We start from the raw sequence: 250092 nt of genomic DNA on the forward strand, positions 1-250092 counted from the left end.
GGGGTTTCATATTTTGACAACAGGGAACGTGCTTTTATGTTTGACTATGATACAAAAGAGAAAGAACACCAAAACACTCGGCAATCTGATTAATACTCGGGGGCTACGCCCCCTCGTACAAATCAGATAGCCTCGTGTTTCGGTGCTCTTTCTATTACTTGTTAGTTATATGAAAAAATTGTTAGAATTACTTACTGAAATCTGTTAGTGATTAAGGACAAGGGCGATTAGTCACTTTAAAATTTTAATATATTGAAAATTCATCAACATTTTTGCATATAAAAGCACAAAAGCAAAATAGTATAACTACTGGTTTCCTAGCAGTTTCCGGCCACAAATCACACTTTTTAACAAATAAGATAAAAATCAGTCTACGGAGGGGTACAAAACTTTGACAGGACAAAGTAAGGTACCTGTCCAGCATTGCCATGTGTTTAATGTTGCACTTTCATTTTACTTTTTAATTTGAATATAGGCCTGAAATGTAACACCTTTTTTCACTTTTATTAAAAAAATTCATAGAATTTTTCCGGACCTTTTTTATTTTGAATATATTAATTCAGTACCATGAAGCAATGTTAAGATGGTCTTATCAGAAAAACATAACTTTCCAACATTTTCCGTGTCGCCTTCAAAAATATTTTCCAAAGTAAAATGGGGTCTTAGTTATTGCGCACGGATATTCAAACTAGAATCCCCCAGGTGTTGCTTATTTTTGAACGTCGCAGTGTAACTTTAAATAACAGACAAAACTTCAAAATATATAAATCGTTGTGCTATTTTAAATACTGTTTAGCGTAGAAAACAAATGTCTCTCTGATTGATGAAGTAATGTGGATGCCTTACTGGTAAAAATAGACTGTACTAGGCGAAAATGATAAACGGCCGGAAAAGTGCTACAGATTTGAAACTGCTAGGAAACCGGTACAGCTTTGTCAATTCAACTTGCATGAATATGATTTTTCAAATCGCAATTCAAGAGTCATTTCATTGATTTGAAGAGCTTGAAAGTATACTTGTGATTCTCTTACATATCCAACTTATAATTACTTGAGGGATGATGTTCTGTGAGATAAGAATATTAGATCCTATAGTCTTTTCATTATTTATTTTCTTTTCCAGTAAGAATAAGATACTTTTCCCCAAACATAACTGAATTTATTCATGCAGTTTTAATTATTGATTTTAGTGCAAAATCCTTTTTGCATTTTCCCCAAATTTCAATTAGAGTGACAACATTTAAATTTAGAGGAATTATTTTTGTACAATTGTAGAATTTATGTTTGTTGCTTTGATTTGACATTATGATAACAAGTGACCATTGCTTTTACAGTTTTTGCACATTAAAAACGCATCAGCATAAAGTTTACTTCCCTGTTCACAGATTAAAGAATGATACATCATTTCCACAAACTTAAACCGGTATCCATGGCTATGTGTAAGCCATACTAGAGTTTTGGCTATATCTAATAGCTTAACTTTTATGCATATTGAAATTTGCTTGACGAGTGTTGCTTACTTGCATTAAAATATCATTTATGTTCAATTTTCTACTTATAGACACAGACATAGTTTTTTTTTATTTTGCGTATCTTAGCTTATGTCTTTAGAAAAATATTAACATCACTGAAAAAAGACATTCCATTCGCCATTTTAGAATTACAATTAGGGTTTGTAATCCTAAAAATCGAAAAATAATTACTTGGATTAAATTTACATGGTGTTTCCTTGTCTTATATAACATAATATGCATTGATTCAAAACACATTTATAGAACAGAAAAGCACTATAAATTGTAAAACTCTTTCATTGCAAAATTCGATGGGATCGGTGCAGTGGCAAATCTCAAACCACTGTTTTTTTTAATAAATTGAAACTGAATTTAAATTGAATCTGAATTGCAGTTTTCTTTTTGCACTAACACTAACATTGGTTTAGTAACAATATTCCTGTCAACAATATCATTAAAGTATTTACTAATTTTCAAGCTGAGAGGCTCTGCATTAAAAGAAAATGACATATATTGTTTAGTTAGTCTTACTGAAACTAATCAATCGCTAAGAAATTAGTTTGAAGAACGTTTTTTCCCCAACGCAGCATTTAAATCAATTATCGTGACTGGTGCTCATGAATCACATTATTTGAAGCACTGGAAACGATATAACCATTCAGAGTGATGTACGTGAAAAAATGATAATGTTTTTGTTGATAAAGAGGTCAAATGTATCAGCGATTATTTGATATGTTTGTATCTGAATAAAATTTAAGATAATCTTATATGATTTTGCTTTATACAGACAAACATGTGAAAAAAGCCATCTCAAGGAGAAATCATGCATGACCTTTTATTATACAAGTGGTTTTCATTAGGAGTTAACTCTGATGTATTTTTATCAATGAAGGTTTGTCGAAACATTATCTTTATTTACAGGGGGTCTTTGTTTGTAGGTGGTCTTTTACACACGTTTGACTTATGTAGTTTGTTTCTGTATTTGTTTTGTTTTAGATATTTAGTAAAATTGTCATTTTTCTTACCTTTTCTAGTTAAATTTATAACCTATGATTATGGCAGACTCGGAAACTATATTTTGACTGATTAATTATACCCCCACAAACGAAGTTTAGGGGGGGGGGTATATAGGAGTCAGCTTGTCGGTTGGTCGGTCGGTCGGTCGGTCGGTCCGTCGGTCGGTCCACATCATGGTTTCCAGACGATAACTAGAGTTTGGAGTGAGGTATTGTAATCAAACTTAGTATATAGCAACCTTATGTGGAAACCCCGGTTGGTATTGCATTTGGACCCCCTGGGGCCAAGGTCAAGGTCACCGTTACTAAAAATAGAAAAATGGTTTCCGGACAATAACTAAAGTAAGGAATGAGATATTGTAATCAAACTTGGTATATAGCAAGCTGATATGAAGACCCCGGTTAATATTGCATCTGGACCCCCTTGGGCCAAGGTCAAGGTCACCGTTACTAAAAATAGAAAAATGGTTTCCGGACAATAACTAAAGTTAGGAATGAGATATTGTAATCAAACTTGGTATATAGCAAGCTTATATGAAGACCCCGGTTGGTATTGCATCTGGAACCCCTGGGGCCAAGGTCAAGGTCACCGTTACTAAAAATAGAAAAATGGTTTCCGGACAATAACTAAAGTTAGGAATGAGATATTGTAATCAAACTTGGTATATAGAAAGCTTATATGAAGACCCCGGTTGGTATTGCATCTGGACCCCCTGGGGCCAAGGTCAAGGTCACCGTTACTAAAAATAGAAAATGGTTTCCGGACAATAACTAAAGTTAGGAATGAAATATTGTAATCAAACTTGGTGTACATCAAGCTCATATGAAGACCCCTGTTGGTATTGCATCTGGACCCCCTGGGGCCAAGGTCAAGATCACCGTTACTAAAAATAGAAAAATGGTTTCCGGACAATAACTAAAGTTAGGAATGAGATATTGTAATCAAACTTGGTATATAGCAAGCTTATATGAAGACCCCGGTTGGTATTGCATCTGGACCCCCTGGGGTCAAGGTCACAGTTACTGAAAATAAAAAATGGTTTTCGGACAATAACTAAAGTTAGGAATGAGATATTGTAATCAAACTTGGTATATAGCAAGCTTATATGAAGACCACGGTTGGTATTGCATCTGGACCCCCCTTGGGCCAAGGTCAAGGTCACCGTTACTAAAAATAGAAAAATGGTTTCGGGACAATAACTAAAGTTAGGAATGAGATATTGTAATCAAACTTGGTGTTTAGCTAGCTTACATGAAGACCGCGCTTGGTATTGCATTTGGACTCCCTGGGTTCAAGGTCACAGTTACTAAAAATAGAAAAATGGTTTCCAGACAATTACTAGGGTTAGGAATGAGATATTGTTATCAAACTTGGTGTATAGCAAGCTTATATCAAGATCAAGATAGTTGGGATTGCAATAAATTGAAATTTTATTTACTGTAGGTTTATTTTAAATTTTTCTTCAGACAACTTATTTTTCAAAAGTCAAAGTTGCTGGTGGGGGTATTAATCACCTTCAGTGATAGGTCTAGTTTTCATTATTTCCTGAATGTTGTACATCTTTACATATTATATGCGTTCTCCAATTACCAACTAAGGTACTTGGATATTGAATAGTTTGATCATCACAATAACAGAGCAATTTCGGCTTACAAAAACAGGGTTCGGGGACAAGTATTGGTAAAGATTTCAATAATAATGACCTGTTTCTCGATTGAATTTCTTATAATTTGCGTAACCACTGAGCGTTGCCATCGCTTCTATGATCTTTATATTCCTTTGAGGTAATAAAATATCTTTTGTGTGTCAGTTATCACACTCACTAGAAAAAGACATCACGATGTTTACCTAAGAATTTAATAATTGCACTGAAACGACCTTGCCTTCTGTTTATCAGTAATTCTATGATAGTAATTGGATGATATTTGTCGACATTTTCTCACGTAAACATGTTTTATTTTGAATAAAATAGGCACTTAAAACATGTGAATTAACATCTTGCAAAAGTAAGTGATGACTGATGAGTACTGAGGATTATAATGTAATGAAAGGACAATGAACAGTTTGCAGATTGTTTTTTTTAAAAATCCTTAAATATGATATCTGATAATACGTTTAACATTTGAGCCGTGTCACGACAAAACCAACATATTGGGTTTGCGACCAGCATGCATCCAGAGTCTTTAAGCGAACAGCATGTATCTTGATCAGACTGCGCGGATGCGCAGGCTGGTCTGGATGCATGCTGGTCGCAAACCCATTATGTTGGTTTTGTCATGACGCGGCTCATTTCTTCCTTCATCACTTTTTTTAAAATATAATTATGCAAATAACACCTGAATAATTTTTCGATCCACTTCGAATTTTAATATTAATAAATGTGTCATACTTAACGCATTGATATACATATTTTGTAGCATATTTTATATAAAGGCATTTTATTTCGTATTTTATTACAGTATACTATATATATATATTTCCCAATCTATCTATATCATACGGCAAGTGTTTGTATATTTTTGAAACCGTCCGGTGCAATTTTGCTTCATTGTAAAGAATCAAGTTATGTGACGCTATCAATAAGATTTCAATAACTTGGGACGGCAAAAAAACCACACACATACACACACAATCACACACACGCACACACACACGCACACACATCGAAACGCGTATCCTGCGGACCAGATGTCAAAGTTCTAACTGACGCCTCAGGCAGAGATGACAAAAAGGGTACTAGTGTGCATGAACCCTAAGCAAATGATATGTGCAAGGCGGAAAAAGGATAGTTTAAACAAAACCTTATCTATAAATATAATTTTCTCAAGTTTAGTTTTCAGGAAGCGCATTTATAAATACACCAATTTGAACTTGATTATTCAAATTCTGGCGTTAATCATACGCATAAGATAAAACATATTGCTAGACGCCGTTCACATATATCTTAAAACAGTATTACCATTAGTACAAAAATGGCAAGTTGTAAGCGTTTGATGTCGTACATGCTCTATTCTAAACGTTTGAAGTTTAGCATAATTCTACTCTTAACACTTACATTTAACAAAAGTGGTACTTTGTTACAGACTATTTGCCCGTTTAGTGTTTACCTGTTTACCTATTTGATAGCAATGTTTGTTAAAAAATAATGTACGTAGTACTGAGCTTTCAGCGAATGTTATCTGATAAACAATTTCTTTATATGAACAAGATAATTTGAACTAGTTCATAAGAACATGCAAGTACGAAATTGTACAAGTAAAGTGTATGCTTTTGTTCAACATATACCTCAACTCCATTATTTAGCATTGTTGACTTAATATAATAGAAATATGTACATGCAAATCCATCAGTTAATATCATCACAAACATAATCCTTTGGAGATCATATCAATTTGATTATGGACTTAATACTTCCGTGATGATAATGTTAAAGGTTTAATATCTTAGCCTTTGTTACAAATACATCAATAATCTTATTCCATAGAATTTGCTTTATCAATAGTGTCATATACGGAAACTATATTTCCTTCGTATATCTTCCTATATCACTAATGCATTCACATAGAGAGAGGCCGTTAATGAGATCTTCCTCTAAGTACTTCTTTTTCAGTGTGTCTTTTTGAATCAATGAATACCATAAAATGACACACAAGAAAACATTTTTAATCATTAATAAGATCCATAAAATATTAGAACAAAGATCAATAAGGAAAAACGGAATTCAATGAATACATCCCCCATCAAATTCCGACAACACCAAACCATCGACAAGGAACACAGCAAGGCACCGACGCCTAGTTCTTAAAATTTGAGCATGTGTGTAGAGATAAACATAAACAACATGGGTAGGGCCGACCCTGGGTTTTTAACAATCTCCTATTCGCTTTGATATGAAAAATCTCTTGCTTTAGGTCTTGTGATTTGGCCGAAGAATATGAACCGATGTCTAATAACAATTGACGACATTGAGAACAGTTAATGCAATTTGCAACCAAATAACATTTAGTCACTTATTTAATTGCTAAATTTTTTTCTGTGAATCATAATAGATGTTCTAACATGCGTCATAGTTTTGCGGATTAGAAATGCAATTACACTGTATATTGCGTATTTTGTATTTGACCATAACTGTATATGAAACTGTAATGTATATAATGGTGGCTGATTTGTGCCATTCGTGTGGCGTGGGCGCGTAGCGAAAACACGCTAAATAGCGGGGGCGCGGGGCGAAGTTTAATAAATAAAACTTCAACCTGCGGGGGGGATTAAAGAAATAAAACAGCGGGGGCGCGGGGCGATAAACACGCTATTTAGCGTTTTTGCTCCGCGCCCCCCGCAAATATAACTTGTTACTTATCGACTTTTCGGTTGGCGGGTCGCGAGACAAAAACACACTTATTATTAGGGGCGCGGGGCGAAGTTTAATAAATAAAACTTGCCTTTATGTCTTAAATATCGCTCCGCGCCCCAGCGGGGAGAAGTTATATTTGTTAACTTCATGTCTATGTGATAAATAATGTCAATGTAGAAGAGTTAAGATTAAAAGCTGTTTTAACCGGTTAAAAATATTGTTAGGAATGGCTTACTTTTCATTTTATCTCATAAATTTATAACAGTCTAAAGTATACTGAGAATAATTAAACCATTTTAGTAATTACTTTTACTTTGTATATCAAGATAATGCAATACTTACAATGCGCAGTAATGATGACCACAATCCATGTTGAGCGATATTTAAGTTTATTTCATCCGGTATCTGTCCTTTTTAATTTTTAAAGACAAATTCTAAACTTAAAAAGTATATTTGCAAATTATGAATTCAACCAAACATAGTTAAATAATATTAAACCAAATCAAATTTATCAATATTTTACCAAGGTATACCGGTTTGATAATTTGAAGAATTCACTCCTCCATACATGTTTTAGTGAAACATCAAACGAGTAAACAAATTATCTGAAGATCTTTTGAAAACATATCTTGTAGAATTTAGCAAAGTATTATCGTTTTAAAATCTCTCATAAATGTTTCCATGCTTTTAAATTCCACATAAATATTGAAACGTATTCTATTTTATTTTTTTATTATTTGTGTAGGCAATGTTCTGAATTGTGCGTATTTCAGATGATTTATTTCTATTTTGAAGAAAACCTCTTATAGTGCAGCTATCTTGTATGTTTATTTTTATTCAAAGTATGCTTAGAACACTTCAATACTTTGGAACCATATCTATTTAGTAATATATAGATATCTGAGCAAGCTGTCTTAAATAGCAGTTTTAAATGCCATTGCTATTTCGATACATAACGCAAATAAGATAAACAATTTATTTTAAAGCTATTTTAACAGGTTCTAAAGATTTTAAGAAATGTTGTACTTGTCATTTTCTAGAAAAGTCTAAACTCATATAACAGGCATTTGATTGGTCAGAACCTATGACAAAATGTAAACTGACCAATCACAAACCTGAGATTTGAGACAGATCTTAGAAATTACCAGGTTTGTGTCTGTTCCTTTGCTTTTCCATTGAAATTGCAAATATTACACGTAAGTATACCAGTTTAAATTATTGAACGAGCTCACAATTTGCTTTTCTACAAATGTTTCGCCGGCATCAAAACGAAATTAAAGTGCACCAATTACCTGAAGCTGTTTTGAAAACATAATTTTGTAGCTTATAGCGAACTATTATCTTTGTTTTATAGGATACTATCTCTCATAAAAGTTTCCATACTTTTAAGCTCCACATATTATTAAAACGTAATCTATTTTAATCTTTGGTTATTATTTTGTAGGTATGATTTTGAGTCGTGCGTATATCATAAAATCTACTTCTGTTTTGAAGAAAATCTCTAGTCATTGAGTGCCGTATTTTAAATAATTATTTCTATTTACATTTCCTAAGAACACTTTACTACATTTGAACTAAAATATCTATTTGCCATAGTTTCGGTAGGACTTAACACTTTAAATAAATAATTCACAATGAAATATTATAGGACAGACCATTGTTTCAGTGCCTGTAAAAGATCGTTTACTTCATTAGCCTGTAATTTAAAATATTTTACACTTCAACAACAAATGTCAAGTGCCGTGTGGCCGCTGTAAAATTTGTCCCATACTTCATTTCAGTGTTGTTGTATTTTTTCTGGTCCTTCGGGATAATTGATTCCAGCACTTTAAGTGTTGCAAATTGTGTATCGCCAAAGCATACCGCTCAAATCGGTGTAAGGGGGCATAAGGGATGTTACATTCTTTTCAGTAACCCTCATGTATATATGCAATCAAATGCAGTCTGTACTTTTCATGTAATTTTGCTTCCGAGAAATCATGTTTTTCGAGATTGTTTATAACAAATCTTAATATCCAGTGCTTTATATAACCTTGCCATTTGATGGTTTGTTGATCTAGGAATAAATTATGTTATGTCATAACTTTTTGATAAAAGCTATTTAGTTCGTTTTAATAGTTTTACTCAAATTTCCGATATTTGTATTCAAATAGAGACAATTAATATAGAACACCCAATAAATTGGTTACTTTTAGAATCAACAATTACAATTCTTACAAAATTTTACAAACTAAAAGAAAATATTTACCACAGCTTTTGCATGGCAGTACCTCTGCCTTTTTTATGACTTATCCATCCTGTATTTAAAAAATCTTACAGCGTGCAAAGGCGCAATGTATAACAAAGTTTGTTGAATGTAAATAAAACAGAATGAAAAATGGAAAATCTAACACAGCAAAAAATGAATGTTCTTGCAGTAAAAGAGGAGAAAAATTGGTGAGGGAGACAACACTATTGGCAATGATTAGTGTATATACAAAACGTTTGAATAAAAGAATGAACATAACAGTAATGTAATCTTGGGAGTTTCGTATAAAACCAGATATCGAAGAATGGTTATATCTGTCTGTCAATCTCACCTTGTAATGTTTTTTTACAATATCATTCCTTTCAAAATAAACATAATGGATCATAACAAAGGTTAAGTATTTACGCAGATTGTTTACATTTGTCAAGGAAACTAGCCTATTTAAAATTATTTTTAATTTAATTGGCACATGTTATCAATAACGAAGAAATTAGATTGCAAAACAATATTTTTCTATCAACACCTTCCGAACATCGAGATCAACACACTTGACAGCAGCTTGTGTAACAAAATAATTGAAACTTTGGAAACTTTGCAATATTTGAGAATTATAAAAATTGTGGAAATATAAGGAATAAATGAGTTTCTTTTTTAATATTTTTTTTTTTTTGGTTTTACGTCACATCGACACAGTATAGGTCATATCGCGACGTTCAAGCTTTTACTGATGGAGGAAGACTTCAGGTGCCCTTCCATGCATTATTTCAGGCACGAACGGGCACCTGAGTAGAACCACCGACGTTCCGTAAGCTAGCTGGATAGCTTCTTCACATGAAAGAATCCAAAGTCCCTGTCGGGATTCGAACCCATAGCGGTGAGGGGCAAGCGGTTTGAAGTCAGCGACCTTAACCACTCGGCCATGGACGCCCCTTTTTAATTAATAAAAGTTTATGAATGTATCAGTGAAACTTTGATATCATATTTTATGTTTTTAATGTTTTTAAGACACCGATTTCGCTTTGTTCAATCACATATTGTATATATTTACTTTTTATCCCTTCCTTTGGAAAACGTTAACTTTCCTAACCTAATCTAGTGAAATTCAGCATATTTTTCCATGACATTATATCAACTTGGAAACTTATCTTTTGATAACTTCTATGTTACCTCTTCACTGTAATTTATAACACTTTCCCTGATTTTCTAATTGTTTACAAATATAACTTAGCAGTAGTTAATTCTACAAAGCAGAATTGAAAAAGAAATACCTCAAAGAAAGAGCATTTACGGGTTCGTGATAAGGGACTGGCCGAGAAGCGTTTAAAGTTCTTCCAATCATACTAATATTGACAATTTCTTTGCTGCAATTCATATTTCGTGCGTTACTATAGTTTCTGTGATCTTCATAATCTCCCGACTGAGGTAATGAAATACCTTTCGTGCAACAGTACTTAAGTTTGTTAGAAAAAGGACAACGCTGTGTTTACATTGAAATTAATAACTATTCTACTTCTGTTTATCGGAAATTCTAGAAGAGTTTACCTGTAATTGGATGTTATTTTGCGACATTTTATCACGTAGACGTTTTGTTTCTAAATCACCTAAGGAGCAAAGTAGTTCATGTGTGCAAAATACGCTGTAACTATGTGAATTAACATCTTGTAAACATAATAATGCAGAGAAAATAGAAGACAAAGTTAGTCTTATTTACACCATTTGGTATATGAAAAAAAGTTAAATATCTAGATACGATAACTGATAATTAATAATACAGTCACTTGCTGTCGTTAAATTTTATTGAACATTTTTGTCTATGCTTTAGATATTTGTATTACACTGAACTTTTGTACCGGTCCATTGCAAATTTGATTGTTGCTTTAGTGAGTCATGTTTTGTCATAAAACTGCGTTATAAAATTGCCATATGTTTCCTATAATGTCCCTAAACCTGGTACCGTACAAAAAAAATAAAACAAATAAACAAGAAATAAACAAACACATCAAGGTGAATTGTGCGCTCAATTATTTTATGAGACCTGACATTAGATAGAAGAAAAGACATCAGTCAGCTAGATACTTCAATAATGGATATATCTTATTTAGTAAAAGTGCAAAGCATTAGAACTTTAATGATAAAATTTCTAATATATATTAATACATACTTTATGAGCCATAACTTATATGTTTTAGATGTATCAATTAAATATTGGAGAAAGAAATGAAGTACATAAGAACAATTAGTCTCTAAAAATAACTTAAATACAGATGCCTTTTGTAATTTCTATACATTTTGGGCTTAAATAAAAACATTTCAGCAAGTAATGAATACTTTTTTTAAAGATAGATTCGTAAAGACAAAATACAGTTTCTAAGGACGATAAGTCTAATTGTTTAATTTTGTACTAGTATATAATACTCTTTGGACATTTTTTTTCCTTTTTTTTCTTTTTTTTTCTTCTTCTTATTAGTTTTAGAAAAATATCCCAAACAAATGCAAGCTAACAACAGATATATTTTAGATAAGAAATCTACCAATTTTCTTTCAATCTATGATTTGATCGCAGACATATAAGGCTCCATTCATCTGTTTAAATAGTTTGTTGTGCCATGTTATTCGAAAATAATGCCATTTAGTTATTGTTTAATTGATTGATCTTCCATGAGCAAATTCATCTTTAATTTCCTTCAATTTATAAATCGCAAAAATACAGTTAAGATCCGCGTCCTTGATACATATATTGACAGATTTAAAACATTTGTTTCAACAAAAGTTGATGAGCTTAAAGTACGTGATGCAGAACTCATTTATAATCTTCACGAGAAATTGAGACACAAAATAATCATCAGACATTTCCATTACACAAACATCTAAATGTAAACAATCTTGATTTCTTACCAACAAGCAGTTTTATAGCTATCAAAGAAAACCAAATTGTAAAGATTTTGTATTAGAATAGCCGAAACAAGTGCTTTACTAGTTTGGCTAAACCAATTATAAGTTGTAAGCAAATCTTTTCTTCGATTATTTAATGATTGCACTTACTTAAATAAAAAAGCACTGTCACAAAGCATTACTTGTTGTAGAATAGTAATAATGGACAAGTTTTATACCAATGGCTTAGGTAAACACTCAAATACCTGCTTCAAAATTAAAATTTTACAATGATAAATGACCTTGACATTAATGTCAGTTATGCCAAAGCAATGATTGGCAGTTATGAACCTGCTGTCTATCATCGCAATAGGTAATTGGATAATAACGACTTATGATAGAGTAAGGGGATAAAAAATATAAACAAAACGATTATTTGTGATGTAATTGGAACAAAAGTGTACCATTTACTAGCAAACTGATATGTATCAATTCACCGAATGGAAATAAATCAAAATAATGGCGTTGGTTTAAAAGATCGTTTTTCTTGCAGTGAATGAGAATGTTATAAAGCCGTTTTGAATGCATTGAAAAGAAAAACAGCTGTAATTGGATGCAAAAAAGGATTGCAAATATACAAAATTATTAATTGTGTGTCTAACCTCAATACGAAAGGGACAATATTTATTGTTTTGCTTCACATCACGTACAATATATATTGTATGTTGTTTTTTATTGGGTTTTACGTATAGGCACAGTATAGGTCATATGGCGACGTTACAGCTTTACTGGCGAAGGAAGATTTCGGGTTCCCTTCCGAGTATAATTCCAGCACAAACGGGCACCTGAGTAGAACCACCGCCATTCCGTAAGCTAGCTTGATAGCTTTTTAACATGAAAGAATCTAAAGAACTGTTCGGAATACGAAATCACAGAGGTGAGAGGCATGTGGTTTGAAGTCAAGACCTTAACCACTCGGCCACGGACGCCCAAAGATATATGTTTTAAAATTAAATAGTTGTCATTATCATAGTTGTTATTATTTTTTTATTTCTTTATTTTATCACTATATGTACCTGCATTGGGTCCCACGAAAATTTCATGTAGTCATTGTTTCTTTGTGTAAGAAGGCTTCTTGTGGAAAGACTCTGTGACGATGAGTTGAAGTTAGCAAAAACCCTATTACCTATTTCTGTGTTACTGCTGTTGTCGTCGCAATGAGTTGTTATTACACCACCGGATTTACCTCTGGGACTTTTATTCTTTGTCACACGAAACATGCTTCTGAAATATAATTAAAGCACTTCATTATTAAATATACACGGGCTAAGTGCACTTAATGCTATATGAAATTAATTGAGCCTTTCTTCGACATTTATAAGTCAGAAAAGAGAGAAAGAAACCTTAACTTAATTGCTGAGAGTATCTATAGCAAGTTTTATTAGATTTATGTCATTTAATAAAACATAACAAAAGTACTTTCACCATTATTAATGTATTTCTCACGAAAACACTTCGCATTCCCAAATGTCAACAATAAATGAAGTTTTTTTCTTTTATATAACACTAGAATTTTATTGTATAAAGTGATGTAGCGTTTTGATCCAATATTCTGCGAAATAAAATTTGATTAGTTGTACTAGCAATGGCAGCCACTTTTGATGAAAAGATTAGTTTTTGCTAAATTATTTGAGCCGTGTCACGACAAAACCAACATAATGGGTTTGCGACCAGCATGGATCCAGACCAGCCTGCGCATCCGCGCAGTCTGATCAGGATCCATGCTGTTCGCTTACCAACCCTATAACAACTAAAGAAACTGATTGCGAACAGCATGGATCCTGATCAGACTGCGCGGATGCGAGGGTTGGTCTGGATTCATGCTGGTCGCAAACCCATTAAGTTGGTTTTGTCGTGACGCGGCTCATATTAAGTTCAAAATGCTTGCAACTAGATATTTTCTCGCAAATTTTTACTGCTTAACAAACATGTTTTTTTTATTATTAAAACAACCACAGGATTGATATAACATTGTAACTTGAAGTTTGTTGCACCAACATACCTCATTTTAAATTCATCCTACACAAAATAAACTCAAATACGAAAAGCAATAATTAATAACTCACAAACTGTATATATATACAAGAAATATGTTATATATTTTATTTCCCACGGCGCCATCGCGACATGCAATTTTGTAATTTACATACCGGACGGTTCAATATTCTAAAAACATTTTAATTTCCCTCGAGAGCAGTATTTGGAAAGAAATTATGTCTGTTTAAATCGGACATTTAAAGGAAATGTAAAAATTTCCACTGATTAAAACAGGAATACATAGAATAGAGATAAAGCAAATACTTCAAATATTGGATAAAACACTTGTTATGTCAATCATATACATAATTAACAAATCAACACTTCTATCTCGCCCAAGCATCAAGACATTATCACACAAAAACTGGAAAAGAGCCATTTGTAATGATGCTATTTTCCGAGAAACTTACTCAAATATAAGATGCGTTACTGAATAATACGGTTGAAATTATTTGTTAACTTTCCTTTTTTGTTATCATTAAATTTTGCTGAGCTTAGATCGACTTGTTTGCATATTTTAAGTCTGGTCTTATTTTATATTTCTGTTTTTGTTGCAGTTGAGGGATCTTATTCCAAGTTTTTGACAACATACAACGGGCTCATATAGAAGCAAAGTCTGTTCTGGATGGGGATGTAAATCTGTACTTTTCATGCCAGGTTATAAAAGTTTATAAAGTTGTATATCTGCTGCATATTTCATACACTTTGCTTTGTGCTAAATACTATACATACTAATCTACCATGCATTGATCTGTATCAATCCAAGCGTATTAACTCAATACATTGCCGTCAGTTTTAATTTTACTATTTATAAGACAATTTAGATGCTCTTTAGTGATAGCATATAACCGATACCATTAATATTTATAACAGTATCTTAATTATCAATTAATGATTGCATCTTATTCTATGAATAATAATAACATGTACATAATATGGGATGATTTATGAAACATTCGTCATCATTATTGTCGATTTATACTTGTTGTTGATGTTGATAATGCTGAGGACAATTTTCAATGTTTTAATAATGTAAAGCTGATAATTATTCGTCTGAATAAAATGACTCATTGGTTTAAATACATGCTATCAAATGACTATCATTATCCATTTATCATATAATTTAGTTTTGTTTTCCCAACTATGGTAAGTACTTTTGTTAATTGTTGACCTAGCTTATAGTCAGACATTGTCTCTGTGAAATTTTATGCTCATATCTATGTTATTATTTTATCGTTACAGGTTGTTTTGTTTTAGATCAATAAAATTAAATTAATGTCTAATATAATGTGAAGAAAATAAAAATAATTATAATGAACAAATAAGTCATTTTCGTCATGATTTTTAAATGATTTTAAATTAGGAACGTTATTTTCGTATATTATCGTGTCCACAGAGTAATTGTAAGCACGTTTCTCTCGGGCCAGTATTTCACAACATTTCATAAAAAAATCCAAAAATTCAAGTTTTCAATGATAATGTTAGGCATATACAATACTCTATCAGATTATTCTTATATACATTTTAATCTGATTTGATGCGATTGTTTTGTATACCTATACGCAAAAAGGATTAATATCGTTGACCTACCAGCGACTCTTGTATCATTCATACTCTGTCTGATTTCAGAAACAAAGAACTTTTCCTAGCCGTAATCGACTGCAAACACACAAGACGTCGTACTGGAACGGAACGTTTATACTACCTGCACATTTTCTAATCCGTATTCGTTTAACCATTGTTAATTAATTATTTTAAATATATTTTAGTCGACAATAAATATTAAAACTGTCATCATCACTTGCGTCGATAAACTTAAACATCTTTAAAATAACAATAATGGTGTTCATTTATGTGGTAAAAGGTGTATACATTGAAAAAAAACAGCAAATTACTTTGAGTGTATAACAAATACTACTTATAAATTGCTATGGGTAATTTCAACAAAAATATGTATTAATATTTATGTCATTTTTATCATTCTTTTAAATAATATGTCGCTCTGAAAAATACGATTCGAGATAAAACATTGCATCAAGTTAATAAGAAAAACAGGTTAAAGTTTGTTTTAACTTTAAAAGTCAAGTATGAAATACATAATCAGTGACATTATATTATATAACCTATTCGCATAAAGTTTTATGTTTTGTTGGTTTTTTTGGGGGGGTTGGGGTGTTTTTATTTATTATTATTTTTATCTGTTTATTGGTTATTTTTATTCGTTTCGTAACGTTTCTGTGTCAGTTTGAAAAAAATAAAACTATTGCACAAATTACATAGATTTGATTTCTTATGTATCGTTTCTATTAGTACGCATGTACACATCCGACAGTTTTGGTGCCTTGAATATCAAATGTTTGGCATACACGAGTATAATATTATATCAGAACTTATCGAGATGATGTTCATACAAGATTATCAAGATAGCACACACATGTTTACATTCTCTTAGAAAGATAACCTTTCTTAGGTAATGTTATTTAGTTATTGATCAAAGCCAGGCAATATCATTGCTCAGAAAAAATAAACAACTATAAATGAGTTCATATAATTTTATCTTAAAATGACTGATAAACAAATATTTATAGCAAGAATGGAAGTGTTTGATAAAATCTATATACTTATTATATCGGTTTATAAGTATTTATAAACTTGTAGTTATCTACGGAGTTTTTTTTAACTCGTTTGACCGAGATAATATTAAAAAGAAATTGGCGGCAAATTTCCTGTTATTTTGATCAAATTGTTTTCCACTACGACTTAAAAACTATTTTATCGTAAAAACAATGATAGGCATAAGTAATAGAAAGAGCATCGAAACACGAGGCTATCTGATTTCTACGAGGGGGCGTAGCCCCTACACCCCCGAGTATTAATCAGATTGCCGAGTGTTTTGATGTTCTTTCTCTTTTGTATCATAGTCAAACATAAAAACACGTTCCCTGATACCACAATATGAAACCCCACAAAAAAGTAACCAATGAACGAGCATCTGAATATGATATTTCTGTCGCTATCCCTTTGTCTTCCGTCACAATAAGGAAACCCCAGGCAAAATGAACCAATCAATGGGCGTGCTCTGGAGTGCGGGCAATTAATACCTGCACTCCAGTTAACGCATGCACTATATACGATTTAACTTTGACACATTTTCAACAGAAAGGTCCCCAAACTATGATACAATGTTTGGATAACGAACAATATACGTATTAGGCAATACATATATAGAAAACAAATTTTTAATGCATTGAAATGATTGCAAAGTAGCCTTAATATATGGTACATGATTTATCAGCAGACAGGTGGAATGAAAATAACAATTTAGAAATTAATGTCACCAAAAAGAAAAATGTTTTTATATTTTCTTCTTGAAATATCATATTAAAATATTTGTCTTTAATATTAAAATAATATATCAATGTAATGATGGTTCGGGTAGGACATTTTTATTTCAATATCTTGAAACAGTTTTAACACAACAAAAACATTATAGCGACCATTACTTTTATTTTTAATTTTTTTATAGAAACTGTTAAGTTTCCTCAGTGTTTTGTATTAACTTAGATGCATGATTCTAATAATTTAATAATATAATCCGTTGTTATTGACAGAATTTATTCATTCTTTGATCATTTCGTTTACGAAATGCATTTCAAAATTAGTGTGTATCTTTGATAACTAAATGTCAAGACATACGTGACAATCATTAATAGTTTATTTCCACGCAATTGTAACTGTCGATAAAACAAATTTCATAATGTTAACAATAACCTTGTTCCTATTGACCGATATATATTTAAGATCTATAAAAACAAATGAAAATCGTAGTTGGCAGTCTATCAATAATAATTAATTGAAAATTCAACAAGAGCATCTGAATTGTATAATTCCTTAAATTAGTTTTCAACGTCTTGTCTGGTATCAATACAAATATTTCATCCTGAAATACAAAACTTGCTTACATAATATAATTATTATAATAAGTGTAGCCTGATTGAATAAAAGACAATTATGCCCGAAAATTGGTTAAAATAATTTATGACTGACACGTATATATACAAAGAACGGCCTTACTAAGTGAATGGATAAATTCAGTACCAGAGCAAACAAACTTTTCTCTTATAGCTAACAATGTCCGAAAATACGACAACACATTACATAGTATATAAGTTCTCTTGTGACACAAATATTTTTTAGCAAACATCTTGTATCAAGTAAATATTACTCCGTGAAAAAAATAAGAAAAATACTTTTTTTATTTAATAACCAAATGTATCTCTGAAATCAAATTAAAGAACGCTTTCGTATTAAAGTGGAAACTTAGTCTGTTTTTTTTTGTAAATAAAGCATTCGGCAACAGTAAATCACGTGTAAAGTAATGACTTTCATTAAATTGAAAATTCGTAATTGCTTATTTTTTTAATAAAATAACGCCAGACAGAAGAAAGGGTAGAAAGTTTAAAATCAATTAGAAAAGTTCACCCATATTATTACAATATATATTTTTAGCTAATTAATATGCCAAGTTTACCTAATTTGCAATAATTCTTCTGCCATAAATTATACTTAAAATAGTAAAGCGCGTGCTTTGTTAGAACTCGTTTTCCTGACTAAATGCTTTATGAGTTATCAGACCAACTTACTACCCTTGTAATAAAAGGTCGAATTAAGAAATATTTCTCACAATAAATCGGCATGAAAATCATCTGATCTCTTTCAAAACATACTCTAAAAAATCTCCGTGCAATTCAGAATGCAAAATTGTATTCAGATACAGTAGAACTTCGGTAAGTCGAAGATAAAGGGACTTGCATAAAAACTTCGACACATCGGGACTTCGACTCATAAATCATCCTTAATTTAATAACAAAATTTCGAGCCGTTGACGTTTACAAGCAAGTTATAAAAAACGTAACAAAAGGAAAGGATCAGTTAACCAGCTTATAGTTACTGTAAATATATCCTGTGTGATTATCACGCGACATCGGGTAGTTATTGACAAGAATACAACAAAAATGTTATAATTTACTATATTCTTTTAAAATTATTGACGAATTATTAAAACTTTTGCATCAGATATATAAGATTACATATATGTTTTCATTATTAAGAATATAGTTTTTCTAATTCAATTAAACTAAGATGGTAAGAAGAAAGACATGGTTTTGGAATGATTACATACGAAACAAAAGAAAATCGCATATATGAAAAAGAAAGATTCAATTTGATATACATAGGTATTTGTCAGTTTTGATTACAAAAGAAAGAAGGCGAGGTTAAGAAAACACGTCAGGTATTGTTATCTATCGATGGAGCATCGCTATATCTTAAAATTCTTGAGAAATTCTGATTATTTTTGCAAAAGGCAAAGGAAATTCTGCTTGAGGGGTTGCCGACTATGGCTGAGCTATAAGAATTTTGCCATCGTTTATCCCTGCGTGATTGCAAGAGGCGATTACATGGGTTGGAATTACATAACTGGTGCCTATGCATCTCATAGCTCCAGCACTTGAGATTGTGTCGATTTTAAATATCATCAGCTATCATTTACTATTTTGTACGCCTTTTTTCAATATAATATAGACAAAAAAAGTATAACAGTGCCTTCTATAATGAAGGTCGTCTCACCAAGGATGTTCGATTTTTATTTCTTTTGTATGCTTCTTTTTTAATTGCTCAGTTTCAACGTATACATCGCGGATCGGGGATTATGGCCCCTGTAAATGGAATTGCTTAATGTTTGTTTTTCATTTTGAAAGGAAGGAAATAACTACGCAATTTCAAAAATGTATAACTATAACAAAAACCTGTTTCTATTAATACACTACCATTTACTTTTTTAGTCATATCACTCATATCACTACAGATTCTTAAATGTTTGGCATATATATAGAAATGTTCAAGAGTATTATATCAATTCTTATCGGCGTGATGTTATTACAAGATAATATCAAGGTAACACACACATGTTTACATTTTATTTGTAAGATAAACTTTCTTAGGTAATGCTTCTAGGTACGGACCAAAGGTAAACAAAATAGTTTCTAAGAATACGAAAGCAACAAGAAATGTTTTAACATATTTTCATCTTTATGGTATAGATAAAGAAATATTTATTACAGAGGGGACAGAATTAAGAAGTTCTAGTTATATTATAGTTTTACTCTAGTCTATTTCTAGAGACTTCTATCTTCTGTGTTGTAATATATCGATGGATCGCATGTAACATTGATGCTGGATGGTTAATAAGCAAAAAAAAATTGTGTTTTTATGCTTATAATGTCTTTTTTTATGTATTTATACTCGACCTTCTGTGAATGTTTCATTTATACCCTTTTTATCATTAACATTATTATATACAAAAGAATTTTCTCGTTAAAATGAGAGATTTAAAATATGTAAATGCACGAGAAACTTAATTTTCTTTTATGTTTTCTTGTATTCAACCAAGAAAATAGAACCACCTTTTTTATCCTAACATAGAAATTGTTAGCATAGAATTTTGTTAACAGACGCGATGAGGGTAGGGTAAATTATGAGTAGTAATTCAAAATATTCTTAAGATATGTTAAATGCATTTAAAAGACAGTAAAGTAGCCTAAAGATCATACACGTGGGGTGTAGATAATAACTCAGAGATAATTATCACATTTTCTCTTTTATATATTATTTTGGTTTTATAAAATGTGTCATACTGTTATAAAGACTTAATGATGATTTTGCTAAATTTGTGACAAATATTTATTTCTAAATGGCTACGTTAATGATAATAAATGCACCTATTGCAGTTTCTACTTGTAAGTCATCGAAAAATGCAGAAAAGTCGTCACATTGATATTACGTGATCCTCATTCAGTATAGACAGTATATTTAAACCACAAATAAGTCAACAATACTTATTCCAAACAAAACCAATCATTTTCAGAAATATTTGACGGGATCGTGCCAAATTAAAAAAAAAACAAGCAAATTCGTTGAAATTATATCCCCGCCGAGTACTGGTTATTACTAACACACCAACTGAAGACATAAGGCTTTATTTATATATATTTATCATGGCGTAACAGTAATATTCTTTGTACATGAAAAATATTCAGGGCAATAGCAGAACTATAACTCTGTATTAAAAAGTTATATCTGGACATGCCAATAAGATTGAATTGCCTTTTTGTATCGATGGTTCCCATACAGTTTTGCTGAATTGAATAAAGCAGTTGCAAAGAAATAGCAATAGTGCTCTATATGCAAACTGCGTAACAAGGGCCATCACTCTGTAATGAAGAGTCTGGTCTGAACAAGGCAACAAATTTAAGCACATCTACTCATTGTATTTATGGTTCCAATAAAGTTTAATTCAATACAGCAGTTGCAAAGAAATAGCAATATTGCTCTATATGCAACTGCGTAACAAGGGCCATCACTCTGTAATGAAGAGTTTGGTCTGAACAAGGCAACAAATTATGCAAATCTACTCATTGTATTAATGGTTCCCATAAAGTTTAATTGAATTCCAGCCAGTAGTTGCAGAGAAGTAGCGGGGAAACAATCATTGCTCTATGCATAATGCATAACTAATTAAGGGTCATAACTCTAAGTTAAAGAGTCTGATCGGAACAAGGCGAAGATATGCTCATATCCTCTTGGTATTGAAGGTTCCCATAAAGTTTCGTTGAATTCCAGCCAGTTGTTGCAGAGAAGTAGGGCGGAAACGATTTTTGCTCTATAAGCATAATGCATTACTAATGAAGGGCCATAACTCTGAGTAAAAAGGTCTGACTGAAACAAGCCGACGATATGCGCATCTCCTTTTGATATAATAAAATTTCGTTGAATTTCAGCCAGTAGTTGCAGAGAAGAAGCGTGGGAACGATTATTGCTCTATATGCATACTGCATAACTAATCAAGGGTCATTAAGCCAACGATATGCGCATCTCCTCTTGATATTGATGATTCCCATAAAGCTTCGTTGAATTCCATCGAGTAGTTGCAGAGAAGTAGCGCGGAAACGATTATTGCTATATATGCATACTGCATAACTTATCAAGGGACATAACTCTGATTTAAAGTGTAAGACCGGTACAATGCAACGATAAGCACATCTCCTCTTGGTATTTAGGGTTCCCATAAAGTTTTGTTGAATTCCAGCCAGTAGTTGCAGAGAATGAGCGCGGAAGCTATTTTTGCTCTATACGCATAATGCATAACTAATCAAGGGCTATAACTCTGGGTTGAAGAATCTGACTGGAACAAGCTGACGATTAAGCATTTCCTCTTGATATTGATGATTCCCATAAAGTCCCGTTGAATTCCAGCCAAGAGTTGCAAAGGACGAATAGCACAGGAACGAAATTCGGATGGACGGAAGGAATGACGGAAGGACGGACGGACTGGCGGACGGACGGAAGGACGGACGGATAACGCCAACACAATATCCCCCTCCCGATTTCATTGGCGGGAGATAAAAAAAATTTTTTATGCTAGCGTAAATATGTGCATAGTTTTTTCCGGATCAAAAGCTGAATATTTGTTCGTGTCAAAAACGAAATATATGAGACTGTCTGAAATGGTGCCTTAGTCAATAAATAAAGCGTTTTTAAGAATCGTGTTTAATTCGCCTTCACCTTGGTTCACTGAGCACTCAAATAATCAAATATTCCAATTACAGTAAGGTTACTTTTGTCATATAGACTTGAATGATAATATATAACTGACTTGAAAGATGATATACTAATGATGATTAAGGTTCTATAAAACTTCATATTTAAAGTGATATTATCATCAGTTAATGCATGATTTAGTCATCTCCATAAATAACGAAACTTTATGAAAAATAATGACTTTATTATAATTAAGTAAGTTCACGTTGACATGATATATATCCATATCATATGCATATGAACGATGTCAATTTAATAGGTTTTACATAGTTACTCTATAGTCATTTACAGAGATATACAATTTGATATACTATTTAAAAATATCTAAGCTTATGTTTTAATCTTTCAACTTAAATCTATGTTAACTTTGCATTCTCATTCATTAATACCTCGGTGCAATGAGCAATCAAATAATTTTAGAACGAAAATACATATAGAGTCTTGATTATTTAATTACTTCAAATTATCATATAAATGTACTAAGCTGATAACAGATACTAGACAATTACACTCCACGAAAAATAATCAGGGATACATTATTAAGTATAATGACAACTTGAACATACATGTAACTTCCTAAAATATTTCAAAGGTTAATGTTGCCATATGTCTCCTTTTTAGAGATAAACACTTAATAGATTAAATTGTTACTTAATAAACATTTACAGGTATAAACATTTGACATATAAAACTGTATTTATTGTCAACGATTGCCATAATTTGTATGGTTAATAATGCAGTACAAAACAGTTAAAATAGGTGAGGGTAAATGTACAAAATAAAAAAAGAAACATTCTTAATCGATCAATCCTAATTTACTGCCAACATACATGACATATATAACACCGCGTTTTTTTTTCTTAAATGCTCTGTGAAATTGATTAAATACGCATTTCTTTATACCCTGTAAACAGCACATAATAGCTAAGCTACGGAAGCGTATCAGGGCCTACAGTTGGTGAGATGTTTTGCGCTAAGACGACTTATTTTTATTCGCATTGATAAGATGTTTTTGCATTTCGCAATAAAATTTACTGACAAAGATGAGAAGCTTTTAGGCATTGCAACTGATTTTTTCTCGATATGTTTGAAGATTTTGTCTCTTCGACAAAAGTCCTGTCGAAACTTCTTGATTTCACGACTTTGCTGAAATATTTAGTAAGACTCAAAGACGTTATTCGCATTGACAAATAGCTCACGTAATTCAACAAAGTTTTTTTGCAATGACTAAAAACTTCTACGTATAACGTATTAATCATAACTTCTTCATGGAATGTTTTATGTATTACGTATTAATCATAACGTCTTCATGGAATGTTTTTGGTCAAAACGAGAAGAAACAAGTTTACATGACGTAAAACTTTTAGATAAGTGGAGGCCCTGATAAGCTTCTGTACTAAGCGGATTTGATCAAAGTTGGTTATCCATAATTTGTCCTGATAAATGCTAAATGATAAAAAATTCTAAACAGAACGAAAAAAAGCATTCATATTGCAATATTTCTAAGAACCAGATTGATACAAATCCAAGTATGTAAAGTTCCACATGGAACTAAATCAAGTTATTCAAAAATAGTTGGAGATTTAGGAACAGGTAAAAACTATTTTCATATTAAACAAATAGATATCCAGAAACCGTACTTTAATATTTGTTTTTCTGATTGCGTTCCTTCATAAGTTGATGCCCCTTTTTCCTAACTCGCTTGGACAGTAACACAAAGTCCATGTTATGTACCATGCGCAATTGAAATCAAACTAAACCAAATTAGTACTTTATAAATAAAAAGAACAAGAGTAAAAACCCAATTTACTAACCACATTTAAAAGATTGATCCAAAAATTTACGAGTAATATTTTTGTAGGTATAATTATGAAAATTATGTTTAGTGATACAGCTGGAAAAAGACTTGTTACCTTTTTAAATATAGGGATGTTTCAAACTGACAAGTTATTTCGTGTTAAGTATTTTGACACAGTTCTTTCCTAAAGCGCTTTTCATTTTGAAATTCAATTTAGATTCTTGAATAATTAATTACTAAGCAATACAACAGTATTTTGCAAGATATTATCACTAGAAAGTTGAAGTTTTCTATATTCTTTTTTCAATTTCGGGTTGTGTTCAGGAAAATCTCTCTAATTAAAGTAAAATTTTAAATAAATATGATCCCTACTTTGGGCCGTTCTTGTTTTACATTTGCTTTATTTCGTTTCAAGATTTTCACTGTCATTTTAAAAAATGGTATTTTATTATTTGTTGTTGTCAATGAAGTAAAAGTTCTAGAATTGAAACAATTTTAACATGATACGACTCTACATATACCATTCTTATAATTGAAGTATTTCATAAAATAAGCATTGTCCTAAAATGTATAATATTAAAGACACAAAGTATCACTTTCCGTGATTTTCGCAAATGCATCGTCATGCATAATACCAAGAACCATTGATTTCTTAAAGCTCGTATCATTCAATACATTTATATTTAATGAATACGTTTTTCTTTTATCCTGATTATCTGCTTTTATAACAGAATATTCATTTTGACAAAGCATCAAATAATAATAACATGGCAAATAATCGTACGAAAACATGCTTACATTGTTTTCGAATTAAAAACTATAAACTAAACGTCAGACAACATGTATAGGTTTTCAAACATGAACGATTTGTTATTGGAAACTCAATCATGAGTTCATCAGAAACTTATGTCTCAAATGTTGGTTATCTTCGCATTCAAGTAATCAAACTAGCCTTGCTTTTTGTTTTATTTTGTCATGAATTTTGAAGGTAAAAATAAAGATAAGTATTCTTGTTTAGAACAACTTATTTTGTTTCCTAATTTGTCATATTAACTTTACATGCAAACATGAGTTACAAAAAAAAAAAATCTTTTTTCATCACATTTGTTATCGTAATCGTTATAAAAAGATGTTAAAATACATAAAATGATTGTGTCACATTTACAGTTTTTATAATGACAACACTGTTAAAACACATTCATAAAGTGTTAACAAGAAAATACAATCACGGACCGCCATAATAAAAATCTAGACAGTTTTAAAGGCTAAATCATTGTTGGCAAAAATTATTAAACAACTAAAAATCGAAACTCAAAAATGTGTGTTCGACAATTCTTTAATTTAGCGTGAAGTTTGTTGTCAGCACGAATACTACATGTCGCAAAAAGATTCACTTACTTATTGAATGTGCTGTCATTGTATAATCAAAAAAGCGCTGTGTCAGAATAATAAGGCCAACTTATGACTTTGATGTTTAGATTCATACAAAACACATGCTCTTAACATGTTTCAAAAACAATTCATATGTTTAAAAATTCTGAGAAATATGAGATCGCACGAGCTAATAAAACTATATAATAGTGGAAAATGGCGATATGCTTTGATGTAATCTATTTTTGAGAGACAATTCTTGGTTACTGTAAGCTGTTACTGTTGGTTTAAGAACAACAACAACATCCTCAAACTTCCGAGAACTATCTGAAACAACAACAGCAAAGTATTGAATCAGTAATCCCGAAGGAGAGATTTTATATAAAAATACAAATATAAATACAGAAACAAAAGAACCGAACAACTTTTTTTCTCAGCTGCAATATAGCAGTTCCCACCTGCTGTTGTGAATTTAGAAGTGAAAATTATGGAGAGAAAAGATCCATCATATGCAAGTAAGACAAATCGGTTCGCTAAGTCCTCGTAAATAATGTTTGTGCTCAATACGTTAATTATAAACTGATAGTCTCGTTATTTCAAGACAAATCCTTATACTTCTATCTATCTCGCAAAGATAAAAAGGAGTTAAAGCGATAAAATCTTCAAGAGCATATATCATTCTTATCTTTATTAAACTCATTCAAAGTCAGAAACAGTGTAATTTTTACACAGACGAACATTGCATCTTCTTTAACTATATAGATAAAACTTATTCTACAGATTTCAGGTATTCAATTTAAAAATATGAATTATGTTTTAATAAACTACTTATTTTAAAAGACATATTAAATGAACTCTGGTTACTTTTCGTTTTCAGTAGAATGTTTTCAGTGTAATGTTTATCATCAAAATCAAATTAAAACATGCTCCGATCAATATTAATAGTACTGACTTTCATTAGTGAAAACACAATTGCTTTCTACCGATAAAATTAAACTAGTAATAAAAGGGAAATATTTAATCTATACAGACTTTGAAAATTATGCAGACAATTTGGCTACTGGTTAAATGTTAAAATTGCAAAATATCACGTTTGGCACAGTATTGAAATTATTATAAGCGTTCTATAAACATACTTAATCTTAAGGTGTGTGTAAATGTATGTATAAATATAATAGTAAATAGGAACAATGCTCTTAGTCCTTCAACCTTTCACGATACCAAATATTGTAAAATGATGCTTGGAAATATATCCAAACATTGTAAAACGCTTCAGACATCTCGACATTTGGTAGATATTCTCTATGTTTTTAAGTTATCTTCATTATTATGTATGATTAATGAATGATATGAATGTATCTTTGACGTTCTTTTTGTGAAGCATAAGCCTATACTGGTATTCATACATTAGTACTCTGGAGTTCCATGATTTAAAAAGGAAACTCAAAGACTTGTTCTGCATCCCGACTTAAGTATATTATAAGCGCCATATAGGCTTTTAAATAATATAATTTATAAATGGACTTTTGAAAAATTATTACAATGCATTTTGGTATAGTTGTTTAAAAAAAATTAAAGTACATACTAGTACATATACAGTAACTAAAAGTTTGTGTTTAAATATATTAGTTAGGAGTTTGAGTTTATAAGCATTATCAAAAATCAATTTACACAATTGTTCTTTTATTGTATATGACTTTAATTGATGAATACGCTCATTTATCTTAACTGAAAAGTTATTGTTAGAAACTAGTGTTATCTTTTTATATTATGCTAAAATAACATCTTGCAGACACTTACGTGGCACATTTTGAATTTTAACTTTTTACATATTAATTGATTAATTTGAATGAAAAGAGTCTTAGACTATTGATAAGTAGGTTTTTACGTCATACAATATGTGACTCCTTAAAGATCCTGTATGTTGTAATTAAGGTTGTTATCTCACTTAAGTGAAATGTTATAAATGTATATAATTATGCTTCTAAAACAATTTTCAAACATCGGAGAATATGTAAAATATGTACTGCAAATATTCCTCCACATTATATGTAATCATTAAAATATATTCATTCAGTTCTTATTGAAAAATTTGACTTAGACTTTATAGAAAATGAATGTCTAATTACCTCCCGTTATTAACATGAAATGTAAATTCGGTAATATCTTCACAAATAATGCTTTTTTGAACTTACAATATAAATCTATTACAAATCTTCATTTGAGCATTATATTTATGATATAAAACCATAAAAAATCGAGTAACATGATCTTTAAACAAAAGGTCAAGAAAGACGTCATTAGAATAAACTTGGGTGACAAGGAAGATTGATTTATATATCTAGCACAGACGTATTAAATATTTAAAGTCTAGTCTGATACTTAAGTTCAAACTGTTATATAATTGATGAAAATAATGATATGTTCGACAGAGTTTATTTTCTTTTAATCCATATGCGTTGTTACTCTAGCCACATCACGTGTGAAATATCTAGCCAAGTATGCAAATCGGCAGCGGAAATATTCTTTCCTCAAAATAATAGTTTTATGTTCTTACTTATATTTTATATCGACCTTCTTGGTCAATTCTTAAGCATGAAAAGTTTAAATCTGTGTTACATAGCCGTTTAACTCCGCTGAAAATGATCCTATTTCGTCATTATTAACATATGTTAAAGAAGACATAAACCTTTGCATTTTAAACCATTCTTGCAATAGACCTGATCACGTTTGAACGTATCAGACAAACACTAACACTTACACTTTAGCTTTCTTCACAATATATATTAAATTAAAAAGATCTTTGTTCGGGAACAATCATTTTGGAAGTTAGAAATCAACAGAGAAAATAACAATTCATTAAAAATATCGTTTTAATCTATTTGCATACACAAAGCTTCTTTTTCAGCCTTGAATATCAAATATTTGCCATGCAAATGAAAATTTTCAAGACTATTATATCAAAATTTTCTCAGTTTGTTGTTAGATAAGAAAACTTTACCTTTGAACGCTGGTTATTGACGTTTTTAATTAACATCAGGCGTGGATGATGAATGATAGAATTAAACTGCAAATATCAGTCAAATATTCATTATCATATACATGTAATTTATATTGAAAGTATCTGACCTTCAAGGAATTCTTCATTGATTTACCTTTAATAATAAATTAAGCTTCCTTTCTCGTTTGAATGTGGTATTTTGTATATACAACTCGATTCTTCCCGTCACTTTGACCTGGCTGTTATCCGGCAAGTGAACAAAGCACAATTGTTACTTTATTTCTTTATTTTAAAAAATGAAAACGATATATATCTTTTGGCATAATTTTGGCATGTTTTTAGTCCACAAAGGATATGAGTGTTGGGTAAGATGTGTTAACTTCATTAGAAAGACAAAAAAGTAATAGATGTGATGCACATTGAAGCACCTGGCATGCAAATGATCTAAAGATAACTACAGATGTCTGAAAGGTTTATTTGACAATTTTGGTTATTCATTGTGTCTTATTGCTTTTTGTAGCTTTTTGTAGCGTCTCGATTACGGCATCCGAATTGTCAATGGTTCTTTTGCTCTGTTCGTTTTGTTAATTGTTTTCTACTAATTCAGATTTATAAAAATCGAAACGTTTTCATCGGCGTCATAATTGATTTGAAATTGTTTGGTTATTGTTATTTTTGTGTTCTAACTTGGCCGAATGCCGTATTTGGTTCAATAATGGCTAATCATGTACGTATAAATAAGTTCTAAATAAAAGATGTTTAAAGTACACTCATAGAAACCGGATACCGTTAGCATTTATGCCTACATTAAATCATTTATTTTCATTAAAGCATTAACTTAATATTCACTTCAATATGTATAAACCAATAGAAGTATCATTTGCAAACTAATGAAAGGAATACTGTCACAGTTTGTGTTTGTTTGTTTGTTTGTTAATAAGATTGTTTCAGGTATATATTTTCTCACGTAAAATGATTAAAATCAACGCTATCTCAACAGGAAAATAAATTTAGATACACACACTAAGCCTATGCTCTTGTATTTCTACAATTTTGAAAATTCGAAAAATGCGATAATGAGAGATAAGAATCCAATCCGAATTTTCATTTTTCCCACCAGGACGACATTTCTCCTGGCAAAAATTCGCCCGAACAACTTTTTTAATCTATTTTAATAAGACAAAAATAAAATGATATATATTTCAGCAAAGCATTTCTAGTTTACCTTAACACTATCATGTGAAATGTTTTTAGTATTTAAAACACTTAAAGAGTAGCGAAGTTTGCCACATTCATCTTGGTGCAAATATTTTCTGGTGACAATATAGATTGACAAAAAGACTACAAAGAGTAATATGCTCTTGTTGACAAATTTTATTTCATAAAATCTATCGTTTGAACAAGCGCATTTGTTTGTAAATCTTAATCTTCTGTCCGACTCGTCAACAGTTTTCAAACTCTCGTCTAAATTCATTTTTAAGACATTTGCGTTCAAATGTATGAAAATATGATAACCATACTAACAGTTGTACTTGAATTTCTTCGTACAGGACCAGCAAAATAAACTGTGTCAGACACTTTCAATCCACTATACATTCTATGTAAATGCTGCGACGGTTTTCAACATCGATTTGTTGTAATTTGCATTTTCATATGTGAATATCTAGGTTTATTGACCGTTCAATTCATTATCTTACATAGATACAGTGAAGTCAATCCTGATTACGCTACTGCTTTGATTTGATATTGAGAGATACAAGATTACCTTTAATATTTATAGAGACATCTTTATCAGTTATTTAGATTGAACGCCTTTCAATATCAATGTAAATGACATGATGGACAATTAAAATATAATGAACATACGAGTATCAATTCACATACAGAATGATTCTTACTTAAGAACATATTAACACTTTTCTAGTTTTGTGTTTTATTTAGTTTAAGGATAAACATAGTTTTGCAATAATCCTAAATTGTTTTTGTGTTGTATTAAATGACGTAGAATAGTTATATTCAGGCACACTAAAAATGTTACCAATGCGATACTGTTCATTTTAATCATTTTTTTTGTACCAGGAATGATTATTTTACGAAATGCATAGAGATAATTTGATATCCAACAAACGTACTCCTGTACCATATTGGGAAAATACCCTTTTTGGACAAATAGCAAAGCCACATGTCAAATTGATTCAAAGAATTGTGACTAACAAGTTCATGTCATTAATGATAAATATCATAACTCTTATAACTCGTCTTTCATTAATTTATGATTCTTACCATGCTGTTACGAAATTTGTATTTTTGTTTTAAAACTCATGTACGATTGTAAATAAAGAGACAAACGAATATTCTATATCGATAGCAGACAACCTGGTGTAAAACATTCACTTTTAATTGCATATAAAGGCCGTGACAGTTAACATCATGAAACATTTTAGTTTTAAGAAAATCACACATAAACTTTATGAATTGAACTTCAAGAGAAAATTTGAATTATAATGAATAAAATTTAATGTATATTTTTACACAGGTAATACTTATACTTTTGAGTTCGTAAATATTCCAGCATCACCATTGCCTTTGTACAATATAGTTATTACATATACCAATACTATACTTAAATATAAATGAAATTAATTTCCTCATTAATTAATTTATTTTTGGTAGAAATATGTGTTGTCAAAACGAAAATGTTGAAACTGACAAAAATATATTACACAACATCACCGACAAAAATAATATCCAGCAAATCCAGTATGTTTTAGCAATCATATTAATAATTAAAGTACAGAATATACCTCAATTCAAGCTTTTGTGAATGTGATATAAGCTGGTATAACTTTATAAAAAAATATTTTAATCAAGTAAACCAGTATTTTTCACAGTTTAACTCAGAACGAACTTTACCGTCTCTCGAATCAAATTATAACTGTATGCGTTTTCACAGGGGATTAATTATTTTTGTGAAAAAGCTATGCTCAATATAAATTACTTTTATAAAAACTAAGAGATCAAAATTGCTTTCTTTGGAATTAATTGGAAATTTTCAATCTCTTCAGGAAAATGTAAACAAATTAGAAACCGTTTTTCCTTTTGGGTTATTGCTGTTACTTTCCAATAGTTAAGGTAAACTAGCTCACATTATTTTAAGTATGTAATTTCTTTCTAAAGTCGGTGTCCTTTTTTTGTAACGATATCAAAGTAAACAGTTAGGTATACTTTTTATTTTGCCACGGTCATCATAAAATTATTTAGTAATGTATTCTCATTTTAGCATTAAATATGTATAATTCAGACTGCCTTTAACAGCAGTCTTTTATATACTATACATATAAAAAAGGATAGGAAAAAAGAAGTAGTGTTTTTGACATTTTGAACTGTACATTGTTTGCATAAGATGTTCCATTGCTGATAGCAGTTGGCCTAAATGCCTACTGGTATTAATTTCTTACCTTAAATAATTTAATATATTTATCAGATTTGTAATGGTACAGCGAGGCATTTTTTAGATTCCTTAGACATATGATATATCTCACGATGCCAAAGATAGTGTACACATTTATAAGTTAGCCTTGTCATTCATGACAAGAAATGCTCAACAAAAGATTAATAGACAACTTTGAATTGGATGTATTTCAAAATTAAAAGCATTTTTGTTTAGCTTAAATAAATAATTAGCCTATTGACGTAAACATGCTCATCACATTAAATTATTCGAAGACAGCTTAAAGTATGTGATAAATGTCATAATTAATAGACCACTTAAATCAACATACTTCTTTATGTGTGGCTGCATGTGAACATGGTGCATTTCAGTGAACAAAGATGATATTACGTATATTGTGTGAGACAGAATTCTTAAAGGAACAGGAACATTCAATAACACAATAATATGATTCTAGAGTTAATACATTGATGTAATATATTTTTCCCAAGTTAAGGCGTATCAGAATTGGAATAATTTCGATGATGACGAATTTCTATACATTTTATATATAGATGCTTTGTTTATTCGATTAAATAAAAAATGAATCAAAAGCGATGAAGTTCAATATGTTTATAAATTTTTAAAACAAGAAATTTTTATTTTTTGAAGAGCGTATCGATATTTCGTTTTCAAAAAGTGTTGCGTAATTGATTATGTTGTCAATCTAAGTTATTTTTCATACTACAATTCTGTTGACATATGCATGACATGAATGCAAACGCTGAAGTGCGTTTACTGAAGTCAATTCCTAACATGTCATTCATACAATCGACGAAACGAAAAAAAAACAGTCAGTGTTTGTTTCAACGTTGACCTTTTGTTTGCACTAACAGAATCATTAAATAGGTTTCTTTATGAAATACAACTCAACGATGTCTTTATTAATGTATAATTGAAACCTATATCTGTACGGTTTGAAACTTGTTTAAACAAAGTTTTCTTTCACAAAAATCATTATTTATCAAAAAGATGGTCATTCAAAAACACTTAAAACTTGATCAACATTTTTGTGAAGCAGCTTTTTATTAAAAAAGAATCCATATAATACATATGCTTATATCTTATTTCAATATTTGAAGTAAGAGAATTAGAAAATATGCCTATTATAAACCTATCTACTACATGAGTAGCCGCTAATAATCCCTTAAAATATGAAATTTAATTCTAAAACCAGGAGCTCGCTCGAAATCAGTAACACACACAAGATGTTTATTTGATTATCTATATAAAGATAGTTTTGACTCGTTGTTACTGACATTGGATATGTAAATGCACTGGATGAAGTATAAAATAATATCAAGAGTTCAAACCCTAAAGCATTTAATGTAGTTCGGTAAATAAAATATCTTCGGCAGATTCATTTTGATGGAAGGCAAGAACACTTTCCATAACTCCTCTTTATTTTGAGATATTTGTATTTATTTCTCTGAGGGCGATTATTATTTATCATAGACTTTGATGATAGAAAATATTTGCTTACGGGAATATCAAAAGTTACAAATTTTCTTCTATCAATTTCACAGAGTTGATTTCATCTCAAAATAATTGTTGTTTAACAGACAATGAAAGATTCTTCTTGGGGTTTGTTTAAGAAAATTGAGTGCGGCTGGTTTTAATAAATGTATTTTTAAATTCGGTGAACACTTAAAAGCTATAATTCACAGATTTCTCTTTCTGTTTTAGTCGTCAGATGCATCACCAGCGTATGAAGCTTTAAAAAGTTCAGAATTAACAGAACAATTATGTGTATTAGTTGTCAATGCAACTTTTGTAAGTAGCACGAATTGCAAAAAAAAATATAAAATACTTTTACACATATAATAGAAAAAGCTAGTAACAGCAGATTTTGTTACATTTATCAACATAAACATTCTAAACTGAGTTCTTTTCCATTTGACTGATTTCGAAAACCTTGTCTTTCGTGCACCTGCATACTATTTCCAGACAATTACGACTGAACCTTAATGTTTACAGCAGCAATGAATATCCGCTTATTCAAATAGGCAGGGGTTCTGATTTGTAATCGCCGGTTACTTCATCGGGTCAGGTAAAAATTCTGCATAACAATTTGTTTATCCCGGACTGGTTAATTGTCTCAAATTGCCGATTCAGATATCATGTACGATTAGTAGTCGGCCACATGAGAGACACTTGGTAATTAATGGTTAGTTATCGGTGGATCGACATCAAAATATGATCATAAATAGGTTGAAATTGGCGTAAACACAAGGCGAACACAAACGCACAATTTAAAGGATGAAACAGTGTAACATACTTTATTTAAGAAATGAACGGTTATAAATGAATTAACATGGCTTTTAACATCCGTCTATGTTGATTATATAAGAAAAACAAAGATAAGATATACTTGCTAAAATAATACAACAGGATCCACAGGGCTAGGAAAAATAACAATCTTATTTTACAAATGAATTAATACCGCATATATAGTCGGTCTTTGTAATGTTTTGTAGTATGCGGCTTCTTAACAAGGAAATGTCTGTCTAAAATATGACTTTTCATTGCAAGACCTCCAGTTTTTACTTTTTTAAAGTTAACGTCGTATTATGTCTTAATATCTGTGTGATTTTAAAGTCTGTATAATTAATAAAATATATATACATCAATTGTTAATATTAGAAGTAGTACTCCATAAACATCTTTATATGTGCTCACAATCAAAGGATAGACAAAGATTAAGAGGGGTACTTCAGTCATTTTACTTGATAATTGAACTGTTATTTATAGAAGTATAAGATCGTATATTGTCAAATGCACGGACTTCTTTATCTATTTCAGTTTATAAAAGTACAATTACCATAGGTATAAATGCCATAATTCAATTTGCTTATTACTATAATAATTCCTAACTGAAATTCTGTAAAGTAGACATTAATATTTCAAAGTAAATGTTATTAAGTTTTTTTGTAATTATATAATTGTATTATACAATGTAGAACATCTTCAAGAGATAGTCAAAAATACCATCAATATTCTGTACATTTACACAGTATATTTCTTCAATATATCTTCAATAAAGTAATTTTAATGCTCTTTATTTGATTTTTTATTTTGACGAATTTTGAACGGAAAATAGGAGATCGGCGTCCATCTTTAACACTTATATAAACACGTATTTGTTTCTCATTTCACTTCATTTCAACATATCACACGGATACCAGAGATTATTTTGCAAACTTGCTTTTAGTTGAGCTGGTTTATATAATTTCTATATAGAATACCGAAACCGCAAAGCAATTCATCTCAATCTTTCTTATTTTTACATGTCAATCAGAAAAGCTCTTTATCTAGACTGATAAAGAACATTTCCAAGTAATAGTTATTAAAGATGGCAAATAAAGTAAATATAAAATCAGAATAAACAAGTTCGTTAGACACCTGGTGTATATTTTAATATATATTGAAACAATAAAACATGCTATAATTTTCTTTGTCGAAGAACAAAAAAGAAAATATCAATATCTCGTTGCATAATGTGTTTCATTCTGGTATATTTCACAAAACGGCAATAAACTTCACTTAAACTATTTCATACTGACCACGATTTTTATTTTTATTGTCTTTGGAAGTAATCTGAACGGCAATTTTACAAACTAAACTTTTATGTCTATGCTAAACATAGACATTTTTCTAAATTGGTAAGGAAATGTGTCAGTTATTTGATATTCATCTTGATAGTAAAGAAAGTAAATAAATCAGAGAAATATTGAGTGCAAACTTTAAATAACCACACCATTGTCCTACTTTGATTTTGTTTTCGTACAGTGTCTTATGGTCAATAACACTACACCTTAGTATCAGCTTGGAAAGAAAAGAATTGTGACAAAAAGTTACTTTATTCTTAAAGTAGATGTTTTACTTCACAATATGTCAACAAGACATGCATTGAAGTAATGACAATTACAACTAAAGAAAATAAGTATCAAAAGTATTTAAGCTATAACTTATTTATCTTAATTTCGTTTCATATCAATTGTTATTTTTTCTTTCTTAAAAAACATTTTCTACACAATGAAGTATCTAATACATGTAAAAGGAACTTAAATTATTTATTACAGCTATTCTAAAAGTTCTTCATCATCAAAACCCAATTGATATAGCTTAGAAATGTTATGTTGAGCATTTTCCTAGCACAGGCTTGTCTCTAAGCTATTTCTGTATACGATTAAAAGTCTTGAAATGACAGCTGATTTCCAAATTTGTCTAGATTTGTCATATCATTTGGTATAAAAGTAGAAACAAACAACATTATTGATTTAATATATATATATATGTAACCGAAATATACAACTTACAATGTTCTACAACGTTATACCTTTTGCAAAAGGTTATATAAAAATGACCATACTGAAGCACTAAAATTCGTCTCCAAATTGATAACTGACATAAGCAGGTACTTTATTCATAACATTCAAATTATTTTAAAATGATTGAAAACAGAAAAATAGGAATGGTTTATTTTTGAGAAAAACCAGATGTGTATTATTTTGCTTCAATCAAACTTTAAATTACTTTTTATTTGATACATTTAGAACGAATACAAAATGTTATCGATTAGTGACTTTTATTTCTTTTCGCAAAAGTTAAATGATATATCTTCAGCATTTATGAATAATTGTTATATGCGTTCATTTGATGTTTGGCAATGTACTTACATTCTTACATACTTATATGAAAAACATTTATCTATAAAAATACAGGGTGAATATTGATCACAACTGAACACTAGAAATCAGCTTGGTGAATCTTCTTATAAGTTGATTAAATTATACTAGATGTTGACAAAGTAATCCTGTAATAAGACCCTTCATATGATATCGGCTAATAAAGCATCCTCCGAAATGAAATATTGACATTATTCCTTATATTAAGAGAACTGATAGTTCAAAATGAACTTACCATCCCTTACATGCATACGGTTAATCTGTACGCTAATATGACAAAGCAAATGTCGTAATTGCTACTTCCATGACGATTATTTACTTTAAAGAAACACCTTTATATTCAAGTGTATCTGACTTTCTTATATTAATTATAATTGTATATAGGTGCAGATTTTAAGGTAACGTTCGGAGAATTTCTCTCTTTTTCTTTTTTAAAAACAAGTTAAGTTTTAATTATAAATTGATTTTTATTTTGTTATGCAACGTCAAAAAGTAAACACAACGTTGTGGAGAATAAAAAAATCATACACCTAACATTGATTGGGTAGGCAATTTGATCTTTATATTACAAAATTGACATAATTTCACAATGTCTGGTGCGTGCATACAAAACATGAATCAGCTTTTAATGTATGCATTTCGATAAAAAAATACAGAAATATGATACTTAAACGTACATTTTTATGTGAATATATTCATAATTCCTCACAATACAATACAAAATGTAAATTATATTTTGTTTAATCATACATGTCTACCAGGAGGCAATCAAGCATTCGTTTTATCACCCTATGCTTATATATCTATATATCATGTAATATATCATTGTGTCTAAAAACAACGCTTAGCATGTTAAATAGTATCGCTTACTATAATAAAACATTGTACAAGCGTGTATTATCAATAAATATTAGAATACTCAACGGACTAAAATTACTTTTTAGAGATTATTTTTACTCTTCAATGTAAGTCTATATTAATAGATTGTGCAAATAATTACAGAACATCCATTAACTCTGTTATTATCTGTGTTTGCAAAATAACAAAACTCTAATCGTGCTAGTAATTGCACCAAATAGTGATTTTTAATTTAATTCTGCGCATTTTCCGTTTTAAGAGCCTTGGTTTATTGATGTAAGATGTTCATATTTTTCACCTCAATAAAGCCATATAAAGGATCGCTATTGCTTCAGATTAATTATTTGTACAATATTGTTTTATCTATCAACGCAACAAAAGTAATAACTTGAAATAATTTCTTAAAATAAACGAAAGAAAATACTCTCATTCAAGACATTTCACTTTGTTTTTCTAAACGAAAAAAATCAAACATCATTGTCAAAATGAAACTGGGAAACATCAGTCATTTAAATCAATCAAATGCTCATTCGATGTTGTTTTTTTTTATTAAACCATAACAATTGATAAGGTGGATAACTCGATAGCCAAATTGCGAACAAAAAAAATTAAAACTTCATACTTTTGTGAATAACTATCGGGTTTAAAAAAGACAACCAAAGTATCACCATCATTTATAATGCTACCAATATGAAGAGTGTTAAATCCTTGACACTTCAAGTGAAGCTTTCAGGAATACTGCTGTGACAAAGGCCAAATAGTGTTGATGTTTTTAGTTTTATAATTGAACAGTAACGATAACCCATATGAACGTATTCCTTACTTATTATGCAAATAATGGAACACTAATTAGGTGGTACTTTCTGGAAACACATCCCGCTTTTGTTTCAGAGATTAATTCTATTCTTATCAATATGGGATGTTCAATTTTATCTCCATATAGATTTCTCAATGGAAATTAGTATCGATTGCTCGCAGCAGGAATGTCACATCTAGTATAACTTACATTTTATATCCAATACCGGAAATAATCTGGATTAGGCAGTAATGTGATTCACAATATCTTTATAAATGTTTCCAAGTTCTTTAATCTTTATAAATGCTAGCCTTGTCAAGAACGCTAAATTTCGCACGAACATGTCAAGCTCAGCATGTTTTCATTTTATATAATTGCATGAATGATGTTCAAAGGATATACAACCATTGGTACCGTCTATAATAGGTAGGTATGATGAGATTGAAATTCATACTTTGTTGAGTACAATACTGAATTATATTAAACGAGTACAATGTTGTCAAACCTATATAAGACGAGGTGCTAGTCGTGCCTGATATAGATATTACAGCTGTGTACTAGTTTTAAAAACAATCGGCATTATTCTATTTATTTCACACCATAATTTAAGCGTCCAAAGAATACTTTATCTATGTACTATAACTTTCAGACATGAATACAATCAGTGGTATTCTTGAAAGTACAATATAATGTAATAACTAACACTTTAGCATTCTTAAGGAGGAAGGTCTTTTTCGGCAGACAGAAATCAACAGAGCAAATTTAATATCTTTAAAAATAGCGTGTCAATAAATTTGAATATACACAGCTTGTTTTTGAGCCTTAAATACCAAATATATGCCATACAAATGAAAATTTTCAAGAGTATGATATCAAACTTTTCGAGGTTATACTAGATATCAAGATATCACAAACATGCTTACATTCTATAACATTCTTTTAGGAGAGGCAATGTTATTTGGTTAAAGATCAATGAAAGCTATTAACAGTGCATAGAATAAATAAGCAACTCTAAATATTTCAACACAGGGACTATCTACAGTACTGATACAGTAATAGTCGAAGTGAGGATGGAAATGGTTTATACTATCTATATACTTATATGTTTTCTCAGTTTGTTGTTACCCTAGATAATTTCTTGAAACTTTTTTTTGAAATGTTTACCGTAACACAGAATGCTGGTTATTTATACATTTTACATCAGTCGTGTATGATGAATGAAGCATGAATATCAGTCAAATATAAATTATCATAATTATAATGTAATTTTACATGAAAAGTCTTTGAAATTCTAAGAATGCATAATTGATTTACCTTTAATAATAAATAAAGCTTCCTTGCTCGTTTGAATGGAGTATTTAGTGTATACATAACCCGATATTTCCAATTACTGTGACCTGGTTGATTTCGCCACGTAAAAAAGCACAAGTGTTACTTTGTTTATTTATATTAAAAATGAAACCGATATGAAAAAAATGGCATAATTTTGGCATGAATTTTGTTAACAAACGATATGAGTGTTGGGTAACATATGTTTAGTTCATTACCAAGAGAAAATAGCATAAGATATGGTGCACATTGAACCAACCGACATGCACGTGATTAAAAAATAACTATCTGAAAGGTAATATTACCAACATGATCTGAATTTTAAGACTTTTTTTCAATACTTCTAGACTTCTTGGTTAATCATGATTTCTTATTGCTTTTTGTTGATTCTGTTTATGTTATATCATAGCATTTAATTTAGTTATAATACACGATACAGATGACATTACTATAGAACAACATATGCGTCCTGATTTTGGCTTCCGAATTGTCCATGGTTCTTTTAATCTATTCGTTTTGTTGATTGTTTCCTACAGACTCAAATCGGAAAGAAATTGTTTTGTTTTTTTTTTGTTCTAACTGGGCTGGATGACGTATATTGGCTAATCACGTACATATTATCATTATTTCCATTCAAGCATTTACTTTCATCCTTAGATACCTGTTGAAATATCTTATGCCGACAAATGAAAGGAATGCTGTCAAAATTTCTTTAAATTCAGGTATATATTTTCTCACGAAAAATGATTAAAAGCACTGGCAAATAGATACACATTAAACCATGCTGATGTATTTCTACAAATATTCGAAACATGCGATCAGAACAAATGTATAATGCGTGAGCAATTAGAATTTTCATATTCTCTCCCAGACAACATCTTATAGCAAAAATCCGCCCGGACAACTTTTTCTAATATATTTTAAAGGAAAAAATGTTACAATAATGTAAAATTCTGTAAATTATTTTTAGTTTACCTATAAATTGTTTTAAGTGATAAGGATACTTCAATGGTAGCAGCGCTTGCCAGAGTCCTTTTGTTGTAAAGACTTTCTGTGACAATATTGGTTAAAAAACTGTACATACATGTAACAATATGCATGAAATGACAATTTTTATTTGATATAATCTATTGTTTGAACAAGAGAAATCAAGATCTTAACAGTTTTACTTCGTTTTGATGACATTTATGTAATTATGATAATCACAATATTTCAAATACGTTAACACTTGTACCCGTACATCTTCGTGCAAGACGACGAGCAAAATACATTGCGTCAGACACTTTAAATCCAAGATGATTCTTCAATATACATTGTATGAAAAGGCATCGTTTGCATTAGTCTTCAACATCGATTTGTTGTAATTTGCGTTGTCATTCCTGAATGGATGTTCAATTCATTGTATTAGATATGGTGAGGTCAATCATGATTATTCTTCTGATATGATTTGATATTGAGAGATACAAGATTACTTTTAATATTTATGGTGACATCGTTATCATTTATTTAGATTGAACGCTTTTCAGTATCAATGTAAATGACATGGAGGACAATTAAAAGATAATTAACATACGAGTATCAATTCACATTCAGAATGATTCTTACTTAAAAGCATAGCAACACTTTTCTAGGTATTCGAAATATTTTATCAAGTTTAATCATTTATTTTTACGCTGATCTATCATTTTTTGTTTTATTTAGTTTAAGGATAAACAAAGTTTTACAATAATGCTAAATTGAGTTGGTGTTGTATTAAATGATATAGAATATTGTTATATTCAGGCACACTAAAGTGTTATATCAATTCGAAACTTTTCATTTTAATTTTATAGTTTTTTTTTTGTACCAGGAATGATTTTGTATGAAATGCATAGAAATTATTTGATCTCAAAACATACTCCTGTACCATAATAGGAAAATACACTTTTTTGGACAAACATGTTTGTAAAGAAATACGTCAAATTGATTTAAAGAATTGTAACTTTACGAGTCCATGTCATTTAAGATTAGATAGATATTATAACTCTGATAACTCTTCTTCTTTTATTAATTCATGACTTTGTATCTGCTGTTATAAAATCTACATTTTTGTTTAAAACTCATGAAGACACAAACGAATGCTACATTGATAACAGACAACCCGGTGTAAAAACATACCTTTTTAATTTTATACTTAGGTCGCCACAGTAAACATCATAATACATTTTGATAGCTTAGTGTTTAAAAAAATCACTTTATGGATTAAACTTCTAGAGAAAATTTGAAGTTATAATGAACAAGCAATCATCATAGTATTGCAAGCAATCCTTTAGTCCCCCATCGGTTAGAATCCCATCAACATTCTGAAGGGCCATTTAGCCATTCATTTACGTTTCAATTGTTTTCTTTTTTAAGACAAATTCTTTAAAAGTTATCACTAGAAACAGTTATTATGAACAGACAGACTGAAGGACACTCTAAAGTTATTTTTTAAACATACCTGTTGCCAAAATATAACATTTTTAAAAGCAAAATTCTTATACTAACTCTTGAAATAAAGATCCAAGATGTCATACATGATGTGAATGTAACAGAGAACAATTAGTAATTTCAAGCTGTTCATAAAGAATGATTATTCTAACTTTGAAGTAAAAGAAAATTTAAAGAATGAATATGAAGAATTTCAAAGTTTAAGTAGGAGATAATTATGGAAATATTGAATGCTAGATTTATAAACCTTGTCATATTATAATGATGTGGGAGTTTGAAGTAAATCCTAAATGTAATGAGGAAGTTGGAGTAAAATATGCAATTTCTCGAAAAATATCTAAGTTCAAGGGGGACATAATTCTTGAAATAGTCTTGCTAGAGTATTGAACCTTCTCCCAAATGATTTGAGTGATAATAAGAAACATATATATGAAGTTTGAAGAAGATACATTAAGAAATAAAGAAGTTATTAAAAAACACATTTTTTTTTAAATGTAAGTTCAAGAGAGGCAATTCTGATAATTTTTGTGCTAGAGTTGGAACCTTGTCACATATGATGTGGTTGATGACCAGAAACTTGTGTTTTAAGTTTGAAATAAATACCTTAAGAAATAAAGAACTTATAGTGAAAAAGCCTAAAAACAAGAATCAGAAATCTTGACGAGGTTGCCGACGTTTGTTAAGTATGACAGCTCTCAATATAATCCCTATAGTCAAGATTAAAATGATGAGTATTATTTCCATTCTACCATCTATCCATATTTTACGTTTCATAAACAATTTCAGCTTTATTTGACTAAACACAAATATTATTATATTTGCCATGTTTAAGCCTATTTGTTGCCATTGGCAACCATTTTTTTTTCAAAATAGGTGAAAAGAAAAAGACATGCATAATCTCCATACTCCCATCTACCGATATTTCAAATTTCATAAAAAATATTTCCAGTACTTTTTGCATTATCACTACATCCAGTTTATGTGTAAAAGTTGCCATATTTTCAGTCTATTTGTTGCCATAGCAACCAGCATTTTCAAAATAGGAAGAAAAGAAAAAGACGTGCATTATATCCATACTGCCATATATCCATATATTAAGTTTTATAAAAATATTTTCAGTACTTTTTGCGTTATCACTGGATCCAGTTTATGTGTAAAATTTACCATATTTTTAGTCTATTTGTTGCCATAGCATCCAGAATTTTCAACATAGGAAAAAAAAACGTGCACAATCTCCAAACTGCAATCTATCCATATATCAAGTTTCATAAAAATATTTTCAGTACTTTTTGCGTTATCGCGGGATCCAGTTTTGTGGACGGACGGACGCACTGATGGACAGACGGACGGACGGACAGACAGACGGAGGGTAAACCTAAAGTCCCCTCCGGTAAACCGGGAGGGGACTAATAAATGTATTTTTACACAGGCAATATTTATTCTTTTAAGTTCGTAAATATTCCAGCAAAACTATTGCCAATGTACATAGTAATCATATTATAGTAATTACATATGGCAATACCTTGCTTAAATACTAATGACAATCCTTTCTTTCTGAGTGGAAATATTTGTGAACTGACAAAACATAAATGTTTAAAATATAAACTTTAAAAAACATTACACATCATCACAGACAAAATAATATCAAGGAAGTCCAGTATGTTTTAGCAATCAATCATATGAATATCAAAAGTACAGAGAACACCTCAATTCAAACTTTTAGGAATGTGATATAAGCTGGTTTAACTTGTTCAAATTTATTTTTAATTAAGTATACCAGTATTTTGCACGGTTTAATTCAGAACTATATCATCTCTCGAATCAAATTATATCTGTATTTGTTTTCAAGGGGGGTTTATCATTTTTTGTGCAAAAGCTATGATCAATATAAATGACTTTTATAAAAACAAAGACATCAAAATTGCTTTCTGTGGAAGGAATACAACAAGATAAAATGGAAATTTCCATTCCCTTCAGGAAATGTAAACTCCTATTGGGTGATTGCCGTTAGTTTTCAGTAGTTTGGTAAATAAGGTCGCATAATTTTAAGTCTGTAAGTTATTTCATAAAGTCAGTGTAATTTTTTTTTTGGAACGTTACAAAGTAAACAGTCAGCTATATTTTTTTTGCAACGAGCTAAATTGAAACGATGAAATAATAAAGTAATGCATTTCGAAGAATATTCATCATTTTAGAATTTAAATGCAGTCTGCCTTTAACAATTGTCCTTTATATACATTTTATTTTCGAAAAATAAAAACAAAACACTTAGTATTTTGACATGTTGAATTTTACAGTTTTCATATTAGATGTTCCATTGATGATAGCAGTTGGCATAAGTGCCTATTGGTATTAATTTCTGACCATTAATAATATAATACATTTATCAGAATTGTGGAGGTCTTGTCAGGTATTTTGTAGATTCTTTAGACATATTATTTATTTCAACTCCTGGCAAAGATAGCGTGCACATTTAAACATTAACCTTATCATTCATGACAAGAAATTCTAAACGATCTAATGCTAATTTTTTGAGAAGCGTCAATAAATAATTAGCCTATTGACGTAAACATGTTCATCACATTAAATTATTCGAAGAATAATTCCACAGCTTAAAGTTTATGATAAATGTCAAAATAAATAAAGAGTTTAAACTGAATTCTTAATGTGTGGCTGCATTTCAGTGGAAAAAAGATGATATCACGTAAATTGTTTGAGACGACTTCTAAAGGAACAGGAAAACGTATCCCTATGCACAAACATTCAACTATTACGCAATAACATGAATCTAGAATAATATATTGATGTGAAATATATTTTTATACTCTATGTATATTAATAAAGTCGTATCAAAATTGGAATAAATTCAATCTTGATGATTATCAATACAGTTTATATATCCTTCAAAAAATGCTTTGCTAATTTGATCTAAATCGGCAAGAAAATAAAATTAAATTATAAGCGATAAAATATTTAATAACATGTTTAAGACAAGATATTCTATAGCGTATCGGTATTTCATTTAATTGTCCAAAAGGTGTTACGTAATTGATAATTATTTTCAATCTAAGCTATCATTTTTGTTACGAAACGTTTTTTTTCATATGCATGAATGAAAGCGCTGAAGATTTTTGTGCAAATAAAACATCGCTTGTGTACTTAAAATAGCGCATTCAACATCCGAATGATGAAATTTAGTAAACTGGAAGTCATTGCCTAATACGTTATCCATATTACAATTGACGAAATGAAAATTAGAGTGTTTGGTGAATGCTGACATTTAGTTTGCACTAACAGTAAATACGTTTACTTATTAAATAAAACTGGACATGACTTTGTATTTCATACGAGTCTTTTAATAGAACAGAAATAAACAGAATTTTATAAACAGACTTATACATATGTACATCGTCTTGTTAACAAAATTTTATTAAACATAGACCAATGGCAGGTAAAAAAACGAACAAGTTATACACAACTTTTGTAGATAAGAGGACAAACTTTATGCAAGAAGATGATAATAATTCAATTAATGCCCCGGTCACATATTCACGGATAATGCCAAGGAAGAGCTACGGATTAGTACGGAAATGTGAAATTCCGTAGTCCGCTACGGTTCCAGGACGGACACACAACGGTATGAGTACGGATTTCGACGGATTTACCACCAAAAGCACCGGGAGAGACACGGATTGTTACGGACCGACACGGTTTGATACGGAGCGACACGAATCAGGACGGACGCACTACGGATACACTACGGTCTGCTACGGTATAAGCACGGGTTAGTACGAATAAGTACGGTCTGATACGGAGAAGAACGAATTTGTACGGTTAAGAACGAATTGCCACGGATCTATACGAACCTATTATATCCGTCCACAATATTTGTCGCATGCTAAATGTCTCACAATAATAGAACACTTAGAAAACGAATTGCAGAGTTCAATGATTTTGGCGGAAAGGATTCGGCCTCATCGCGTCCGACCCCCGAGACATATCAGGTCCGATTATATTTCTTGAAGGACGCCGGATCCTCAACAAGTTCGGCCATGAGAGCCTCATACTAAACATGATGGTGTCTTCGTAAAAGCCCATCTCTAATCAAACATCCCCTCTGTCTTCTCTTACCTGATTAGATATGGACTAGTAATCATTAATGAAAAATGTTGATCAATACTGCTTCTCTTTTGATTTTAAAATGTGCTGCTCATTTACAATTACATTAATTATCGTGAATGTTTATGTTTTAAGAATATGTAAAATGCTTGTTAATTAATCTTAGTATCACTCAAGGGCCAGCGTCCGAGGCTTATGAGAAACTTCGTTTTGATGCTTGTTAATTAATCTTAGTATCACTCAAGGGCCAGCGTCCGAGGCTTATGAGAAACTTCGTTTATGTACATATTTACTCCAATTTCACAATTCAATGTTTTGTAAAATATGTAACATTTAAATGTAATTATATTACTTATGCATTGTTGTACGATATTAACATATTTTTTTACCTCTATGCATGTCATCAAGCAGCTCGACCACTGCCTCGATCCGTATTCTGAGCCATATCATTTATTGAATGTTCACACAAATATCTGTTTTTAGCAAGCAGGAAAAAATGCATGATAATTAATTTATCCGTACTAAACAGTGGTGGACCGTACCATTCCGTACCGTTTCGTGATGCAACGCAATAAACCGTAAAAGACCGTGCTAATCCTTGCCTCTCCGTAGTACAGCGTATTACGATCGTGGCTTTCCGTGATAATGCCGTATTAATCCGTATTAAAACCGTAGCTTATACGTAGGGTAACCGTACACATACGTAGTTCTCCGTACCAAACCGTGGACAAGTTGGGGCCTACGAATCAGTACGGACTAGAACGGTTTTCGTACGGACCAGTACGTATCAGTACGGTTTAATACGGACTAATAGGGATACGCTACGGTTGATTTTTCCGTAGCAAATTTTTGTGCATGTTCAAAAATTGTCAAGGATTGCTACGGATATACAAGGACTACTACGATTGATCACGGTTACAATACGGAGAGCTACAGACCAGTACGAGTAACTACGGACGATGCCGGAATTAATCCGTGGCTCTTCCGTAGGCGTTTTCCGTGAATATGTGACCGGGGTATTATGTTAAGAGTTAATGATTGTGTTTCTCAACGATAAAGATTCTTTTTATTATTGTAAATAACATTAACAAATTTTTCAGTACCAACATTATTGAACTGTCTGTGTTTTGCATGAAGCACTAAAGGCAGAAATATATTCTATGAAATTGCAAACAAATCTTGATCTTCGTGACAAGTAAGTGAAAACAGAGCACTGTAATCATATTAAACATTGTTTAATCAAAACAAAATGATTAAAAGGCGCCAGTTTTCATTTCTAAGAACTGATACCAAATTTAATGAATAATGAGAGTTATAATCAATTAAAATATTTAATTTTTCTTCAGGGCAATTGAAAATTTTAAAAAAAAAAAATGAAATAAATATAACATTCTTTTTGAAATTTTGGGAAAATTTTAAACAAAACGTGTTTTAAACTTTTTCAAAAATTTTTTTTTTGCAAAATATTTTTATTTTTTTCTAAACACTAAAATAATCTCATTTTAAAGCAACATTTTATAAGAAAATCCAAAAAAACATTTCTTTTTTGTATAAATTTTTTAAAAAAATCCCCAATTTAGACCTATCTTTTTAAATAAATTGTTGGCTCATTTACGTATTTTAACTTTTTAATCAGTTTTTTATGAATTCAAACCCCAAAGTCAATCGGGATAAAAATTAAAAATAAAAAGGGTTTTGGCCCCGAAGACCCCAAAAATATTAATTATTTTCCGGAATTATTGGGGAAAAAAAAACATTGGCAGATTTTTTTGGGGAAAGAAACATTTTCTGTTGAAAAAGGGGAGACATTTGAATTTCTATGAGGGCGATTATTATTTATCACAGGCTTTGATGATGGAAAATAATTGCTTGCGGGAATATCAAAAGTTGAACGTTTTCTTTAAACAAATTAAGAGTATTGATTTAATGTCACAATAACTGTTGTTTATACAGATAATGAAAGATTCTTCTGCTTTGTAAAAGAAAAATGAGTGCGTCTGGTTTAAATGAATGTATTTTTTAAATTCGGTGAAACACCAAAATCGATAATTCACTGATTTACATTCTGTTCTTGTCAGGTACATCACCAGCGTATGAATATTAAAATAGTTCAGAATTAACAGAACAATTCTTTATAATTTATAAGTTGTCAATGTAACTATTGTAAGTTGCACGAATTGTAGTAAGATTGTGTACACTACTTTGACATATATAACGGTTATTACTTGTAAATGCGGTTTTCTGTGACATTTGACGTAAAAGCATTGTAAACCGAGTTTTTCTTCCATTTGATTTATTCGAATTACTTGTCTTTTGTACACATGCACAATATTTCTGGATATTTACGACTGATATTGATTGTTTACAACTATGGACGGTCAATCCTCTAAATGAAATAGGGAGTATTCGAATTTGTATTCCAGTGGTGGTCGCTGGTTCGTTCCAAGGGCGAGGTTTAAATTATACGTTATATTTTTTTTATCCCAGTCATTGATTTCAATGGTAACTTGTATCTAATTGCCGATTCAAGAATCACGTAGGATTAGTAGTCGGCCAAATGATGAGAAACTTAGAAATTACTTGCAGCTATCGTGGATCGACACCCAAAATATAATCATAAATGGGGTGTTATTTGCGTAAACGTCAGGCAAACACTCATGCTAAATTGAAACGATGAAACAGTTGTTAAATATTTGATAATACATGTGTATTTAATTTAAGAAATGAATAGTTAAAAAATAAATAAAACCTTTTAATATTGATTATATAAGTAAAACAAACATAGGATATACAACATGATGCACAGGGCTAAGAAAGTTATCAATCTTATCTCACAGCCATTTTGGTAACGTATATTTAATTGGTCTTTGTAATGTTTAAATAGTATGCGGCTTCTAAATGAGGAAATGTCTGTCTGTAAATATGACCTTTCAATGCAAGACCTCCAGTTGTTACTTATTATAATGTAAACGTCGTAATATGTCTACATATTTCTGTGATTTATTTTTAGTCGGTGTTATTAATGAAAAATATAGACATCAATTATTAATCATAGAAATAGTATTCGATAAACGTCTTTAAATGCGCTCACAATCAAAGGATAAACAAATATTAGGAGGGACACTGCAGCCATTTTACTTGATAATTGAATTGTTATTTATAGAAGTATAAGATGGTTTTTTTGTAAGATACACAGACATCTTTATCTATTTGAGTTTATAAAAGTACAATAACCATAGGTATAAATGGAATAGTTCTTTTTCCTTATTATAATAATAATAATAATTTCTAACTGAAATACTGAAATCAAAGTAAAGGCCATTATGTGCATTTGAAAATATATATTGTACTTTACAATGTCGAACATTTTCAAAAGAATGTCAAAAGTATCAAATTTAATTATATCGTTTTTTTAAATGTCATTTCTTTATTATTATAAACAGCTCAATATTTTTTATAACATAAAATGGTGTTTTTCTAAACATGAGGCTGTGTTGCCGTTGTTGTTGTTGTTTTCTGACAGTTGATGTTATAATTAAATAGAGAGAAATAAAGAATCATTGAAGAATGCACAAAGGATAAAAATTGAAAATGCTACAGGAGCCTGTTCATGAATAGGTCAATAACACTACATCTTATCCGCTATGGAAAACAACAACAACAACAAAAAACATTTTCACTGTATCTTAGCAGTCAAACATAATAATGTGTTAAAATAACATAAAGCTTTTTATGCACATTAAACACCATAAGGATTTTTCAAAAACATAAAAAGATGATGTAAAATTTTTTTTGAAAAAATCTATTCAAAAAATACCTTTTAGCACGGTGTTATTCGTGCATAATCATATTTAAAAAAATTATTGTTTTTTTCATTTTTTTATTGTTTTTACAAATCATAAAAATTGGGAAAAACATGCCAAAACAAATTAAGTCTACAGAAATAGCATCCCTTTTAAAGAGCAAGCCTCTTGTACCTCTTCAACATAACATTTTTAAGCTCACAATGGGGGTTTTAATGATTTGGATCGTTCAGAAAGCTGTAAGAAAATTCCCTTTTTTTATGTACGATTAGGAAAACATTTTAAAATTCTTTTTAGGGATTAGATACGGAGGGTAAAATAAAATTTTTTTAGAAAGGGAAAATGCAATTGATATCAAAAGTTTTGATAATGAATTATTGCTTAAATTATTTTGAACTTGTTTTTTATCATTTTGTACCAGTTAAGCACTGCCTACAATTAAAAAGCACTTTTAACAATTCAAAAAAAACAATATTTTTTTCAATGAACTACTTTTGCTTCACAGTATTTGTTTTAATTTTTATTAAATTTTAAAGGATATAACTAAGGGTTCTTTTTTTGACCAAGCAACCCCAAAATGGCCCCCCGCCTTTTCCTTTTTTTACCTTACGCCAAGAAAACCAAAAACTTTTACAAATTTTTCTAAATGGCTTCCGTTGAAAAGCTTAAAACAATTTTTTTTAGGCAGAAATCCCATTTCAAATACCATTTTAAAAAATGAAAGTAAACAATATCTTTAAAAAACCTAATACAAACTTTTAAGAATTAAATTAAAGTAATTTTTTTGAAATTTCTTGCCCCCTGGGGAAAAGTTTTAAAAAAATTTTCTAACTTTACGTTTTGAGGAAAAATTTCCTTTAAATAATTTTGATAAAAAAACCCAAAAACTACCATAAACCATTTCAAAAAAATAAAGTATGAAAAAATGTGGTTATTTAAAAGTTTTTTACTCACTAATTTTTTATTTTTTTTCTTTCTTTTCCAAGATAACAAAAATAACGACAATTTTTTACCCAATTTTAGAAAAAAATTTTTTTTTTAACAGGACATAAAAGGGAAAAACGCCGTTAATTTTTACCAAAGTCAATAAAAAAAAATGGCTGTAGAAAGAAAGGGAAAATTTTGCCATTAGTTTTTGGTAACTTTGAAATTTTCCCGAAAGAAAGACTTTATACAACATGACTTTTATATTTTCTATTTAAAAAGAGAATTATAGCAATACTTATTGATTTTGTTATCCATAAATATACACAAGGTGTGTAACAAACTTGTTTATTCTGATTTTATATTTATTTTAATTGCCTTATCTAATAACAGTTACTCGGAAATTGTCTTTATCAGTCTAGAGGAAGAGATTTTCTGATTGACATGTAAAAGAAAGAAAGATTGAGGTGAATTACGTTGCGGTTCCGGCATTCTATATAGAAATTATGTGAACCAGCTCAACTAAGAGCAAGTTTGCAAAGTTGAAGCCGGTATCCGTGCGTTATGTTGAAATGAAGTGAAATGAAAAACAATGACGCTTTATATAAGTGTGTAAGATGGCGCCGTTCTTCTATGTTCCTTTTGAATAATTCGTCAAAATAAAAAGAGAAATGAAGAAAATTAAAATTCCCATGTTGAAGAAATATACTGTGTAAGTATACAAGAAATAAAGTCTGATATCATTTTTGAAAATGTATCCAGATCTTATGTATTTCCAGAACATTAAGATCATAAATGGCTATATTCGTAGCTAAAATATCTTTAATGATATTTAGTCTGGGATCAAATGTGTTGTTTATCTCCAGGACTATGATTAATAGTTGTAAAATCAACTGAGACAGATAAATTCACATTTTGCTGAGGGCGATAATTATATGTTACAGTCAATGTTGATAGAAAATTCAAAAACAGTAATTGCTTTAGGGGATATGACAAGTTTAATAGTGTGTCATTTTTTGGTGGGGTGGGGGTAAATCTGAGAAATCATACCAATAAAATCTACTAATCTAATATAATAATAATTATTTACCTTTTATGAGACCGAAAAGTTCATTGCACATGCAATGTAAATTAAATTAGTATTTTGAAATATTCACATGAATCAAAAAGCTTGTTGCTCTTATTTCATAAAAACATTGAAACTCTCTATAAAATGTTTAAAATCATACAATGCTACCGTTAAAGCCGTTTTGTAATTGACAATCTTTATACTTTAGGATATTGTTTTACTTCTAATATGCAATACGACAAACAAAATACTGTCAAAAACAGGACATTCTGCCCTGAAATATCTCAGTAGTTTGGGACTGAGACAAACACAATTACATTATACGGCTTTTGTCTGTTCAGTGTCCTTGCCTCATACATTTAGCATATCCATAGCATTAAACTAAAGATAATAGTTATAGCTAGATGATTTGTTAATTCAATTCAAACAAATTCCTTTTGAAATATTTTTGTAAATACATATATCGAAAGAGTAAACTAAAATTACATTTTAAAAATCTTAAACAAAAACCTGACGATTTTCACTTAAATAACGGCTCCTTTCCAGTTGCATAAAAATAATGCAAACCAGTTTTAGTATTTTGAATTACCTACTGCGGTCCATCAATAGACTCAGTTAAAATTGTCCAGCAACATTTCAGTGTCGAATTATTTTGAAAAGAAACGAAAACATTTTTACTGCTTAAATGAATACTGTTGCAAAATATATCTTAAATGTATAATTATTTAGAATTGTTATATATTTCAAGAGTTTAAAGCTTAAATCATATTAGCTGAATGTTTAAAAATAGAATCAGATGTTAGTATCGGGCTTCATAACCTCTGATCCTCTTTCAAAATTCCATTTTATTTTGTTCCGCCCGTTGTTTTCCCGTTGAGGCCACACGCTTTTTATTACTTGGGGACCATACGCCGCTTTTCATGGAATGGCACGGAAGTGTCGCATTGAAGGTTTCACGATAACCGCCGTATGAACACATCTGCAGATGTTTCTAAATTCAAAATTTTACTATTTCATGTTTAAATGTTGAATTCTGCTTAAGCCGGTGCTAAGGGGCGTGGACGGTAACTTGCACTTTCCAGTACCGTCCATGAACAGGCTCAATCAAACCGAGTCTGCAACATTTTCAATTTTGCCGTGTTGGGCTTTCTTTAGGTATTCTGTATTTATCCATTTTGTAAATTGTTTCTTAAAGGGACTCCACTGAAGTTTTTGACATGACGGGAAATATTTTTTGAGATTATTACTCTATTTGATGTAGCTCTATAATAATAACTTATGAGCAAAATTTCAGATCATAAACTCACTCCGTTTTTCCATAATGATTATTGTATTAGTGAAAAATGACCCAAAATTGAAAAGCGTTTAAACACTTTTCACTCATATCGGACAGAGAATAGCACAAATATACGATTTTCAATGTATTTCCTGTATATTCCTTAGTTATATTTTATTTATATTTTTGTTTTTAAGTGCTCGTGTTGATCTATGCGAAAAGTTAAAATTTTATGTTTTAGGCTTATTAACCTCAGTGGAGTTCCTTTAAGATGATTTAATCTTGTAGTTAATTATGTTACTTAAAATCCATATGTAGATGTGAATTGTTGACTTTTTAAATTATGTGTTGCTATTTAATTATTCGAAATATTGATAAGATTGGCAAATAAAAATACATTGTATTTTACATTGTCCAGATATCTTTTCGTTTAAAACGTTTCTTTCTTCTTTAAATCTTAAGTAACATAGACATTGCAATTATTAAACTATAATTATTCTTGATAAAAGGAAATTATTCGGGAACAATGGAAACAAAAAACTAAGACGAATAAAATATCAATCATTATGATGAAATGAAAACTTCGTTAGCGTTTTATTTTTCTTTTAATTAGACTCTTTACAATGACAGGTGATAACATGTGCACGTTAAATGCATATAAACATATGGTCGCCTTTATTACAAGCCCCTTGTCTTGTTAGAAAGTCTCTTTAAAGCACTAAGCTAATAACCATATGGGTATGAACATAATGATCTTAAATCGAATACACAGGGCAGTCATTAGAATTTACGATGACAATAACAATGTTTAAGAATGAACAATATATGTGGACGAAACACTATAAAGATGAACAGTGATGGTACATAAAAGTACAAAGAGGGTGGGGTCAAAACGGTTTAAAATGCCATAACCCTCATTAAAATATAGTATAATAGAGAACTTTTAGGTCGCCGAACACGATATAATAGTAAACAAAGACTCAGTTTGATTGAATCCGTCAAAGGATAACATTGATTAGAAAATACATTTATTCACGCCATAATCATTATTCATGTTTGAAAATTGAATTGCATATGGTAGATTAAAGAATTGGGTACATATGTTGAGGCAATTTTAAAGTGATCACAAAATTCCATAGAAGGATTAGCAATAAGCTTACTTGATGACACCAAGTTATTATGCCAGACGCAACCGCATAGGAAAAGAGTAAAAAATACGAATTAGAAATACTCTCTTTTCAATAGAATAAGATAATTCAATATTTTCAAAAATCTGGTAAATTTGGATCAAAAATGCTAGGAAAAGGAAGCTTCATTGTAGGAAACTTTTCAAGATTGTAATCTTATAATTCATCTTATCTATCTGATTCATATAACTAATTTGCAAAATGGACCGAAAATCAATTCCCAAATTTTGGGGATGTGATAAACACAAATAACAATTTCATTGTTATTTATCATTATAGAATACATATCTCATCATTGTTAGGAAACATAAAAGTCAATGGAACCGTCATGGACAAGGCAAGTAATTTTCCTTTCAAAAATAACAAGTCACAGTTATTCTTACGTCGCACCTGTTGACAAATGGTGATAATGTCATTGTGGGAACGTCTTCTAGGCAAACCGCACAAGCTAAAATAGTATGTTTAGGTGCGTAATTATAAATCATTTTATTTACATACATATGTGCACAATATAATGATTTATAATTATGTAAAAATATACGACACTATCCTGCGTCTTTTTTTCTCTTTTCTGGTTTTTGATGTTGTCGGTTTATATTAACATGTTTTGCAATAATTTGCAGAAATCAGCGTAAACTTTGTGCATTTGGATAGAATATGCTTTTAAGATAAAGAACTATATCATTTTGGTATTAGTTAAAACAATCTTTTTACTTAGAATATATAAAATGCAAGTTACAGTAACGCATCACAAATATTTCGTTTAGAAAATAGATAATTCAATTTGTCTCCAAAATTAATAATTGACATAAAACAGGTGCTTTATTAACAACATATCAAATAATCTTATAATGATTGAAAACACAACAAATAGGAATAGTTTATTTTTGAAAAAGAAAAACCAGATGTGCATTTCATTGCTTCACTCAAGCTTTAAATTACTTTTTATTTGATACATTTATTATGAATACATAACTTATTCGATTATTTCATCTCGCTACAGGAAACAAAATATGCCTTCAGCATAAATGAATACATTGTTTTTGTTATATGCATTCATTTGATGTTTGGCAATGTACTTACATAGTTATATGAATAAAAGATACAGGGTGAATATTGATCATTACCACAACAGAACACTAGAAATCAGCTTGGTAAATCTTCTTATAAGTTGATTAATTTATACTAGACGTTGACAAAGTAATTCTGTAATAAGAGCCTTCTGTCATATGATATAGGCTAATTAAGCAGATATTGACATAATTCCTTAACATACATAAAGAGAACTGATAATTCAAAATAAACTAACCATCCCTTACATGCATACGGTTACATCTTTACGCTAATATGACAATGCAAATGTATTAATTGCTGCTTCCATGTCGATTATTTAGTTACAAAACTCAAATGTTTCTTTTAAGTTTCCGTTTTAATCGACATTGAATGTTTTTTAAAGAAACACCTATATTTTCAAAATACTCTGACTTTCTAATATATTGGAATGCATTTTGATACAAAATCACAGTAATAATGATAATTTAACGAAAGCAGTTTTGTCTAGCAACAAAAGTAATAACTTGAAAAAGATTTCTTAAAATAAAAGGAAAAAACTACTGTCATTTCAGAGATTACAAAATACGTAAAAAATCGTCAAGTTGAAAATGAGGAAAAAAATGCCCAATCGATGGTTTTCTATTGAAAAGGGGGATAACTGGATAGCAAAATTGCGAACAAAAAATGAAATCTTCAGACACATGTGAATAACCATCGGGTTTAAGATAGACAATAATAGAACACAATTTATCATTTTCACTGGTACCAATATGAGGTGTGTTAAATCCTTAACACTTTAAGTGAAGCAAAGGCCAAATAGTGTTGATGTTTTCAGTTTCATAATTGACCAGTAACGATTACCCATATAAACGTATTCCTTACAGATTATGCAAATAATGGAACGCTAATTAGGTGGTATTTTCTGGAAACACAACCCGGTTTTGTTTCAGAGATTAGTTCTGTTCTTATCAATATGGGTTGTTCAATTTATCTTTATACAGATATTCTCCATGGAAATTAGTATCGATTTGTCGCAGCAGAATATAACTTACATTTTATATCCAATACCGAAAAATATTTGGATTAGGCATGTGATTCACAATATCTTTATAAATGATTCCAAGTTTTTAAGCCTTGTCAAGAACGCTAAATTTGGCTCGGTTTAAGTTTAACACGTTTTCATTTTATATAATTGCATGAATGATGTTTGAAGGGTATACAGCTATTGAGTACGGTCTATATAATAGGTACGGTATTATGAGATTAAAATTCATACTTTGTTGAGTACAATACTGAATGTACACAGCTGTCAAACCTATATCAGACGAGGTGCTAGATTAAACATCAGCACAATTCTATTTATTTCACACCATAATTTAATATTCAAAGGAATACTATAATACTTTATCTATGTACATAATGTTTTGACAGGAATACAATCACTGAGATTTTTGAGAGTACAATATAATGTAATTACTAACATTTTAGCATTTTTCACAATCTAACTTAAAGAGAAAGGTCTTTGGCGGATGACAGAAATCAACAGAGCAAATTTTTTTTTTAAATATCGTTTCAATATATCTGAATACACACTGGTTGCTTTTTAGCCTTGAAAATCAAATTGAACATTTTCAGGAGTATCATATCAAACTTCTCGATGCTTTATTTTTTCTAGATTATCAAGATATCACAAACATGTTTACATTCTATTACATTCTGTAAGGAGAGGCAATGTTATTTAGTTAAAGATCAATGAACGCTTTTAACACTGTACAGAATAAATTAGCAACTCTAAATATTCCAAACAGGGATTATTTACAGTACTGATACAGGAATATTTAAAGTACGGATAAAATTGTTTGATACTTTCTAAAAACTTATACTCATTTTTTTTTGTTGCTGAAGATCATTTCTTGAAACTTTTTTTGAAAAGTTTACCGTCACACAGAAGCTCGAATGCTAGTAACTTATACACTTAACACCAGGCGTGGATGATGGAAAATAGAATGAAAATGCAAATATCAGTCAAATATTCATTATGATAAATACAATGTTATTGTATATGAAAATATTTGAAAATCTACGAATGTGTCATAGATTACCTTTAATGATAAACGAGCTTCCTAGCCCGTTTCAACGGGGTATTTGTTGTATATCGTCACTTTGACCTGGTTGTTTTCCGCCAAGAAAATAAAACACAATTGTTCTTTTATTTTTTTTTATTTAACAAATGAAACCGATATAAAAAAATTTGGCATAATTTTGACATGATTTTAGGAAACAGACGATATGAGTGTTGGGTAACATATGTTTAGTTCATTACCAAGACAAAATAGCCTAAGATATGGTGCACATACAACACACACGCGATCTTAAAATAACTACAAAAGTCTGAAATTACCATCATGATCTGTATTTTTAAGATTTTTTAAAATACTCATTGACGTCTTGATTATTCAAAAATACTTACTTACTGCTGTTTGTAGTCTGTTTGTGTTATAGCATGGCATTTAATTAAGCTATGATACACGATACAGATGACATTACCTTTTCGATTTTGGCATACGAATTACTCGTAGTTCTCTTGCAGTATTCGTTTTGTTAAGTGTTTCTACAGATTCAAATCTATAAATTTAAAGTCGAATCGTTTTCAGAGGATGCATCGGGGTCATAATTATCTTGAAATTGTTCGATTATTGTTATTTTTGTGTTCTAACCGGGCTGGATGACGTATTTGTTTGTTTGTTTGTTTGTTTGTTTGAGGTATATATTTTCTTTTGAAAAAGGATTAAAATCTCAAAAGGAAAATAAAATTTGATACACACTTAGTGGTGTATTTCTACAATTTCGAAAACTCTTTTATGAAAAAATTCAAATGATATATATTTCAGCAAAACATTTCTAGTTTACCTTAACACTATCATGTAAAATGTTTTGACTTTGATAAAATTGAATTTGATAAAATCTATCGTTTTAACAAGCGTGTGTGTTTGTAAATCTTAATCTTCTGTCCGACTCGCAAACAGTTTCAAACCCTCGACATAATTAGTTGTTATGACATTTGCGTCCAAATGTATGTAAAATCTGATACTACTAACAGTTGTACTTATATCTTCGCAAAAGGCGTACAAACTATACTGTGTAAGACACTTTCAATCCAATATACATGTTATGTAAAGGCTGCGATTGTATTAGTCTTAAACATCAATTTGTTGTAATTTGCATTGTCATTCGTGAATATTTAGGAATTTATCTAGGTTTATTGAGCGTTCAATTCATTGCTTTACATAGATACAGTGAAGTCAATCTTGATTATGCTACTGCTTTGATTTGATATTGAGAGATACAAGATGACCTTTAATATTTATAGAGACATCTTTATCCGTTATTTAGATTGAACGCTTTTCAATATCAATGTAAATGACATTGCGAACAATTAAAAGATAATTAAAATACGAGTATCAATTCACATTCAGAATGATTCTTACTTAAAAACATATCAACACTTTTCTAGGAATTCGAAATATTTTGTCAAGTTTCATTATTTATTTTTACCCTGGTCTATCATTTTTTGTTTTATTTAGTTTAAGGATAAACATAGTTTTGCAATAATGCTAAATTGTTTTGTTGTTGTATTAAATAATGTAGAATAATATTATAGTCAGGCACACTGAAAATGTTACCAATTCGAAACTGTTCAATTTAATCAAAATTTTTTGTACCTGGAATGATTTTTTATGAACTGCATAGAGATAATTTGATATCCAACAAACGTACTCCTGTACCATATTGTACAAATACCCTTTTTGGACAAACACGTTAGCAAAGCAACATGTCAAATTGATTCAAAATTCTGACTAACCAGTTCATGTCATTAACATTGTAACTCGTCTTTCATTCATTTATTATTCTGACTATACGGTTACAAAATCTGTTTTTGTATAAAACTCATGTACGAATGTAAATGAAGAGACAAACAAATATTCTTTATCGATAGCAGACAACCTGATGTAAAAACATACACTTTAAATTGCATATTAAGGTCATGACAGAAAACATTTTGGTTTTAAGAAAATCAATATGTTATGTTTATAGTACATGAAACGAGTTAGTTACGAGGATATAACACAGGCTGGGGCGACATCAAGGGATGTTTCTGCTAAAAAATGGCGAGGCCGTTAGGCCGTGACTATTTTTTTGCAGAAACATTACGAGATGTCGCCCCAGCCACTGTTATACTCTCGTAACTAACGAGTTTCATATACTATAACTGTGTTATCGCAATGACATAATGTTTTCTTTTTTGTAATAGAAACAAATAAATAAATCGTTGGCTTTCATTTTATTTATTATCTTTGTTAATATTTTTCATTGTATTTATACAATGTATATTTATTTTATTTTATTTTATTGAGTCCATTTTTTTTTTTTTTTTTTTTTTTTTTTGCTACTGGGAATGGTCGATTCCACTGCCCAATTGGAGCCTCTATGAAAAAAACTGCATTGATATATACAAGGTGCGAAAAAAAAACTCAACCGATATATAACAGTCGAGTTGTTTTCCTATATGAATCAATGAAAAAACTGTACTGTTATATATCAATAAAGTTTTCAAATGCTCATTGAAGTGTACTGAGTATAATGGCTTAGTAAGAACAAAGGAAAAGTTCTAAACCATAGGTTAAATTAACTTTATGAATTAAACTCTAAGAGAAAATTTGAAAAGTTATAATGAATAAATGTATATTTTTATTTATAATGAATAAATGTAAATTTTTACACAGGTAATATTTATACTTTTGTGTATATATTCCAGTAAATATTCCAGCATCACCATAATATGATTGCCTTTGTACAATATAGTTATTACATATAGCAATAATTTGCTGAAATATTAATGAAATTAATTTCTTTATTAATTAATTTCTTTCTAGGTAGAAATATGTGTTGTCAAAACGAAAAGGTTTAAACTGAAAAAAAAATATTACACATCATCACAGTCAAAAATAATATTCAGGAAATCCAGTATGTTTTAGCAATCGTATTAATATTAAAAGTACAGAAAGCACCTCAAGCTTTTTGGAATGTGATATAAGCTGTTATACCTTTTTAAAAAATATTTTCAATCAAGTAAACCAGTATTTTACACAGTTTTATTCAGAACTTTACTGTCTCTCGAATCAAATTATAACTGTATTCGTTTTCACGGGGGATTAATTATTTTTGTGAAAATGTTATGCTCAATATAAATGACTTTTATAAAAACTAAGACATCAGAATTGTTTTCTGTGGAATAAATTGGAAATTTTCAATCTCTTTAGGAAAATGTAAACAAATTAGAAACCGTTTTTTTTCTTTTGAATTATTGCTGTTAGTATCCAATAGTTAAGATAAACTAGCTCACATTATTTTAAGTATTTTACGTATGTAAGTTCTTTCATAAAGTCTGTGTCCTTTTTTTGAATGATATCAAAGTAAACAGTATGGTATACTTTTTATTTTGCCACGGTCAGCATACAATTATTAAGTAATGTATTTCCAAGATTATTTATCATTTTAGCATTAAATTTGTATAATTCAGACTGCCTTTAACACTAGTCTTTTATATACTAATATATAAAAAAATAGATAGAAAAAAAACTGAATGTTTTAACATTTTGAATTCTACATTTTTTACATTAGATGTACCATTGATGATAGTAGTTGGACTAAGTGCCTACTGGTATCAATTTCTTACCATTAATAATTTCATATTTTTATCAGATTTGTAATGGCACAGTGAGGCATTTTCAAGATTCTTTAGACATATGATATATCTCACGATGCCAAAGATAGTGTACACATAAGTTAGCCTTGTCATTCATGACAAGAAATGCTCAACAAAAGATTAATAGACAACTTTGAATTGGATGTATTTCAAAATTAAAAGCATTTTTGTGTAGCTTAATTAAATAGTTAGCCTATTGACGTAAACATGCTCATCGCATTAAATTATTCGAAGATAATTCGACAGCTTAAAGTAATAAATAAGATGAATGTCATAATTAATAGAGCGTTTAAATCAACTGAATTCTTTATTTGTGGCTGCATTTCAGTGGAAAAAAGATGAAATTACGTATATTGTTTGAGACAGACTTCTCATGGAACAGGAAAACGTATCCCTATGCACAAACATTCAACTATAACGCAATAACATGAATCTAGAGTAATATATTGATGTGAAATACTTTTTATATGTATATTTAATATAGTCGTATCAAAATTGGAATAAATTCAATCATGATGTTTTTTCTTTAAAGTTTATGTATCCTTCATAAATGCTTTGCTAATTTGATCTAAATTGGCAAGTAAATAAAATTAAATTATAAGCGATAAAATAGTTAAAACATGTTTAAGACAAGATATTCTTATCGTATCGATATCGGTATTTCATTAAATTGTTAAAAAGGTGTTACGTAATTGATAATTATTTTCAATCTAAGCTATCTTTTTTGTTACGAAACTTATTTTTTCCTATGCATGAATGAAAGCGCCGAAGATTTTTGTGTATATAGAACATCCCTTGTGTACTTAAAATAGCGCGTTCAAAATCCGAATGATGAAATTTAGTAAACTGGAAGTTATTGCCTAATACGTTATCCATATTACAATTGACGAAATAAAAATAGAGTGTTTGGTTAATGCTGACCTTTAGTTTGCACTAACAGTAAAGACGTTTCTTTATTGAATAAAACTCGACATGACTTTGTATTTCATACGAGTCTTTTAATAGAACAGAACTGAACAGAATTTTATAAACAGACTTATACATATGTACATCGTCTTACCTTATTTTTATATTAAACATAGTCACATGGCAGGTAAAAAACGAACAAGTTATATACAACTTTTGTAGATAAATTAACAATAATATAAGAGGACAAACTTTGTGCAAGAAGATGATAATAATTTAATAGAGTTAATGATTGTGTTTCTCAACGATAAAGATTATTTTTATGATTGTAAATAACATTAACAACGTTTTCAGTACCAACATTAGCGAACTGTCTGTGCTTTGGATTAAACACTTAAGGCAGAAAAATATTCTATGAAATTTTAAACAAATCTTGATCTTCGTGACAAGTAAGTGAAAACAGAGCACTTTAATCAAGACATATTAAACATTGTTTAATCAAAACAAAATGACTAAAGGCGCCAATTTTCATTTCTCAGGACTGATTCCAAATTTAATGAATAATGATAGATATAATCAATTAAAATCTTTAATTTTTCGTTAATGCAATTGGAAATTAAAAAGAAAAACAAAAGAATAGTCAATATAATTTCATTATATTTCGACAATTTAGGAATAATTTAAACATTTGACTGTGTGGTATTAAACTTGTTCAAACAAAGGTCTCTTTGACAAAATATCTTTATTCATTCTAAACACTAATAATAATATCGTCATTTTTTCAAGCAACATTTTATAAGAAAATCCAAATAATACATTTCTATTGTTTGTATCAGTTTTTAAAAACAATATGCCAATTGTAGACCTATCTATTTAAATGAAATGTTGTTGGCTCATTAACGTATTTTTACTATGTATAATCAGTTTAAATATGAATTCTAAAACCAAGAGCTCCCTCTATGAAACAGAAGATGTTTATATATAGTTTTGACTTGCGGATATGTTAATGCACTTAAATGAAATATAAAATATTATTAGGATTTGGCACCGTTTAAGAGCCTAAAAAAGCATTTAATGTAGTTCCTGTAATGTATGTATTAGTGGTAAATAAAATACATTTGGCAGATTTATTTTCATGGAAAGCAACCACTTTCTGTATGTCTTCCTAAATGGGAGACATTTGAATTTCTATGAGGGCGATTATTATTTATCACAGGCTTTGATGATGGAAAATAATTGCTTGCGGGAATATCAAAAGTTGAAATTTTTCTTTAAACAAATTAAGAGTATTGATTTAATGTCACAATAACTGTTGTTTATACAGATAATGAAAGATTCTTCTGCTTTGTAAAAGAAAAATGAGTGCGTCTGGTTTAAATGAATGTATTTTTAAATTCGGTGAACACCCAAAATCGATAATTCACTGATTTACATTCTGTTCTAGTCAGGTACATCACCAGCGTATGAATATTAAAATAGTTCAGAATTAACAGAACAATTCTTTATAATTTATAAGTTGTCAATGTAACTATTGTAAGTTGCACAGATTGCAGTAAGATAGTGCACAATACTTTTACATATATATAATGGTTATAACTAGTAAAGCAGTTTTCTGTGACATTTAACGTAAAACATTCTAAACCGAGTTTTTTTTCCATTTGATTGATTCGAATTACTTGTATTTTGTACACATGCACACTATTTCTGGATAATTACGACTGATATGGATTGTTTACAGCTGCTTTAAAACGGTCAATCCTCTAAATGAAATAGGGAGTACTAGTATTCGAATATGTATTCCGGGTTTGGTCGCTGGTTCGTTCCACGGGCGAGGTTTATATTCTACGTAATATTTTTTTATCTCGGACAATGGTAACTTGTATCTAATTAGCGATTCAAGAATCATGTAGGACAAGTAGTCGTCCACATGATGAGAAACTTAGAAATTACTGGTAAGCTATCGTTGGATCGACACCCAAAATATTATATAAATGGGGTGTAATTGGCGTAAACGCCAGGCAAACACTCATGCTAAATTGATACGATGAAACAGTTTTTACATGTTTGATAATACATGTATATTTAATTTAAGAAAAGACTAGTTGAAAAATAAGTAAAACCTTTCAATATTGATTAAATAAGTAAAACAAACATAGGACACACAACATGATGCACAGGGCTAAGAAAATTATCAATCTTATCTCACAGCCTTTTTTGCTTACTTATATATAATTGGTCTTAAAGTTTGTGATGTTATAATAGTATGCGGCTTCTAAATGAGGAAATGTCTGTCTGTAAATATGACCTTTCAATGCAAGACCTCCAGTTGTTACTTATTATAATGTAAACGTCGTAATATGTATACATATTTCTGTGATTTTCTTTAGTCGGTGTCATAAATGAAAAATAAAGACATCAATTATTAATCACCATAAACATCACAATCAAAGGATAGACAAAGATTAAGAGGGGCACTGCAGCCATTTTATTTAATAATTGAACTGTTATTTATAGGAGTATGAGATCGTATATTGTCAGATACACAGACATCTTTATCTATTTGAGTTTATAAAAGTACAATAACCATAGGTATAAATGGAATAGTTCTCTTTCCTTATTATAACAAAAATTCTTAACTGAAATACTGAACTGTTTACAGTCATTTATGTCTCAAAGTAAAGGCCATTAAGGGCATAAAATATATACTAATTGTACTTTGCAATGTCGAAAATATTCAAGAAAAGGTCAAAATATCATATTTATATAGTTTCTTTAAATGTCATTTCTTTATTACTAACAATATATAATGATGCGCATCCGAACGACAAATGTGATGTTTCAAGCGATAAAATCACCGATTTGGATATATTATTTCGATTCTAACACGACATCAACAAATAAATGCTGCCGTACCTGATATTAAGCAAAATTGCGCCTGATTTGTTTCCGTACTTATTTTCAGCGCGTTGGATTTTTTGTGGTTACGTCACGTGTATAATGATTACGTCACATGTCTAAATATAGAACGTCAAACTGTGACTCTGTTGCATAATAACACACACTTTCGGTTCTTCTATGTTCAATAGGGAAAAATGCGGGTCGTGTTAGAATTCTGCTTTTTAAATTGTTTTGACAAATCTATACAAATTTGGAAATTAGCTGTCAATTCAAGACTTTAAGTCGTATAGAAATAGCATACGCTTTTAAGAGACAAGCCTCTTCGTACGCTCTTCAACATAACATTTCTAAGCTCTATCATCTGGCATTTTAATGTTTGGATCGTTAAGAAGAGCTGAAAAAAATAATTCAAGTTCCTTTTACATGTACTAGATAGGAAATTATTTAAGTTCCTTTTACATGTACTAGATACTGGATTGAGTAAAAATAAAGCTGTTTTAAGAAAGGAAAATAGCAACTGATATCAAAAGTTAAGATGAATGAATTGGTGCTTAAATTATTGTATGATACTTGTTGTCCTTATTATTTGTGTTTAAAATTTCAAAGAAGTAGATAAACTACATATAAGATTTTTAAAATATTTGTTAGGAGTACGTAAACAGACACCAAATATGGCAATTTATGGGGAATTAGGGATATTTCCATTGTCTATTGTTGCAAAAGAGAGAGCACTCAAATACTGGTTGAAAATTAAAAATTCTGTAAACATGCCTATTTTTAATGCTTATATTGACCAATGCAACAATGTAAATATTTCTTGTTGGGCAAGTCGCATTCATTCCATTTTAGATCACCTTGGATATTCGCATATAAGACTTAACTTCGATACAAGTATGAATTATTTTCCTCTGTTAAAAAGAACATTACGTGATCAGTTTATACAAGAATGGAATACATCGTTAAATAATATATCTAAATTAGATTTTTACAGACAATTTAAAACAACATTTAGCTATGAAACTTATTTAGATAAGATTACCAGTGATATGCATAGAAAACAATTTACATGTTTAAGACTTTGTTCACACAATTTAGAGGTAGAACTAGGCAGATATAGTAGATTAGATAGAGAAAATCGTCTATGTAAAATGTGTAATCAAAATGTAACAGAAACCGAATATCATTTTCTCCTATGTTGTACAAAATACTCTCAAATTCGACAGAAATACCTTGGTAACATATCATGGCCTTCCTTTAATAAATTTAATAGTATTATGTCTTGTAACAGCAAAAAGAAACTGATTTTATTATCGAAATTTATTAAAGAAGCTTTTGAATTGCGTAAATATACCCTTGAAACTTTAACTGTTTCATGAAAGTTTTTGTTTGTATGAATTTGTATTGTTATTATACTATTCTGTATTGTATGTTTTTGCCATACTTCATGTGTTTTCTTTGTAAATGGCCAAAGGAAATTGATTTGCTGATGATGCTAATAAATTTGAAACTTTGAATTATTTAGTACCAGTTAGCACTTGTCTTCAACTAAATGTATGTGTTGTTGACATATTACAAAGTAAACATATATTTGTGTTACTTGAAGTTGAAGTTATTTGATGTCACAATAGTTTGTTTTATTTTTTTATTTTTTCAAGCTGATATAAGTAAGGTGTAGTGTTATTGACCGGACAGAAAAGGCTAATCGACCCGTGCCTTTTGGCCTTGAAGTAGAGAGAAAACAATCCTATCAAAATATTATCTAAATGGCTATCGTGGTCGAGGGGTTTGAGTCGTTGACTTCTAATCCAGTTACCTCTCTGGCCTGGGTTCGATCCCCGGGAGATGCTTTGTTAGTTTAGCACGGAGGAAAGTAGTCTAGTACTGGTGTAACTCTCCAGGAACGATGGTTAGGAAACTAGCCGCCTATATGACTGAAATACTGTTGGGAAAAGGCGAAAAATGAAACAAACAAACAAATAAATGTCTATCGTTGTATATGCTTTACTATATTCCTTTGGGTCAGAAATCTTCTCAAATAGTTTTAAATAAAATGTTTAGTTTTCAGAGGATTCCGGTTTTCAGAGGATCCGGTTTTCATAGATTTCACTGTACCATATATCTAAACAAAATTAATTCAAAATAAATGAACTAATTCATAAGTAAGTTTGTTTGAAATGTTGCCTTGGCTCCCTGCAGTTTAAAACAAATACTAGTAAGTTAATGCAGTACATTGCATTGAAGAATAGCATAATACACCCATAAGATACAGTGCAAAAACAAAATCAAAGTAAGACAAGGATGTGGCTATTAAAATGTTTGTACTCAATATTTTTATAATTTGTTCACTTTCTTTACCATCAAGATGAACATCAAATTACTGACACATTTCCTTACCAATTGAGAAAAATGTCTTTGTTTAGCATGGACATAAAAGTTTAGTTTGTGAAATCGCCGTTCAGATTACTACGAAAGTCAATAAAAAACGTGGGCAGTATGAAATGGTTTAAATCAAGTTCATTGCCGTTTATATATGTGTTATGTGAAACTCTAGCAGAATGAAACACTTTATGATACATGATTTTTATATTTTCTTTTTTTTTTTTTTTTTTTTTTTTTTTGATCTTCGACAAATAAAATTATAGCATAACTTATTGAATTTATATTCATTAAAATATAAACAGGTGTGTAACAAACTTGTTTATTCTGATTTTATATTTATTTTATTTGCCATATCTAATAACAGTTACTGGATAACTTTCTTTATCAGTCTAGATAAAGAGCTTTTCTGATTGACATTTCATAGAAAGAAAGATTGAGATGAATTGCATTGCGATTTCGGCATTCTATATAGAAATTTTATGAACAAGCACAACTAAGTTGGATCCAAAGTCATTGCCGATATTTGGGTTATGTTGAAATGAAATGAAATGAAAAACAAATACGAGTTTACGAGTGGAAGATGGACGCCGTTATTCTAGTTTGCTTTCAATAATTCGTAAAAATTAAAAGTGAAATAAAGAAAATTAAAATTCCCATACTGAAGAAACATACTGTGTAAGTATACAGAAAAAGAAGTCTGGCGTCATTTATGAGAATATATATCCAGACCTAATGTATTTCCAGAACATTCAGATCATAAATGGCTATATTCGTAGCTAAAATATCTTGTATGATTTTCGTCTGGAATCGAAAGTGTTGTTTATCTCCAGGACTATGATTAATAGTTGCTAAATCGACTCGGAGAGATAAAAACACATTTTTCTCGAGGGCCATAATTATATGTTACATACTATGTTGATAGAAAACTCAAAAACAGAAATGATAAAGGGGATATGGAACGTTGACATATTCCAGTATTGATTGTAGTTTAATGGTGTGACTATTTTATGTTTTGGGTGGAGTGGGTAAATCTGAAATAAACATGACAATGAAATCTATATGAATTTCATATCTAACATTAAAGTAAAAGTTAGTTAATACGATAATAATCATTAATTTGGTATAAAGCTTAACTGACTTGTCCGAAAAATTAAATTGCATGTGCCATTTTAAATAAAATAGGTCTATGAACTAAATCATATGAATCAAGCAGCATAATAAAAACATTGAAAATATCATCAAAAATATATGAACTGTCCATAAGATGTTGCCAATCATAAAGTGTCACCGTTCTGATTGGCAATCTTTATACTTTCGGATATTATTCTACTTTTAATATTCCATGCTACAAACAAAATAATGTCTCACAAGAGGAAATTCTGCTTTGAAATATCACAATAATTTTCAGCTGAGACTAACACAATTACATTTTATGGTTTTGATCTGTCAGTTTTTTTTTTGCCTCATATATTTTCAGCATATTCATAGCATGAAACTAAACAAACAGTTATAGCTAGATGATCCGTTAATTTAATTCAAACACACTCCTTTTGAAATATATTTTAAATAAATGCATCGTACAAGTAAACTAAAATCACATTTTAGTCATCTTAAAAATTAACTGACGATTGTCACTTAAAAAACCGAAGTTTCATAAAATTAATGTATGCCAGTTTTGGTACTTTGAATTACCCACTACTGTCCATTAACATAATCAGTTGATACTTTCCTCTAACACTTCAGGTTAAGATGTGTTGGACGATTTTTTTTAATTCACTGCTATATATGAACAGTGTTATTTTTTCTTTAGATCTTGAGTAAAGAAGCCATTGCATAAATTCTTGAAGACAGGAAATTCTTTGGGAAGAATGAAAACTAATCTAAATACTCAATTATAGGCACAAAAAACTTAACCGTTTAAAATATCATTGATTAAATAAATCTTCGTTACTATTATATTTGTCTTTTCATTTGATGTTTTACAATAAGAGGTGATTACACGTGAACGTAAAGTATATACACACATATGATCGCCCTTATTACAAGCTCCGTGTCTTATGAGAAATCTCAGTAAAGCAGTTACCATAAGACTTTTATGATCCCCTATAGAATACTTACGCACTGTGAAGTCTCAAGACCATTACGATAACAAAAGAGTAAAAAATAAACAATAAATTTGTACGAAAGTGAAGTCGACAAAAGTACAAAGTAGCGCGGATCAACCTTGTTAAAGATGCAATAGGTCTCTTTAAAAGATAGTAAAATATGGAACTTTTAGGTCGCCGAACACAATAAAATTGAAAACAAATAAAACACAGTTTGATTGAATTCGTCTAAGGAAGGCATTGATTAGTATATCTTGTTACTCCCTGAGCATTATTCATTATCTAAAATTAAAGTGCATATGGTTAGTTTAAGAATTGAGTACATACGTCAAAGCAATTTCATACTGATCACAAATAAAACAGAATAATATACGTTGATTCAACCTTATTTTTCATTTGCAAATACCATTGTCCTAATTAATTATTGTGCATTTTGCGATAAAAAAATTATTTTAATATCGTTCTCACTGTTGTACAGCGTCCACCGGATATAGCCCCTCAAAACTCCGAAAACGAAAGTAAAAAGGTTTACGTCGAGTTCAACCAAGGTAATGTTTCAACGTCTTTCTCTATCATAACTCCATCAATTTTTACAAACTTAACAATTTTGTGAAGCTAAATATGTCAGTTTTAAAGGCAGTTTTTGCCTTTTTCTGCAAATTGAATACTTCTTGTTAAATCGGCGATAAATTGTACCGTTTTTGTTGACATTTGCAACCGATGTTGATATTTACCTGTAAATCAGGTCCAAAAGGCATTTGTTGTATCAAAATCCATATTAAATATAAAATATAGGCTTCCTTCTACTTGTATTTGAGTGGTCATCCCTCAAATCGAGCTGCTTTTAGCAAAATTTGCGAAAAAAGACATTGCCTAGTGTACAGAGTCTAGCACGGTTTTGTACGGGGTGTAGATGAAAAACTATTACCAAGTGTACGGGGTGAAGTAGGTAAACGACTGCTATATGTTTTTGTTTTTTTTATTTTTGGCAAAAATTAAACTAAATAAAGTACCAGAGCATACACGTACGCTGATGAAGGAATGACGATCGATGCCGGGGCAGGGATCGTAAAGTGAATCATTTTATCATTTTAAAAATGATAAAAAATGTTAATTTACATAAGAAACATTATACGTTATAAAGTTAATTGCTAGCCTCCTCACATGGAAAATAACAAAAAAAAATATAAAATAATATATGAATTGACTATATTTGATTTGATCTAAATAATGTTTTTTGTAAGAAAGCAAGCAGCTACCTAGAATGGCACATTTTCATGTTATAGTATGAATTTAATTATAAGGTATTATTGAAGTAAACAATCAATATATTGTGTCTCCGAATAGCTGTCAGCTCATAAAGACTATAAAAAATAAAATATGTGACTGCTTAACACCGTAACATTCTACTAAACCCTGTTCATTAAATTTCTACACCCCGTTCACTAAAATTTGTATTTCTTGCTAGACTCTGTACATAAGGAAAGACTGTTTTTCGCAAATTTTGATAGAAGCAGCCCGAGTTGATGGATGACCACTTAAATACAAGTAAAGGGAAGTCTATATTATATATTAAACACGGATTTGGGTACAATAAATGCCTCTTGGACCCGATTTACAGGTAAATATCAACATCGTTCGCAAATGTCAACAAAAACGGCACACTTTATCGCCGATTTAACAAAAAGTATTCAATTTGCAGAAAAAGCAAATACTGCCCTAAACCCTGACATATTTAGCTTCACAAAAGTGTTTAGTTTGGAAAAATTGATGGAGTTATGATGGAGAAATACGTTGAAACATTACCTTGGTTGAACTCGACGTAAACCTTTTTACTTTCGTTTTCGGAGTTTTGAGTTTTGAGGGGCTATATCCGGTGGACGCTGTACAACAGTGGTTCTATACCATTTTAAGTATCAAAATATTAATACCGTCATTAAAACCATTGACACATAAACATGACATGGTATGGGCTTTCACATATTCGAGATCAATGATAATGTTTTCAAACAGCTATGCCCATTTTAAAAACGTGTTGTTGTGCTTATTGTTGTGTTGATCTATGTGGACAACTTGAATGGCATTGTGAAACATAAATTACGCCGATTATAGTCGGCCATGACATTTTGGAGCTACGCGAGACTTTGTATGACGCAATTCGCGGGAACCGATTAGAGTAGTGTCGTGTACTATATTTAAAACACCTTTGTTTACATTATTTAAATATTTATAATTCAAGATGATGTTTTTTTCTATTTATTTTCTTTCCCTACGGGTCAGTCTTCAGCGTTAACGCCATGTCATAGACTGAATATAAACGGGTACTCTGAAACCCTTAAGCTAGCGAAATGCTTACTTGGTGTCACCAAGTTATTATGCCAGACGCAACCGCACAGACAAAGAGTGAAAACTACGAGCTAGAAATGCTTTCCTTTTGATTAGATGTATTAAATAATTGCATCAAAATGCTAGGTAAAAGAATCCTTCATTGTAGGAAAGTTTTCAGGATTGTAATTTTATCATTTATTGTGTCTGTCTAACCTTATATCTAATGTGCGAATGACATATTACACAGACACACTTTTATTTTTGTCTATAAATGATGAATAAATAAACTCGAAAATCAATTGCAATTTGGGATTTGATAGACAGCAAATAACAATTCTTGTTACTTTATCATTATGACTGACATCGCATCTTTTTGCTATGATGATGAAAATAAAATGTCATTATAACTCAGGGATTAGGTCAAGGAAACATTTGCAATTTCAGACAAGCAACAAACATGTGACAATTATTCTTACGTCGCACCTGTTGACAAATGGTGATAATATCACTGTTGGGACGTCTTCTAGGCAAACAGCACAAGCTACAATTATTGTATGTTTAGTTCCGTAATTGTAAATTATTTGATTACAGACATATATGCGCAATATATTTATCTATTTTATGAAAAGATATCCCGCACTAACCCTTATTCTTTTTTCTCTTTCGTGGCTTTTGTTTTTGTCAGTTTGTATTGACTTGATTTGCTTAAATTTGCAGAAATCAGCGTAAACTTACTTTGTGCATTTGTATAGAATATGCTTTTAAAACAAGATTTATATCACTTTGGTATTAGTTAAAAACAATCTTATTACTTAGAATATATATACAAGTTACATTTTACAATATATTTAAAGCATTACAAATATTTCGTTAAGAACAGGATATAGGAAAAGGATCTAATAAAATTCTTCTTTAATTTTGATAATTGTCATAAAACAGGTACTTTATTCATGACATATCAAATTATCTTATGAAGATTGAAAACAAAACAATAGGAATGGTCTATTTTTGAGAAAGAAAAAAATGTGCGTGTCGTTCCTTCAATCGAACTTTAAATAACTTTTTATTTGAAACATTTAGAATGAATACATAATTTATTCGATTAGTAACTTTTATTTCATTTCTAAAAGTAAAAGAAAATATATATTAAGTATTTATGAATCATTGTAATATGCATTCATTTGATATTTTCCAATGTACTTACATATGAAAAACATTTATATATAAAAGATACAGGGTAAATATTGATCATTGCAACAACTGAACATTAGAAATCAGCTTGGTAAATCTTCTTATAAGTTGATTAATTTATACTAGATGTTGACAAAGTAATCCTGTAACAAGACACTTTTGTCATATGATATAGGCTAATTAAGCATCTTCCGAAATGAAATATTGACATAATTCCTTATATTAAGAGAACTGATAATTCAAAATGAACTAACCATCCCTTACATGCAAACGGTTAATCTTTACGCTTATATGAAAAAGCAAATAAGTAATTGCTACTTCCATGACGATTATTTAGTTACAAAGCTCAAATCTTTCCTTTAAGTTTTAGTTCTAATCGACTTTGAATGTTATTTAAAGAAACATCTTTATATTCAAGTGTCTCTGACTATCTAATATAATGGTATAATTTAATAGTATATTTGTGCAGATATAAGGTAGCTTTTGAAGATTTTCTTTTTTGTCTTTTTTAAAAATTATTTAAGTGTTTTTTATTAAATCGAATTCAATTTGATTTTATTTTTATTCATATCTATTTACTTATGTATTCATTTATTTTTTATGTAATGCAATGTTATAAAGTTAACAAAACGTTGAAGAGAATAAATAATCATACTCCTAACATCAGAGTATTCAATTTGATCTTTCTTATTACAAAATTGATATAATTTCACAGTTTCATGTGCATACAATACAAGACATTAATCAGCTTTTTATGTAATGTATTTCGATACAAAGACACAGTAAAAAATGATACTTAAATGTAAGTATTTATGTGAATACATTCATTATTCTTCACCATAAAATACCAAATGTAAACTATATCTACGAAAAATATCAAACATTTTTGTCAAAATGAAAATGAGAAATATCAGAGATTTAAATCAAGATGCTTAATCGATGTTGTTTTTTTTTTTATAAAATCGTTACAATTGTAAAAGGGGATAACTCGACAGCCAAATTGCGAACAAAGAAATTTAAAACTTCATACTTTTGTGAATAATTATCGGGTTTAAAATAGACAACCAAAGTACACCATTTATCATGTTCCCTGCCGCCAATATCAGGAGTGTTAAATCTTTAACACTTCAAGTGAAGCTTTAAGGAATAGTGTTGTGACAAAGGCCAAATAGTGTTGATGTTTTCAGTTTTATATTTGAACAGTTACTATTACCCATATAAACGTATTCCTTACAGATTATGCAAATAATGGAACACTAATTAGGTGGTACTTTCTGGAAGCACAACCCGGTTTTGTTTCAGAGATTAATTCTATTCTTATCAATATGGGATGTTCAATTTTATCTTCATACAGATATTCTCCATGGAAATTAGTATCGATTGGTCGCAGCAGAAATGTCACATCTAGTGTAACTTACCAGTTTATTTCCAATACTGGAAAAAATCTGGATTAGGCAGTAATGTGATTCACAATATCTTTATAAATGATTCCAAGTTCCTTAAGCCTTGTCAAGAATGCTAAATATGGCTTGTACATGTCAAGATTAACACGTCTTCATTTTATATATATCCATGAATGATGTTTAAAGGGTATAAAGCTATATTGCACTAGCTATCATAGGTTCCGAATGATAAGATAATAATACATTGTTACGTACAATACTGAATTGTATTAAACGAGTACACAGTTGTTAAACCTATATCAGACGAGGTGCTAGTCGTGTCTGTCGTGTCTGTGTACTAGTGTTGTTTTTATCAGCATTATTCTATTTATTTCACACCATAATTTAAGCCTCAAAATAATACTTTATCTATGTACTATAATTTTCTGACAGGAGTACAATCACTTGTATTCTTGAGAGTACAATATAATGTAATAACTAAAACTTTTAATTAGCATTTTTCACAATATAACTTAAAGAGGAAGGTCTTTTTCGGAAGCCATAAATCAACAAAGCAAATTACATATATTTTTTTAAATATCGTTTCAATATATCTGAATACACACAGCTTGTTTTTAAGCCTTGAATACCAAATATTTGCCATGCAAATAAAATTTTTCAAGAGCTTGATATCAAACTTTTCGAGGTTATGCTTTTACTAGATAATCAAGATATTACAAACATGTTTACATTCTATTACATTCTGTTAGGAGAGGCTATGTTATTTGGTAAAAGATCAATGGACGCTTATAACACTGCACAGAATAAATAAGCAACTCTAAATATTACCGCACAGCAATTATTTACAGTACTGATACAGGGATATTTTAAGTGGGAATGGAAATGTTTTATACTATCTACATACTTAAACTCAGTTTGTTGTTACCCTAGATAATTTCTTGAAACTTTTTGAAAAATTAACCGTTACACAGAAACTGGAATGGTGGCTATTTATACACTTAACATCAGGCGTGGATGAAAAATGAAAGAATGAAACTGCAAATATTAGGCAAATATTCATTATCATATAATAATTTTATATGAGAATTATTTGACCTTCTAAGAATGCTTCATTGGTTTACCTTTAATAAAAAATTAAGCTTCCTTGCTCGTTTGAATGGGTATTACCCTATATTTCTTGTCACTTTGACCTGGTTGTTTTCCGTCACGTAAATAAAGAAGCACAATTGTTCTTTTATTTCTTTATCTTTCAAATGAAACCGATTTAAAAAAAGTTGACATAATTTTGGCATGCCTTTATTTAACAATCGATATGAGTGTTTGGTAACATATGTGTAGTTCATTACCAAGAGAAAATAGCATAAGATATGATGCACATTGAATCAACCGACATGCACATGGTTAAAAAATAACTATCTGAAAGGTAATATTACCAACATGATCTGAATTTTAAGACTTTTTTTCAATACTTCTAGATTTCTTGGTTACTCATGATTTATTATTGCTTTTTGTTGATTCTGTTTATGTTGAATCATAGCATTTAATTTAGTTATAATACACGATACAGATGACATTACTGGAAAACAAATGCTACTCGATTTCGGCATCCGAATTGTCCATGGTTCTTTTATATTCGCATATTCTTTTATATTCTTTTATATATGTGCTTTTAATCTATTCATTTTGTTAATTGTTTCCCCAAACGGAAATAAATCGAATCGTTTTCAGTTGACGTATTAGCGACATAATTACTTTGACATTGTTTGGGTATGTCTTTTGTGTTTTAACCGGGCTGGATGACGTATTATGGTCAATAATGGCTAATCACGTACGTATTAAGTAATAAAAGATAATATAAATAGTATAAATTCCGTTTAAAATACACCCATGGAAATGTATGTTTAAATCATTTTTTCCATTAAAGCATTTACTTCAATCTTTAGAAACCTGTTTAAATATCTTATATCTTATGCCGACCAATGAAAGGAATAGTGTCACAGATTTTTGGGTTTTTGGGGTTTTTTTTAGTTCAGGTATATATTTTCTCACAAAAATGATTAAAATCACTGGCAAATATATTTAGATACACATTAAACCATACAAATGCATTTCTACAAATATTCGAAAAATGCGATCAGAACACATGTATAATGCGGAACCAATCTGAATTTTCATTTTCCCTCCCAGACAACATCCATTCTAGCAAAAATCCGCCCGGACAACTTTTTTAATGTATCTTTATAGAAAAAGTGTAAAAATATTGTAAATTTCAGTAAATTATTTTTAGTTTACCTAAAATGTTTTTAATGATAAGGATATTTAAATAGTAGCGACGTTGGCCAGAGTCCTCTTGTAAAGACTTTCTGGTGACAATATTGGTTGTACCATATTTGGGAAAATACCCTTTTTTTGGACAAACGTGTTAGTAAAGAAACACGTCAAATTGATTAAAAGAATTGATTGTCATTGAAGTAAATTTATGATTTTGTCTCTGCTGTTGTGAAATCTATATTTTTTTTTAAAACTTATGTACGATTGTAAATGATTGTAAATGCATACAAATATGCGACATTGATAGCAGATAACCCGATGTAAAACATACATTCTTAAGTGTATATTTAGGTCGTCACAGTAAACATCATAAAGCATTTTGACTGGTAAAGTGTTTGGAAAATTACTCATTAACTTTAATAATTAAAGTTCTAGAGAAAATTTAAAGTTATAATGAATTAATGTATAATTTTGCACAAGCAATATTTATACTTTTAAGTTCGTAAAAAGCGCCACTTTTGCCATTGTACAATATTGTTATTTCATAATGCAATAATTTGCTGAAATATTAATGAAACTCCTTTCTTTCTGTGTGGAAATATGTGCTTTCAAAACGAAAAGGTTTAAAACATAAACTGTAAAAAGCATTACACATAATCACAGACAAAAATAATGTCGAGAACATCCAGTATGTTTTAACAATCATATTGATATTAATACTAAAAGTACAAAAAAACACCGCCATTCAGGCTTTAAGGAACATAATATAAGATGGTATAACTTGTTGATTTTTTTAATCAAGTATACCAGTATTCTATACAGTTTAATTAAAATTCTGGAAACAAATAAAAACTAAAATAAAATAAAAACTAAAATAAAAACTTTATTATCTCTCGAATCAAACTATAACTGTATTCGTTTTCACAGGAGATTAATTATTTTTGTGAAAAAGCTATGATCAATAAAAATGATTTTTATAAAACCTTAGATATCAAAATTGCTTTCTGTGGAAAGAATACTGCAACATAAAATGGAAATTTTCTATCTCTTCAGGAAAATGTAAACTCAATTAGAAACCGTTTTTTCTTTTGGGTGATTGCCGTTAGTTTTCGGTAGTGTAGGTAAATTAGCTCACATAGTTTTATGTCTGTAAGTTCTTTCATAAAGTCGGTGTCATTTATTTATTTATTTTTTTTTTTTTGGAACGTTACAAAGTAAACAGTTGGCTATTTTTTTCTTTTGCAACCGGCGAATGAAATTATTAAGTAATGTTTTCCGAAGAATATATATCATTTAAGAATTTTAATTCAGTCTGTATTGAACAAGAGTCTTTTATATAATTTTTTCTCTTCGAAAAATTAAACAAAACACTTAGTGCTTTGACATTTTGAATTATACATTTTATATTAGATGTTTCATTGATTATAGCAGTTGGTCTAAGTGCCTTTTTGTATTAATTTCTAACCATTAATAATATAATATATTTATCAGATTTGTGGAGGTCTAGTGAAGTATTTTTTAGATTCTTTAAACATATTATATATCACCACTCCTGCTACAGATAGTATAGTGTACACATTTAAAAGTTAATCTTATAAATGCTTGAAATGATTAATAGACAACTTTGAATTAGATGTATTTTTCAAAACTATAAGCATTTTTTGTGTAGCGTCAATAAATAATTAGCCTATTGACGTAAACATGCTCATCATATTAAACTATTCAAAAGATTATTCCACAGGTCAAATTAAAAATGTGATCAATGTCAAAATTAATAGAGCGGTCGAATTAATAGAATTCTTTATTTGTGGTGGCGGGTGAACATGGTGCATTTCAAGTTTTTAAAAAAAGATGATAGTACGTGTTTTGTTTGATACTTCTGAAAAATATTCACTTATACAATTTCATAAATCTAGAGTACATGTTTGAATTTTGAATCACTTGAATCTTGATGTGAAATATTTTCCCCAAGTCGTATCAAAATTGTAATAAATTCGATCATGGTGATTTTCTTTACACTTAATATAGCCTTCGTAAATGCTCTGCTTAATTTGATCTAAATCGGCAAGTAAATACATTTAAATTAAAATCGATACAATTGTTAACAACATGTTTAAGACAAGATATTCTATAGCGTATCTCTATTTCATTTAACTTTCAAAAGGTGTTACGTAATTGATAATTATTTTCAATATCAGCTATCATTTCTGTTACTAAACGTATTGTTTTATATGCATGAACAAATACGCTGAAGATTTTTGTGTATATAAAGCATAGCTTGTGTACTTGAAACAGCGCGTTTAGTATCCGAATAATGAAATTTATTAAACTTGAAGTTATTTCCTTCAGAAGTTATCCATATTACAATTGACAATGGAAAAATACAGTGTTTGGTTAATGCTGACCTTTAGTTTGAACTAACAGTAAATACGTTTCATTATTAAATACAACTCGACAAGTTTTTGTATTTCTTACGAGTCTTTTAATAATAACATTTACATATTTTTTTCAATACTAACATAAGCGAACTGTCTGTGTTTTGGATGAAGCACTAAAGGCAGAAATATATTCTATGAAATTGCAAACAAATCTTGATTTTTGTGACAAGTAATTGAAAACAGAGCACTTTAATCATATTAAACATTGTTTAATCAAAACAAAATGACTAAAAGGCGCCAGTTTTTAATTTCTCAGGACTGATTGCAAATTTAATGAATAATGATAGTTATAATCAAATAAAATCTTTAATTTTACGTCAGGGCAATGGGAAATTAGAAAAAAAAACAAAAGAACAGTCAGCATAATTTCATTTCATTTCTAAAACTTAAGAATAATTGAAACATATGGCTGTGTGGTTTAAAACTTGTTCACAAAAGTTTTCTTTGACAAATATCATTATTCCACAGAAAGATGGACATTCTTAAAAGAACTTTATCAACATTTCTTTTCAAGCACCATGTAATAAGAAATTCTAAATGATAAATGATATATTTCTATTGTTTTTAACAATATTTGAAATACTTATAGAAAATGTGCTTATTGTAAACCCTATCCACTTTAATGAAATGCTGTTGGCTCACTAGTTATATTTTCTACATGCGTATTATGAGTTCGCTAATAATCCCTTCTATATGAATTCCAAAACCAGGAGCTCCCTCAAATCAGTCACACACCAGGTGTTTATTTGATTATCAATATAAAAAAGTTTTCACTAGTGGCTACAGGCATTGGATATGTAAATGCACTGGATGACGTATAAAATATTATCAAGATTTGATACCGTTTCAAAGCCTAAAGCTTTTAATTTTGTTCCTACATGTAATAGTGGTAGATAAAAATCTTCGGCAGATTTATTTCGATGGAAAGCAAACAAAGCCTCTACTTTATTGGGAGACATTTGTATTTCTCTGAAGGCGATTATTATTTATCACAGGCTTTGATGACGAGAAATAATTGCTTACGGGAATATCAAAAGTTGCAATGTTCTAACAAATTGAGGGTATTGATTAATTCTGAAAATAACTGTTGTTAATACAGATAATGAAAAATTCTTCTGCTTTTTTAAAGAAAATTGAGTCAGGTTTTAATAAATGTATTTGTAAATTCGGTGAATACTTAAAATCAATAATTCACTGATTTTCAGGTACATCACAAGTGTATGAATATTAAAACAGTTCAGAATTAACAGAACAAGTCTGTATATTAGTTGTCAATGTAATTTTTGTACGTTGCACAATTGCGTCAAGATAGTATACATTTTTTAACATATATAATGCCAATAACTAGTAAATGCCGTTTATCAACGTAATAATTATTCTAAACCAAGTTTTTTCCATGTGACTGATTTCGAATACTTTGTCTTTCGAACACATGCATAATATTTTTGGATAATTACGACTGAACCACCCGTTTATTTAAATAGGCAGTGTTTCGGATCTGTAATCAAAGGGCTGTTTATTCGTTCAACAAGTGAGGTAAAAAATTCTACGTAGCAATTTTTTTTTTATCTCAGACATTGATTCTTACGGTAAATTGTCTCTCTTACTTCCGATTCAGAAATCATGTTGGATAAGTAGTCGGTCACATGAGAGAAACTTGGTTATTACTGGTTGGTATTCGGTAGACCGACAACCAAAACATGGTCGTAAATCATAAAAAGACTTGAATTGGCGGAAACACAAGGCGAACACACACGCAAAGTTAAAACGATGAAACAGTGTTACATATTTAATTTAAAAAATGAATGGTTACAATATGGATTATCATGGCGTAACCATCCTTCTATGTTGATTATATAAGTAAAACAAACAGAAGATACACCTTCTTAAATAATACAGCAGGATCCACAATGGTAGAAAAAATATCTATTTCATCTTACAAATTAATTAACAACGTACATATAATTGGTCTTTGTAATGCTTGTACAGTATGGAAATGTGACTTAATAAGGAAAGGTCCGCCTGTAAAATTGACCTTTCGATGCAAGACCTCCAGTTGTTACTTAATATAAAGTTTACGTCGTAATATATCTAAATAGTTGTGTGATTTATCTTTAGTCAGTCATAAAAATATAGGCACCACTTATTTATCATAAAAATAATTTTCCATTTACATCTTAAATGAGCTTACATTAAAGGGACTGACAAAGTTTAAAAGGGACAATGCAGCCATTTTACTTCATTGAACTGCTATTTACAAAAATATAAGATCGTATATTGTCAAATACACAGACAGCTCTATCTATTTCAGTTTATAAAAGTACAATAACCATAGATATAAATGTCATAATCAACTTTGCTTATTTTTATAATATTTCCTAACTGAAGTAATGAACTCTAGTCATTAATATTTCAAAGAAAAAGTCATTAAGTGTATTTGTAAGTATAAAATTGTATTATAAAATGTCGAACATATTCAAGAGATAGTCAAAAATATCATATATAATTGTATTGTTATACATTATCTTTAAATGTCAATTCTTTATCATTATAAACAGCACAATATATTCTTATTTCATAAAGTGGTGTTTTTAACATTAGGATGTGCTGTTGCTGTTGTTGTTGTTGTTTCCTGACAGTTAAGTTTATAATTAAAACATGTTCACTGTATCTTAGCAGTCAAACATAATTATGTTTTACAACAACATAAAGCTTTTTATGTACACTAAACACAGAAAGGATTATTCCAGGACATGAAAGAATAATGATGCTTTAATATGGTCAATTTAAATATAATTGCTGAAGTTATACCGTTATAGCAACGGCGTTATTTCGGTTACATATATCTATATTTTAAAACAATTATGTTGGTTGTTTCTATTTTTATTACGGACTGTTTTGACAAATATGTACACATTTGGAAATGAGCTGTCAATTTGCAACGGAATTGATCAAATTGTTTTTGAATGGTAGGCTCGTGAATCTGATTTTTTACCCGAATTTTACATAAAATTGACTAAGCCATGCGGAAATTTCCTGGACATGTTTCTTCGGTTAGAGCTTAAGGCCTTTTCATGTGCAAAGAAGACCCTCTCAAGTTGTACAAAATCGAATTTGCATAGAAATTGGTCAAATGGCTTTTGAACAGTAGGCTCGTAAAATTGATGTTTTTTCCCGAAATTTATATAGAGAAAGAACAAATCGCCGGTGCAAAAAATGACCAAGCCACGCGGAAATCTCCTGGAAATATTACTTAGGTAAGAGCTTAAGGCCTTTTCATGTGCAAAGAAGACCCTCTCAAGTTGTACAAAATCGAATTTGCATTGAAATTGGTCCAATGGCTTTTGAAAGGTAGGCTCGTAAAATTGATGTTTTTTCCGAAATTTATATAGATAAAGAACAAATTGAGGGTGCAAAAATGACCAAGCCACGCGGAAATCTCCTGGACATATTACTTGGGTTAGAGCTTAAGGCCTTTTCATGTGCAAAGAAGATCCTCTCAAGTTGTACAAAATCGAATTTGCATTGAAATTGGTCCAATGGCTTTTGAACTGTAGGCTCGTAAAATTGATGTTTTTTCCGAAATTTATATAGAGAAAGAACAAATCGCCGGTACAAAAAATGACCAAGCCACGCGGAAATCTCCTGGACATATTACTTGGGTTAGAGCTTAAGGCCTTTTCATGTGCAAAGAAGACCCTCCAAAGTTGTACAAAATCGAATTTGCAACGATATTGGTCGGATGGTTTTTCAACAGTTGACACGAGAAAATGATGCATTTTTTTAATATTATTGCTTGAATTATTATATGATACTTGTTTTCTTTATTATTAAGTACAAGATAAGCACATGCCTTCAACTAAATGCATGTCTTGTAGACATTCTTTAAATTGAAACATATATTTGTTCAATGAGGTAACTTGTTGTCAATAGCTTGTTTTATGATTTTTGTTGTTCAAAGCGGATATAACTAAGGTGTGTTATTGACCGGAACAAACGCCAAAAAATTGATAATCGCCCCGTGCTTCAAATCCTTCAGATATCACAAATATTATCTAAAGGCTATCGTTGTATATTCTTGTACTACATTCCTTTGGGTCAGAAATCATGACAAATAGTTTAAAATAAAATGTTAATTACCATATATATAAACAAAAATTAATACAGAATAAATGATCTAATTCATAATAATCTTTGTTTGAAATGTTGCCATGCCTCCCTGCATTTTTAATGTACTAGTACATTATTGCAGTACATTACATAGAAGAATAGCATTATACGAGGGTTGTCCCAATATTCTGTGACAAGATTGTTTAAAAGCTAAATAAAACAGGTACGAATTTGATATTTTAAAATGTTATAAACCCATATAATGTAAACATTTTCACAAATTTTCATAGATAAATATCAACAAACAACAAAAATATGCCATAAACACCATGGCAACTAACTGAATCGCGGCGCACGTCCAACGTCAAAGACGGCGTTAAATCTATATAAGGCGCCTTTCTCAAATACTCTCAATGGCTTTCAACGCAATAATGGTACCCATAAATTGTCAATTTCTGACTGAAATCATGTGGTTGTTAATGTCTGTTGAATGTTTGGATGGCATACATTAATTTTTGCTCTACGCGAACTTCCGGTCTCGTTACTCCTGTTTTTAGCTGTAGGAAATAGGCGACGAAGATCGGTCTTCCTATTCGTGGTTTTCCTTATTTTCGCTTTTTGTAGCGCAAAACTCTGGTTCCGTTCATGCCTTTTGTACACAAATGCTCAGAATATGTTGCTAAAACTGTTATGTTTGGTATATTTGTTGAAAATTGTTACATGTGTCATCTCGAAATAGTCATGAAACCTGAGTGACATGTTCACTGCGCCGCAAATTCTTCGAAACGTCGTCATTTTAACTTTCCTATTTTATATGAGATATTTTCATTTATTCGTATCTTTTCGTTTTTTAAGTTATTTAAACTAAAATTTTTAGAGATGATTTAAACATAGCAGCAGAGGAAGTCAACGTGACATTGTGCAGACATATCATCAGATACTTGAAATATACGTAATTAATTTCAGCCTATTCATTACAAAATGTAAATTATTTGACGTGCGCCGGCAACTCAAACCAATGTCGTTAATACTGAAAATTTCTAAGTAACTAGGGTAAATTTTTTGTAAATGATTTGTTGTAGTGTTAAATAATAAACTCAACGGTTATAAGTGTGAATTATTTTCTATTGGCGTTAAAAATGAACCGGCTATAAAATTTGTCACGGACTTTTGGGACAACCCTCGTACACCTATAAGATACAGTGCGAAAGCAAAATCAAAGTAATAAAAGGATGGAGACATTAATGAAAGTATAACCCAGATCTAGTGTATTTCTAACATTAAGATCATAAATGGCTATATTCGACCTATATATATTTTATGATATATGGGATCGAAAGTGTTGTTTATCTCAAGGACTAAGATTAATAGCTGTTAAATCAACTCTGAAATGTCTCTTGTGTGTTGCTGAGACAAACATAATTACATTTTATGGCTTTGGTCTGTTCAGTGTCCTTTGCCTCATATATGTTCAGCATATTCATAGCATGGAACTTATGATAAAAGTTATAGCTAGATGATCCGCTGATTTAATTCAAACAAACTCCTTTTAAATATTTTTGAAAATACATAACTAACATCACATTTTAGTCAACTTTAAAAAACAATCTGACGACGTTCACGTTAAAACTATTTCTTTGCAGTTTTATAAAAAAATAATGCATACCAGTTTTGGTAGTTTGGTAGTAAACGTCGCCCATAAACATACTCACATAAAACTGTCCTGCAACTTTTCAGTTTAGAACTGCCGGAAGATTCTAAAATAAAAATTATCACTACTATATACATGTATGACTAGTTTAACATTTAAAAATATCTAAAATCTATATTTACAATTGTTATATACTTCAAGATTTTGAATCTGAAAGCAAAGTAGCTGAATGTCTGAAATATAATTATCTGTTAGTATCAGGCTATATTTATGTAAACTGTTTCTTAAGATGATATGTTCTTGCAGTTAGATAATGTAGATATAAATTCATAGGTATATATGAACCGTTAAATTAAGGAAAAAACTAATGAATTATGTGTTGATATTTAATTAAATAAATCGTTGATAAGATTGGCAAGGAAATATTCATTTTATTGCATAATGTCCGCATAAATTATCGTTTAAAACGTTTCTTTCGTCTTTAAATCTTATGTAACGAAGACATTGCAGTTACTAGAATTCTTTAAAAAGGGAGATTCTTTGGGAATAATGAAATGAAATTTGAACAGGCAAAAAAACTAAGCAGATTAAAATAATCAATTTGATGAAATAAAAACATTATTACCATTATATTTCTTTTTTCATTAGACCCTTAACAATAACAGGAGATAACATGTGTACGTTAAGTGCATACAAACATATGATGACTTCTATTACAAGCTCATTGTCTGGTAAAATAGTCTCTGTAAAGCAATAAGCCAATGACCGTATGGGTAGGAACATAATGATCCCCTATAGAATACCCACGCACAGTAAAGTCTGAACAACATTACGATAACAATAACAATGCAAAAGAAAGGACAAAACACTATAAAGGTGAAGAGTGATGATACAAAGAAGTATAAAGAGGGTGAGCTTAAAATGCTATAAGCGTCTTTAAAAGATAGTATAATAGGGAACTGTAAGGTCACCGAACACAATACAATATTAAACGATAAAGACTCACTTGATTAAGTCCGTCCAAGAATGACATTGATAAGCACAGTGAAGTCTAAAGAACATTTTTATAACAATTACAATGTAAAAGAATGAACAATATATTTGGACAAAACACTATAAAGATGAACAGTGATAGTACGAAGAATTACAAAGAGTGTGGGTCAAAAACGGTTTTAGATGCTCATTAAAAGATAGAAAAATAGGAAACATTAAGGTTGCCGAACACAATATAATATTAAATGGTAAAGACTCAGTTTGATTGAATCTTTCAAAAGATGACATTGATAAGTGAATACATTTATTCACGCCATGATCATGATTCATGTTTATTAAATTGAATAGCATATGACAAATTCAAGAATTAAGTTCATACGTCGGGGTAATTTAAAAGTGATCACAAAAAGCCATGGAAAGATTAGCAATAAGCTTACTTGATGTCACAAGCTATTATGCCAGACACAATCGCACAGGAAAAGAGTGAAAACTACGATTTAGAAATACCTTTCTTTTAATTAAATGTTTTAAATAGTTTCATAAATCTGGTAAAAGTGTACCAGAATGCTAGGTACAAGAACCTACACTGTAGGAAGGTTTTCAGGATTGTTATTTTATAATTCATTGTGTCTGTCTAACCCGTGAAGGCTTTTTTAACAATAAATATTTTTACAGACACTTTTTATTTTTTTTATTAATGATAAAGAAAAACTGGGAAAATAAATTTGCAATTTCGTGATTGATAGCAAAAAAAAAATTCTTGATATTTATCATTATGCGGGGAATGATATTTATTTTAAAATGACAAAAAAAGTTTTTTTTGACAAGGCCGGGAAAAAATTTTTCCTTTCGGGAAAATCCCAATGTCTAATTTTTTACGTCCACTTTTGACAAATGATGATAATGACATTGTGGGAACGCCCCCTAGGCAAACAGCACAAGCTACACTAGTATGTTTAGTTTCAGATTGTGTAAATCATTTTTCCTTTTTCATTATTCACAGACATATACTGTCTTCAAAGTTTGTTATAATTCATTGAAAATTGGTATTGAAATTGTATTGTTATGCATTTTTAGCAATGTGTTATCACATGTATGATAATGTACTATATGCATGTCAAAATAAAAAATAAATGTTCTGTTCTATAATTATTTATTTTATAAAGGCATATCTAGCGTTTTTGTTCTCTTTGGTTGCTTTTGTTGTTGTGGAAATATATGTCGGTTTATATTATCTTGTTTTGCTTTCATTTGCAGAAATCAACAAAAAATATACTTTGTTCATTTATATAGAATATGTTTTGACAACTAAGCACTCATCACTTTGGTTTTAGTTTTAACAATAATATTTCTTAGAATATATATACAAGTTACAGTTTACAATATATATAAAGGATTATAATTATTTCGTTTAAAACAGGATAAGAACGGAAAACAATATTTAATAAAATTCGTCACCATAATTGATAATTGACAAAAATAGGTGCTTTATTCATAACATATCAAATAATCTTATGATAATTGAAAACAGAACAAATAGGAATAGTTTATTTTTGAAAAAGTAACTCCAGATGTGCATTTGATTGTACATTTTCTAACTTGATACATTTAGAAGTAATACATATAATTTATTTGATCAGTGACTTTTATTTCATCACAAGTAAAATATTTATTTTCAAAATTTGTGAATAATTGTTATATACAGTCATTTGATGTTTGACAATGTATATACTTACATAGTTGCATGAATACAAGTTATCTATAAAAGTAAATATTGACCATTGCCATAACAGAATACTAGAAATCAGTTTAGCCAATCTTCTTATAAGTTGATTAATTAAAACAAAATTTGTTGACAAAGTATCCGTAATAAACTTTGTATAGATATGGGCTAAAAGTCTTCCGAAATGAAATTTGACAATAATTTTTTAATTAAAGAGAATGAAAATAAAATGAACAAACCAAACCCTTAAATTTGCAGGGTTTTAATTTTTAACGTTTTAATAAAAATTGTATTCCCCCCCTACGATTTTTTAAAAAAAACTAATTTTCCCTTTAAAAGTTTTTTTTTCAAATTTGAAAAAATTAAAAGGGAAAACACAATTATATTCAAGTGTATCTGACTTTCTTATAATTATAATGGTATGTTTGTGCAGATTTAAGATAGCTTTCGAAGAAATTCTCTCTTATTTTTTCTTTCTTAAAACAACGTAGGTTTTTTTTTCATAAAATTGATTTTCTTATGCAATGTCAAAAAGTAAACATAACGTTGTAGAGAATAAATAATCATACACCTAACATTAATTGGGTATGCAATTTGATCTTTTTATTACAAAACTGACATCATTTCACAATATCTGGTGCGTGCATACAAAACATGAATTAGCCTTTTATGTATTTATTTCGATACAACACAGAAATATGATACTTAAACGTAAATTTTATGTGAATATATTCATAATTCCTCATCATTCAATACAAAATCGTTCAATTTTTCTGTAAACTACTCGTATATCTAGTTTAGCCATAATTGTATACAAGGGGGCAATCAAACATTCGTTGTATCACCCCATAGTTACATATTATGTAATATATTCTGTATCTAAAAACAAAGTTTATTATTTGAAAAAGCATCGGTTACTTTTATACATAATACACGCCAAAGGTTATTTAAAGCTGAATATTAAAATACTCCAAAGGCGGCTTTCTTTAGGGATTCTTATTTCACTCTATTTTATCGCCACATCAGCGTTGTTTGTGCCGTGTGGAGGCTGTACAAAGTCGCCCCGCATATTCAATCAGGGATGTTATATTTCTGATCCTTAAAGATCGTTCAGCACGACATTATTGTTGTGCTTGTGGTATTTTAGTTCTATCTATTCGGCATCTTTCTTGTTGGGTGGTTCCAGTATTCCTCACTTGAATACTGTTGAATCACCCTTAGGATATGAGGCCTGCTTTTTAAATTTGTCTTTTGACGTTATATATGTGATATGCAGGCTTCATAACCTCAGATCCCCTTTCAAAATTCCATTTTATTTAGTTCCGCCCATTGTTTTCTCGTTTAGGAAACACGCATTTTTTACTGGAGGACCATATGCCGCTTTTCATGGAATGGCACTGACGTGTTACATTGAAGGTTCCATGATAACCGCCATATGAACACATCTGCGGATGTTTTAAAATTCTAAATTTTACCAGTACATGTTAAATGTTGAATTCTGCTTAAGCCGGTGCTAGAGGGCGTGGACGGTAGTTTGCACTTGACAGTACCGTCCATGAACAGGCTCAATCAAACTGAGCCTGCAACATTTTCAATTTTGCCGCGTTGGGCTTTCTTTAGGGATTCTTATTTCACTCTATTGTAATTTTTAGCCTCTATTTTTACGCTTTAATGAAAGTGTATTGCGCATAATTTCAGAACATTCACTAAATCTGTTTTAGGTGTGTGTGCAAAATGCCAAAAAAAGAAAAAAAGAAATGCGTTTAAACACGTTATACTCTTATCTAAGAATTACACAAAATAGTGATTTTTAATTTAATTCTGCGCATTTTCCGTTTTAAGATCCCTGGTTGATTGATGTAAGATTTTCATCTTTTTTACCTCAATGAAGCTATTCTAAGATCTGCTACTGCTTCAAATTAGTAGTTTGTAAAATACTGCTTTATCTAGCAACAAAAGTTATGACTTTAAATCATTTCTTAAAATAAACAAAAGTAAATACTCTTATTTAAGACATTCCAAAATACTAAAATGCCCAATCGATGTTTTTTTTTAACAAATCATTACAATTGAAAAGGGGGATAACTTGTTAGCCAAATTGCGAACAAGAATGAAAACTTCAGACACCTGTGGATAATCATAAACAGTTAAAGTATTCCACTTATCATCTTCCCTGGCATCTTTTTTTTTTTGGATGTGACAAAGGCCAAATCGTGTTGATGTTTTCAGTTTCATAATTGAACAGTAACGATTACCCATATAAACGTATTCCTTACATATTATGCAAATAATGGAACGTTAATTATGTGGTATTTTCTGGAAACACAGCCCGGTTTTGTTTCAGAGATTAGTTCTATTCTTATCAATATGGGTTGTTCAATTTTATCTTCATACAAATATTCTCGATGGAAATTTGTATCGATTTGTCGCAGCAGAATTGTCACATCCAGTATAACTTACTTTTTACTTCCAATACCGGAAAAAATGATTCCAGGTTCCTAAAGCCTTGTCAAGAACACTTAGCTTGGCTCGGTCATGTTAAACTTAGCACGTTTTTATTTTATATAATTACATGACTGATGATTAAAGGGTATAAAGATATGTTGCACTCTTCATTACAGATACAATATGTTGGGGGTTTCATACATTGTTGATTATAATACTGAATAGTATGAATCGAGAACACATTTGTCAAACCTATATTAGACAAGGTGCTAGTCGAGTCTGATAAGTATTACAGCTGTCTACAAGTCTAAAAATCAGCATTGCTTTATTTATATGACACCACAATTTTTAGACATTTTAAAAACTCTGTTATTTTAAATACTATGACGATTTAATATGGAATTGTTGGATTCTAAAAATTAAAATTGAGGCTAGATGGGGTACGATATGCGTTTGATATAGTTTTTTTGGACTCTATAAACATGAAATGAGTCATAGCTGATTGATAAGATTGGATCGAATACTAATTTCTATTAGAATATCTTCATACAGACATTTTTGATGACCATCATACATTAAACAATATGAAATGAAAAAAGGTGTTTTACAGTTACAACTTTACACCCTTTTGCAGCTTTGTTTGTAGTAAAATAGTAAAAAGTACATGGCAGAAAAAATTACCTTTCAAATACATGACTGCTATTTCATCATCTAAAATCTATCAAAGTAAGTGTAGTATAATCTTCTTTCAGAAAAGCCATTATATATATATATAATCTATAATTCTTGAGTTAATTGCAAATTAATAGCAAAACGAATCAAATAACCTTAGACATTTGTAAGAGGATTAATTAGACTCACACATATCAAGAAAAGCATAGAATATGACATATTCGTGAATGTCGAAATATTGAAGTAACTGAAAAGATGTCTGATATGTCTCAAAAAATTACCCCCGCATACCACTTTGTCAGAATCAACAGTGGCCATTTAGAGCTCAAGGACAACCTCCCTGCCAAATCTGAGGTTACTAAGCCAGTGCATTGCTAAGTTATGTATTCTACATGCTTCAAATGTGAAAATGTCAAAATCAATACATTGCGGACAGGACAATTTAGCAATTAAGAAGAAAAGCTTTTTTTGTCAAGGTCCCTGTAACCTTGACGTCTGACCCAGTGACCTTTAAATCAATAGGGGTCACCTATAGTCATGATCAACATCCATGCCAAATATGAAAACTATGGGTCAAAGGAATCATAAGTTAATGGGTGGACAAACTTTTTAAAGTCAAAGTCCCTATGACCTTGACCTTTGATCCAGTGACCTCAAACTCAAAAGAGGTCATCTACTAATCATGACTAACCTCCATGCCAAATATGAAGACTGTGGGTCAAAGGAATCTTAAGTTATAGGGCGGACAAGCTTTTTAAAGTCAAGGTCCCTGTGACCTTGACCTTTGACCTGGTGACCTCAAAGTCATTAGGGGTCATCTACTAATCATGACTAACCTCCATGCCAAATATGAAGACTGTGGGTCAAAGGAATCTTAAGTTACATGGCGGACAAGCTTTTTGAAGTCAAGGCCCCTGTGACCTTGACCTTTGACCTGGTGACCTCAAAGTAAGTAGGGGTTATCTACTGATCCTGACTAACCTCCATGCCAAATATGAAGACTGTGGGTCAAAGGAATCTTAAGTTATTGGGTGGACAAGTTTTTGAAGTCAAGGCCCCTGTGACCTTGACCTTTGACCTGGTAACCTCAAAGTCAATAGGGGTCATCTACTAATCATGACTTGCCTCCATGCCAAATATGAAGACTGTGGGTCAAAGGAATCTTAAGTTATTGGGCGCACAAGCTTTTTGAAGTCAAGGCCCCTGTGACCTTGACCTTTGACCTGGTGACCTCAAAATCAATAGGGGTCATTTACTAATCATGACTTACCTCCATGCCAAATATGAAGACTGTGGGTCAAAGGAATCTTAAGTTATTAGGCGGACAAGCTTTTTGAAGTCAAGGCCCCTGTGACCTTGACCTTTGACCTAGTGACCTTAAAATCAATAGGGGTTATCTACTTATCATGACTTACCTCCATGCCAAATATAACGACTGTAGGTCAAAGGAATCTTACGTTATTGGGCGGACAAGCTTTTTGAAGTCAAGGCCCCTGTGACCTTGACCTTTGACCTAGTGACCTCAAAATCAATAGGGGTCATCTACTAATCATGACTAACCTCCATGCCAAATATGAAGACTAAGGGTCAAAGGAATCTTAAGTTATTGGGCGGACAAGAAAAAACCGACGGACGGCCGGACAGCCGGACGGCCGGACGGACAAGCTGATTCCAGTATACCCCCCTTACAACTTTGTTGTGCGGGGGTATAAAAAACTAATCAGAGCTTGTCATTCAAAAAAGATTTTTCTGTAAAAAATGTATGAATGGCACGATTCTAAGACAGGTAAATGATAAGATTAGTTTTAGATTAGATGTAAGATTAGTGCAATTATACAGTGTGCTTTCAAACTTAAATCAAGTCAAAATATCGAAATATGACAAGAAAAACACTTAATACATGTATTTCTTTCATCATTGACTGCAAGTCAACAATTTCAACCAACAGTTGCTTTTGACATGTGGTCTAGTGGTTAAGGTCGATCACATAAAACCGATTTCCTCTCACCGCTGGGTTTTATTTAATCCCGTCGTGAACTTTGTATACTTCATGCGAAAAAGCTAATAAGCACAGTTTAAAGGAACTCCATTGAGGTAAAAAGTCTAGGAAATAAAATTTGAATTTCTTGCATAGATCAACTGGGGTATTAATCACAGAAATATTTTCAAAAGATAATTAATAAATAAACACAAAATAAATAAAAAATAATCTTATTGTTGTACTATTCTTAGCCAAATTGGAGTGAAGCGTTGCAACGCTTTTCAATTTTTAGTCTTTTTTCACACTTAGAAAAGTTGTTTCGGAAAGTCGGAGATAGCGAATAATATGAAATTTTACACACAAGTTATTGAACTGGACCTGAATCAATTGGAACAACTATTTCCAAAAATTATATCCAGTCCTGTCAGGTCAAAAAACCGAAGTCGAGTCCTTTTAATTCCTGTCCTATACATATCATATTTCAAATCAGATGTCAAGTAATCACAAGCTATTTTGGTTTAAGGTTTCAAAAACATGAACATTTCACTTTTGACAATTCAGGTAATTATGTCTGGAAATAGATGTTTCTGAAATTATGTGACAAATTGTCTCCAGCCTGTCCAGCTGCTGACAGGGATTGACAGTCTAAAATGGGATTTATTAATATCATACTCATTTATCATCCTTCTCGACACACTTTAAAGTCGGAAAACAAGTTCACATTACAAACTTTCATTTGAAATTATTGGTTTAAAGATAACTGTCATAAACACATCAATTCTGTGCATTTTGTCTAAACTCCTCAATTAACCATTGCCAAGTGTAAATGATATATACAACTTTAGCCGGTGTTTTTGGGGCGTAGAAGGCAGCTTGCACTTGTTTCTATCGTCCAAAAAACAGGATGAATTAAACAAATTGTGCAATTTTTTTTTTTGCGTATCTGCGTTACAACGGGATTCCGTTTTTCCTATTTTATTTAGTTGTATTTCAACAAGGATGTACATTAAAGGAAGAAGATGATGTTTTTCAAAATGTGTTTTATACGTGGTTTAAATGCCTAATACGAGAAAAATATTTTAATATTAGATTCAATTTAAAAGATCAAGGTATCTTGAGACCTAAAAGTATGTAACGTGAACTGTTCTGTATAACAAATTATATTACATTTATCTACGATTCTCGAATTCTTCTGAACTTCCAAGAATCGCATTTTCTTTTGCAGCAAAAACACCTTCGTAAAAGTGAAAGAAAATAATCGTTCATCCTATATATTTTTACATAATTATTTGACGAACAGGAATCTTACCATGACGCATATTAAAACAGCGTTACATTTCTAAGAAAATAAATGGTTAAATCTATATTGTTACAGTTACAAAATAAAAACGTTTCAATTTCGTTTTCTTGATCTTTTTCAAACATGTAGGAGTTAGGTGATATCATATTTTGTTTTATTTAGGCGAAAATAAGATACAGAAAATACCATCGGATATAAAGTTTAAAAAATAGAACAGACTGGCATATTCTATCATAAAAATTGATTAAGATGGTTGTTGTCTTGTCATTTAGGGTGAACAGACTTTTTTACTTAAAATTAAATTTGTTGTTCATAAATTTTGGCTTTTTCTCCAAACAAAAAATTATGCTATCAAGTAAAATTAAATGCACAACTACTTTAAAGGAAATACAATTGTCTGGTCACTTATTTAAAAACTAGAAATGTGTCATCATGCCACGGATGCCCCCGTATGCAGCCAAAATTTCAGATGTTATAATATTTAGTTCCAAATTTGTTTGCACAAATTATTTTTTTAATTTTAAGTTCAAAGCCCTTAAAACTTTTCAATGTTAACACAAACCATTTTCATACAATGTTCAAGGCACTGAAATTATTCAGTCTTAACCTTTTGAAAAAAGCATATTTCATATTTGTAGCCAAAATAATGGCTACATACATTTCCACAAAAGTATGAGTGCTGAAACTGAAAGTTCAAAATTTTTCCAACATTCAAGAAAGATAAGTTTGTCCAAAATCATTGAACCATGACCAAATTCAAACTTAAACTGCTTATTCCTAAGATGTATCTATATTATTTTCAAAGTGAAAGGGACATAACTCTGCCAAAAATCATCGAACCATGACCAAATTTAAACTTGACCTGCGCCTTCCTTTGACATATTCATATGTCAAATTTGAGTTTAATATGTAACACTGTTGGGTAGATAATGAACAGAAACTGTAAATTTCATATTATTTTCAAAGTGAAAGGGGCATTACTCTGTCAAAAATCATTGAACCATGACCAAATTCAAACTTGGCCTGGGCATTCCAAAAACATATCTATATGTCAAATTTGAGTTGAATGTGTTGTACCGTTGGGGAGATAATAAACAGCAACTGAAAATTTCATATTATTTTCAAAGTGAAAGGGGCATAACTCTGCCAAAAATCATCGAACCATGACCAAATTCGAACTTGACCTGTATTTTCTCATGACATATCCATATGTCAAATTTGAGTTGAATGTGTGCAACCGTTACTAAGATAATGAACGGAAACTGATGATGACGGAATGACAGAATGACGGAAGGACGGAATGACGGAAGGACGGAAGGACGGAACAGGGTAACACTATATGCACCGGCCATTACATGGCGGGGGCATAAAAACAATAACAACAACATATTTTGCTCCTTTATTCTGGCAAAACATCCAACAACTTTACTCGTTATGCCATATATGCTCAATAAAATGTATAAAATTATTATGATTACGAAATATTATTATGTAGTACCTTATTAAAGGTACTCCACTGAGGTACGGCCGAATGTCACAAAAAAAAGTAAAATTTCACAAACCGATAATTTTTTGTTACCTGCGTGTTAGGGACATTCAAACATAATCAGTGATACATTGATATGTGTTCTTTGGATTGGCAAATCGTTTGAAATACATATTTTCTCCAATTTTGTGGGAAAAGCGTTTAAACACCTTTCAGTTTGCAAATCTGAATAAAAACAACGGTCACGTGATGATTCTCCGGATGACTTAAAAGCGAAACGGAGAATTTTTTGTGTATCGGCAGCAACGAAAGTGCAAAAGTGGAATATACCAACAATCCATAAATTTAAAAGCAAATTATGGGTTTGTTTTGTTAAAATTTCTTGTTGTTCACATATGTTCTTGTGAGAAAAATCTTTCAAAAGCAATTTCAATATATTTAGAGCATTACATTATTGTAATCATGTTTGTTTTTCTCCATTACAATGATGAATTTAGCTAAACGTACGGAGTTGGAAACTGACATACACAAATTTTACAAATATTCTATGTTAATTTGAGAGCTTTCGTGTAATTATTAAATATTATGTATTAACTTTGTAATGGTTAAAATATCATGATATCTAGGCTAAGAAAATTTACTTTGTCAATCAGTGTAATGGGTCCTATTTCAAAGGTCACTTTGGTTTATCTCACACCCGTTCAGGAAAAAAAAACTTCGTAATACCTTTTATACAACGAACATGAACTTGAGTATTGTAAACATAAAAAATCACACGCACACACAGAATGTTATTCCAGAGATTTCTCTTTGACTCTGATCAAAGTACTGAAAGCACTGGCTAAATAGAGAATGAATCCGGCCTCATTATAGGACATTTAGGCTTCAACTTTATTAGTTTATATTTCTTATGTATGTCTAGTGCATATAATTAAAATTCTATAAGAAAAAATCGATCTCCTTTGCTAGATAGATCTGAAATTTAATATTTATCATTTTACATAAATACTTGCATATTTATCCGCATTGGATGTAAACTTTGTTGATGAGAAGATTACTACGTTTTGATCTAGACATTCAAAACTATAGGTAATTGATACCTGTTCCATGCACATGGTAAACATTATCAAGAAGGTCGGAAAAGAGTTACAATCTGGCTCTATTAATATTATCATTATCATTATTGATTTAGCAGATATCCTGATAAAATTTCTTTTTTATTGGAAGGCCTCCGTACTAGTGATGGGTCAATTGAGTTGTGCTTTAATGTTACCAATATATTGAAGCTTCCCGGTGGAAAAGAAATTGAGAGCGTTATAAGAGTAAAAAAGGAAAACTGGAATAAAGACAAACAAGGCGACGGCAACGTTCACAGGACGCAGCCCCCGACACAGTCAAGCTTCCACAGCAGGGTTATTGCCGTGACTAGTGAAATAAACTTAAAACTGATTATATAGTTGTTTTTTTTTTAAACCCTAACTTTCTTTCAAATTAAACGAAACAAACAAAATCATGATACTTGCAAGACAAATGTGAAGGGCAGGTAAGTAAAAGTAGCTTTAAAACGAATTCAGAAGAAAGATATATAAACCCTTTCACCTCGATACCAAAACAAACCATTGTTTAAATTTCTATGTTTAATAATATTTTAAAACCATCCTAAGACCGGTTATACAAAAAAAAAACTTTTGGAGGGGGGGAAAGGGCAATGTATACCCTTAACCATTGTTTTTACCCTCCTTAATAGCCTCTTTATCGAGGGCATTACTCATTGAATTAAATAGTTTTTGTTAATATTTGATTGATAAAAAAGGTCGATGGTTCATTTCGCCAAACTATTTTAAAAAACACGGAGTGACTGCCGTTCAAAATACTTCCAATTTGGCCCTAAATTATTGATCGGGTGCATTTCAATTGCATAAATAAGTTGGGGACGGGGAACCCTGCTTTTTCTTTCCTTTATAGCACTAATCCCTTTTTTACTTTCCCCATTCTACTTTGTCTTCTTCTTTTCTTCCTTTGTTTTTCATTTTTTATTTGGGTTTTGTCGTTTTATTTACCACTTGAAAGCCTGAAATTAAAATTTTTTTTGATAATTTAGCTTGTGGTCCTGTGTTGCTTGTTCGTGTGGGTGTTTGCAATCATTGGAATGTTACCAAAATTTCTTTTTGTATTTTCTGAATCGAAGGGGAAATTACAAAGCTAAAAATTCAAAATCTCTGAAACAGCGGTCAACGACAAAACCTAACAAACAAAGCAGTTTTCTTAAAAACAGCCTGAAAACTAGCGATTTTTAAAAGACAAGAAATATTTCTTTTTTTTGTTATAAGTATCCAACAAAATTACAACGCATTCAAAGTTTAAAAGTTTAGCTTGGTTATAGAATTGTCCAATGAATGCACATTCACAAATTACGTGGATGAAATCATTTTAATCAATGAAAATGCTATTTTAAGCCGATGTCGAAAGCGTTATATCACAAATAAATCTGACTGTCGAGTAGTTGAATATATACATGTCGGACTGTTTTGGCGAGAAGATTTTTGTTAAATGATTTACATCAATGTTAAACAACAGGTTTATCTTGAACAAAAAAGTTCGAAATTAATAAGGATTACAAACCCGAAATGCAATGGAAAATCTAAATTTAGTATTACTTGATTTTATCCAGGCAGTGTTCGTATATCTTCTCCGTGGGGCAAGGGTAACGCGCTCGTTTAGTGTGTCTGGGGTTCAAATCCAATTCAAGGCAATTATTTTTTATAAAGTTTCTTTGTTAAGGAAATAGCCACGATATGCAAGGATAAAGTGTGGCTGTCATAAAAATGAACATAAATGATTTTTTGATGCAACTCTAGTCATGCAAATTTCCATATGTATCAAACTCTGATACCAAGCAAGAAGAATTTTTAGTACGTAAAAATAAACTTATACAGGAAAATAATACAGTTATACAGTGCGATTTAGATTGCAAAGATCAATTAATCTTCCTAAGTATTTCGGTTATAGTGATTATACCATAATCAAAACGTTAAAGGTCTCCTAAAAAATGTTCTTTTGGAAATTAAATACGAAGTGTAAGCACATAGAACATAAACCACCAGATTGCTTGAAAAAAATCTTTTATCGGCAGGGATAAATTGGTTCACAAAACATATTTTTTTCACAATCATGATCAAATGATCAGACTGTCATTTTCTTCCTGTTACTGAAAGATACGAACAGACTGGTTGATTTTCTTCCTGTTACCGAAAAATACACACTAGGAAAATTTCAAGTAGAAGAGACGTCACTGACAGAATATTTGAATATAGAAAAAAATTTGCTAAACCCTATTTATGAAAGAGAAATCGGGGATGCTACTTATTAAATTATTTTGCCCATAAAAGAGGGTTTATATTACTCGTTTAGATTATTTTCAAAAACAAAAGTCTCAAAAAGCAAAGGTTAGCTGATATTAAGATGTAAACCGCGACATATAAAATTTATTTACCTGTGAAACTGGAGTGAAAAATGTTGTTAGTTTATCCGGTTTTTTCTTCAGTGCCTTCAGCACTTTTGATCTTATATGAAGTACAAGTAAACTATATCGTTTTCACCGAAAAATCATTAAATTCTAAACAAGTTTCTAATAGAATCATAAACATTTATTGTATCATAGTTTTTGAAAAACATTTCTGTTGAAAACGTGTCAGAGTTAAATCAAATTCATATACATGGACAGTGCGTAACTGGAGTGCAGGTAATAGTTCCCAACACTCCAGAGCATGCCCATTGATGTACTCATTCTTTTTTTTTGGGGGGGGGTTGCTTTCTTTTTTTTTTGGGGGGGGTGCTTTTAGTGGAATAACGATAGAAATGCCACATTCAGAAGCTGGTTTATAGATTTTTTTTCTGGGGTTTCATATTGTTACAACAGGGAACGTGCATTTAATTTTGCCTATGGTATGAATATGATGTAATTGTGTGTGGGGGAACGTGTATGTACGATCCTATCAAGATAGCATACGAAAACGTCACTCATTACATACACAGATTGCCCGTTTGTGCCAGAAACAATTTTGCAAAGGGGGCACCTGAGTTCTTACTCCACCAGTAAAACTGAAGAGTCGCCAACATGACCTACAAAGTTGTGTGTGACGTAACCCCCCACTCCATCCCAAAAACAAACAATCAAATCAAATGAGACATGTCATTAACTGTATTTGATTTTAAATACGTTATAGATAGAGTTAAATACATTTTATTAGTGTGATTACACTGTGCTCGTATAGTATAAATATCACCGATGCATTATGTTTGCCTTTAGAATATTGACAAATTGAAAACTAAAAAATGTCAATGAAAATAATTGTACATGATATAATATCTTTTTCCGTTTTTGTCTAGGAAAATGTCCGCTTCGCTGGCGTTTTGATTTTCTCAAGACAACGAAATTTGCTACCTTGATTATCTTTTATACAGTTTTTCTTCGTTATACTCAAGTTATATAAAACATGATAGGTTAGAGTGTTGAGAAAAAATCAATAAACTTTTTTTATCCCCGTTTACTCTGTTGTTACAAAAATGTCCGTTGCGTATTTTAGTCATACCCGATGAATTGTGGGTAACTTCTGTACATGTCTGGGAAAACCAACTTTCATTTTTGCATCAAAAGCTAATGTGAAAATGCATTTTTTAGCATAATTGTTGTTAGAGGGTTGGTTAAAGTGTAAGTTATTGTTATTGTAGTTATAATATTGTGATTTGTGAGGAAATTTGTTTACATTTTTTTTTACACCAAATTACCTATCAGACCTCAGTGTAGCCCCTTTAAGGCTTTCTATTTTGGGCTTTGTGTTTTGCTAAAAATTTATATCTAGCGATATATCAGAAAGCCGATACATCATAATTATGTTTTTATATTTCTACAAAATCTTTCAATTTACCGAACGTTTATTAATCATTACAGAGACAGGCATATAGTTATCAAAATCTAAAGTTCATGGATGACGGATTACCAAATATTTTTAACAATAGAGGCCACGCCCTAAATAGTATCTGTTCCCGTTTCCAAATGTTGCGTACTGAATAACTAAGCTGGGAACCAGTCTGGCTGTATTTGTCACCCACTTTATACGAGTTGATATAATTGTATCGTATTAACACATTTTGATACATTTTGAGTTTATTTAAGTTATAAAATTTATAGGTAAGGTAAAAAAAATGTTATGTATGCATGTATATCTCGCGAGATCGAAGGTTGGTGTGTTTGCATGAATATTGTATTTAATTTAACGTATACATATGCCAACCCTCATTATAAAGTATTTAAAATAGTTGTGATTATGTGATTCAATATCACTTTTTAACATTTTTGTTGTTGTTGTTGTTGCTGTTTCTGCTAATCAACACTTTTTGATTGAAAACTTTCAGTGGAAAGAAAATAAAACGTTAATGTAATTAAGAAAACACCGAAGTGAAATACGGTTCTTGAATATTCAATACTTTTCTACATATAAATATATATAAAATGCTCACATCATTTTAATATCATTTTATAATATTTGCGAAAACTGAAATAGCAAAAAAAACTGGTAGACAAATTTTAACACTTTCCGTATACCTTTTCCCTGACAAATTGAGATTATACTATCATTTCATAGGGGAAAATAGATAAGAATTGAAAACAGATGTTTATGATAATTATAATGATGCGTGCCTCAGAAATAGGTCGTGTGTTTTTTTTAAAGAAAAATTACGTAAACACATTTTTTTTTCGGGGGGAGGGTATTTTTCTAACAACTTCAGAAACTTTTAATTTGCAATTAGAATTGATAAAACAGAGTTTTATGTAAAATATGAAAGTCAAAGTAGAACAGGGTTCCTTACATATGCTTATTAGATATTTGTTTGAGGGAAGTTTTATTGTCTCTCATAAAAGAGTAAAAATATTTAGCAAGTCCTTTGAACATATTTACTTTCCATTTGTATGCATTAGAATAAAACTTGAATCTATGTGTTTTTCTGTTTCTAAAGGTACACGGCAATCAATTTCACAGAAATAGATTAAAGAAGAAAACAAGACAGAAAACAATAACATAACTTTTAATAAAACAAAAGATATTATACATAATTTTTATAGACCGTTTATATGATCCAACATGAATAACCAACAAATCTTAAATACAAACACCTGCCTTCCACCTGTGATTGTAAAATGTAATTATCTTTATATACTATACATTTTTATTCCTTACATACGGGAAACGAATTTGGTGACAGTATCAAATCACAAGAATCTCTACATCTGAATGTCAATATTTAAAACTATCAATGTCATGTTCAAAACACTGTTACATTTACAAAACAATGCCGTTGTAATGACATTAACAAGTAATAATCCTACACATTTAAGCTTTTTGTAATGCCATCATCTTTATAATGTAATGAATCAAATGACAATGAAAAGATCTCTTTTCAGTCGCACAAATTGTAGAATTAAATTTATCGTTTAAACAGATATACAAAAAGTCGTGTAAAACTTTATGCTACAAAGAAATAATTTTAATAATAAATTTGATAGAATAAGCTAACTAGAATACATGTTAAAAAGATATACATTTCTAATCATGTTAAACTCTTGCGAGAGGAAATGATAAGAATGCAACAAACACAGGTGTGGTCTGATTACATTTATTCAAGCGTTAAATAGATTAAAGAAATAACAAAAAACTACAACCATCATTTGTGCAGATATGACACAAAAACTAAACTTTGTTTTCTTACATTTCAGATGTTTGGCGGTAAAAGTTTAAGATTCATTAATGATAAGATAAAAACAAGATTTTTAATAGATAACTGAATTCTATAACAGATGTCAGTGTTTTTCAATGCTAAGAATTACAATCCATAGAATAATATTTGCAGCAGTTTACATAACATGTTGGTAGAAAAAAAACTAGTTCATAGAATATTTATAATTTGCATGATCTTAAATTATGATAACAAGTTTTTAAAGCAAACGAAAAATGGGAGTTGACGGTCCTGTGTTTTAAAAAAACCGTCCTAAATTTTGAATTACCTAAATAGCAATTACTTTCTAAGTTCCCATTAGTTCCAATTACGATGACATTCATTCTATAGAAATATCCATATGTAAGTCTGGAATATTGACAGTCTGGCAATCTCGGCATATCATCCATCAGAAAGACTGTCTTATGTTGAGAGGGTAATCACTTGTTTATAAAACATAATGTTTCATAGATATATTCTTTAAATTAAACATTTCTTACAGGTCGGTTGTGATTTTTTGAATGCGGGTTACCATGCGTTTTCGACTAAAACTCAACAATAGGGGCAGTGATAGTAAAACCTTTTAACTGAGAATGATAGACACATGTTTCCTTCAGTGCAAAAAAAACAACTGAATATATGCTCCTCCCATTATTAAAAAAAAGCAAAAACCCAATTGATGTGTTTTCAAAGTCCGTCAGTGTATAAATCTCTTTAAAATATAAAATATGTTATTTTCCCTTCATGAATTGTTCTAGATTAATATAAACGCAAAGACAAAGGGCTAAATAAAACAATTTTAGTGGCCATATCGATAACATTCAGCATCCTTTCGGCTAATAGCTAGTGTTCCCGGCATAGTTAAATATGTGGGAGTGGAAATGACAATCCAATTTATCCTTGACAAGAGATAAATGGCGGTTAAGGAGGAATATTTGTAAGATATTATTTTGGTATCTTGCTATTATTCTGCAGACATTTTCACAAAAAATCTTACGACAATTTTTTGTCGTAAGAGAAATCTTACGATAAATCTCCTTTTCACAAAAAATCTTAACAAAATCTTAAGTGCAAAATCTGTCGTAACTTTACGATAGGTCTTCCCCGTTCGTAAGTGTAATTTTTTCACTCTTAAGGGTAAAATATCATGTATCTCTTACCTAAACTGAATAAAAACAAACAAAAAGTTGGAGGACAAATAAATATTAAGCAAACAGTATGCTACAAATAACACAAATTGAGGTATAATTATTTTTTTAACATAAACATTAGTGACGTCATGACTTGATGACGTCACGATGGAGAGTGTTATGAATAGTTTAAATGTGAACTATACTGTAGTATTATTGAAAACTTATAATTTGTACAATTGGTGAGTTCGATTTAATTGCCAGAATGTACTAGTGGTACTTTTTTTATTTATTTATAACATAGTAGACCTTCTTTCTGAATCTTTTAGATATATAATTATCTTCAATCAAGATATAAATTATATCAGTTTGAATCATTTTTTGTTCTTATTGAAATTTGATTGTGTACAATAGATATTTCAAGCTCTTGATTACTTGATTTTAAAACCGGAATCAAATATAGAGCATGCACATCACTATCAAATGAACGTTGCTAGGGATGCTTTTGTCGTAAGATTTATCGTAAGTGAATTTTTTATCTTAAGATAAAATTTTAACTTACGAGTGGCTTTGTGAAAATGACTTAAGATTTAACTTACGATTATCGTAAGTCAAAAACTTAAGATAAATCGTAAGATTTTTTGTGAAAATGTCTGCAGACTCATAGTTTTCTGTTCTTATAAATATAAGACTAGACATATTTAAAAATGTATTCAAAAGACGGAAGACGAATATTCTCTTTCTTATTTAATATGTGTGGAAATAAAGAAATTGAAAAGTACAAGTACAGTGCTTCGCTTCATCCCAAATATTGATTTAGATACCAGCAACAAAAGTTTAAAGACTAGTTGTTATTTAAATTATAGCCAATTTAAATATTACTTTTGTCACAATTTTTCTTTTGAAATGGGCTGTCTGTTTACGTCTAAGGAACATTATGCCTCAGAGACGAATAATTTTCTATTTCTTTAAAAGGACACACATGAAATTATTAGCGATTAAATGATGGTGTTAGAGCATGTTAGATGCTAAGTCCATCAAAAAGAAGCGCTTAATGTGTTATAAGATTTGTTTGTTTGCGTTTGAGTGATACGCAAGCAGTCAATGAGGACACCAAACAGGACAGGCCATACGGACAAAAAAATACGGACACGTTTGTTGCCTCGTTGATATTCTCTGTATATAAATAGTAGATAAATATAGTTTTACATATTGATAACTCATGGGAACCCTGTATTACCTTCAGCTGATAGATATGGCAGTGTCGTTGTAGCACTTTGACACTGCTTAATTACTGTCATTAATCAAATGATTTTATTTCATCATTAGGTCTGTCACATAATTGTCACTATACTGTAATAGAATTTAACACGTATCATTGAAACAACACACGTTGCAAATAGGTGGTGACATGCAATTGTGTTTATGTGTTGTTGTCTTTATTTATCCTTGAAACAAAAATATTTTGGAGATTCTTTTTACAAGTATTGTCTATTTCCATCTAATCATGTACCCTGCACCTTACAAATTGTCATCAAAAGGCATGTCCTTGTATATATTTATACTTCATTTTGCAAACAATGGCTCCATAAACATTAATATAATGTAAGGAAAAAAAACGTCTTCACAACATTTTCTTTTCATATTCATTGAGCTTATCTCCTACACTAGTTTATTCTTTTTTATACATTTTGATTAATATACTAGACAAATCTAGTAAATAAAAAGCATTATAATATATAAAATAAATATGGTATGTATGTTTAGATATGAAGATGAAAACATATACATGTAGTATATACTAAGTACATGTTAAATAAAATGCATGTACTTAATTAATAAAAACAAAATTTATTGTATCTTATCTATACGGTCAAAGTATATAAAGCTAAACAAAAAAAATCTCAGATATAAATTAACCATATCGCTTTTAACCATACTCTTCTTAGCTTATCATGATCATCAAGTTTCAATTCCAGTAATATTGTCACACATGTGGGAGTAGAAATGAAACTCTAATTCATCTTATTATTGGTTAAAGAGAATGCTTAAAAGAAAGGTCTTGTGAAATATTTTTCGTGTAGCATTGTGTAGGTTTTTGTCTTAGAATATTCGAATAAATAAATGTGTACGCTACTGCTGATTTTATACTTTTTTAACATATTAATGTAAGTATTTATTAAATGCTCATTCTATTTATCAGAAACGAATAAAATGTTTCTTCTTAAGAAAGGACAAACATCATTCTTGTTTTCATCTAAATAATAAAGAGCCTATTAGATATGTGTTATCCCGGAAGTAGCGCTAAATGTGAAATTATTTGTCATAAAAATAGCAAAATGTGAACAAAGTAGTATTACGACTTCCGGGTGTTACAATTTTTAAGCAACACCAGAGGTCAAAACCACCTCACTCACCTGCTGGACCTAAGAGATGCATGGACCCCAGTAAATAGAACCCATTTAGACGCCTCTAAGGATCACACAGGGTTAAACGTTGGCTTTAATCCCTAAAGGCGGTCCCTCTGCCACAAAGGGTGATCCATAGTTTGACACTATTTTTATTTTCTATGAACTAAATTGTACATATTTTAACATTTTTAAGGAATGTTGAATTTCATAACTGTCATTCTTAAACATTCAAATAAGTGACCCTTCTACAGTTTTTAATAATACGAGCTGCATACATTTGTATTGAGTTTGTATATAAAAATCAAATTTAAGTAAGAAATAAAGTCATTTGGAAAGCATGCCTTTTATAAAGCTCATTCATTAGTGTCGTTACGTAAAATTGGCATAAAACAATATTTATTTATTTTATAAATGCATTTGTAACTGATACGACGTACATTAATGATAGTATAATAGCTGTTAACAATAAAATAATTTACAAATGCATACAAAAATTATCTATTAAAAACAGACCTTTCTCAACATAGCATTAAAAATGAACGTCATGACACATTTCAAAAAAAAACGCCGAGGTTGATTGTATAATAAACAAATATAAAGTTTTAAAAATTATGACCACTGCCAAATAATTTTACGTAACAACTAGATAATATTCAGTGTAAGATTGTTATCAATATTCTGTTGATGAATTTACGAAATAATGACATATTGTTCGAAGTAAATAAATAGATAAAATATATATAGAAACGATAAAACGCAGCACATAATGTTCATTTTGAATTACATTCTCAACAGGATTGTAATGCTTATATGATGTTTGTGGCACGTGTTTGTTTTGATAATTTGTTGTTTTGTAATTTAATGTTGAAAGGAACTTTATTTATTAGAATTTTTTTTGTTTGTTGTCTTCTTGTTTTGTTTTTGTTGTTGTTGTTTTTTGTTTGTTTCTTGATGTTGTCAAACTGTGCTAGGAAGTAAAAAAAACTGTTCTGTTTGACAATTAATGATATGTTTCTACGCCAAAAACAAAGAACAAAAAAAGCTTTGTCAATTAGGGTTTTGTATTTCTTCAGTACTGGGTATCTGTTAAAATTATAAACAATTGTAGTCCTACAATTCCAAAACTGCATAAGATTTAATAAAGTTTCTACATTCAATTATCAACGTCCATGCAACGTCTATGAACAGGTTCAATAAATCGAAGGTTTAAATTCTGTCATTTTGGACGTTCTTTAGGGTTTTAACTTCTCTTCGTTTTTAAGTTCTACAGGAAATATAATCTATTAAATCTTTAAGTTTGTGATTGCTGTCCATTGAAGTTTCCTCTCTTTTTTCTGTTAAGATTTTCTTTTTTTAAAAAAATGAGTTGTCTAATCGGTAAGACATTAACCAATTACTTACTTTTAATATCGCCTAACCCACATCGAATATCTTTGAATAAAATTGTACTGTTTTTGTTATGTGTCATTATTGAATTAAGTACAGAAATAAAGTTCATTTAACTTTTCTTTCTCTTGTCTATATTTGTATATATGATCAGACTGGAGAATACTTGTTGTAGCTAAACAGGCTGATGACCATATATCTCCCAATATTGATTAGATAACAAAAGAATGGTCTTCATATCATTCAGAAGTCAAACATTTGCCAAAGTCACAGTATTACATTCAGACAGAATTATAAGTGTCATTTATCAAACTGTTTTATATCAACTTTGATCAGAAACGTGGCTCCACTATTTAGCATGATGCAAAACAATAATTATATTCACTGACAAAGCATATTATAGCATGCTAAATACTGACAAATTTAATATTATTACACCGATCATTACGTGAAAAAATGTATTCCCGAATTTGGCACATTTCGGTTTCCGTAGATTGTATATTTAATTTGTGACCACGACATTTGGAAAACGTGATCGCGGTCAAAACACAAAGTTTGAATAACTCAATGTCGTTTCAAAAACGTGTTTTCTTGTTATTTCGACAAATTTGAAAATTTTCCTCTAACTGCGAACAGATGCCTAACATTTTCTCCTAAAATGTTATAATCTTCAAAAGATTAAGTATTCAATGTAGGAAAGAATGATGCTTTTGATAACATTCCGCCTTTTAGCTGCAAAACATTTTCACAACTAACAAATATCAACAACATATATCCATGGCGAGAGTAAAACAACAAATAAATTGATACTTAAGTGTATATAAAGTCGATGTTTTAGTAAACAAATGAAGTTAAATAAGGAAAAAACAGAATAAGTCTGAGTTTAGACATAATCTACAAGTTAATATAAAGGAGTAGGGACAACAACGTACACTGCATCTCAAAAATGAGCATCGTTTGAAAAAAAAATACTCGTATATTATATAAATATCCGCTTATCCCGATGCACATGAACCACATATATGAAGGCAAAAGTAAGTCGTCCTCAAGGTAAGTTTACAACATTTACAATATTGTTAAAAAATCAAATCTTTTTAAAGAAAATATGAATGTGATTCTATCCTCCTGACTTTCATGTATATAATAAAATGTTTACATATCATGTAACAGCATGTTAAACAGATTTTACAGACGAGTAACTTTACTTGCTTGCAAAAACTTTAACTTTTAATTATCACATCCATAGATTTAAGATCGATGTAAAATTGTGCATGCCCTTCATTTTTGTTTTCATTTTTATGTCGGCTTTCAATTAAGTAAAGTGTAAAAGTTTCCATGGTGTATAAAAACGCAATATTACAAATTTAATCAACAAAGAATCATTATTACATTGCAATGTTACTACTTTCACATTTAACAATTTTCATTGTCGAGTTATTACATGGCTTGCGATATGCTACATTAAATATCATGAATTATAGTGTTGCTATATGTATTATTCCTTTTTGGTACTACTTTTATGATGGACTTCGACCAATAGATATTTTTTCTTGCAATTCACAGAACTGAATTAGAATGTTATCGATAGAAAATATTATTCAATACCCTTGTGAGCGTGCGTGAAATGGATAGAAAAACAACTGGAACAAATGATAATAAAATTATGATGTTGGCGATTTAAATTAATGTTTTTGTGTAATGAAACGTTGGCAAAGTACATCAGCCTTATATCGTATTTACAATCAAAAACATGACACTAGTAAACTGCCTTTGCTCTAGTGATTATTTTAAGAAATATAATACGAGTTAGTACACGTATATTTATAATCATAGTGGTATGACTGGAGTTGAAGCTTCGGACATGATAAAAATTACAAAATCCATAAAGGTGCAACAAAATCAGCCGGCCAGTGATGTCATGATGCCATTCAGAATCATAAAGGCAAACACAAGTTATTTACTTAAATTTTGTGTCGCCTGCTACAGAGTAAAGGCAACACATAGGGATCACTTCCCCGTCGTCTGTCTGTCTGGCTGTTCGTCCGTCTGTCACAAACCTTTTCCGGACTACTCCTTGAAAACAACTGGTGCAATTATATCCAAACTTCACAGGAATGATCAATACTAAGCCTTGTTTTGTATGTCGTCGGCATTTTCCGGTTCAATGATTTTTGTCAGAGTTAGGACCCTTCAATGAATTTTTACTACTAATGAAATTTGAGTACAACCGGTACCTCAAGTTCTTGCTCATATTTAAGGGTTTTTTCCGGTTGAGTGATGGCGGAGTTATGACCCTTGAATATAAAAGAGTTTTGACCTGTGTATCCTACTGGCTGCATAATGTAATTGGCTATCACCAGTCGAGACATATGTTCGTTGATCGCTCTTGTTTATTATTACTTTTTAATTATCATGCTTCTTTTATACGTTAATGGTTACGACGAACTGCATATATGTTAATTGAATGTGGTATCCACGCTGTTACATAGTGGGAATAGAACCCATCATTCATTTCTAACTAGTTTTTATACACTTATCCCGAAAGTCAAGGAGACACATATAGGTCAAATGTCACCAGTCAGCGTAAATATAACAAAGAATTTATCAACAGTCATCGGTTCCTATCACTTTAAAAAGTCTTTAATTGCAAAAACAGTGTACATATTGCGGCATAAAGTAATGAAAACCATTGTTGTTGGGCTCAATTTCGCTAAAACACTAAATTATCTTTAGAAAACACTCACTTGCTAGTATTACAGTACTTTGAAACATTAATATGCATAAATATTTTAAATGTGTAAATAAAGGCGCATGACAACAATATAGCTCAAACCTGTGGTGAAATAAAATCTTTTTAGGTGATTTAACAAACGGCTAAACAATTATTTATTTTAGTCCTATGTACTTTCAAAAGATCAACTTGTTTAGAAATATATTGTATAATTAGTGGCAACGAACTTGTTTACAATCAACAAATCAACATAAGCTCAGCTGGACACGTCTGGAGTAAGGCTTCTTTGCTATATTTGGTACTTAGTTACTGGCATATTTATAGGCGGAGTAAATAATGACTCTACGTGAAATATCTCTAATCAAATTGAACTCGGATTTACTATTAACATTACCATGACATTTGGTTAATACAATCATTACATTATTCTAGAAAGGATAAAATAAAACGATAGCCTTTAACGTTGCGTGACTGAGCCTGCAAATGTATGGTAGGGGAAAGTACAAGCTACCTACTAATTTAAAGATGAAATTGTGTTTGATTTATAACTTTCAACTAATGAATATAAGATAATTAAAAGCGAAAATTCATAAAAACTGTTACCAATGAGCTTGAAATGTTGACATGTTATAGGTTCGTCCTTCGAGTGATAAATGTTACATTAGTTATTTAAATACAAGAAAAGACAATTAACTATCAAAAACACTCCTAGTCACAAAACAATTCTTAATCAATAGATAAATTAAAAAAACAGTTATAAAATTATTTAGTTGCATACATCATGAATATGACAACTTATTGGCTTTTGTTCTCTTCAAGTTAGTGACAGATTAATTTGAAGCTAGATTAAGCATCTTATATATTTTACAATATAAATCAAAGATGCATATTACTTAACAAGAAAAACGACAAACAAGTACTGAAATATTCAATGCCGATTTGGAGGTGATTCATGATGCATGAATATTGCAATATTTGGAAATTGTACTCATATACATGATTTTCATATATTTTTCTTATTCATTTAGAATAAGAGATTTGATTATTATTCTGCACATGAAATAATCATTTAAGCGCACATATTTTCTTTATATATGATATCAAAAGATTAAATCAAGTCAAATCAAATTTTGAAGGTTACATCCAGACAGATAAAATATTATAGAACGATACCAATTTCTTTCGATTGAACTGGTTCATGTATTGGCTAAATACCAATTATCTTACTAAGTTCCTAATAGGGAGAGTTCCAATTTCAATCTTATTCATCCTTTTGAAGTATCCATTTAGATAAACAAAACAAAGGCATAAAAGACCTTATATATCTGATGTTAGTCTGGAAAATTGACAGACTAGCAATCTAGACAAATCATCAATGATCTAACGACTTGTAATAGGTCGTCGTTATTTTCTTACATTTGCAATATACTTCAATATAAGTAGAATTATTTATAAAAAAATTAAAAATTAAGTAAAATGTTTAATTTATAAACTCATATCACCTTTTGTGTTGATTATAAACAACGCACACATTGCAATGAGCATTATTATATCTGAATTCTTCATTGAAATCTTTATAAAATTATAAATTCTCTATATGTATCCATTAGAAATGATGTTACATTGAAGCTGAATACTTTGTTTTTATTTACACGGGTTTTTACACAGGAACACTACCTTATGATGAATGATTTATTTACATTGATTGCTTGAAAAGGAGATTCATTTGAAATCTTTATTAACACGCGCTAGTATGTTTTTGTTTTTGTGGGGGTATGAACGATCACACTCTTTCGCTCTCTCATATGCTTTCAATAAAATTATAAAATTTAGAACTTTACTTAAAAGTCTATTACTTGGGCATAAAGCATCATGGTCTTTTAATAAGAGTATGGCAATGAAGACGGACCATATAAACCTCTGTATATATAAAATTTATTATGCAAACAAACAAAACAACAAAATGTAATGTATTTTCATTCAAATATAGTTCTTGATCAATCCCAAAGACAAAGGGCTAAATAAAACAATCGCAGTTACAAAATAGCCATATCGTTTACAATAAGCATCCTTTCGGCTAAAAGTCAATTCCCTAAGCATAGTCAAATATGTGGGAGTAAGAATGACAATCCAATTTATCTTGGAAAAGAGATAAATAGCGGTTCCGGGAAAATATTCGTTATGCATTATTTTAGTATCTGTCATTACTTAGACTTAAGTATTCGCGTTCTTGTAAAAGTATATACAGAATGATGAAAAATAAAAGGACATGAAGTTTGTAACAAACAAATATGAAAAGATGCGGTTCAGAATTCGAAAAACATAACTTTCACCGAATGGTCATTCATAGAATATCAGTTATATTCCTTTCATTATTTCCGAAGGGTTTTAAAAGAAAAATAGTTTTTTTAGATTAGCTTTACGCCCTTATTTAACTAATTGTTCAGGTTTGGAAGAAAAAAGTAATAATTTTCTTTTCATCTTGCAAAACATGAATTTCTTAACATTGGTAAAATATAAAAGAGAAAATATTTTCACTGAAACGTACGCAGGTTTTGCATTGATACTCGTGTCCTTGTTGTTTTCATAAATCTAGTCAAGACATATCTGTATGGTTATCTTAAGAAGATCGTCATCGACATTTCTATTATGACTTGTTCTACGGCACAGAGCATTTTAAATCTTCCTTATCTTGATTTTTATTCATTGAAATTTCCTTTTTTAGTTAAATGTTAAAGGATTCTTTTTACAGATAATTTGTCTTCTGATAGGGAAATATCCAGTGGCTTACTTTTTAATATCAACTTTGCCCACATATAACTATATATAATAAACATTATTGTTTGTCAAGTTTTTCAAATTAAATTAAAGTAGGTGGAAATAAGATTCTTTCAACTGATCTTTTTATTGTTGACATTTGCTTTTATCATAAAGAGTGCAACATTCTCTTACTAGGCAAACAGGTTGTTTACCATATAGCTGCCACTAATGATAAGTTAACAATGAAGAGATCTCGATATCTTCAAGAAGCCATACATTTGCTAAAGTTGTAGCATTACGTTCAGAAAGCATAATCAGTGTCATTTGTCAAACTGTTTTACTTTAACTTAGAACAAAAAGCGTTCATATTCTATTTAACATGATAAAATACAAAAACAAACATGTTAAAAGCCACTGATGATAGATGTAACAAAATGTAAATAACATTTTTCTATGGGAATGTCATTTTCTGGGATCCATTAACAACTTTTTTGTCTAATTCGATTCCTTTTGTCATAAAATGTTTTATTTTTCTGAAATGTTTCCAAGTTAAATTTCCCCAAAAGTTCATCTTATTTTTTGGGTTGCCATTGCATATTCCCTATCTTCTTTACGCTCACATATTTGACAAAATGTGTCCGTGAATGTTGCCATGTGTGATTGCAAATGGCTTCCTAATTTATAAATAATTTAATAAACAAATTTCGCTGTCGAGTAATTTTTATTTGCTCTAAACAAGTAACTTTTGATAATGACCTCCATTAGAAAATATAGATAGACATGTAATGGCGGTTTTACTATATTTTTGTATCCAATAATAGTCAAAGTTTGCTCATTCCTACAATGCATTTATTTCTTTTTTGCGTAACTTTAAATAACATAAATTGTTGAAGTTTCTCTAACGTTTGGAAATCAATATCACAGAATTCGTCAATTTGAAGAAATAATCTTTATAACATTACAAAACTAGTACTTATTTCACGTCACAAAGATTTTGTTGTCGAGTTATTACATGCATTTGGACAGCCTACACTAGTTAAGTATTATGGCGCTGCTGTCCAGTTATTCAATTGTATGTGTAAAGTTCCATTTGATACCCAAATAAGGTAATGAAGCGTTCTTTTAAATACACGGATAGCTAGTAAATAACTTTCTAATTTGAAAGAATCTTAAATCTTTGTCAGGATTCGTACCCACAGCGGTTAGGGGTAATTGGTCAACGAACTTAAAGACTCGGCTACAGACGCATGAACGGAGGTATATTGAACGCTTCACTTAATAACATTTTATTGTAAGTTTATTCCATTTATATTTATGCAATTGATATTTTTGTGTCTAATATCAAGAGATGATTCATATACTTATTCATGCATATAAATAACTTTGCAATCAAGCAATTTTATTGTCATACTTTAGGATTTTGTCTGTCATGCTTTTTCATATTTGAATTTAACGATTTTAGCTACATTAAACAATTAACGCTAATTCGATCGTGCAGATATTTCTTAGGTTTAACATCATTTTATGCTTTTACATCTGCTATTAATGCAAGTGAAGTCGTTTGTGATTTAAGTAGCAACAAAAACGCAGTCAGACAGTATCTTAATTTCATCACGCAATGCACAACAAAATGTTAGGTTTATTACGACAGGCTCTTGGTAGGGTGGCATTTATTACCAAACTAGTATAAATGCAATACATTGTTTTTAATACACATGTTTGAAGGCTTTTTGAAAGCAAAAAAGCCTGTTTAATAGCAGAGCTGTTTCACGAAATACGTAACTATGGACAATTATTATTTGAAAATTGTAGTTAGTCTTGGTATGGGGCCTCTGGTCATTCAGAGGGGAAATTTGTCGCATTTACTACAAAGATAGGTGATAAATATTTTTTGCAAAGGCTACATCTTACATTTATGCATATTTTAATATTTATAGAAAGAATTGGGGTTTAATTACAGTCCAAAATGTCCCAAAAATGCTGTATTTATTTATATGAGAAAACCAGTCATTTGCAAATTTTAAATTTGAAACACATATTTGCAAGCATATTTCTGTGTATCTTTAGTTTTGCTGATATAAAATAGAGAAAATAGGAACCCCTAAAGAAATATATCCATTTAAGATATAACGAACATGTTTGAACAAACGACCTTCATATTATTAATGGACTTTTATCTATGTACTTTCCATTTATCACACTTGTTTAGAAATACAATGTATTTTGTTTGATAATTGACATTAGAATAGTTTACGACAAACATCAACAACATAAGCTCAGCTTGACATGTCTACAATTAAGCATCCTATGTATATGGTATTTAGTTATTGGCATATATCTAGGCAGGGTAATATATGACTCTACGTGAAATGTATTCAATTATAGAGTACTCGGCTTGTTATTCCCTGACAATATGACAAACAAGATCCTTATATGCTTCTCTATATAGAAGTTTCATGTACTTATGTAATAAGTACAATACATTACATAAAACGGAGGCTTCGAAGAAATCTCGAAACGTCGGAATTCAAATTTGAAAACACGGTTTAATTAAGCCTGTTGATAAACGGTTTTGGAAAGGACAAGCTAAAGTCCACAGCTCGATCAGTCTACAATTTTCATGTTATTTTGTTGTAATTGATGCTTCAGAGGGATCACACTTTTTCCAGATCTTTAGATTTATTTATAACTTTTAGTTATACCTTAAATAAAACAAAACTATATTACGATAAAAGCTAGATTTCCAGTTATAATGGACCTACGTTACATTATTTGGAATAGTGTTATCTTTCGGTTATTTATTATGTTTTCTTCCTGATATGAAAAAGGAATCAGACATCAACATGTTATTGAATTATAAAAGTTTCTTGTTACAAGTAAATATATACAGGACAGTTTTTGTCAAGAGAGTCTTCATTTCTTAAAATTCATTGATTCAGCTGTAAGAATTGTGATCAACTGCATTTCAAATGGCAACGTCAACTTCAAGTCTCTCTACACGCTAGCTTTAATGAACTGAAACTACTTTGCATTGTGTCATTCAACTACTATTGCAATACGTATTCTCTTCGCAAAAATAACCTACAGAATTATTATTGATGGTTATAAAGGTTTAACATTAAAGCAATTACAGCTAAATGTTTTGTGGATCACGCAATTGTGTAATTATTTTGAGACTGCATTTGACATTTGCAGTTTCTTGTTAAACCTCTGAAGAGGCAATAAAATTGATTGATGGAAGATGATGATGACAAATCAGCAATGCTATACAATCTGGAAAGTCATCGATTGTAATTGTTTATTAGTCCCCTACCGGTTTAACCGGAGGGGACTTTAGGTTTACCCTCCGTCCGTCTGTCCGTCTGTCTGTCTGTCCGTCTGTCCGTCTGTCTGTCAGTCTGTCAGTCCGTCAGTCCGTCCGTCCACAAAACTGGATCCCGCGATAACGCAAAAAGTACTGAAAATATTTTTATAAAACTTGATATATGGATAGATGGCAGTATGGAGATTATGCACGTCTTTTTTTTTCTTCCTATGTTGAAAATTCTGGTTGCTATGGCAACAAATAGTCTGAAAATATGGCAAATTTAACACATAAACTGGATCCAGTGATAACTCAAAAAGTACTGAAAATATTTTTATGAAACTTGAAATATGGGTAGATGGCAGTCTGGAGATTATGCACATCTTTTTCTTTTCTTCCTATGTTGAAAATTCTGGTTGCTATGGCAACAAATAGCCTGAATTTCAAGATTTCTGATTTAAATTTTTCAGCTTTTTCACTATATGTTCTTTATTTCTTAAGGTGTTTACTTCAAACTTTAAATATAAGTTTCTGGTCATCAACCACATCATATGTGACAAGGTTTATAACTCTAGCACAAAAAATATCAGTATTACCTCCCTTGAACTTCGATTTTTTAGGGGAAAAAATGTTGTCTTTTTTAAATAACTTCTTTATTTCCTAATGTATCTACTTCAAACTTCATATATATGTTTCTTATTATCACTCGACATTATTGAGAAGGTTAAATACTCTAGCAAGACTATTTCCAGAATTATGTCCCCCTTGAACTTAGATTTTTTTCGAGAAACTGGTATTTTCACTCCAACTTCTTCATTCCTTATAGGATTTACTTTAAAATCCCACATCGTAATAATATGACAAGGTTGTATAAACATAATTTCCTTACTAAGCATGGAAACTTAACACATTACTGTGATATAGACAAACTTATTTTATTATGTTTTGTGGTCGATATTTTCAAATACAGACTTCATCCTCAAATTCATTATAAATGGCAATACACAGGAGTGTATGACAATTAAAGAACTTTTTGAGGGACCGGTAGGGGACTACTGTATTGCCCGCAATACTATCAAATGCTTGTTAATTATGACATTGCTCAAAAATAACTTATAATATAAATATTAACTGAGCATACAAAATCTTTTTCGAACATAAGCAGATTATCTTTAAGTGAGAAGATCTATTAGTATTTACTTAAATTGAAACGAAATGGAATGTCCTCGAGTTTAATTTTTTCTAGATGAACTTAGCACGGCAAGAAAGCATCAACATGCACCACTAATAACAGAATCATGTTAAAACTATACCCATAATTATCAGATCAGGATTGCATAAGTCTACAAGCTTATGAATGAAGACACATTCTTGGAATTATTGAATACTAAAGGAGAACGGCAACGACGAATAAGTATTTAAGGAATCAAAAATAACTAAATACTCTTCTCAGAAATGACTTATCTTCAGCCTACAGTGAATTTTTCCTTCAGTTTTTCTTTAATGCGTAGGAAAGAAATCTTATAATTTTTAAAGTATTCGTAAAAGACCTTAAGGCTTAAAGAAATGCAATAGCGAATTGATTCTTGCTTTTAATTTTATTTACTATAGAATGTATAGATTTACGTTTTTACTGTGATGATCTTTTTGGCTAGAGAATTGCTAAATTCTGCGTTACTTTTGCACGATAACTGATTTTTTTATAGTCCTGCGTAACTAAATAACACGATGTGTTACCTTTGTAATAAATCACTTCCTGCAAAAATTGGAGTGTATTTCTTGGCTTATATTTTCATCTGTACAAAAGTTTCAAACAAGAAACAAAAAGTATCTAAAAGTATCTTTAAAAAAGATACTCTGCCGAAGTAAAACTGGTTAACATGCAAAATTATGTTATTTCTATGTTTTCAGAACAATGATATATAGAGGATATTTGTTTGTTTTGCATGTAAGATTGAAATATAATTTCACTGAGTGAACACCAGATGCAATATTTTCACGAGTGGCGTAGCCACGAGTGAAAATATAATAGCTGGTGTTCACGAATGAAATATATTTCAATCTTATATGTAAAACAAATAAATTTTCTTTTTATTTCATGCTTTTAAAGTGATTTTTAGTATTTTTTACTGATTTTGCCGCGTAACGTCGCGCATTCTCCTTTGTGACGTCATCACATCATGACGTCACATCATCAATTTTGAAATATAGTTCTGTTAAATTTCTCTAATTTTGTTACATTTTTAACATGATGTATGGTGACATCGACTTTCTTTTCCTAAAGAAGCAAAATTTACGCATGACAGCATTTATTTCTGCCTGTTATTCCATTTAGTTATGATTCTCTTTTCATCCGCATTCAGATATAGTCCGGCTACAGTGAAAATTATATTTTATAAATTTCACTAGTGGTTTATCAGAATATAATCATCTGATATATTACAATAAAACACTGGAAAGCATGAAATAAAATAATTATTCTTGTAGCTAAGAAACTACCCTTAGTTTGTAAACATTGAAATTAAATTATAGCATATTTACATGTATATTGACGACATTAGGTGTCCCTTTTACTTGTTTTATGTTTGATCTTATAATCATTTTAAGATTATTAACCTTAAAAGTCAAGAACTCACCTCATTCATTTACACACTATTTTATAAACTATCATTTACTTTTTATTTTAGAATGACAAATTAGATACACCGACTTCAGTTTGTAATTTTAAAATGACCAATGTAATTTCTTCTTATATTCAGTGCTTCCCAGTTAATTTTACAGTAAGTCAAACTGATAACAGATTTCTAAAAGCTATAGATTTAGCATTGTCATACATAGTACAGCATACCCATGATAAATTTGTCATATTTTCTAACTCGCTTTTTGTTTTAATACCAATTAAAAATAAACAAGAGCACCGCTAGGCGGAGCATTATATGCCCGAATGTTTTTTTTTTTTTTTTTTTTTTTTTTAGTTTTTTTTTTAGTTAGGATGAAGCATTTGTAAGACATGGGAATTAGCTGTTCATCCTATAAAATTTTACAGCTGTAGGTTGATTAATACTTAAGTTATTAATAATGACCTTAACCTTTGACCTTGTGACCCCAAAATCAATAGGGGTCTTCTACCTTATATGGACAATCATCCTAAGAAGTTTGAATATTGTGGGCCAAATGGAACTTTAGTTATGCTCCGGGAACTGATTTCAATTTTAAGGTAATAGTGACCTTGACCTTTGAACTTGTGACCCAAAAATCACTAGGGGTCTTCTATCCAATATACAAAATCATTCTATGAAGTTTGAATATTTTTGGCCAAATGGAACTTAAGTTATGCTCTAGAAACTGTTTATAGTATTAAGGTAAAAGTGACTTTGACCTTTGACCTTGTGACCCCAAAATCAATAGGGGTCTTCTACCTTATATGGACAATCATCCTATGAAGTTTGAATATTGTGGGCCAAATGGAACTTTAGTTATGCTCCAGAAACTGTTTTCAATTTTAAGGTAAAAGTGACCTTGACCTTTTACCTTGTGACCCAAAAATCAATAGGGGTCTTCTATCTAATATCCAAAATCATACTATGAAGTTTGAATATTGTGGGCCAAATGGAACTTAAGTTATGCTCTAGAATATGTTTATAGTATTAAGGTTAAACTGACTTTGACCTTTGACCTTGTGACCCCAAAATTAATAGGGGTCTTCTACCCAATATAAACAATCATCGTATGAAGTTTGAATATAGTGGGCCAAATGGAACTTACGTTATGCTCCAGAAACTGTGTTTAGTTTAAAGGTAATTGTGAGCTTGACCATTGACATTGTGTCCCTAAAATCAATAGGGCTCTTTTGCCCAATATGGACAATCATCCTATGAAGTTTGAATATTGTGGGCCACATGGAACTGAAGTAATGCTTCGGAAACTGTTTTCAGTATTAAGGTAATAGTGATCTTGACCTTTGACCTTGTGACCAAAAATCAATAGGGGTCTCCTACCCAATATGGACAATCATTCTATGAAGTTTAAATATTGTTGGTCAAATGGAAATTACAGTACCGGCCGACATTATGTAAAACTCATTGACCAAAGCCTAGCTTTATTATTATTCACAGGGAAAAATGCTTTGAAATGACCCTGTATTAAAATATACCAGTCATCAAAAACAACATCGTAAACTTGTTTATGTTTGGCGTACTACAATTGGATTCCCCAGAGAAGCTTTTAGTTGTTAAAAAGATGTCGCTATAGATAGCTAATTACCTTGCAACTTAGCAAAACATTGCTCTGGAGAATAACAATCTAGAAGACATCGTTCAGACCTGTTGTAAAATGAATTTGATGAGATGTCGTAAAAATCCATTTCATTTGAATCTTTAATGATGGACAGGGACAAGAAGAGTATGAGTCACAACAATCAAATTATGATGACATGTACATAAGTTTTCATACAATTAAGTTATACATATCAAAAATATTTTTTTAATTTTGTATTTTCATCTTTTATTTAACTTTTACCCTGAATAAAATTTTGAAGCTGTCTCAGTATATCACAGATACATGTATATTTATAATTTGTAGGCAATCAATTAATATAATTGAATCTATGCCTGAGACAAGATATATAGACTCAATGAGGCCGTGCATTTTCGTCTTGTAAAGTAAATCATGCTATTATTGTGTTTAAAGGGAATATTTTTTTCATAAATTGAATGTATTTATTCGTCGGAGAAGGTATCGTTCCTAGCGCTTTTGTTCATTTTATTATAAATGTGTACAGTCAGTATGTTCTATTTATTGTTTAGCACGGAGAACCTTTTATCGTCTTTTATTATATTAATCAATTCGTAAGACTACACGAATAAGCACGATTTACAACTGTACAGAGCTGGTAGTAAGATGTCAGATTCCCCGTTCTTTAACGCAGTGTCATTACATTTTACTGACATTTATAGATCATTGGATCCAATTCTTTTAGTACATATCGAATACAGTTGAAATGCCGAGGCATGTTTTTATTTTTTTTTTTATTTTATTTGCCATACATAGACACATTAAAATCGAGTTCGTGATTTTCACATTTCTCTCGGCTGATCTCCACTAACCAGAATCCGATAATCCCATTACATTTAAACAAAATGGCATATATACATCAGTTAAACCGAAAACAAAATTATAACAGGGAAAAGAATCTATTCAATAGAAGATAATATCATCAAGACAAGAGAAATTAAAGTTTTTTTACAATTAAAAAGGGAGATCATACATCCTTGTAGACCATCGTAGATGTGCGTTATTCCATATCATGGAGACAACAGAGAAACAAGAGGATGGAGGATGAACAAACATTTCAAACGGTTTAACAATGTAATTGTATCACTTTTTGTCTACCAAAAATAGACAGAATTCTGAAAATAAATAGATGGATCCGTCAAATTCAATAAAAGCATGCATTTCAGAACTGTAATTTTATACGAATTCAGTACATAAAAACAATTATTACTCCTTTAATGCATGACTGTAAATAAGATTAAAAAAGATACATACGCATACAGTTTTATTCCTAAATATGAGCTTATAAAACGCAAGGTGAGAGCAAGTTAAAAGGTACTATTTTAAAAACATTGTATGTATGCTTGTATGATAATTTATATAAACAAATGTGGATAACAACAAAAATACTCACACTTTAGCTCAAATAGAATCCTTAAAGAACGACACTAATCGAATAAAATTAATGCCAAAATATGTACTCTGACTTATCAGTGAAGTAATATAAAAATTCTTGTTGCATTTTTGTAGTGAAAATCTTCTCCTTTTGACACTGACATGACAATTTTTTGAATAACTTTTCCCTTATTTCTATTAGATATACAGTTTTTGCTTTTGAAGAATTCTAAGCAAGACTATTCACTAATTATGAAAGAGAACAGCCAATTTGCAATTGTTGATCAATAGGAGTAAAAGGATGTTTCAAATAATAATTATATATATGTATATATATTCTTGAACTCAACATGACTTAAATATGACAACTTATTCACATTCTCCTTAACAATTATGCTGCAGAGAAACATTTTGTTTGTTCTAGCACTTGATATTTTACACACAAAAAAAATGATATACAATACCTGCGAAACGACATACTAGAATATGGTTTAAAGTCCTAAATCATAATATTTAATGCATGATTCTTGTAATATTTGGTATGTGCTCTTTCGATTAAGGCTTCTAAAATTTCTTATTCATTTCGAATGTTATTTTATTATGATTTGTTATTGAACATTAATATCAATAACAACTGAAAAGAGTCTGTATTACATAATGTTAAAACATGTCTGAGAAATTTTTAATATGATGTATTTAATTTAAGATGATGTAATATTTTATAATAATAATAATAATTTTATTAATAATGTTACTATTTCTGTCTGTCAATTTAAATCATGACAGTATTAGTTTGTGTATTTCCGGACAGTTGATTACAATAGGCGTCTATCAATGAAAAAGATATTTACCGCGGAACTGATTTCACCTTATCTTGAAGCTAGATTTATATCATAAATGAAGGTAAGCTGCATAATTTTTGCCTTATACTTCATTCACTTATGAACCATTTGCGCTCTTTTTCTGCTGAAGTGAATGGGAGACATAAACATGTTATTGAATTATGAGACCGACACTGCCAGAAGCAATTTCCTTTAATATTCAGACGACTTTTCTTTGAAAATTCTTCCCTTTCTGATCATTTTGCTCTTCTATCACAAACATTATCAAAAACAATTGATATGCTATTGATTCAAGTTTGTGACCTCTTCTTTATTTGTACGGTTCCCGGATGCGGGTTGTACCGGTGGTCATGTGTGCGGGGTTGTTTTGTTTGTTTGTTTGTTTTTTGTTCTTGTTGTGTGTGTTTGTTGGGGGGATGGGAAGCTGTGTTGCTCTTCAAATAATTGGATCAGTCAACTGTAAGCTTGAATACAGACTACATCCTACTTGTCATTTTGAAACAATTGATACTTTTTGAAATGGTAATATTTAAGTACAAATGTATCTTAATGTTTTCACCAAAAAAAACAATATACCAAAATATAACCTTTAAACAAATAACGGTTTGAATTCAGCATATATAATACAAAGGAAGTTTTGTGGGTCACGCAATTTTGTAATTATTCTAAGGCTAAGTTTGTCATTTGCAGCTTTCAATGACAGCTCTGAAGAGGCAATAAATCTCTTGATTAATGGTAGCTATTTTGTTCCTGCTTTTGGTACACTGTTGGCAACAAATCAGTAATTATGTTCAATCGAGAAGCATGTTTATCGTTATTCAAAATTATTTATAGACTTTAAACTAAATAATTTGTATTTATTGTAAAACTTTAAATTTCAACAGAGATTTGTAAGACAGAATTTCTTTACAAAATAAAGTAACAAATTTATGAATAAAAGTATTTATGAAATTATAAATTATAGTATTGAAGTCTTTTTCTAGCACTGGAGTATAAATATTAAGAAAAGATTATATCTTTTAAAGTATGTATGAAGACGTTAATACTAAGAGTATATTAATTATTTTCTATTAAGTACTGGAGTATTAGTATGAAGTATAAAGAATTTCTATGAAATATTTGAGTTTATTTATGAAGTTTTTTAAGAATTGGAGTATATTATGAAGAACTTGAGTATTTCTATAAAGTATTTCTGTTCTAGTATATATTTATGAAGTCTTTAATTATGAAGTACTGGAGTATAAGTATGAAGTAGTAGAAGTATTATTGAAGAACTGGAGATTATCTATAACGTATTTATGGAGAAACATTGATAGACAGTGAATGCTGCTTCTCAATCAACAGAAGATATTTAGTTATGGTATGTTTTAGATTTCATTGTAGAATATATCTTGCAAGACTTTCAAAACATATATAAGGTATGATTAGCATTTTAAGATCGACAACTTAATTTCATGATTCATACATTTTGATACATAATAATATAATTATAAAAAGCATCATAATAGTATCTCTGTAAGAAATTGAGCAATTAGTGAAACTATTTAGAGAAAAAACAATTTGCAATGGTAAAATCCATGTCTATTTGCGTCCTTTCTTATTTAAAACGATTCATTAAATATATGCTCCAGATTTAGAAGTATGGACGTTTTGTAACATCAAAAACAGATTGATCATAAAATTGTTCATAATCATAATAAATTCTAGTGTTTCGCAAAACATTTGCCAAGAGAGTTTCTTATTTTCACGTAATCGACGACTTAATTTCCCCTGGGCATTATTAAATGACAACTACATGACTTATTCCTGTAAGATTTTTTGCTTGTTTAACATAATCAGGAATTACTTGCCAAGGAAATATATAATAAAGCAGAAGCCAAATTTAATTTACACACCCTAGATATATCAATAGTATATTGGTGTTCAAGTATCAATTTGAATTAAAAGATATATTTTGCTTATTTTTGGTAAAATACTTTTATCTCACAAAACTATTGAACTGTAAGGATTTCTTACTGAATACGTCTATTTTTTAAAAAGAGAATGAATGAACTATGTTTTTGAAGCTGCATTCTATATTAATGGTTGGTCCTTTCTTAAAACAAATAATTAATGCAAGTATCTTAAGACACTATTTGTTTAACAATAGTAACGTAACATATTATCATTTTATGAATGCTTAAAACAGAATAGTTTATTTTAAATTTCAAAAGAGACTGTATAGCAATTATCAGTATTTTCAATTAACGAATCTGAGCATAAAAATCTTTTAAAAAAAACCAAGTTGTAAAAGGAAAACTTTTATCTGAATAAAATAATTTAAAGTTATTTCCATATTTGTGTCAGTACAAAACAATGATAACATTTTGTATAAACAGAAAACTCAGAAACTTCCAAGCAACGATTAAACTATGTTTTACAACGCCCGAATATATTTTGAGCATGTTTTGTCGTAAACTATGTAAAATAACGTAATTAATTGACTAGATATAATGTTCAATGTATATTAGTTTAGGTTAAAATAAAAAAATAAAATTGACTTTACACAGCGCTTAAATTCAGTAAATAAATATGTACATTGGCATCAAACTAATTAAGTTATAAAGGATATTTCTATGTTTTTGTGTCATGCAATTGACTGAGTTTCCAAACAATTATTCCCGAGATTGGCATAATAAACTAAAAAGCATAAAATGAATAAATATAATTAACTTGTAAGCATAAAATAACCCATGAGTTCAAACCCATCCTTGTACAACAATAGTTATACTGTAAAGTTAATCACATATACTATATTACAAATTGCCGATCATGTAAACAAGCACTTATTCCAGGTCAGTGTTTGTCATTTACAGCTTGTGGTGACATCTCTGAAGAGACATTCAACATCTTGATTAATGCTAGTAAGTATAAATAAGTAAGATTATGGCAATAACAAATTGGCAATCGAGAAAAAAAACAGGCAAACGAAGTAATTTGTCAGTAGAACATTCACCAAATAAAGAATATTATGCAACTGTTGACCTAAATATAAGCTAAGCCTAAGATATTCTGATGAAAAATTTCAGATTAATGTCAAGAGTCAAAATATAATTAAAGTAATATGTAAATATCAAAATATAGTTTCACCCTGCAGAATTATAGCTTTCTTATTTAATTTAAATTCGACGTTAAAATACACATATTTGTATGATATATCAAATAATATTACATTACAAAAGGCTTAATTACTGTAAAAAAACTGTAATAGTTATATTTGAGCAGTATTAGAACATGTTATAGTTAAAATTAAACTATGGCACCAAATCTATTTAATTATTCGCAGAGAAAGATGTTTTGCTGTCTCGCAAATAGGTCAGTCGTCATCAAAACGACATCGATTACTTGTTAGTGTCATATAATTTTAAATCCCGGGGAAAAAAGGTTTAAGATTTTCAAAACAGAAGTTGCAATAGATGGATAATAAGTCTTACAAATAAGATGATATTGCTCAAGTGAATACTTATGTGGGAGAAATTTACTCGAATCTCATTTAGACTGATTGTAAAATGACGTAAAAATCCATGTTTTTAGCATCTTTAATTATGAGCAGACTCAAAAGACACTAGGTATTAAAACGATAGCTACCAAAACGTGAAATATCAATACTTATCTCGGACAATTTGTTTTCAAATTTAGAAAAAAAAACTTCACATCTCTTCTTCACTATTTCACTTACATATTCATTCTTTTCTTCATATTTTCTATTTTTCTATTCTTTCCTTATTCTATTTTCCTCGTTTTCCCCTTTTTATACAAGCTTCAAACTTATCACAACTCTGATTATTTTACCACAGCAGCTGGTATCTTTTATTAATGAAATGGGATCTTCTAATAAATATAAATTGGAAAAAACACATTTAAGAATTGCAGTTTCATCAAGGGCCATTGAATTTTTGTTACATGGCTATCAAAGCCGGTAGGTCCTTTATCCGTCGTTTAATAAACTCAATTTGACATTTGTTATTACCCCATAGAACTTATTTGGCGCCACAACATGACTTATGTCTTATTTCAATGTATAATTTTATACAGTCGGATGATGAAAAGTAACACAATCCATTTTTTTCCTACTAAACAGTTTCTGACAACATATTTTGGCAAAACATTACCAACTGATTGACGATAATACATATGAGCACCATACATATGAGCTACATACAAGTAGCACCATAAAGTCTTCACAAAAGACGTTATTTCGTTGAAAATGAAACCAAAACAACAAAAAAGAGAGAAAACATTTAAGTGTTGTCAATAACATAACACAGAAACCAAATTTGAAAAAATAATCATACTAGTTTCCTGTCAACAAAATAAATTTTGGACATGACAAACTTTTATTATGCACTGCTATTTTTGTATCTATTTGGAAATTACAAATGGTGTTAAAATTATTATGGGAATTGTGTATCAGATGGAGCTCTTACTAGCCGTGTGATGTTAAACAGGCTATGTTTAACTTAAAATAGCAAATTTAAGAAATATCACATGCTGCAATAAGCAAATCATTAGAAAAAAAGCAAAATAAAAAAGAGATACTTACAAACAGGGATATTAAATATTCGATATAAGACTTTTTTAACTAAACGCTTAGTATTAATATTATATATACTTATTGATAGGTATAGTCTACAATGATACAGATATATGCCTTATCCTTAAAATCGAGGGTTTGGTCCCTAAATGGGTCTAACTCATATTTCTTCGAATCACTTAAGGACTTTTTAAACGAACAAATGGTGACATTTTGAATGTAGAAACATAAAGACAAAAAATATACGGCTTAGTGATTACGAAATCACTAATTGGAAATTTAAATTGTATTTTAGCAATACAAGAGTTTTTACGTAAACAATATAAGAACTATATTTGAAACATATGAAAATTTGATAAAAGCAGCTTCTACTTTCTGTGATACTACAAAGTATTGGATGACCTATTTTTGAGAAGAAGCAATTAATGATTTAGTAAGTACTCCCAAAAGATATAGAGTAACAAAATAGAAAATAGATGGAAGATCGGTATTACAGTATATTTTTATAAAAACATTAGAGTGTCTAGGGAAAAAGTGTTGATGTTGTACTCTTCTTTCAAAAAATATAGAAATTCACAAAACGCAGCCACGACATTATCGAATCAAACAATAAAACGGTTAAGTCGGCAAGAACTTTCTTACTAAGGTTTGTTCCACTTTCACTTTTTATCTGTCATCTACTGATTAATTGAATTATTATTTTACTAGTTATTGATGGAAATACTAAATCAATCCATAAACAATAAAGCACTTTGTCCAAAATAACGTTTAATTAAAAAAGGTCAATTTAAAAATATTAACAATTTAACTCTTAAGCATTATAAGTTGTGTGGACATTCTTAAAAAATAAATTTACATTTTGCATGTTAACCACTTATTGTGGATTAATTTAGAATTAAATTTTGTTATCAGACATCTTTTCAATTAATTAATTCCCGTATTATTAACCACTAAATCCTATTCAAATTACAGTACCGACCGAATTTAAGTAAAATTCATTGACTAAAGCCTTGCTATATGACTATTCACAGGGCAAAATGTTTTGAAATGTCCCTGTTTTAAAATATACCAGTCATCAAAAACAACATCGTAAACTTGTATATGTTTGGCGTACTACAATTCGATTCCCCGGTGAATCTTTCAGTTGTTAAAAAAGATGTTGCTATAGATAGCTAATGACTTTTACAACTTAGCAAAACATTGCTCTGAAGAATAACAATAAAGGAGACATCGTTCAGACCTGTCGCAAAATGAATTTAATGAGATGTCGAAAAAAATCCATGTCATTTGAATATTTAATGATGGACAGACATAAGAAGATTTTGTATCACAAAAATCAAAAATGGGGACTTTGTACATAATTTTTTAAAAATGGCTTTTGCTTTTTTTTCCTTTTTCCCTTTTTTTTTGGGGTTTATAAAATTTTCAAAATTATAATTTGTCGTACAAGGTAACGCCCCTAAGCGCTTTTGTATTCTATATTAAAATGAATTTGTACAGTCATTATTTTATATTTATTGTCATCTAAACACTTTTTTTGCAAAGGACATCTGACAAACTGATATAATTAATTGTTTTGCGATGTAAAGATTATGAAACATTCGCAATTCATATTTGACAGAGCATGCATGACTGGAACGATCTCCTTATTTTAAACAGCTTGTGGTAAGATATCGAACAATACGCGTTCTTGAACTCATTGTTGTTTCATTGCTGACCTTTATGGATCCTATAATACGACTAAAGTGAAGAAGGCATGAGATGTTTTCATTTTCTTGCATTCTGTTTCATAAAAAACACATAAAAATCGAGTTTCTGGTTTTCAACTATTTTTCCCATTTCTCTCGACCGATCTCCACTTACCAGAATCCGATAATCCAATAAAATTTACCAAAAATGACATACATACATCAGCAAAATTTGAAGCAATGTGTTTGTCACAATAACCCTAAAACAAAATTATAACATGGAAAAAACTACACAATACAATTCAGAGCTTCGTACAATTAAAAGGAAGATCATACATCCTTTTAGATCATCGTAGATGTGCGTTATTCCATATCATGGAGGCAACAGAGATGCAGGAGGACGAACAAAATATTTCAAAAGGTTTCAACAATATAATTGTATAACTTTACTGTTACCCCCGGCTAGGCAGACATCTGAAAAAAAAAGGAATTTAATCCCCTCAAAATTCAAAAAAAAAGCTGGGCCCTTTTAGAACAGTTTTTCTTATACAAAAACGGTACATAAAAAAAAATTATTACTCTTTTAAACATGACTGTAAAAAAAAGATTTTAAATTTGTACATTTTTCATAGTTTTTTTTCCTTAACATAAGCTTTTTTAAAAAAGCAAGTATAGATCAAGTTAAAAGGTTTCTACCCACTGTTTTTAAGTTTTTTTTTTTAAAATTTGGGAGGGAAATTTTTAAAGGGAATGAAAAAAGGAAAAATCTGTTTTTGGGTACAGGCCAAAAATTTTAAAATTACTTATTAGAGGTTTAAACCTTTAAAAATTGTTTGGGCCCCATACTTTATTCACTTACAAAACATTTGCACTCTTATTCTGCTGTATTGAATGGGAAACATAAACATGTTATTGAATTATCAGACCGACGCTGCCAGAAGCAATTTCCCACAATATTTAGACGAATTTCCTCTGAAAATTCTTCCTTTGCTGATATATCATTTTACTCTTCCATCACAAACCTTATCAAAATCAATAGATATGCCATTGATTCGAGTCTGTGACCTCTCCTTTATTTGTACGTTTCCCCTAAGGGAGTCTTACTAGTGGTCTTGTTTCGTTGATTTTGTTCGGAGCTGTGTTCAGTGACCATTGCTCTTCAATTTATGCAATCAGTCGACTATAAGCTTGAATGCAGACTAATCCCTACTTGCAATTTTGAAACAATTGATACTGTTTTATATTAAAGTACAAATGTATTTTAGTATTTTTCACAAAAACCAACGGTATACCAAAATAATCTTTACAGAAATAACAGTTTAGATTCAGCATACATAATACAGAGGCAGCTTTGTGGGTCACGGAATTTTGTATTTATTCTAAGACTTAGTCTGTCATTTGCAGCTTCCAGTGCCAGCTCTGAAGAGGCAATACATACCTTGATAATGGTAGTTATTTTGTTCCTGCTTTTGGTACAATGATTCAACAAATTAGTAATTATGTTCAATCGGGAAAGGTATCTATCGTAATTCAAAATTATTTATAAACTTAACTAAAATTGTATTTATAGTAAAACTTTAAATTTCCACAGAGATTAGTAAGACAGATTTTCTATACAAAATAGTAGAAAGTAACAAATATATCGAATGTCGTTACTAAAAGTCCATGCTCTTTAACATCTTTAATGGTAAGCCGACTCGAAAGACACCAGGTATCAAAACGATAGCTACCAAACGTGAAATATCATACTTATCTCGGACAATAAGCCATCAAATTTAGAAGGAGAAAAAACTCACATATTTTCTTCACTTTTTCACTTATTTTTTCATTCTTGTCTTCATTTTTTCCAATTTCTCCCTTTCTTTCCTTATTTTATTTTCCCTCATTTTGTTGTGTACTAGCTACATATATATCACAACTCTTTTATCACAGCAGTTGGTATGCTTACTATTAAAGAAATGGGATCTTTTAATAAATATTAATATGAAAATACACCTTAAAATTGCAATTTCATACATTGAACTTTGGTTACAGGGCTATCAAAGCCGACAGGTTCTTTATCCGCCGTTTAATAAATGCAATTTGACGTTAGTTATGAACACTTAAAACGTTTTTGGCGCCGCAAATTGACTAATTCTTATGTATCATGTTATACTGTTGGATGATAAAAAAGAAACATCACCCGTTATTGTTTACTACTATACAGTTTCTGGCAACAGATTTTGGCGAAACATCATCAACCGACTGACGATAATAGTAAGTAGCACCATTACGTCTTTACAAAAAAATCTTTTTACGTTTAATAGGAAACCATAGCAACAAAAAAGACAAAATATCAAATATTTCAATGGTGTCAGTAATATTTCAATGTTGTCAGTAACATAACGCAGAAGCCAAATTTAAAAAAAATAATCATACCAGTTTCCTGACAACAACATAAATTTTGGACATGACAAACTTTTATAATGCACTTCTTTTTCTGTATCTATTTGGAAATTACAAATGGTGTTAAAATTATAATGGAAATTGTGTATCAGATGGAGCTCTTACAAGCCGTATGATATTAAACAGGCTATGTTTTACTTAAAATAGCAAATTTAAGAAATATCACATGCTTGCAATAAAAATGAAATTATCAATATCTTTTTGAGCAAAATAAAGAAACAGATACTTACAAACAGGAATATTTGTCAATTTAACATTCGATAGAAGACATTTTTTAACTAAACACTTAGTATTAATATTATATATACTTATTGGTAGGTATAGTCTAATGGTACAGATATATGCCTATTTCATTGAGACCGAGGGTTCGGTCCCTAATTGGGTCTCAATCATACTTCCTCAAAAGACTTTAGGGCTTTTCAAACGTGAAAATGGCGACATTTTGCATGTAGAAACATAAAGACACAAATATACAGCTTATTGATAACCAAATTACTGATTGGAAATTTAAATTGTATTTTAGCAAAACAAGAACTTGTACGTAAACAATATAATAAGTACAATTTAAACGTATTTAAATTTGATAAAAGCAGCTTCTACATTCTATGATACTACATGTACAAAGTAATGGATGTCCTATTTTTTAAAAAAAGCAATACATGATTTAGTAAGTACTCCCAAAAGAGATAGAGTAACATAATAGAAGGAAGATCGGTATAACAATATTTTCATAAAGACATAAGTGTGTCTAGGGAAAAAAATGTTGATGTTGTACTCTTTCTTTCAAGAAAGATAGAAATTCACAGAACGCAGCCACGACATTATCGAATCAAACAATACCACGGTTAAGTCGGCAAGAAACTCCTTACTAAGTTTTGTTTCACTTTCACTTTTTATCTGTCATCTTTTGACTTTTGATTAATTAAATTATTATTTTACTAGTTATTGATGGAAATACTAAAACAATCCATAAACAATAAAGCACTTTGTCGAAAGAACGTTTAATTAAAAAAAGTCAATTTAGAAATATTAACAATTTAACTATTAAGCATTATAAGTTTTATGGACATTCTTGAAAAATAAATTTACATTTTGCATTTTAACCACTTATTGTGGAATAATTTAGAATTAAATTTTGTTACAATTAATTAATTCCCGTATTATTTACCACTAAATCCTTTTCAAATTACAGTACCGACCGGATTTAAGTAAAAAGTCATTAACTAAACTAGCCTTGCAATATGATTATTCACAGGGCAAAATGTTTTGAAATGTCCCTGTTTTAAAATATACCAGTCATCAAAAACAACTTCGTAAACTTTTTTATGTTTGGCGTACTACAATTAGATTCCCAAGAGAAGCTTTCAGTTGTTAAAAAAATGTTGCTATAGATAGCTTATGACTTTTACAATTTAGCAAACATTGCTCTTGAGAATAACAATAAATGAGACATCGTTCAGACCAGTCGCAAAATGAATTTAATGAGATGACTGTCCTAAAGAGCCATGCCATTTGAATATTTAATGATGGACAGGCATCAAGAAGAGTTTGTATCACAACAATCAAATTAATAGGACATGTACAAAAGTTTTCAATGGCATTGCTTATACCATACAATTAAGTTATACAGTTAAATATTATATATCTCGTACAAGGTAACGCTCCTAAAAGTTTTTTTATACTATATTATAATGAATTTGTACAGCCAGTATTTTATATTTATTGTCATCTTAATACTCTTTATCAAAGGACACTTCTTTATCTTCTTTTATTTATTATATAAATAACCACTCGGTCAGACTACAAGAATAAGCACAATTTATAACTGTATTAATAAAGAATCGTTGGTATTTAACTTTAAAAGTTGATAGAATTAATTGTTTTGAGATGTAAAGATTATGAAGCATTCCAATTCGTATTTGACAGAGCCTGTATGACTGAAACGATCTCCTTAATTTAAACAGCCTGTGGTAAGATATCAAACAATACCCGTTCTTAAACTCATTGTTGTTTCATTTTACCGGATCCTTGAGTACGACTTAAGTGAAGAAGGTATGTGATATTTCCATTTTTGCATTATGTTTCATAAGAAAGACACATTAAAATCGGGTTTCTGATTTTCACCTATATTTCTCATTTATCTCGACCGATCTCCACTGACCAAAATCCGATAATCACATTAAATTTACCCATACATACATACATAAGCAAAATTTCAAGCAAAGTGTTTGTCACCATAAACCAAACACAAAATTATAACAGGGAAACACTATACAATAGAAGGTAAAATTTCCAAATGAATTCAGAGTTTCGAACAATTAAAAGGAAGATCATACATCCTTGTAGATCATCGTAGAAATGCGTTATTCCATATCATGGAGGCAATAGAGAAGCAGAAGGACGAACAAAACATTTCAAAAGGTTTCAACAATATAATTGTATAACTTTACTGTCTACCAAGGCTAGACAGACATCTGAAAATAAAAGGATCAATCCGTCAAATTCAATAAAAGCTGCCTTTCAGAACAGTAATCTTATACGAAATCGGTACATAAAAACAATTATTACTCTTTTAATACATGACTGTAAATAAGATTTAAAATGGATACATGATATAGTTTTATTTCTAAACATGAGCTTACAAAACGCAAGTATAGAGATATTTAAAAGGTACTGTCAACTGTTTGAAGTAATTCCTTTAAACATTGTAGGTATTCTTACAGGAATGAAAATGGATAATCTGTTTTGGATAAAGGCAACTTTGAAAGTAAAATTATGCCTTGCATGTGAGGAAATATTTTAACCAGAAAGTAGGCCCTATTTTGGACGAAACACTGCACTGTCTTATATAAAGAAATCATTTATTTGCTTCTGTTCTATTAATATAGTTATATGTACATTTATCCTGAAAATATATATTAATTAAAAAATAGACAACAACAAAAATACTCACGCTTTAGCTGAAATAAGATCCTTAAAGATCGAAATAAATGGAATAAAATTAATGAAAATCAAATTTTAAATATATGCTCTGACTTGTAAATCAGTGAAGTAGTAAATAATTTCTCGTTGCATCTCTGCAATGAAAGTGTTTCCCTTTTGACATGACATGACACATTTTCGAATAACTTATTTCTATTTTCATTAGTCATACAGTTTTTACATTTAAAGAAATCTCAGAAAGAACATTCATAATTATGACAGAGAACAGCCAACAGCCAATATGCAATTTTTGATCAATAAGAGTAAAAAAATTAACCCATTACATTCATCATTACCTAAATATAACCTAACAAATTCACATTCTCCTATAATAATTATGCTGCAGGGAAACATTTTTTTTTTCTTTTGTTCTTGCCTTTGATATTTTACACACAAATTGATATACATTACCTACGAAACTACATACTAGAATATGGTTTAAAGTAATGGTTCGTAGTTACGCTAGAAGGTGATTGTTTAAATATTTGTAATGTGCTCTTTCCATTAAGGTTTCTAAAAAACTTTATTATTTGTATGATAATATCATTAACATGTGAAAAGATGTCCGTTAAAGATCACTGTTAAAACAACTCTGAGAAATGTTTAATATTTTGTATGATGATAAGATGATGTAATATTTAATAATAATAGTAATTATTTTTTTCAATAATGTTACTATTTTTGTCTGTCAATTTAAATCATGTCAGTAACTGTTTGTGTATTTCCGGACAGTCAATAACAATAGGCGTCTATCAATAAAAAAGATAGTTACCACGGAACTGATTTCACCTAATCTGGTTCCCTTCTGTAAAAGCTAGATTTATATCTTAAAGGAAGTAAACTACATATTTTTTGCCTTATACTTTATTCACTTATGAACCATTTGCGTTCTTATTCTGCTGAAGTGAATGGGAGACATAAACATGTTATTGAATTATCAGACCGACGCTGCCAGAAGCAATTTTCTCCAATATTCAGACGACTTTTCTCTGAAAATTTTCCTTTTCTGATATATCATTTTGCTCACAAACATTATCAAAAACAATTGATATGCCATTGATTCAAGTTTGTGACCTATCCTTTATGTGTACGGTTCCCGAATGCGGGTTTTACCGGTGGTCGTGTGTACGGTTTTTTGTTGTTCTTTTTGTTGTTGTTGTTGTTGTTGTTGTTTTTGGTGGGGATGGGGATCTGTGTCGCTCTTCAAATAATTGGATCAGTCAACTGTAAGTTGAATACAGACTATATCCTACTCGTCTGTTGTTTTTTGGTGGGGGTGGGGATCTGTGTTGCTTTTCAAATAATTGGATCTGTCAACTGTAAGTTGAATACAGACTATATCCTACCCGTAATGTTGAAACAATTGATTCTTTTGAAAAAGTAATATTTAAGTACAAGTGTATGTTGATATTCACACAAAATAACAATATACCAAATATAGCCTTTACAGAAATAACGGTTTTAATTCAGCAAACGTAATACAGAAGCAGATTTGTAGCTCACGCAATTTTGTAATTATTCTGAGGCTAAGTTTGTCATTTGTAGCTTCCAGTGACAGCTCTGAAGAGTCAATAAATATCTTGATAAATGGTTGTTATTTTGTTCCTGCATTGGATATAATGAAAGCAATAAATCAGTAATTATGTTTGATCGGGAAAGTCATAAATTGTAAAATCATTTTGTAAGTACAAATATTAAGATCTGCATACCAAATCTAGATGGTATACCGATTAACCATTTAATAATGAAATTTATCGAGAGAAACTTTAATGAAAACAAAATGGAATCTTTTCAGATATCAGGATGAGTCTGTCCTAAGAGTTTAAATGTAATATTAATGAAATATTGTTAATCATAACATAGAAAACGTTCCCATATTTAAATGGGCTAGGTATTTATCGTAATTAAAAATTATTTATAGAAACATTTAACTAAAGCCTCTGTATTTATCGTAAAACTTTAAATTTCAGCAGAGATATGAAAGACAGAATTTCGTTAAACACATGGTGGAAAGTAGCAAATTTATGACTTGAAGTATTAATGAAATATTTGATTATATCATTTAAATCTATCTTTATCGCGTATTGGAGTGTAAATATGGAGTAAAGATTATATATATGAAGAATGTATGAAGACGTTAGAACTAGAGTATATTAATGAATTTTTAATTAAGTACTGGAGTATAAGTATGAAGTATAGAGGATATCTGTGAAATATATGAATTTCTTTATGATCTATTTTTGAAGAACTGGAGTATATAATGAAATACTTGAGTATCTCTATAAAGTATTTCTAATCTAGTATATGAGCGCAGTCTTTGATAATGAAGTACTGGAATTCAAGTATAAAGTAGTAAAATTTATCTATGAAGTATTAATGAAGAACTGGAGTATATCTATGACGTAATGATGCTTCTCCATGAACACACGATATTTGTTGCAATGTTTTAGATTTCATTTTTGAGTATATTTTGGAACATTATATTCGAAGCTGACCATATTAAGTTGAATCATACTATGATGAGCAAGATTTCAGAAACAGATATAAAGGACTACTCGTATATTCCATGATTCAAAAATATCTTTATATACAACAATCTTAAAACATAATAATGGTATTCTGTTTTTTTTTTCTTTTTATTAAGTTTAGTTAGTTTAGAATCACAGAATGTCAGATGTACATATTAAAACTGAATTGAAAATAAATAGAGAAATATATCAAAAACAGATTGACAATAAAAATGTTCATAATCATAATAAAATGCTAGTGTTTCGTAAAACATTTGGCAAGAGAGGTTCTTATTTTCACGTTATCTACGACTTAATTTCCCATGTGAATTATTAATTGACATCTACATCATGTACTGCTGTACGAATTCTTTGCTTGTTTAATATAATAAGAACTTATTTGCCACAATAACGTAGAATGAAGCAGAAGCTAAATTTGATTAATACGCCCTAGATAAACCAATTATATATATGCTCAAAGTATTGAAATTAAATTGAAATATATATACTATGCTCATCTTTTGGTAAAATACTTCTATTGCACAAAACTATCGAAATGTAGAATTTTTTTACTGAATATGTCTGTTTAAATACATGAATGCAATTTTATTAAGCTTTAGAAGCTGGTTCCAGTTAATTTGGTCATTTCATAATACAAATGCCAGTATCTTAAGACACTATATGTGTTTTACATTAGTATGTAGATTTTAAAAAGTAACATAATTCCTTTTATGAAATCTTACAAAGCAATTATAACGTTTTGTAAAAACAGAAAACTCAGAGACTACCAAGCAACGAGTGTAAACTATATTTTACCACGGCCGATGTATAATCTGAACATGTTTTGTTGCAGACTATGTAAAAGAACTTAATCAATTTACAAGATATACTGTCAAATATATATCAGTTTAAGGTTAAAATGAAATACCGGTTGACCTCTCACTGTTTAAATTCAGTAATTACTCGTATGCACATAAGCATCAAACTTATTAAGTTATAGTGGTTATTTCATTGTTTTTGTGTAAAGCAGTTGATTGAGTTTCCAAAATATTATTCTCACGAATAATGAATAAAATGAATAGATAAAATTACTTTGTAAGCATATAAGAACCCATGCGTTCAAACCAATCATTATACAACTATACATATACTTAAAGTTAGTTGCATATACTATACTGTAAATTGCGAATCATGTCAACAAGCACTTATTCCATGTCTGTATTTGTCATTTACAGCTTGTGGTGACATCTCTGAAGAAACAGTCAACATCTTGATTATTGCTAGTTAGTGTACAATCAGTAAGATTATGACAGTTACAAATTGGCAATCGGAAAAAACAGGCAAACGAAGTAATTTATCAGTAAAACATTCACTATATAATGAAAATTAAGCAAACACAATTACTGTGTTGACCCCAGTATAAGCTATGCGGAGAAAATGTTTGTAATGATGTTAATTTGGAGATAAGAGTCAAAATAAAATCAAAGCACCAATTAAAGTATTAAAAAATTATAGCGTTATATCTTTCTTTTTAAAATTGAATTTGAGGTATTATATACACATATATTTAAGATTTGTCAAATAATATTTCACTACAAAACATTTGTAGCTGTGAAACAAATTTTGTATTTGGGCAGTATTACAGCATCTTATAGTTAAAGCACCAAACCTATTTCATTTTTCGCAGAACAAGATTTTGTTGTCTCCCAAATAGGTCAGTCATCAAAACAACATCGATTACTTGTTAGTGTAATATAATTTTAAATCCCTACGAAAAGATTTAATATGTTCAAAACAGAAGGTGCAATTGATAGTTAATAAGTCTTACAATTAAAATGACATTGCTCTGGTGAATACTTTAGTGGAAGAAATTCACTCGAGGCTAATTCAGACTGATCGTAAAGTGCATGAAATCGAACGCCGTAAAAGTCCATGTTGTTTAACATCTTTAATGGTGAGCAGACAGAAAAGACACTTGATATTAAAACAATAGCTACCAAAACTTGTAATATCAATAATTATCGCGGACAATTAGTTATCAAATTTAGGGGAAAAAAATCCCTTTTTTAAATTTCTCCCTTTCTTTTTTATTTTCTCATTGTGTCCTATTGTAAACTACTTACAAACTTAATACATTAAATTTCTCCCTTTCCTTTTTATTTTCTCATTTTGTCCTATTGTAAACTACCTACAAACTTATTACATGTACAACGGTTATTTTACCAAAGCAGTTGGTAGGCTTACTATTAAAGAAATGAGATTTTTAAATAAATATTAATATGAAAATACACCTTTAAAATTGCAGTTTCATACATAGCCATTGCATTTTTGTTACAGGGCTATCAAAGCCGGCATGTCCTTTATCAGCCGTTTAATAACCTCAATGTGACATTTGTTATTACCACATAGAACTAATTTGGCGCCGCAACATGACTTATGTCTAATTTCAATGTATCATTTTATACAGTCGGATGATAAAGAGTAACAAGAAACGATATTGTTTTGTACTATACAGTTTCTGGCAAAGATTTTTGGCAAAACATCATTTACCGATTGACGATAATATACAGTGTATAAGTAGCACCATTGAGTCTTTGCAAAAGACGATATTACGTTCCATATGAAACCATAGCAACAAAAAAGGAGACAAATAAATAAATGTTGTCAATAACATAACTTGAAAAATAATCATACAAGTCTCCTGTTAACAACATAAATTTTGGTGATGACAACGTTTTATTGTAAAATGATATTTCTGTATCTATATAATAAATTACAATGGTGTTAAAATTATAATATATTTTATGTTATCAGATGAAGCTCTGGCAAGGCGAATGATGTTAAACAGACTATGTTTAGCATATTTAATCAATGTCACATACAATAAGAAAGAAATTAGAAACATCTTGTTACGTTTTGAGTAAAATAAAATAAACAGATACTTCCTGGAAAGTCGCCATCTGACCTTTTCTGTGTTGGATGCGACGTAAAACCCAATCAAAAATAAACATCTTTATACATATATTTATTATAATAAAATATCGTGAATGAAAATAAATCAACATGTAAATTAACACTTGATATTTACAAAATATTCGAATTTACAAAACAATCTTTCTGAATACGTGCTTCATTTCCCTGCATAGTGATATCCAAATCATGTAAAGGAATGAAGCTATCGAATTCAACTCATGTGTATTTTTTGACAAGAAGCAAGTGACGATTTCTTTCCTGAATGCAAAAGCATAAGATATAATAAATTGATTGTCCTTAACTATAATATATGCAAGAGATATGTAAGTTCATATATATGTAAATTATCTTCTATAATAAAGAAGGAAAGTTTGTTTACTATAATCGATTGAACTCTGACAAAAAAAACAGAAATTGTTCGTTCTAATTAGGTATTAATTGTTTTATACTCCTTACAGTAAATCGCATGATATCTAAAGGTCATTTTCATAAATGTCATAAATGTAGGACAATATGACTCAATGATGTATCTGAGAAAGGCGCACATATGAAAAACATGTGCTAAATTGTCGAGTATATTTTATCATAAAATAAAAATACATGATGAACTTGTTTAACAGTAACTTGAATGATATTTCGTTTAACAATGACTTGAATAATATTGACATGCAGCAGAATTATACATCAATTAAGGAAAGTCTAAATAAAGTCAGCCTACAAAAAACTACAAAATGAATATCATTTTTCTGAAGTACAGTTAAGATTTAAAGAAAAAATCCCTATATATCATAAAATGTTGCTATTTTGCATTTTTCAGATACGCTTACAACAATGAGAAAACATATTGCCATTTCGCAAATAAAAACTAATACGTTTTCTGAAATATCGCCTAAAGGTAGATAAATAGTGCAATATTATGTAGACAATAAACTTTCAGATACATAATTTCCTGAACATTTTATAACGATTTATCTGAATAAAAGTACGAATCGTTCGAAAAGATAGAGTTGTTTATGAGAAACACTACATTATCATAAATTTAGATACACCACTAAACATAATTCGACAATTGAGATCAATTAAAAGAAATTATATCTATTAATAGTATGAGCAACAAAAAGCGAGTCTGGATCAAACAATAAATAATTAAGATGCTGATTAAATAAACATTGTATTGTTTATTTGTGAAATGTGTGAAACTGACACAATACAAACAAAATAATGATATAATATATGGACTTTATTGGAATATTTTGTCAAGAACGGACAATTTAAGGATTTTATATGCATGTCCGTTGATCAAAAATGCCTTAGTGCATTTTATTTGTAAATTTCTATTTGTATTGCTTTAATTTGTTCTATTTAACTTCTAGCATAGCACAGTCATATAGATACTAAAGCTGTATCTAGAAATTACTTTAAGGCATCACCTTTCGTCCTCTATTATTCATGTATATTGCAAGACACTTCATGCGTTGGAACTATACATTAAGCACAGAACTATGAAAATTCTTCGTATATTTATACAATTTATTATACCATACCCATTGACCAGAGACCAAAAGTATTTAATGAAATATCTCAGATATATTTGACATCATTTATCATTTTCATCTTAATAAGAAACTGTCAGAAGATAAAGTTGTTTACTTGAAAATTGAATAAATCATTTGAATCAATATTATTTTGTCATCTTCCAATAGCTGTTCTATGAGCATCTAGTTGTATATTGTAATCTCCGTGTATACATTGTCTGACATATCTAGTAATAAAAAAGAGTTATATTTATATAGATTCATCGTAGGTTAACCGTGGATAAACAACTTTGAAAACTAGCGATCATTCTTGGTGCTCATATAAACCTGTAAGGATAGTTTTAACCTATCAAAAAAAAGTTCCTAGATTTACAAATACACAAAACTATCGCATTGTTCCATAAATTTTTAAGTCACAAGTTATTTGTATATTAAGATGCAGAGTAATGATTAACTAATAGAAAAATAAAATGGAAAGTAGAAATGTGTCCATAGGACACGGGTGCCCTCACACACCACTGTCAATCTTATAACTCTAGTTCAAATATTTTTGGACTACATGTTCCACAAATTGAAAACTAAAAGTCCTTTACTTAGTAAAGGGCAAGAACTTTACAAATACTTAATTAATCTACAAGCAAACCCCATTATGCATAAGTACACATGCTGACCAACATTCTTGTAAACTTTCAGGCCTACAAGTCAAATACTTTTTAAGCTATGCATGAACAAGTTGAAAAATGCAAATTTATACTACTGTAAGTCAAGGGTAATAACTCTATCAAAACTGAAAAAATTCACATGCAAAGTCCCAAGTGCATAGCTTCACAGTGATGTTGATCATTATTCCTGTAATTTAGATATGTTGATCATTATTACTGTAACGTTGGTTGATTCTAACTCAAGAACTCAAGGAACAAATAACACTACATAACAAAACTGTTTTTACTAAGTCAAGGACAATAACTCTACAAATACTGGATAAATCCACAAGCGAAACCCAAGGTGCACAACTACATATGCTGAGCAACATCCCCGTACGGTTTCATGACTCTATGTCAAATCCTTTTTTAGTTACATGCGACACAAGTCAAGGGCCATTAATCTAAAAATACTATATAAATCCACACGAAAACACCCTAGCTGCACAACTACACATGCTGATCAACATCCTGTAAAGATCCATGACTCTAGGTCAAACACTTTTTGAGTTACGTGCGACACAAAAGAGAACGGACGGAAGGACGAACGGACGGACGGATTGTCGGACGGACGGACAAACAAGAGTAAATCTAAATGCCCCTCCCCCCTTAACTTGGGGCACAAATATGCTTTGACAATTACTAAAGTGTAAAGCTGTTAACAAACTGTTCAAACTACTTTCTCATAGCATATGAAAACTAATTTATAATATTCTGTTAAAACAATTTATTCTTTTGATGTACCAATGCTATGAAAAAGTCACACAAAAACACTAAATTTAAGTAACACCACATTGTAATTTCCAAATAAATGATCAAAAGAATAAATAGTGAGTATATAGTTTTCAAACTCATATTTATTTGGTAGTTATTCATAAATATTAATTTCTTATATTTTTTTTCTTTATTGTTCGTTAAAAAGGGTAGATTCAAGTTCCATAAATATGTGTACCTGATTGAACTACAATGCGTGAATAAATCGTAAAAATAGTAAGTAAAATATATCACATTTCAAGAAATCACTGCGGACTACATTTTATATGGCTTTGAAATTTAATGTTCTCCACTTAAATTTGCTGCAAGACATGTAGGAGGCAATAACAAGTTTATTAAATTATCATAGTGACATCATAAGCTTGTGATGGCAATAAAATCAACGTATCAATTTTCTGGTTTTGTCAAGATCTTCTTTCATGTGGTTGATTAATAAGAGCATTGACATTTACAGAACTTTGATGTCCATTACATATTTGCATGCATGGCATTGCTTTGCAATGATGAACAGTTGTTATTAAATATTTTTGTTTACTGCTCACCCCAACTTATGAATGAACTTTGGAAGGAATGGATTTGTCTTCTGAGACTTTCATTTTGACCTCTTCATCGCTTTCTTAATGTCCTACACTACCCCCCCCCCCTTTCCTTTACAAATCTATACACAATTTAATACTTCAGCTCTCTGTTAGTTAATAATTAGCCCCTTTGTAATCCCGTTTGCTTGTCACTGCCTTTTTTGGTGCCTATTTTGGATGCCTTTACATTCTGGTATTGAAGCAGCGTTTCGTTGACATTGCTATTCGCTAAAACACTGTTAATCTATTTGTTCTCTAAATTCAACATTTTTGCAAATAATAACAAAACGTCTCGTCTCTATTATCGCTAATGTCATAGTCACGATTTAGGATTAATTAAGATTAATTTTAATTTCTAAATTCAATTTCTATTATTTCCTAACAATTCATTTTATGAAATAAATCATCAATATTTTTTGTAAAACCAAGTCGGTGTTCATGCTTCCTGTAGAATATAACAAAGATTCTGTTCGTGTCGTGTTTTATTTATTATTTCGTAATTTAAGTTGATAACTGTCGCAAAAAAACATACTTATGTTGTATGTTTTATTATGTGAGTAGTAAAAGGTTTCTGCTCGAACTTTCTCACCAATCTTAACTGTATCTTAATTTTTATATTTGCTTTAAACGATTTCCACTGAAGTGCTGATCTTTTTTTCCAATTTATTTCTGCACTTGTAGCTTTAGTTATTCCCCTTATTTCACTTTGTTTTTTATTTGGTTTCCTAACCTTGTATAGTTTACCTTTTGAAATCACAATAATTTATAATTGAACGTCGAATAAAAGTCAAGAAAGTATTAAATGAACAAAAACCTGAAAGCAATAGATTGACACTACAGGAAAGAATGCCGGAAAGTGGAATAAATGTCAAAAAGTATTAATTGAACATATGCCCGAAAGAAGAAGATTGACACTACAGGAAAGAAGGCTAATTTAATTATTCATACATGTAATATTATGTATGCCGGTACATTTTAATGGAAGTCTTTAAGCTTGTTGACACATAAAATAAAATTGCATAGTTTCTCGAGGAAAGGATGATCAATTAGTTGCTTTTGAATTTTAAATACATATATGAGTTTGGGCACAAAATTGGCTCAATATGCAAGGGAAGAAATTTAAGCAAAGTTTTGTAACAAATGTTACTGAAAGTGTTATATTGGTGTTACTAAGTGTTACGCTTGTAACAAATGCCTAGTGTTTCAATAAATTGGGCCTCTTTTGTGCCTTACGTGTATAAGTACTAAAGTTTTTCAAAATCGTAGACAAATGTATATTTAACATTTTCTTCTGATTTGGTCTTACTTGAGTTCAAATCGAAAACTTATTTAGCCCACAAAAGATGGAATAGCTTTAATGTCTCAAAACCTTTTCTTCTTTGGAGTTCTGGTACAGTTTCAAATAAAGCAATTCATTTGGAATATGGATAGTATTCAGGTAAACATTGCTATTAGAATAGTCATGAAGTACCATTTAGATATCATTTTGCGAATGTTGCTTTGTAGGCAATTATATAGCGTTAAATATCTGATATGCGTATACTCTACTTAAAGACATTTCTGCTATTGCATTATCTGTTGCAAATAATCTGAGTAAATATGGACAACGTCAAATTCAAAATTATCTAAAGGTAAGTGCTTATAAATTGAGTAACAATTCAAATGAAAACGTTTAAAACGAATGTAGACAATATCAAAATTTTCTTTATAAAGATTAGTGAAATCTCTTCATTGTAAAACATGCAACATTGTAATCACTTTCTGTATTCATTCGCCTTTTAGATATTTAAATGACAACTCCAAAGGGACAATAAAGTATTGATTTTATGAATATTTTTATACATACAATGATTATATCAATTCATTTGTTCTAGACAATTTTGGAAAATCGTTCCACTTCACCACAGTAACTAAATCATCAGAAAGAATTTTATGAAGAATATCTTGCAGGAATTATCCCAAAATATTGTCTTAATTTCTCAACAAGAGCCATGTCAACATGGCCATCCCCCGCCGAATGTGTTTGCTCATTGGAAGAATGTGTGTGTAGTAGAGCAGAATAATTCGATTTTAAGAGGTCTTTTGGTAATGAAAACTGATGGCTATAGTGATTACAGATTTGAAACCTTTGTGAATACTGATGGCTGAAAATAACAAAGGGCAATAACTGAAAAATAATGCAGGGTAGGTTATCATTCTTGTGTGCTGCATCCCTCCTCAGTAAAATCTATCTACCTATGAAGTTTCAAGTTGATACCTCAAATACTTTTTGAGAAAAAAATTGAATTGAAAAATTAAGTATGAAAAATAACAAAGGGCAATAACTCAAAAATTATAAAAGGTAGAGTTATCATTCTTGTGCAGTGCACACCTGAGTGAGATCTATGCACCTATGAAGTTTCATTTTGATATCTCAAAGGCTTTTTGATTTATGCTCTGGACAAAAATTAATTTTGAAAAATAACAAAGGGCAATAACTCAAAAATAATGCAGGGTAGAGTTATCATTCTTAAGCACTGCACTCCTCCTCAATGAGATCCATCCACCTTTGAAGTTTCAAGTTGATACCTCAAATACTTTTTGAGATAAGCTCCGGACAAAATAGCATGAAAAAAAACAAAGGGCAATAACTCAAAAATTGTATAGGAAAGAGTTATCATTCTTGCGCACAACATTCCCCCTCAATAAGATCTATCCACCTATGACATTTCATGTTGATATCTCAAACACTTTTTGAGTTATGCTCCACTCAGGTGAAAAATTAGGTATGAAAAATAACAAAGGGCAATAACTCAAAATTATGAAAGGTAGAGTTATCATTCTTGTGCACTGCACACCTCCTGAGTGAGATCTATGCACCTATGAAGTTTCATGTTAATATCTCATAGGCTTTTGGAGTTATGCTCTGGACAAAAATCAATTTTGAAAAATAACAAAGGGCAATAACTCAAAAATCATGCAAGGTAGAGTTATCATTCTTGTGCACTGCACTCCTCCTCAATGAGGTCTATCCACCTATGAAGTTTCAAGTTGATAACTCAAATACTTTAAGAGATATGCTCCGGACAAAAATGTCGGACGGAAGGACGGACGAAAGGTTGGACGGACGGACGGACGGAGACTATTTCTATATCCTCCGCCGAAAATTTTATTTTAAGCTCTTATCGGATAACATGAATCCATAAACTTTAAAAATCAAATTACACTGTTGTATGAATATTTCTTTTTTCTATTTCATTTGAAAACACTCATTATATTTTAAGCACAAAAAATATTGTACCTCAAAATTAATACATTACAACGATCTAAATGCACTTTTTTACAGCTCCTCCCTAGTCATTTCTCTGAGAAATAGAATTCCCTTAAGTATATCAAATTAAGATGAATGATGCAAAATAAGCAACTTTGTGAGTAGATTTAAAACAAGGACATCGTTAAGTTAGTAAATTCTACTGTTTCGGTAGATACGAACCAGAAAGCTAATCGTGCAAATTTACTTTTTTCGATAACTTACACGTATAAAAACATTAAGTTGTTCCAAAACCATGATTTCTGTTTGTCTTTTAATTTGTAGGATTAATATAAGAAATTCTATATTGAATTTCATAAGATGAACATTCATGTCAAATTATTTAGCCATTTGACAAGTCTTAAGAAATATAATTTACCTTTCAACGAGTACTCATACTATCTTATATATGATAAAAATATCAAAAGCCTTATTTGTCTATATGTCGATTTTTGTTTACAATAGATCTATTTTGTTCTTGCTAACTAATCAAAAACATTATTAAACATAACAGTCGAACACAAACAAACGGTACTAGTCAGGTAACATTGTTTTCATACTTAGATATAACTTCCTCGTGGGAAATCATCAGATATCAAAGATATAATGACAAATATTCTTTGAGTAAATTAGGTTTTATCATCAGGAGATTTATAATAGTCATATATAGAAGTATATAGAGAAAAATACGTTACCTAATCAAGATATTTTTAATGTATAAAAATACGATTCCTAGGTCATGTTCTCCAAAACATTATGGGAGTTTCAGACTCACATTTTCCGTAATATTGTATACAGTACAATATATCTAGATATAGAAACGACTATTACCCGAGATAATTTTGTGTATCGGAAACACTAAGTGACTATTTTCTTCAAAGTAATTTCAAAATAAAATTCTTGTATCACGTTATTTGCACGTATTGCAATAACTGCTTTTCGCCGAAGAAGAATGAATAACACCATCATTAAAATTATCATACTTAAAGATATTCTTGGCTCATATTTTAGTAAAATATTTTCGTTGCAGAAATTTATCGAAATCTATGAAAGTCTTACTGATTATGTCTATTTTGAATAATAGACTGCACAAACTGTGTAGTGGAAACTGTATTTCTTATTTATAGTCAAACGAAGTTGTCCATTTCTTAAAAAAACTTCCAGTTTTTTTAATTACAATATGTATTCCCATTGTGTCTGCCTGTAGCATGTAGAGTTCAAAACATTTTACATATACTTTTTGTGTACTCAAAACATGTTAATTTGACATTTACAAAGGAATTGTGTAGCAATTATCTTTTTTTTCAAATATCAAATTTGAAACTAATACATCTTTAAGCATACAGAAAGTCTCTGTGAAGAAACAAATGCAATTGAGATATACAAATGTAAACATTTCGCCTTAAAATATAAATATAAAAATATATACTGAATATGGTCGCAAATGGTCCTCTGATCAAGTGTATTAACTAAAATATCTCGGATATATATGTCTTTCATTTATCATCTTCATCTAAGAAACTGTCGGAAGATAACGTTGTTTACTTACACACTTGATAAATCATTTGGATCAATATTAATTTGTCATCTTCCAATAGCTCTTCTAGAAACATTCCAGTTTTATCATATTTGTTTATAAATTATTTAGATTAATGCTTTGGTAAAAACAAAAATGTTATATTTATAAAGAATTATCGTTTTGCAAAACAAACAAATAAAATACATTAGAGAATATGAGAAAAACAAATAAAAAAGACGGAATTCATAAGTCAATTTTCGAAGATGAACTGGTGCATGTTCACCTTTGATAAATAATTTGAACACTTGCCATCATTCCTTAAATTGAAAGAAGTTCCTTAGTTTTCGAGACAAACAAAACTCGAATTGTTCCGTTAACTGGAATCTAGGAATTGTGATGACACAAGACATTTGTATACATATACTCGTATCGAGATAAGGGGCTAAAATGTTATAATAAATGATCAAATGGAAAAAAAAGTTTTTACAATAACTGAACTCTGAAGAAACGAAGTTTCGTGCTAAATGTTTAACTAACTGATTATGCTGTTATATCATAGCATATAACAGTATATAATAGTATGTTAAAATGTTGAATTAAAACAATAATTCTTTGGATGTACCAATGTTATGTGAAGAAACACAAAAAGAAAACAATAATATAAGTAACAACCCATTAAACATACGAACAAAATATTCAATATTATTTTATTTTTTCACAGTGAAAAAAATATGTTACACTATCATGAATCGTTTAAGATAATTGATAATTTTGTGCGTAATAAATGGCATATTTTGTCATTTCCCAATTGATTTTGAGAATGAAAAAGACACCCTGTATATCAAAAGCCCAGATGCATTCAGAATGTCAACATTTATATTACCCTATCATGAATCATATATGAAGCTTTTCATAAGTATTTCATTTCCCGTAAGTCATTGTCGTTACATACATTTGTCTTTAATGAAAGGTGAATAAATCGTAAATATTTTGAAGAATATTTTACATTCAATAAAAAGCAGTGCATTTTATATCGCTTTGATATTTAATGTGTAAACAAGTTGGTTTACCCTTCTTGAACTATCTCAAAACATGTAGGAAGCAATAACATGTTTATTTAATTATCAGAGTGACATCATAAGCTTGTTATTACAATAAATTCAACGTATAAATTTTCCGGTTTTTTCAGGATCTTCTATAATATGGTTGATAAATAAGAGCATTGGCATTTACATAACTATTAATTCTGGTAAATATTCGCTTGTTTACTTGTTTTGCACTGATGATCTGATGTTGTCGAATATTTGAATTTACCACTTACCTCATGTAGCATTGTATTGAAACGCTTCCCTCAAACGGAAACTAGTAAACTTATGAATTTAACACTACGACGATCTTTTATCCTTAATTCAACAATTGGGCAACTTTAAAAATCGTTTTAATTGCATTTATAGGAAACATACAAAAATATTGCAAAGTAATGAACAATGAAGTTTTTTCGTGATTTCTTTTAATACATGATAACAAAACACAACAAGGTAGGGTGGCATTCAGTGAACGCATTACAACCATGTTAAACTAAATTTTACGAATGTTTACATCAATTGCGAATCGTTAAAATTTTAACAATTTATAAAGTATTGTAATTCAAAAGTAAGTTTTTAAAATAACAATATTCTACTTAAAGTAACCATTTCAAATAAGCCATCGTGTCATTGAAACTATTTTGTGGATAAAAGTATACCTGCTGTAGGTAAGTATGTTAATTGAGGTGTTCCATTACTAGATATCTACACCCCAAAGTACCGCACTTCTTTTAAAGAGTGGTTAAATAGTAAGAACTCTATTCTACTTTAATAACGATAAACAAGTATTCACTATAATGTTATAGTCCAGGGAAATCTGCCACAAAGTTAATGTCTACTTTTAATTTTTTTTCAAATCATATACAATATATGTCTGTTGCAAGTTCACTTACTTAACTGACTTCTTGACACAAGATAAAAAATTAGCGGGAATAAAATATATCAGGTAACACCTTTCCAATTCGGCAACGCATTTTCTTGGGTTTATATAGTTTTTCTATTAGTTGACAAGGAAAGTGATTGTATCTTTCACTGTAATACAAGAAGGAAATAACATCAAGCATCCGTTGTCGTAAAAATTCAATAACCCTGTGTTTAATGTTAAAGTCCATTAAAGTCCATGGTTAGTCAATTATTTTAGGTAGGCTAATAATAATGTAAAGGAGAACGCATGCCATTAAATAGAGTTTTACGAGGAAAAGAAATGTTTTAAGATTTCTAGGTTTCCTGACATAGATTGCAAAACGCAGTAAAACAATAATTTGTTTTTTTTTTAATTCAATTTCTATTGAAACGTGTACCATCCTTTTTTCTTTAATGGCGTTTAATTCCATTTTGTTTTCGTAAGTTGAAGTGACGAAAGAGAAAATTCTTTACACGATTAGTTTCTTTTTCTGAGATTTTCTATGTTTAAAATAAAGCCAGAATTTTCAGTTAATGAGTTCATTCTATTTATTATTGTACCTGCAAATAACAAAGAAGTGGCAATTTTATAAAATACAAAAATTATATTTAAGTCTATAAATTTGCGATTAAATATGTATATGCACGTCATACTTTCGTAAAATGTCACGGTGCATTTTAGTTCGAGTGTGTAAAAAGCTATCAATTAGCATATTCTCGAATGTGTTGCGTTAACAACATGTATCACGCTAAATATGAGCCGCGTCACGACAAAACGAACATAATGGGTTTGCGACCAGCGTGGATCCAGACCAGCCTGCGCATCCGCGCAGTCTGATTAGGATCCATGCTGTTCGCTATCAGTTTCTCTACTTGTAATAGAGTTGGTAAGCAAACAACATGGATCCTGATCAGACTGCGCGGATGCGCAGACTGGCCTGGATCCATGCTGGTCGCAAACGCACTATGTTGGTTTTGTCGTGACACGGCTCATATGTTTTTTTAATGTATCGTATTTTTCATATAAATGTGTATAGTTAAGAAAGATAAGTCATCATATTCGAAAATACATTCATGAAACACATTAATAACAATAATCTTACAGGAATTATTGATTCAATGTCATCTGGGAATAGTTCTTTGAAGCGTTGTTGTAAACATTTGATTAAATTGCATCGCAATCAGACAGTGTGACTGTAATATTGTCTCAAACGGGCTATTAATTTCTTTCTTACCAGCTCTTGGCAGTAAGTTTTCGCACTATACAAAATTAATTATATAAGGATATTGAATAGATATATGAACATGACAATTGGTTTGATAAATCTTTAGTAAAAATGAAAAGAAATAGTCTATTGGACTGGACACGACAGCTTACATATATGATGTGTGTATGGATAAAACATAATCGATCTATCTATACTTTAAGCAACTGTCCTCTAAGATGTACTCCTTTTCATTATTTATATAACATATTCTTACAGATATGTAAAGAACTTGCGTTTATCATTTGAAAAAATCTTAAGATTTTTTTTAAAATCTTTATTCAATGATAATGTAATAACATTCTTTTTATATATATTTTGACTGATTTATATCTTCTTTTTCATTCTTACATGGCTATTATACCAAACTATTGTCTAGGAAAAAGACCTTACGCAATATTTTTAACCAAAAGATATATAAGCTACATTAAAACATTTCAGTGTACATGTATATATAACTGTATTATCCAAATCGGTTACTCAAGACTGATCAAACAAGTTTTACTGCAACATTACGTGGTCCAAAAAAACTGAAAGTGTATTCGTTATATTCTATAGCTCATTTTTGAATGACACAACTTGACACAAATCTTTTTGCATCTGTGGAAATTCTAGAAAATCATTTTTTTTTTAAATTGAAGTATTTAGAAATTAGTTTATATATTATCTGTAGCACCAAGTCGTGTAAATAAATATACGTGTATCATATAAAACCAAAATTACACCTTTAGCAATTGCGTCTAGAAACCGTTTTAATATTACAATTTTGTATCAGTTGTTTATCATGCATCTATTTCTTTTCTTTCTTTGTTTGTTGTTGTTTGTTTGTTTGTTTGTTTGTTTTTCTATAGACACAAAATTTCAGATTTGTCATATTGTATATGATTATTTGACAAATGCATGCCCCTTATTTGTGACAATTGGAAAAGGGCCAAAATGCCAGCTTATAACATATATTTAAGCTTAGGTTGTATGATGGTCTTGTTTTCCGTTCTCCGCTTCGTTCCCATTTTAAGTGTGTTAATGGGAAAAAGTTTTAATGTAATTCTCATCAATATGTTACATCATAACATTTTGTAATATGAAACTGTTAAACGTATAAGTTGTATAAAAGTTTACATCGCACGGAAAATTTGTGTTAGCCGAACCTTTAATCTTCCAAAGCAACAAAAACATATTAAAAATCACTCGGAAGGATAATGCTTTTTGATACAATAAGAACGATCAGATAATGTTAGAATGAAGACATAAAAATGTTACTAGATATAAAGTCTCTTTTTAAGTCGTTGACACTAGTACGTAAAAGGATATTTTAATTTAAAAGTACACATTTCTTACTCGGAGAATCAGTATTTCGACAGAAGTATTTTCTTTCAAGATTATTAAATTGAACAGCAATTTTACATTTAATTTTTTATAATAATCTATATTCAATAGTAAGCAATTCACTATTAAAAATAACAAAGCAAATGCATTGTAACATTATTAAAAACCACAAAGATGAAGCTGTTTTCAATAACCACTCTACGTCAAAGATGGATACATAAAAGAATTTCTCGTACTTGTAAATCATTACGTAACTAGCCTATGGCATTTCAAAACAGAGCTATCAGACTAAATATTAAACTACCAGTCCTTGCTGTTCTGTTCGACATCAGAAGTAATTGAATCAATTTCGCCTAGAACGATCATAGATCTAGCAGCAAATTGTAGTTGCTGTCGAAAGTGAAAAGCAGACTAGAGAAACCGGAGCCTAATAATTAAGATATATCTCACAGATTAATGAATGTACCTTCATTAATCATCTTCATCTAAATAAGAAACTGACAGAAGATAAAGTTGTTTACTTGAACAGTGGATAATTAAGGTCTAATGTTAACTTGTCGTTGTCAAATACAATGTCTAAAACATTTCCTTGTTATACGTTTAAACTTTTGTAAACAATATGACAAATCTAGATTAAAACCATGGTATTTTTAGGACAGACTCGTCGTTAATTTCAAAGGATGCTTTGGAAAGAACATCAAATTAAAATAATTTGAGTCAATGAGAAGGCAAACAAAAACAATTAAATTGCGTAGGGGAACCCTTAGATATCGTTCAACAATTTAGTTTAATCTTGCTACACATAAACTACATGTAAACTATACTGAACCAAAAAAGAAACTTTCGCAAAGTATGTGCCAGTTGATCAAGGGTACCACTTAAATGTACACACTTATATACATGTAGTAGCTTATAAAACTCGTTTTGTTTGCAAAATCGGTCAGCTAATCCCCGTATAAAAGCCCGATATGTTTATTCAACGTAAAAATCGAGTTTCAAAAGGATTGAAAAACTGTACTAACATATCTACATTCAAACTTGGGGAAAGTTTCTTTATATTTGGATAGTTACATAAATCGAAGCAAATATGGACAAAAAATCATTGTGTGCAAATCACAAATTGTCAAGCCAAAATAGTTTGTATATTACAAATGCTAAAATAAAAAAATAATCGTTCCAGTTCAATGACCAAGTGTAAAGCAATGGCATCTCCACTTAAAACTGTGTCGACTAACATCCTAGGATGTCATGGATATACCAGGTCTTATAGTAGCTTGCTATCATGTTTCATTGAATTAAGAAATGCATTTTAGGGATATGATCATGATGATAACGAAAAGAAAAGTAGCACACAGGACACAATGTTGTAAGTTACAAAAATCCTCAAAACGACCAAAGGTATCTATATTTTTGACACACTGATATATACAATTTAAGTTAATGATAGTGTAATTATTACAATATGCATAATTACTGTAATATCAATGTGTTTTATCATTTATTTATCACAGGAAAAGTTGAAACAGGAGAAAATATTTTGTTAATATTCATGAATAACATTTTTTTATCTATTGTCGCCAAATATTATATTAGAAGAGTCGTTAAGGCACATTAAGTCCAGAACTGACTGAACATTTTCCTTTCAAAAAGGCAAACATATTATAATTTATTAATCGGTTAAGAGCACGTTAGATGTTTATCATGTAATATGTAGTTTTTGAAGAAAAAAATCTTAAATGGAACAAAATGTATCCAAAGTAAAATTTTAATTTACATACAAAACAAATTGTCACTGTAGATTTACCAATGACCAAAAAGCCGATGACACCAAACATTGTTCAAAGGTATGCCCAATCAGTACCATTTTATAAAATCTATAACAATTAACAAAACAACATAATATAATATCTTGAGAAATTAATAAAGATAGCGTTTTAGGGCTTCATGGGTCTTTAACATTGCGAAACATTTAAGCTGATAGTATTTGATGTATAAACATAATTGTCTTGTATTGTGTCCATTTTTAGTGTTATCTACTTGAACTATCTGCAAAACATGTGGGAGGCAATAACATGTTTACTGAATTATATTAGTGGCTACATAAGCTTGTTATTAATTTGATATCAGCTAAATAATTTCTAGCTTTATCAAGATTTTCTTTAATATGGTTAATAAACAAGTTCATTAACGTCAAATCTAATATTTAGATAACTATTAATTAACGTTTACTTGTTTTGCAATGACTATCTGTTATTAACATTGGTGCTTAAACGAATGTTTTATTTTACTGCGCACAAAATATGAGAAATGCTCCTTTTACACTTTACCCTTTTCTTTTAATATCATGAGACAAATGCAATTTATCATGCAGAACAGAATGACAATCCCTTCTTATTTTGTCTCAAGAGATTTACATGGAATTTATAGAGATATCAAGATACGAAAATAAAACCACGAATGTAATGCAAACTAATATATTATTTTCCTGCAAAAATCATCAATATAATTTCAAATCATTTCAGGGCAGCACCTGTAATTAACAGACTTACGACAATTAATTTTTACCATAACAGTCTCTGTCAGTTAATTATGAATTCCTGTATTTATTTCTATAAAAGTAAAAATTGTGTGCAATTGGAAAAGACGGCATGCGCTAAAGATATATTTAATGATAATTATTTAACAGACACTAAGCGTTTGATCCATAAAAATAATGGAAACAAAAGTAATGGAAACAAAAGTGACAAGACTCGACAACTCGGTTTCGTAATGTTTGTTCATGCAAGATAATGAAAAAGTAATATCTCTCATCTATGATCCCGAGGTATAAGAAAAATATATCAACACCGAGACAAAGTACATGGCAACTTACAACAGCTGTCATACAGGACTTAAAACCTAGTGCTATGAGCATAAAATCTGGAAAATGATTTTTCCTAATTCGCAATAAAAACCAAATTAAATACAAAAAAATGCAAAGTTACTAAAATAGAATTTTCTAAAACGATTTCTTTTAGAATGGGATTCTGATCCTGATAAGCTTTGTTCTTAATTTATTCCCTTTAGTTAGATTTATTAAGTTCACGATATAAACGTAAAATGTTTGGATTTCTTTTATTGAGCCAAACGTATTTACCTATTTCAAATGGTATGCATGCCTTTGAGTATCAACGCCATGATTATTATATTTATCACATCCATTTTTTTTAAATTAGAAATCATTTCATTTTGTTAAACATTTTAATAATTTCATTTATTTGGCTCCATTTCCTTGAATCTGCTACTTTAACAATACTGTTACATAGTGTTCTTTTTCATATTGCGTGAAATATGGAGTTGTTTGTGAACATGATTTAATTGAGCAAATAGCCAAAAGCAATAGATTTGTTGACATGTAACATAATTTGAACGTATCAAATTGCTCATAATTATGCCTGATAATACATTGTTAAAATATTTTAGCACGAAAACATTTTACATGTTAATACCATTACCTATATTTCCTACATGGAAGCAAGGTAGTATATTTCTTATTAATTATGAGAGTATTTTTATTGTGAATCAACATCACATTTATAATTACATAAATACGTAAACATTGCCTATTTGTACTCCAGCAAAAACACCAAATTGTGAAAAAATTCATGCAAACCTTCCATTGTTTTGGAACCTTGCCTCGTTATATTTTATTTTGCAAACAAGCATCTTGTTTTACAGCGACTAGTATGATATTTTAAGATGAGTATCGAAGCAAACAAGTAACTTCAAAAAGGAAAGGAATATTTTATATTGTCTTTACATGAACAATAGGGAGACTTTGGCTTGTTTATTTGATTATCCTTGTGACATTCGCAGCATTTTTATAATTCGTTTTTGAACAAATTAAAAAGCAAATGTATAAATACATTTTCGCAAGTAGCAATTGTAAAACATCAAACAAACTTCGTCAAAGATACACTATACCTGAAATTCATTACCTAACTAGATTATGTTTTCTACAACAGAATACTCAGACTTAATGACTACCGGTGAAGACATATAGTCCTTTCTCTCCTGTTTGACATCACAAGTAATTGAATTTATTTCGCCTTTAACTAACGTAAATCTAGCAGCAAATTGTAGATGCTGTCGAACGTAAAAAAAACGGACCAAAGGAAGAGAAGTCTAATATTAAAGATATATCTTACAGATCAATGTGTCTTTATTAATCATTTTCATCTATAAAAAAACTGACAGAAGACCAAGTTGTTTTCTCGAACACTGGATTATAAACAGGTTTAATATTTATTTGTCGTTTTCCAACAGATTTCCTCAAACATTTCCCTGTTAAAAGGTTGAACGCGTTTAAACATTCTTGAAAATCTGGATTAAAACCATGTTATGTTCAGAATCATACTTGCTATCACTTGATACTTTGGAAAGAAAACCAAATTGAAATGATTTGAGATAATTAGAAGAATAAAACAAATAAAACATAAATTGCGTAGGAAAATTTGGATATGATTTCGTTCAGCAAGGTCGTTATACACCGATCATCATTCCTAAAGAGGTCCAATAGCTACATGTTACTTTCATTAAGACAGTTTCACAAATTGATGCAAATCGGTGTTTTAAGGAACAACACAAGTATTTTAATGGTTAATCCCGTTATGTGCAAACTATAAATCGTCCAGACTAAATTAATAAATATTTTCATTTTTACTTCTCAAAAGCTTTGGGTAATAGTTTCAAAAAGGTGACTCATAAGCCAATTTGGTGTAATACTGTCTCAAACAGGCTATTAGTGTATTGCTTAACAGCTCTTGGCAGTAAGTTTTGGCATTTTACAGAATTAATTATATAAAGACATTGAACCGATATCGAAACATGGCAATTGTTTTGATAAATATTGAGTATAAAATGAAAAACAATAGTCTTTTGGACTGGACTTGACAACATACAGATATCATGTATGTATGAATTCGGCTCATACATAAAACATAACTGATATGTTGCATCAGTCTAAAGATTAAAGTAACTGTCAAAAGATGTACTCCTTTTCATTATTTATATAACATATTCTTACAGCTAGGTAGAAAACGTCACTTTCACGTAACATTTGAAATTAATTTTTGATTTTTAAGATCTTTATCCGATGATAATGCAATAATACATTGTTGATCTATATATTGACTGATTTATATAGTCTTTTTCATAATTAAACAGCAATTACACATGGCGTTTATCTAGTTAAAAGTCTTACACAATATTTTTAAACTAAAAGAGATATAAGCTACATAAAAAGCATTTCAATGTATATTAAAGTGAATCATCCAAATCGGTTACTCAAGATTGGATCCAATAATGATTTCTATTGGAAACGTGGTAAAAGAGCTGAAAGTCCACTGGTTATATTTAATAAAGTGTGAAATAAAACTCATTTTCGAATGACACAACTTACATTTAAATTCATAATTGGAAATTGCTTTTACCATGAGTAAAAAATCCAGGGAATTATTTTTCCATCGAAGTATAATTCAGATATGAGTTAAAATATATCTGTAGCACCAACTTGTGTGAATATACGTGTATCTTATATTAAAACAAAATAAGACCATAAGCATGCGCGTAGGAGCTTTGTTTATTTTATGACTTGTTTATAAAGCAAAATAATAGAATCTTCAAGCTTTGATTTGTAACGTGCATGAAATGAAGTTTTCATTCATCCCATTTATGAATCATGGAAATTATTATCAATGCTTCTTCTTTCTGTAGACAAATGCACGAAAGTCATCTGAAAGACTGTGGTGATGCAATTGAGAATAACATACGCATAAAATTTGCGATATTTTAGTTGATCATTTGATGTATGCTTCGTATTCATGTCAATTGGATAAGGGTATTTACGCCAGTTTTTATCAAATATGTAGCTAAGGTTTAATGATGGTATTGTTTTCCGTTTTCCGCTTCGTTCGGATGTGATGGGTGTTATAGGAAATAGCTTGAATGTAATTCTCGCGTAACATTTTGTTATATTTTAAAACCCATAAAAATGTTGAACGAAAAAGTTGTATAGAGATTTCCATTGACAAGGACAATTTGTATCTGCTGAACATTAACTTTTTCAAAGCAACAAAATAAGAACAATCTAGTGATTATAGATTGAAGACATAAAAATGTTACTATATCTTTAGCTACTTTTTATCCTCTAACATCGTTTACACTGGTAAGTAAAAGAAATTATGATTAATACGTACACTTTTCTAGTTAGGTGAATCAGCTTTTTGACATTAGTATGTTGTTCTAAGATAATTGAATCAAACTGCAATCTTTAAAACGTATCTATATTCAATAGTAAACAATTTATTATTTCAAGAAATAACAAAGCAACTACATTATTGTTTCATAAAAAGCCACAAGCAGTTTCCAATAACTGCCCTTCCTCAAAGACAGAAACATAAAAGTATTACTTGCAAATCATTGCGTCACTAGCCAATGTAATTTCAAAACAGTGCACTAAATAACTACCAGTGATGATAAAACGTCATTTCTGTCATCTTTGACATCAGAGGTAATTGAATCTATTTCGCATAAAACTGTTAGCAGCAAACTGTATATACTGTCGATAGTGAAAAACAGACCAGAGAAACCGGAGAGCAATAATTAAGATATATCTCACAGATTAATGTGTCTTCATTTATCATCTTCATCTAAATAAGAAACTGACAGAAGATAAAGTTGTTTACTTTAACAGTGGATAATAAAGGTCTAATATTAATTTGTCGTTGTCCAATACAATGTCTAAAACATTTCCTTGTTATACGTTTAAACTTTTGTAAACAATATGACAAATCTAGATTAAAACAATGGTATTTTAGGACAGACTCGTCGTTAATTTCAAAGGATGCTTTGGAAAGAAAATCAAATTAAAATAATTTGAGTCAATGAGAAGGCAAACAAAAACAACAAATTGCGTAGGGGAACCCTCAGATATCGTTCAACAATTTAGTTTAATCTTGCTACACGTAAACAACATGTAAACTATTTGGATAGTTACATAAATCGAAGCAAATATGGACAAAAAATCAGTGTGTGCAAATCACAAATTGTCAAGCCGGAATAGTTTGCATATTACAAATGCTGAAATTAAAAATAATCGTTGCAGTTCAATGACCAAGTGTAAAGCAATGGCATCTCCACTTAAAACTGTGTAGACTAACATCTTAGGATGTCATGGATATAGCAGGTCTTATAGTAGCTTGCTATCATGTTTCATTAAATTAAGAAATGCATTTTGGGAATCTGGTAACGAAAAGATAAGTAGCACACAGGACACAATGTTGTTGTAAGTTACAAAAATCCTAAAAACCACCAAAAGTATCTATATTTTTGACACACTTATATATACATTTTAAGTTAATGATAGTGTAATTATTACAATATGCATAATTACTGTAATATCAATGTGTTTTATCATTTGTTATTCACAGGAAAAGTTGAAACAGGAGAAAATATTTTGTTAATGTTGATTTCATGAATAACATTTTTTTATCTGTTGTCGCCAAATATTATATTAGAAGATAAGTCGGTAAGGCACATTAAGTCCAGAACTGACTTAACATTTTCCTTTCAAAAAGGCAAGCATATTATAATTTATTAATCGGTTAAGAGCACGTTAGATGCTTATCATGTAATATGTAGTTTTTGAAGAAAAAAATCTTAAATGGAACAAAATGTATCCAAAGTAAATTTACATACTCAACAACTTGTCACTGTTGATTTACCAATGACCAAAAAAGCTGATGACACTAAACATTGTTCAAAAGTATGCCCAATCAGTACCATTTTATAAAATCTGTAACAATTAACAAAACAACTTAATATAATATTTTGAGAATCTAATAAAGATAGCGTTTTAGGGCTTCATGGGTCTTTAATATTCCGAAACATTTAAGCTGATTTGATGTATAAACAAAATGGTCTTGTCTTGTGTCCATTTTTAGTGTTATCTACTTGAACTACCTGCAAAACATGTGGGAGGCAATAACATGTTTACTGAATTATCTTAGTGTCAACATAAGCTTGTTATTTATTTCATTTCAGCTAAATAATTTCTAGCTTTATCAAGATTTTCTTTAATTTTGTTAATAAATAAGTTCATTAACGTCAAATCTAATATTTACATAACTATTAATTAACGTTGACTTGTTTTGCAATGACTATCTGTTGTTAACATTGATGCTTTAACGAATGTTTTATTTTACTGCGCACAAAATATGAGAAATGCTCCTTTCACACTTGACCCTTTTCTTTTAATATAATGAGACAAATGCAATTTATCATGCAAAACAGAATGACAATCCCTTCTTATTTTGTCTCAAGAGATTTACATGGAATTTATAGAGATATCAAGATACCGAAAATAAAACCACAAATGTAATGCAAACTAATATATTATTTTCCTGCAAAAATCATCAATATAATATCACATCATTTCAGGGCAGCACCTGTCATTAACAGACTTACGACAATAAATTTTGACCATAACAGTTTCTGTCAGTTAATTATGAATTCCTGTATTTATTGCTTTAAAAGTAAAAATTGTGTGCAATTGGAAAAGATGGCCTGCACTAAATATATATTTAATGATAATTATTTAACAGACACTATAAAATGATAATATAACTTCTGAAAAGTGTTTGATCCATGAAAATAATGGATATAAAGTTGAAAGGCGGATGTTTAAGACTCGACAACTCGGCTTCGTAATGTTTGTTCATGCAAGATAATGAAAAAATAATATCTCTCATCTTTGATTCCGAGGTATAAGAAAAATATATCTACACCGAGACAAAGAACATGGCAACTTACAACAGCTGTCATACAGGAATTTAAACCTAGTGTTACGAGAATAAAATCTGGAAAAAAAATTAAATGATTAGTCCTAAAACGTAATAAAAAACAAATTAAATACAAAAAAATGCAAAGTTATTGAAAATATAATTTTATTTTCTAAAACGATTATTATTAGAATGGGATTCCGATCCTGATTAGCTTTGTTCTTAATTAATTCCCTTTAGTTAGATTTATTAAGTTCACGATATAAACGTAACAGGTTTGGATTTCTTTTACTGAGCCAAACTTATCGACCTATTTCAAATAGTATGCATGCCTTTGAATCTCAACGCCATGATTATTATCTTTATTATATCCATTTTTTTTTCAAAGTAAGAAATCATTTCCATTTTGTTTAACATTTTAATAATTTTATTTATTTGGCTCCATTTCCTTGAATCTGTTACTTTAACAATAACTGTTACATATTGTTCTTTTTCATATTGCGTGAAATATGGAGTAGTTTGTGAACATGATTTAGTTGAGCAAATAGCCAAAAGCAATAGATTTGTTGACGTGAAACATAAATTGAACGTATCAAATTGCTCATAATTATGCCTGATAATACATTATTAAAATATTTTAGCCCGAAAACATTTTACATGTGAATATCATTACTTATATTTCCTATACATGGTAGCAAGGTAATATATTTCTAATTAATTATGAGAGTCATTTTCTATTGTGAAGCAGCATCACATATATAATTAAATAAATGCGAAAACATTGTCTATGTGAACTCCAGCCAAATCACTAACTTGTAAAAATTCATGCAAACCTTCATTTGTTTTAGAAACTTGTCTTGTTACATTTTAAACAGCAAACAAAATATTTTGTTTTTACAGCGACTAATATAATTTTTTAAAATGACTATCGAAGCATAAAAGTAACTTCTAAAAGAAAAGGAATATTTTATATTATCTTTACATAAACAAAAGAGAGACTATAGCTTGTTTATCTTATTACCCTTGTGACTTTCGCAGCATTTTTATCATTCACTTTTGAACAAATTAAAAAGCAAATGCATAAATTCATTTTCGCCAGTAGCAATTGTAAAGCATCTTTCAATAACCGAACATCGTCAAAGATAGATACATCAAAGTATACTTGCAATTCATTACCTAACTAGATTATGTTTCTCTACAACAGAGCACCCAGCCTTAAAGACTACTACTCAAGATATATAGTCATTCCTGTCCTGTTTGACATCACAAGTTATTTAATTTATTTCGCCCAAAACATACATAAATCTAGCAGCAAAGTGTAGATGCTGTCGAAAGTGAAAAACAGACCACAGAAAGAGGAGCCTTATAATGAAGATATACCTCACAGAGTAATGTGTCCTTATTAATCATCCTCATCTATTAGAAACTGACAAAGATGAGGTTGTTTTCTCCAACGCTGGATTTTAAAACAAGATTAATATTAATTTGTCGTTTTCCAATAGATCTTCTAAAACATTTCCTTGTTAAGAATTTAATGCGTTTAAAGATTATTGCAAATCTAGATTAAAACTATGTTATGTTTGAGACCATCCTTGCTTTCTCTAGATACTTTGGAAAGAAAACCAAATTGAAACAATTTGATATAATGAGAAGGAGAACCAAATGAATCATAGATTGCGAAGGAGAATTTAGATAAGAATTCGTTCAACAAAGTCGTAATACACTGGCTTTAAATCACAGAGAGGTCCAATAACCAAATTTGATCTACATATTATTCAATTGTATAGTTTAAAAAATTAGTGAAATTCCGTGCTTTTACGAAAAACAAAAATCTTTATTTTAATGGTTTATCTAATTAATTTGCAAACTGTAGATCGTCCAGTCGAAATAATGCGTAAAAACCAAACCAAAAGCTTAACGGTCAACAAAAACTTTTCGTTTTTACTTCTCAAAAGCTTTTTATTTTTGTTGGGTAATTCTTTCCAAAAAGTAACTCATAAGCCAATTTATTGAGCCATATTTTGCTTTTGTTCCTTTTTGGCTATTAGTACAGTTATAGTGAATAAGTATTTTGTATGGATGTCGAAAAACCACTTTGTTTACATGTGGTACTTTTATGACAAATAATTTCACATTCATCTCTACCTTATTCAGATGATAAGCCTCCTCTTTTACTTACGTATGCTTTTTCTGATGAAGGAAACATTTATCCGTTTCTGAGGTAATATATGCCTTTAAATTGGAAATAATCGTTGCGATTCAATGACCAAATGTAAAGCAATGACATCTCCATTTCAAAACTGTCCAGACTAACATCTTAGAATTTCATTGATGGAACATATCAAGTGATGTTTATATATTTTTTTGAATCAAATGGATTATTTTTGGGATAAGGAGTAAGGAGAAGAAACACACAGGATACAATTTCAGTTTACAAATATTGTTAACTTTCACTAAAACGATCGTATAGTTTCGACACCCTCAAATATACGCATCAAATGCAAGACCGTTTCTTTATTACTTTGTGCATAATTACTGTAATTTTCAATTATTTCATATTCGTTGAGACAATAAATAAACCTTATTTTGTAAATATTCAGAATTATTTTTATTAACATTTTATTTACCAAATATTAAGCATATTTTTGTTAAAGGCACACAAAGCCTAAAAATTATATGATTCTCCGCTCAATAACGTACACACATTTGTTTAACGAATAGCATGTTTAATGCTTACTGAATATGAATATGAAATAATTTGTCTTAAAAAGCAAAATGTAAACAATATAGATTTTTTAAATTCCATACAAAAAACTAAAAATCGTTGTAGCTTTAATAATGACAAAAAAAATATAAATTGGTTCAGAGATTTTGCCAATGAGTACCAGTTTAGAATATGTTACATTATAATTACAATGATAACTAAAAGTAAAACCTTGTTAGAAATAACATAAATAGCTAAATAGATAGGTAGAAGTGTATGTGACTTTAAGAGTAAATCGTCACATATTTATTTATATGCCTATTGTACATGATACATGAACGTAATGATCTTATACTCTGTGCATTATTAAGTATTCTCTACTTAAACTATCTGCAAAACATGTAGGAGGCAATAACATGTTTACCGAATTAATTTAATGACAACATAAGCTTGTTATTTATTTGATATCAACTAAATAATTTCCGGCTTCATCAAGATTTTCTTTAATACGGTTAACAAATAAGATCATTATACTTCAAATCCAATATTTGCATAACATTTAATTCTGTTAAATATTTGCACGCGTTGACTTGTTTTGCAATGGCGATCTGTTGTTAACATTGATGTTTTAACGAATATTCTATTTTAACGCGCACAAATCGTGAAAAATGCTACTTTCACCCTTCATCCTTTCCTTTTGATATCATGAGATTAATGCACATGATTTGTCCATTTCAATTGGCTTGCATCTCAACGTCATGCTTATTACATTTGTCGGTAAAGTTCAAATGTTCCAAGGTTGAAATTATTTGCATTTTTAAAGGAAAATAAATTGAACAATCCCATATATTTGGTTGCATTTCTTTGAAAACTTAACATTATAATAACCGTTACTTATATTTTAATTTACAGATTGAGCGATTCTGCATGTTATTTTCTTAGTTTGTTAAGCAACAAAGTAATACATTTATATAAATGCGAGAACATTGTAACTTTTTAATAAAATACTCCAGAGAAATTCATACTTACATCATATTGTCTGATGAGAATTCAAACAGGAAAATACATTATCGTTTTTACAACGATATATATTATATTTCAAGTTACCAGGTATCAAATCGTAAAGTGACTTCTTACGGACATCTTAAAGTACAGAATTAAATGAAGTCAAGTTATTGATACTAAAAAGAACATTTCATACAATCTAAGCATAAATAGTAGGAGAAACAATGACATTTTAATTAAATTATATAACATGACATTCGCAGCTTATTAATAAAAAAATAACATTAAAGACAAATTAATAGCTTTAGAAATCAAATATTTCAGCATTCTTTAGATAGGTCAAACATGTGTTTAATAATGCCTTAAAATGTATTTAGAGCATATTAGAATGTTTAACGACTGAACATAGTAGCGCTGAACGAACATTAATGTATCGTTAAGGTAGCAGCATGTAAAATAAGTAGTGTTTTGATTTCCATATAAAAACCTAATTCACCAATTGCCAAAGAGCAAAGGAAGTAAAAGGTAGCTCATCTATAGGGCCAAGGAAACCTTACATCTGAAGTTTTTGAGAAATATAAATAATGACATTTAGGGAGTTTAATGGACCTTTAATAGATCAATGTTATAATTTCATCATATTATAACATTATATTTAATTACTAAAATAAATAAATGACATCAAAGGTGTTTTTACAAGCGTATGTACCGTGATACACGTAAGAAACATTGAAATGTGAAATAACCAAGTCAACTAATGTACTGCGGTTCATAAATACACGAAAAGTCCACCCAACTGTCAAGGTATATAAAAGAAAGAAATTGAAAGGGTTGGTTCGAATTTATATTATCATTCCGATAACAAACAAAATTCGTGACAGGAAAAGAATTCATGTAGGCCTTAAAGTTAAGTGACTCTCTTGTCAGTTTTGAAACATGCTATTTTGCAATTATTGTCTATCCTGATTTGCTTAATAGAGACAAGAGATTCTACAGACGAGAAAACTCTTGATTAACGAACACTTTTAGCCATTTTGTGTTTGATACACTGATAACTTCAATTATTAATAAGTACATGAAGGCAAGACAGTTTATTTCATCACTGATCTTGATGAATTTAAAATTAAATATGTAACCTAATTTGAATAATCCAAAGACAATATTGGATGAGTATTCTATAGTTCCACTTACAAGATCGATGAATCATCTCTGAAACTTACTAGTATTTATCGATAAAGTATTGTGGCCAGCGAGATTTTCTGCCGAAATCGTACAGAATGTCGCGGGGAACGTATAAACTTCGATATTTTATAACAGTTGTTGGAAACAGCAAGAACAATTTGACTTCAGTAGCCGGTAGCGTCCATGTATTGACTCTATATTTTAACAGACATTTTATGTCCTTTATCTCAATTAAATTATTCAACCATTTATTTCAAACTAAAAGTTTTGATGACTCAAAATAAATTAATATGTTCTTTGATTACTGATTACATTACTTTAAATTGTAGCAATATAGTGTTATATAACAAGTGTCGGTTTTTATTAATTTTGTTAATAATAATTTATTTTTTATTCTCGTGTTTGATATTAACACAGGAAGGTGTGTCACTGGAGTTTTCTTTTAATCTTTCTAGTTCATTTTTACGCATATCGTAGTACAGCTAGCGCCTAAAGTTTGTAGGCAATTAAATTAGTAATACAACTTCAATAAAACTAAGAATTTGCATTTTATGTAACGTTTCATATTATCACCAAAAAAAACTTAATGACATGTACATTTGCAAAACGAAGTAAACCTTCATAATGTAGTAATAATGTAATTACTAACAAGACAACAGAAAGATGTCGAGATAAGGTTCTACCAGGCTTTTTATTTCTCACAGCCTTTTGAATGAAATTTGTAACACGTTAAATTTGCAAAGCAATATTTGCCTGTCTTCAACTAAATTCAAAATAAAATACCCCTTGTACCATATCAAAAGACAAGATAATCTGTTATATTCTCCTGTTGTTTGAATAGTTAAAACAATAGTGAAATTCATGAAGAAAAAAAAACTCTTGCTTAATATCCTGAATAGAAAGCTTTTGAAAGTTTTTTCGAAGCAAAATGTGTTTAATCAATCAGAAGAAACAAATGAAAAAGCTATTTTCAGACACATGCGACGAAACAGCTTAATGAAAAGAGAGTGCATGACATTGATTTAGCTATTGTATCAAATAAAGTAAATGAATGTCATAAATTTCTGCTGAAAGAAAATATTTCCGTAGGAGTATTAATGATTTGTTTGTATATCATAATAAAACATTAAATCACTTTTCTTGTTATTTGTCCTATTGTATTATAACACAATATAGTTCGAATATTGAAAAACAGCGTTTAGAGTATAGAATTTAAATGGCGTTAAATTAGTTGTTACATGTAATGGAATATTTCGGTCCATCTTTTCATAAACAATGGGAGATCTTAATATTGATTTCGTGGGTTATTTTGAGGTTTGTGGGGGTTATTGTAAGTGTGTTTGTTTAAAGAAACCGAAGTTATATCTAGTATATCTTTATCTTCCTGAATAAACAAGCTCATTCATATAATATTTTACTCTATGAAAGTAAATAACATTAAGTCATAGAAATAAAATATAATACTATACTATAGATATAGTCTGATTTTATTGACCTGTCAATAATGAATACATTATAGCACTCATTTAAATATTCGATCCCACTTCGGTTTTTGTCCGTTTATTTTACGAGAATTAATATGGAGTATATCAGTAACGTTTGGAAAACTCCCACTAGCTTAATGATAGTTCTCGTAACATCCGCAATAGCACAGTCGGTTAAGTGATTACCTAATGTATGAGAGGTCCGAAGTTCGATCCCTTCTTTTGACATTCTATTTAGACTTATTCCAGAGATGTCTTTATTTTTAGGTATATTTTAAAGAAAATTGTCAAGCGCATAAGAAAATAACTCTGGACATACACTGTCTCGATCTTACAACATGTAGGATATTTTGATATTATATACCCGTGGTTTACCCTATTGCGCTATAACGGTCAGTGTAATTTACTCATAGAAACTAGATGAATTTAATCACATCTTACTGTGTACATCTCACGGAATTTACCGAACATTTATCGAATATTAATATATTCTGTGCATTGACCGTATAATGAGTATGGAATTGACAGGTTAATAAAATCAAACAATAAATAGGTAACATTTTACTTACATATCATTGAGAAGTTACCCCATAAACTATCTCTCTGTGAGGAGCCGCCGCTAGAATATTTTCAACACACAGATTGCAGTAGGTTTTTAGCTACAGGCATCTAACCTGAAGTTAAAACAAAACAATTTCTTATCGTTTATTTGGTTTTCATTTCTTTCACATTCGGATTCACACATATTGAATTAAATTGTAAAAGGAATCTTTGTTACATCTGACTAACATAAAACTGGCATTATCTGATCAGGTATGTATGTACAATTGTTATTGTATAAGTGTAATTATTAGTTTATTGTTATATACAAGTTCATTTTAATGTTGATTATGATTAAGATATGATTTCAAATAACAATGTTATAGTATGGAAACAAAATTATTTTATGCAGTGTCATTTAAAAAGAAAATACCAGATCATTGAATCGTTTTCGAAGTTAACTTAGGTTTTACTAAATCATTTTTATTTTCATATTTTTGTACAACTGTACGAAAATGCAATTACTTCTATTGAATATAAAAAAAGAGTAGCATAATATGTTTACTTAATTATAATTAAAGAAAGAATGGATATTCGAAAAGAAAAACGTTTCCCTAAATTTCGTACACACATATTTAACATTCCTGGTAGTCTAGTGTAGTATCTGCATTAAGATTTCATCAAACATCGAAATCACCAACAGAAATTAAAGACATATTTAAAATATGATTTTTCTACGCCAGGGACTTTAATTTTTCCATGTGAGTAAGCTATCTAGTCAACAAAAGGGTTGTCAGTGGTTCTACTCAGGTGCCCACTTCTGCCTAAAATAATGCACGGAAGTCATCCTCCGCCATTATAGTTCGAAAGTCGCCAAATGACCTCTAATGTGTTTGTGCAACTTAAAACCCACCTAGAAAGTTGTTAATTCCTTTCCTTACCGTTACTTTAAACTATTTTGACATAACTCATTTGATTTTCCAACTTGGATTGTCTTATTTACTGGAAACATCAATTCACCGGAGACAGGTTTTCATTATGTTTAATGTTGTTAGATATCATTAATTATTATTGCACCGCGAACATGCCATTTTCTTTGACACTTGCATGACTTGTTTTGGTTCTTTTCCTTTCCTTACATGCAAGATTCAATTTCAAGTAAACATTATAATTAACAAATCATTGGGTCTATTTGTCAAGCTGTTTTGAACATGTGTTATTCTTTGTTAGTTCTTTACATCAATTTACATTTTTGCCGTTAATCCTAGGGCACGGTACCAAATATAATTGGCACGTGAATATAACATTAGTAATATTATGGGAAATAAATAGAACCTCGCCTAAAACGAGGAAATTGCAAGTGAAATGATATTTTCAATTTATTTTCTTTAAATAATAGTATTACTTTTACAACATCTGCATTTTAAATATGTTTAACATTTTAAAGACATGATTTCACGAAGAGTTGACATATTTTTGTTTATATTATGAGATTGTACTAGGCCAGACCTTTAAATAAAACATTAGCAAAAAATTCATTTTGTACGATTTCGAGACGTTAAAAAGACCTTTTAAAATATAAAGGTAAGTTAGAAACGTTAAACTTGTAAATTACATTTAGAGTTATCCATAACACAACATGGAGAGTTTGACATTTTAGCCGAAATTTGGATATAAAATATATGTATTAATACTGATATTCAATGACCGCTACAAAATCAATCTTAAGATTCGTTTAAAATGATTCATAAATATTGACAAAATTCAAAAATATATAAGTTTAACAAGCTTTTTTACTATTTACTTGATAAAACCATTTTTACAACATATCGGACCATTTCTTTCTAATTGCACGCTAATAAATATTTGGAAAATATATATTTTGAACAATTCAACACGAAAATACAAAACAGACTTTGCCCAAACTAGTGACATAAACTGTACTAGGGATTGTGACTCTAAAACAATATGCTATAGGATCTTTTCCAATATAATAATTAGAATCTTAAAAAAATGGTAAAGTTAAAGATTCTCTTTTTGGTGCACAAACTCAATGTGAAAGTTTATCAGTTGTAATACTGTTACATTGTTCACGTTCTTTAGCGTTGATGAAATTCATTATTGTGCTCAGTTTACATTTTAGATATTTCAAAGCTTCTTGATCGATAGCACATTAAACTCAATCCAATTTAATCTAAAGTTCCATTAAATAAACTTTTAATCAAATCTTTTTATAGTCTGATTTAAAACAGTCTCCTTGGCAAAATTTCATCTTCTTCACAATTGGATGAATACAAAAGAGAAATTATAAAAATGGGTCAAAGACAGAAAAGAAAATGGGTCAAAGACAGAAAAGGCCGGGTTGCATTTGTATACCAAATATCATGATGCTGTGATGTTACGGGAAAAAATACCACTGACCATTAATGTCGAAAATTTAACTAAGTCAGTAAACAGGAAGTGGATGAGCAACATACCTGAAATAATATCCCAAGGTATGGAACTACATGTCAATGCTGTATGCAAAATATCAAGATGCTGTGATAAGTTATTGCTGAGAAAACTGTTACGAAAATTTCCTACCATTGACCATTAATGTCGAAGATTTAGCTAAGTCGATTAACAGGAAAAGTATGAGCAACAGACCTGAAATAGAATCCCACATTATGGGACCCTGTGTTAAAGGCTGTGATTAGTAGTTGCTGAGAAAATTTCAAGAGGCTGTGATAAGTAGTTGCTGAGAAAACTGTTACGAAAATTTCCTACCATTGACCATTCATGTCGAAAATTTAACTAAGTCAATAAACAACAAGTGGATGAGTGAGAAACCTGAAATCGAATCCCACATAATGGGACCATGTGTCAATGCTGTATGCCAAATATCAAGATGCTGTGATAAGTAGTTGCTGAGAAAACTGTTACGAAAAATTCCTACCATTGACCATTAATGTCGAAAATTTAACTAAGTCGAGAAACAGGAAGTGGTTGAGTGACAAACCTGAAATAGAATCCCACAGTATGGGACCACGTGTCAATGCTGTATGCCAAATATCAAAAGGCTGTGATTAGTAGTTGCTAAAAAAAATGTTACGAAAATTTCCTATCATTGGCCATTTATGTCGAAAATTTAACTATGTCGAGAAACAGGAAGTGGATAAGTGACACACCTGAAATCGAATCCCACAGTATGGGACTACGTGTCAATGCTGTATGCCAAATATCAAGAGGTTGTGATAAGTAGTTGCTGAGAAAACTGTTACGAAATTTTCCCCAGCCGCCCGCCGCCCGCCAAACGCCCGCCCATCATTCACAATACTGTAACCCGGGTTTGCACATGTGCAAGTTACATGTGTCAAAATTTAATGACTCTTGCAATCAATATATTTGGGTTCGGTAAATGTCTTTTCAGGACGGCAATAAATGAATAATAATTACAATATTAATAATTTAATTGAATGAATGATAACTGCAGAATTGGGATCGAAATTGTAAGTTTGCCGATAGTTTATTGACAAGGATATTAATTAAATTCTATCACAGTCGTGATGACTTGGGTTTTGGTATGCAAATGTTTGTATGAAATTGGGTAAGGTGGTCAATGTGTTGTTTTAAAGTATAAAAGTAGCTTAATTAAATCTGGTTAAAAAGAAAGGTTCTAAGTGAAATATAACTTTGTGTTTCTTGTCCCCTAAAGAGTTCATACAAATAGATGTAATCTTTAAAACTATTTGAAAGAAATGAGATACTAAGAAGCTGGCATTTACTTGAATATCAAACATGAACATTTCTATTAAATTTAATAAATATATATTTTGTATGTGTGCAATCTACCAATCAAAAAAAGAATAAAAGTTGCCTATATTATTATTTAAAAACAAATCATACAGATTAATAGTTGTTAACCATCTAAAATATAACATGTCAGGGTTTTCTATGATACTATGTACGGTTTTAAAACTTCTGTCTGCGAGCATATAATAATATTTTATTTTCTCACTTGAAATTGTTGATTTCATCCGTTTTTGTTTCACTTAATGAGAACGATTTTTACACTTTTACAGGGATTAATCAATTTTACATTTAAGCTTCATAATGGAATATATTTATCACCAATAACTTTACAGGGGACATTATATATTTTAATTCTTTTCTCTGAAACAAATAATCAAATTTGTCAAATGATTAATTTTACTATTCATTGTAAAGGGACAAACAATACACAATACAAACTGACTTTTAATAATACTTTCTGTTTTAAACATTTAAGTTTATTAAGAATTGAAAGAATTGAGATTTCACCAATCATATAACATTCAGTGTTTTTGCTTTACTAGTTATCCGTATCATCCTTTCATTTTTATCATCACAATTGAAATAATATTACTTTGCTATCTTTATTCCTTTCAAAATAAAAGAACAATTGTACAACGCCTACTAAAATCGCGGTTTAACTGTTTTTCTAACAGTTACTTTGTCTATAAATGTGTGATATCCATTTCCTCATTTTACAATCATTTACAAAATTTAATAATTTTTTTCATATTCATGTGAGCTTATTTTAAACAATTGATCTTTCATATGTAACACTTAATATACAAAACAAAATTGTACCTTCGAGCGAAATTTAAAATAGTTGGAAATGAGATGTTGGAACTGAAAACAAGATCAAATATCAATGAATGCTTTTCAGAAAATCTATAAAACAAAAATGTCTCATGCTTTTACATTAAAACAGTTACTGTATCCATCAAAGTGACAGAAATTATATCAGAGGTACACTTAAGCTTTCTGCAAACTGAATCTATAAAGATTGATTGAATGTCTTTCTTTTAGAAATAGGATTACAACGAGAAAAATATAAAGCTATGTGCCTTTTTACATAACGCTGAAATTTGATAAAGAAAACCAAATAACTGCATTGATTTAGATAAAATGCACGTTGCTTTTTTACGCAACCTCATTATATATATTATTTTTGTTTTGAATAAGGCACTATTGTAATTAAAATAATTATATTATTAAACTAATAATCTGCGTCTTATTTTCACAATTACAGATATACATGTATACGTATTATGCTCAGATTTGATATTTCAAAATACTGATAATGGTTATACTGTGATACAAAAAAGAGAAAATGTGTTACTTTAAAACATATTACCGTATAGATAAATCAGTATAAATAAACATTTCGAATTACTATTTTTGAATGATATTTTATAAATGATTATTTTGATATACAGACATTCATAACATTAAATAAGTCATCAAGTTCTGGACGGTCCGCTATTCTTAGATGGATATCATTTCTACTACAACATTCAGTTTTTCTGACTGTGTCAGTTTGACATTGCATCTTTTGTATTTATTTTACTTTATTTTTGTTGTTGTTGTTTTTGTTTTTATTTGGGGTTGTTTTGGGTTCTTTTAAGTATTGTTGTTTTGTTCTTGTTGCTGCTGTTCATTTTGTAGTCTCTTTGTGTTTTTTCTTTTGTTATTTCTTTGTTGTTGTTTTTCTTTCCTTTTTTGTGTGATTTGTTTGTTTTTTGTTTGTCTTATTCTTCCTTTGATTAAAACCATTTTGATAGACAGAACTCGGTTAATTCGAGAACTGAAGATAGACGCTGGCAATTTATTTAGATCGATTTGCACATTCGACAATTGGAACCCGCTTTACAGTTTTAAAGTTATAGCTGTTGTTTAAATTAGAACCACTTGAGAACTTGTCATATTTGCTCAAATGTGTTTATTTACATTTCTATACAATGTACTGTTTAAATAATCCTATGAACATTCCATTACTAGAAAAACGCTGAAGGACTTAATATATTTATATAAATCGGAGCGGACCGTAAAGTGCAAGTTCATATTTGCCAATATTTTATCAAGGGATATTGTGCTAATTTTCTGTTTCGATTGTCAGCATTCTTATCATTTTTTCAAGATTGATAATTTTGCGATTGTATTGGTATACGGGAAAGTTTATTGGGAATTGATTTTACAATTGTAAGCATTATTACATGAAGCATAAAAGAAAGATCAAACAACGATCAGTTTATCTTAAAATTCACTTAATAAATTTATTACAATTTAAAATCACTCTTCGACACATCGTAACGCGGCTTAACAAATAAAGCTATCCTTCATCTTATACATTTTCTCTTCTTATTTGTAAACACTATCGCAACAAACACAGTTATAGGAAAAAAAATAAGATTTAAGACCATTTACACAATAAGCTTACTCAATTTTTCGTTTCTTTTTTTTTTTTTTTTTTTTTTTTAGGTTTTCACTGTGTTTTTTTTTTGTAAAAACAGATCTGTTTACATTCTTACATGTACTTAAATCACTTGCCCTTTAAATAAATAAAACTTTCAAATTCAAGGGAAGATTGCTAAAAATAAAAAACTAGCTCGGTCTCCTCCATTTTTGTCGCTAAAATTGTTTTCGTTATTATATTAAAAGATCAAGCAAAGTTTAAATAATCTCCATCATACAATTTTCATTCTTTTTGTGACAGTAATTTTTGTTTTAAAAATCAAATCTTTCTAAAATACAAACTTGATTCGTGTTATCAATTTCTTGCAAAATTCCCGTTAGCTTAAAGTGAGAAAGACACATAATAGCTATGACAACAGGTCATGTTATTTATAAAAACTGAAGTCAATATCATATGTTATGTGCAAATTAATTATAACGGATTTAATGACTCCTCCAATTTTATTCTCTAAGGATTGACTGATTGTATTTTGATGTCGTTAATAATTTGAATAAATAAATGAAAACTACATACCAGGGACCAAAATTACGGTGGCACAAATGTGACATGTGTGTGTTTTTATTTATCACGTGGCCACGAGATACTATGTCGTGGCCACGAGTTACTAAGTCGTGGCCACGAGATAGCTAAGTCGTGGCCACGAGATACTATGTCCTGGCCACGAGTTAATTACCCAATCAGAATACACTATATATATTATGAATTGTTTTAACGTAACAACTTACTTTTACATGCAACATTAATCTTTGAAAATACTGAAGATATTCACTTTGAACTTGTCTTTAGGATCATATTAGAAAGTCACCTTCCAAGACCCATCAGGCATTTTGACTATAGCTCTTTGTTGGGACAATTTTGTGATCGAATTGGTCAGTTTGTACGTACTATGGCCTGTTAACCTTATTTATACGATAACATGAGAAGGAATAAGTCCTGATTTATTTTATTTGGAAGGGACATTGCCAATGAACAGTAGATAGCCTATAAGGTAAAATCCTTGTCTGATAAATAATTAAGAAGGGATAAGCCATGGTTTATATAACCCAGAAATATCATTGCACCTGATCAGTAGATGACATCTAATAATTTCGAGGCAATTGGGTCAAAAATCAGGGTCCCAGTGACGCTAAATGTAAAATTATTGACCAGTCAATAAGTAGTATAAATGGCACTTTTACAGACTGGTGAAGTAGGGGCTTAGTAACTCGTGACCACGACATAGTATCTCGTGGCCACGACTTAGCTATCTCGTGGCCACGACTTACTAACTCGTTGCCACGACTTAGTAACTCGTGGCCACGACATAGTATCTCGTGGCCACGTCTTAGCTATCTCGTGGCCACGACATAGTATCTCGTGGCCACGACTTAGCTATCTCGTGGCCACGACTTAGTAACTCGTGGCCACGACTTAGTAACTCGTGGCCACGAGATAAATAAAAACACACACATGTCACCTTTGTGCCACCGTACAAAATAATGAGTTTAACGATTGTAATTTGAGAAGGATTTTAATTTTAAAATTTTATGTTATTACACTCGTGATTTGCTTAAGAGAAGATATGCAACGGGGGTTTGTTGTTGTTTTCTCCAGGGTATAAACAGCTAGCTGTCTTATTAAAAAAAACTAGTAGAAACGAGGTACTGGTTTAAAAAATACTATGTATTTGACATGTATATGGTTTTAAACATCAACCCTTTTTACTTAGAATAAACCTATACAAACTAACAAATCAGCAATGATATTTATATGAAATATTTAAATACATAATATATATGTCATGGAAAATATGTGATGTTCTAGTTTTTATTTGTATTCTTTCAAAATTTCTGTCTGCAAGCATATAATTCCTATTTCTATTTGTTGAATATATCTATAGTGACAGATACACATAAAATCTAGAAAAGATAATTGACTTTAAATTAAAACTTCATAATAAAGTATATTTTGCACAAATAAGGGGAAATCAATTCTTTACATTCTATTATACAATAAGCCACGAAATTAAGTATTTTAATTGATTTCTATGAAACAAATAACAAAATTCATCGATTGATTAAATGATATTCGTAGTGAACTTGTTGAGTATAACATACCTTAATATGTTTGTATCGAATACCATCAATTCATTACAAATTCACCTGTTTTATCCATCATACAAATGAATATAAAACTACAGTTGATATATATTCTGTAAGACATATTTCGTTTGATAACAGAAAGTGAACACATAATAAGCCGTATACTCAAATATTAAAAAGTCCTTAAGATATTTTAAATATCTAGTAAATAGTATTATGTATAATATTTTAAATCCATGCCGTGTTTATTAAATAATGAAATGTAAATAGGGTGCTTTTGTTGTAGTATTTTATTTAAAGGTTGAACCAGGAAGCTCTGTCTGAGACTTTGTTTCATTTTGGCTGGCAATTGAAAATGTTATTGTCTTCCTTAACCATCCCAATGCATTTAATATCTATGTTCATTTCTCTTTATCTTATGAAGTAAAAAGTACATTAGGATCAATCACACAACATTTTCTTTTTGGCTTGCAAATGGAAATGTTATAGAAAAGGAACATGCCAAACAAAGAAACCATGAGAACAATTTTAAGTCTTCAATAACGATCCCGATTTGTTCAATATCTATGTTTATCCCTCAATAACTTATGAAGTAAAACGTACATTAGGATCAACTAGGAACATGCCAAACAATGACGTGACAAAGTTATAGTACGAAATGTATGTACTATACTTTAGCTAAATGTACGATAGGGCAGAGGAAAGCCATGAGAACAACTTAAATTTATCTATAAATTTCCATCCCAATGCATTTATTATCTATATTCATCCCTCTTTATCATATGAAATAAAAATTATATAAGCATCAATCACAACAAGTCAGGTCATTTTGAAACACATCTGTAGAATAATAAAGTTCCGAGAGTTCCATTAAGTATTTGTCATTTTCAGGAAAATGTAATTATTACGTGTCTGATTGTATTTGTATACTGGTTCTGTCAGCATGAATGTAGTAGAAGCTGGAGTAGTTTCTTCAAATGCATTTTTCTGACTCAAACCCATATCGATAAAAAGGAAAGTTGGATTTGGCGCGAATTGTTCATGTGGATTTTGACTTTTTTATGATGTTTTCATATAAATTGCAACTCCTTGCTTCAAAAATATTGAAAATTTAAACAGCGAAATAAATGCTTTGATTTTTTATACCATATCCTGAAGTAGTATAGCCGCTTTCTAAAACAGAAATCTCACGAGAACCATGAATACAAAACTGTAGACCCGATATGTAAATCTGTTCATGAGAGACATGTTTTGTGCAATATTTCACACGACCTCCCCCACCCCTGGCATCTACTTTAGAGGTAATGCAATTATCAACGATACAATAATTGGAACCAATGTTCCCAAAGGACAAGAAAATATAACAACATATAAATGTATTTTGGCCTTATATTTGTTTAGACTGCACGAAATTAATTTGGTCTTCCCTATTAATAGAATGGAAACAAAATTAAGAATTAATGGAAAGAAAAAGAATATTGATGAAAACATAGTATTACATTGAATCAAGCGATGATGTCTATAAATGATAGACAGTATAATTATTGTCGCAAATATTTCCATAAACATAACCGGTTAATATAACATTGTTTTGTAGTGTGAATAACATTGGTTAGTGGTTGGAGCAATAATAATAAGTGGGGAATAAACAACATTTACAATGAGAACAAGATCTAGCCGTATAAACAATAATGACTTGTTTTCTCTTGATGGGAATAACAAAGGTGTGATGTGATGTGGATAAAAAAAATTGGCTCTTGTGTCTTATTATGATTTTCTTATATTTCAATTACTTTCTAACATAGGTGTCACACAATAAGTTCTCATAACATTCCTTAATATTAAGTTATAACATTTATCCTGGATATTATTTTTCTTGTTTTCGTTGCTCTTTTGGGATCTATCTTTTTCCATAATTTTCAGTAAATGCGTAAGATTTTATCAATGAAAAGTAAAATCAAAATGAGACATATAAACAAAGGCCGGAAAGAAAAAATCTAAAAAATATTTTCAAGCAGATATTCTAAACCATATGTCTAATGACATTTACTTTAAATTGCTTAGTGCTAGAACATAGAAGTGCAAACAATACATAATTGCAAACCATAACATATTTTGATCTATATGACATCTTTAGAGTGTTTCGATATGACACAGCATTATTGTTGGCCGCTTTTCTTTCCCTGAACTTCACTTTTCCCTTATTGACCTCTAAATTGACAACATTTTCAATTATAGATTTTGACATAGAATATAATAATTTGCATAAATCACGGTGATGTATTAACATGACTTTGTCAAAATATGATTTTTTTCCAACAGCAATGTTAACAAATGAGGTTTATCTTATATCTTTATGTGTTTCTGTATAAGCACAAGTACCTCTGATTTTTATAACAAACATTCCTCTGATTGAACTTGCAGCTGGAACAACATATTATTTAGTATTTTACCAGAACGCGCCATAAAAAGAAAACAATATCTTAGTATTCTACACAAAAGAAATATTTTTTTCTTTTAATTAGATCGAAGTTTATAAGTACCATCATATTTCATATAAATATGTACGTGAACGTATGTCAATAATCTTTGATGTGTAAAGATAACTAAATCTCTTCCAACAATATGCTTATTGACCTACCTACCATTGTTACATTTGCAAAGAATTGCTCCTTTTCAGTTATTTAGTGGATTTTCACAATTTTATAGAATCTGTTCTAAACGAAAGCAATTACAATGCATATTCTTTTGTTTAAGAACGATTTTCAGGACTTGTGCAATTGACCTCTTAATCGATTATTAATATGTCTGACAGACAAAACATATCATCAATGCGTATTTACTTTAAGCACAGACGTTGAGTAAAATTGTAATCGATTAACAGGACACCGGTGTTTATTACAATTTGTTACAATACATATGTTTTTGATTAATTTGATCTATTTAATGACAGTACATTTGACAAAGGTCACAGTGCTATTTGATCATGTTTTATTTTACTGCATATTAAAAGTTGTTTGACCTATCTTAGTTACAGTAATCATATATTTTAATTCTGACATCATTTTATATATTTTTTAAAATATATGGAGAAACCTTGGGGCGATGATTCTATTTACATCCTGTTGTTTTATGCATACGACATAACAGTTCAATATTAAATGCAACGAATGTTCGGTCTCATCAAAATTAAAGGTATGGTATTTTTATTACATTTCACACCTACATATATAATTATTAAAATTATTATGCTGAGACAAATATATCGAATAAGACAAGCCAAGTGTTATGTCAACGATGTTTCCCCTCAATACCATTGTTTACATACAATGTGTTCATTTTTGTCGAGCCAGGTTGTGACAAGTGCCTGTGTCAATCAAGAGCTTTACTTACTTATTTGTCATGGATAAAATACATTCAAACTATTTGGCACAATTTGCCAAACCATGCAATGAAATTGTGGCACAAAAGGATTGCATTTGTCACTGTGTTGTTAGTGTAATACAAAGAGTGAAATGCCATTTACGACAAAAAAAAATTGTCACAAAGTTTTCAGATATTTACATCAGACTTGATAAAGTATTTGCAACGAGTGTATTTTGTATCAGATTGTAATCATAGTCTCTGATTAAACATGTGTCTATACATCTTTTGTGTCTGCATCAATAAACATGTTTAATCAAGATTTTTCCCATCTATTATTGCAGATTTTGTCTGCTACTTTGACGCAAATGTGGTATCATCACAGAATTTGATTTTATATTTAAAGACATAAATACCTGCAACACGACAATTTAAATACTTAGCATTTTGATCATGTAATTATACAACACTCCTAGACGCTGGAATTCAGTATCAAATTCCTTGTTCACTTATTCACTTGTTGTTGATGAGTGTTTCTGTTTGTTTTGTTTTGTTAAAACGCATTTGACAGGGTTCGGTTGATCAGAAATTAAATAGTTACAATAGGACAAAAGCCTTGAATAGCTTAAGAACAATTTCCTTGTATACAGAAATTATACAGAAATTGTTCCTCAGAGACTTATTCTCGTAGAAGTTTGAATTTCCTACACATAAACAGTGTTCTAACAAAACTCATTGAAACGTAACACATATATTTTGCGCCTTGTGGAATAATTTAGTAACTTATCCAAAATAAATGAAGAAAAAAATTGCACTTGAACAGAATGAGAATACTTCAAGCAAATATGCCCAGCAATCAATCTAATAATATGATAAGTTCTAGGAGCTACACCAATAACTTGTTCTGCAAAGCAAATAGATAACAAGTAAAACAATCCCTCTTTTAAACTGATACCGAAGAACCTTCCATATTTTGTCATTCTGTCGTGTTATACGTAGGATGACCAATCCTGACAATCATTCTAAGCATTTATGACATTTCTATCTTAAATGTACTCAATATCAGATATAAAAATTATAATATGAAATAGAAATACATTATGACCAATCATATCAAGTTAATTCATATTTTGTTTGTTTGTTTGATTGGGTTTTAAGTCACATCGACACAGTATAGGTCATATCGCGACGTTCCAGCTTTATTGGCGGAGGAAGACCTCAGGTGCCCTTCCGTGCATTATTTCAGGCACGAACGGGCACCTGAGTAAACCACCGACGTTCCGTAAGCTAGCTGGATAGCTTCCTCACATGAAAGTTAATTCATATAATTCTTTTTATGAGTCGACCATTTCAAGGTTTTCATTAGACACTATTGACTTATTGCCATATTGTGAAAATGTAATAAAAACAAGTCTGGATTTAAACACTCTTTCGGACGGAAATAACATAGTATGTTAAGCTTTTATTGGTGCGAATTCTATCTACCGTCATTTTTAATATTGCCTGCTGCTTAGATATCAAATCGGCATCTGAAGTCTAATATTAATAAAATATTTTTATAATATATCATTCCAACAACGTGATGATATCTTCAGTTTCGTTTTGTAATGACCATTGAAAGATATTTTATAATGAATTCATATCAATTTTACAATTTGTTAAGATGTTATTTGAAATTTCATATCTATTTATCTGATAAGTAAGTCATATTAGTATATTTGTTATTATAAAATAGTATGTGTAATGTTCTACAAAACGTTGAAACTAACTCAATTCATCATCATTATCTATATCAATTGAGCCTCAATTTTATCTTTGTACGTGATTATAAAAAATCACGTGGTTTTGGAAACAGAAATTTTCTGCAACAAGAAAGCTTAAATACTTACATTTTGTTCATGCATTTGTACAATACAACCAGACGCCGTTTTGCGACATTTGATTTTGATGAGTTATTCAGTCTGCTTCATTCGATTGAAATATTCCATGGCTAACATTTAATGCACGTTTACAACATTCTAACAAATTTCATTGAACCAAGTCAAATACACCATGTATCGTACGGATTTATTTTTGTGGCCAATTCATCGTGAACAAAATAAGTGTAAAAGCATTTAATAAGAATATTAGATACAAACAAAGTCAAGCATTTATTAAATTAGCAATGCAACTCATTTCTAAACGCAAAGTCAAAGCAAAGTAGAATAAAGTATAGTTATTTTTTGTGTTAACTAATTCAAAATGATCTTGTTGAATCAGATTATTTTTCGTTGGCCTAGATTGGTCAATCTTAAAATCTCTTCAAGAAGTCATGATGTTTCTATCCAATACATGTTTAATGTCGATATTATATTCCATTAAACTATATTGTGACCAATCAGTAATATTTAGTAAGATCATTAAGCTATCCATCTGATAAAGCATATATAGGTTTCCATAAACATCATCGAACATTTGTCATTTTGAGGAAAATTTAATTATTATCTGATTGAATTTAAACACTCTTTGTGTCTGCAATGAAATATTCTAACACGACCCGCATTTTCCCTATTGAACATAGAAGAACCGAAAGTGTGTGGTATTATGCTATAAAATCACTGTTTGACGTTCTATATTTAGACATGTGACGCAATCATTATACATGTGACGTAACCTCTACAAAATCCGACGCGCTGACAATAAGTACGGAAACAAATCAGGCGCAATTTTGCTTAATATCAGGTACGGCAACATTTATTTGTTGATGTCGTGTTAGAATCGAAATGATATATCAAAAATCAGTGATTTTATCGATGAATAACATCACTGTTTGTCGTTCGGATGCGCATCATTATATCACTCGGGCTACGCCATCGTGATATAATTCCTCGCATCCGAACTCCAAACAGTGATGTTATTGAGCGATAAAATCACAGTTTGGGATATATCATTTCTTAAATATATGAAATCAATATTTTTACGAGTATGTATACTTCTCTCACTTTTTCACTTCGTTTAAAGTCGACATTCAACTAAAAAAGAACATTTGAGCTTATTTAGATTGTGTGAAAGAAATCGCTACATGTATTTTTTACAAAACGAATTTTGAAAATTGCTCTATGATGTATGCAGAAACGGTAAGTTTTTTATTAATGATAGTAATAATTTCATTTATAAACTTAAAACGATCTTGATGCAAGCGCCACTTTCTTTCGAAAACATTTAACAAGAGGGCCAAGATGGCCCTAGATCGCTCACCTGAACCATCGAACTCATTCACAATTACCTAGACAAGATCTTGACCAAGTTTCATGACAGTTGAGTAAAAAATGTGACCACCAGCGTGTGCACAAGGTTTCAGATTTGGGCGACGTGACCTAGTTTTTTTCTCCAAGTGACCAATATTTGTACTTGACCTAGAAATCATCAAAACAAATTTTCAGACCAATTGCAAGGATATTTTTATCAAAACAGTAGCCACTTGAATGTTCACAATATTTTTCTATTTTTAGATACTATGACCTAGTTTTTCATCCGAAATGACCAATGTACGAACTCATCCGAGGAATTTCCAAGACAAGCATCCTGACAAGGTTTGGTGATCATTGAGGCAAAATGAGACCACTAGAGTGTTAACAAGGTTTTTCCATATTTGGGCGGTGTGACCTAGTTTTACACCCAAGGTGACCCATAAACGGACTTGATCTAGAAATCATCAAATCTTTTCAGACAAATTTCCAAGATTTCGGATCAAAACAGTAGCCACTAGAGTGTGAACAAGAATTTTCTATTTTCAGCTCCTATGACCTAGTTTTTTCTTTAGAGATGACCCATGTGTGGACTCATTCGAGCAATTACCAAGACAAGCATCCTGACCAAGTTTGTTGACAATTGAGTCAAAAATGTGACCACTTGAGTGTTAACAATGTTTTCCCATATTTGGGCGGTGAAACCTAGTTTTAACCCCAGGTGACCTATATTTGAACGTGATTTAGAAGTCATCAAAACAAACTTTTAGACCATTTTTTAGGATATTTGAATCCAAATAGTAGCCGCAAGAGTATTAAAAATATTTTTCTATTTTTAGCTCCTGTGACCTAGGTTTTCATCGAACTCGTCCGATCAATTACCTAGGCAAACATCCTGGCAAAGTTTGATGATGGTTGAAGCACAAATGTGACCGCTAGAGTGTAAACGAACAGATGTGGACGGACGGCGAATGACGGACGACGGACATTCAACGATCCTAAAGGCTCACCCTGAGCAAGCTCATGTGAGTTAAAATCAAAAATATATTCTTTACAATTGCAGGACTTGTTTAATTGGGTCAAAACAATTATTCTTACTGAAACCAAGTTTTATCGGTTTTTACCAATCATACAACTTTCATTGTTTTTGCTTTTCAAAGTAATTCATTTGTTTCCTTTTTGTACACTTATTTCATTTTTTATTATGTCGATTGAAATAAAGTAAAGTATTTTTATTATTTTCTAAATACAATTACTAGCCTACTTTTAACAGATATTTCATATATGACTGTGTGATTGCCACAACCATTTACCAAATTATATATTATTTATCATATTTATGTAAGGTTATTTTAAAAGATTTATCTTTCAGATGCATCACTTTCACAAAACATAGTTGCACCTTTGAGCGAAATTTAAAATAGTCGGATAGTTGGATATAAGATGTTGGAACTGGAAACAAGATCAAATATCAATGAATGCTTTTCAGAAAATCTATAAAAATTTACATTAAAACAGTTGCTGTATCCATCAAAGTGACAGATATTATATCAAAGGTGCTCTTAAGCTTTCTGCAAACTGAATCTATAAAGATTGATTGAATGTCTTTCTTTTAGAAATAGGATTACAACGAGAAAAATATAAAGCTATGTGCCTTTTTACATAACGCTGAAATTTGATAAAGAAAACCAAACAACTGCATTGATTTAGATAAAATGCACGTTGTTTTTTTACGCAATATCATTATATATTTTTTTGTTTTGAATAAGGCACTATTGTAATTAAAATAATTACATTATTAAACTAACAATCTGCGTCTTATTTTCATAATTACAGATATACATGTATACGTATTATGCTCAGATTTGATATTTCAAAATACTGATAATGGTTATACTGTGTTTTAGATACAAAAAGAGACAATGTGTTTCTTTAAAACATATTACTTTATAGATCAATCAGTATAAATAAACAGTTCCAATTAGTATATTTGAATGATATTTTATAAAATGATTATTTTGACATACAGACATTCATAACATTAAATAAGTCATCCAGTTCTGGACGGTCCGCTATTCTTAGATGGATATCATTTCTACTATTAAATTCAGTCTTTCTGACTGTGTCAGTTTAAGATTGCATCTGTTGTATTTAGTTTAATTTATTTTGTTGTTGTTGTTTTTGTTGCTGTTGTTTTTATTTGGGGGTGTTTTGGGGGTATTTAAGTGTTGTTGTTTTGTTGTTATTGCTGCTGCTGTTCATTTTGTAGTCTTTTTTGTGTTTTTTTTCTTTTGTTATTTTCTCCTTTTTTTTTTTTTTTTTTTTTTTTTTGTTGTTGTTTTTGTTTTGTTTTTTTTTTTTTTTTTTGTGTTTTTTGTTTTTTTTTTGTGCTTGATAAAACCCTTTTTTTAGACAGAAATGTTTTAATTTGAGCTAAAAAAACCTGGCAAATTAAAAAAGATCGAAATTTCACTTAAAAAAATTGGAAACCCCCATTGCAGTTTTAAAATTAAAAGCTGTTGTTTAAAATTTTGAACCCTGAGAAATTTTTATATTTTCAAATGGTTTATTTTCATTTTTTATAAGTAAAATATTTTAAAAAATCCTAATGGGATTCCTTTCCCGAAAAAAAAACGCTAAAGGACTAAATACATTATTTAAATCGGATATGACCGTAAAGTACACGTTATTTTATCAAGGGATATAGTACTAACTTTTCTGTTTCGATTGTCAGCATTCTTATCATTTTTTCAAGATTGATAATTTTTGCGATTGTATTGGTATACGGGAAAGTTATATTTGGGAATTGATTTTACAATTGTAAGCATTATTACATGAAGCATAAAAGAAAGATCAAACAACGATTAGTTTATCTTAAAATTCACTTAATAAATTTATTACAATTTAAAATCACTCTTCGACACATCGTAACGCGGCTTAACAAATAAAGCTATCCTTCATCTTATACATTTTCTCTTCTTATTTGTAAACACTATCGCAACAAACACAATAATAGGAGAGATTTGTAAGATCTTAGATCATTTACACGCTAAGATAACCCAAACTAATTTTCTGTATTCACTGTAAGTATTGTTTGTAAAAAAAGACCTTTTTACATTCTCACCTTGCCTAATTGAAATGAAAAGTGCAATTTTTGTAAATGCCACATGGATATAATTTTTTGAAATGATAAATTGTTTTACTACCAAAAGGCGATAAAGGTCACCTAAAAAGCGACGTCATATAGTTAGCTTGAAGAAGAAATAATGCTTCGCTAAACTTTATTGTGAATCACTTGCCCTTGAAATAAATAAAACTTTCAAATTGAAGGGAAGCGCTCGAAAACTAGCTCGGTCACCTCCATTATGTCGCTAAAACTACTCACTAAAACTGTTTTTGTTATTATATTCAAATATCAAGTAATGTTTAAATAAACTCCATCATACAATTTTCATGCTTTATTTGACTGTATTTTTTTAATCAAATCTTTCTAAAGTACAAACTAAATTAGTGTAATTATTTTTTGCAAAATTCTCTTAAGCTTATAGTGGAAAAGACACATAATAGCTATGGCAAAAGGTCATGTTATTTTTAAAAACTGAAGTCAATATCCTATGTTTTGTGCAAATTAATTATAACGAATTTAATAACTCCTGCAATTTTATTCTCTAAACATTAATTGAATGTATTTTGGTGTCGACAATAGTTGAATAAATAAATGAAAACTGCAATCCAGGGACCAAAATAATCAGGTTAACGATTGTAATTTATTAATTTTAAGGGTAGATATGCAACGGGGTTGTTGCTGTTGCTTTCTCTGAGGTATAAACAGCTAGCTGTCTTATTCAAAAATACTAGTACAAAAGAGGTAATGGTTTAAAAGCTACTATGTAGCTGACATGTATATGGTTTTAAACTTCAATTTTTCTTTACTAAGAATAAACCTATACAGACTGAAAAATCAGCAATGATATATGAAATATTTAAATACATAATATGTATGTCATGGAAAATATGTGATGTTCCAGTTTTTATTTATATTCTTTCAAATTTCTGTCTGCAAGCATATAATTCCCATTTCTATTTGTTGATTCTATCCATTGTGAAAAATACACAGACAATCTAGAGAAGGTAAATGACTTTAAACTAAAATTTCATAATAAAATATATTTTGCCCATGTAAGAGAAGATCAATTCTTTTCATTCTTTTATACAATCAGCCACAAAATTAAGTATTTTAATTGATTTCCATGAAACAAATAATAAAATTCAGCGATTGATTAACTGATATTCGTTATTAACTTGTTGGGTATAACATACCTTAATATGTTTGTATCGAATATCATCAATTCATTACAAAACTAAATATTCACCTGCTTTACACATCATACAAATAAATATAAGAATACAGTTCAAGTTCTGTGAGACATATTTCGTTTGAACACAAAAGAAGCTGTACACTCCAGATATAAATATTTTAAATATCTAGTAAATCTGTATATTTTGGAACCATGCCGTGTTTATTTGAATAATTAATGGTAAATAGGGTGTTTTTCTAACAGTATTTGATTTAAAAGTTGAACAGGACGATCAGTCTGAGACTTTGTTTCTGTTTGGCTTGCAAATAGAAATGTTATAGAAAATAAACATGCCAAACAAAGAAGCAATGAGAATAACTTAAAGTCTTTTATAACGATCCCAAAGCATTCAATTTCTATGTTAATCTCTCAATAACTTATGAAGTAAAGCGTACATTAGGATCAGCTAGGAAGATGCCAAACAATGATGTGGTGACAGAAGTACAGTACAAAAGTATGTACTATACTTTAGCTAAATATACGATAGAGCAGCAAAACGTGCCATGAGAACAACTTAATGCCTCTATAACTACCCAATGATTTTAATATCTATGTTCATCTTTCTGTGTCATATGAAGTAAAAAGTACATTAAGATCAATCACAACAACTCAGGTCATTTTGCAACACATCTGCAGAATAATAAAGTTCCGAGAGTTCCATTTATTATTTGTCATGTTGAGGAAAATGTAATTATTACGTGTCTGATGTATTTGTTTACTAATTCTGCTTCGCATGAAGGAGGAGAAGCTGGAGTAAGTTTCCCTTCAAATGCGTTTTTCTCAAAACCATATTGAAATCAAATGCTGAAGGGCACGCAGTTGGGGAACGTAGGAAGGATCGTAAAGTAACTATTTTTTTCTATTCGGGAGATAATTCAATGAGTAAGGGTGTTGCCGGTTGAAAAAAAAGTGCACAATTCAGTAAATGAACAGTAGTTTGATACATTATTCATGACAAATGTTCAAATATAATTATTTAGGTTACATGTAGTGTAGGTCGAGCATAAACCGTTATTGGGCATTTTTTACGAAAGACCAAAAATGAAAATAGAGCTACCAGAGGGAAACGCAAGCTTGACATATTTTAACACATGACATTATAAAGGGAAAGACAAAGCTATGAAAAAAATAATCAATTTGTGAGATATATCAAAATTTTTTGTACAGTATCAATGTTAACACCCAAAAATGGTCAATATTTTTTTGCAAAACATTATATGAAGGGTGCCATTTCTTGGGAATTTTTGGGGCCTTTTTTTACGGGCTTTCCCCTTTTGCTACTTTTCTCTTTCCGTAAAAACTTTTAAAAATTTCAATAAATTCCTTCAATTTTTTAAACCCTCCTCAGAACAGTATATGAAATATATACGGAAAATTCAAAAATTTAAGAAAATGTAAAATTTTTTGGGTTTTTTTGCCCAAAAAGATTTCTGCTCACTGTCCTACAACTGATTTATTTTGAGTGGATATCTTTAAAAAGTTTTATCCAGAAACCATTTTTTTTTAAAAAGTTTTGTAATGTTTTTAAGAGTTTGGAAAAATTGAAAATTAAGCTAAAAACAATTCGGAGTGGGATTGTCCCCTTTGGGAAAAATGTATTTAGGAGAAAGGGCCCAAAGGAAAAAATTCAGTATGAAAAAACAAAGGGCAATAACTAAAAAAATAATAAGTTCAGAGCAGCAGTTTCTGAACACTGCACTTCTTATCAATAAGATCTATCATACTATGATGGTTCAAGTCCATAGCTTTCATACTTGAGGAGAGAATGACCAGGACAAAAATAAAGAAAGAAAATCAACAAAGGGCAATAACTCAAAAGGTAAGAAATGCAGAAGTACCAGTTCTTGTGCACTGCACTTCTTCTTAATGAGATCTATCATCCTTATAATGAAGTTTCAAGTCCATAGCTTTTTATACTTAAGGAGAAATGGCCCGGACAAAATTAAAGTATGAAAATAAACAAAGGGCAATAACTCAAAAAATAAGAAATGCAGAAGTAACAGTTCTTGTGCACTGCACTTCTTCTTAATGAGACCTATCATCCTATGAAGTTTCAAGTCCATGGCTTTTATTCATTAGGAGAAAATGGCACGGACAAAAAATAAAATATGAAAATTAACACAAGGGCAATAACTCAAAAATTAGGAAGTACAGAGTACTGGTTCTTGTGCACTGCACTTCTTCTTAATGAGATCTATCATCCTATGAAGTATCATGTCCATAGCTTTTTTTAGTTGAAGAGAAAATGGCCTGGACAAAATTAAAGTATGAAAAAATTAACAAAGGGCAATAACTCAAAAAAAAATAAGAACTGCAGAAGTACCGGTCCTTGTGCACTGCACTTCGGGTTATTAAAAGAAGCATGCCATACCAAAGTTTGAAGTCAATCACACTTAATAGTGACTGAGTTATGCTCCGGACAAGCTTTAGGGGACGCCGACAACGACACAGACGCCGCCGACAAAAGTAACCCCTATTATGTCACCTTTTCAAGGCGACACAAAAATTAGGGTTCTTTGAAAAAACACTTTCTTTCACTTGATTATTTTCGCTGTGTAAAAGTTTAATCAAATTTCATCAACTCTTTCCAGTATTTCTCTGGACAAGCATAATTAAGTACATGTATAATAAAGGTTAGATAATTAAATAAGAGGGCCATGATGGCTCTGAGGGTTGCTCACCTGTATATACCCCCCCCACCCTGCAGGGCCAGTTTTAACCAAGGGCTTTTATTTGAACAAACTTGGAAGACATCCATAAGAAGATGATTCATGCTAAACATCAAAGCTCTAGTTTATTGGGTTTTTTTTAAAGAAGATTTTTTTAAGTTTTTACTAACACATACTATTAAAAACAATGACAACCCTGGAGCAGGGCCAGTTTTGACCCCAGGGCTTTTATTTGAACAAACTTTGTAGACACTCACTAGAAGATGTTTCAACTTATAATATAAACTCTAGCTATTCGGGTTCTTTAAAAAAGATTTTGAAGTTTTTACTATATGCATATAGGGAAAATCAATGATCCCCTGGGGCAGGGCCAATTTTGACCCGGGGCTTTTATTTGAATAAACTTGGTAGACACTCATTAGAAGATGTTCATGCTAAATATCTTAGCTCTAGCTCTTTGGGTTCTTTAAAAGAAGATTTTTAAGTTTTTACTATTTGCATTTAAAGAAAATTAATGACCCCCTGGGGCAGGACCAATTTTGACCCCAGGGCTTTTATTTTAACAATCTTTGTAAACACTCACTAGAAGATATTTCATGCTAAATAATCTTAGCTCTAGCTCTTTTAGTTCCTTAAAGAAGATTTTTTTAAGTTTTTTACTATATGCATTTAAAGAAAATTAATGACCCCCTGGGGCAGGACCAATTTTTGACCCCAGGCCTTTTATTTGAACAAACTTGGTAAACACTCATTAGATGATGTTTCATGCTTAATATCTTAGCTCTAGCTCTTTGGGTTCTTTAAAAGAAGATTTTATAAAGTTTTTACTATATGCACATCGGGAAAATCAATGACCCCTGGGGTGGGGCCAATTTTGACCCCAGGGCTTTTATTTAAAAAAACTTGGTAGACACTCACTAAAGGATGTTTCAAGCCCAAATATCTAAGCTCTAGCTCTTAGGGTTTTTTTTAAAGATGATATTTAAAGTTTTTTTCTTTCGGTTCCCATGGCAACCAGAGTTCAGCATGGAATTAAATTCTTTGCACAATTTTTAAATGTGACAGCCAAAGGAACATTCTTGTGAAGTTTGGATGAAATTAGCCTAGTAGTTTATGAGGAGATGTCATTTAAAGTAAAAGTTTACGGCCGGACGAAAAGGGATCACAAAAGCTTGACCTGTCACTTTGTGACAGGTGAGCTAAAAACTAAGGAATGGAGTTATGGTTCTTTGACACATTGGAAAATTCGAGTCGTTCAAGTTGATGTAGATTCAGTGATAGTTTGGAATAAGCATTTTTAACTTAAGAATATAATTAAAACATGAAGCAAGGTAGACTTATGTTTCTTGAACATTGCACTTCCTCTTAAAAGTCTCTATCACTTTGTGAAGTTTACATAAAATCCCTTCAATACATATCTAGTTATATTCATATTTCGGACAAGAGTGTGAAGGACAAATGTCTTCCTAAGTACAGACTATGTTTTTTTTCCTTTATCAACTAAAATCTCAAAAACACCATTAAAAACATATTTTCCTCCCATGAGCAACCTTTTTCCCCAAAAGTACAAGTCTGTATGGAATGAACACAGATATTTATCCAGAATATTACTTGAGTCCATACCGACAGATGGTTAAGACCGCAACTATATTCTCTCCCTTTCAGGAGCATAAATTATAATAACATGCTAAATCTCTGTATAGTTCTATATCAGATACCAGTATGATGAACCTTACTTTTGTACCATTTAAGTTATAGCAAAAATTCAGCTTTCATTGACATACAGAAATGGGTCAGCCTTTAGTCCCCTCTTAATGAACATAGAAGGGGACTAATAACAACAATTTATTCTCATAGTTTCAATTCTCAGGGTTTATTACTTATCATTACACCAGGCAAGCTAAGATACATGTTAAAACCACAGGCACTATGCTACCACATTTTACCCATATATACGCTCATATACTATATATAAAAGAATAAAGGTCCCTAACGAGAGAAAAAATATCATGCAAAACAAACAAGAACTGTCCGGTAAAAATACACCAGATCACTATTTATCTTTGTGGTTGTCTCTAGGAATAATGTATCCTATCATAAACACTTTTTACTTCATCGAAATCCTACAAAATGCTCCAAAATACGAGCAAGTTTCCAATTTCACTGAAATGTCATTGCATGTCGTTTTCGACGTCCAAGCGATGCGTGTAAACAAAGGTGAATTCTGGTCAATTTCTACAAAATCAACGAATAACTGTTAAGATTTCGACATACTTTCTTTAAGGCAACTTGTATACAGTCAAACTGCGATATCTTTACTTCACAACTGTCCGACGATAACACTAACAAGCTAAAAAATTAAAAATAATTGACAGCTCCGTTCCAGAAAGTAAACCATTTCCTACATTACCGCAACTGAATATAAGGTAAAATAAAGATTTGGGAAGGCGGGAAAAACCGATTTTAAAAATTTTCTTTAAAACAATGTTCCCTGATGGCCTTTTCTATTTACAGGGGATTCAATTTTAGGGCTGCCCTCTAAAAATCCAACTAGTCAAAATTTAATGGTGCCTATTTAAATTATGATCACTACATCTGGAAACTGGAAAATTCCCCCCGAGTTGTGCTTTTCTTCTTCGCTTGGGCGTGACACATGTCCCCCTTAAAAAAAACAATAAAAAAAATTTTTGAAGGGGCAAAAATTTTTCCAAAAAAAACATACTTATTTTTCCTTCCTTCATTTTAATGCAGGGGCCCTAGATTTGGTGGCTGTTTATAACCCAAATGACTTTCAAAAGTATTTTAAAAATATTTGAAAATACAATTTCTTTAATTAAAATACTCATTAAGTTATAACTTTAAATTCCTTTTTTGTGATATTTTTTTTTCTGACACATAAGTGAGGACAGGTACATTGTGTAACACCGGTCTTACTGACCTGTGTGAAACCATTCTAAAGCATTGTATGCCAAAAAAATTTTTTGGACTTGTTGAGAAAGGCCTGTAAATGACCCCAGATTGATCATAAGGGTAACGTGTAACCAACGCTTGAAAAGCATTTGACTATATCTCAATCCATTTGAGAAGTGGCATCAACTTTGAAATCAATTTGGATTGGGAAAAAATTGAGGCAAAATAGCTGATTTTTGGGCAATTTTGAATGTCCCCTCGTTGCCATGGTAACCAGAAAATTTAAGCCTGAGCATGTTGTTGCAAGGGGGGGCAATTGGTACCAGTCAACATTTGGTGACCAAGTTTGATTAGTGTTGAAGCAGTTTTTTTAGTATTATAGCAATTTGAACTTGTAACGGAGACTTTTCAATGGAAACAGCCATTTTTCACAAAATGCTCCATGAAGTAATGGGTTAAGAAATTTTGCATCTTGATTGGGAAAAATATTAGTACCATGTACAAAGTTGTTAATCACAACAAATTGTATATCATTCAAAGCATAAAAAATACATAAAAAATACATAAAAATTGACAATGGAATGTGTTTTTGAACATCATCTGTCTGGTACCAATATTGGATTGAAATGGAATGAAGAAAAATTGTCAGCTTTGATAACAGAATTTTGACTTATGATTTTTTTCTAAACTTGGAAAAGAAAAAAAAGCATATTTGGCATTATTTTGCCACTGGGAATGGGTCTGTTAATCTGACCCGTGGTGACACTGGTAAAAATGCATGTTTTATTAATTTTTTTTTGGAAAACAGTTTGGTTTGTGAAATATACATTAAATATTATATAAGTACCTGTTGTTTGTAATAATCTTCTAGTCTTTCCTTTAATCTTATACTGTACTTTTTTTTCTAGCTACATGTACCAGCCTTTCCAAGTGAATATTAAATTAATAATCTTTTATTTTCCCTGAAAATATCAATTAAGAGATTTCATTTTTCAAAATCATCCAATACTACTCTCTTAGTGTGTGTATATACAGAGACATATAAATACATTTTATGTATTTTTAACGTCTCTGGTATATACAATGTATATATGTGTCTATACAATTATATATATGTTTACACTATAATATGATTGTGTACAGCATGTAATGACATAATTAAAAATTTGAAAATTTATGATAATAAAATATTAATAATATTTCTTCATATTACCTCCACAGTTATTACCACTAAAATAGAAAATGTTCTATCATTTTATTATGATATCTATTTTTTTACATGTAGATTTGTGAAAAAAATGTGAATATCAGTAGTGTCAAAAAATTGTTAAAGTCATATAAAATGTCTAATTAAAACACTGATAAAATTACTTCAACCATGTATTGGGAACAGGTATAGATCATTTCCAACAGTCTTTGCTGTTGTGTTGACATTTTCGGACATGGTTGATGTGTCTGCCTTGTAATCAAGAGGTCTGGGGTTCAAATCCCTTTAAAGTGCCTGAAGATTTTCAGGTTAACAATTATCAAGGTGGCAGTGATTTTTTTTTTCAACTTTCAAAACAAACCTGTGGCTTTATAAATGGGAAACTTATACTGGCATGCGAGCAGTTTCCCGTACAGAAGCAGTACCCGTATTTTTCATTTTTTAAAACGCTGATTTTTACTTGCATTTTTTCAAAAATTCATTTCAAATCAAGCAGATTACATAAACGAGACAAAATCTAATTGTCAGTTCGGCAGTACGTATATAAAGTCTCATTTTAAATCACTTTCACCTGTGCGTCGTCAAAACGTGACCTTTTTTTTCTCTGGGGGGATTCCGTCCTTGCGCGCATGCGCAAAAATACTTTACACGTGAGGCTTTGTTAAAGGGTTTTCCACTAATACCACCTTTTACAAATAAGTAGGCAATGAGATGAAAAAATGTTTAATTATCAGAATGTTGACCAATATTACTATAAATAATAATTTTATGGCTTTGATGCGTAAAATATCGATGCATACAAGCATGTTACTGCATATGAATGCGTTGGGGTAACGGTACGGGTAATAGATACCCGCGTTTAGTCAAGACGCTCTATTTCCTGAATTACATCTATTTATCTCTTAGATAATGGTCTGTTCAACAATTGTAAATGAAAAATAGGTCCGATATAATAAAATTTTATAATTATAAATGGGTTAGATTTTATGTACGGGAACTACTTCTCTTCAAAACAAAATAATGACAATTTCGGTACCCCATATGAGGCCTCATAAGTAAGGGTTATTCTATGTTTAGAACATGATGGAATTTCCATGATTTGTGTGACGAGCCGAATATTGATGTGTAACATTCAAATATTGGTGAGTGAGCGTAATAAAAAATAATGATGAAGTAACTATAATTTTTGTACGGGAACTGCTCGCATACCAGTAGCTTGATTAATCAGAAAAGAGGAAAAATTTCAACCACTGAAAATGGAATTTACCCATACATTTAAAAAAAGTGTAATTCAATTTAAAGGGGTTCCATTGAGGTATTTTGTCATGATGGGACTGAAATATTTTTTTCCAGATAAATGTACCATTTGTGAATGTTTTAGAACACTAATCTTTGTACCAAACCTTTAGATCATTTGCGCACTTCGTTTTTCCAGAATAATTATTCAAATTGTTAAAAAGATGACCCAAAAATGAAATGGCTAGACTTTAAATAGATATATATAATAACTTTATATTGGTCAAAATAAAAATTATTCTGAAATATTCAAGAATGTGCCCCATTCGGTTAGAGACGTAACGGCAAGACCAAAAACTGTAGGCGTATATGCCGGTTTTCCTGTAAAGGCAGACATCTGTGTAATATCAATTTGTAAAATCTGTCGGTTTTGCAGTCTAAGTATGATCGAAATGTCTTGGGTACGAAAGACTCGAGATCTCCAAATTACTTCGAAATTATTTACGAAAGTTTTAGTCCTCGGAAACAAATTGGCATCAATAAATAAACATAATATTATTAGTCATCAAATTCATAACATATTTTGCTTTATAACATACCTCATGAGCTTAACAGGCTGATAATTATGCTCGCGAAGTAGGTCGAAAAATATACCGGAAGTTGTCGGATTCATTTAACCTAATTATCGGCTAATTCAGAGACGAATAGATTATCTACATCTCTGGCTAATTCTATTTCAATATCCACTTTGCAATTATAAACTACAAAATTTATCCGAATAAATAATGTCTTTTTCAAAAATTCTGGAATATAATACAAAAAATGTGATGATAAGGCGGATGAGTAAGTTAAATATTGCGAGCCGTCAAGCACTATGACCCAATTAATTTACTATCCCATTCATTAGAATTATGTGACCTTTCAAATTATATCCGCCTACGTTTCTAATACCCGTAATTCAAGCTCAATTGCACATTATTTTTTCAAAAAAATAAATTTCTTGTCTCCACTTCTTTTCGCAATAAATCGAATTTTTCAGAAATTCAGAGCACTATTTTTCACTCGCGGCGGTTATGCGTCGGTCATGGTCGGCGTGATCACTATGAATTCAGCTTACGTTGATATGTTAGAATACAATATAGCATTTAGAGTGGCGATGAAACGTCACAGCAGTGGGCGTTACCCTGTATGGTTGGAAATTTCGGGTTTGTAAGTGCACTAGTTGGGACTACGTCCCAACTAAAAAGGAAAGTTGGATTTTGGATTTTTACTTTTTTATGATGTTTTCATATAAGATTAAAAGTTTTGCTTCAAGTTATTGAAAATTTAAACAGTGAAATAAATGTTTTATTTCTTTAAGCCATATCCTGAACTAGTATAGCCGCTTTCTAATACAGACCCAAAAGGGAACAATGAATACAAAACTGTCGACCCAATATGTAAATCTGTTCATGAGAGACAATGTTTTGTGCAATATTTCACACAACCCAAGCACCTTCTTTAGAGGTACCTTCTTTAGAGGTAATTCAATACTCAACAATACAAGAATTGGAACCAATGTTTCCAAAGGACATGAAATAAACAACATATAATTGTATTTGGCTTAATATTTGTATAGACTGTACGGATTTAATTAGGTCTTCCCTATTAATAGAATGGAAACAAAATTAAGACTTAATGGAAAGAAAAAGAATTTTAATGAAAACATAGTATCATTGAATAAAGCAATGTTGTCTATTAAAGATAGACAGTATAATTATTGTCGCAAATATTTCCATGAACGTAATCGCCTAATATATCATAGCTTTGTAATGTGAATAACATTGGCTAGTGGTTGGTACAATAATAATAAGTGGGTAATAAACAAATTAATAATAGTAACAAGATCTAGTCGTGTAATGTCTTGTTGTGAAATCATCATTTTCTCTTGATGGGAACAACATAGGTGTGATATGTTGTGGAAACAAAATTGGCCCTTATTGTGTCTTATTATGATTTTCTGATATTTTAATTACTTTCTAACACAGGTGTAAGTTAAAAAGAATTATCCTTGATATTATTTTTCTTGTTTTCGTTGCTCTTTTGGGATCTATCTTTTTCCATAATTTTCAGTAAATGCGTAGGATTTTATCAATGAAAAGCAAAATCAAAATGAGACATTTAAACCAAAGCCGGAAGAAAAAATATATGAAATATTTTCCAGCAGATATTTTAAATCATATGTCTAATGACATTTACTTTAAATTGCTTAGTACTAGAAGATGAAGTGCAAACAATACATATTAAATTACAAACAAAAACATATTTTTATCTATATAACATCTTGAGTGTTTCGATATGACACAGCATTAATGTTGGCCGCTTTTCTTTCCCTGAACTTCACGTTCTCCTTATTGACCACTAAATTGACCACATTTTCAATTAAAGATTTTGACATAGAATATAATAAATTGCATAAAAAAATCTAGAAACAAAGTGTTCCCTCGGAAGCATTAATCACAACAAAATTACAAGAGAATTGCAGACTCGGTTTGATTGAGTCTATACATTAGGGATAATGAATACGTGCAACATCCCTCACGCCGCCTAGCACCGGCTTGAGCGGTACTCAATTCTCAACACTTTATAGTGCTGGCGATGTATTTACATGACTTTGTCAACATATGAATTTGTTCCAATAGCAGTGTTAACATATGAGGTTATCTAATATCTTTAGGTGTTTCTGTATGAGCACTAGTCCCTCTGATTTTTATAACAAACATTCCTCTGATTGACCTTGCAGCTAGAGCAACATATTAATTAGTATTTTAGCAGAACGTGCCATAAAAAATACAACAATATCTTAGTATTCTACACAAATTTTTTTATTGGTGGATTTTTACAATTTTGATAGAATCTGTTCTAAACGAAAGCAATTACAATGCATATTCTTTCGTTTAAGAACGATTTTCAGGACTTAAGTAAATTGTAATAAATTTAACAGGACACCGGTGTTTATTACAATTTGTTATAAATACATATGTATTAGATTAATTTGATCTATTTAAGGACGGTGCATTTGACAAAGGTCACAGTGCTATTTGATCATGTTTTATTTTACTGCATATTAAAAGTTGTTTGACCTATCTTAGTTACAGTAATCATATAGTTTAATTCTGACATCATTTTCTATATTTTTCAATATATATGGAGAACCCTTTGGGCAATTATTCTATTTACATCCTGTTATTTTACCCATACGACATAACAGTTCAATATTAAATGCAACGCATGTTCGGTCTCATCAAAATTAAAGGTATGGTATCCTTATTTCATATCACACCTACATATATAATTATTATAATTATTACGCTGAGACAAATATATCGACTAAGACTAACCAAGTGTTATATGTCAACGATGTTTCCTCTCAATACCATTGTTTACATACAATATGTTCATTTTTGTCGAGCCAGGTTGTGACGAGTGCCTGTATCAATCATAAGCTTTACTTACTTATTTGCCATGGATAAATGCATTCAAATTATTTGGAACAATTGGCCAAAACGTGCAATGAATGTGTGACACAAAAGGATTGCATTTGTCACTATCTTGACAAAAATTGCCACAAAGTTTTCAAATATTTCCATCAGACTTGATAAAGTATTGCTACGAGCGTATTTTGTATCAGATTGTAACCAAAGTGTCTCTTATCCAACATGTGTCTATACCTCCTTTGTGTCTGCATCAATAAACATGTTTAATCAAGATTTTTTCTATCTTATACTGCAAATTCCGTCTGCTACTTTGACGCAAATGTGGTATCATCACAGAATACTTGATTTTATATTTACAAAAATAAATACCTGCAAAACGACAATTCAAATTCTTAGCATTTTGATCATGTTAATTATACAACACTCATAGACGCCGGAATTCAGTATCAAATTTCTTGTTCACGTATTCGCTTGTTGTTGATGAGTGTGTCTGTTTGTTCTAACAAAACAAGAAATTATACAGAAAGTGTTCCTCGGAGACTATTTCTCGTAGACGTTTGAATTTCCTATACATAAACAGTGTTCAAACAAAACTCATTGAAACATAACATATATATTTTTGCGCCTTGTGGAATAATTTAGTAACTTATCCAAAATAAATGAAAACATTGCACTTGAACAGAATGAGAATACTTCACGCAAATCTGCCCAGCAATCAATCTAATAATCTGACTAAGTTCCGGGAGCTACAACAATAACTTGTTCTGCAAATCAAATAAATAACAAGTAAAACAATCCCTCTTTTAAACTGATACCAAAAAAAACATCCATATATTGTTATTCTGTCGAGTAATAAGTAGGATGAAGAATCCTGACAATCATTCTAAGCATATATGACGTTTCTATCTTAAATGTATTTAGTATCAGATATAGAAATTATTATATGAAATAGAGATACATTATGATCAATCATATCAAGTTAATTCATATAATTTTTCTTATGAGTCGATCATTCATAGGTTTTCATTAGACACTATTGAGTTATTGCAATATAGTGAAAATGTAATACAAACGAGTCTGGATTTAAACACTCTTTCGAACTGAAATAACATAGTATGTTAATCTTTTATTGGTGCAAATTCCATCTACCGTCATTCTTAATATTGCCTGCTGCTTAGATATCAAATCGACATCTGACCATTGAAAAATATTTATAATGAATTCATATCAATTTTACAATTTGTTAAAAATCCTGTATGTTTTGTAATTGATATTGTTACTGTGTGTATACCACGATTGCAAAAATTACATATGTATATAATTATGCGAATAAAACAATTTTCAAACATCCAATAATATGTAAAATATGTACTGCAAATATTTGCGCACATTGTATTTAATCAATAAATTACATGCATTCATTTCTTATTGGAAAATTTGACTTAGAATTTATAGAAAATAAATTTCTTATTTCCTCCCTTTATTTACATGAAATGTTAAATTGTGTAATATCTTTATAAATAATGCTTATTGGAACTTACAATATTGACAAATCTTAATTTGAGCATCATACTTATGAATGAAATAAAACCATGAAAAAAATATGTAACAGGATCTTTAAGATGGTATTTGAAATTTCATATCCATTAATCTGATAAGTCAGTCATGTTAGTACATTTGTAATTACAAAAAAAAGTATGTGTAATGTTCTACAAAACGTTGAAACTAACTCAATTTCATCATCATTATATTAATTGAGCCTCAATTTATCTTTGTACGTGATTATCAAAAATTACGTGGTTTCGGAAGCAGAAATTGTCTGCAACAAGAAAGCTTTAATACTTACATTTTGTTCGTGCATTTGTACAATACAACCACACGTCGTTTTGCGACAATTGATTTTGATGAGTTATTCAGTCTGCTTCATTCGATCAAAATTTGCCATGGGTAACATGTAATGCACGTTTACAAACATTCTAACAAATTTCATTGAACCAAGTCTAATACACTATGTCTCGTACGGATTTATTTGTGGCCAATTCATCGTGAACAAAATAAGTGTAAAAGCACTTAATAAGAATGTTAGATACAAACACAGTCAAGCATTTATCAAAGAAGCAATACAACTCATTTCTAAACGCAAAGTCAAAGCGTAAGAAGAATAAAGTATGTTAGTAACTTTTCGTGTTTACTGATTCAAAATGATCTTGTTGAATCAGACAATTTGACGTTGGCGTAGATTGACCAATCTTACCAACCAAAAATCTCTTCAAGAATTCATGATGATCCAAATACATGTTTAATGTCGATATTATATTTCTTAAAACTATATTGTGACCAATCAGTCATATTTAGTAAGATCATTAAGCTAATCTGATAAAGCCTTTATAGGTTTCCATAAGCATCATCGAACATTTGTCATTTTGAGGAAAATGTAATTATTATCTGATTGAATTTAAACACTCCTTGTGTCTGCAATGAAATATTCTAACACGACCCGCATTTTCCCAATTGAACATAGAAGAACCGAAAGTGTGTGTTATTATGCTATAAAATCACTGTTTGACGTTCTATATTTAGACATGTGACGTAATCATTATACATGTGACGTAACCTCTACAAAATCCGACGCGCTGACAATAAGTACGGAAACAAATCAGGCGCAATTTTGCTTAATATCAGGTACGGCAACATTTATTTGTTGATGTCGTGTTAGAATCGAAATAATATATCAAAATCTGTGATTTTATCGATGGATAACATCACTGTTTGTCGTTCGGATGCGCATCATTATATCACTCGGGCTACGCCCTCGTGATATAATTCCTCGCATCCGAATTCCAAACAGTGATGTTATTGAGCGATAAAATCACAGTTTGGGATATATATTATTTCTTAAATATATGAAATCAATATTTGTACGAGTATGTATACTTCTCTCACTTTTTCTCTGCGTTTAAAGTCGACATTCAACTAATAAAGAACATTTGAGCTTATTAAGATTGTGTGAAAGAAATCGCTGCAAATACATTTTACAAAACGAATTTTGAAAATTGCTCTATGATGTAACGTAATGATAAGTTTTTTTATTTATGATCGTAATAATTTCATTTTCAAACTTAAAATGATCGTGATCCAAGCGCCATTTTCTTTCGAAAACATTTAACAAGAGGGCCAAGATGGCCCTAGATCGCTCACCTGAACCATCGAACTAATCCACAATTACCTAGACAAGATCCTGACCAAGTCTCATGACAGTTGAGTAAAAAATGTGACCACAGCGTGTTAACAAGGTTTCAGATTTGGGCGGTGTGACCTAGTTTTTTTCTCCAAGTGACAAATATTTGTACTTGACCTAGAAATCATCAAAACAAATGTTCATACCAATTTTAAGGATATTTTTATCAAAACAGTAGCCATTAGAATTTTCACATTATTTTTTTCTATTTTTAGCTCCTGTGACCTAGTTTATCATCCGAAATGACCAATGTACGAACTCATCCGAGGCATTTCCAAGACAAACATCCTGACAAGGTTTGATGATGATTGAGGCAAAATGTGACCACTACAGTGTTAACAAGGTTTTTCCATACTTGGGCGGTGTGACCTAGGTTTACACCCACGGTGACCAATGAACGGACTTGATCTAGAAATCATCAAAACTTTTCAGACAAATTTCCAAGATATTTGGATCAAAACAGTAGAGTGTGAACTAGAATTTTCTATTTTCAGCTCCTGTGACCTAGTTTTTTCTTTCGAGATGACCCATGTGTGGACTCATTCGAGCAATTACCAAGACAAGCATCCTGACCAAGTTTGATGACAATTGAGTCAAAAATGTGACCACTTGAGTGTTAACAAGGTTTTCCCATATTTGGGCGGTGAAAGCTAGTTTTTACCCCAGGTGACCCATATTCGAACTTGATTTAGAAATCATCAAAACAAACTTTAAGACCAATTTTCAGGATATTTGAATCAAAATAGTAGCCGCCAGATTAATAAAAATATTTTTCTATTTTTAGCTCCTGTGACCTAGTTTTTCATTGAACTCGTCCGATCAATTACCTAGGCAAACATCCTGACAAAGTTTGATGATGGTTGAAGCAAAAATGTGACCGCTAGAGTGTTAACGAACAGATGTGGACGGACGACGAATGACGGACGACGGACATTCAACGATCCTAAAAGCTCACCCTGAGCAAGCTCATGTGAGTTAAAAACAAAAATATCTTCGCTACAATTGCAGGACTTGTTTAATTGGGTCAAAAATATTCTTACTGTAACCAAGTTTTATCGGTTTTTACCAATCATACAACTTTCATTGTTTTTGCTTTTCAGAAGTAATTCATTTTTTTCCTTTTTGTACACTTATTATGTCGTTTGAAATAAAGTAAAGTATTTTTATTATTTTCTCAATACAATTACCATGCCTACTTTTAACAGATATTTTATATATGACTGTGTGATTGCCACAATCATTTACCAAATTATATATTATTTATAATATTTATGTAAGGTTATTTTAAAAGATTTATCTTTCAGATGCATAACTTTCACAAAGCATAGTTGTACCTTTGAGCGAAATTTAAAATAGTCGGATAGTTGGATATAAGATGTTGGAACTGAAAACAAGATAGAATATCAACGAATGCTTTTCAGAAAATCTGAAAAAACAAAAATGTCACACGCTTTTACATTAAAACAGTTATTGTATCCATCAAAGTGACAGATATTATATCAAAGGTGCACTTAAGCTTTCTGCAAACTGAATCTATAAAGATTGATTGAATGTCTTTTTATAGAAATAAGTTTGCAACGAGAAAAATAAAATTTATGTCCTTACATAACGCTGAAATTTTGATAAAGAAAACCACATATCTGCAATGCACGTTCTTTTTTACGCAACCTCATTACATGTTTTTTTGTTTGTTTTTTTTATAAGCCACGATTGTAATAAAAATAATTATATTATTATATTAATAATCCGCGTCTTTTATACAGATATACTCATAATATGCTCAAATTTGATATTTCAAAATACTGATAATCGCTATACAGTGTTTTAGATACAAAAAGAGAAAATGTGTTACTTTGAAACATATTACCTTATAGATAAATCAGTATAAATAAACAGTTCGAATTACTATATTTGAATGATATTCTAGAAAAAGATCATTTTGATACACAGACATACATTCCATTTAATAAATCTTCCAAGTCTGGACTGTCCGCTATTCTTAGATGGATACCATTTCTACCATTTCATTCAGTTTTTCTAACTATGTCAGTTTGACATTGCACTTGCGGTATTTATTTTACTTTATTTTTGTTGTTGTTGTTTTTGTTGCTGTTGTTTTTATTTCGGGTTGTTTTGGGTTTTTTAAGTGTTCTTGTTTTGTTCTTGGTGCTGCTGTTCATTTTGTAATACTTTTGTGGGTTTTTTTTTGTTCTTTTGTTATTGTTGTTGTTTTTCTTTGTGTGTTTGTGTTTTTTTTACTCTTTGCTTGATTAAAACCATTTTGATAGACACAACTCGGTTAATTCAAGAACTGAAGACAGACGATAGTAAATTAATTTAGATCGATTTGCATATTTGGCAATTGGAACCCGCCTTACAAATATAAAGTTATAGCTGTCGTTTAAATTAGAACCCCTTGAGAACATGTCATATTTGCTCAAATGTCTTTATATACATTCATATACAACATACTCATAACATGAAATTATATTATTTGTAAGGGAATCCTATGAGCATTCCTTTTCTAGAAGAAAAACGCTGACGGACAGGACAAAATATATTTATGTAAATTAGACCGTATAGTACACGTTAACATTTGCCAATATTTAATCAAGTGGTATATTATTAATTCATAATTATTAATGTCAGCATTCCTGATAACTTGGCGAGTGTATGGGTATACTTCAAAAGCAAAAATAATATCGCCTTGCTTACCTTTTTGTAAATTAATTGCTTTTTAACCTTTTCCCACATGAGCATATTGTAAAAAGTGGCCGTTTTCATTAAAAAGCCTCCTGTTAAAAGTTCAAACTGCTATGAATCTATGAAAAATGCTTCAATACTAATGAAACTATACACAAATGTTGACTGGACGATAGCATGCTCAATCTTAAATTTCCTGTTACCATGGCATCGAGGGGCGTCTCAAAATTGCAAAAAAATCACTATTCTCCATTGTTTTTTTCCATCAAAACTGATTTCAAAGTGCTGCAACTTCTCAATGGATTGAGATAGAGTCAAAGGCTTTTCAGCGTTCTTTTGATCGACCTTGGGTCATTTTTAGCCTCTCACAAATCCAAAATTTTCTTGGCGATGAGTGGGACTGCCGCCCCTCTTCAACCCCCCTGACAACCCCCTGATGTACCTTTATGATGAGGGACGGCGCCGAAAAAGTGGTCACTTTTTTGGACAACATTTCTCAAACGAAAAACGGTGTTTGGGGTCTAAATAGGGCATTTTTTCACTGTTTGAGGCCTCAGAAAAGGGGGGATGAAAAGCCGTCAAAACACGCTTATATGAGGGAAAAGATTAGATAAAATAAAACTTTCAAATTCAAGGGAAGACAATTTCAAAACAAACTCGGCAACTCCCATTTCTCGTCGTTAAAACAGTTGAGGTTTACTATATTCAAAGATCAAGCAAAGTTTAAATAAACTCTATTATACAGTTTTTATTCTTTATGTGACTGTAAAATTTGCCTTTAACTTCAATTCAAATCTTTCTTAAGCACAAACTTGATTCAAATAAACATTTTGCGAAATCACCTTTAACTTATACTAGTAGTCAAAATACACTTTTTGGCTATGACAAAAGGTCACGTTGTTTTTAAAGTCTGAAGTCTATATCCTATGTAATGTGCAAGTTAATTACATACATTTAAATGACTCCTACATCTTTATTCTCTGATGAATAACTGAATTGATGGCGGCGCTAATTTGAATGAATACATGATAACGACACACCAGGGACCAGAATGCTAAGTTTTAACGATTGTATATTGAAAAGGATTTTAATTTAGTTTAATGTTATCATATTCGTGATTGGCTTAAAAGTTGGTATGCAACTTGCTGTTTCCATGTAAACGAATACATTTATAAGGCTTAATTAAACCTGCTATAAAAAACAAATGTTTGTGGGAAATAATTCCGTAATTCGTTTGTCTTCTCCGCGATTTCATGTTCAAACATACAAGTTAGAAATAAGGTATTGTCTTGAAAGGTACTTTGTAGCTAGTATGTATTTTAAGATTAAACTTCAACGATTCTTTCTTTTCGTGAACCTATAATAGTATATTCTGTATTTGTACAAAACTGACGAATCAGCAATGATATTCATATGAAATAGTTACCTAATTAGTAAATTCAACTCATTCAGATTAAAATATGTATGCCACAAAAAGTATTTGATGCTCTACTTTTTACTTACTTACTTCTATCTGCAAGCATATGATTATTTCTATCATCCCACATGTAGTGTTTGATACTATTCATTTGTTTGATTTCTATAGATGGATTTCTCTTAGAACGAAAACAATGCACAATGCAAAAGAACTTAATTGCTTTCAGTTTTTGCATTGCACCCAATATCAATTTTCAAAATGACAGATAAACAGAAAATCTAGAAAAGCTAATTGACTTTACATTTCAACTTGTTCATGATAAAATATATTAAGCATCTATAAATGAGAATCACTTCTTTACAATCTATTCAATCAGTCCCAAAATTAAATATCTAATTCATTTCTCTTAAAAAGAAACCCATAAATTCGGCGATTGATTAAACAAACATTTATTTGTTTGTGTCTTAAAAACATAAATATTCACCTGTGTAGCACATCAAACAAATAAATATAAGACTGTTACCGCTAAATACAGTTCATATTCTGTAAGACTTATTTCGTTTGATCACACAAAGTAAACACCAAAAAAAGCTTTATACTCAAATATTTGAATAATTCTAGTTAATCTGTATAGTTTGGAACCATGCCGTGTTATTTGAATAATTAATTGTAAATAGGGTGCTTTTGTAACATTATTTGATTTAAAAGTTGAATCAGGTCGATCAGTCTGAAACTTTGTTTCTTTTCGGCTCGCAATTTGAAATGTTAAAGAAAATATGATATTAAAGGAACAAGCCATACAAATATGTGACTGAAGTACATTGCAAAAAGTATGTACTATACTTTACCTAATGCACGATAGAGCAGAAAAAAGCCATGTGAACAACTTTAAGTCTTCAGTAAAATTTCATCCAAATGCATTTTATATCTATTCTCATCTGTCTATATCTTATGAAGTAAAAAGTACATTACTGGTCGGGGACCATCAACCGGACACTTTTTGAACATTTTTCTGTACAGATTTCATAATATTTAACACAGAGACCTAAAGATTTGACACAGTTCAGCTTGGTTCTTCTCCTAACTAAAAAACTAGTTTGTTTATTTCTGCATGTATTGACACTTACATCTGAGGCTCTACAAGGAGGGTATCAAAATTACATAAATTGTCTACACTACAGTACCATGTGTCCGGACAGATATATACATGACGTGATTTGATTCAGATAAAAGCTTGGGTGTTTTGATTTTTGATTTTTAACATGATATACAATATGTCAGCTAAAAATGCTATAGTTTTGGATATTCTACTGTTTACTCTGCAAATGATTATAGCTGGTATATGAGGTCAGGCATTGCTTTCTTGACCCCCAAATTTCAACGTCAACATTCTTGAAATAGACATTAAAATATTACCGTTTACGGAGGTTGAAATAAATTTATTTACTTAATTTTTGAAGAAACATGCATTTATTGTTGATAAAAAAGTGACTGACTACCACTTAACAAAGAAAATAATAAATTAAGCATTTTCTTGGCCGTCCGGGTTTAATGGTTGTCCGGTTTTGGTGGTCCCCGACCAGTAGGGTAAATCGAAACAAGTCAAGTAATTTTGCAACACATCTGTAGAATAATAAAATTCAGAGAGTTCTATTAAGTATTTGTCATTTTGAGGAAAATGTAATTATTACGTGTCTGATTGTATTTGTATACTGATTCTGTTAACATGAATGTAGAATCTGGAGTTGTTCCCTCAAATACATTTTTCTGACTCAAACCATATCGATAATAAGAAAAGTTGGTTTTGTCGCAATTTTTTTCATGATAAATTTTACTTTTTATGATGTTTTCATATAAAATTAAAGTTCTTGCTTCAAATTATTGAAAATTTAAACAGCGAAATACATGTTTTAGTTCTTTATACCATATCCTGAACTAGTATAGGCGCTTTCTAATACAGAAATCTTGAAAAAGGAAACCCCAAGAGAGCAATGAATACAAAACTGTAGACCAGATATGTAAATCTGTCCATGAGAGACAATGTTTTGTGCAATATTTCACACGACCCAAGCACCTTCTTTAGAGGTAATTCAATTCTCAACAATACAAGAATTGAAATCAATGATTCAGGAGGACTAGAAAATATAACAACGTATAATTGTATGTTGGCTACATGAATAGACTGTTCGAAACCCATTAGGTCTTCTCTAATAATATGGTAAAAAATGAATGTTTATGAAAATATAGTGTTACAAGCGATGTTTTCAATTAATGATAGACAATCAAATTATTGTCGCAAATGTTTTCCATGAACTAAATCGGGCATAACATTACTTTGTAGTGTGAACAATATTAGCTAGTGGTTGGAACAATAAAGTGGGGGAAACAACATTAACAATGGAAACAAGATGTAGTATAAACAATAATGGCTTATTGTGATATCATCATTTTCTCTTGATGGGAACAACATAGGCGTGATATGTTGTGGAAACAAAATTGGCTCTTGTTGTGTCTAATGGTTTTCTGATATTTCAATCACTTTCTAACATAGGTGTCACACAATAAGTTCTCATAACATTCCTTTAGATTTATTTATAAACATTTATCCTGGATATTATTTTTTTATTGTTTTCGTTGTTTTCTTGTTTGGGATTTATTTTTTTCCATAATATTCAGTAAATAAGTTAGATTTTATCAATGACAAGCGAAATGAGACATTTAAACATCAATCTGAAAGAAAAAAAAAAAATTTTCAAACAAAAATTATGTTTCAAATCAGATATCTAATGGCATTAACCATTAAATTGTACTAGCACAATGTAGTGCAAACAATACATAATTGCAAAACAAAACAGATGTTGCCTTACAGGACATCTTTCCAGTGTTACGATGTGACACGGCAAAAATGTTGGCTGCTGAACTTTACTGTTCCCTTATTGACCTCTAAATTGACCACATTTTTACTTATAGATTTTGACATAGAATATAATGAATTGCATAAATCATAGTGATGTATGAAAGCTAGAGCAATATATTATTTAGTATTTAAGCAGAATGTGCCATAAAGTAAAACAATAACTTAGTATTCTAAGCATTTGTATTTGAATTAGAAGTTTAAAAGTACCTTCATATTTTATATAAATATGTAAATGAACGTACGTCAAAAGTCTTTGACGTTTAAAGATAAATAAATCTTTAACACATTTATTCATATTGGCCGGCCTACCTACCATCGTTAAATTCGCAAACAAAATTGCGTCTTTAAAGTTATTTGGTGGATTTTTATTATTTTGATAGAATCTGTTCTAAACGAAAGCGATTACAATGCCTATGAGGTACGGTATCTCTTTCGTTTAAGAACGATTTTCAGAACAACTTGTGCATGATTATTAAAATGTCTGACAGACAAAACATATCGACAATGCGTATTTACTTTAAGCAAAGACGTGAAGTAAAATTGTAATCGATTTAACATGATACCGTCGGGTTTATTACAATTTGTTACAATACATATGTATTAGATTAATTTGATCTATTTTTTAAGGACAGTACATTTGACAAAGGTCACAGTGCTATTTGATCATGTTTCATTTTACTGCATATTAAAAGTTGTTGACCTTTTAAGTTACAATAAAATTAAGTGTCTCCGCAATCATATGTATTTAATTGCTTTAAAATTTCGAATTCGGATAATTTCATTTCCTAGGTACTGTATGAGTAAAACTGACTTGTAATTTATTGGAGACACATGAATATATTTTAATTCTGACATATTCTTCTATGTAGTTGAATTCTGAATGACAATTTGAAAAAGTAGCTCCAATTTACTTTACTGTTATTTTTCATATCTGTATGCATAAATACATTGCTGATATATTGTTTATATTTCTTATTTTGTTAATGTTTTAGATAAAATATTCGGTGTACAAATTGTATTTTGCAATTAAGTTATGTTTGTTTACTTCGGACGATTTGACACCTTGGTGTTGTACCATTTTCATCAGTTTTCAATATATATGGAAAAACATTGAGTGCGATGATTTTATTTACATCCTGTTGTTTTATGCATATGACATAAACCTTTTATTATCACACCGATATATATGAATTATTAATATTAGGTGGAGACAAATATATCGACTAAGATAAACAAAATATTAAATTAAACTTCTATAACGACCTTCTACACCGTTGTTTACATACAACGTGTTTTTTTTGTCGCGCCAGGTTTTGACTGTGTCAATCAAGAGCGTGACTTACTTATTTGCCAAGGATATAAATACATTAAAATTATTTGGCACAATCGGCCAAACCGTGCAATGAATGCGTGACACAAAAGGATTGTATTTGTCACTGTCTTGTCAATGTAATACTAAGTGTGAAATGTCAAAAGGTAATACCTGGCTTAAATTTACTTATGCATTAAATTAATCAAATATAACGTGTAGTATATGATTGTATGTAAGGGTTTAATGTTATATATTAATATCTGGTTCCATCATGCATTTCAAGACTGTAGCTTGGTAAAGTATTAACTAATCCCCATCGCTCTGTCCCGATCAGACTGAATGTAACTTATATTGTCATATCTACGTATCAAAGGTAAAACATGCACATATACATTAGATTTACACAAATTTTTAATCTTTTTGTCCGGAGTCGATATTTTACACTTTGGCAATAAGTTTTTTAATGGAAATATATTTGGATAAGTATATTCAAGGTTATGTTATTCGTCATGAGAGTTCATTTACGACAGAAATTGTCACAAGGTGTTCAGACATTTTCATCAGACGTTATGAAGTATTTGTTATTTTTATTAGATTCTTATCATAAATTCTCTGATTAAACATGTGTCTATACATCTGCCTGCATCAATTGACATGTTTAATCAAGTTTTTTTCCATATATCATTGCAGATTTCTCTCTTATTTTGACGTTAAAAAGGTTTCATCTCAGAATACTTGATTTTATAGTTACATAAATATATATAAAGTAACACAACAACTTGAATACTGAGCATTTTGATTATATTTGATGATTATACAATACTTATAGACGCCTGAATTCAGTTTCTATTTTCGTGTTCCCTTATTCTCTCTTTGTTGATGAGTGTATCTGTTTATTCTATTACAATACATTTGACAGAGTTGGGTTAACCAGAAATTCAATAGTTACCATAGGACAAAAGCCGTGAATGACTTTAGAGCAAATTCCTTGTACATTTCAATTATACAGAAATTATTCCTCGGAGAATTTTCCTCGTAAAAGTTTAAATTTCCTACACATAAATAATGTTCTATCAAAATTCCTTGAAACATAACTAATATATCACGAGCCTTGTGGAATAATCTTAGTAACTTATTCAAAATTAATTCAAAATATGAAATTGAATAGAATGAGATTTCCTCACGCAAATCTGCCCAGCAATCAGTCTAATTATAAGACTAAGTTCTAAACAATATAAAAATATTTTGCTATGCAAAGCAAATTAATAATAAGGATAACCATTGATACCGAATAACTTTCCATATTCTGTTAATTTGTCGTGTAATACAATCAGACAATTTGACGTTTGCGTAGGTTGACCAATCCTAACAATCATTCCAAGCATTTATGACGTTTCTATCTTTAACGTATTTATTATCAGATTAAATAATATAGAAATTACCATATGAAATAGAAATACATTATGATCAATCATATCAAGTCAATTCATATAACTCTTCATATGTTTCTATCATTCACAGGTTTTCATTAGAAACTATTGAGTACTTGTCCTATTGTAAAGATATAATAATAACGAGTCTGGATTTAAACACTCCTTCGGACAGAAATAACATAATATGTTAATCTTTCATTATAGTGAGAATTCTATCTACCGTCATTCTTAATGACGCCTGCTGCTTAGATATCAAATCGGCACCTGAAGCATCTGAATTTGAATATTAATAAAATATATTTATCTACTATCATTCTCACAACGTGACGATATCTTCAGATTCGTTTTGATGATTCAAAACTATTTTATAATGTATTCATATTAATTTTACAATTTGTTAAGATGATATTTGAAATTTCATATCTATTAGTCTGAATAGTCAAAAATCAGTATATTTGTTTATTATACGATAGTATGCTTAATGTTCTACAAGACGTTGAAACTAACTCACTGCCATTTGATTGCATCATCATTTATCTGTATCAATTGAGCCTCAATTTTAAGTTTGTACGTGATTATCAAAAGTCACGTGTTCTCGGAAACAAAATGTTTCTGCAACAAGAAAGCTTTAATACTTAAATTTTGTTCATGCATTTGTACAACACACCGTTTCATTTTGTTGACTTATTTTCCATTGATAATATCAAATGCACGTTCTAAGTTTCATTAACCCAAGACAAATACACCATGTTTCCCGCAGATTTATTTTAGTGACCAATCCTACGTGAAATAATCAACACAACTCATTTCTAAACCCTTCACAAAAAGATTTGTCAATGCAAAGTACATGAAATTACAGTGATTTCTCGTGTTAACTGATTTAAATTGAACTTTTATATTTTGATATCTTGTTGAATCAGACAATTTGGCGTTGGCGTAGATTGAACATCCTAAAAATCTTAAAGAATTTATGATGTTTCCATGCATGACATGTTTAATGTCGATATTATATGTTATAAAACTATATTGTAATCAATCAGTCATATTAAGTAATATCATTTAGCTATCACTCTGATGTAGCATTTACAGGTTTCCATAAAGCACTATCGAACATTTGTCATTTTGAGGAAAATGTAGTTACGAGGAGTCTGTTTTATTTGAGCACTCCTAATAATGTATGAAATCAATATTTTTAATATATACTAGCTCTACAAGATATTAAATGTCGTGTGCCTCTTTATTAGCAAAACGTTTTTTTCTCTGCTTTTTATTGTTATGTTGTTGTTGGCCTTAGAAGAACGTGCAACAATAAATCCTTAGATGCTTTGTATTAAATTTGATTTAATGGGTATATATAAACCAAATACTGGACAAAAGAGATAGTGTTTGAAAATGTTTGGAACAGTTATGAATCTCATCTCATTCTAAGCGAACCCATGTAATCGCTAGTCATTAAATGTGTACAATAGGACAATGACAACGCTTGGAAAGTACAACAATGAAGAAAAGTTTATTTGGTTTGGTTTTACTGCGCAAAAACTCAATTTAGGTCAAGTTGCCCCGAAAAAGGAAAATTGATTTTGACTAACCGCGGTTTTACAAACTTAGAGCAAGACCAAGGGTCAAAACCACATGACCTACTGAAGATAAGAGAGAAATATTTTCTAGCAGTTCAAACTCTTTTAATGGCCTCTTAGGATTACACAGGGATAAATAAGGGCCGCAATTCTGCAAGGAAAACCCCTCAGTCACGAGGGGAAAAATTAGTATACATTGTTGTACATTGTAAATATCAATAGAACATTAAAATAAATCACACAGTTGATATCTTTATCAGTTGCACAGCATGTTCATAGTTTGAGCATAAAAACTGGATGTTTTCTTTCTTTGAACCTCAATAAGTTATAAATCTTTCTATTAATAGGCAAAAACAATTTTAAACACAATTATGTGAGACAAGCTTTTTTCCAAACAATCATTTTATGTTCTTTTTGTTTTTGTTTTTTTACATTCTGACATGTATATGTTTCTTAATATAAATTTACAAACTATATAAACTCTGGTGCTGGTGAATATGATAAACCACATGCTAAATACAAGGACTGAGAAAACTACAAAGCTTTATAATATTATATGGACACATTTCTTTCTTTTTAACTATGGAACAAAAATGTGTGATTAATGATTAAATCATTAACGTAATTCATGTATAATATGTGCTGATTTAAACTTTAATAGTTTTATATGTTTCTTCTTTTTCTTTAGATTTGCTTTGTTTTATGCTCAGAGCAGAAATCGCATGGCTGTAAAACTGTTACAGTTATTTCAAAAAAACTATGACTGTAACTACAGGCATTTTGTATGATATACATTTTAGTTATAGTAACCAATGAAAACAGCCAATCAATTTCAGTCATAGTGTATTTCATACCTCTATTTTATACAGTAAAAAGGACATAAAGATATATCACAACATCTTTGGTAATTTGCAACACATTTGTAGAGTATTAGCATTCAGCGATTTCAAATAAGTATTTGTCATTTTGAGGCAAATGTTGTTAGGGCCTATAATATGTCTGATAATATTTGTACACTGATTCTGTTTGATTGACAACAAAATCTAAATTACTTTTTTCTCTCGAATGTACTTTATCCACTGACTGTTTATATTGACCGCAGAGAAGACCATATAATCAACAAGTTGGATTTGTCGCGAATTTTCCTGGAAAGATTTACTTGTATGTGCAACATTCAAATTGAGTGATTTAAATATTGTTTACTTCAAATATTATAAGTTTAGAAGACAGAAACAATCATTTTTTTGTTTTCACCCGATTCTTAAGCTACGGTGTCCCGTTACGGCAATCGCGAAAAACACATAACTGGAAACAATGAAAACTCGAAAATACGATCACCAAAAAGTCGAAATAACGATGGCACAATGGTTAATTGTTTTCACCTTTGTATTTTCGACCTTTTACTATCTTGGTTTAGTTGTTTTGCTTTTTCTTCTGTAGGCTCCTTTTTGGTATATCATTTACGTGTCGGTACTAATGCAAATATAAGCTAATGATGGCAACAACATTTAGAGTGTCTTATGGTGCCAACAAAAAGTGGCTGGTTGAAGGAACAACATTGGCTCTTTGTGGAAACAACATTGGCTCTTGGTGAGAACAACATTAGCTCGAAGTGAAAACAACATTGACAATGGGTGGAAAAAATATTGGCTAGTAATTGGAACATTATTGGCTAGTTATTGAAAATTAAAAACATTGGCTTATGATGGGAAGGAGATATGCATGTGATGTGAAATACATGAGCTAGTGGTGGAAACAAGATTGGTCTTGAGAGGAAAAACTTATGGAAGGAGCCGGCTCTCGATGGAAAAGTCATAGTCTTGTTTGCTTGTGTTTGAAACAAACTTGTTTTTTGTTGGAAACAACGTTTGGTCATTGTGAGTACAACATTGACTCATGACGGATATAATCTTCATGATAAATAGCAATTGTTTCATGTATTACAAAAGCTCGAATCATTATACCATTATCTTATTCATTATTTTTTGTTATCATATTGTTGTTGATTGTTTATGAACGAACATTTAGTTATTATTTTGTTTTATAGCGTTTAAAACGGAAACAATAATTTCTTATATTCCTCTAGATAACATAAATCATTAATCTTCCATATTAAAGTTCTAGTTTTTATTGCTCTTTAGTGATTTATCCCTTCTAGAATTTTTATTAAGTGCGTAGGTTTGCATCCTTAAAAAACATAGAATGTGGCATATAAACCTGAGGCTGACAAAAATATTAGATTTTTTTATCTAGAATCGTGTGTCAAATGAAGTATATCATTCCCCTAAAACTGCTTATGATAAATACTAAATATTAAATTGCAGTTTTATGAAATGGCATATAGTTACAAAAGAAAGCAAAAAGAAAAAAAGGCTTTATTTGTAAAATATATCGTTTTCTTTTTATTAAGGAAAATATCATTCACTGTTAACTTTTTTGTTTTATTTAGACAAATAATGACGTTTAATTTTACCTTAAACAGCAATTTCTTTTTGCAATTACGGCTAGGAACTATGATACAATACTGAAAAAAACACGATTCTTTGATGTTGCAATCATAATGACACGGTAGTCTTATCATGATCTTGCGGTATATTGAAAACTTGATTTTAAATCATATAAACGTTCAATATGTAATCTTTAAAGGATATTCTATTGCTAATATTAATAAGTTAAATATATCGATGTCATCTAAAAATGTAGATATTATAATGAGATCGGCTGTGTTTGCATATTGTGCTTTTCAAGAACGTAAAATAATTCTAAATGATATTGTATCTATACATTCTAGATAGTATATACCATACATATATTTTAATAGTTTGATTTCTGTCATTTTATATACATTTGTACAAGAACTTGTTAATTTGGTATTTGATCTGTATAGTATACTGGCACTCAATCATGTCATGTCTGTAATGTTTTGCTGATATGGGCCGGAGGCCAAAATCAAATAAATCATTGTCATTGCTTTGTTGTTTCAAAAAATATATTCTCCAATTCTAATTTAGACATACCGGTTCAATATATTTGGTTGCTAAGAATACATTGGTAAACGTTGTTTGCATTCATTTGTTACGCTTGATTAAAACAATTTTGATAGACAGAATTCGGTTAGCAAGAAAACATAAGAGACGCTGACTGCATTAGCAAGTAAAGTCTTCCTTGTGCGTGCTGATTTAAGGGGAAAACAGTCCCGTCTATATCTATAATAGACTTTGTTGTTTACGTCCATACAGCAATTGTACGAGTGCCTGTTATTAATTGATTTCCTATTGAAGCGATGATATCTATACGTTTTTTTAGAAATGAGCAATTGACGATTTAGGACCTTCAAATATTAAATGTGTTCATTTCATGTTAACCTTAAGATTAAGTATTTGTGAAAATCATTATATCATAATCTATATTTCCTGCGACAATATATATTCATGTATGTGCCAAATGGAGAGAAACAGAATAAATGAAACTCTAAAAGATTACCTTTTTATTCTTTAAAACAATCTTCATTACTTCAAGTACAAATTCTTAAGATTAGATCGACGTTGTATCGATTTCCATTTTTTTCAATATATATGGAAAAGCCAGGAGAACGATGATTTTATTTACATTCTGCTGTTTTGTGCATACGACATAATGTTCTATATTAAATGCAACGAATGTTCGGTCTCATCAAAATTATTATTTTTATTATTATTATTATTATTATTATTATTATGCGAAGACAAATATATCGACTAAGACTAACCAAGTGTTATATGTCAACGATGTTTCCCCTCGATACCATTGTTCATTTTTTTCGAGCCAGGTTGTGACGAGTGCCTGTGTCAATCAGGAGCGTTACTTATATATAAATACTTTCAAATTATTTGGCACAATTTACCAAACCGTGCAATGAATGCGTGACACAAAAGGATTGTCTTTGTCACTGTGTTATCAATGTAATAGTAAGAGTGAAATGTCAAAAGCTAGTACCGGGCTTAAATTTACTTATGCATTGAATTAAGAAATTATAACGTGAGTATATGATAGTATTAATGCATAAGGGTCTAAGGATTAATATTAATATCTGGTTTCATCATGTATTTTAAGACTGTAGCATGGTAAAGTATTAACTAATCCCTATCCCTCTCGGCAAAAATATTTGTCGTGATAAGACTGTAAACATGTGTCTATACATTTTTGTGTCTGCATCAATAAACATATTTAATCAAGATTTTTCCCATTCTAATTTTTCAGATGTTGTCTGCTACGTTGACGTTAATGTGGTTTCATCACATAATACTTGATTTATTTTACAAAAAATACCTGTAACACGAAAACTTAAATACTTAGCATTTTGAATATGTTAGTCAATTATACAATGCCTCTAGACGCCGGAATTCCATGTCTTTTTTCTTGTTCACTTATTCACTTGTTGTTGATACGTTTGCCTGTTTCATTTATTCTGTTAAAACACATTTGACAGAGCTTGGTTAACCAGAAATTAAATAGTAACCATTGGACAAAAGCTATGAATGACTTTAGAGCAATTTCCTTGTATTTCCAGCACACAAAAAACAGAAATTGTTCCTTGGAGAATATTTCTCGTTGAAGATTTAATTTGCTACACATAATGTTCTAAAAAAAAGCATACTTAGCATTTTGAATATGTTAGTCAATTATTCTCCTTGTGGAATAATTTTAGTAACTTTTCCAAAATTAATGAAACATATTGACTTGAATAGAATGTGATTACTTCACGCAAATCTGCCTAACAATCAATCTTTTAATAAACCTTAGTTCTAAGCGCTACAAAAATAATTTGTTCTGCAAAGCAAATTTATAGTAAGTAAAACAATCACTCTTTTAAACTGATAAACTTTTAATCCGTCCAAAACAGAATCTATGATATTTTCTAGAAAAATAAAACAAGTAAACCATCCCCCAATTCAAATGAATGGAATTCCAATCAAACGTGTACAAAATCACACACATCTTGGTGTTACCCTTTCTGAAAATGTAAAATGGGATACCCATATATCTATAATACTGCGAAAAGCTTGGCAGAGAGTAGGCATCATGAGATCACTGAAATTTCTCCTCAATCGTTCAAGCTTGGAAAGAATGTATATGTCTTTTATCCGCCCTATCCTTGAGTACGCCGATGTTACATGGGATAACTCCTCGAACTTGTTAAAAAGTGAAATTGAAGCAGTTCAAAACGAGGCAGCAAGAATAGTAACAGGTGCAACAAAATTATGCAATATAAGTAAATTACTTAACGACCTTAAATGGGATACCCTGGCCGAAAGGCGTAAACAACATAAACTAGTTTTATTCTTTAAAATGTACAATGGAATTACTCCAAACTATCTCTCTGATCTGATACCCCAACACAACGAGTCCTACCACCTCAGAAATCACAGACAAGTAAACTCAAGGACACAAATATATAGCTCATCATTTCTTCCTTCTGCATTAAGAGAATGGAACTTACTACCTGTAGCTACAAGAAACTTATCTTCTGTTGCTGCCTTTAAACAGTGCCTTAATAAAAACAAAACAAAAGCCTCCCCTTTATTTAATGTAGGAAGTCGTATAGGCCAAATATTGCACGCACGTCTTCGTTTAGATTGTAGCTCCCTGAACTTTGACCTTTTCCCTTTTCTGTTAGCGTAGGTTGACCAATCCTAACAATCACTCTAAGCATTCATGACGTTCCTATTTTAAACGTATTTAATATCAGATTAAATGATATAGAAATTGTTATATTAAATAGAAATACATTATGATCAATCATATCAAGTTATCTCATTTAACTCTTCTTATGAATCTATCATTAATATGTTTTCATTACACAATACTTGTCCTATTGTGAAAATGTAATAATAACGAGTCTGGATTTAAACACTCCTTCGGACTGAAATAACATATTCTAACACTATCGGAATATTTTCCATATAGACAAAGAAGGTCGAAAGCGTGCATTATTCTACAACAATGCACTCGCCGTTCTTATTATCTCCCTGTGTATTTTCACATTGAGGGCGCCATTATGTTTGAAAAATCTGATAAATAAAAAACAATTTTTGTCGAATTTTGTTGTGAAAACTATCTAGAATGAAAGAAAATGGTCTAACTAAGAAATTGAATCCGAACACCAATATATTTTATTCAGTTGTTAACGCTGTACAGACGTTTAAAGTGTTGTTTACATGACGTCATAATGTAGCGCCAAACAGCACGTGCAAAACAATCAAATCGTTTACGCTATTTTTATATCGCAAACGACTTATTAATAAGTTTTAAATTTATTGCACTTTTAACAATTTGTATTTCGCTTGAAAAAATATAGAGTGAAATAAATTAAACAAACAAAGTTTTATCAACGTTTTCAAAATTCGTTACCACACGGTAGATTTAACGACATTTTTTTCAACCCACTGGAACAGCCTTTAAAGAACGTTTCTATTGGAAACTCCGGGGCGAAAACAAATTTAACCACCAAACATAAAGTCCAACTTTATAATAATAATTATATTTTTTCATGACGTGTTAGAATGGAAATAGATAATAATTCTTCGTGCATTATTGTATAATAATGCACGATTTTCGTTCAAATGCTTTGTAATTAATCACTCAGGCCTACGGCCTTCGTGATTATATTACTACGCATTTGAACTCAAACCGTGCATTATTCTACAACAATGCACTCAGAATCGATATCTATTTCCTAAATATGTTATTTTTTTATTGGTGCGAATTCTATTTACGTTATTCTTATTATCGTTTGCTGCTTAGATATCAAATCTGCAACTAAGGTAGAATTCAAAAAACTTTTATCTCACTATCAATCCTACGTTGTGACGACATCATCAGCTTCATTTTGTAATGACGATTTAATTTTATTTTATAATAAATTTGTATTAATTTTACAATTTGTAAAGATGATATTTGAAATTTCATATCTATGAGTCTGATTAATCGAACTTATTAGTATATTTGTTAATTGTAAAATAGTATTGTAATGTTCTACAAGACGTTGAAACTAACTCACTGTCATTATATGTATCAATTGAGCCTCAATTTTATCTTTGTACGTGATTATCAAAAATCACATGTTTTTAGAAACAGATATTTTCTGCGAAGTACTTACATTTTGTTAATGCATTTGTACAACACACCGGGACCCCGTCTCCTCCCACATTTGATTTTGATGAGTTATTTTGTTTGTTGCATTCGATTAAAATATTCCATGGATACAATTTAATGAACGTTTACAAAGTTCTAACAAATTACAAAGAACCAAGACAAATACGCTTGTCTCTTTAGAATTAATTTTAATGACCAATCCTTCGTGAACAATATTAGTGTAAAAAGACTAGATTCTACATTCATGCTATACGCTGCCAGATACAATAATGTCAAGCATAAATCAACTAGAACTCCGCGAGTCGGATGTGTCGCCTTGTGAACAATGTAGTTTAGGAGAAATGGCCAGGACAAAAATGAAATTTGAAAATCAACAAAGGGCAATAACTCAAAAAATAAGAAATGCAGAGCAGCAGTTTCTATGCACGGCACTTCTTATCAATAAGATCTATCATCCTATTAAGTTTCATATCTAAAGCTTTTATAATTATTGAGAAATGGCCTGGACAAAAATAAAGTATGAAAATAAACAAAGGACAATAACTCAAAAAATAAGAAATGCAGAGTACCACTTCTTGGGCACTGCACTTCTTCTTAATGAGATATATCATCCTATGAAGTTTCAAGTCCATAGCTTTTATACTTTAGGAGAAATGGCCCGGACAAAAATAAAGTATGAATATTAACAAAGGACAATAACTCAAAAAACAAGAAATGTAGAGTATTGGTTCTTGTGCACTTCACTTAATGAGATCTATCATCTATGAAGTTTCATGTCCATAGCTTTCATAGTTAAATGGCCCGGACAAAAATAAAGTAAGAAATTTAACAAAGGGCAATAACTCAAAAAATAAGAAATGCAGAGTACCAGTTCTTGTGCACTGCACTTCTTCTTAATGAGATCTATCATCCTATGAAGTTTCAAGTCCATAGCTTTTATACTTTAGGAGAAATGGTCCGGACAAAAATAAAGTATGAAAATTAACAAAGGGCAATAACTCAAAAAATAAGAAATGCAGAGTACCAGTTCTTGTGCACTGAACTTCTTCTTAATGAGAACTATCATCCTATGAAGTTTCAAGTCCATAGCTTTTATACTTTAGGAGTAATGGCCCGGACAAATATGAAGTATGAAATTTAACAAAGGACAATAACTCAAAAAATAGGAAGTGCAGAGTACCGGTTTTTATGCACTGCTCTTTCGGTCATTATAAGAAGCATGCATACCAAGTTTGAAGTCAATCCAACTTATAATGACTGACTTATGCTCCGGACAAGCTTAAGGGGACGCCGACACCGACAACGACGCCGACAACGACGCCGCCGACAAAAGTAATCCCTTTATGTCGACTTTTTCAAGGCGACACAAAAATGAAATGCACCTCATTTCTAAGTGCAAAAACCGAAACAGTTTTGGCAAAGCAAAGTAGAATGAAGTAAAGCGATTTTTCTTGCTAACTGATTCAAAATGAACTTTTATGTTTTGATATCTTGTTGAATCAGAAAATTTCACGTTGGCGTTCATTGGCAAATCTTACAATTTTCAAGAATTTATGATGTTTCTATCCATTACATGTTAAATGTCGATATTATATGTTATAAAACTATCTTGTGACCAATCAGTCTTATCAAGCTTTCATCATTTAGCTGTCCTTCTGATGTAGCATTTATAGTTTCAACAACCCTTTTTGAACATAATGTTTCTATCTATTAAATGTTTAATGTCGATATCATATGTTATAAAACTATATTGTAATCAATCAATCGTATTAAGTAATATCGTTTAGCTATCACTCACAAAGAGGAGTATGTTTTCTTTGAACACTCCTTGTGTCTGCAATGCAAAAATATATGAAATCAATATTTTGATGTCTACTTGATGTACAAGATACTAAATGTCGTATGCCTCTTTATTAACAAAACGTTTTTTGTTTTGTTTTTTGTTATGTTGTTGTTGTTGTTGTTGGCCCTAGAACAACGTGCAACAATAAATGTTTAAATGCTTCATATTGAATTTGATCTAATGGGTATATATAAACTAAAACTAGATAAAAGAGAAAGTGTTTGAAAATGTACAATAGGACAATGACAATGCTTGGAAAGTACAACAATGAATACAAGTTTGTTTGGTTTGGTTTTACAGTGCACAAACACAATTTACGTCATATTTCCCCAAAACAGGAAAATTTATTTTGACTTACCGCGGGTGTTACAAACTTAGAGCAACACCAAGGGTCAAAACCACATAACCTGCGGGAGATAAGAGAGGAAAAGATTCTAGTAGTTCAAACTCATTTAATGGCCTCTAAGGATTACACAGGGATAAATAAGGGCCGCAATTCTGAAAGGAAAACCCCTCAGCCACGAGGGGGAAAGTATACATTGTTGTGCATTGTTAATATCAATAGAACATTAAGATCTATATCAGTTGCACGGCATACTCCTAGTTTAAGCATTAAAACTGGATGTTTCCTTCCTTTGAATCTCAATAAGCTTTAAATCTTTCTATTAATAGGCAAAGACATTTTTAAACACAATTATGTGAGACAAGCGTTTTTCCAAACAATCATTTTATGTTGTTTTTGTTTTTTTATTACATTCTGACATGCATATGTTTCTAAATATAAATTTACAAACTATATAAACTCTGGTGCTGGTGAATATGATAAACCACATGCCAAATACAAGGACTGAGAAAACTACAAAGCTGTATAATATTATATGGAAAATTTTCTTTCTTTTTAGATATCGAACAAAATAATGTGTGATAAATGATTAAATCATTAAGTTAAACGTAATGCTACATGTATAATGTGTGCTGATTTAAACTTTAATAGTTTTATATCTTTCTTCATTTCTTCTGTGACTATACCTACAAACGTTTTGTATGATATATATTTTATTCATAGTAACCCCTGAAAACATCCAATTGATTTCAAAACTAGTGTATTTATACCTATATTTTATACAGTAAATTGTACATAAAGATCTCACAACATCTTTGGTTATTTTGCAACACATTTGTAGAATAATATCGTTCAGAGATTTCAAATAAGTATTTGTCATTTTGAGGCAAATGTTGTAAAGGCCTATAATATGTCTGATTATATTTGCACACTAATTCTGTTTGATTGACAACAAAATCTAAATTACTTTTTTCTCTCGAATGTACTTTATCTACTATTGTCCATATTGACCGCCGAGAAGACCGTATTATCAAGTTGAACTTCCTGGAAATATTTACTTGTATGTTCAACATTCAAATAAAGTGGTTTTAATTTAATTTGTTTCAAATAGTTAAAAGTTTGAAAGACTGAAACTATCATATTTTTGTTTTCACCCATTTTTAAACATGTAGAGCTACTTTTTGATACAGATGAACAATTCCTGTTTACAGGGATACAATTGTACTATTTTAGTAACGAACTTCTTTATTCTGAAAGGTAAATTTGGCATTTTCATAAGTTGAACGAAAGACACGGACTTGTTTAGAATGAGAATATCAATATATATTTAAAACTAATTGATACTTAAAGCATGTCGATTAATAATCGATGTTTTAATTCTTATCTCCTTTTTTTCTCAAGAATCAAACAGGGCACAACATTGACCTGCTGTTGAATGAACAGTATTGGCTCGGTCTCGGTGTATCATTTACGTGTCGTTGCTAGGGCAACAACATTGACTTATGGTGGTAACAACATCGGATGGTGTTGTTAACAACATAGGCTCTAGGTGGTAACAATATTGGCTCTTGGTGAGAAGAAAATTAGCTAGTATTAGTATAGTATAAACAACATTGGAAGATGGTTGGAAACAAAACATCATGGTTTAATGGTGACCATAAGATTGAGTTGTGGTGGGAATAAGAAAGGCTAGGGGTGTGAACAACATGAGCTATGGAAAGAACGATTGGCCAGTGGTGAGAACAACAGTTAGCTAACAAAATTCCCTCTTAGTTGAAACAACAGAGGCTTGGTTTTTGAAACAACATTGGTTAGTTTTGGGAACAACGTTATTGTCAGTGCACCACTAGCTCATGACGGGTTAAATCTATATTGTGCATTAAAGTTGTTTCATGTATTTCAAAATGTCAAATCATTATTTCATTAGCTTGTTAAGTAATTAAAACTGTTTTGTTATCATATTTGCACAGATGTGAGCAAACAATAATTTCTTTTACTATATGATCTAATAATAGCTTTAGTCTCATTGGTCTTAAAAATAGACATCAGATCAAATTTTAAAATCATATTCACATATTGTAGTATGATATTCACTAGTTTAATTTAGCTTTCCCAATCTAAAATTAGAATAAGGCTTCTAATGATGATCCAAAATGAAACTCACTTGCCAATTACCTGAACCATCTTGTTCATCTGTTCCTTTTTGGCAATAAGTAAAGATATAGTGAATTAGTACTTTATGGGATTCAAAATACGCTTTGTTTGCATTTCGCTACTTTTGTGTCAAATTATTTCACATTTGACGCTACTTTATTCAGGACACAAGCATCTTACATTCTCTAAAAGCATTATTTAAACATTATATTATTCATGTTTGCCCTTTCTAAAGAAGTAAAAATGTATTTGTTTCTGTTGCATAATGTACCTAAAACATGAATTATATATGTTAATATTCTGGTTTTTATTGCTCTCTAGTGATTTAACCTTTCCATGATTATAATTAATTGCGTAGGTTTGCATTATTAAAAGAAATATAATGAAACATCAAATCCAAAGACTGACATGAATATTGTTTAATTGTTTGAAAATATTTTTAACTTGAATCGTGTGTCTAATGCAGTCTATCACTCCATTTAAAGTGCTTTAAAATATTTCTTAATATAAAATAGCTTACAGTTTTATAAAAATGGCATCTAATTACAAAACAAAGCAAAAGGAAAATTACTTTTTGTAAAATATAGGGTTTTCTTATCAGTAAGGAAAAAATCACTCACTGTTTACTTTCTTGTTATGTTTAGACAATAATGAGATTTTATTTTAACTTTATCAGCGATTGATGCACATAGCTATACTATGAAGAATACGCCCTAGGAACGAGGATGACACGATACTGAAATACCGCGATTCTTTATTTTAAAAACACACTATGATTAATTAATTATGTTGCGCAGGTGAAAACGTGACTTTATATCATATAAACTTTCAATAATTAATCTTAAAAGGATATTCTAATGCTAATATTAATAACTTTAATATTTTGATGCCATCTTAAAAATTTAGATATGATAATGAGATTGGCTGTGTTTGCATTTTGTGCTTTTCAAGAACGTAACGTGATACTTTATGATATTGTTTAAATGTATTATAATTTATGTATCTACACATTCTATGTGGTGCATACTATACATACATGTTAAAATAGTTTGATTTCTGTCACTTTATATACATTTATACTAGTACTTGTAAATTTGGTATTTATTGGCACTATATCATGTCGGGTTTGTAATGTATATGTTTTGTTTGTCAAATCAAATAAATCTATTGTCATTGTCATTGCTTTGTTGTTTCTAAGATATTTTAGACATATTAGTTTGATACATTTGATTGCCAGAATGTCATTTCTATTTTTAAATTTGTAATTCATTTGTTTCGCTTGATTAAAACAGTTTTGATGGACAGAATTCGGTTAGCAAGAAAATGTAAGAGACGCTGAATACATAAGCAAGTATAGACTTCCTTACACTGATATAAGGGGAAAACAGTCTCTGCGTATCTATAATAGAGTTTGTTGTTTACGCCCATACAGACATTGTACGAGAGCCTGTCATTATTTGATTTCCCATCGAAGTTTTGTTATCTATACGTTTTGTTAGAAATGAGCAATTGACGATTCACAACCTTCACATATCAAATTTGTTCATGGTGTTCAATTCTTTTTTTCTTTTTTTCTTCTTCTTCTTCTTATTATTATTATAATTATTATTTTTTATTATTATTATTATTTTAATTATTATTATTATTATTATTATTATTATTATTATTATTATTATTATTGAAGGGAAATTAACAAACTGTTTTGCTTTAAAACAAAAGCAGTTACTGACTGCGCACTATTTATAGTAATAGATCATCTGTATAATGCAATTTGCTGTAAATGCTTGTTACTTCACCTGTTTGGTTTGTCGTCTTTAAATCAAATTTAAGGGATCAAAAATATGTACGTAAATACTACCTGTTCTATTACCTTTTTGAATAACATTCATTCAATTGAAACACATTAACATTGTTTTAACAAATTCATTAAGTTGATCTTTGCGAGAAATGGAATTTTGTTTCAGCACAAAAGAGACAATGCTAAGGGGGATTTGAGTAATCACTGTTTCGTGATAGCGAAGTATCAAATCATCAATAGCAAAAAAATTTGTTTAATTATTAAAGTATTAATATATCTCAAAAAGCATTTATAGGTACCTTTTTAGATATTAAGTGGTACATATAAGTTTATAGCATGTCTGATTTTGTTTAAACAGTTTGTTAGATATAATGTACATTTATTTATTTCAATATGTGTTTATTTCCTGTAATTGCTAGCTGCTGCATTGACGAAATCTTGTGAAGACAATTGATCTTACATTTACATAAGTATAACTCGATCAAGTTAGAGTTTTTATATTGGATATAATTTAGGATGATTACAAAACAGTCTCTCATTTGAATGTGAAATATATTTGTATCTTTGTTGTGCATCAATAGTGACTGAAATACGGTTCCTGTAATAAAAGATGGTCGTTGATACATTCAGTGTGTCTGTTTCTACAAACTAAGTTAATGAAATATATCCATTTAACGAGTACGCAAAAAAACCTTGAAACCTTTATCTGTAAGAAATATGGTATAGAAAATCTATCCATGCTTCCCACGGCTTGCACTTAATGAAAATGAATATCGTTTACGGATCAAACTGTAAAGTTTACTGTGTGCTCATTAGAAGTGGCTGCCATTTACAGTTTTTCTTTACTAAAAGTGATGTTTTACAAATCAATAACTTTATTGAAACCACAATTTTAAACACATTTGACAGCGTTCGGTTAATGAGAAATTACATAGTTACCATAGGGCAAAAGCATTGAATGACTTTAGAGCAATTTCCATGTCTATTTCATTATACAGAAATTATTCCACGGAGAATGTTTCTTGTAGAAATTTGAATTTCCTACACATAAATAAAATATAAACAAAATTCATTTGAACAAAACAAATATATCATGCACCTTGTGGAATAATCTTAATAACTTCAAAATTAATTAAAAATATGCAATTGAATAGAATGAAAACACTTCACTCAAATCTGCCCAGCAATCTAATATTAAAACTAAGTTATAAGGCGCTATAAAATGCAAAGCAAAATCAAAATTAATAGCAAGTAAAACAATCCCTCTTTTAAACTGATACCGAATAAACTTCCATATTTTGTTATTTTGTCGTGTAATACAATCAGAAAAGTTGACGTTTGCGTAGGTTGACCAATCCTAACAATCATTCTAAGCATCTATGACGTTTCTATCTTGAACGTATTTAATATCAGATTAAATGATATAGAAATTATTATATGAAATAGAAATACATTATGATCAATCATATCAAGTTAATTCATATAATTCTTCTTATGAATCTATCATTCATTGGGTTTTCATTTTTAAATTAGAAACTTTTGAGTATTAGGAAAATGAAATAAAAACGAGACTGGATTAAAACGCTCCTTCGAACTGGGAACAACATAGGAGTGATATGTTATGGAAACAAAATTGGCTCTTGTTGTGTCTCATTATGATTTTCTGAAAGTTCAATTACTTTCTCACATAGGTGTCACACAATACGTTATCATAACATTCCTTTAGATTAAGTTGTAAACATTTATCCTGAGTATTATTTTTTCTTGCTTTCGTTGCTCCTTTTGGGATTTATCTTTTGCATAATTTTCAGTAAATCTGTAGGTTTTATCAATGAAAAGCAAAATCAAAATGAGACATAAATTCCAAAGACAGAAAGAAACAATATTAGAAATATTTTTAAGCAGATATCATGTTTTAAATTATATGTTAATGACATTTACTTTTAAATGCTTAGTAGTGCAGATAATACATAATTGCAAAACTAAACATATTTTGCTCTATATGACATCTTTCCAGTGTTTCGATATCAGACGTGATTAATGTTGGCTGCTTTTTTCTGAACTCCACTTAACCCTTATTGTCCCCCGCCTTTTCGAAGAAAAAGGGGGATATAGAAATAGGCTCCGTCCGTCTGTCCGTCCGCCCGTCCAGCTCACTTTCGTGTCCGGTCCATAACTTTGTCATTTATCAAAGGAATTTGAAATAACTTGGCACAAATGTTTGTTATAATAAGACGATGTGTCATGCGCAACAACCAGACCACTACCTCCAGGTCAACATTGTCTATTTGAGGGTATATGTAGTGTCCGGTCTATAACTTTTTTATCTTTGAAGGGATTTTGTTAATACTGGATATAAATACATTCAAATTATCTGGCACAATCGGCCAAACCGTGCAATGAATGTGTGACACAAAAGGATTGCATTTGTCACTGTCTTGTCAATGTTATACTAAGAGTGAAATGTCAAAAGGTAGTACCTGGCTTAAATTTACTTTTGCATTAAATCAATAAAATATAACGTGTAGTATATGATTGTATATAAGGGTTTAATTGTATATTGGTTCTATCATGCATTTCAATACTGTAGCTTGGGAAATTGTTAACTAATCCCCATCGCTCTTGGCGCAAATATTTGTCTCGATCAGACTGTATGTCAGTTTAGTAGGTTAAAGCTCAATGTCATAATAAGAGGTCAATGGTAAAATATGAACATATACATTAGATTTCCAGATATTCTTAATCTTTTTGTCCGGATCCGATATTTTGCACTTTGGCAATAAGTATTTTATAGTGTACTTAAGGTTATGATATTCGTCATGAGAGTTCATTTACGACAGAATCTGTCACAAGGTTTTCAGATATTTCCATCAGACTTGATTAAGTATTGCTATTTTGATTAGATTGTAATCATAAGGTATCTGATTAAACATGTGTCTATACATTTTTTGTGTCTGCATCAATAGACATTTATAGTCAAGATTTGCCCCATCTAATTAATATTGCAGATTGTGTCTGCTACTTTGACGTTTATGTGTTTTCATCTCAGAATATATGATTTTATAAAAGTAAAAATGCAACACGACAACTTAAATACTTAGCATTTTGGTTACGTTTGTTAATTATACAATGCTGCTAGACACCGGAATTCCGTTTCTATTTTTTTCTTCACTTATTCACTTGTTGTGGATATGTGTGTCTATAACTTTTATTCTACACGTTTGACAGAGCTCGATTACCTTGCATTAAATAGTTACCATACAACAAAAGCTTTTATTGACTTTAGGCAAGTTCCTTCTCTTCTGTAACAGTTATTATACAGAAATTATTTCTCGGAGAATATTTCTCGTAGAAGTTTGAATTTCGTACACATAAATAATGTTCTATCAAACCTCATTGAAAGAGAACAAATGTTTCATGCGCATCGTAGGATAATTTTAGTAACTTGTTTAACAAGAATTAAAAATATGAACTCAAACAGAATGAGAATACTTCACACAAATCTGCCCATCAATCAATATAATAAAAGGACTAAGTTTCAACCGCTACAACAATAACTTGTTCTGCAAAGCAAATTAATAGCAAGTAAAACAATCCCTCTTTTAAACTGATACCGAATAACTTTCCATATTCTGTTATTTTGTCGTAATACAATCAGAAAAGTTGACGTTTGCATAAGTTGACCAATCCTAACAATCATTCTAAGGATTTACAAGAAAAGCATTGATGCAAAGCATCAAAGGGCGTCCAAGCAAGAAATGCAGCAAGTGAAGATGAACTAGTACACATATGATGACAAGATATTCTTATAAACTACCAGAAATGTATACCACTTATGAATGAGCGGACGAAAGACATTGTTCATTATGAACTTTGATTGGCATGCTAGAGATTAGAATATTACTTGTTATTTCTTTATGATCGTGGTTATTAATAGCAACGGATATACATGTATGCAATCATTTATAATCCATATGTGTAACGCATGATCAACACGTACCACACATTTGTCCCTTATTATGTACATGTTATCGCTATTAGCGAAGACCCCTTAAGGTATCTGTTCACACTTTAAGTTAGTAAAAATATGACACTGGTTATATTACCATGTTGATCATGTTGAGCATAATTGTTTATTATACAATAATTGTAATATCTATTAATTTTAATTTAAAAAAAATACAAATTTTATGAATATTGTTTTCTTTTATTCTTTTTTGTGTTTATGTGCTATTTTAATACTGAGTTTTTACTACTCTTTTTTATTAAAATTGTAAAATAAATTTTTAAGAATTCAATTGTCATATTGACCGACGATTATAAGTCAAAGCTTAACTGGAAAAAGTCAGTAAATTATGGTTTATCTTTCAATATATAATATTGTTTATTCTTAAACCATGTACATGTACATTGTATTTTTCTTTATCATTTTTTAAATTATCGATCAATTGAATAATTCATAAAATCTAATTTGTAACTTTGAATAATTCCTCGGCATCTTTACTAAACACGGATAACAAATTGAATAATTAAATAAAATGTTTCAAAGTTGATAATGTCATTTTAATACCATAAAAAATGTACCTTTTTCTCAATTATTGTACATATCACGGATTTATATTACATATAAATCCGTGTACATATTTATTGTTTTTATCTCATATAGATAAAATGAAACATATGCTATTGTTGTTTTTTTTCTAATTGTAACGATATCAAACATCTACTCCAAAACCGGGAGAGACCGGACAATATAACCTGTGGTACTATTCGCCGGTCACTAGTAAATCCTGGTCAAAATAGACCGGGAGAGACCGGCATTTACCGATAGGAGTGATAAAAAGATATATCTATAAATAGGTTTTTGGAAAAGGTTATTTCATTTGTAAATGTTTGCATTGCGAAAATTCATTGTTACATATCGCGACATTTCATTCTTATTTAATAATCAAGCACCCTCATACCGATCGGAATTTTCGGCTTTTATTATGACCGACTAAAAGGCTCGAGAAGTTGCTGTCGCCCTTTCACAAAATCTGATCTCATTCCATAAGAGCGCCGCGCTTCGGCGCGGACGCCAATGACGTTTCTATCTTTAACGTACATTATTTAATAACAGATTAAATGCCATAGAAATTACCATATGAAATAGAAATACATTATGATCAATCATATCAAGTTATGTCATCTAACTCTTCTTATAAATCTATCATTCATATGTTTTCATCAGACAATATTGAGTACATATTGTGAAAATGTAATAATAACGAGTCTGGATTTTAACAATCATTCGGGCTGCAATTACAGAACTTATCTTTTTTGCGCGAATTCTATCTACGTCATCCTTAATATCGCCTTTTATATATATATTAAATCTGAAGCTGATTTTTTTACTCACTATCATTCCCATAACGTGATGACTGAATATAATGAATTTATATCAAATTTACAATTTGTTCAGATGGTATTAGAAATTCGTATCTATATGTCTGATAAGTCCATCATATTATTGCATTTATTTATAATAAGTTAGTGTGAATAATGCAAATTAGTTTGAATAATGCTATATATATGATGTTAAAACTAAGTTCAAATGATGTAGCCGAAACATGCAGAATTTTTTTTTTATTTTAGTGCTCACGGCACCAGTAGTATGTATATGATATGTTGTTTTTAAATGAGGAATAGCTCTCTTATGCAATAGAGAATAAGTAATTCTTTTACCATACATTCGACCTTAAACATCGTTTTATCACTATAATTATACTTACTCTTAAAGTATGGAAACGTAATTATTCGCAGAATATACAACCAAACTAAGCAATATGCAACAAGTATATATGAAACCGTCATAAGAACGAACTGCATTGTTCAAACTTCCTTTTATTGACCTTTAATGCGTTAATTATTAAAATGTTAATGCTTTAACATTATTAAAATGAACCATGAATGTTTAAGTTTCTTCTGCATGTAATATTAAAAGGCAATTGTTGTAGGATCAATTGTGGTTAAGCAAAATTTTAAAAGGCGATATAGTGTATGATCATTTTGCGTAAAACAAAGTTTTGAAACATTTTATCTATCGTGTTCAGGTGAAATGGAAATTTTGTTTCTCAATTTACGTTACAATCTGTCTAGAGCTTAACATGCTATTTGTATAAAACATTTTTTACATAGTACATTAAAATCTGTACAACATGTTAATAGTGAAAGTATGCCATTTAATTGTTCAATTGTTTTCAGTAAAAACATACAATTTTATCATTGAAAAAGTTGGAAAGTTTGAAGATTAAGTCATGCTTTACAAAAACAACTTAAAGCAAAAATATACCATAAGAATAAGGACACGTTGTAACTCAATTGCAATTCATTTTAAATGCACCATCATTTATCAGTATCAATTGAGTCTCAATTTTATCTATGTATGTTATTATCAGAAATAACGTGTTATCGGAGACAGAAAATACCTGCAACAAATACTTACATTTTGTTCATGTATTTTTACATCACAATCAGACACCGTTTGCCCCCATTGGATTTTGATGACTAATTCAGCTTTTGTTTCAGTCAATTAAAATATTCCATGGATTATTTAAAATGCACGTTTACAACGTTCTAACAAATTTCATGGAATCAAGACAAATACATCATGCCTCCTGCTGACGTATTTTAGTAACCAATCCTACGTCAACAAATTTAATGTAAAAATCACCTAATAAGAATACTTGATGGAACATTGTCAAGCATATATCAAAAAGTCAATGCAACTCATTTTTAAGCAATTAAAATGATTTTGTCAAATCAAAGTAGAATAAAGTATAGTGATTGATTGTTCATGTTAACTGATTCAAAATAAACTTTTATGTACTAATAGCTTGTTGAATCAGACAAGTTTACGATATCATGATGTTTCAATCCATTACATGCTTAATGTTGATATTATATGGACGGTTAATGGTGATGTTTTCATTATTTGTAAGTATATTACTACTGCGTCAAACGCAGTTAGGTCATTCTTTGCATATTTTAACCTATTTTTGTAATAAACGCCGGTTGTAAGTGCCATTGATAATATGTAAAATTTTTATTACTATACAATAATATACATTTAATTTCATTTTTCAAAATTTTCATGAAAATAAGCATTAATCTGGAGGCATGCTGCTTTAAAGGCAATCCCTCAGTCACATAGTTGTACATTGTAAATAATGATAGAAAATTCCGATTAAGCTCTCAGTTAATATCTTTACATATCTTTATCAGTTGTATTACAGTTTCTAGTTTGAGCATTAAAACTGATGAATCAACCTGGTTCTTTTCCTTTTTTGAATCTCAATAATTAATAAATCTTTCTATTAACAAATTTAAACACAATTATGTGAGACAAGCCTTTTCCTCAAAAATTTAAAACAAACAATAACTGTACAGACATTTTACATTTTAGTCACGGTAACCAAAACATCCAATCAATTTCAGTTAAAGTGCATTTCATACCTATATTTTATAGAGTAAAAAGTACATAAAGATCTATCACAACAACTTTGGTCATTTTGCATCACATTTGTATTATTATAACGTTCAGAAATTTCAAATAAGTATTTGTCATTTTGAGGCAAATGTTGTTAGGACCTATAATATGTCTGACTATATTTGCACACTGATTCTGTTTGATTGACAACAAAATCTAAATTATTTTTTTTCTTCGAATGACTTTACCCACTGACTTTTTTAATTTGCCCGAAAGAAACATAAAATCAACAAGTTGGTTTGTCGCGTTTTTTCCTGGAAAAGATTTACTTGATTTTGGTTAAAAAAAAAGTTTTTAAAATGTATTTGTAATTTGCTTAAAATATTTTAAATTTTTGGATTAAAAAAAATGTTTTTTTTTTCCCTTTCATTGCTAACCCCTAAAGCCCCCTTTTTTGTATAGAAAAAATTCCTTTTTAGTTACGAATTCTTTTTGGGTTTATTTTTAGGGAAAGATATAAAAAAATTGGTTTTTCTTCTTTTTAATGATATTTTGCCGACAGCACGTTTTTTCATTTCAGTTTGTTTTTTTTATCGGTCCTTCAGGATCATGGATTCCAACACTTTTAAGTGTTGAAAATTGAGTACCACTCAAGCCGGCGTGAGGGATCTCGCACTTATACATAATCCCTCATGTACTGACTCAACCAAACCGAGTCTACAGTTTTCACGTAATTTTGTTGTGATAAATGCTTCCGAGGGATCACACTTTCTCCAGAATGAATAGAATGAGAATCTCAATTAATATTGTAAACTAATGTATACTGAGACATGTCAGTTAATGATCGATGTTCTTATTCATGAGTCAAATACTTTTCAAGAACCATACAGGACACAACATTGAATCGTTGTGGGAAGAACAGTATTGGCTCGTCCTCAGTATATCATTTAATGTCGTCCCTAGTATTAGCAAGTGGTGACAACAACATGGCTAGTGGTGGCAACAACATTAGCTTGTGGTGGCAACAACATTGGCTAGTGGAAAGAACAACATAGGCTCGTGGTGGAAACAATAATGGCTCTTGGTGAGAACAACTTTAGCTAGTATTATTATAGTATAAACAACATTCGTTGCTACTATTAGATAGCATTGGCAACAACACTGCTAAACTGTGTCAACAACATTAGCTTGGTGAGGGAACAACATTGACTAGTGGTGCCAACAACATTGGCTCTTGTTGGGAACATAATTGACTCTTGGTAAGAACAACATAAGCGAGTAGTGAAAAAAACATGTCGGGTTTAATGTATATTATGCATAAAAATTGTTTCATGTATTTCAAAAGTTCGAATCATTATATCATTAGCTCTTTAAGTAATTAAAACTGTTTTGTTATCATATTTACATAGATGTGTTGCTCATTGTTGATTGTTTTTTTTATATTTCCTTTATATTTATTGTTTGTAGTTAATCCCAATAAATTTTTAAAATTTCTTAACTAAACTTTTCTATATTAAAAATTTGGGTTTTTTTCTCTCCTAGAAATTTTTTAAAATGCGAGGTTTTTAATCCCCTAAAAAAAGAATGAAACATAAAAACCAAAGACTAATAAAGAATATCGTTTAAAAAAATTTAAAACTTGAATTGTGTGTATTATGAAATATTTCACCCCATTAAAAGTGCTTTAATGATTTCTTAATATTAAATTGCGAACAGTTTTGTGAATCGGCATATATTTTCAAAACCAAGCAAAAGGAAAATACTTTATTGGTAAAAATATCGTGTTTTCTTTTCATTAAGGAAAATATCACAGACTGTTAATATTTTTGTTTTATTTAGACAATAATGAGATTTTATTGTAGTTTTATCAGCAAACCACTTTGCTTTTATGGAGAAAACGCCTAGGAACTATGATACAATACTAAAAAAATACGATTCTTTGATGTTGCAATCATAATGACACGGTAGTCTAATCATGATCTTGCGGTATTGAAAACGTGATTTTAAATCATATGAATGTTCTATATTTAATCTTTAAACGATATTTAATTGCTAATATTGATAAGTTCAATATTTTGATGTCATAGATATTATAATGAGATCGGCTGTGTTTGCATATTGTGTTTTTCAAGAACGTAAAATGCTATCTAATGATATTGTTTAAATGTGTAATTATGTATTTATCTACATATTCTGGATGGTATATACCATACATATATTTTAAAATAGTTTGATGCTGTCATTTTATATACATTTGTACAAGTACTTGTTAATTTGATATTTGATCTGTATAGTACACTGGCACTTCATCATGTCACGTCATGTCTGTAATGTTTTGCTGATATGGGCCGGAAGCCGTAATCAAATAAATTTATTGTCATTGACATTGCTTTGTTGTTTCCAAGATATATTCTCCAATTCTAATTATAGACATATCGGTTCAATATATTTGGTTGCTAGGATGTCATTTCTATTTTTAACATTGGTAAACGTTGTTTGCATTCATTTGTTTCGCTTGATTAAAACAATTTTGATAGACAGAATTCGGTTAGCAAGAAAACATAAGAGACGCTTACTGCATAAGCAAGTAAATACTTGCTTATCCTGATTTGAGGGGAAAACATTCTTGTCCATATCTATAATAGAGTTTGTTGATGACGCCCATACAACCACTGTACGAGTGCCTGTCATTAATCTATTTCCTATCCAAGCATTGTGGTCTATAGGTTTGGTATGAAATGAGCAATTCTTCACGTATCATTTGTTCATGACGTTCATTTCATGTAAAAAAAATCTGAAAAAGGTGATCCATCGGAAGCAGTAATCACAACAAAATTACATGAAAAATAAACATCTTCGTGAAAATGATTATAATAATTATCATAATCCATATTTCCAGAGACTATATTCATGTATATACCAAATAGAGAGAAACGGAATGAATGTAACCCTAAAAAATACCTTTAAATTCTTTAAAATAATCAAAATAACTGCTTGAACAAATTCTTAAGGTTAGACGATCTTAAAATGTTGTGATTTTTTTACATTGGCGGGAAAATAAACCAGCAGCCTCGTTTTGAAACTAAAAGAGTTACTGACTGTAAGTCAGTTTTATTGATAAAGGTAAAAAATGTATGACTCGACATCTTGGATATTTTAAAAATACGTATGGAAATGCATATGACTAATTTTAAGTCTATATTTTTTAAGTGAAATTATATTTATAGTTACAGATCATCTGGATAGTCACTAAAGTGTACATTAATACTGATGGTAATCAATAAACTTTTTTGTAAAAAAATCATGTACAATGTAAACACATTAGCATTGCCCTAGCGAATTCATTAAGTCGCTTTTAGCGAGAATTGGAATATTGTTTCGACACTATGGGATTTGAATCATCACTGTTTCGTGAAAGCGACGTTTTCAATTCAATACGTTTATATATTTATTATCAAGTATCCAAACATCAATAGCAAAAATTTTGTTTGGTCATTAAAGTATACTTATATACAAAATAACATTTTTATATATTAAAGTTTGTCATTGTAGTAAAAATTAATTTATAGCATGCCTGATTGTGTTTTCAGCAGTCTGTTAGAATATTTTATCGACATTTATTTATTTATTTCAATATGTGTTTATTTCTTAACTCTGCTTGTTAGCTGATGCATTGAGGAGATCGTGTAAAGACTTTTAAACTTACATTTTACTTTCCCGAATCTTCTTAGAATAAGTATACCACAATGAAGTAATAGATTCTATGTTCGGAACAATTTTGGAAAAACTCAGTCTCGCACATGAATACGAAACACATCTGTATTTTTGTTATTTTGTCAATAATGACTTGCAGTACCATTCCTATGTTAAAAGATGGTCATTGATACGTTCAGTGTGTCTGTTTCTACAAACTAAGTACATGAAATATGTACATTCAACGAATTTGCAAAAATACGGAAAGAAATATGGTATTGAAAATCTACCCACGCTGTCCACGGCTGAAACAATTCGAATTTACACTTAAATAGAATGAATCAAAATGTGAGGATTACTGTGTGCTCATTAAAAGGTGTCTACAATTAATAGTTTTTTATATATATTAAAAGTAATGTTTTACAAATCAATAACTCTATTGAAATAGTGAAAATCAGAATCCCTTAAGAAGGCCCAACACGGCAGAATTGTAAAATGTTGCAGGCTCGGCTTGATTGAGCCTGTTCATGGGCGGTAATGGAAATCGCAAGCTACCGTGCACGCCCCTTAGCACCGGCTTAAGCAGAATTCAACATTTAAACACTAAAATGGTGAAATTTTGAATTTAGAAACATCTAAACATCATTTAGAAACATTGAAACCACAAATACATTTCAACGTCACACTACAACGTAAGAATTGCTAACATTTATTCGAAAGAAACAAGACGGTCATGATCACCCTATTACAAGTGGGCTAAACACATAATTGCTTGTTTTACATCAATATTATATGAACTGCATTTAATTACTTATTTTCCCGTTTGTTGCAAAAAGCACCTGTCCTTTGATGGATTGAAATAATCTTGATATAGTCTACAAGAAAGCAATATGTATGGTCTATAAGGCATTTCTCGGCTTTTAGAAAAGTTTATAATACTTGTGCACTTGAACTAAAATTATCCTTCAGAGAACTTCTGTGACTTTTAAAATATTTGGCATACAAAACATATTCTGAATGAGTAATTCAAAGTATTTACTTTGCAAAGAAGTATAAGTATTCTGAATTAAAATGTAATCGAGTCGACTACTGGGTCTCTATACAAGTTGTAACATAACATCTCTATTTATTAATAATAATTAATTAGTTAGATACTTTTGACACAGGTTTAAATCCATAAACCCAATTAATTATGTTTTATTCTACAGAATATTTAAACTTGTTTGATATTCAACCTGGAATAGAGATCAATAACTCCGAACACAGTAGGTAATAAATAAAATTTCAGAACCACCTGGTGCATGACATGCTTTCCCCCCTCCCCTTTATTTCTTACCAGCTTGTTTGATAGTTTTATACAATTGATAAAACTCCCCCTGAGATAATAATAGTGAATATAATTTTACAATGCAGAATTTAAAATATTAACAGAATCAGACATGTATTTCTTTACATATATAGTTGAATTGTTGAATTTCAAAATCAAAACCATAAACTTCTGCAGTTCTTCATTACTAGTTGTTCATGCATAATACATACAAATTGTGTTTAAACCTTGCGAATGACTCGATTCATCAAACTCAGAGAAAGTGTGCGATAAGTTAAAAGAATTATGTCCTCTGATTATTACTATAAGGCTAGGACAAAAAAGTTAAGACATTTTAGTTACTTAATTACACAAAAATAGATATTAAGCTAAAATTCTAAAACGATCTCCTTTCCTCGGTACCATTGTTTCAAAGCAATGCGTTAATTTTTGTCGAGCTTATTTGTCATGACCACAAATGACTACATGTGTAGCTTCCTACACTCTGACTTTGGCAAGAGCGCAATCTAGTCATAGTTATCATAAAAGTATCAGATGGCATGATGTACAATAAGAATTCAATTGACCAATGCAGTCATACGAATGGCATTTTATCTTGAGCCATACAGAACATATTGACGTTGAAATGGTTATTTCTTTGCAATACGTGTCAATGTAAATGGACTCAATTTCATTAAAAAATGTGCCCACCTAACATTTTGATTTCTAGACAATTATAGTTTCATTTTCACTTATTCACTTGCATAGATCAGCCATCATTACTACTTTTGGTGAATTAGTCCTACTCTGAATGTTTTATTCGATTGAAAAAATGATAATCAGATAAAACAGATAAAGAAGTTGTTATGACACAAAACCTTGACTGACTTTAAAACAATTAACCTGTCTAGTACCAAAGAACTAGAATACATCCACGGTGTATATTGAATGCACATAATCATTGTTCTGACAAATTTCATTGAAACAATACAAGTACATCATCAGTCTTTCGGAATTAATAATTTCAGCAACTAATTATTCGTGAACAAAATTAGTGAAACATAGACACTTGAATGAAAATATTCTGCGCTACAAAATTATTTGTTTTGTCAAAGCAAATTAGATTTAAGAACAAATTGATTCAGAATGACCCTCAATATCTTACCATATTGTTGCGTAGTACAATGTCGCGTTGGTGTCGATTGACCAATCCTTATAAGTTTCCATCCTACCTATATTAAATTGACATTATGCTCATTGTTTCGCTGTCATATTCAGTTGATGTAATAATATATTTTAAAAGATTGGCTATTATAATGGTGCTAGACCAATAACCGAAAATGTTGATGATACAATATAAAAGTTAACTTACATAAATTATAAAAAGGCTGCCTCAATCTTTTAAAGAATTGAACGTAACCGATGCATTCTGAACGCTTTTTCTTCAAATTTGTGATAGTCACATTTATTACTGATTTTTTTCATAGTCACATTTATTACTGATTTTTTGTTCATAGTAAAGTATAAAATCGAACATATATATAAAGCAAAATGCAAAGCCATCTTTACAGTTACTTGATCTGTGGCCATTTTCTCTTACCGGACGTAATGTCACTTTAACATAGCACGTTACATCATATACAGCTCTGCATCATTCATAGGTTTTCATTACACACTACATATATTGAGTAATTGACATTTTTTATTCACAATTAAAGAAAGACAACTCGTGACTATTTACAAAATTATCTTAATAGTTAGTTCCCTTTACACGAACATGAGCTCATGAATAATTTCAAGATATTTTATAATAATGCCGAACTTCGGCGCAGTAAAACTGTTGAGTAAAACTGTTGACAAATTATTCACCACGTAACTTATAATTTCAGGAATCAATAAATTTCGTGCCAGTTATATATTTAAATGATTATAAACAATTCTATGATTCCACTAGACCGATGCCGTATTAAAAGAATATATATTTTACCTTGTTTATGTTATTCCAATAACTTCTTATTCCACTTTAAACTTTAATAAAATCGTTTGCGATCATTGAAGAAGTCTAATACACTCTTTATTTACAAATGATTGATTAATTTGACAGTTTCTAAATACGTTTATCTTCTGTCTACAAGTTTGCAGATTATAAACATAGTTCTTTATAGAAAATATAAATGTAACAACCATGTATTACCCAGATAACAACGCTTTTTAACGGTAGAATATTATATTTAGAAGGTTTGCAATTTAAATATATAATGGACTCGGCAACCTCTAACTCTTTCATGTTCTACTTTCCTGCCGTCAACACATCGTCTTTAAGGGACTCCACCGAAGATTTTTTACATATATTTTTTAGACATTTGTGTACCATTTGTGTTGTAGATCTGGACCAATAACTTGTTATTTTTTTTAAATCTTTTTTTCAGAATAGCTATTGTTATCTGGTTATAAGTCTAAGACTAAACGTGCCTTGCCAGATTTGCCATAAACTACTGTAAGAAGGCTCACGAGGATACTCATTTAACTAAGAAATCATGAGAAATGCAACAGTTTTTGTAGTAATGACTTCATTTTTTAACTTATTACTAATACCGGATTATTCCTTGCTGATTTGTTGTTTAACATAAAAACAGAATCTGGAATATTCCTGAAAGGTAATGTATACCCATTTTCTACTATCTGTAATACGTACTCGTTTGCTCCAGCATCTTACAAGTAATTTATACAAGATTTTAATCTGTCAGCACGCGTAATAATTTCTTAATCATGAAATATACTATTTTCGGATTTAGCCTTTTGCATAGATAAATGTTACAAAGAGCAACTTACCTATGCGCTAGACTGTACATCCTTGTTCATAAACCCTCCACCGTTATGCAAACCAGCCCTGCAGTCGCTCAGCCAATGACCGGAACGTCAACACCGGAAGCACGTGTCAGGTTTACGGCCAACACATACGTTCGTCTGGTTCCACGTGGTTGGTGAGCCCGCAATTTCCTTATTCTAAGTGTAAGTGTTTGTCATAGGAAATAACGCCCGTAACGTGAAAACGCAGATTAACATGAGATTCTCGCTTTTCTCTCCTGACTAAGCTTACGCTCAGTGTCCCTCTGGACCTGAAAATCTTCTTCTCATCTTCTTCGTTTTAGGCAAGTGGATGAGCCTTATACTCGAGTTCTACACGTCACCTAGCAAAACTTGAATCAGCAAGACGTATTAACTTCTAGCGATGATTTAAAATGTCAGTACCTTGAGAGACTCCTTCGATAGCAGACGATATGGCTTCACTTTGATGAGATCTGGCAGCATCTTGAAGACGCACGTCTGCTTCCTTCATTTTGTCGAGAACACGTGCGTTTACTTTATGCTGTTTCTCGTTGCCTTTCTTACGAAATGTGAACGAGTCTTGCTTCTGAACACTAGGTTGTAATCTCGTTATCTGCTCCTGAGTAAACGCCCTCCGAGTTTGTTCAAAATCCTCAAGCTTTTGTGTTATTTTTCTCTCCACACTTGACAATAAATCGTTTTGTTCTTCCATGGCTGCACTACAAAACACACTCTTATAGAAATTGTCTGGGTAGAAGCGAATAAAAATCTTTACACTCAGTATTTATTACCTAGATACAGATAGCCTACTCGAAAAAAACACGATATTCTCGTGCACAAAAAACTGACCATTACCTCCAATACCGTAAACTATGTACATTATTTCACGGTATACTACGAAATGCGTGAAATTAATATTCTTAGCCAGAATAAATATGGACCAGGGGAAATAAATGTAAGACTCATGATCACCATGTCGTATTGGAGTTGTCGCCTTTGTATTAAGGAGTTCAGAGTGTAAACTAAATTTGAATTAGCAGGATTTTATTCCGGGTTCGTATCTTTTTATTAGATACTATGTAGATGTGTGTTTATATAATGCAACAATAAGATAATTTTAAATAACTTTGACTTTAAGAAATGTACAAATTGGAATCACAGCATATGTTTTATGAATCGATTAGACTGTCTTTTCTCTAGAAATTTGTTGACTCGCTGAATAAAATAAAAACCGTCTAGCCGCCTTTTTACTTTTACAAAAGTTAACGGATTTCTTTTACATTCAAAATATAAAATGTTTAATTACTTTTTGTGATGTCTTAACAGACATTGTAGAGAGATTATTTTTTCCAAGCTTAAGAAAAAATAAGGTATTGTTTACCTTCATTCAATGTGAACTATCTGCCCTTGAACTTAGCAAAATAATGTCCCATTCAGGGGCAGATAACTCAAAGTCTGAACGGTGAACCCACTTTTAATGTTTCTGCTATCATATTCTAACAACATGCCAAGTAAAATATATTATCTTGAACCGTTTTAATGTTTACTAACGTCTTTAATAAATGATGTACATGTAGCTCCATTATCACATTATCACCTGTATGCATGGGCACACTAAAGAAGGCTTTGGTGATTACAAAAATAGACGCACAGTGCATCATTTTTTATGCGCCTATGTTATAGAGAAGAATGTCCCAGCACTATAAAACATATAAGAATATGCTTGCGCTTTAAATTTTATTCGCCCATATGGTAATTATTCCGAGGACGAGGGTAAACAAACCTATACACACAATTGCGCTTTAAATTTGCAATACCAAAACACCGTTATTTTTTTTATTTTTTTTTAGAAAACCTGGAGGGTGTTTCATGTTCAACGTGCGCGTGTGGCTGTGTGATGTTACGTCGGGATTCAACTGAATGCAGTACAGAAAATAGCACCAGTGTCTAACGGATAAATATATACTGTTGCAGGAAGGTGCATACAAATAATTTTTTTAAAACGTTTGGCTTCTAAAGATTCCTATAAGACTTATTTCATTGAATTATTATTTTTATTTATTTATTATTATTTCCTTTTCTTTTCTTTCTTACTGTTTTTGTTGTGTTTTTTTATTGGGGGAGGGGCAAATAGAACATGCGCTGTGGATTATAAAGATCAAATAACAACAGTTACCGCTTGTGGCGCCGTTATATGTCGCAATGCCGCTAAATGTCGCACTTACCGCTAAATGTCGCACCAATACCGCTAAATGTCGCAACTACCGCTAAATGTCGCAAAATCATTTGCCGTTAAATGTCGCAATGTTAACGTTAAATGTCGCACGAATTTCCGCTACCGTTAAATGTCGCAACACTACCGTTAAATGTCGCAAGATATAAATTCATGTTAAAATCATGATTAAAAGTAGTAGTATTTTAATTTACAACGCTCTCATAGTTATTTTTACTGTAATTGCCATTTAACAAAAAGTATCTTTGTTTTAATTGTTTTCTTTTATGAACCTAAATATCGAGGATTTGAGCTGCTATATGATGTAATATTGACGCTAGAAAGCGTATTCTAGAAAGATACAATTGAAATTCAAGTCTCAATAGATAAGTATTTTTCTTTTGTCTCCCTTTTTCATTTATAACCCTGATTGACAACATCTTAAAAGTATTATGATATTGTCGCGATCAGAATTCGTTTTAAGTAATTTCATTGATTTGAAGACCTTTTTTCTTGCTAGTACTAATAGTAATACAGTCATACTAGGGCGGTTTAAGCCCCATTTACACAGTCCCGGTTTGGTGTCCCGGTTTGCCACGGTTTAGTCAACCATGATCAACCGTGGTAAACCGGCGTTGGGTCGTTGAAATTCCGTGAAGTAAAGGGACAAACCATGGTGAACCGGAACAAACTGAGAGATCACCATGGTTGTCTTCAAATGTTTAATACAACCGGGGCTCACCGGCACTCACCGAGAGGAAGCCCAAATCCGTGTTCTATCGGCTTGGAACAGGGAATTGCCGGGAAACCACCGTATCTATACTGCATCCATACCGTGACAAATCGTAGTAAACCGGGATACGTGTCAATCAATGTCCAAACGGCAAAGTCCCGGTGATGACACGATGTTGCCACGGTAAAACAGGCAGAGGTACGGTAGAGCCAGGGTACATTGAGGTCACTGGCAACAACGCTCCGGTAATGTCCCGGATATTGCAGACAAGTACGGTTATACAACGATGATAGACGGTGGTGTAACGACCTCATGCCGATACAGGAAATTTAAAGAACAGGAATATATAAACTTGAATTGCTTCTTTGGATCATTTTGTTTAGAGACGGAACACGAGCATGAACAATTTGTTAAATGAGAGAAGGAAAAAATCTTCAGCTGGTGCATTTTCAGCTTCAGGTACCTCAACCTCTGAAGGTGTTGTAGACACAGTTTTTTTCTAACTTCCACCCCCTTTCCTTCGGATGGCATCTTTTTACCAAATGACTGATGTCAACGTGGTCAGTCAGTTTTATTCTCATAAACTTGAACAGGAAGCATCGGCGCATTACCAGGGCGTCACTGGCACAGTGCCGGCATCACCAATAGCATAAACGTGGCAAAAACGGCGATAGTCGGGATGGACCGTGATGAAACCGTCTCTAGTCGGGTTTCCACCGGAATCAAGCGGGAATACACCGATTTAGCATCGGTGCTTATCGTATATATCCGGTGCTATATCGGGTTCTGAACCGGGAATACACCTAGGGTGGTTGTCTCGAAAAATTCTCGTATCTTAAAGTTGTGACTAAACTTACGAGATTGCTAAGGTATAACTAAGATGTCCTTATTTCATTGTCTGGAAGGACACCTTTACGATCTCGTTTCTCAAACGTTATTTACGACATCGTATATGCAAAGGTGACTTTGTGTAGTTAACGCATGACCCACCTAATGCATTAAATCGACTTTGAAGAGGCTAGAACTACGGTCTACTGTAAAGAAACCGAGGGACGTGGGTTCAAGCCCCAGATGAGGCAGATTTTTTTTTTGATTTTTTTTTCTTAAAATATTATTTTTATGTCTCTCGTATCACTCTTGGTAAGAAAAAAAGTGTTTTATTTTAATTATAAAATTATTCTCGGTATTTATTGGCTTAGTTATGCCAAATTTATTATCAAATACCTGATATTTTCAAAGTCTAATAAATCAAACACTAGACGGTAAAAGTATTTTATATTTGACAAGACCAACCAATTTACATGTACGTTTTAGAAAATTTAGGCAATCTTTGTAAACAGGCCCTCATTCTGGTAAATTTTAGGGATATTTTGAACACGGCATTCCAAGTAGGAAAATGGTCAAACAAATATTTAAAATGTGTGAGGTAGGGTAACATTTTTATACATATTTCAAACATTTTGAGTAGAAACAATAAAAGCATAGCCTGGTTTTGACATTGATGCATGCATATTTTTGCAGTATTTTATATCATAGTTGAAATAAGTTTCAAAAAATGTCTGAGTCAAGAAATTTTTCCTGAAATAATCACAAATAAAAAGAAAACAGCTAAAAATTGGTCCAGATAATAGCAAAGGTGAATTCTGTTTCGACCTGCGAAAGAAGCTGCACAGACGTAAGAAAGAAGTGGAGTGACGTGTGATATATGGCATTATCATGAAACAACAAATAATTTCTTATTAAATCCGTTAAAGTGAAGAAAACAGCAATTTACAACTGTCTTCAACGACGCGGGGGTAACATATCCACGTAAAAAAAGATGACGTCAGACGTTCAACGGCTGCGAAAAAAGTAATTCATGTTTATTGTCATCATTGCGGTGTAATTTTAGTTGATATTTGAAGTGAGAAATATGCAAACCAAAAGCAACAATTACTTATTATGTTAACTAACAACTTTACTGAATTAGAAAATTAAAAGGTATGCCAAAGGTTCGGCAAAACTACTTCAGTCATAGTGTGAGTGATGGCCTGTGGGTGATATGGATTATATTTCAGTAATATAACTCAGTTTTCACTAGTAAGCATTAAATATATATAGGATATTCAAGTTTTTTTTTCTATAAATACAGGATTTATTTTCATCGAGTGGTATGGAAATAAATATTTCATAAGTGGCAGTAGCCACGAGTGAAATATGAAAATTTTCATACCACAAGATGCAAATAAATCCTGTATTTAATTGAAAAAATCTTGAATTTTCTGTTTATTAAATACATTTTTCTTTTTGATATTACAATTTGAAAGATTTACTCTTAAATTTTGTTTATTGGCTGAATTTAGAAAAAATAGTCCGGCAATACACCAGTGATTTTAGAGTGAAAATACGGAAAATGAAAATACGCAGTTTATTGCATCAAGATTTCATTTCATTTATAAAACATAATAAATACAAAAAATATTTTTTTTTAATTTCCCAAAACGGAAAAAATGCCCCAAAATACAAAATTTTTTAAATCCCAATTTAAAATTTTCCAAAAAGTTTTTTTTTTTAAAGCTCCAAAAATTCAAAAAGAAAAAAACCAAACCTTTTTACGCCCCAAAGACGGGACCGAAAACAGGGCCCCCCCGGCCCTTTTCCCCAAAGAAAAAATCAGAAAAAGTTCACTTTTTTTTGCGTGGGAAAGGTTTTTTCCCTTAAAAAAACGGTTTTTTTTTTAAAAATTTTTTTGGGCACCCAAACGCCTGCGTAAAAATTTTTAAAAATTTTTAAATTTAAAAAAAAAAAATTAATTAAAATTTAAATCGAAAAAATCCCAATTTTTTGAAACCAAAAACAATACAAAAACAAAAATTCCGGCCGGAAAAAAAAAAATTGTTCGGGCCCAAAACAAAAAATCAGCAATCTCCCCCAAAAGGCCCAAAGATCCCCCTTAAACAATACAAAACCCAAATCCCCCCGTAAAGAAAATGAAAAATTTCTGGGGGCCCCTGAATTAAAGGAAATTTTTTTTTTTTAAAATTTATAATATGAAAAAAAGGGTTTTTAAAACGTTGTGTTTTAAAATTGAATTCTTTTGCGGCCCCCCCCGTCCCAAAAAAATAAATGCAATTAAAAAAAGAAAAATTTTTTTTTTAATGACAATTCCTTCATTTTTACACCAAAACAATATTTTTGGACAAAAAAACCTTTTGGGTTTTTAAATTTTCGCCTTTTAAAAATGGGGTTTTTTTTTAATTTTAAAATTTTTTGGACCCTTTTGGGGGAAATAAAAATGGGCCCAAACTTGAAGTTCAAATATGCAAATTTTTAAAACAGGGCCCCTTTTGGGGCTGTTTAAAAACGAAAAAAGAGGGCCCTTTTTATTTTAGTACGATTAATTTCCCGTTTTGGGCAAAAGGAAATTTTCCTTTTTCTCCCCTTAAAAAGAAAAATTTAAGGCCCAAAAAAAAACAAAAATTTTTAATTTTCCCAAAAAAAATATTTTTTTGGGTTTTTGTAGAAAAATTACCCAAAAGCCCGCTAATTTGGGGGTCCAAATTTTTTTTTCCGTACTTTTCGAGCTTGTTTAAAAAAATAAAATCGTAAATTTTTGAAACTTTTTTCCGAACAACCAGAAAAAAAAAAGGGAACGATTTCCCCCTTTCGTCAGTGTTTTTCGAACGGTCCCCTTTAAGGGGGTACGAAAGGGTTTCGAGACCAAACCACCCCTGGGGTCCCCTTCCCCGGGGGAAAATTTTTTTAAACCCCAAATTTTAAAATTTTCCAAAGGAAAAAAACCAAAGGAAAAAGGGCCTTTCCGGGGGTTTTTAAACCCCCCCTTTAAAACACCAAATGGGCCCAAAAAACCCCTGGCCATTACCGGTTTTCCCGGGGGTTTTTTAAATTTTGGCTTTTTTTCAAACGGAAAAAACCCGCAAAAAAAATTTTCCCCAATTTTTTTCGGTTTTTTTGGAAAATTTTTTTTTCAGGGGTTCCTTTTTTCCTCCCAATTTTTTTTCAATGAAATGATTTTTTTCCCCCAAACCCCACTCTTTTTAAAAAAAACTTAAATTAAAATTCCCAAGGAAAATAAATAACTCAAACCCCCCTGAAAAACCCCGGGGCCCCCCAAAATTCCCAAAAATTTTTTTTTGTTAAAAAAAAAACCAGTGACATAACAAAATTAAGGGTAAAAGCCCTTAAAGAAAAAATTTAAAACTTGGAAAAGTCCCCAATAAAGGAATTTTCCCAAAAATTTTAATTGTGGGGTTTCTTTGTTTT

At 30.3% G+C, this 250092-nt stretch overlaps 1 long non-coding RNA gene across 1 annotated transcript; it reads right to left on the reverse strand.

Annotated features, from left to right (window-relative positions):
• Window positions 1-13077: 13077 nt before the first annotated feature.
• Window positions 13078-242243, reverse strand: LOC132742011 (uncharacterized). Its single transcript, XR_009627374.1, has 3 exons — window positions 242043-242243; window positions 168942-169046; window positions 13078-13281 (listed from the first exon to the last, which is right to left on the reverse strand). It is a non-coding gene; the product is annotated as an uncharacterized LOC132742011 (long non-coding RNA).
• Window positions 242244-250092: the final 7849 nt, after the last annotated feature.

Source organism: Ruditapes philippinarum, unplaced genomic scaffold, assembly GCF_026571515.1.
Source record: "Ruditapes philippinarum isolate M1 unplaced genomic scaffold, ASM2657151v2 ctg1761_1_1_1_1, whole genome shotgun sequence".
Taxonomy (NCBI): domain Eukaryota; kingdom Metazoa; phylum Mollusca; class Bivalvia; order Venerida; family Veneridae; genus Ruditapes; species Ruditapes philippinarum.